Genomic DNA, 288,358 nt, shown 5'->3' on the forward strand with positions numbered 1-288,358 from the left:
AGGGGAATGTGGGGAACTAATTACGCATAATGCAGTTGCATAATACACTATGCGTAAATATTTGCACTAGACGATATAGGTTAAGCATCCAAGAGTGGGTTGTTGTTTTGAGTTTTTGAACTAAAACGAAACCCTCTATCTATGGCACACACGTAATTTTGTTGGATGGTCTCAGATCCTGAAGCTTAGAGCTCAATGTTTTTGGTCTCTTATGAAAACTCTGAAAACACGGACGCCTCATGGTCTTAGTTGCCTCGGCGGAAACAGATAAACAAAAGAAACGTTATTTAACAAATTAAATTATTATTAAATGTTATTGTTTAGCAAATTAATAAGTATTAGATGTTACTTAGCAAATTAATTTCACTCATATGCCTTTCGCGCGATGAAGAATGAAAACGGCAATAAATTATAAAAATACCGTTTATAACATTACTTTCGAATTCATTGCCATTTATAATGCAGCCGAGTTATAAAAAATGCATGCTTAGCATTGGAAACACCCTCTTGTGTAGGAATGGACTGGTATGTGACGCTGGTGAAGGCTCAAAGTCGGGAACGATTGATAAAAGATTGTAGTCTGAACACGTGGCTATCAGTTTTTGAGTATCTGCGAGGAAGAATGGGTGGCGTCGAGATCTTTGCGACTTTAACGTGGAATGGCTATGGAGGAAATATGTCCAAGTGCCAGTATCTCAAGATGTATCAGCCAAGATAGTTACGTGCTCCTGTTATGTTATGACACCATTCTTCCAACTGATGTTGAGGCTGGCTCAACAGCGGTCGACCACACAGCCAAAGGTCAGAAGTGGAACACCCATGTCTGGTCGACGCTGGTGGTGAGCGTCGTGTATCTCGTCTCATAACACAGCACAGTAGCCCAGCTAACCACCCAGTAGAATGTAGGAATAACAAGGCCAATATCGAAATGGACTATGCTGGACGTTAGTTCATATAGGCTTTGGCAGTCGATAGCTAACACAGGCACTCATGCTCACTGTGAGACACAAGAAACTGTGCTCGCATCTGCCCGTCATCTCCAACGCTTGACCACCGATACCGAAATCTGTCATCTTTCTTTTATATGTTACTCTTACGAAGAAAGGCTTAAGTTTTGCAAATTACAGTGTCTGGAGACTAGGTACCTGCGAGGTGATCTGATTGAGGTGTATAAAGCCTTGAATGTTTTGAGCATGCTCAATGCTGAGGGATTCTTCCTGTTGCTCAGAATAATCGGCATAAGTTCCAATGGAATTTATGCCCTCTCAGGCGATTATTCTGAACACATCTATCCTGAGAGGGCATAAATTCCAATGGAATTTTTGCCCTCTCAGGGTAGATGTGCGGAAGTTTGCCTTTAGCCAGCGGGTGGTTGATTGCTGGAACAAACTTCCATCTGTCGTTGCAAAAGTTGATAGTGTAATGTAGATTCAAGGCAGAACTAGACAAACATTTGGAGCGAGTGGATGGGTGAAATGAGGTTTTTTTTTTTTTTTTTTTTTTTTTTGGCTGAGGCTATATAAGCTTGCTTTATTGCTTCATGTGCCTTTACTAATGATAATTCTAACCTCGTCTGATGAATTCTGTTTCCAAATCTATCATGCTAACAGACATATCCCCATTTGGAAAAAGCAACATGCGGCCTCAGCACCTGTATGCATTATTGGTGTTCGGCAGGCTGGAGCCGGTGGTGTTTATAGTGTGTTCATTGTTTAACGGCACCAGGGGTTTTCCCCATCTCCACGTAGTTTTCATTGCGGTGAAGACAGTACTCTGTCAAGGCCAGAGATTTAAAAATATATGGATCTTGTGGTGTGTAATGTCATGTGCCCATTATTCTTCTGGCCTATTAGCTGCTGGGCTCCTGATGGGATCCAGCGTTGCCCAAACTAAACCAAACGGAGAAATTCACCAGGAATCCAGCGGGTGGTTGGTTGGTGGAACAGACTTCCATCCCTTGTGGTGGAAGTTGATAGCCTAAACAAGTTTAAGGCTCAGCTGGACAGGTGTTTCGAACGAACAGTGGGGTGAAGTGTGGAAGTGTTTTTTTTTTTTTTTGGCTGATGCTGCATAAGCTTGCTTTCTTGCATCAAATGTCTCTACTAATGCTAATGCTAATACCCAGTTGCGAGTTTTACTCTAGTAGGTCCTGCCACCTAATTTCCTAAGATTTCAGTGGTTAGGTCCTAAAAAAAAAATGGAGAGACGCTGTATATAAAGGATTATTTATGCGCTGAAAGGCAGGAGAAAATCCTAAGGTCTGGCATTAATTTTGATGTTTTAAAATTTTGATGTGTGGGGGTGATTACTGTATAAGTTGATAGGTAGAAGGGGAGAAAAGGGAGTAAGGAACTTATAGGTTAGATGGCCCCTGTAATGGTTAGAGGGGAAGGCCCATACACCACCAGAAGGAAATAGAGGGTGGCGAGGAGGAGAGGAGGCGGGGGCCCCGCCTCCTCCCCCTCTAGGATAGTGGTTAAAAAGTACCATGCTAGGGCGCATGGTTGTTGGATCGCCAGCCAGCTGAAGAGCAGCATGGCTCAGAGGTCGGTCCAGGTCAGTGTTTACTGTTCGGGTGGGATCCCTTCTAGCAAATCCACTTCAGGGGATCCAAGACCAGTCGGTTTGTATGAGTCCAGTTTGGTTGGGTCCATATTGTGGGATGAGAGGACGAGCCAAAACAGTCCATGACCAGGAGTGAGGGTAAGTCTGTCAGTCAGTGATTTCCATTTCTAGGGGGTACTAGTTTAATCCAAGAGTTTGGGTGTCATATCATGTAGGTAGTCTTTGAGTTTCAGCGCAATCTTTTTCCCTTTTTCCTTTTCTCTCCTTTTTTTTTTTTTTTATTGTCATGCACCTTTCAGTCGTAGTGGATGGCATTTAGTGTTCTTCTTAAGAAGAGTTTCTGCGCATATTCTGATAGAGCCCTGTACTCTTGCTCTGAGTCCAACACATGATGCTCCATTCCATATGGAAGATATTGTATCCGCGTTGTCATTATACTTCTTAGATCCTTATATTGTAGACAGTAATGCATGATGTGGTTCCAGATTTCTCTGTCCCCGCATGTGCAGAATGGATTTTCCGGTGGTGTCATGGAGGGGAGAGGAACTGTTTTCGTGGCATGGGGTCCTCCGATCACATTACCATAAATCAACGGTTCGATGGGAACGTCTACCTTTTTATTGTCGCTGACTAAGTACACCCCTTCATGATGATAGTGCATCTCGACAACTGCGGCGCCATGCCACAAAGCCCGGCTTGTGGCTAATTGTGTTCAGGAAATGGCAGCCGAGATAAGCCCAATTGAGCGTGTTTGGGATCTACTGGAAAAGAACATTCGATGCTACCACCTGACAATGTGCAGAATTATGGATACGTTGTGCAACTCAACTCGTGGGTAGCACTACCACATGACACCCTGCAACACCTTATGGAGTCCAAAACGTGTGTGGGCTGTACTTCCGACAAAGGCCTTTATATTACCCCGGAGGTAATTTCAATATAAGTGAGATAATATAAATACAGGGTGTTCAGAAAGTCTATACACCTGTATGACAGCAATTTGTAAATGATATGCGTGATAAGTCACTGTGCACCATCGTGCGGTGTGATATAAGACCCTGTGCACCTAGTGGTGTGTGTGTCAAGTCAGTTGGCTGTGACATAGCCATTGTGGCAGTCGATTGTGGAGTGCATTAATGATGGTTTTGTCATTGCAGGAGCTTATTTTTTTGGTTGACTTTTCCCATACAAAATCACATTTGTCCACAGTTGTGCGGACATTAACAGAAAAATTTCGTGAGACAGATACTGTACACGATTCGGAGCATAGTGGCAGGCCATCGAAACTGACAGCAGAAAAACTCCAGCAAAGTTCTTCAAAATCAATGCGGAAGTTGTCACGACAGCAAAACATTGGTCTTGAAACTGTGAATTTAGAGATAAGGAAGAAGTTATGACTTTTCCCATACAAAATCACAGTTGTCCAAGAATTAAAAGCAGCAGATCACCAAAAGCGGGTACAATACTACCACTGGTTTCAAAAGTTTATCACTGAAAATACCAATGGTATTCTGGATCTTACATTCTTCACTGATGAGGCGTGGTTCTATTTGTCAGCATATCTGAATGCCCAAAATACTCGATTATGGACATCCGAAGATCCATACAGTCTACATCAAACACCTCTCCATCAGCAGAAGGTTGGTGGTTGGATTGCTATCTGAAGAAGAATCATTGGGCCTGTCTTCTTCAATGAAACAATAATCTTTGAACGTTACTCTTTCAATATTCTCTACCAATTCATCTGCGACTGAATGAGGATGAAATCAAGAATGGGTGGTGTCAGCAAGATACCACCACTGCCCATATTGCTACACAATCGATGATACTCCTACGCGAAATTTTTGCTGATTGCATAATCTCAAAAAAATCTGTGCCCCCACCCCCATCGTTGACCAGACTTGAATCCACTTGATTTTTATCTGTGGGGAGTAGCAAAAAATAAAGTTTACGAAGAAAACCCACAATCACTTGAATTCCAAACTGCTGTGACTGCTTACATCAGAGGCATCGCGCAAAAAGAATTAAGAAAGTTTTTGAAAAAAGATTAAACGTGTTCAGGCCTGTTTGGATGTGCGTGAAGGTCAATTTAAACATCTATTGTAATGGACTACTTATGTAAGTAAAACTGGGCAATAAGAAACGATTTGTAATAATAACATTAAAAACTTACTTTTATTTGAAATAGGTGTATAGAGACATTCCGAACACACTTGCCTTAATTTCCGATTTATAACATAAATCGGTTATAAATTAACCTCGAGAAAAAGTGCCTTTATACGACAGCAGGAAATTTGAATATTTAATTTGTTCTTTGGAACGTGGCTTATCTCTGGTATCTAACAGATATTATTATTCTGATTAACGACTTTTGTTAAGGAAACAGATATGAAAGTGGAGATTATGTATGCAACCACCCATGGGTAGACAAGGAAGGGCTAACTTTGTGGGCACTAATTCTTCAAGAGATTAGCCAAGAGCCATCTTAAACAAACGCTATTGCATGGAACTGCTACGACTTTAAATGACATCCGGTGTGCTCTGAGCGTGCAGGATTATGTTCCCTTTACTAGGTGAAAACCTTTTGATGAATGATTTCATCTCACCTCGTCACAATTGCTGCTAACACGTCTCATGTGTTCACCTAAATGAAATTTCACGTCACTGCATAGTTAATTATGCTAATGAAGGAAAGCACTGCCACTGAGGTGTAATTGCATCTGCAGCCACATCTACAGAAAGGTTCCATGAAAAATATCATGCACAATAGAGGCAGTTAAGTGATTTGCTCCTTGAAAAGCACCCCCACTTCTGTATACCTGTGGAAGGAAGTCCTTACAGAGGGGCTATTTTTCTTCTTAATAACAGTAAAAGCACACTTGGTAGAAAGTTAATAAAGTTTTAACCAGTTAATTGCATTACATTTAAAGACAAACGCAGAAATTCCTCAATCAAACCATGGATCCAGCATTCTTGTCTTTCCATGAGATACCCTCTGAAAGCTGGAAATTTGTGTATGACTATTGCATATTTCGTAGTTCCTGGACGATAAGTTTTTTTTTTTTTTTTTGCATACAGCAAAAAGTGCTAATTGCACTTTTTGCTGTATGACCATTTCAGTCATATTTAACAGAGGCAACAAACAACATGGTTGCTGAATTAAATACAGAGCTAGATGTAATTCCGGGAGACCTTAGCCAATTGCAGCTGTTGGACATTTTAAACAAACCCTTTAAAGTATTCATGTGTAAGGAGCGGAACAAATGAGTGGATGCAAAATCCCGATTTGATACCAGCAGGCTTAATGAAGCTACCAACCATTTCCCATGTGTTCAGTTGGGTTAAAAATTCGCGTTAGTGAAACACGAGAGAGAGAGAGATGCAATGTCTTTCAACAAATGTGCAGTCAGCAATGTCCTCGTTGGCTCTGAAGACGATGCACCTTTTGAAAAAAGTGAACGTTCAGAACATAACATCGGCAATGAAGAGTGCAATAGTAGTAACAACACCTCATTGGCGTTGTACGATGTGTAAAACCTTCGCTGTACGCTGAAATTTTCTTTACCAAGCACTTAAATATTTTTTTCCAAAATTGCTTTCTAAAATGAGGATGTGACTTACGTTGGATGCGTCTTATATACCGGAAATTACGGTATTCGAATAAAACACATTTTATTCATAACTACAAATGCCTCAACTTTTGGTGGGACAGCGTGCATTCAAATTGAAGACTCGAGTAGTTATCAGGTAATCAAGACTTCATTTTGAATGTAGATTTGTAGCGTAATCAATCTCACCTATTATATGTTTCGACTGCATTTGGAGCGTTATCGGAGGCGAGCTAGGAGGGTATCTCTAAAGGGGTATGTTTTCAGAAAATATGGCTGATGGAGAATGCTGTTTTGTGCATGTGATAATCCTATACCAAATCACAGAAATATTAATTCCTTGAAAGAGGTACATAGGAGATACTTCCATGTGATTAATCAATAGAATAATAATTTTGCTTTAAAAAGGTAAATCAAATCCTGTAATCACTCCCCAGCCACGAATTTCAGATAATGCGGTTTTAGATTTGTATAGCAAAGTTTTACAATCCATTTTTTAATTTTGTATATGCTGCGTGAAAAGGCCGAACGGTTCAGTCTAGTCTCGTTAAACAGAAGAACATGACAGTTATTCTTCCATCTACTTATAGAATTGAACTTGGCGCATCATGGCCTTAGTTGCCCTCGCGCCATAAAAATCAAAATCGCTTATTTAGAGCAGGTTAGTGGGTATTGCAGAAAAAGATGATTTTTTTTTAATGTTCCGTGCTAGTGGTTTCCAAACTTTTGTCACTCTATTTAAATTTAAATAACAAAAATTTTGTTATTTAAATCGAATGGAGTTTTTTTGCCTAATCTCGCGGGACACCAAGATATGGGACACAATTTGGGAACTACTGCAGTCTAAGCTACACTGCACGGCAAAATTAACAGAACACGTAGAAAACGTGATGTAACTCGTGCAGCTTGCGATGAAGCGAGACAAAATTTGGTGGTGGTGTACCATAGAATAACGATGAAATGAGGAGACAGCGAGAAACTTCGGAGAGTTATAAGGGACATTTATAGGGACTGTATAAGAATTACCAATAAGGTCACAGTACAGAAGTCAATACAATAGCTCTAAAATATGGTCACATGACATCAATAAAGCGCATGATCACCTCCAACGGCAAAACTAGCCCGACAGCGGTAAAACATGCTCGATATAAAGGTGTCTATATGATTCTGTGGCAACAAATCCCATTCTCCTACCAGCGCAGACCTTAGCTCACCAAGTGACCGAGGAGTTGGCTGTCAGCGTGCAGTGCGACGCCCAAAGGCGTCCCACACATGTTCAATCGGATTGAAGTGTGTGGTTATGCTGGCCACGGCAGTCATTAGAAATCTTCAGTTTCAAGATATCCTCCATCACTTGAGCTCTATGGGCAGTGTCATTGTCCTGCATGAAAAGAAAATGTGGGCCAACCGAACCCCTAAAAAGTCGCAGATAGGGTTCAAGGAAAACGTCCTGTTCTCGGTACCTCCGCGCAGTTACGGTATCCCCATATCAAAAACATGAAGAGGGGTGCCGCCGTTGATCATTATTCCGCCCCACACGAGGACAGCGCCTCCACCTTAAGTGTCTCTGTCTGTGATGTTGGAGGAATGGTACCACAGTCTTCGTTGTCCCCAGATGAAATAACGTATAGAATTTGTTTGTGGGCTAAAACGGAACTCATCAGAGAATAGAACTACACCACGAGTTACAGCACGTTTTCTACGCGTTCTGTTAATTTTGTCGAACTGTGTAGTGTTGTCAACTGTTTGGTTTTAAATGTCCGGTTTGTTTGGCACTTTATTCGGTTTTATACCTTAGGCACAATATGCGACCTAAGGAAATGGCCGACAGGTTGGGAGCATGCGTAAATATCATGTTCCATCACTTTGTTCTTAACTTTTTTTTTCTTATTTTGTTATTAACCTCTTCATTATTTTCATGTTGTATAAATGTTAAACAAAGTTCGCTGTGTGTTATATGCATATATTTTTATTGGCATATTTATTATTTATCCCCTAGTCCCCCCATTTTCTACCGGACCTTAGTCCTCCCAACCGAAGTTTTGCCAAACGCAGTATTTTGCTTACCTAAAAAGTACATTGTGCCAAATGCGCTACCTTTCAGGAACGTATCCCCTGCGGTTAGAAAGGGTGTTTCCCTTTCTAACCGCAGGGGATTTTTGTGTTTCCCATCTTGAAAACTCCTCTGATCTTATAAGGCCTTCAGTATAAACAGATAATTTATTATTGTAGGTTGCGGCTCTTTTTATCGTACATAAAACAATGTGAGAAAACTCTAAAGTTAATAGCATGAGTGCGAATGGAGCCAACTGATGCAAATTATTTGCTTTAGAAAAAAAAAAAAAAAAATCCCCAAGTCAATCGTAATTTGCCCGTTTCTAGAAAATAGCAATCCACTGGTTCACAGCTTACTCCAGTGATCAACAACACGCTGTCTGAAGGCGAACTTCACGAAATCTAATCTTCTGTTTCTTCTCAAGATTTTTGTGATTTGTGACTCCTTGTTCTTGCTTCACGTGCCAACGTGAAAATACCTCTTTCAATCATTCTACTTATTCCTTTAAGGGCCTTAAACGCTTCTATCAGGGGCTCCTAATCTATAGGCTCTGGGTTCCACATCTCAGATGTTTCTCACAGGGACAACCCTTAGCACCTCGTAGCCGATCTAGATGTCCTTCTTTCTACCATCTCTCAAAAATTTCGATATCGTTTAGTAGATGAAGCCTCGTGATCTCAATATAATATTCCAAATGAGATCTAACCATCTTTTTATAAAAAGGAATAATAACATCCTTCTCCCTGCTGGCAAGGGTTCTGCTGATAATTGATAGTACTCTAGCCTTCCTTAGCCTTCAGTTTACACTGCTAAGAAAACTTCATGTCTGCTTCTATCGTAACCCCTAAATTTTTCTGATCCTAAAGAACTTTTAATTCAATTTGTTCGTCATCCCCAAATTTCTTTTCCCAGAAAGAAAATTCATCCATTTAGCATTAACTTCAGCTGCCACCTTTCAGACCATATGAATTATTGATCTAAGTCATTCTGAAGCAGCCAGTATTCTTAACCCTCTTACCTCCCTTAAAATCATCAGCAAACTATGATAGCTTTCCCTATACACTTCATTAATATCATTGAGAAAAAAGAGAAGCAAGAGGGTTCATCTAAACCCTGAGGGACTCTGCTCGCTACATTAATTCACTCTGAAGGATACCCATTAATTTTCATTTCACACCCTATCTCGTTTTACTTAGCCAGAACCTGATCTGCTTGAGGATCTCCCCAATAATCCTTTACAGTTTGAAGGGTGGCATCTCATGGGAACCGAATCAAAAGCTTTACTAAAATATATACTGCTGTACCATTAATATCCGAACACCCCTCTGTTGACTGTTGGCCACGTTCTATCCAAGCACATCGCGTCAGACACAACTATAAATATGCTCGTAGTCCTTCATGGAGAGAGTAGTATGATTGTGAATGCAAGATGCCGCGATCAACGGAGTTAACAGACTTCCAGCACGAATGATAATAGTGTCACATAAACAATCAGTGTGTAACCTGACATTTCAACGGCACTGAAGATCCCTAGGTCAACGATTGGTGAAGTGATCTGCAAATGGTAGCCGAACGTGTCACGTTCCGGAGATGACGGAACGTGATAGGGTAGCTCTGCAAAGGATCGTCTGCTCGGAACGCGGGTTGACGTTGTTGTCGTAGCACACAGACTCTCAGTGAGACAATTTGGACACATGTCAGAACCAGTATAGCCAGCAGTACGCTGGAGGATATTATTTACCACGGTCGTGCAGTTGTCCACGAGCATGATTTCTCGAGGACAACCATCCCGATTAATGTCAGATGCCGTCTAGCTTGGTGTAAGGCCCGCCATTCTTGGACCAAAGACAATGGAAAGTGTGCTTTGGAGTGACGAGTCATGGTACATTATTATTATTATTATTAGCCATATGGTGCAAGGAAGCCTGAGGCTTATGCTGCACCAGCCAAAAAAAAACTCCCTGGTCTATTAGAGTCTGACGTGCTTCGTGTGGTGCATGCCCGGAAAAAACTACCTGCCGGATTGTATCTTCCCGACAATGAAGTTTGGCAGATGACACTGTGATGATTTTTTTTTCACGATTTGGTCTGAGACCATTGGTTGTTTTGGGCGAAAACATGAATGCTAAGGTCATGAATCTAAACGTCCTGGACAATAATGCGTTACCTACGTTCTGGCAGCACGTGTGGGAAGGCCTATACCTGTACTGCAGGACAACTTTCAATGTTATACCATTCGACTTGTGACGGACTACTTTGACGACACGAGGGTCGAAAAGTTAGGCTGCCAATCCAGATCCCTGACCTCAATCGTACAGAGAACTTCTGGGATTAATTGAATTGTGGGGTGTGTGTGAGGAGAAGCTGCCCAAAATACTGAGCTAAACTTGTTGCTTTTTTGAAGACTTTTAAGACTTCGTTAAGATATCCTTTTAAGACTTCGTTCTCATGGGGATATATGTGTATTGCATTCTTAATCACCGATTTCATTGTCCTACACGCTATCACGTCAGATTCATCGTTCTATAGTTTTTCATTTCCAACTTAGCCTTCCTCTCTTATTAATGGGCGAAACATTTGCCCATTAATAAGATGGAAAAAACACACGTTCGAATTCGTCAGTAATGCTAGGAATTTGTATGGGTTTTTTCAGAACGTGGCTAAGTTAGTCGTCTCATGAGAGGCAAGTTTTTTTTCGCAGAAACTGGGATATTTCGTCCAGCAAACAGGCAAATCGATCACACAGCAGAGAGTGGTGTAAGTCGCTGATACGCCTAAAACCCTACAACAACGCGTGATTTCTCTAACTGTCCCATGCTGCCTTCTTTAGCTATATATGTCCTCGAGTCTGTGTGGTAGCACAGTTGGTAGAATCCCTGTGTAGAACAAAGGCCTGGGTTCGAATTCCGTCGATGACGTGAGGAATTTTTATGGGTCTTTTTACCACAATGTGGCTGAGTTAGTCGGTCTCAGGCGAGGGTAGCATGGTTTTTACTTCCGGAAACTCAAGTTTTTGGTCCAGCAAACAGAAACTCAACTAAAGAACGCACAAAATTTACAGACAATATACAGGGAGCAATATGGCCTCAGTCGCTTATGCTCCTAAAACCCTACAACAACAACAAATTTGGCGACGTGTCTTTTGATTAATCTTGTCATGAGTTGTGAATATAAAAACGTTCTTTCTTCGTTCAGGAAGGAAGGTATTCGTCATTATAATTTCGGTGTCCCAATAACAGGATCAATTCAAACCCGAAGGTAGTTGAAGATGAGACTGTATTTGGAGCGCAGCAGAATCTCATTCATTTTTTAAACTTATATTTTTGAAACTTCAAATATTTTAGGAGTTTATGGTCTGAGTACTACATTTCTCATTCCTCCCTCAATTCTTGACTTACCTTGACATTTTAAGAAATGCAGTTTTGTATTTTTAGTTGAAGTTGTCCTTTCGTAAAATTCCTTTTTAAAGATTTTTATAATTAACTTTAACGTTTTTAACTTTTAATTGATAACAAATTTTATTCTAATTTTTAATTATTCTGTACTTATTCTAATGAATGATTGTGGATGTCCAGATTTCCTTGAGTTTTGTCACTGTGTGCAGCCATATCGCGAATTCTGTATTTAGGACCAACAGATCTGTTTTGTGGTTAGAATGCATTAAATGCAATGAGCAATTTGAAGCAATTGAAGGACGTTGCAACCCCATATTTCTATTGCTCTGAAAGAGAGAGAGAGAGAGAGAGAGAGGTTAAAACACAGCACCATTATTTTCCTTCATTTATTAAAATAGTCTGTCTCATCTTGTGAGGACAGAAAGGCAACTGATGTAGGAAATTTCTTCCGACTTCTCAGGAGGCGGCCGTGAGAAGATCACACACATTGTTGGGTCCAGCCCGTCCTGTGTCGTCACATACACACACACACAGACAAATACAAAACACAGAAATGCGCTCTAATGGAGCTACCGCACAGCACCACTGTCCTTCACACCCAGTACTGGTTTTTCCTGAGCACGGGATTGCCCGGAGGCCCGTACCTGATATCACCCGGTTCGTAGTGATTCCAGTCCTCCCCATCACTGATGTCGGAGGAATCTCTTATTGTGTACGGAGCTTTGAGGGTGGTGTCGTTGATCTCCAGTTGCTCGTTGTGACTGAGCGGGGTTACTTTACACATAGGCACCGTAGGGCTGACCTCCGTCCACTCTCCGTTCTCCAACACATACGGAGGGGGCGGAAGCGTTGGATCAATGTCTGATCGTTTACTCCGATGCGTTAACGTCCTGTGCTTTGGTGTATCTCGACCGCTTCGGCTACCTGTACTGGACGGTGAGGTAGGAGGCGCTGGCGGCGGAAGATCGTCCGACAACGATAAGCTTCCGTTGGACGGCAGACGTTCGGATACGTCGAGTTCAGTCTGAGCGGTGTGTGATCCGGGTACTTTACCGTCTTGTTGAGGCACGTTCCGACGATGTCTTTTCCGTTGTACCGCACGACACTTGATCACTACCACAATAATAACACCCAATACCAGAACACTCGTTACCACCCCGATGATGAGGATGTGGTCGTTGCTAATGCTTGGTTTGTATACTCCGGCGTCACCATCCGGAGGTGTCGTTTGGAGGTCCTTAATTCCCGGAACAGTGGGGTGCTTTGGGGAGAGCGTTCGATAACCATCATGATCTCGATCTGTTGTCGACTCAGGTGACATCCTGGATTGTACCGTGATTACAAATCTTCCCCGTGCTGGCTGCACTTGAGGCGCTGTAAGCAGATATTCGAAGCTGTCCGCGACAGTTCCCATCAAGACCATATCTCGGCACTTGTATGCAATGGTTCCCTTGACAACATCTTCGTGGGTGAAGTCAAAAGTGTTGGGGACTCTTCTTTTATCTCTTCCTTTAGAATGGTGTTTAATTAGCATCCCGTATTTCGGCATTCTCGTCACCAAGTATCTTGGATTGCTCTTTGTCTTCTCCGCTAGGGATGTGGCATCCAGAACGGCAAGTGTCAGATTCGCTGTACCTCCGGTTGTCACGTTGAATGCTGCTTGTTTCACCAGAGGAACTACGGTGATGTTCACTATATGGTCTTCAATGACATTCTCTTGGTTCCACACGGTAACCAGAAAAAAATCAGACGGCTCCTCTAGGTTCATTTGCCGGTAGACGACGGTGTTTTTATCGACGTCTAATTGCCGGAACTCGTTGACTTTGTCATCGTTCACAAAAACCCATCCGTACTTGGGTTGTAATGTGATGTTGTACCAGATGTCCTCACGTTGTCCGTTAGTGACCGTTCCGAGGTTCTTTGGTTTCAAGAATACCTCAGCGTTACCCTGTAGAACCTCAATTGCACTTTTGTTTACAAGCTGAAGAGACAAGGGAACTACGTCAATGTTGAATGCGGTAAAGATAGCGTCATGTTTGCCATCACTCACTCGGAAATGGAAGACACTTTTGTTCGTTTTAGATCCGTCATGTACATAAAACACCATGTTATTGTTTAGATCCTCTTGAGTAAAGTTTTGGATTGGTGCCCACCCTCCTGTACCGTACACCACCTTTCCAGTTGTTGGGCCATTGATGATCTTATACACGATCTCTTCTGGTATTCTGTCTGCGTCTATAACACTGAGGTTACGGGAACTGATAAGTGCTGATTGTCCTTGGACAACCTCTATGGATGGAGTTCTAGTAACCAGATGAAACGGTTGGTCATTGACAGGATACACTGTTATGTTCATTGTGCCATTGGACAATAAAATATCAGGAGATCCGCGATCTTCAGATAAATAAAATCCCATAGAAAAGCTGTCACTAAAGGTTTCTGAATCGTCGTGATGATAGCGAAGTCGCTTTTTGCGCACGTCCTCTCTTCTAAACTGTGTTCTTCTACCCACGGTGACATTTTCTCCATCTAATTCTAACCATCCGTTTACTGGAAGTGTATGGATGATAATCTTGAGTTTCTTAGCAACATCATTTTTTCCTTCTCCTTGCCAGAGGCCTATGAGCTGCGAAAGGTCAATGTGTTCTTGGCCCACAGCAACGCTACCTCCTTCGTTTACTTCGAGTGGATGCAGCGATACCTTTTGATCGAGATTAATAGTCCCAAAGTTTCCGATAGATATTTCAATGGCAAAGGACACATTTTTGATGGTTTGTGCATGTTGTGTCTCGATGTTAAAAGTTACAGAATCATTGGCTGTTAGACCCGACACTGGCTCACTTTGCTCGTACAATACAAGATTCTTGTTGATTTGGTCTTGGGTGAATTCCTGGACTGGAGTCAGAGAACCATCTGAGTTTTCAAGAAGAATTCTTCCCAAAGTTGGTTCCTTGATGATGTGGTAAGTTACATTTCGCGCAGTGTCTTTGTCGTTGACAGTCACCAATAGGTGATCTTTTGTAATCGACTGCTGCATCTTTGGAAGAATGCTCAACTTTTCATTGGTCAGTAGAATAATCTGTAATGGTCGGGCTGTAATGGTGAAAACATGAGGAGAATCGTAGTTGAGGCCATCATTGACCTGGATCCTAAAGCCTCCCGCCTTTTCCCCTGTGGATAGAAAAAATATTTTAGATAAAAATGTTGACATATTTAATTAAATAATTAAATAATTGAAATTAAAAATAACACGGGCCAACAAATTTTTAATATATATATTTTTTTGTTTCTTTGATGAAAGCATTTTTTTCTGTATTGTTTTAAATGTGTAGAGTTGAGAAACCAGCAATAAGAAACTATTTTGCTCAAGTTTTTGTAGTATTTTATAGAATATAAGTCATACCCACTATGCCTTATATTCTATAAAATACTATGTAGGCTTAAAGCGGGATAAATAAGAATATTAATAAGAATTATTCTTATTAATAATAAGAAGTGATACATTTTAGTTTATGGAAAAAAAATTAAATCACATTGATAAAAGGAAAGTACATAAAATTTATATTTTACGCCTTTTCTTCGCCATCTGGGGCATCTTTTGTCACAGTCCAGCAATAGTCAACTGGTATTGCAGAATTCCATTTGCCTTGGTATCGCTTCTCCACCTCCGAGATGTCCTGATTGAATCTCTCGCCATTCATTGCTCAATGCGCCACAGTTGTCCGGGAAAAAATCCAAATGAGAGCGAAGAAAGTGCATTTTTAATGACATGTTGCAGCCTAATTTACTGTATGATGACAGAATTATTATTATTTTTATTAAATCCGTTTATTAAAGTAGCAAGTGTTTGCTTTCACCCCTTATACACAGCCGACCAGCTAGAAGGGTGTACAAAATGCAAGAATTGCAATTATTTACCATATAAGAAGGGTGTACAAAAATGCACGATTACAATTATTTACAATATTTGCATAAGTACTTATATTTACAATACTGTTTACAAAATTCAGTTATTAAAATGATTATAGTTGAAGTAATCTGTGTGCTTCAGAGGGGATCTTCACTCGGTATGGCTTGCTTTCGGAGTATTTCGCAGGGTCTATTGCCAATGAATTGAAAAGGTTGACTGCTTTGTTTGGGAAGAAATTCATTAGACAGCACAGGTTACAGAGTATAGAATGCAACGGTAGGTAGGGATTGTCATTACTGTGTCCAGCACGTGGAGTAGAGTTAAGTCCTCGAAGACTGGGGGCGTCAATCACACCGGTAAGCATCTGAGAAGGAAGAAGAATATTCCTGGATGCAATGTGAACTCTCCAGGGAGTGATATTTAAGTTGGTATATAAAACAGCCCTGGAGATGGTGAATGCTTTGCCCGTGACCCTGTTCATCCATCGCATTACCCAATACTCGACTGCCAGGAATCTGTTTATGTACGACGTCGGGGCAGAAGACCAGATTGGTGATGCATACAGTGCGATAGGTTGTAGGCGCCGCTGGACGTATCCTCCGATTACATCTACGTTCAGTAACCCCGTCAGCTCTTGTCGAATTGCCCACATCGCCGAGAAAGTCTTCGATTTCATGGTCGAAAAATGGGTCTGAAAAGTGAGGCCCTCGTCCCAAGTCATGCCAGGTCGGTGTGAGACTTCACTTTCCTTATCTGTAATCCGTTGTGATAGGCTGTGATGTCATTTTTGATTCTCTTTTTGTGAAGGTAAGTTGAGCTGATTTTGATCCATTTAGTTCCAGACCTATTTGCAGTAGATAGGCTACAAGGCTGTCGATCATTACGGACACTCGCTGATTTATCAGGTGAGTTTGTTCAGCTTCTTTAGATGTTATGTATAATTTGAGGTCGTCTGCATACGATAAGAAATCAGAGTACCTTGCGAGGAAAGGTTCAAGGGCAGCGGCGAACAGTAGACCGGACAGGACACCTCCTTGCATTACTCCTCTCGTTATAATGCACTCTTGTTGGAAGGATTTATAGCTGATGATGAGTTGTCTTGGTGTAAGGATGTGTTGATGGTTTTTAACAGGCTTCCAGTAATGCCAAAGTACTTTTCTAGAATGTCGATGAGAGCAGATGAAATATCAAGGAAGATGACGTCCAGTTGAGGTTTACTGTTGAGAGCAGTTTGAATTTTAAATAGGGTATCCAGTAGGATTGTATATGTAGATCTTTTGGGGATCACAGTATGAAGATGTTTGGATCTATGAGAGAAGCATTGGTCGATCAGTGCTGATAAGATAGTTTTCTCAAACACTTTTAATAGAGAGCAGCCCACTGAAATCGGTCTCAAGTCCTTAGGTTCCTTTGGGTTTCTTCTTTTGGATATGGGTTGTACCCTGTAGCGATTCCACATTGTTGAGATTGATCCGGAATTCAATATGCTATTAAAGATTACAAGAAGCGCTCCACAATGAGGGCACTACACGCTTTAACCATGAATAGATGGAAGCCGTCAGGACCAATTGTAGATTTATTAGGAAGTCTATTGATGGTTTTTATAAGGTGTTTTTTCGTTAGCGTTATAGTTGAAAGAGACTGTCTGGAGTGCATGACGAAATCACTTAGGTTTGGGGTTTTTGGGTCTAATGGCATCTCGTTGAAAGTCAGAGATACCCATTCCTGAAATACCTTCTCATCGCTATGGAAATCTTTGTTGCATTTGGATGTAATACGTTTGGAGTGGTTTATTCTGTTGAGTACCAGCTGCCGGATTTCTTTTCGTTTACATTTGAGGAAGGTTTCCCGCTCTTTCTTGTACATCTGGTAGTCAGCTGAGTTATGGTACTTTTTTCATATTCTGAATGCTTTTTGTTTCCTCTTGAATGCTTTCGGACTTTGGCATTGAACCATGTATTGGATCTATCAGAGAATTTTAATTGCTTGGAAGCTTCTTAGGAGGCAATTTCAAGTAGCTGGTTAGCCAGATTAGATACAGCAATGTCTATTGATTCTTGCTGTAGATCCTTCCAGTTTATTTCTATGAGACGTGCAAGGATGATTTCTGGGTTTAAGTATTTGATGGAAAATACTGTTTTGGTAATCACCTCGTTCCTGAAAGCTTCACCAGCGTTAGAGTTTACAGTGACGTTGAACTGAAACGTGATGGGAGAGTGATCAGCGGGGAAGCTGTGGTGTTCAGCGGTCAGACCAAGGTGTGGGAGATTGTGGAATAATAGATCCAGCATCTGGTTTCCCCTGGTAGGAGGTGTAGTTTGGTGAACTAAGCCAAATGTGCTAATGACTGATATGAGATCTTCAGTGGCCTCATATCTGGGCGTAGGCATGTTGAAATCGCCTATAATGAAGATGGAGATATTGGGGGCTAGGTTGGCTGCTATCCATACTATCAGTTCATTTCGTGAATCTACTGTGTGGTCAGAGGGTAGATATACAAGACAAATTTGGAGTTGTAAGGCATCCTTTCTTAATGTAGCACATAGGGCTTCGAAGTTATCCGATTTGGTCACCTGAAATCTGGACTGCTTGAAACTGGATGAGTACAGTAACGCAACACCTTCACCGCGTCTCCTGTCCCTAGAATTATGGAGGCTGAGGTAATCGAGAGGTTGACCTATGATATCCAGTTGCCTTCCGTGAGATAACCAGGTTTCAGTCAAGCATATGAACTGATATTCAGCTAGTAACATGATGGTTTGTAGAGGGTGTAGTTTATTGCTGATACTGCATACATTTTGGTAGAAACATTTAAGGGGAGTTATTGAGACAGGTTGGCATGAAGGTTTCTCACAAGCTATTTATAGTTATCTGCTTTGTTGTTACAAGTTTGAAATCATCCCAGGCCGCTTTCTCATCACCATGGAGGGTCTCGTCAAAGTGCTCGTCCTTGAGAAGGTTCCGTGTCTGTGGGTCGATGAACACGCCTTCCTTTATTTTGGCCTCACTAAGTCTTGGAAATTTTTCTTTGAGGTATTTGAAAGCTGCTCCATCTTGATCCATGGCCTTAAAAAAATGTTTCTTAAGTTCCAATTTTATGTGTAGGAGAAGTAACAGGATTTTACTTGGCTAAATTAGTGGACTGTAATGGAATTTTTTTATCTCTGGATCGAGTGATTACCTTGAAGGCCAGTCTTTTCTTGTGTAATGAAAAGACCGTGCTCTACTGTCCTGTTTGCGAAGAAAACAGCAAAATTTTATGTTTCCCTGCTGCATTCCTAACAAGATGGCAATAACTATTAAGTCATGCAAATCTGCCATTGGTGCTTCTTGTAGTTGATGGATTCAATAAGAAGGTTCATGTTATCGAATGATTCTTTCATGTGAACTGCATGGTCTAATGTAATTGATGGTAGTACGTTGCTATTTATGTAGTAGCACTGCTTTTAAACTCAAAGTAGAAAAATCTATGGAGTTTTCAGAGAGTTGTAGTCAATATTAAGTGAGACCCTTAAACCATTGATGACAGTGCAGGCAAGGAGATTATTTTCCATTTTGAAAAACCGGGTTAAATCATTTTGGCTGCACCGATATACACACACTTTAACATTATCATGAAGGAGATTTCACTGTTGCAGTCTTGAGCCAAAAAGTTCTTCCTTATTTTTTGGTAAATCAAGTCTCTGATAAGACAGAGAGGAAATGGATCAGGATCTATTGATGTGGAGGGTACAGATAATTTATCTTGGCCACATCCTGACTCTTCATCAGATTCTAAAACATATTCAGCTGGTGGTAATTTCGGTGGCCTACCGGTCGAATAGCAGTTGGTATATTCCAGTAGCTTTAAGGTCTACTTTTTCTTTTTGGAAATCCCCTGCTGAAGAGGTGGTACCATACAAAAATAACAGTCCGTTACATGATCTGAAGGCTCTCTCCATATCATAGGCACGGCGAAAGGCATTGAACATCCTTTGTGATTTAACCAGCTGTGGAGATTAGAAGCACAAGTACAGTATTGCAGCAAATATGAGGTGCCCAGCTTTTTTCTTGGTCCCTAAACTTGCAGACAAAATATCAGCTGTATGCTTTTTTTTATTATTGTTATCGGGAGTAATGACACGCTTCTGTGATGCAAATATCACTTCACCACAAATAGAACAAAAATTATCCGCACTATTTACACTCTTGCGCAGCATGCTAAATTTTATGGTTTTGCTCGGAAGGAAATGTAGCCGAGTGGTCAGGCATAAGGGTACGTAAGTTCGCGTGCCTTGAACGACCGGGGTTCAAGCCTGTGCCTGCTAAATACGGAGCTGTTTCTTGTATTCTCTCTCTCTCTCTCTCTCTCTCTCTCTCTCTATTTTGCGAACTACTCTGACCATGTGGTCGTTCCGGATTATAAGGAGAAAATTTATTTTCGGTTTATGATGCGGACAGGCATTTGACTTTGAAAAAAGGTTGACACCTCATATTTGCTGCAGTACTTGTGCTTCTAATCTACATAGCTGGTTAAATCACAAAGGGCACTCAATGCTTTTCGCCGTGCCTATGATATGGAGAGAGCCTTCAGATCATATAACGGACTGTTATTTTTGCATGGTACCAACTGTTCAGTAGGGGATTTCCAAAAAGAAAAAGTAGACCTTAAAGCTGCTCTAATATACCAACTGCTATTCGACCGGTACCCCACGGAGAAGTACCACCAGCTGAATATGTTTTAGAATCTGATGAAAAGTCAGGGAATGGCCAAGATAAATCAACATCAATGACTTCAGTGTAACTGCAAATTCCGTACCTCGAGGCTAAATTTCCCTAAAAATCGAGCAAAAACGCACCGAAAGTGACAAGATACTGTATAGTATCATCAAATGGCAACGTATAGTATCATCAAAAATTTGGGTTAATAATTGCAGTCATGGCGAACATTTTTCTGAATTGTGGAAACGGTTCGCAAAAAATATGACACAGTTTTCTCATGCCATTAAAAAATTGACCAAAATTAGAAGTCTTTACTGATATTATAAAAAAAAATTATCAGTACTTGAAAGTTTCTAATGAGAACTTTGATGAGGTTGTTGTTGTTTGGGTTTTAGGAACATCGGTGGCTAAGGCTATGTTGCCTCCGTGTATATTGTCTGTAAATTGCTTGTGTTCTGAGGTCGATTTTCTGTTTTGCTGGACGAAAAACCCAAGTTTCCGGGAGAAAAAAACATGCTACCCTCTCCTGAGACCGACTAACTCAGACACGTTGTGAAAAAGACCCATAAAAATTTTTCGTGTCATTGACGGGATTCGAACTCAGGTGTTTTCCACCAGGTGTGGGGAAGACGGTGATTATACCCACATGCTACCCACGAGGGCTTTGTTGATACGTAATTTGTGCGCTTACGGTTTTCACTGCTAGATGTGTCGTATATATAAGAAGTGGAGGTGGCGCTGCTGCTGCTGTTAGTGTGCTGAAACCATTATTGTTGCCTGCTGTTGAAAGTGCTATCAATTAAATGCGCGTGGATTTGTTCTTCTATTTTTAATCCTAGAAGGCTTGAATCTCCTTTTCTTATCTCCTACTCAGCACCCATTTCTGGTAAGTTGATTTTTTATAGCTATTCAGTTTAAAACATAGTGTTTCAAATTTAATAATGAAGTTCGTGAAAGTTCAAATTGGTGTGTGGTCGACAATTCATCTGCGGGCGAACACACTTACGGGTCACCCATTTGTACCTTCTCTACCTTCGACATCAAAGGTAAATGAAATGCGTTTATTCCTACTACTGAAGATCGTTGCTGCGACAGTCGACATTACTCAACTTAGCTTTCATACTAGATGGATTCGATACTCATAGAAGTGAAGGAATCCAAAAGCTATTACAGTATGTTAAAAAAAAAATAATAAATAAATAAACACGAGAATCAAAGGAATTTAACACTTCGCGGGAAAATTTGCAATTCCTCTGCTTGCGAAAATTAGAAAAATCAGCAAAAATTAATTCGAAATTGTTCATTTTTTTAAGCTCCCTATTATATTTTCAGTTTTTTCTGAGAATTGTAAATATATGTGGCGAAATGATTGATGGAATTTTCACAACTGCGAAAAATCTAAACACATTTTTAATTAATTTTTGAAAATTAAAACGCTTTAGACCTGTCGGCGAGCGAATGCAAATTTTCAAAACCGCGCGCTGTGCCAAACGAATGCTTTTATTAGACGCTAGCCTGTCAATAACAGGAGCGCTCGCTGCACGAGATGTGAAACGCGAGCGTCAACAGTTTGATTCCAGACGATGCATCAATGTCACGAAGCCGGAGAGTGTTACCGATAGGTGGAAAACGCGCGGCAGTAAAGAGAGCGTGCTATCAATAACTGTACATGACGTATGTCAATCAACGTGCGCATATAATTAGGCTTAAATTTATTATCTCCGAATATTGGCTCGTACAATCTATCTCATAACCACCAGGCATAGTAAGTCGATTAACGATCCCAAAATTACCGCACGGTCAATACAAATGGACCTTAATAATTTCGTCTCAACTCACTCAATTTAATAATATGGCGCCTGGCCTCACCAATGCTGTAGTGCAACTAATACAATGTAAAGTATTCTATTTGCAAAGTCTTTCAAGTTGACCGTTACTGATCAGCTGAAAGACAGCGCTCCTGTTATACAACCTCCATTATCACCGACTAACAGAAGCAGCGAGTCTTACTCTCTGTCACAGCTTCAGTTTTACCAGGAACACTTTCTCAACTTCTTTCCCAAGACAATGACAATCTTCAGACTATTAGAATTTCTGTTCACTGTGTCGTCTTCTGACTATCCTAGGATCGCTAATGTCTGTAGGCGATGCTTCGAGTTCAGTTAACTTTGCCGTTTCATCTGCCAATGTCCCTCGTAACCATACTTCGAATCAATCTGTAAAGCTCAGTTGTACCGTTCTGGATTCTGGAGTTACCCAGCCGTTTGACGCCAAAGTCTCTGAAATCATGACTCATGCAAACTTATCCACCAACCACTGCCTTCGATATCGCTTTTCTCCCACTCTGGGATCACACTGCTTGGATTTCGTATTTTCTAACGAGCTCTCACCATCTGAAAGTGGTTTCGAATATAATTTAAGCAATTTTAGTGGGCATAAGTAGTAGGCATTTTTTCCGAAAACTCGAATGGATCGTTAAGATTATTGCTTTCTCTTCTTTTTCAACCAATTTAGGCATTCTACAAAGATGCTGATTTTCTTTTTGTGTTATGTTGCATGTTGTACTTGTAGCTTTGAAGTAAATAAGATTGCTTTATAGCAGCTTCCGACTGTTGTGGTTTAGCGTGCACATTTTTTAGTCTACATTACACGCGAGATGTTTGAATTTTGATTGCTCAATTGGTCCTAGTTGTCTTTGCTTTGTCTTCAAGGACTCAACGTGAAGATACCCGGCCCTTTTCCATTTGGGACTGCATGCTTATTGACAAGGTCTTTGTCAGGTCCTTAACCGCAGAATTTATGATCTTGACGGGCCAAGGAAGTAGTCCGTAGTTTTTCCACCTCTTTAGATCCTGATTTGTGAAGCTTATCTACTCCAAATGAATTATCCCAAAATATGATGATGATCTCGTTAACATTACTAATGGTTTGTTGATACATTCGCATTCTGTCTGTGTATTTTTTATTTATTTATTTTTTTATATAATTGGATGTATACCGTCCGCCCCTCAGTAGTTTTTTCAATAGCCACTTCTTAACAGAACTGGCTCTTCCACACTAACTACTCCAGACTCAAATAGCCTCTAGTGGTAAAGATCGTTGCAAAAGTACCCATTCAATTCATCTGCCACTTCGTTTTGGATTATCAATGAATCCACCGCTTCCAACTTTCAAGGCATGCATCTGATTTACTCTCTTTTTCCTTGCCTTCATATTTGAGAACTTGTCTCCGTCTTGGCTCTCTTTGTCATTGATTCCTCGCGTTCAGCTTCACCATCTTACTCCATCAATGGTTTCGTTATGTTGTAAATACATTTACAATTCTCATGTCATATGAATCTGTTCACGATAGCCTGTAACTGCCCTCTAGTTTCTTTCCCCCCACCCCTTTTCATCGATTAAACATTTCGCCTCTTATAACGTCATGGCTCACTTTTTCAGTATTACGCGTGTGTTTTGGGGAGGACCCGATGTAGCGAGTATGCTTCGCACGGAAAAGGCTGATGAAGTTGATATTGAAGTTATTAGTGTATTTGTATTAGTAGCTGATCTTTAGAATAGGGTCCCCTCCAGACAGTCTTAGGGCGTTTATCCCCCTTCCCGCTGTTTTAAAATAGGAAAACGAGTTCCCGATTTAAAAACAGCAGCAGGGCGGGGGGATAAACACTAACTAACACTAACTGTAGTGGGTTAGGCATTTCAATCATTGCCTTCTTCCTCTTCTTCTCGCCGCCATTTTTGAAGAGAACCCTGTTCTAAATTTTACCAAATTTATTCAAACTTTTACATCTACACAATTAAATTGAAGGAAATACGTGATGATATACATGTTCAGTATAAAAAAAAATACTACTAGGTTACAAAACTAGATGGTCGATTCTTCTACCGGTTTTAGAAAGGATTTTGATTTAGAATTATATTTTTTGGAAAAATAAATGTCCCACAGTTTTCAACAACTTTTTTAACGATCCGTTAGCCGAATCATGGATATTTTTCGTTCACAGTCAAAGCCTAAACTTTTCAGAAACATATTCTAAAAATTGAATTTCAAGATATTTCTGTGTGCGAAACTTTTGTCAATTTAAATTAATTGAAATTAAAGTTGAGTGAACGAAAATATCAAGAATTTTTACCAATTGAATATTAAGAACATTTCAGAATTAGAATAAAAACAAAACAACGTGGATGTAAAATTATTTAAGGGATCAGTTCGATCATTTTACCAAACCTGCATTGACTGTTTGAATCAATGGGACAGCGCTTTCCTAGAAATGGAAGTATTTGAATAGATCGTTTTGTGAGAAATTCCACTGGGGACGAAGCTTGAGGAGCGCGTTTCTTTTATTTGAAATAAAAGAAAACTGAATATTGACGATGGCGAGTTATTCGACGAAATGACCTGCCATCATAAATGGGTTGAAATATTTAGATATTTTATTGATAAACAAATATCTTTTAAAAATCGTAGAATTTTTCCTGTGTCTCCCGGGATCAAATGCTCCTCCTGAGAGAATATTTTCAGTAATAAACAATTTATGGGCCAGCGAAAAAACCCAACTAAAAGTTGAAACAGTGGAAACTTGCATTTATACTAAATGCAATTTTGATATGAGTTGTATGCAGTTTTATGACTTTTTAAAAGTCAAACAAAATAAAATAAAACAAAGCTTTAATATAAAATAAGTCTGTACAAGATATTTTCTTGTACAGACTTATTTTATATTAATGCTTTGTTTTATTTTATTTTTTTTTTGAGTCAGTGTTTAGTGCATTAAAAATGAATCATCGAGTTCCTGACTCCGGAGGCCTCTTTAATGACTTTTTAAAAGATCAGCGTGATATAATACAAAAAAAAAGTTCATTCATGCGAAAAATATGAAAATTGAGTTGTCGTTTTTAAATAAATTTACACATATTATTTGATTTAAGATATTTTTATTAGAATATGCGTTTTTTTAAATATTTTTAATTAATGCATACACGTTTCAGTGGAATGTGGTTCAAGCCCGCGTGACTGCCATTTACGGTTAACAATTGTATTCATTGCCAAGATAATTAATTGTACATTCCTCTGATCTAGTGCTCGTGCCAGGATATAAAGAACTTTTTTCTTTTAATGAGAGAAAACGTAATTTAAATCTTTCGAACTTAGTTATTTCTATCACTGTCCATTAGATGGCAGCACATGACATCGATTTACTATTAAAAATCTGCGAATGTTTGAAAGTCGTTTCGCGCACGCATTTCCTACCAGATTCGCGATATTTCGAGCCTGATCCGAACGAGCAGGAATGGTTTAAAGTTCTCCCCCCTCCTCCACGAGTCTTAGCAGTCGTTGCTTACCCGAATAACAAATGCAAGCCTTCGATACTTTGAATTTTCGACAGTAAAAAAGTCGAGCAAGTTTTTTTTTCGCCTTTAGATATTTGTTGACATTAAACTAAAAAATTCTGTAGCGTGAAATTTTCGGGAGATATCCTTGGAGGAAGTTTATTCCAGAAAGCAGGGTAGAAGGGATAAATGAGGAAGAGAAAAGTTCTCGTTCTAAATAGGACGACAACTTCTATTCTTAAAACGGTTTAATATACAGTATTTAGTCATTATTGTTATGCAAACAGCAGCCACTCGGGATTTTTTCATTCCAGTTGAACTTCGTGTATGTTAACAAATGCATCTCCCTCACTGCGAAGTAAATTCCCTATCTGGTCCCCATCGGTGCACTTAAAAAGTCTTTCATCACCTCGTTGGTCCTGAGATAGTTCTGTCATACTGTGTAGCGCACTATCGGTTTACATCTCGAGAACCGCACTCTGGACAAACGTTGGACAGAAACCGAAGCATCTAATCTGTGAGGAATTCCCTCCTAGAGAGAGAAAATCATTACAAAACTATTAGATACTCGATAAAGGTGCCTTACAAGCAGGTTTCTCCTTCACCCATGTGGTACTACTCGACCATTCTGAGCCCCACTTTGTGACATCTTTAAAGCTATGGATGACGATTTTACGTGTGCAATCTTTGAAACTCGAAACCAATCTTAAACGCTGTAACGTGTGGTTCTTTTCAGAACGATGCAGCTATCCCATCGCCATCGGAAAATTCAACAGCTGCTGCACACCTGCGAAAAGTAGTGTGTGACAGCATCTTCAAACCGTCCAAGGAGATTTCTATAAAATGACTGGTAGCCCTGGCAAACGCATCCTTGTGGTTTGAATGTTAAGAGGTGCCTCCTAAATGGTGCCTAAGTTTCGCCTACTTGTGTGCACCTGGGCGACGGCAATATGCTTGCCTGCCCTTAATACATCCCTGCGCTTATCCCAATGCGATTCCTTTCTCATAGTGTGTTAATGGTGTTTGCAGATTCAACGTAATGACCTCGAAGTGCAGCATTAGCATTAGTAGAGGCATTTGATGCAAGAAAGCAAGCTTATGCAGCATCAGCCAAAAAAAAAAAAAAAAACCACTTCCACTTCACCCCTCTGTTTGTTCAAAATACCTGTCCAGCTGAGCCTTAAACTTATTTAGGCTATCAACCTCCACTACAAGGGATGGAAGTCTGTTCCACCAACCAACCACCCGCTGGCTAAAGGCAAATTTCCGCACGTCTATCCTACATCTGTCTTTCCTCAATTTGAATTTATGCCCTCTCAGGTGATTATTCTGAGCTAGAGGAAGAATCCCATCAGCATTGAGCATGCTCAAACCATTCAAGGCTTTATACACCTCTATCAGATCACCTCGCTGGTGCCTAGTCTCCAGACACTGTAATTTGCAAAACTTAAGCCTTTCTTCGTAAGAGCACCCCTTTGTTCCATTCACTAATCTTGTTGCCCTTCTCTGTACTCGTTCCAGCAGCTCTACATCCTTCTTGAAATGAGGCCTCCAGACCTGTATACAGTACTCTAGGTGTGGCCTGACCATTGCCTTATACAAGGGAATAATCACCTCCTTATCCCTGCTGGAAAAATTCCTGTATATCATTGACAATACTCCATGAGCTACTCTTGCAGCCCGTCTGCACTGCTCAGAGAACTTCATATCTGCCTGCACAACCACTCCCAAGTCCCTTTCATTCTCTACCACTGTCAGTGTAGTACCACAGAGTTGACACGTTGCTCTGGGGTTGCTGTTTCTCATGTGTAGTACTTTACATTTGTCAATGTTAAACTTCATTTGCCACCTCTCAGCCCATCTGCTCAACCTTTCCAGATCCTGTTGCAGCAGCATAGTGTCAGTAGTGTCCTTGACAACCCTGCCAACCTTTGTATCGTCTGTAAACTTGGACATTAAGCTTGATATACCATCATCAATATCATTTATAAATACAGAAAACAATAATAGACCCAACACTGAGCCCTGAGGGACTCCACTAATAACATTAGTCCACGATGAGCAGTGTCCATTGATTACCACTCTCTGTCTTCTCCCCCTCAACCACCCCTTTATCCATAGCAGCAATTTGCCTCCAATGTCACACTGCTCCAATTTGTGCAGCAGTCTTTCATGTGCAACAGTATCAAAAGCCTTTCTAAGATCCAAGTATATAATATCAAAGCTATTCCCTGCATCCAGTTCTTTTGTGACTGCATCATAGTATCCAATCAAATTTGTCAGGCAAGACTTCCCCTTAACAAAACCATGCTGTGTCCGAGCTATAACTGAAGTCTTGTCTAAATGATCCTGCAGTGCTTCTCTAACCAGTGCCTCCATTAATTTTCCTGGAACAGAAGTTAAGCTCACAGGTCTATAATTACTTGTGTCAGCCTTTTAGCATTAGCATTAGCATTAGTAGAGGCATATGATGCAAGAAAGCAAGCTTATTCAGCATCAGCCAAAAAAAAAAAAAAAACAACCACTACTCCCATTTCACCCCTCAATTCGTTCGAAATACCTGTCCAGCTGAGCCTTAAATTTGTTTAGGCTATCAACTTCAACAACAAGCGATGGAAGTCTATTCCACAAACCAACTGCCCGCTGGCTAAAGGCGAATTTCCGCACATCTATCCGACATCCGTCCTTCCTCAATTTGAATTTATGCCCTCTCAGGTGATTATTCTGAGCAATAGGAAGAATTCCATCGGCATTGAGCATGCTCAAGCCATTCAAAGCCTTGTACACCTCTATCAGATCACCTCGGCGATGCCTAGTCTCCAGGCTCTGTAATTTGCAAAATTTAAGCCTTTCTTCGTAAGAGCAACCCTTTGTTCCATTCACTAATCTTGTTGCCCTTCTCTGTACTCGTTCCAGCAGCTCTACATCCTTCTTGAAATGAGGCCTCCAGACCTGTATACAGTACTCAAGGTGTGGCCTGACCAATGCCTTATACAAGGGAATAATCACATCCCTGTCCCTGCTAGAAAAATTCCTATATATCATTGACAAGACACCATGAGCTACTCTTGCAGCTCGTCTGCACTGCTCAGAGAACCTCATATCTGCCTGCACAATTACCCCCAGGTCCTTTTCATTCTCTACCACCGTCAGCGTAGTACCACAGAGTTGATACGTTGATCTGGGGTTACTGTTTCCCATATGTAGTACTTTACATTTGTCAATGTTAAACTTCATTTGCCACCTCTCAGCCCATCTGCTCAACCTTTCCAGATCCTGTTGCAGCAGCATAGTATCAGTAGTGTCCTTAACAACCCTGCCAACCTTTGTATCGTCTGCAAACTTGGACATTAAGCCTGATACACCATCATCAATATCATTTATAAATACAGAAAACAACAATGGACCCAACACTGAACCCTGAGGAACTCCACTAATAACATTAGTCCACGTTGAGCAGTGTCCATTGATTACCACTCTCTGTCTTCTGCCACTCAACCATCCCTTTATCCATAGCAGCAATTTGCCTCGAATGCCACACTTCTCCAATTTGTGCAGCAGTCTTCCATGCGCAACAGTATCAAAAGCCTTTCTAAGATCCAAATATATAATATCAAATTATTCCCTGCATCCAGTTCTTTTGTGACTACATCATAGTATCCAATCAAATTGGTCAGACAAGACCTGCCCTTAACAAACCCATGCTGTGTCTGAGCTATAACTGAATTCTTGTCCAGATGATCCTGCAGTGCTTCTTTAACCAGTGCCTCCATTAATTTTCCTGGAACCGAAGTTAAACTAACAGGTCTATAATTACTTGTGTCAGCCTTTGATCCTCCTTTGTGAATTGGGGTTACATTTGCACATCTCCAGTCCATGGGTACCTCCCCTGAGTCCAAAGAAGCTCTCATAATTATGGCTAGGGGTTTGCTTACTTCCTTTGCTGCCTCCTTTAATATAACTGGATAGATCCCATCCACCCCGGGTGCCTTTTTTATGTTTATCCTCAACAATTTCTCCTCCACTTTCCTCTCAGTTATTAGAAAATCATCTAGCTCACTGCCAATGTTTACTTCACCTACGACATTCCCCTTCCTGAATAACTCCTCATGTGTGAATGTAGATGCAAAATACTCGTTTAGATTGTTAGCCACCTGAGCTGGATCCTCAACTGTTGAACCATCAACATCCAGTGGACCAATCTGATTCATCCCTTTCCTTCTTGAGTTTAAATAGGTAAAGAACTCTTTTCTGTTTTTCTTTGCATCCTTTGCCAAGGATTTCTCATAATCTGCCTTTGCCTGCCTAATCTCCTTTGTGACTTGGTTACAGACCAACTTATATCTATCATAGGCTTCCACGTCACCCATTAATTTGTATGTATCCCATGCATTTTTCTTCTCTGCCATATGCCTCATTAGTTCATCTGACATCCATTTTGGCCTAAGCCTTGAACAATATTTCTTGGTTGGTATGTAAAGCCTGGTAGCTTCCAAGATTAGTTCCTTGAATGCTTCCCATTTTGAATTTGCTGTTGGTAACATCATCAGTTGGTCCCACTGTATAGAATTTAAATACTGTCTCAGACCAGCATAGTCTCCTTTACGAAAGCAAAAACCCTTCCCTTTACCTCTGATGGTAGTTACCTCCTTGAGTAAATCCCACTTCAGCACACTGTGATCACTGCCACCCAGTGGTTCATTTATCTGCAGATTCCTAATGCATGAAGAATCACTACTGATAATCAGATCAAGAGTATTACTCCCTCTAGTTGCCTCCCGAACATGCTGGTGCAGAAAACAATCATCCAATAAATCCACAAAAGCCCCGCCAGTGTGTGAGCGACCAACCCACAAATTCCAGTCAACATCTGGGAAATTAAATTTCCCAGATGTTGACCGCAGATTCAAACATTAGTTTGAATCTGCGGACGTCATTGATATGGCTAAGAGAGTATCAATGCAGTACAGTGACTACGTCACTATTTCTAATGTATGTATACTAAATATCAATAGTAGCTTGTGTCTGTAAAGTATAGCGATCACATACTCAAAACTGGCGTAATACACGACTGCTTTTGTTATGTAAAGTTCATTTGCATGTTTAGCTTTAGCCATGGTTTATTTATTCTATTCTGCATCGCACGCGTTTCAGAAATCAGAATCACTACTTTGCGTGTAGGTGTATTATAATTTCCTCAGGGCCGGATGATTACAAACTTAGGCTCTGATGTAATGTTGTTTATTTACGCGCATTTTTATGTAACGTTCTCGTATTCTCTTTCCCTTTTGCCTTCCCCGCCCCTACCTAAGACTGCTGGTGCAGCTGCGTCATAGAATGATATGACATTGATTACGAAGCCCCGAAACCTTAAACTGTTGACCAAGGTTATGAAATTAAACGTTTAGTATCAAAACAGAAACAGCACTGCGAACAAAAAGTCTTATGGGACAGTCCAGTACCTTCTCTGACTAATATTACAAATCGATCTTTTGTGCTTTTGTCAAGAGACGTTTATTGTCTCTATCAATTGGACTCACAGTAACATGGCAAAATTTCCGATAAAGTTGTTTTGGGGCTTTCTTCACATTTAAAGCGATAATTAAAAAAAAAATGCTAGCAAAACCCCAAGCGACCTTCTTACTCAAGCAAACGAACCGCGACCAGCCATAAGCATATTCCCGAATAGCCGTGGGGGGGGGGGAGAAGCGACACGAAATTATAACTTCAGCGAATGAAATTAAGCATCGATTAACTGGCAGGCGAGTCATGACAAAGGGACCAGTGAATAAATATACGGCTTCTTGTATTTTACAAGAGGCAGGATTTTTTGTGGTACCCAGGATTGGACCACCTGTGGTACGGAGTGCAAGCATTCCACTGGTACTGCGCTACCTCCAGTGGTTGCGGGTCTGTTGGACCCACTGGTTTTTCACATTTCTTCCTGCGAATGTGGGAATTTATTTTTATTTATTTATTTTATTATCATTATTTTTATCCCTCCTTGCTCTTGTTCAGGAGCGGAAACATTTGCTCGTACCACTGACTGGGCCCAGTGCTTCGGTAATGCACCCATCTGACTTGAGTACTCCCTGCGGATATCCACTAAGGACAATACGAGTATAGTTGTGGTCCACCTCCTCGTGGTATGGACGGGTGCTGGGAAGCAGCTTTCCTCGTGGTAGCTGTTTCCTGGTAACAAAGAAACAGCAACCACCTGCGTAAAATGGCCAGAAAGAACTAAACCACGCAAGATGTACACTGTACAAACATAACACTACACTTACTTCTGGGCATTTTATACATTTTCTGTGTTCATCACACAGTAAGTACCACGGCGTAGTTCAGTTAACGCTTAAGGGCCACTCTACATTAAACATAACACATGTTAGTGAAGAACTCAACCCAACCTGCTACTTGCGTAACAAGTACGATTTCCTAGTATTAATAATAATAATAATAATAAACTATTTCACTAATAACAAAACTTGTAAATTGCTAATGAATTCAGCAAATTGACCGATACGCTATGTACGTGGAAAAAATAATTCGACACCCCATCCAGAATTTTGTAATTCTTATACACCCCCACTCCTTCCCCAGGGATAGATTTAGGCTGTAGGAGACCAGATGTACACTCAGCAGGTGGGAATAATATGACATCTCAAAAGGAACATAACCATTTCTTGGGGTCCCTTTAGACAGGTGGGCCCAGGTTGCACCTTATTTGCTTGTGTAAATCCGCCCCTTCTGTTCCTTATCTTTAAGTTTATGTTAAGTGTAACGGTACGCAACCTCTTTGTTTTGGACCGAAACATGCAGACGCAAGGGATCACAGAGAGCGAGAATGGGTTGTGGTAAGAAGCACAAGCTTAACCAAGGTCATCTAAAATGGACTACGTCAGTAATAATTAACTTTCAAAGAGAAAGACCGTGCCCAGTGCTCTGTACGTGAAGATGAATGAATAAATCAATGAATCAATTATATGAATATATGCAGTGAAGGGAAATCAGCGAAAACAATACTGATATGATGCCAAAATTTGGTGGTACCTTTTGGGACTCGACGCGACATCCAAGGACAATCTTCTGCTCAACTTACTATGCTGGTAAACCATCACAGCTCTACGTTTCATGGATAGGAGTTATGGAGCGGACAGTTACAATTTTTTTTATTATTATTGTAGATTTACATTATTATTATTATTTTTAGGATTATTTTGGCCATTAAATGCTAAAACTAAACTGCGAATGCCGTTTTATTTAGGGACACGTTGATACTGTGGTTTCAATGTTTGCTCCTCTCAAACCGTGTATGAACTTATTCACATTCAGTGAACTTGAATTTATAAACCTTGTGCGCGTCCTAGTTTGGCGCCATCTCGTGGCTGCAGTTTTCGCAGATACACTATATCAAGTTCACTGTATGTTGACGCAACCTCAGATCTCGAGGATTAAGTGCGTCTCTTTCATGCAGAGTTGGATCTTACTTGTGCTACCGTCTGCCCTCTAAAGGATTGAAGGCTAAAAGGGTACGAGAAGAGCCTACAGGTTAAGCTTTCCTTTTAGCAAGCTGTCAGCAAATGAATTTCAGTAAAGTATAATGGGTGGAACTGGGATAACGGGGGAAGGATTCCCTGCGAGAGTCTATAAAGGTGAAATCCCTATACACGTGAGTGGTTGCATTTTTAGAGAGATTATCCATACGCCCTCAGGTGAAGTTAGCTGATGCATTGGTTTCCTTTCTCGATGGAATACAAGAATCTAAATTACTCTTCTAGACAAATTCCAAAAAAGGCCGAAGATAATAATCGGATTTGGGAGTCCTCGTTCTAAAAAGAAGGAAAAAGATATTCGGACGAAATAATTCAAGCAGATTGTTAGCATTAAATTCGAATATTTTGGTTGTCATCAAAAGAAACAATAATCTGTTGGGACTGATTTCTGACGTCATCATAGACAAATTAAAAGTTGATAGTGTCATGGATTTTAGGTTTTCTGGAAGGGATGAGACGGCTGGTTGTCAGGAGACGCTCAGTAAGAGTCTGAATAAATTAGTTCCAGAAGATTTAGTGGAATTAGAAAGTATAGATTGAAAGCAAATAATACGAGATGATTTTGATCAAATGATACTTCGAGGTATAAAAATGTTCAGTTACGGTCTTCAGTGAAAGCAGAATGACACTCATCATCGAAATCGAACGTGGTAAAGTGTGTAGATCTTATTTGATTTATTAGACTTGTTTTTCTTTGGCTTTATGGTAGTGGCCTACCTTCTCGTGGTAATTACCAAAGATAATTTTGGTGTACTCAAAGGCATAAGATCATAATTATTTTTAGAATACCCGTGGCTAATATTTCGCCAAAACTGTTTCAGAGAAGAAGTAAAGATTAATATCGAATTATCGAATATCAAATTAAAGTGACCCATTAAGATTGAAAACCCCGAAAAAAACTCCTCCACGAGGAATTAAACAGAAAATAAATGCCAGCTTCAGGTCGCAATTCAGTTTAGAAAGAATTGACTTCTAACTTTGCAGAAAAGCGAGGAATCACCAAATGAAACAACTCCTATTTAGATTCGAAGATATCTGAAGGAAATTATCTACCTCCCCCCCCCCGTTCTGTATTATTATTTTCGGCAGTTGCACGGTTTCACAAAAATTGAGTGCGTGTCTCTTTTCGTGCAATACGACTTACCAGAATTAGACCAACAGATAAGTTGGAGACAAAAATTCTGAGAATCCCTGAGCCAATAAATCTTAGAGCTAACAGATGGGAAGAATGTCGGACTGTTTATCAAGGAACGTTAAGATCAGGAGCGACGGAATGGAGAAGCTATTGGAACAATGCTCCCTTATTTCCCAAATTTCCTGGCTGGGAACAATGTTTGTTTGTGGCTTCGAAGAGGCCAAGTGAGGAATAAATGTGTGTGAAATTATTGAAACTGCAGTAAAACCTAAATTATGTTGATTGAAAGGTATGAGTCTCTTTCACCTGATGCCTTCTTGCGTAGCACAGTTGGTATAATCACTGTCCTCCCCACACCGCCTGGAAAAGACCAGAGTTCGAATGCCGTCAGTGACGAGAGCAATTTTAATGGGTCTTTTTCACAACGTGACTGAGTTAGTCGGTCTCAGATGACGGTGCATGGTTTTTCTCCCGGAAACTGGGGTTTTGTGCTTGATTTCCTGCTTGCTGTAAATTGACCACAACACGCAATTTACAGACATTATATACAGCATATGGCCTAAGTTGCCGATACGTCTAAAATCCTACAATATCAACTAACCTTTCACTCAGTCTAAAATCTCATTTTAACTCTAGTTAGTCACTGGCATTTTCATCAATTTAAGGTTCCCAAGGGTACAAAAGGTTTCGTATTAAAAGTAAATTCGTGCTGCGATTGGATATCGATTAAAAATTGAATGCAGTACTTTCCCATTACCACTATATATTACGCTGTACTTTATTCTCAGACAGAGGAAGAGTATTGTTTTGTTGTAGAATTGCCTGAACACGGGCAAATCAGCTCGTGTACAGACATAATACACAACAAAAACAAAGTTAACAGTAAGATGTGGTTCAAAGTTTCTTCAGTGGTCGAATATGTCAAACACAACTGTGTGGAGAACCGTACTCTCTGATCAGGTGCATAAAGTAGTCCAAAATTAATTAAATGATTCAAAACCTGTACGTTTTTCTATATAATATTCTGGATTTGGTATTATACAGTAGCTATTAATTGTGAAAATGCATTTCATTTTACATTCCTTTTGTGTGGAAAGTCGTTAACAGTTGTCTTCCTCGTTATATTTGCTTTTACAATTGTTCACTCTTTTACAGGATTTAGTACATATACGCATAATGCGTCTATTGTCTTCAGCCTGTCTGTCCGTCCTCACGTAACAAGTCGATTTCCAGCAGACGAATTTTGATAAAATTTTATATTTGGGCCGTTTAAAAGATTTGTCGAATCATTCCAAATTTCATTAAAAATCAGATCAACAGAAATGTAGCAATTATTATTTGTTTTTAATGTAATAATTCGTAATAATCCGTCTTTATGTAATAATTCGACTTCAAGTGTGGATGGATTTTCGAGAAATTAGGCCTTTTAGAAGGATTTCTAGAGCAACATCAAATTTCATTAAAATCTGACAATTGTTATTTCTTTGCTCATCCGTCCGTCCTTCCGCGTGTAATAACTCCATTACCAGTGGATCCATTTTCATGAAATTTTATACTTTGGCCTTTTAGAACGATTTGTCGACCGTTTCCAAATTAAAATCTGAGTAGTAGAAATCTGGCCAAAGTATATAAATAATAAATTATTATTATTTGCTAACTCGCCTGAAATGTTACCCTGCATTCACTGACTAACTTGTTTCGATATAGTACAGTTCCACCAGTTCCTGTCATATGTGAAGGTTGCTGTACTGTTGAAATATTCAAAATACAACTAATTATAAATGGTTTTGAGATTCTGCAGAAGTTTTTTCGTTGAGCAAATCTCTTCAACTCATTTATCGGGACCTTCTTTATCCTTTTCTCTCAGATTTCCCACTTAAGTCTCTGAAGTGCAACGCCTTCAGTTTCTGAACTTATTCGTGCTCAATAAGATGTGTCAAACTGCAGAAATTCTCTCTCACTATCAGGGTTGTGTTAATACGGTGGTCCTGAAGCGACGGCATCCAAAAACCTGATCTCAGGGGCAATAAAATGAACATCCCTTGGACCTTCGATATAATAAGCGGACAACATTTTCTCGTTCACAAGAACATGTCGCAAGGCACTTTAAGTCTTCATCCGATCCTACTCATTATCAAATTGAAGCGCAGGTTGTAGAACCCGTATATTGGATGATTTAGAACTAAGTCTTTATTTTGTATTGCGCAAATCTTGGGATTTAAAGTTTCACGCTTCGATTTAATAAGAATTTCACTTAAACACTTTCGGTATCTCACAATTTGCGGTTTAAGCTCGTCACAGAGATGTCAAGTGCATCCATTGGTGGGTGTCTACTCAACCACCAAAGCGATAGCAGCTATCATTGAAACGGACTTTTTGTTTTGAAGTTTATATCGGAATATGGGAGATCAAATTGCCATTGGCAAGACGTGTTTTGTCGCTTGCCGTTTTATGTAAATAATCCCTTACGCCAGCTTTCCCACTTTTTTTTTTGTAACTTTGGATTAGATGCATTATTATTATTATATTTTTTCACTTGCTATTCCGCTTGAAAGCAACATGGTAGGGACGAATGATCTATCATAGACCGAGGTTCAAACCCATGGCTGCTGAATACTGTGCTGTTTCTTGTATTCTGTCTATCTTGTGAACTCCTCTGGTCGTTTGGTCGTCCCTGAGTATAAACAGAAAATTTATTTTTATTTTTTTAAAATTATTACGGTACTTTTTTACATCGTGGTTGAGTTAGGCGAGGGTGGCGTGGTTTTTCATCCAGCAAACAGACATCAACCACGGAATCAGCGACCCTATTGCGCCTTATATATTACGTTGGCAAATTACTTGCACTTAAATCCTAATACAACAACAGTACACTGCCTGGTCACTTTATTGGGATCATGGAAGTTTGGGCTATATGCAAAATCATATAAACATCCTTTTCTGCCAAGTCACTTGATGTGTGACGTGTGCAAAAAAAAAAAAAAAAAAAAAGAATAGCTCACCGGGAACGGACAGCATCTCACTATCTTCCAAATTTCCCTGTTCACTATGTTATACGTAAGTGACAGACTGCAGTACAAATCACTTCCGGAAATGAAATGAAAGCAACTTTACAGTTAGTTCTCTACCTTAAAAAAAAAAAGTAATAGAATTAGTAGATGAAAACTAAATAAATTAAGGCGAAACAATTTGTTTGTTGTTTAATGTTGAACAAACGTGAACTTCCAGTGATGCATTAGTTATTTATGATGTAGATGTCGTTACTATCGTGGCCCCAATCGAGAATAACAAAATATTCCCACAAGTAAACGTATCGAGGATTATACGTTGTTTGCTTCATATTAAGAATAAATAAATAATAGTAATAAAAAAAAAAGCGCAACGATTTTCAATAATATTCTGAATTCCGTATTTTATAATCTGTAATTCAGCCGGTAAAACCTATTAATTTCATTTACATAAGCAGAAGGAATTTATCCGTCAAATTTAGTCTTATTTTATTAATGAATAAAATATGAATAAATTTGATTTTCATTTAATTATCAAATTTTCATATTACAGTATGAAATGTTTATTATTACAGACATACTAATTACAGATTTCTTATAGCGTGGATAATAAAAAATTCAATTATGAAGCAAATGCAATTTATTACTTGATTAAAATATTAAAATTATTACAGCATGGAACATAATCGTTGTTATAGAATAATACGCAACGTAAACACTGTTACTAACGTTATTGGAAATTCTCCACTTTATTTGTCCCCCTCCAGTTTAACTGGGAACGATCAGCTTTTACTGGATAGTCACTCCAGTAAGAGGACTAACAGAGGAATGTCAACTGCATGCTCCAGTGGAAAATACCAAAAACCAGAATGCCAATATCCGACAACAAAAACAAGATTGAGTATACTTTATATCAAAGGTTCATTCAACGCATGCCATGACATTTCGAACATGTTAGAACTTGTAATCGTCAATAGCGTTTTAACATTCTGCGTTATACTCTATAAATAAACATAATTAGCAATAAAAATATAAAATAATCATTGTTTAAAATAAAATAATGATTATGAGGCTAATTATTGATATGAGGATACCTTGAATGGTACGTTGACGAGGGCTAGTATCATTCAATATATCCAATCAGTAATTAGCAAGGCTATCTGGTTCTGTTTGTTGTCTGCCTGTTTAACTAGGTCCAAATAATCAAAATTATCGGCATTTCAGCAATCTATATTTAAATTTAACAGAAAATTATATGTTTATTTATAGGGTATAACGCCGTAAACCAACTCAGGCTATCTTAGTTTTTATAGGTTCTTTTTGCCTAATGGCTCGCTTTGTACTCTTACGCTAAAGTCTTATACATCTGCTCTTTTGAACTGAAGACTCACTCTGGACACTTATATTGTTCATAGACTCTTACAGTAGTAATTAGATTACAGACTGATGTAATGTTTAATCCATAATTTGATGGCATTTATCTGATCTGATACACTTTTCCTACTTTTCTTCCTTTTGTTTCTTTTCCTACCGTTCCATTATTATTTCATAATAAATTATACACTGTTGTTCAGACAAAGTGGATCATCCCCTTAAAATTGTAATTGTCGTGCGAATAACGTAAGTATATGGCAATATTTCTTACAGATTGCAATAAGATAAGATTGACACGCGTAGGTGATGACGTAATATTGCATCAGCTGTTACTTTCAGCTATATAAGCACGCTCTGCAAGAGTTGCAGTCATTTCTTGCTTGTCAGGATGGCGAGTTAGGTGCAGTTGACGCCACGTTGAGAGAGTGCTATTGTTGCTTTACGTGAGGAAGGATGTTCTTCCCGTCATATTGCTTATAGAGTGTCTTGTAATCAGTTGACAGTGAGTAGATTTCTTTTTGTTTTGAAGCGCTTATGACTTAAAAACCGTAAAGCTTCTTCTTCTGAGCTGAAAAGAGAATGGGAAGAACATACAGGAGTGGTAGCAAGTGCAGTAACAGTCAGAAGGCTCCTCTTCAAAAATGGACTTGTAGCCCTTCGTCCTAAGAAGAAGCCCCTCCTCACACAAAAAAGGAAAAAGGTCCTATATATTTGGTGTAAGGAGCATGTCAAATGAAATCCCGAGCAGTGGAAGTCAGTTATTTTCTCAGATGAGAAGAAATTCAACCTGCATGGCTCTGATGCGAGAAAAACGATCCACCATAGACGTGGTGAAGAATACCATCCAGACTGTATGGTGTCTACAGTGAAATTTCTCACCAGCCAAATGATATGGGGGTGCATTTAGTATCACCTGCAGTTTGACAGGTTCCGTAAATGCCAGTAGATACCTGGCTATATTGGAAGGCAAATTGCTGCCAACCATTAGAGACCATTTCAACTTGCCAAGTAACTGCATCTTTCAGGACGACTCTGCTCCTTGTCATCGGATGAAAAGTGTAAGTAGGCACTTTTTAGCTACTTTAGCTTCATTTCTGCATTACAAATTTGACAGTAATGTGTTTGCATTTGTCACAGGTGAAAAAATGGTTGGAAGAACGGTCCATTGCAACTGTTAGCTGGCCAGGAAACAGCCCGGTCGGACCTGAATCCTATAGAGAACTGTTGGCATTGTGTGGAATCTGCAGTTGCCAGAAAGAAACCAAAGACCCTTCGTGAACTTCAGGAAGCCATAATTGGTGTTTGGAACCATGAACTATCAGTTAATTATCTTCAGAAATTGATCTTGTCAATGCCTCGGCGGTGTACTGCTGTCATCAGGGCCAGAGGCGGTTCAACTAAATATTAGTTTTCACCTGGTGAACTTTTCATTTTGTTTTCCATTTAAAATGATAAAGTGAAGCAAACTGAGGGCTTTTGATAACATTTCAGCCATAATTGTCGTGTTTACCAAAACTGTTGTATAAAGGTTGCAAATGCTCATTTTGGAATATTTTGAGAGAACCTGTCAGTTATTACTTAGCTTTGCCTTAACTATTAATAAATATCTTTTGTTTATATTTCTATTTGTGATGCTAGTCATTAATGTAACATACCATCGCGAAAATGAGTTAGAAATGTTCGAAATTACTAGGTGATGCACTCGTTTTCTTCGAACAACTTATCTGTGGGAATATTTTTCAACTTGGATCTGGCTCCCGATAGAAAATAAACATACGCCGTTACTTATTCCTGGTTAGAAAGATGAGGTCACCTACCTGTGTGTACGAAAACTACAGCTCCTTTATTAATTTGGTCCTGAGTGAAGCCAAGAATTGGATTCCTCGTGTCGTTCTTCAAAGCAACGTACCCGTTACTAGGACTGGAGATAACAAAGGTAATGTCTTCGGGCTCTGAGTCCTCATCAGCTGCAGCTAGGTGTTGGTTGGTGATAGTGGTGATGGATCCCTCCCATACTTCTAACCCGATGTTGTGGATCACGTGAGGCATCTCATCATTCACGGGCTCCACGATAACGTGGATGGTGCTCGGTGCGCTTTCATTGTACAGTCCGCCGGCATTGGCTACTACGGTGAACCAGTCACGTGTCGTTTCGCTGTCGTCGTGTACGTATCGGATCAGACCCGTGGCCAGGTGAGAAGGTTGGAACACGTGCAGTTTATTTCCCGGCTGTTTGGTGTTGGTGATGTATCCGTGTTGGGGTTGCTCCACCAGTGAATATTCCAACACCCATTCGGCATAATAGGGATTGGCCACGTCCACTTCGTTTAAAGTCAGGGGAGCTTCGCCACCTTCCATGACCGTAATGTTCCCCGTCTTCAGCAGGATGATACGGGATATGATGTTGAAGTTGAAGCACAGGTCTCTGAGGGTGGTGATGCCATTCGTGACATCGAAAGAAAAGTGATCTGCCGACACGTTCCTCTCTGTTTGGATATAATGTAATTTTCCGTCGTCGATGACTGACTGCGTGAATGAAGTGACCTGGACTGTGTCCTTGTGCGAAGTCTCGCCATTAGAGTTGGTGTGATCGTCGGTTGTCAGATAGCCGTAGCGAGGTGATGATTTGATGAGGTATGTGATGTTGCTGGGATTGATGTTCATGTGGGAAATGTGCAGCGAGTTGGTTTCGATGGCGATTGTCTTTCCTTCGTCCACGTACAAAGTTCTGTTGCTCAAAATGTTCAGCGGCTCCCAATAGATATCTGGAAACACGTGGAACTCGAACCTCCCTTCGGCGTTTATGTCTCCGAGAACAGCGACAAACTCGCACGAATCGACGAAGCTGATGCTGTTGTCGTTTTCATACTCCACATTCTCCCCCTCTAGGTCTTGCTGGGTGAACTGGTTAGACTTCTTTCCGCCGACCAGGATGTCACCGTGCTTTGGTTCCGACACCACCTTAAAGGTGATATCGGCAGGTTCTGCGTTCATGTTAGTCTCGACAGTCAGGTTGGCCGCAGTCAGTAGGGAGTTTTCCCCTCTGCGCACTATCAGACCCGTGTTCTGACTTATTTTCACGAACGGTTCAGATGCTTGAATCTCCAGGATGCCCGTGGCGTAGAACTGTCCATCTGTTATCCAAAGAAGCATCTTCCCATAGGCGGGGCCTCTGTGTCGGAACAGAATCTTTCCTGTATCGAGATCTTCTTGAGTAAACTGGTACACCTGGTCCAGCGCATCCACGTGAAAGAGTGCTCCGTTGGGGATTCCTCGTCGTGTGTATTGGATATCAGAGGGTTTAGAGTCAATATCAGCGTCCACGTAGCGAAGGTCACGACCTGTTAGTTTTCTTTCACCATCGAGAACGACGTGCAATACTTTTTCTTCCACTCGAATCGGGGGGTTGTCGTTCTTCATGATGATGTTGATGTGCAGTGTTCCGTAATATACGAAGTCTTCTTCTCCCTCTTCGCAATAAGCTATGAAGTGAAAGTTGTCGTGATCGTTTTCAGAATCGTCGTGAACGTATATGAGTCTGTTATTAAGAACGTGATCGGAGGTGAAGTGTTCTGGGGATTCCTCTTGCACATCAGTCAGGTCTGTATTCATCAGTTTCAAGAAGCCGTGCTTTGGTGGGGAGGTGATGTTGTAAATGATTATCTTTACTGACGGAGTTTCAATATGCAGCTGACTCCTTGTGATTGTTGTCTCTCCTCCTTCTAGAATGGTAACCTTTTCATTCACAATTATCGCTTCCGTCTCTCCCGGTATGTGACTGATCGTAAACGTTGTCATTTCTGACGAAACTCCTCCTGGACAGGTGACCTTGAACTGGAATTCGTCGTTCACTACGGAGTAACTCTTCCTGTGCAGCTTGTATTTGATATGTTTGTCGTTCAAATCCTGCTGGGTGAACAACGAGCCGCTTTCCAACTTCCGATGCTTGCGCTCATTGCCAACGAAGTGGAAGGCCACAAGATTGCCGAATTTTGGGGGCATTTGTATGGTGTACACGATGTTTTCTGCTGCTGTGGCCAGAGGGAGGGTCTCAAATTTCAAATCTGCGTCGGTAATGTGAGATTCCAGTCTTTTATCGAGCAGTAGTTCCTGGTTGTTTACCTCATTCAGGGTGACGGCAGTGAACGTGATGCGGAAATCGTAGACAGTCGGTGCTTTAATCTCCATGCAGGAGATGACAAACTTGAATTCATCAAAGGCTGAACGACCTGTGGTGTGGATGTACCGCAGCTTCTCCTTCTTCAGCTGTCGTTGAGTGAAATGGTTAACAGTTTGCCACCGGCCGTTGTTTCGGAGTCTCTGAACGCTTCCATATTGAGGAAGTCGCGTAATGTCGTAACGGATCTCCAAGTTCTGCTCTGGCGAATTGGTGGCAAAAGTGAGATTGTCAGCGGTGATGTAAGTGTACGAGTCGTAGGGCAACATGACTCCAGTGTTGTTCACAAGAGACAGAGTCAGGTCAAAGGATGCCACTCGCAGCACGATTGTTTGTCCGGTCTCGACACCGTCCGATACCCTTAAAGCGATTCGCGTGTTTGAGGGTCCCCGATGCACATAGCTGATTACCCCGTTGTTGATGTCTTCCTGAGTGAAGGTATCCACTGGCTTTTCCGGATTTTTGGCATTTTCAATAAATCCTTCGGAGTCTGAACCGAGATTCAACACGGTGTACACAAGATCGCTTGGGCTGTTATCGGGATCTTCGGCATCGAGCAGTTCAGTGGTTATTGGCTTTTTGGTGTACTTGGCAAGTCGCAGAACTTTCCCGGGAGGAAGCTTTACACGTGGAGGGTCATTGACAGATGCTATCTGAATGTGGAAGACGAAGCGATGGCGTTGCTCCAGGAAGGACGGAAGGCGGTAGTTCCGCGATCTAAATTCCACTTCGAATACTACGGTGTCGATGTGGTTTTCTGAACCGTCATGTGTATAGCGGACCTTATCTGTATTCAGGTCAAGAAGGGTAAAGATGTTATCTGCTATTCTTCTCCAGATTTCGATCTCTAACGTACCGTGTTTGGGAGGAGTTATGATGTGGAAGAGCACTCCCGACTCCCTGACCCCATACTTCGGGTAATCCAAGACGACGCGTATGTGCTCTGATGTGATGATGTCACTCCCACCCTCAGAAACCTCCAAAGGGTGAAGAACCAGGATCTCGAGGTCAATGGGGAGTGACGACTTTGTGTACAGTTTGTATCCAGATGTGAAATTTGCGCGGACGCACACCGACTCTTCACACAAACACCGGAAGCTATCTATTCCTTCTTGAAAGCACTCAGCACCCGGCACGCAGGGTTCCTGTAGACAAGGATATTCCCATACGCAGTCCGGCTGGATTCCTTGAGTGATTTCGGCTTCCTTTAGTCCAACCACCTGATTGTTGACTTTAATGTTTTTCAGACATCCGCGTAAGGAGCTGTCCACTCCTTCAGATAATACAGATTGGAGGCCCTGCTGCAGAGCTCGTGACTGACGATTTAATTCTATTCCACCTACGTATAAGTAGCCGGCCAAGTCGAAGAAACGATTCTCTCCGAGACCTGGTCTTAAGTTCTTCGCTTCTCCATCCACAGCGATCTCAGCAAAAGACGGAGTGAATTGAACGTCTACGCGGTGCCATAAACCGTCGCTGATGGCGACGTCAGACTGCACCACAACGACTCCATTACCTTCGTTTACGGACAGAGCCACCTTTCCGTTGATCACTTCTACCGATACGAAGTCGCTCTTGGAAGGTACTCCGGAATTGTAGAAGAGCACCGAGAGGTAGGACTGCGTTTTCAGATCGAAAGAGAGGAAGCCACCGTTCCGAGCATTCCAGTTGGGCAACGCCATGAATGAGCCCCTTTCCATAAAGCTGATTGGTTGATTAGAAGACGATTCAAATTCTTCGCTGCAGTCCCAGGTGACCCCAAAGACGTTCCGCTGATCGCTGGTTTCGACTGCTAACTTGAGGACATCGCGTTCGTTAAAAGTGACATCATCAATGCAACCCCTGAAGTTGTTGAGGTTTCCCAGAAATATTTCGTTGAAGCCTCCCAGACCACCGATGAAAACGCCGTATTTGATATTGAGCTCAAAGAAACTGCCCGGAATGTCCAGGAACGTGGAATGGATACTGTCAACAGTCAGGGTCAGCTCAGCGTCCGTTCGATGTAATTCCAAGTCATGCCAGAGAAGGTCGTCGAATTGCAGGCCAGGAGAGGAGGTGAGCACCGATTCCCCTGCTCCTAAGTTAATCCGAACCTGAAAACAAAACAGGAATTTAATTTTTTTTTTCCCTTTTCAAGCACAAAATTTAGTTTGGATTAGATCACATAATATGTAAAAGTGTGTAGAGTGAGGTAAACATAAGGTTTATATGTTCTATCAAGAGATACTCCATTGTAATTTTCGAACATTATTTTGAAAATCAAATCGCATTTTCATGCATTCAGAATTGTATGACGAATGAAAAACATTTTATATTAATACAAAGCAATTTTCATTAATTCAATCTGCCACATTTAAACGCTTTCGATTTACAGTATACCGACATTTAAAACAAGAACCAAACATACATCGCAAGTTTTTTCTTTTATTTTTTAAATTCTGTTTGAATGTCTATCAACTGTAAGGAATTTCACGCAAGCAACTTGAAATTTTGACGTCTTACCACCGATAGTCAAAAATGCCTCGAAGACAAACACATTTAAGTCACTCAGACACGCACTTAAGTCAGCAACACGCACCTGCTGGCTTCTCCATCCAGCGTTAAAATGCATTGGGTGGATTATGAATTTTTGATCATCTTCAAATGCTTATCTGATAACATCAATTAAGTAGGAGCCGCGCTGTGTCAGTTCTTCGCATCTCAAGGACATCATTTTTACTACGGGCACTTAAACACCCGAACCCACTTGTACGTCAACGTCCAGAACATTAAAAAAAGGGACTAATCGTGTTCAGACCACCTACATTTTATCCGACATCGTGCAAGTTCCATCAGATTAGCATCAATAGCAGAGCTTGGGATGTTAGGATTCAGTGATTATCTCACTGGTCTGCCTATCACACCTTATAGCTTACTCCCTAATGTTTCCACGAGTTACTCATTTGTACTCTTTCGAATATATTTATAGGTGATTAACAAAGCACTTAATTTTATTATTAACAGAACGGTTCAAATTATATTTAGACTACTGGTTTTTGACTGCACTATTTCCTTCTGTCTACTATTTATTATATTTTTGTATTTTTTTTATAATAATAAGAAAAATATCAAGTTTTTCAAAACTCATGCATACTCTGTCTATAAGCTTAAATTATCTTTTATTTTTAACATAACGTGATAAGCTAACTTCTACACCTATGATTGTTTCATGTTTTGAAGCTAAATCATGAGTTGCCGTACTTCTGCACTTCAAATAAATAACACTCCTCGTCGAAGACAAATAGAATGTACCGCTATTTATTTTTCAGTGAGTACTACTCGTTTTTGGACGTAGTCGGTCCATCTGTGGGTAACTACTCACTCTTGGTGTTACAGCTGACAATCCAGTTGTGATGTTTCCCCAATATGAACGATAATTATATATAACCCCTTTTACACCTTCCCTAGCTTTTATTTTATAGCTCCAGACGTATACCGAGAGTTAACTACCAAGGATAATTTTAGTCCTTGGGTCGTAAAATACAGTACTCTACCAAAAATATTAGGATACCGTCGCGTTTGGAAAACACGAGTTTTAATGAACAAATTAACAAGGTAAGCACCGATCCGTTATAGTGTACTTTCAACCAGTTGCTTCTAGCCATCAGGAGATGATAAGAATGTCATACCCTGATCCAGAAAACGAAATCCAACAACTGGTGAAGTGAATTGTTGGATTTATTTTGCCTCAAAGCATATTTTTACACTGCTCGCTGCATGGGATGGATCGTTATCGTGCCGGAAAATGAAGGACCCGTTTCCGTTGAATTGTCAGAGTGTGTGCATCACGGACTTGTCCAAGGTGTCAATGTACACTCTGGCATTGCTAGCTATTTGGAATGGAGACAAATAGTCCCACACATGACCCTGCCTCCTCTGAACTTCACTGTGGGCGTGTGTGTGCTGCAGTAGATGACGTTCCTAAGGAACTCACCACACCCACGCTGGATCGCCTATCAGACTGTCCAGTTATACCAATCGCGTTACGCATTCATCTTAATAGTAATACCGTTTCAAGCAACTTGTCGCCCTGTGGGACCTCTTAAGTTTCAAGAGAGTGTTGAATAAACTAAACGCTGACGTTTATTTACATTTGGCCACGTGAAACACAAGGCGACGTAAATTTAAACTGACAAGGTATAATTGGTAAACGCTTAATTACTCGTGCGGAAATTGGAAGATTATCTAGCACATATAGACCTAGAACTTCCCTGGGACGACGACTTACTTTCCAGCCTCACTTCAACAGGATGGGAAAGAAGACTTACGCGGCATTGTGGGCCGCATGATAGGAATTCGTGTGAGTGCGTAATCCACAGCTGATTTGCCAGTACCTTTTGAAGTGCCTTACACCTATATCGCTTTACGCATCTGAAATTTAGTTCTCTACTTCAGCCTCCTACATAAACAAATACCTCGGATTAGAATATTGGCTACTAAGATGGATTAACAGAGTGGTGGTGGGCAACCTTTTACCATATCCAAATAAATCCTCCAAGAAAGTCTGGGCACCACTCCCTAGAGACATGAGATGGCTGCAAGAAATGTCCTCACTCTAGCACGGCTCTTAACGGGCAGAATGATAAATGATGGTGCTCCAAAAACTATCAACTTAAATCTCTGTGCCAGAGAAGACTGACAAGAGATCATGCCAACTCTTCTGAGAGGCAAGAATCGTGCTGACTTCGGCTAACTTTTACAAATCTGAATTTTCTGAGGAATATATTTCCGGCCAATATTCTAGAAACTAACAAATTAAACATACACCCGGATAAATTCAGTGCAAATGAGCTTTACAGAAAGAGATAACCCTAAAGCATTCTTATCAGCTGATGAATCTGTGAAGGGCAGCTTCATCTCATCAATGAATGTCTGTATACTAAAATGTTCAACCCTCCTATCCGAATGGCCATCAAAAAAAGGGATGTAAACAGTTTCAACATGTTTGAAACTAACAATTAATAAACACGACCACCAGGTCAGTGGAGTTTACGATAAATCAATACAAATGTTAATCGTATTTAGCAGTCACGGACTTGAACCCCGGTCCACTCAAAACGCGTGTGCTACTGCACTCGCACTCATGACTACTCGTACGTCAAGCTTGATATTATTAAATAGTTACACTTAAATAATTGTTAGTTACTGTTCAACTACAAATAATTTGTATAACTTTGGAGTATGTATATAATTTCAATCTCTTATATACAAACGAATTTTTGTGTAATTTCTCTGGTCGAGCCTTTTGCTTACGGGACATATCTATTTATTTATTGTACTAGCCTGTCCCTCTGAAATTCAGGTAACTCTTCCCTGTATTACAGTACCATACATATAGCGTTACAAATGCAATCCATAGTATCGTACAGAGAATGATGTACATCCATTCAAAGTAGGCAACGATCTCCAAAGTCCATCTGCAAAAGAACCCTCCATGATGACTTGCTCTTTGAAACGATTTGAAGGGTACCCTACACAGGGTAAGCTCCAACCTATATTTAGAACGGTACCGCACATCCTGCGCCTACCCTGTTGAAATATTGAAATGCGTTTTAATAATCAGCCAAACTTTGTTCATCAGTTGGCCACAAGGCCTCATTATACGACATAACAATTAAATACCTTCCTCCTCGATTTGTAATAAGGGTTAATCGTCTTTGATACACACCTGGATGGCAAACTCTTGGAAGGATTTGAAATCTGCCCCTGTTCCTACCAGAAGTTGGTCACATTCAGGATTCAACCCATGTAGATTCAAGTTTCGTCTTTCCCAAGTTTCGTCCAAGTTTCGTCTTTCCCACAGACCCAAGCAGAATGGTCCACGATACTTAACTCATGTAACTTTGCAAAAAAAAAAAAAAAAAAAAAAAAAAAAATCCATGTCCTGTCAAGAAGAAGGTAGCATGTAAATTTGAACTAAACCGTCCGGACCAAGATTTACCATTATTATTTACACACGGAAGGAATTTATTTATAATGCGACCCTTAGTACTATCATTCCATCTCTCCTACTCTTGACCAACCAAGAGAGCCAAATACGGTTCTTCTGTTCTACGTATACACCAACGCAATCAAACTCAATTGACAGACGCCTGTCTGGTACTCCACGCCTTAAGTGAAAACACGTTGACTTGAAAACTAAATGTAGATCTAGAGGCAGCTGTCCGATCACCTGCAATGTATCGTTCGAAACAGTTCTGCAGGCTGCACTTAGCTTCAATAAATGCACACTTCAATAACATTGCAAACAGCCTCCTGACGTTTGCCTTTTGAACCCCGCAGTCAACCATACATGTTACACCATAATTAACAATTGGCAATCATAGAACAAATTCATTGTTCTTCATTTTATTCCTCACTCCTTCCTCATTATCTGTGCAATCATTCCAACAAATTTCTGGGTCTTATCCGCTCTGTAAGTAATATGGAAAAGGAAGCGTAGCTGCGTATTAATTAGGATCCCTAAGTATTTCATAGTTTCACAGACTGGAGATGAGCTGCACATAAAGAAACCACCGGGTTCCTAGTCACCGAGGTGCCCCTTAAATAACACACTTTTACTTTTTGTTGTGGACATTGTCAGTCTATGCGGTTTGCACCATTGATGTAGTTCCGACAGGAAGAGGACGACGTGCCAGGCATCACTGCAAAAGATTGACGCTCGCTGATGTGATGTGGGGCTTGTAAGCAACAGCTCTGCGTTGAAAAACTCATCTGCACAGCTTTCAGCTATGGACGCTGCAGGGCCTCTCTTATGGGCACTCTTGAGGACAGTTCTAGCGTAATGTTTTCAAATGATGTCTCTTTCACTGCTCTTCCTTCAGGGATAAATGATTCTATCGGTCAGTTTTTCTGGCCTACTTGACTCTTTTCGCGCACCTACATCGTCCTTATTCTTTCATCTTTTCACTGCATCCGCTACGGGTTGTTTGACTTTGAGAGGTTCAAAGGTGGTTGACATGGCATCCGAAGTTTAAGCCGCTTTGTAGGTCCTTTCAAGTATCAAAGTCACAGAGTGGTCTTAATCATCGTTCTTCCCACATCGGATAGAAAAGGACCGAGTTCGAATCCCGCTAGTGACGCGAGGAACTGAATGCAAAATAAAAATAAAGTAAACAAACAAATATTGACAAAGAGTTAAAATCGAAGCTGATTAAAATTTCTTCTGTTAGTAAATCGTAACTCTTCTCGCTGCAATCTATTTCGACTGTTTTGCAATTATTAGGAACTTGGATGATTTGCTTTGATCAGGAGTGTGCAGATTAACATGATGGTTCGTTATCAGTGTCATTGCTGATGCAAATACCTGGACAATTATTGTTCATTCCATGACTAAACTACCCAACCAAAAGTTGTATATTCACTATATGAAGTGTGATGCCTTCAGTAACACATTCGCTCTGTAATTTAATACTGGCACGTTGCTCGTGTTTTAGGCATCTTAGATGATATCTGTTCACAGACTAGATATGTGCATTAATTATCTGAAATTACTGGCATATCTGCAGCGGTATTTGTCCTTCAAGGAGTCATCAGCTGTTTCGGAACGGAGAGGAGATTCGGTAATTGCTATCAGTTTCCATCTTAATTGAATCACTTCTAAGCTACTAAAGTGACTGAATAGTTGGGAGTAGTTGGACACAGAAATCGGTGACACAGGTTCGCCCATGATATCATCTCAATAGTGTATGCGGGAACAGTACTGCTGCGAATATGAGGCCAAAAAGAATGTCTCCTTGTAATACTCCATCAGCGATCCTATTGGTACAATATGAATTTTTAGGATTGAGTGGGCACTTCTGTTCTTCAATAACGAGCGAAGGAATGCACGTAGTTTATCCGCTATTTTGAAGTTGTGTTGCAAAAGATCGAGGAGAGCTATGATGTTATGGCTATTGAATGTGATCCCAACAGCTGCAGAGACAACTATCATTTCAATTTTGTATTCCAGTGCAGCGAGAATGAAGGTTTCGTGGTAAGAAGGTTAATTGTCGTCGATGTGTTGGACACTGTGAATTAGAACGGAACTTCTTGGGTTATTGCAATAGAAGAAGGCACATTAAAACTGGAACGAGAGAATTATCTAGCAGTTTAGGAGAACAGATGCCATTTAGATTGGCCCAGAGTTTTTTAGACGAGTTGAGGACCTAGATTTTTGTATAAAACTAAAATGTATCTGCTGCTTTGACAGGGATCAACTGCCTGGTAATGGAGATTTATAACCGGTATAAAACATTGGATCTGTTATATAAGAAATAATGAGGAAGTGAGATACCTTGTCCATGCTTGCAGGGCATGTTGGCTGGAGGAATCGATCATATAAATTAGTTGTTGATTGTCCAAAGCAGAGCTGTGTTATTGGGAAGTTAGTGATATATTTGTCCATTAACTGTTTCAGTGAAATGGAGGGTTGCCATGCTTAACAAAGAGTGGTACTTTTTCTTTCGTTATAATGGAATCTGTTACTTTTTATTGCTAATATTATTTTGTTTAGTGAGAACTGTCCTGGACTTTGGAACATCGAATTCTGTTTGGTGTGGTTCCATGATGTTTTCCACTCTTTTTATGAAGCGTTCGCTTTAACTAGACAAGTTCAAATGCATGGTTTAGTCCTTGGAGAGACTGTTTTTGCTGAAGCATGCAGAGTTCAGAATTTAATAATCTTGTGATGAAATCTACTAGATCAGTCTTATGCTTCGAGGATGTGATGTCTCCAGGCATTCTTTGGAACAAGGGAATTGGAAGAGATTATGACTTTGTTTACAATCAGATTAAGAATATTGAAATTGTTCATTGGTTTAGGAGGAGGGTGACAGTTGGGTCGTTGTTTGTGAGATTACTTTGCAGGAACCCGAATTGTGTACAATGGCAGGGTGGTTGGTATCGCTAATTGGATCCTAATTAATAAGTTTAAGACGAGGTTTTTCATAAGTAGCTCTAGAAGAAATGTAATGCAGACGAATACAGCTTGTTCATTAAGTAGCGTGTAATTTCATTTGAAGCTAATAGCTTCTGGAAACGATGAACTGTTCAGTCAAAACATGACTAGTCCCCCTTCCCCATGTTTCAGATATCGGCTGCAACACATCTGCCTGGCACAGGGATCGCGGTGAGAATCACGGTAAATGTGATTCTGCAGGTTCATGGCATGCGGTACTTACGAAGTGCTTGATTGATATAGCCAAAGGACATGATTTGACGAACTTCAAAAAAGGGGATAATTGTTGGGTACCGGTTCAAGTGTGTTCTATGGTCTAACGGAAAATGCGAATCTCATGAGTTGTTTGCGAGTGCTGTAGATAGGTGTTCCAAGAGTGGATGGAGCAACAGTCGCCAGGCCAATGGTGGGCGCCCACGCCTCGTCGATGGTCGTTGTGAACGTAGGCTGTCCCGCCTTGTGTGAACCGATAGAACGGCTGACTAACTATTATTTTTAGGCCACCGGAATAATTAAATTCATCTGCCGTGCTGTGTGTCTTATGTCTGTTAATTGCGTGTGTTCTATGGTCGATTTGTCTGTTTTTGCTGGACGAAAAACCCCAGTTACTGGGGAAAAAACCTTGCTATCTACGCCAGAGACCGACTAACTCATCAACGGAGTGAAAAAATCCCATTAAAGTTGCTCACATCATCGACGGGATTCGAACCCGGGCCTTTTACACCCGGTGTGGGGGGGGGAGACAGTGACGATACCACTGTGCTACTCGCGCAGACCGGAACGGCTGGCTGACTATGAGCTTGAAGTAGGGACGACCAACGGTGTTTCCAAGACCACGATCCAAGGATTTGTTTTAAAAATTAAATGAACCCGGTTTCCATTTGTGAAGCTTTATCAGTTCTAAGAAAATATCCACTAACTTAGATAACAGTTGTTCCAAGTTAGCGGGATTCATTGAAAAATTACCTTGGAGGGATGAAGAGTAAATTGCTAGCTAGCAGTAGGATTTAAATATCCTGTAGGCGAGTCAAGGAAAAATATCATCTTATTTTTTTTCCCTTTTTGTGGACTGCACGACGATACCCACAAGGATTTCGAAATCAAACCGGCTTCTGAGTTGTTGGTTTATTGGAAAGTTTTCTATAAAGTGTTTGTTTTCTAGCTTGTTTCAATAAACCCTCATTTTTTGTCTTTACAAGTTACGCGGAGTGCAATGTTAATCTTTTATTAGAAGCATTTTTTTACTGTGGATGAATAAAGAAATGTATTCCAGCGCCTGCTGATACCCCACGGCTAGCTAGTACTAGTATCTTTGAGAAATAATAAATTAAAATTAAAGCCTAGACGATAAGCCAGTGGATATTTTGAAGTAAAAATTTTGTGCCGCTCTCTGTCAGGATGTCGTGGAATAACTGTTAAGCGAACTCACCCGTATTTCTCCACCCTCCAGCATGATAAGGCAATAGTCTATTGGTCCAGCAGCGAGGAAGAGTAAAGATGTCGAACGATACGTCCTGAACTTGAAGAATATTTCTGTGGTGCTACGAGCATCTTGAAGGGGAACGTTAAGGTAGCTTGCTCCGTAGAAGGAAGCTGGAAGAGAAAACAGTCTTGGTCATAAGAAAGTAATCTTATAAAACTCAATTAAAACAACCTTTAGCGAGTGTTCAAAAATAATTATTCTTAATTTTTATTTTGTTTCATAACTCGTGCAAATATCCGTATGGCTTGAGTGGCAATTAAACTGATCCATCACAGTACAATGGTTTCGCCACTTGTCACTCGTTTGAAGAGGTCTTAGTTCGAGTCCCATCATAGACTGGTGGAACATAAAAAGACCTCTTCAATCTGGGCAGTTAGTCGATTAGAAGGAGTAGTCCCTCCTCCCTCCGTGAGTTATGAGTTTTTCAGCCAGCATAATGTGCAAATCCAATTTGAACCAAAGTCTCTTTGTACACCGACCTTCTACAGGTTTGCACCTGTAGAAGGACGGTGATCATAGCCACTGAGCTAATCGCGAGGAGAGTTTCTCTTTTTGTTTTTCCCCTTGAAAAACAAATACGTACACCATGAGCCAAAATGAGCTTAAGCTGCTAATTTAAGTTTTTCTTTATATATTATAAATTATGTTGCAAGGCCTATAAAATCTTACGAAACCTTTCTTAAATTCAGCTGTTATTTGAGGATTTAAAAAAAAAAAATGTTTCGCATTAAACTATTTTTAACTTTACTTGTAGAGAAAGAGACATAGGATTGATCGTCTTCCAATTGCGCAGCTATCCAGGGGTTCAAATCATTATTTATGGTAATTTCAGTTTGCAGTGGAAGACATTTTAGCAATTACGGTTAGAAAGCTGATGATATTGTGCTCAACATATCTTTTCAACCATTTGTTAGCTCCACTAACGAAGAAGTGGTCTAACTGATCTAATTCTTCTTCCATTTCACTCCAAAGATGCCCAATTACAGTTCTTCTGTGAAAATTATCGTAGAAACAAAGGTTTACCTGTGGCAGTTCCAAATTCAGATTCTCTAGGTATAATGGCAAGATGAGTATTAGGTATGCATATTCTTATTTATTATTTTTTACTTTAGAAAACTCCACAGCTATTTTTTAAAATTCAAACGGCTTCTTAACCTTTGGAACGCATGTTTATATGAATCCACATGTTTCGAACACTCTGTATATTAGAAAATGACACCTCAGTGGTTATAACGCATTGCGATAGTACAACCCATTTCCAGGCAGATGCTTTAGGAGTAAGGTATTTCGCGAAAGGAGTATTAGGTGGATTGATTATCATCTCCAAGTAACACGCGCTAAGCAGATGCAGTTTGCACCGGTAGTGTGCACAGGGGCATCGACGTAATCAGTTCTATTGCTCGACAGCCTAGACTTTCCCAAAGTCTGCTACCCATTTCGCTGTTAGGAACGAACTAATACCGAGGATAATCTCTTGCGTGACACACAGGAGATTATCCTGCTCCTACTGCATTACGCGTTCTGCCTGCTCTATAGTGCGAACGTTTTTAAATGATAGCAGCGCAACTTGCAGTTAGTTGTAAACAGGTCCGCATTCTGTGTATGTTGACTCTGCGCTTCTGTTTATTTGGAAATGTTACTTTTGGATGACTTCTCTAATAACTGTGGAGAGGAATCCTGCATTCACTCGAATAAAGACAAAGGCAAACAAAATAAAGTTGGAAAGCAAGTATTTTCAACGCTCAGAATTTGTAAATGTGAACAAATATAAATTTAATATTTAACTCGCGCTTAATAATTTGGTGTGATTTTTGCAAAGCATTAAGAAACAAAATCACCTAATTTTTTTAATACTTAAATATAATATAGAAACTTCTAACTGTATAGAATATTTTAGGGACTATTAAACAAAGTACAGTACCTAATTTTTCTTCTCATTTGGAGAATTGTGTATTCACTTTATAAGGCTGGACTTGGTGGGACGTGCGAGGAGAGCTAAAAACGCAGAGAGATGGGGTTAGGAAGTTAGTGATAGATGAAAGTATCTGGTCTCTACTCTTTGTAGATTAGTGTCCACTGCTAATACCCATAACGGATGACACGCATTTCACTTTAGGCGACTTTCAGTGGAGGAGATCCAAACTGGATATTGGGAATTCATGAGCAGTGTGGTTGCTACGATGGACGAATGAGAAAATTAGAGACTCTTTAGTTGATCGCGTTTTTAGCTAGCAACGATGGTTGGATTTTGAGCTAATCGGTGCCCACTTTATTAGTTACACCTAACTAATATAATCTAGGAATCTCCTTTTTTGCCTACAAGAGATTATTCAAGCCGATATTCTGGTGGTGTACTGGCCTGTGAACACTGGACGATATCTTGAAATTCCTGAAGAGTGTATAGCAGTGGTTGAGGCCAAATAGCCTTTCGATGCCATCTCACATATGCCCTATGTGGTCATGTTAGTGACTATGAGAGTCATCAAAGAAGGGAGGGAGATTTCTATCACGTTCCTCAAACTAGTCTGCTCGATGTGATCATACATTATGGGCTTACGACTCCAGTTTATTGTGGTCATACTCTTACCATGATTTGGTTGGGGAGCTCGGACCACTAGTCCACTTCTCTAGTGTCCAGTGCTAATACCCAATGGCCCACTACGACGCGCAAAAAGCGATGGTGTGCAGAAAGGTCTGTGCACTATTGCTGTACGGACCTCTTACACAATCGCTTTATACGCATCGTATACAGAGAAGTCTGGTATCCGACGTATCATATCTTTATCCGCTTACCCGATATGTATTTTGTAGGAGATTGGGCGCGGCTTTGTTTTCGGAATAAGTCAGAAATTACGTTGCTTCATAAATAAGAAATATGTGTTATTTGTATTTAAAAATGCCTTACAGTTCTTTTTTTTTATTCCCCCTTAACTTTTGAGCACCAGTATTATAGTACAGAATACTACGCCAGTAACAACGTTATTGACGCAGTATTGTGTACTATATAGAAGCACTTTTTAAATTCAAGTTTTATAGTCTAGTATTTTACTAGGTTTTAAGGTAATGTAATTTTTTTGGGAATGCACTTATTGGGAGCGCGAGCAATGATATATTTGGTTGTACCACTGTTAAATGGCTGAAATTAAACATACAGCCATAGAGAGACAAAGGCTCAGTCATTGGCTGTTTACAAAATCTTCATTTGTCCTAAATAAATGAATACGCAGTCGCATTATAATTGATGTCACACGCACACACAGAGAGAGAGAGAGAGAGAGAGAGAGAGAGAGAGAGAGAGAGATTGTGATGTCTTTGTCTTGAATCCGTGGGGAATAGGAGTGTACATTAGCAGAAACCACAAAGCTTCAGGTGAGCGAGTTTGTTTCCATCCTTTCACAGTTAACAGCGAATAAAATACCAAGTTGGTAGTGGATCTGCTGAACGGGAATTTGTAAGGAAGCGCAACCATTTCGTTGGAGAGTAATCACTCCTTCACATCGGAGTACATTCCCTTGGGAGGTGCGGGGGAAGATAGAGGTGGTGGTGGAATTAATGGTTCAACTTCTCCCCAAGAACATGGAGCAAGCCGTTTCCTGCCAACGGCTTTTGATGGCCACTTATCGATCAACCAGTGGCGGAGCCGAAGCCGACAGTAACGACCTGCAGATTATGGCGCGAGAATCATTATTAGAGCGGCAATCGCGTGATACGGCCGGCTCTCGGCAAGCACGAGAAAGCGACGGCGTGTAATACAAATTATGCAATACACTATCAAGTCACCGGGATTATAGAGATCAGCATTAAATGCTCGGTATTACGGAAGGGTCGCGAGCCACTGGTGCTGGCAGCCTCAACTCAGAGGCAAGGCAATAATCCGAGACAGATGAATGGGCGAAAACCATTAAAACACACCTAAATGTCAGCCAACTTTAAATTGCAACGCGAAGAGTCCTCAGTGCAGCTTGTAAAGACTAACTGAGATTTCGCAGGAGGGAGTTACTGTCACTGACTTTGATGTATCGCACGTTCCACGCTCTAATTGCCACAACGCTCGGATGTACCTTAATTTATTACACTCCTCCCCTCCTCATTCTCTCCCTGTTTGCTGGACTCCGATCATCCCCACATAGTTAAGTCGGTACAAACTCCATCACGGGGGCGCCTCCTTCATTACCACTTAGGGTTAGCTTATGTAAACGATGGCTTTTCTTGGTGACGTCATTTCTCGCGACCGATCCTCTGTGATGTCGTTTGCGTTCGTTCATTGCATCGATTAGCTAACTGCGCGTTATCGGGTTGAAATTAGTTTGTGTTCTGTTTTGCTGATGCGGTACACTGACATTGCAAAGTATGGTGCAGAATGGGCTAATCGAGTAGTCGTTGTATCAAACACACCCAGAGCATTAAGCAAATGATTTTACTTAGTCCTGTGGTTATTATATAGCACCAAAGGGTACCGAACTCAGTATATAACTGCATTACGCCAAGAATCGTGTTGTGTTGCAGTTCCAATGATCGAGGTCCATGCTGCAATCTGCCAAAGTACACCTTCTTGTTATGCTAGTTGTTGACAAGTGTGATCATTTGCTACAAGAGGAGAACGTCGTGTGCCCTACTTCTTGAAGGGAGCTACTAATGTCACGAGACAATAACGAGGTGTACGTGTCATGTTACGCACTGTGGTCATCTCTCACCAAGATGAATGAGTTTAGTTCAGTTCATCATCTGAACCTGATCTGACAGTCGTTCTTCGACAGCCCAGTCAACGAAAGAGGGGATGTCTCACTGAGGGCAGCTGCAAGGTGTCTGCCGAAATACTCACACCTATCTGTTGGAACTATTAAGCTCCACTGCATTGCTTTGCGCTGATCACTTATAAAGAATTTGCATGTTTTCAATTGATTTCATAGGTAACATAGTGGTCACAGAGAGAATGTAATGCCTTCTTACAGTAATTATCATCTTAGGTAATGATTTATATTATACAGAAAATTATTCGTACAATACATGAGCCTACGTATTCTTCCGCGGGTTTTACATGTGCTTTCGTTTCTTACACAGTAAGTAGATTTAAAGGTATAGGGGAAGAGTGGGATGAGATTGGGTGAAGAATTGAACTTTTGAACTGCACTGGGCAAGGCTTCAAAAACGTTGAAAAACGTATGTGAAAGAGATTACACATTGAATGGCGAATTTCCAATGTGAAGGCCCACCTGAAGATTATGTACATTCTGGTTTTAAACGCGATGGACAGCAAACCAACAAACAAAACCTAATAAAACTTAAATGATACCTCAAGTTATCATGGAGCCGAATAATGCATGCTGTTTCTTTTATAATTAATTCGTATTGTTTTGTCGAACGACTCTTACTCGTATAATAATTGATGAGGAAAAATGGCCAGTTGACTTATTTATGGTCTTCTTTAAAATAGGGTCGTCTGCCAAAACTGTCTTCTGAAAATAAATGCCAAGTGTTTCTTATTCAGCGAGTAGTCTAACCACACTGAATCGTATCTCTGTCTCAGGGCTCCATAAGAAAGCGGCTGTCAAAAATATGAAAACTAATTCTCCCTTGGTCTTTGGCACGGCCTCTTTATTCATGAGTATTAAAGAATGCCAGAACTTACAATAGCCACTGAAATTTCTACCCTGCAACTCGTGATAAGTTGTAGAAGATGCGTTAAGTCAGTCATTCCCACCGAATAGCATGTATTTCTTCGTGGTCTTTGTTTCCTCAGCTGAGGACACAAAGACCACATTTATCAGACTTTTACAAAGCCTTTGATTCATCGAATCATCACTTGTATATGTTACTGTAAAAGCCCGAAATCCCAGGATTTACCAATTTGCTTTGGTAAAAGTACGAAATTTGACTTATTTTTATCGCTATAATAATAATAATAATAATAATAATAATAATTTGTAAGGTTCAAAGATACACGCAGGTACTCAGACATTACAATACCCTTCAAGGCACTAAGCCAGGGGTTAACAAGCGGCAGAGATATCATCTCGCCGGAAATGTAATAAATACAGCAGATTGAATTTAGTTAAAAATAAAATACAATAATACATCAAATTAAAATATTAAAATAACACAAGACAGTTTTCTTGAATTCAAGTTTCCCTGAAATTCTTGCCGAGCTGGAGCGATCTCACATCAGTTGATGGTTGTGGAGCACACGTGCAGGTCTAGGATGAGCCGTCTGTACTTTTTGTCATCAATGATTTTGCACAGGTCGGCGTCCAAGGACTGAGCTAGATGGAGCTTCTGATAAGGGAGGAACCAATTTTTAAAATGTAACCCCGACGGAAGAGCGAGAAGCTGTGGAGTGGAACGGAGCGCTGGTTTCGGGATTGCCAACACACGATGTTCCAAATGTTGGGCGCTGAGATTCTTTCAGCGATCATTTTGATGGTGAAGATTAGTCTTCTTTCGTTCATTAAGGCTGCGAATCTGGTTAAATTCATCAGTGTTGTGTGAAGTTGTGGTGGGAGACTGGCTCCTGAAGTGGGCTCCACTCCACTTCAGGAGCCAGTATTCCGCGGCGTTCAATGGTTTGATTGTTGTGTCTGCGGCCGAGCCCCACAACTCTGTCATACCCCATACCCCACAACTCTACCATACACCGTACAGTACACCTCCGAAGATCATCGTCCTGATATACGTTGTTCAGATTTGTGGTATGAATATGTAGCAAGTGCTGCTTGGCAATTCACCGTTTCCTATTGAATTTAGCACAGAGTTCTTCAATGGACACGGACATGTAGACATGTGTATATGCAATGGGCGGCACCTAGACGTCAGTTCAACTCCGCCTCTTATCTCTCTGAAAGACAGTATCACTACAAATGGGCCAGATGGGTCTGATGTAGGCTTGTATGTATTATTTGTGTGTTCTGTTGTGTCTGGCCGCTTGGCTGCCCAGAAGCATCAGTCACCTGGACAGATGATTCTGGGTACTCGTCCGCAGCACGAGAAGATGGGACAGTCCCAGTAAAACATGTACTATCTCAAAAGAGACGCTGATCCACCTAGTGTTGCCAGAAGCTGGGCCAGGATCCTCTGGGGGGCCCATTCCAGAGGGGGGGAGAAAGGGAAAAAGAAAGAAAAAGTCACCCGTGGTTCAGGTTATGAAGAAAAAATAAATAAAATAAAGAAGAAAAAAATATACTAATAAATAATAATAAATAAATAAAAGGAAAAAGTAAAATAAGAAAAGAAAGAAATAAAAAAATAATAATAATAATACAATATATAGATAACAGAAAATAGTAAGGATTAACTAATTCCAGGCAGAACGCGACGAAAAAAAAAAAAAAAAGATAAATAAATCAAAAAAATAGTAAGAAAAGTAAAAAAAAAAATTTTCACTGTGGGCTTTCAGTTTGCTGCATGAGTATTTCTAACGTGTCTTTCTTCAGCATGGGCTCGCCTTCTACGCTCGAAGACTTGTGCAGCATAAGTCTGCAGCGCTGAGAGATTTTCTGGTGTTCGGAGTAGGAGATCCGGTTGATGCTCAGTGATGTTTGGTACTGCTTGTGTGAGAGTTCTTCTTATGTCTTCATACAGCGGACATCCAAGTAGGAGATGCCCAGTTCTCCTTTTCTCCGCAGAAACAGCTATACGTTGTAGGCAGTCCTAGCGGAAAAAGCTTCTCTTTGAGTGATCCATGTCCAGTGACCAAGAAGGAGGATTCCAACGTCAGCGACAGCCAGGACTTAACACATTTCGTTGCTGCAAACGAGACCTCTGGAAGGAATTTTCTAGAGCTGATATAGCTGGAGGGAGCACTGAGCCTGGCGGAGGCGGGCCAATGCACTGTCCCACCAGACAGTGTCAAAAGCGCCCTCGAAATTAACAAAGATAGCCAGTTCATATTTAGATGTAGAATTTTCTATGTGGAGGAGCAGGTCGAACTAAGTTCGAATATCAAGCTCGAAATATCGAAAACTGTTCCGCATCAATGATTCATTCGATTTTAAACAAGGGCATCGGGAGAGGATGCATTTATTATGGGGGTATCGTATCTGTTGGCAATATATTCGCTGTATTTCAAATATAGTAGACGGTCTCACGGGGGCCTAGCAAATATATATCCCCTACGCCCTTGTTTAAAAATCGGAAAAGCGAATGAACGAGTAAATTATCGTTGCTTCTGTTTTCTCTGTTACCAGCAATTTCTGGGGAAAGGGAGTATACTTTCCTTATGCCCTTGTTTAAAAATCGGAATAAATGCTAAAGAAGTAACGATGATTTTCTGCTTCATTCGCACTTACAATTTTTAAAAACATACAAGTTGGCTTTTTTGTTTGTTTTGTTTTAGGCGCATTAGGCCATATTGCGCCGTATAAACAATATAATATTTCTGTAAATTGGGGGTGTCCTGTGGCGGATTTGCTGGACGAAAAACCAGAGTTTGGGAGAAAAAGAAAAAAAAAAAACCGCGACCCACTAACTCAACCGTGTTGTGAAAAAGCCCATAAAATTCTTCGTGTGGGATTCGAGTTCAGGTCTTTTCCGCGCTGCGAGTGGCGCTTCTACCAACTGTGCTAACCGTGGCAACATATTCACTACTTAATACAGCACTTCAGTCACATCATGGAAAAGATTGCGACTTTTACCAAAGTCACAATTTTGGGCTTCTACCAAAGCGAATTGATAAATCCTAGGATTTAAAGGATTTCGGGCTTTAACATATATGAATTAGGATGATGGACGCTAGTGAAACTGTTATATTATTAAGTTAAACGCGTGTTAAGCGTAAAAGCAGCTAAGTTTAGGAGGCATCAGTATGTTTTGTTTCTGTAACTGCGTGTATTATTCGGTCGGTTTGTAGGACTCAAAATCCAAGTTTCCGGAAGAAAACTCTACGCGACACTCGCCTGAGACTGACCAACTCAGCAACGTTACCAAAAGCCCATAAATATTCCTCGTATCATTCACGGGATTCTAACCCGGGCTTTTTCATTTGATGTGGGAGGTCGGATCTCAGATAGCATCGTAACCACAGTGTTACCCTAGAGGGCATTGAAGAGGCCGAATATATGATAGTGGCGAAACCACTATACTGTCTCGGAGGATCTCACTTTTGTAACACACACACACTTTGTACTCACTGATATGTCGCGTTGTATGACTGGTCTCTTAGCAACCAACCAGCAAAGGTCACCTGGAAATATGCTGACTTCTGTTCCTGCCACGATCTTCAGAACAAAATTAAAACACCGATTTTGAGTTTTTCGCCATAACTCTTTGGGATACAATGGCGGTGTCCAATAAAGGGAAGAAAGGGGGTGAGGGTAGACAGGAATATCAAAAAAGTTGACAAACGCTGTTAGAGAGCCACTGAAACTGGGATGATATCTCACTTATGCTATCTCCACAATGTACCTTAGCTTAGGTATAATTACACTTAGGTCTATCGTTTAAATCCAGACAAATCCTAAATACAGGTGTGTTTCCAGGCCATATTCACTTAATCTACGCGCCGTCCATTGCATGTTGGATGTGCAAATGTCTGCCATCAAATCCCAGCGTGTTTTCATTTGTGCACACGTCGCGGTTTTCCAAAGTATCCATGTTGGCAAATGATCGTTTATCGAACGCGCTTTTCACAGCGCGCGAGAGGTAGCGGTGTGGGTTTCACATTGGATGGGTCATTCCGGTTGTGTCGTAACGGTATTCTAACAGCTCCCTGGCCAGACATAACAACAGAAAATAACGGCACGCAGCAACAATTTTTGTCGATTAATGCGGCCGGCACTCTCGAGAGGAGTCCGCTATTTTCTTCGGAGGAACCAGCTGCCATTGATGGCTGTTTCGCCGCTGCGTCTTGGCGTTCGCTGGAGTCGCTGAGCAACGGAGTGCGTCGTGACACGCTGTGAGAAATGGGGTGTCACAGTTGTGCACATGGCTGGAGACAGCTAGAAAAGCTCGGTGTGCTGATAGATGGCCGATGCAACCAGCACATGGCAATGTTTTATGCGCCCGAGGTCTCCTCCCCGCTGCCCTTCCCTTCTACTCCAAGAAAAACACCACAGAAAGAGTAATTTGTGGACAGTAGCAGGAGAAGACGAACAAATGAAAAGTTTTAGGGACGGTCTTCCGAATTTATGTGCAACTTGGCCACTCGAAACCAGTTTGGAAAATCTGGAGTTCGATTCCTTTCGTTGACCGAAAGAACTTTACAAAACAGCTTTCACTCAGAACTGGGGTGACCAGTCTCAACCGGAGGAGACATTTTATTCTGACCGACCTTTGAACTTAAGAAAATTTCTGACAAGATATTCACAGTTCCCTTCCCACCTATCTAGTCGGCGGAAAGACTGAATTAACATCCCGTGGTTAGCTGACTCGAATTTGGTCAAAACGCGGATATTGATATGATGGAAGTTCAAAGTGCCGCTAGTCATCTTGAATAGTCACCATTATTAATACTTCAGCCAGAACAACTTCTGAAATTCCTGCTGTGGCTGGGAACGATTACAATAGACTGGATGTCTCAAAACTCGTCATAATATCTGCTTATCTTGAGTTTCCATCTAGATTTTAAGCGCAGGAGATTTTGCTGTACAAACATTGTCCAATGGAAAGGTGAAAGCCGTATTGAGCGTATGGAAAGAATTAACAAAGTTTTGGAGAAAACTGATAATTGGATGACTTCAAGAGAAAAATCTGTGCGTGCTGTTGCTCAGGAATTTCGAGAGCAGCAGAAATAAAATATTTGGACGTTGGTCTGAAATGAAGCTAGTCTGCATGAAGAAGACCACTAACTAATTGGAAAGAATTTCCCATTTCTGATAAAGGAAGATGACCTAATGGAAGGCCCTCGTGGGTAGCACAGTTGGTATAATCACCGTCCTTCCCACACTGGGTGGAAAAGACCTGAGTTCGAATCCCGTCAATGACGCTGGCGCCAGGAATTTTTATGGGTCTTTTTCATAACGTATCTGAGTTCATCGCTCTTTAGGTGGATCAGCAAATCGACCAGAGAACACAGGCAATTTGTAGATCTATTATATACAGCGCAATATGGCCTAAATTGTTGATCCGCCTAAAACTCTACAACAACTAACCAACCTATTGGAAATTCCCGGTTACATTCCACAGTAGTAAAGCACCCCACCAAACCTGAACAAAGCGAGCTTAATGACAGAACGTGATTAAAGTCCATCAAATCAAGATAAGATGGTTTCCTTATGGTTGTTGTAGGGTTTACGTATCAATAACATAGGCCTTACTGCATGTGTGCTGTGGTAGATTTGCTGTTTAGTTGACGAAAAACCCCAGTTTCCAGAGGGGAAAATCATTCTACCCTCGCCTGAGACCGACTAACTCAGCTATGTTGTAAAAAAGACCCTTAAAAACTCCTCGCGTCAGTGAGGGGTTCGAACTTGGGTCTTTCCGCCCGGTGTGGGGAGGACGCTGAATATACCAACGGTGCTACACACTAGGGCGACATCCTTATCTTCATCCTAGGAAATCTGAAATGTCTTCTGACTGACCACTTCCCTAAGTGGTTCTCTTCAGTGGTTGATTCTCTAATGGCACATTTCACCTAACTGTTTTCTCATCGCTTTTCCGTCCGTTCTCTCAATAGTCGTTGAAGATATTCATTGGCTCTTTCCCTATTCGCACACGAGGACAAGATGGAGTGACAATTTAACAATCGATGTAAGTGAAAAAGTTTACATTAAATAAACCAGCATAGGAAAGGAAGGCGAGCCACTCAAATTATAAGAAAAAAAATCTAATTGTACACCGTCTCCAGGAAGTTCTGGAAGACCACAACAGTCCTTGTATTTAATATTTTAACGATCCAGTTACAAAAGATTATTTGGTTTACTGAGACAGTAGGGGGGGGGAGGAGAACTACATAAGCCTTCGTAATGTGTGTGGCGTCATGAGACAACTGTTTAACCAACATCTTGCCACGCTGCAAAAGAGCCTTCATAGTTTCTGAGAGTGATCCGTATCGCTTTACCGAAAATAACTTTACGCCAGTAATCGGCCTCTGACAACATCCGATCCTCGAGATCAGCTGCTGCTTATGTCCACGCCTGGTTTGTTCAGCGCCGGAGCAAGGAGCAGCGAGTGAGAGAAGATGGTTGTCTTGAACAGAGATCCATCTGGAACTTTTTTTCCAGGTAAAGTTGGCTTCCTTATTTATAGTAAGAGAACCTTCCTTGAACTGTTCTGTGGCAGACATTTACAAAAATGACATCCACGTGTCGGGATGCCGGATGACGAATGTGCCAAGTGTTAATTAGGCAGTCAGAAAGGTCAGATTAAGTGCATGATGAATCTCTTCCTTTTCCTACGCGTTTTATAGCATCGATGTAAGATAGTCATCATTCCCCACAGCCACCCAAAGCCCAGACAGTTGGGCAGATTATTTATTTTTATTTTTTTGTACATACTCTGAATCCATCACTTCGTGTCTCAGGAATGATAAGCAGTTTGTTTATTACTTAAAGTGAAGCTGTTTTGGATGGATTGGTGCTCATTCTACTTTTAGGAACTTTCTCGAGCCACCAAGTGCATACGATTTGGATTTAATAAACCCAGCTTCTTCTAAGATCGAGACAATATGCATACATCGTTGAAAGCATATGGCCCCATACAAAATTCCATGTGTTTCTGAAACTAAAGAAACCATAGGAACGCTGCCAATACTGGCACCCTGATTTCTAAAGTTGGAATCCTAAACCTTTTGGACGTTTTAAATAATCGGGATTGTTTAGAAGTTTATTTCACCAATATGGAAACTATAGAATGCTTCTAATTCCATAAAGACTCCCACGGGACTAACACCACTGTGTGAGTCAGTAGGGAAGCTTTAAGAATCCCCCCCTTTGGCTGTTTCAGAAAATGTCTGCTTCCTTACATCATTTAACTATTAATACTAATTTTTCTTAAATAAATAGTAATAAGTGTAACCTTAGAGGAAGAGGGGCTTAGAGGGGAACAGGTATCCTGTGTGTTATCAGACACTCAGCCTAAAACACTGATGGATCCAATATCTCTCTATTACAGAAGATTTAGGAGAAGTCCGGTTGGCCTGCCTCCCTAAAATCCACTCATGCACACCTTCTCGATGGTAAGCCCTGTTACGTCACTTAGGTGGCAACGAACGTGTAGAGTGGTTGGTTCTCTTCAAGATGCCTGGTCAGCATGAAGAGGAAAAGACCAACCCCTCCAGCAATATGAAAGCACGACGAAACAAATGGCCCTCAGTCCCCAGCAGCTTTCACTCTCCCTCTTACGGCAGCGAGAGGATTAGAGTGGAAGCAGAGGGTGCTAAGAATCTCTGGGTACGACCAGGCTGCCATGCACGGAAACTGAACTTGGCCTGTTATAACGTAAGAACACTCATCGGTGAAGACAGGATATTAGAGCTGGAAAAGGAATTAGAAAATGTGAATTGGAATATCATCGGTTTGGCTGAAACAAGAAGAAGAAATGAATCACTTATAAGTTTATCAAGTGGAAATCTGCTGTACACCAATGGAAACAGTGAAAGGAGTGAAGGTGGAATTGGGTTTCTGGTCCATAAAGATTTTAAAAACAACATTTTGGAATTCAAAAGTACATCACCAAGAGTGTCAAGACTAATACTCAAGATTTCTAAGAGATACAAGCTAAAGATTATAATGATTTATGCACCAACATCGAGCCATGATGATGAAGAGGTTGAAGAAATGTACACTGAAATTGAGTCTTCTAGATGAGCAGAAAACCCACTACACTATTATTATGGGAGACTTCAATGCTAAGGTTGGAAAAAGACAAAACAGCACAGAAAGGGGAACTATAGGAAATTTTGGAATTGGTGAAAGAAATGAAAGAGGTGAAAGACTTGTGGAATTTGCAGAATCTCAAGGACTGTCAGTAATGAACACTTTTTTCAAGAAAAGGGTGAACAGAAAGTGGACATGGAAGAGTCCAAATGGATTAACTACTAATAAAATCGACTTCATCCTCACTAACAGAAGATATATTGTGAATGATGTTACCGTCCTGAATAAGGTTTATTCAGGACGGTAACATCCATTCACAATATATCTTCTGTTAGTGAGGATGAAGTCGATTTTATTAGTAGTTAATCCATTTGGACTCTTCCATGTCCACTTTCTGTTACACCACTTTTCTTGAAATAACAGAGTGATACATTACTGGAACTAGTCATTGAGCTTCTGCAGACTTCTCAGGACCAAGATATCGACGAGGAATATTACAACTTTCTGAAAGTGATAAAGCCCAAGAAACCTATAGGGAAACAGAAATCCAAAGAAGAAAAAATTAGTCAAGAAACACTTGTCATGATGAACCAAAGACGACAAATGAAGAGCAAGAAAAACACTGACAGGGAGAAAATTGAGTATACTGAGTTATGCAAAGCCATTAGAAAGAGACTCAGAGAGGACATAAGAAGATTTAACACAAGAAAAGTAGAACAAGCATTAAGGGAAAACAAAGGATTTAAATCAGCAGCCATGAGCAGTAATACAGAAAGACAAATGATACTGAAACTGAAGAATAGTGATGGTGTACTTATAAACAGCAGAGAAGGCATAATTCAAATAGCAGAAGACTACTATAGAGAATTATACAAGGAGCAGGGAAATGATGCCAGCAGTGGGGAAGATGGATTGCAAAGTAGCAACACATACGACATACCCAATATTCTTCCTGATGAGGTAGAGCATGCATTGAAGAAAATGAAGAATCAGAAAGCCCCGGGGGAAGATGAAGTTACTGTAGAGTTGTTAAAATTGGGAGGAAGAGACATAACACAAAAACTGGCAAGGCTCTTCACAAAGTGCACTAGAAAAGGTGTGACGCCTAAGCAGTGGAATAATGCAATCATAGTTTTGCTGCATAAGAAAGGAGATAAATCAGAAATTGGAAATTATAGACCAATTAGCTTGTTATCCCACATCTACAAGTTGTTCACAAGGGTCATTACTAACAGATTAGAAAGAATACTGGATGAGAATCAACCGAAAGAGCAAGCTGGCTTTAGGACAGGATTCTCAACTATGGATCACCTTCATGTAATATCACAGCTAATGGAGAAAGCAAATGAACATAAAACACCATTATGCCTGGCATTTGTGGATTATGAAAAGGCATTTGACTCCATACAGCATAAGGCAATGTTTCGGGCACTGGAAAGACAAGGCATTGATACCCCATATATTATGATTTTGAAGAAAATATACGAGAGTGCTACCTCCTTTATTAGACTAGACAAAGACAGTAGGAAATTTAAAATTGAGAAAGGAGTTCGACAAGGAGACACAATATCTCCGAAGCTGTTTACTGCTGCCCTTGAGGAAGCTTTCAGAAGATTAGACTGGTCGCAGAAAGGAGTCAATGTGAATGGAGAGTACCTAAACCATTTACGATTTGCAGATGACATTGTGGTCATAAGCCATGATCCCAAAGAATTAGAGGAAAATCTTAATCAGTTATGCACAGCTAGTAAGGATTTTGGACTAAAGATGAATATGGCTAAAACAAAAGTAATGATGAACAAGTATGCCACAGAAAGGGACATAATGATTGAAGGAGCAGTAATTGAAAAGGTGGAGTCATATACTTATCTGGGACAAGTTATTAGCTGTAATAATGATAAATGGCTGGAAGTCAAGAGGAGAATAAATTTTGGATGGATAGCATTCAGGAAATAAAGTCACATACTGAAGAGCAATATCCCAGTTTGTCTGAAACGTAAAATAATGGACCAATGTATACTCCCCATCATGACTTATGGAAGTGAAACTTGGGCACTCACCAAAAGAATGGAAGAGAAGCTGAGAACTACACAGCGAAGAATGGAACGAATCATATTGGGAATAAGACTGTTAGATAAGAAGAGAAACACATGGATTAGGCAACAAACTCAAGTAAAGGACATTCTTATCAAAACCAAAGAACTAAAATGGTCTTGGGCAGGACACATAGCTCGAAGACATGATGACAGATGGACTAAGAAAATAACAGAATGGTATCCAAGAGGAGCTAGAAGAAAACCTGGAAGACAACGGCGGAGATGAATAGATGAAATTCATGAGTTTGTGGGTAGTAAATGGATGTCCAGTGCTCAAAACAGAAGGAACTGGAAAGTTGCTGGAGAGGCCTTCATCCTGCAGTGGATTGAAAATGGCTGATGATGATGATGATGATAGAGGAAGAAAGTCCGTAGCTGAGTGATCAACTGCAGGGGTACAGAAGTACACGCGCTTGGATGGCCGTGGTACAATTCACGTGACTACTAAATACGCCACTTATAATATATTCGTATACATACCTGAGGACTACAGTTTATCGTAAGCCCATGTGTGCTGGCCAGTTTACCAACTTCCGGTCAGCACACGCGCGAGGCCACCTCCTCTCCACTGCCCGAACCTTGCTTACTCGCGCCTGGACACACTCCAGCTCCGCTGATGAAAGACGCAAAGAGATCACCAGGGTCAAAGTAGACCTTACGAGGTGTGGCTACCCCATTGACGTCCTCGACAGGTGTGATCTACAGACACGTGACATCGTGACGACCAGCTACAACACCAACAGTGACGAGCCATCCACGAGGGCATTTATCCCATACTACCCCAACCTGTCACAACAGATCGGTAGAATCCTAAGAACACACGGGATAAAGTGCATCCAACTCCCAGGCAAGAAACTGCGTTCTTTCATTTCCAACGTGAAAACACCTGTCCCCACCCTTCTGCAGAGCGGTTTGGTCTACCGCATCTCTTGCCGTGACTGCACTAGCTGCTACTTTGGAGAGACTGGTCGTCGACTCGAGAAACGTCTCTCGGAGCACAAAAGAGCGATCCGTTTAGCGGATGTAGAACACTCAGCTATCGCCGAGCATGTCTGGACAACCCACCACGACATCGACCCACACCGCGATGTCGTGGTGGTAGACAGATCCCACCATTACCTAAAGCGTACCTGGTTGGAATCGTTAAATATAAAATCTTCGGATAAATCCTTGAACAGGAACAGTGGTTGCCAAGTCAACCCGATCACAGAGTCAGTAGTTCTATCATTGGACAAACGCTGGCCACGTCATCATGCGTCACAGCCACAAGCGTCAACAAACAATTAAACCTCGCGTCTCACGCACCTGGCAGTGCACATCTCCATTCCAACTGCCATTCATGTATTTTTAATTCTGATGAAGGCTACCATATAGCCGAAAGCTCATATATTTCTTCTTTATTTGTACGCTCTGTGTGTAACTATAATAAATTTCTTAATGAATCCAGAGCGCGTAGGCCTGTTTCGTTAGTTACGAGACATTTATTAACTTAAATATTTTATGAGCAAAATTACCAAATACATTTATGGTGTTCAAGGCAAGTTCCATTGCAGTTTTGGCAAACAGTGGTGGTTAGTGAACCGTTAAATTGATCGAAGGATTACGTTGCCCTTAGATTTCTGTGGGATTGGTTTCTTTCACTGCTATCGTTTTAGATCTGTTTATTTATGGTAAACGAACCAGAACAATTTTTAGCCTTTTCTTCTTAAAGAAATTGAGATTGCCCAGGGATTGTGTTCTCCCCCATTTCCTATAAATTTCTTGCTTATAGTAAATACTACGATGTTTTTGTTAAATCACGGTTTAATGTTTTCAGTGGGATGAAAAACCCCAATTGCTGGCTGAAAAAACCTTGCACTTCCATCCGAGACCGACAAACTCGGCCACCGTTTGAAAAATCCTGTAAAAGTTGCTGCACTCACCCACAGTAGAAACTAGAAACTTTAATGCTTCTTAATGTGCTCTTTCGGCAGTTGCATACCCTAAAGAAGTCTACGGCTTCTTGGATACATTTGCCCAAGCGGTTCCAGCCGAATCACCTGTGGATATTCTTTTTTTTTTTTCTCTCAAAAACTTATGACCCATGTTTTCGACGATGCAGTGAAGCATGTCCGAGGAATGTCGGCAATTAACTCAGTGGTGCTGTCCTTTTTTTGTTCTTCAAATGAGCGTGGATTATATTCACAAATGCGGACTCTAAGATATATTTGCGAACAAAAATCAGGAGAGGTAAGTCCCTTAGAGATCACGCGATCTTCAGACACTGGTTTCACATCTGCAATTCCGCCGCAGATGTGGGTGCAGTTGCGCCGTCTCGTTGGAAATACCCTTCCCGACATTTTGCGTAGTCCACCTGATCTATTAACGTTCAGATTTCCAGTTATCGCTGAATGGAAAATAGTTGCAGTGATCCGGCACACATGCACCGATTTTCGTGGATACAACAGTTCCTCGCGTATTTCATGTGGGTTTTCTGCTGCCAAAGTTCTCGTCTTTTGACTATTGGCATCGATATGGGAAACCATTCTCCATCTGGAAGAATATGAACTATTATTACATTCCTGCTGTCGTGCATTGCTGGCTTGCAGTACTTATGGGGTTTTGTTTTTGTCGCTTGAGTGACTTCACAAGCGCAGGAGTGTACTGCCATCTGCCATTAGGTTTCCGCTCTACATAAACCAAATTACACGTTGTTCCTGCAAGTATAACCAGAGATATGGAACTGTATGGGTTTGGCAACTATAAAAACAATCTGTACGATATGTTTAGAGCTGATGACACTCTTTTGAGGCCAGTTCACTGTTTATTATTTTATAAGAGATTTAATAATCACACGACAAGGTTTATATTACACGAATTACGGTGGTAAATTAAACCACCGCATTCGTGTCAGCAATTACCATTTTATAATTGTTTTAAGTACTCTCCAGGGTGCGGCTGTTGCATCACATACCTTCCCCTCCCTCGAATGATACCCTTGTGTATAACGATACTGCTGAGTAAGGGAGGTATCGCTTAGAACGTTATGAAGAGGGAAAAAAAAAGGTCGGATGGATGATGAAGTGCCGCTGTCAATTAATGGCTGATGTGATGAGCATGCGAAGATCACTAGATGTATCTTCCCCGCGCAGCGAGCACGGTACTTTAAGAGCACCTCTAGACATATAAGACGGTTAAGCGTGACGTTTCGTCAAGTGTGTCCGCTCGCGGTGTGTGTACGACAGTAATTAATCGTAAGAAAACTTAACTAGCCACGCTTCTCCCACAGCGTGCGCGGACTTCGTTGCATTGTGTCGGTTAACTTCCTTTCGGAGGCCACTCAGAACACAGATGGATCTAATTACCCTTAAACTAATGTTTAATTAGATTTATTGTGCGCGTCCAGAGAAAGGACGTCCCGCCATTATGGCGTTCGTTTGCCGCACAGCCGAATGATCCTGACAGAGTGCACTTCCTGCAAACATTGGTCGCAGATGAGAGTTAATAAAGTCAGTCGGAGAGTGGAGCTGATGCCAAGTGGGAAGGCAGATGCTGGCAGGAAGTGCGAGCGACAGAAAGAGTTCGTGCCTTTGTGTATGCGTGCGTTTTTCCAACTCGTATCGGGGTCCTTAACTAAGATGTGGTGTATAGAAGTGAGAGGAGTGCACCGACGAGAGGCTGGAATGTATAAATTAGTGGGCGCAAACGTGCATTGTATTGAAGGTAGCACGCTTTCGCCTTCAGTGAAATTCTCTGAAGATGCATTCTTTGTAAAGGCTTGAAGGAGCAGAGATTCTATCCACAGAGCTTCCCTCGAAGGTCTGTTTGTGTTATTTACTCACCGTATATTTACGTATGTACTCTATTTGGTTTACAAATAGAGTACATAGCAAATGTTCTGTGATGGCAACGGTTGATTGGTTTATTATTGTCAATGATTTCGATGTATAATATTATATCATTATTGTAATTATTGACTTGTCACTAATGTAAATCCCACTAGCACATTGCTGGGTGAGATTGTTATCTCCAATGAATGAATAAATAAATAAATATTTACTTAGGTCAACGTCTTTTTTTTTGTCCTGGCTTTGGCCATTCACAAGCAGCCTGTCGAGTTGTAACCATCTTCCTACGGACCAATGGACTATACCCATGCCAATTACACTTCTCAAGTGCCAAGTTTTTAAATAATAATAAAGAGTCGAAAGGTCTCTCGATCATTTTCAAGATCTGAAAAGGACACTTTGAGGACACCGTTTAGATTAATGATGCTTTTACGGACTTGTTGTTTTTTGTTGCTGACCCCTTCACGGATCTGCTTCTTTTAAACTTTTGTGCTGTAATTATCGTCCCAGACCAAAGTTTGAGAACCCTAGTTTAAAAAAATATGATGATTGTTCGCTATTCTTTTTCGTTGCAAATTTTCTACTTGACAACGTTCATTTCATGAGGTACAAATGCCTTGGACGAGTATGTTGTATTTGCAGCTCGTGGAAGAAGAGAAAAGGGAGGTGTAGAGAGTAGTGGCTAAAGGAATTAAGACTCTGAGGCTTCAATATATTTGTCTGTAGTCACGGATCCTCTTCGGTCAGTTTTCTGGATGAAAAACCAGACCTTTTCGGGAGAAAAAAAATGCGATCCTCCCTTGAGATCGACTAACTCAGCCACAATGTGAAAAGGTCTTATAAAACTTCCTCTCGTCATTTACAGAATTCAGGTCTCTTCCATCCGGTGTCAAGAAGGCAGTGATTATATGCGAGGATAGAGAAGATGCAAGCCAGTCGGTGGACGTTCCTTCTTCGTCGTGGCAATGACCACAACAACAACAACAAAAAAAAAAAAAAAAAAAAAAAAGGGGACCTGAGGAAACCAAGGGCCAAATTTACAGCTCCAGAATTTCAGCTTCTAGTGTATGGTTCCCACTCTTCAATTTTGTGAAAGGATACGTGTAAGAATAGATTGCTCCTTACTTTAAGATCTAACTACTATAGATGTCCTTATTTAGATCAGATTGTAGAGAAAAACAAAGGTTTTGCTTTACTTTTGAACTTAGTCAAATATACAGGCCTGCCAAAACTAGTTGGACGCATTTTTTTGATTGTAGGACAACACATCGAATGCTGAAATATGCAAAGCAGTTACTCAATAAAAGTTATCCAGATATCACGCTTTGTTGTTGTAAGCGCATCAGACCATATTGCACCGAACCTATTATGTCTGTAAATTGCATGTGTTCGATTTTCTTCCAGTAAACAGGTCGATTTGCCTGTTTACTGGAAGAAAACCCGAGTTCCGAAGAAAAAAAAGCACGTTGCCCTCGGCTGAGACCGACTAATTTAACTACGTTGTGAAAAAGGCCTAAAATTCCTCGACCATCGATGGGATTTGAACTCCTGGTCTTTTCCATCCGGTGTGGGAAAGAAGACGAATTTACCTAATGTGCTATCGGCGAGGGCACGAATATCGCGCAGTAGTTACTTTTAGGTTATGAGCAGCACGAGTCACGGAAAAGAGTCATATAATTATGCTATATTGGACAAATGTCGTGCATACTGTTATTCAGAAATTAAGCATCCCAACTTGGCTGTTGGAATGCGCTGAGGAAATGAAAGAATAAATTTAGCCAACTGGTCCCAAATCCTTACAGTCACAGGCGGACTTACCCTAGAAAAGGGGGTAACGTCATAGAGCTACCTACCCCCTTATAGACGGCCCTCGAGGGTAACAGTGTCATTATCATCGTCCTCCATATTAAATAATAAATAAATTTTCTGTTTATACTCCGGGACGACCAAACGGTCAGAGGAGTTCACAAGATAGACAGAATACAAGAAACAGCACCGTATTCAGTAGTCACGGGCTTGAACCCCGGTCACTCAAGGCACGTGTACTTATGCACCCGCGCGCCTAACCACTAGGCTACGGCGGCCTTTATTGCGTGGAAAAGTCCTGGGTTCGAATTCCGTCAGTGATGCGTGGAATGTTTGACCTTTATACATACACATTTGTTTCGTTCAGTGAAGAGAGAAATCAAACAGTGAACATGCAATTACAGACAACTCACTGGGCGTCAGATTTCGATTTCAGGTTACCCGAGCTACTTGCTGGGGTAACCCGTAATCGAAAATGTGTTTGTACCCTTAATGACTTTCTTTGGAGATGCACGGAATCACGGGTAATCCGGCAAAAGTTTTGACAATTTATAGGGAGCCGTGTCATGAATTTCTGTGGGAGAGCTCGAGCACATAAGCCCTTAATTAGCAAATTTTCAATGCAATGCCATGCTGGCGTGGGTTCGGGAGCACTAAAGTTGAACTGTGGATATGGAAAGCAGTACTGTGAAGTGATGAGTCACCGTAGAGCAAGCTCTTCCAGTCAGACGGCCGTGTTTGGGTCTGGAGAGAATGCCTGACAGAATGTAATGTCCCAACTGTAAGGTTTTCAGGTGTTTGTGTTATGGCGTGTGGGGTGTTTCGCGTGGTATGGCCTGGGTTCATACGACGGGAAACCTGGTCATATTGCGTGGAACTATAAATGCCAAGTCCTATCTTCATTCATTGGATAATGTTTTGTGTGTGTCCTACAATGGGCAAATTTTTTGAAATCGATCCCCGTACTTCGTTTTACATAAAATATGATTTGTTGACTTCTGGTTTTCGGAGTATCAGGACAATTCCGTGTTCCTCCCTACAGAATTCCAATATCTGAATCCAATAGACTGGCTGTGGGATGAGTTATGTAAAACGCTGGTTTCGGACGTGTCAAAAAAGACCCTCTTGATGGTGGTGGAATTCACTGCTGCTTTGATGTACCGACTCCGTGTGGACATAGTCACCTCAGCAAAAATTCTGAACACTTTGAAACTTGAAAATTTATTTATATATAAAAAAAACATTGTATAACTAATGCCCAATGCATTATTATTTTCTGTTCTATTGTTACAGCCCAGCTTTTCGAATCAGCAGCCCCTTTGACAGCAACTGACGTTCCAGTTATTTAGTTCTGTGACGGACTACCTGGACAGGTGATTATGGATTGAGAGATCTCTGTCAACACCATTCTCTTTGAAGCCGATTACATTAAACACTCCTGCTTTTTATGGTAATAAAAATCACGTACAGTTGTTTACCCTATTGTGTTTCCATCGGGTGCATGAATTAAGGGTTGGGAAAACAGGAGTAACGTTAACCTTGCACTTGAATTCTGTAGGGTGTAATTTTAGGAAAGAGAGGATTGTTCCATCAAAGAATGGGAGTGGAGGGGGCTGACTGAAGTAGATGCAGTCGCACTGAAAATGGGACTGCGTCTTTTTTTGTGTGTTTACTAACTCAATTTACAGACAGTGAGGAACCACATCCTTGTCACCATGACAACAGATGGGGGAATGAAATTGCAGAGTACACCGTTGACTTTTGGCGGCGTCTGCCCAGCTACCTAATGACGACGGACAGCTGCTAACTTGGCGTCCTTACGTAACTGATAGCGTCTCTAAATATGGAAGCCCTCGGACATATTTGGTAGGGTAACAGAAATTCTCTCGTTTCTCAAAAGTAATGCCCTAAGTAATAAAACCGCGAAAGAGCTTCTCCCTCAGTTTTTATACGACGCAGCCACACGTCCCCTATTTCCTCAGGGGGTCGTAAAGGATAGCAACACTTTCAGATCGCACGCTTGTTTTCAGAGCTACTGCTGCTCCCGAAGATGAAGCAGAGCAGTGTCAGATGAGCGTCCTGCATCCTCTTCCCCCATATTCTCTCTCTTTTTTCCCCCTCTCCGGTCTATTTCTTTCTCTATTACACCCTCAATAAAAGCGGAGAAAGAGAGAGACCTTTTTGTCAGCAAGTCATTCAACAAACACACGAGCTGGCTAAAAATATGAAAACTGTGCGCTATCAGCAGTTTCATGCTTTTTTTTTTTGTTTTTTGAATCCTCGCTGCAATCTCTGAAAAAAGATGTGGCCACGAATTTGTTTTTGAATTCATTTTAACATTCGAATTAACATAAAAGGAAACACTAAACATTAATTATATTTTAAATCAGCTAATAAATATATTCTGTTTCCATACAGAGGAGAAAATGTGTTCAGTCTGAGTCGGTTGTGTACATCAGCACAAATGTAGACTGCGACTTATGAGTCGAATTACAGGAGGGGGGGAGGAGAAACAGTGTATTGAGTGGTCTGGATTATAGACTGTTACAGTTTCTTTCTATCAGAAAAAAATAGAGAAAGGTCCTCTCGCATACCTTGGGCCTTTCTGGGCAAGTGTATATGTCCATTCAGAACAAGTTCTCTTCGAATTCCACCAGTATTCCTTCAACATTTCAATCATTAAGCAATTGAAATGGTTGGAATATAAAAATTTAAAAAAAATCATGTATTTTTGATTGCGTTGTATTTAGGTGGGATAAGCAAAGAGGCAATTTAGATAAGACTGTTCGGCGTCAGTTATCCTTAGACTGTGTGTATTCAGAGGTCTGGATGTATGTGAAATATAAAAACGAGGCTTTCCAGGGGGGGAAAAAAGTACTCTTGCACGCAGTATGGAAAAAGTCTGAATTCGGGCCGTGTCCCCGTCCAAAGTTAAGAAATACTTCCGTCTGGCAGAATTATTTCTCAACTTTGGCTAAAACGGAGTAGCGTTTGTGGGCTTCTTCATACCACGGGCGAGGGATAGATAATTTTGCTTTCTCCAAGAAACTCTGGCTTTTCATCTTTCCGAAGAGTAAACATACCACAGCTGGGAAAGCAACGATGAGAGCAGGAGTGTGCTGTAGGCTAATGACGCTAATATTAGAGTACAACGAACAATTGTACAGAGAAATAGTGGGCCAGTAAATTAGAATGTCTTATAATGGGGGATTTCAACTTCCCAGATTTTGACTGGAACTTGTGTGTTGGTCACTCGCAGACTAAGCAAGACTTTTGTGGATTTATTGGATGACTGCCTTTCTACAGCAACATGTTCAAGAGGCAACCAGAGAGGGTAATACTCTTGATCCGGTTATCAGCAGTGATCATTCATGTATTAGGAATTTGCAGATAAAGGAACCACTGGGTGACAGTGATCACAATGTACTGATGTGGGAATTACAGATGTAACTACCATCAGAGGTAAAGGAAAGGGTTTTTGCTTTCGTAAAGGTGACTATGGTGGTCTCAGACAGTTTTTAAATTCTATACAATGCGACCAACTGATCATGTTACCAACAGGAAATTCAAAATAAGAAGCATTCAAAGAATTAATCTTGGAAGCTACTATGCTTGTCATACCAACTAAGAAATACTGTTCAAGATTTACCTAAATGGATGTCAGATGAACTAATGAGACGCGTGGCACAGAAGAAAAATGCATGGGATGCATATAAATTTTCAGGCGACACAGAAGCTTGCGACAGAAGATATAAGGTAGTCTGTAATCAGGTCACAAAGGAGGTTAGGCAGGCGAAGGCAGATTACGAGAAATCCTTGGCAAAGGATGCAAAGAAAAACAGCAAACACTCGTTTACTTATGTAAACTCTAGAAGGAAGGGGATAAATCAGGTTGGTCTTCTTGATATCGATGGTTCGACTGTTGATGATGCTGCTCAGATAACTGACAAACTGAATGCGTATTTTGCATCTATTGCAAAATACTCATTCAGTTTGGATTTCAGGAAAGCTTTTGACACTGTTGCGCATGAAACATTACTGTACAAATTGGAGCAGTATGATATTAAACCATTAACAGCCATTGTTCCATTTATGGGATGCAACTTTTAATGAAAATAAAAATAATGGAAATGCAGAAAACTGGATTAGAGGCAGCACAGTAGTTTGAAATTGATCTATAATCACGGCGTTTATTGTCAGATGGCGCTAAAAGTTAGGACAGAAAGCATTTACAAGTTTTTCGTTTTCAATCATGCGTCTGTCATAAGAATGATAAGTGTATAAAAGTTTCTCTGTTTTTTCAAACACTATAAGTGCTCTAGAAATATATTCTAGAATAGTTGCTTTTTGTGATTCAACCAAAAGGGTAAGCCAACTATACTATTATTTATTGTAAATTTGTTATTTATGTTGATATCCCATTTTTAGGACATTGGCTGAAAATAACATCAACAAGCACGTGGATGTTTCTCGAGTCAAAACAAATTTTAGTGGTTTACCTTTGTAAAAAATATTATATAACAAAGCCATGAGCGGTGGAAAGTACACTGTTAGAAAATATCTAACTACAAAAGAGATAGAGGAAATGTTTGCGGATCCTGCATTTTGGGAAGACATGGATAACGACGATGTTGATGTTCCAATCATTCCTCCAGATCCTGATGAGCTAACTGACAGAGAATTTTGAAGAAAATAATCTTGAAGTGGAAGATGTTGCAGGTACCCTAGAGTTATTTACACCTATAAATGACGAATCTGAATTGAGCAGCGATGACGACGCACTGGCTGTAAAAAAACGTAGGCTGTGTAAAGTGACGACCCATCTTCCGCGTAATGAAGATACATCAGGAAGCTTTTCAAGCCTATCAGAATCTCGCAATAAATACAAAAAATTAATTTATCAAACAGTTGCAAAAACAAGTCATATAAAAGGAAAAAACACCAGAGTGGACAAAGAATCAAATAGAGTACACTGAGACGTACAGTTTATCCCAAAATAATTTTAAAATGTTACATCTCTGTTATACAGTAAAACAGCAGTTGAAATTTTTGAAGAGTTTTTCTCTCAAAGGCATTATTGATCATATAGTAGAGCAAAGCACATTGTACGCGCAACAAAAAATGACCCGATGAATTGAGAAGTTTTATTGGGATTCTATTGTTTAGTGGTTATCACAAAATTCCTCAAGAGGACATGTATTGGGAACAAACCCCGGATGCTGGTATAACTTTAGTATACAATGCGATGCCAAGAAGACGATTCAAAGAAATGAAAAAGTATCTCCATTTAGTGGACAATTCACACCTTGATATAAACGACAAAATGTTCAAAGTACGACCATATTTTGATATGCTAAAGCAAAACTTTTTAAAATTTGGTGTGATTCACGCCCATTTATCAATAGATGAAATGATGATTCGATATTATGGACGACGTTCTGCAAAAATGTTTATGCGCAGAAAACCAATCAAATTCGGTTACAAACTCTGGTGTTTATGTAGTTCAAGCGGTTATTTATATAATTTTGAAACATATTGTGGCAAAAGTGAGAAAATGGAGGGACCGTTGGGAGTTCGAGTTATTATAAACCTAATTTCATCAATACCTGCTGACCAGTACGAAAAACATGAACTATTTTTCGACAATTTCTTCACCAGCCATGAAATAATGTACCACTTTAGAGAGCCGAGAATGAAAGCAACCGGAACAATCCGAGAAAACCGAACACAAAAGTGTCCTTTGATTTCTAGCAAGCAAATGGAAAAAGAGAAGGATCGGGGCTATTTTGATTATAGATTCGACCAATCAAATGAAGTACTTATGCTAAAATGGAATGATAATAAACCGGTTTCACTTGCCACTAATTACAGTTGCATTGAGCCATTAGGACGAACTAGACATTACTTCCTTAAAGACAGAAAGCAAATTCAAATTCCTATACCAAAGGTCATACAAGAATATAATTCACATATGGGTGGAGTGGACATGTTAGATAAGCAAGTTTCACTTTATAGAATCAGAATTCGTTCAAAAAAATGGTGGTGGCCATTATTCACACAACTCCTAGATATATGCATTGTCAACACTTGGAGATTGTATCAAATTACAAATTCTCAAGAAAATGTATCGCTTCTGGATGTACGCAGGAAAGTAGTGTTGGCCTACCTTTCTAAAACAACTTCTTCTGCTTCAAAAAGGCCGGGTCCACAGAGTCTAAACTTCTAGGTGGACGAGTGAGTTTGGACGTGAGATTTGATGGCAATGGACATTTGGTAGTTCCAATAACAACACAATGAAGATGTGCTTTATGTGGTAAAAAAGCAAAGAGACTTTGTAACAAATGTGATGTACCACTACATGACATATGTTTTGTTCCCTTTCACACAAAATGACTTTTTTTTTGTTATTATAGGTTTGATACGTAGTTAGTGTAAAACACCATTGTTTGATTTTGAATAAATTTTTTTTTCTTTGTCTAATTTCCTAAATATTTCTTATTCTCAGACAACGTCCCAAAAATGGCACATACTTTTTTTCTGTAACGAGGGAGTTTTTTGATTAAATTTTTTTTTACAATGTCTTCATTTGAATGCTTTTAGCTGATATTAAGTGAGAAAATGGCATTTTTCTTTTAAATTCAATTATGGCTGGTAATGGGTTAAGGGTAAGTTGCTACAATGGATAAAAAGGTGGTGAGTGGGAGAAGACAGAATGGTAATCAATGGATGCTGCTCTTCGTGGGCTAATGTTATTAGTGGAGTGCCCCAGGGCGCGGTATTGGGACTGCTGATGTTTTGTATATTGATGAAGGTATATCAGGCTTAATATCCAAGTTTGCAGATGATACTAAGGTTGGCAGGGTTGTTAATGACAGTGTGCAGTGCAACAGGATCTAGAAAAGTTGGGCAGCTAGGCTGAGAAGTGACAACAGAAGTTTATCATTGACAAATGCAAAGTACTGTCTATAAGTAGAAGTAATCCCAGTGAAACGTACCAACTGTGTGGTACTACACTTAAGATGGTAGAAAATGAAAAAGACCTGAGAGTAATTGTGCAGTCAGATATGAAGTTTTCTGAGCAGTGCATAAAGGCTGCCAGAGCAGTCATGGGGTGTTGTCAGTGATATTCAGGAATATTTTTTAGTAGGGAAAAGGAGATGATTATCCTTTTGTATAAGGCAATGATCAGGCTATGTCTTGAGTACTGCATACATGCCTGGAGGCCTCATTTTAGAAAGGATGTTGAGTTGCTTGAGTGTGTACAGAGAATGGCAACAATATGGGTGAGGATGACGAAGGGGTCCTCTTACCAAGAAAGATTTAAGTTCTGCAAATTTCAGCTTCTGGGGGCTAGGCACCTGCGAGGTGACCTGATTGAGGTGTATAACTCTTTAAATGGGTCGAGCACTGAATTCTGATAGGATTCTTTCGCTTGCTCAGATTACGAACCTGAGGGGGCATAAATCCATATTGAGGAAAAGTCAGTTGTAGAATAGATGTGTGGAAATTTGACTTTAGCCAGATTGTGGTTAATTACTGGAACAAACTTTCATCTGTCGTTGTGGAAGTTGATAGGTTAAATAAATTCAAGGAGGGACTGGACAAACTTTTAGAGGGAATGGATATGTAATTTTTTATTTTTTATTTTGGCTGATGCTACATAAGCTTGCTTTCTTGCATCACGATGCCTCTACTACTACTATGCAATTAAAAACGATTCAAAACGAGTAGGTGTATTCTCTGAACATGGGGACTTTTTTGGTGATGGGAAGTAAAATGTATAATACTTGGCATTCCCCAGAGGCTGGCTATTATCTGTCCATTAACTACAGTTTCCTTCCTTCAACAGGTTATAAACAGCAGGATGATCATCAGTCTCATATTCTTTGTTGAGACCCTTTCATTGCTTTCAGATATCACTTCGGGATTTTTCTCCAACTTTATTCCTCACTCTTGTGAAATAGTACGAAGTGATATTTGAAGAGCCTCTTTCGTAATAGAAGGGTGACACGATTATACTATCACGTAAAACGATATTCAGTTAAATTGACTCACATTCAAGTTCCTTTACTCTCAAACATAAAACTACATCTTATACCAGCAAATAACATCACACCTTATAATCAGTTACCCCTGTCAAAAGCGACCCGTCACTATTAGACAGCGATCATTTCGTTGAGAAAGTTTTGAGAGAAAACGCCAATGTAAATGAGACTCCCGATGCAGAAGGCGTAAATAACAGAAAGGTTTTTGGGAGGTATCTTTGACCCGAGAGATTTTGCGATAATAGACCAATTAAGACTGGCTAATTTCTATGAAAACTCAAGGCCGCGAAAATTTCGTGAGACAGCGCACTGGCTATAAATTGTTGCGTTCAAAAGCTTGGTTTGTCTGTTAGTTAGATGGAAAAAATTAAAATCCCGATGGAGAGCCGAGGATATGAGTTGGCCAATGTGAAGGGATTCGAATTTAGATCCTGAATGGGTAACTTGAAAAATTCGACCAATTAGGAGGAAGAAGTTGCTCAGGTGCGAGAGTACATAAGTACACGTGCTTTGAGTATCCTGGTTCGAGCCGGCGTGATCGCTAAATACAGCTGTTTCTTGTATTCTATCTATCTTGTGACCTCCTCACCATGTGGTCTTTATTTTTTATTTTATTTTTAACATATAATATACACAACAGGCATTCGCCCAGTTAAAGTGTATAACAGAGCAAAGGTTGTACAAAACATAAAAATAAATGGTAGACTAATATACTTTGTACAATGAAAGTTAATTCAAACGGGAAAAGTCCAATTCACAAAAATAAAAGAGATATTCATGACGTCAAGTCCAGCGCTATGTAGACTCGCAGAAAGCAGTTTGCTGCAGGAGACATCATCACACACACACACACACACACACACACACACACACACACACATGAATAATGAGGACATCTTTAGCCCAGAGCTCATCCATCAATCGGTCAACTTACTCCAAATAGTTCTGTGAAATTGTTTCTTGTTCACAGCCATATCCAAGTCAAACTTGTTCATGAGTGCCAATGTTCTTTTGAAGAAGGAGTTCCTGGATATCTCTAATATGGAGTTCCCGATGTGGAATGTAGTCTTCTGTCTAGTAGCCACCACTGGAGCGTGAAGGTCAGTATGGCACAGAAGATCCGGCAGGTAGGTTGAACCAGCGAAGATGTGGTACAACAGTTTTAAATCAAGAACAGTTCGCCGAGTTTCCAGAGATTGAAGCTTGAAGTAGGAACAGAGATTCCGGTAGAAGATTCTGTGGTAAAACATGGGGTTACGTCTGGAAAGATAGTGGATGAATTTCATCTGGAGCGATTCTATTTGCTGTATCAAGTATGCATAGTGTGGGTTCCATATAGGAGAAGCAAACTCCACTATAGGGAGTATAGTTGTCTTAAATAGGAGCACAGAGAACTGAGGATCTTGAAATCTGTACGTCTGCCGTTTAATGAAGCCAATTTGTTTTTTCGCTTGGTTTAATATATGCCTAACATGTTTATCAAACCCACATGTAGCAGTAAAAGTAACTCCCAGATCTTTAACTTCGTCAACTCTGGAAATCGGCATGTCCTTGATGTAATATTCATTAACTAAAGACTTAGTTTTCCTCTTAGCTGCAAAGGAAATAGAGCTGCATTTCCTTGTATTAACCTCCAAACCATTCAAAGCAACCGAATCAGCAAAAGAGTTGAGAGCAGCCTGAAGGTTAACTGCATCATCTTGACTGCTGATACGTGAATATAGTTTCACATCATCGGCAAACATTAGTGTCTTGATACCACCTCTCTCAACAAATTGCGGTAGATCGTTGATAAAGATGGTGAATAAAAGCGGCCCAAAAGATGATCCCTGTGGTACTCCTCTCAATGGAAAAAATTCCCTTGAGACTTCCTGTCCGATGATCACCCTATGTTTTCGATATGAAATATAGCTCATCAACCAGGATAATAAAGGGTCAAGTATTCCATAGTGGCTTAGTTTTTGAGCAAGTTGATCATGCGGGACACTGTCGAAAGCCTTAGTAAGGTCTGTGTAGATCACATCAATCTGTCCCCCGCAATCGACGGTGTCTAGAACCTGTTGCCAGATAGTGAGAAGATTAGTGGTAGTTGATCGGCCCCTGGTGAAGCCATGTTGGCAGTCGCAGATAAAGTGATGAAAATATTCCATTAATCGGTGGTGAATGACAGTGTCCAGAATTTTTGCCAGCGAGTTCATAAGGCAGATGGGACGGTAATTCTCTAGTGAGTGATTTGCACTTCTCTTTGGGATAGGAATAACATTAACAGTTTTGAAGTGAGTGGGGTAGATACCAGATTTAACGGAAAGATTGAATATATGCAATATTATATATTTAAGTTGTGGAAAGCATTTCTTCCACAAGATAAGTGGAATCTTATCTGGGCCTGCAGAAAAATCTTTTGTGAGTTTCCGAAGCGCTTGAATGATATCGTCTGTGTCCACCGAGAGATTATTCAGTGTATCATCCTTAATGACTTGAAATTGATAAGCTGAAGCAGCAGTAGCTGCTGTTTTCTCTGAAAAGGAGGAGAAAAAGGTCGCAAAAAGATCTGCTTTAGTTTTGTCACAGGTTATAGGCTTGCCATCGGAATCAATGATCCTGGTTCCTGTTGAGCAGTTATTGGAATTCTTTAGCATGTTCCAGAATGGACTCAGGTCTCCATTTACTGTGAAACTGTGTTGAATTGATTTAATATAACGAGCGTACTGATTTCTGATCATCCTTTTAACGTTACTTCTGCAATATTATATATTTAAGGTCTTCCCGGGGTATAAACAGAAAATTTTAAATTTATTATGAATAACATCAAATAATAACCACTTTACATGCACGAACTTAGAACATTTCGTTTCTGCGCATCCGTCATATTACCAATTCGTTCCCCAAATCAGTACGCAGTAACAAACATAGTCTCCAGTGCTTTAGCTACGATATATGGATGGCTATGCCATATGTATGAAAAAAGAAATAATAATTTCCCGATTTTTATTAAATTTGGAAAGGCTCCATAAACCTTTCTTAAAGAGGAAAGTATAAAATTTAATAAAATTCCGTGTACTGAAAGACGAGTTATTACATGTGGACGGACATATGAATAAATAATATGCGAATTCTCATAAAAAGATTAATTATTTACTGCAGTTCTTTTAAAAATCCAACACAAACACAATTTGGTTGTGTAGGATTGTTATTTTCGGCCTGTTTGTGGTGTGTTGGCACTTTGCAAAAAACTAAGAATTATTCCTAATCTCCGCGAGCGGAGACAAAAAACTGACGGTGTTTTTGATCTCTTTCCATCCCCAGCATAAGAAGCAACATCGGATTAACGTTTCATTTCTTAAAGGAGCCGTCTTCTTCGTCATGATTCCATTAAAATGTCCTTTTTACTTCTTATTTATCTCTATTTTATTAATATAAACTAAACTGTCGCGCATTCATCACATCCGATAGTTTCCCTCTCTCTCTCTCTCTCTCTACCCCACCCCCTCACCCTGTCCTTTCATTCTGCTTTGTGATGCATGGGACTTACAGCAGTTTATCGTGTACTCATTCCTGGCTGCTTCACGTACTTCCTTTTCCAGTCACACAGTCACTCCTGAAATTGAGGGAAGAGCATATGTGGAATTCTATCGGACTCTCTTGATTACGGTAAATTGGAAATTTCTGCTTCGGTGGGTACATTGGTGTTTTTGAATGACCCGGGTAGCGTCTGTTTGAGAAGCGACACCTGCTATCGCTTCATTCATTCATTCATTCAAAAAAAAAATTCTTATTGCAATCCTGGTTTTATTTCATCTTGTAAAATGCCACGTAACGATTTGAAAATGAGACCCGACTTGACAGAACTGCGACAATTCCTTCTAGAAAAGCACGTAGTTGATTATTGGAGATAAACTGAGTTTGAAGCAGTAAGTTGAACTTCCCCACAGCGAAAAATTGAAATAAATGGCTTTGATGCGCGTGTTCCATCAAAGAACACAACAGACGTGCGAACAGTATGAAATGGGAATTTTATCCTCACTCGGCAGATTTTTGAACTCTCGAATGTTCAAGAAAATATTAGTTTTATTCGGATACTGTGTAGTTTATAATCGTCACCTTTTTGGAGAAAGGTTTATTGTAGCCGCGTGATTAAATAAGGACCACTTATAGCGTATTGTGGCACTACACTAATGCAATATAGATCCAGTCCATCACATAAATGGACGTTGGTGACCTGTTCCAGGCATGCGCGCATTCTTGTGTCATTAGATCTAGACAGAAATGTTAGCCACGCACCATAAAACAGCCCTGTACCATGTAAAAGACGGACATACAGAGGAATACTTGATGTAAATGCGATGATGGAACAGAAATCAACGTTGGAGGTATTTATAGAGAAGATGGTTTCGAATACAAAACTCAAGAGCAGTGGCTGTTGCATAAGATACATGTTATCTGGTGACTGATTTATATTTCGCTTCTGTATTTGATGTCTCACTCTTCGGGTAATTTTTCTTCCTTGTGTTATTAACGTATCCAAGACTCCAACGAATGCCACCGTAACCGAACCATTACTTCAATCTCCAGTCGATGCCTTGACAGGCATCGACTGGAATTTACGATGCCTTGACAGGCATCGTAAATTCCTTCTTTATGTTCCCACGAACTTACTCGGTAGATTATAAAGCAAACACACTCCATATTTCTTAAACTTCTTGTAAAACGTCTTTTTGCCAACCATCTTAGAATCTGAAGCTCGTAGCCATCCTGAATGTGGAAAAAGAGCACAAAAATAGTTACATGTGCTGTCGTTGTTCCACAGTTGGACGCTGTGCATGCAAAAATAGCTCGCGTTATCGGGACTTTCCCCCAAGGAAATACTCTAAACACGTGTGATAGTAACTGCTCTTTCGCTTTTTAAGTGCTCATAGGAAATAATCGAAACATTGGACGTGTGATTCTTATAGTAAATATAGAAAAACGCAATCTGATAGTCAATAAAAAGTGTATGTGATGCTAGAGGAATGCAGCGTGAAGGCCCCCTTAAAAAGACTTTGCAATCTATGATTCTTTGTCGCTTACGTTTCTAGGTCCTTGAACGTGTGCTTTCTATTTTGAACAGCAATGGAGTTTTTCACAAATCTTCGTATTGAGAAACTTCGTGAGTTCTGTTGGATTTTAACTTCATGGAGAAGCTAACTTTTTTTTTAAATCGAAAAACAATACCCTTGTGTATAAAAAATTATCCCAGAATTCGAATTGTTACTAATAATGTGATGATTGGCGAATATTAGTGTTTTATTTCTGATTGTGTGGGCATTCTGCACAGACTGACGCATGAACAACTTATGTCCATAGACTTCAAGTTGGTGGATTCCCGATGCCTAGTACTGTTCAAGAAACTGCAGTATTCATTTATTTTTTCATTACAGAAGAGGCTCGTAAATACAGAAACCACAATATGCGCTACAACCTGGTCACCCAATGTTTTGTACCTTTTGACGATGGTGATGGGCAACAAGCATTCATGCGTTGATCGGCGGACCCCGGGGTTTTCCCCATTAGCCGCTGTTAAACATCTTGTGGTGAGGCAAAAGCCAATGCCGTCTCACCCCCCCCAAATTACCATCATGCTCATCAACTAGGGACAAATCCCAAGAGGATGGAAAAGAAGAAATATGAAAAAGGAAATAGTTTGAAGTATTGGAACTGGTAAGGGAAGTAAAGAATAGAACAGTGAGGGAACTCAGATGGATCCACCAGAAAAAGAAGTGTAAAGAATAAAGTAAGAAACGAAACAGGAGAGTGGACAAAACTTACAGCAGGTTTCAACATCATACAAACTAACATGACGGAGAGAAGTCAAATATATACATCTTCAGACAAACGACTAATAAATTAATAATAAAGATGGTGATGGGCAACATCAAAGAAATACTGTATAACGTAATGCTTAGGTATTTTTACACTGTGTGAAAAATGGCTCCATATTGTGATTGCGCAATATGGCGCCATCGGCTAACTAAACTACAACCTCGATTGAAGAGGCTTTAGATGGGACTCGAACCCAGACCTCTCGAAATGAATGACAAGTAGCGAACTGTACTGTCAGGGAGGACATTACTTTCCTTCGAACCGTGTGGAAAAGGTCCGAATTCGAACCCTCAGTGCGAGAGGAATTTTTGGGGCTTTTTCACAGCATGGTTGAATTAGTCTGGCTCCTGAAAACTCGGGATTTTTCCCAGAAATCAGGCAAACCGACCGAAGAATACATGCAATTGATAGAATTGCATCTCATAGCACTAGTTGCTTTGGTACGTAACACACATGAGCACCACTCAATCCATCTCTTCTATAGTTGAGTTTTGTGCCGAGCACTCAAATGAATAATGTAAACAAAATAATTCTCAAATGTAAGAAATAATCATAGATATGAACCAGTTATACATCAGACACATTAGTAAACTTTATTCTCTTGGAACACACAAACAATGATGGATTCGAGAATGAAGGCTGTTTGCTGAAACAGTCTGGAATCAGCTTGAACAACTGCCCACAAATTTAAACCACATGAATTTTTTTGACGTGTTCGAAAAATTATAACTTTTTTTTATTACATTGACTGCAAGCTCGATTATTGCATATCTGAAGAGAGACAACGTAATGCCTACAACATATAATTATAAGAAAACAGACCTCGGATAAGCACTGCTTATTTCACACTACTGGAACGTTTTTTGTATAAAGATGGTGATGGGCAACCTCACCATCTTGAAGCAGTAGCCAATAGTGCCTCACAAAATAATTGGAGAGACCTGTGAAGCTACATTATGGATTGTTATATTTGATTGTATTCTAATTTCTATTTGATTTTCCTTTCTCAGCGAATTACCAGAAACGTAATGACCCACATTTCTTAAAAATAATTCTCAATGTTTCTTTCGGTGGTGGAAACTTAAATTTTCCTTCTTCAAGTTGCACAGTTTCGAAATATTCCTACAGATGACGCAACATTTTAGTCGCCAAAAAATGACAGCGCTTTCTTTAGATTTTATATTTAAGAAAACAGATGCAAACTGACGGCCAGTCTTTGGTCTACTGAAGGAATCATTTCTCAACTCACCCATTCCATTCTTCCATTAACCCTTCTGCTGTGCACGGCTTCGTGGATGTCAGTTTGTATTGGTCCTTTCGGAATGAAAAGCCAAAGTAAAAATCGCTCATTCAAAGAACGCTTAATTTCCCGACCAATTGTTCCAAGTTCCAAGCGTTGCAGGAAAGGTTCCCGATCAACTCATTCACTGCGCGTTCTAAAAGTTTTTAGCTTTCAATATTTATGCGCAGTAGGGCCCAAACTATCTAAATTCACCGTACAATGCATTTATTAATTGCACCTTTGGACTCTACAGAGGAGAGAGAGCACCCACTTATCGCTATTGAGCTATTCTGTGGGCCTACTGAAGGAAACTTTTGAAATTCTGTGCGAAGCCATGGCTATGGACACCGAAATACATTTGTACATCTTGTTCCATTTAATTTCGTAGACAGCTGACTAAAATATCCATATCAGGATACATGGATTCATTTTTTTAAAAGTAGATTTCAATTTTTTGAGATTGAAGTGGAATTTCTTACTTGCGAATTTACAGAATACAGCGATAAGCGGAGAAAGCCCGGGGGATATGAGCACTCAGTAGTTGTTATTCGGTGGTCACATGAAAGTGTTACGGTGGGGGAGAAGTAAAGGAAGCTAGCTCACGAACTCTTTTTGCATTCCTAAGATGGAGAAATCTCGAAGGATTAAAGCAATGTAGCAAATGCTTTCTATCTTTCCACGTCGACACCCATTGCTTCTTAGAGCAGCTGTCATATATTTGGATGACGACAACTTCCCAAAGAGCCTCCCTTTCCTTACTTATAAATAGCGTTGGTGCAAAGAGATGACCTGTCTCAATAAAGTAGTTTCCGCAGCTTTCTTTTTGAAGGTTTTAAAGGATTTCATATGGTCGAACTGCAGTCGAAAGTGAGGGGGTTTTATTCCTACCAAAACTTGTCTGCACTTCACTCGCTCGAAAGCTTTTAACGCCCGTCATCGCTTTCCGGTGAGTGACGGGCGCTTTCCGAATTCCTACCTTCACTTTATGGGTTGCAAGTGTCACGAAGTTTCGCAACCTGTATTCCTTCCGATACGTGCAGATGTCTTTTACGAACTGCATCTTTAAGTGAGAATCCTTTCCGAAAGACTTGACCCTGATGGTGATTTACATATCATTTGTTTGTCTTTCCCTCTTTTATAAAGTCTTGTGCAGCAAGGCCAAAGTTTACTCCACTCGAGAATGCGGTGCTTTCGTGTCCATCTCCTAGCTCAGCATGTATGACAAAACATCGAAAAGAATACTCTCGTCTGGATTCGCTGGATCGTTGGTTAGTTGAATCTTACACTCAAGCAGTAATTGACCCATTGTGTAAACCCGTCCCTTTTTCCTCTCTCTCTCAAGAGAGGGAGGAAAAAGGGAAGAATTATTTGCATATATTTTACTAGCGTTTCACTATTTTTCCTGGATGAAAAACTCATTTATGGGAGGGGAGAAACAACTCTCGCCTGAGATCGTCTAACTTGGCCACTGAGCACAGTGGAAGACCAGCAGCCACAGAATGTCCTGTGCTAACCACCAGGGCAAATACTATGGTATCTCACAAATTATATTAATTTATTTTTTGAGAACTCAGCCGATATGAACCCTGTTAGATAAAACAAAAATGTGTAAAACCTCGCAGTACTGGTATCGAGCAACTAATTGTTGGTTTAATGTTCCTTTAAACCAAGAAGTTCAGAATAACAAAAGTAACACGTGATGTAGTTCTGTCACATTTATAATTATCGCTTCTTGGAAAAACAGAATCTTTATGAATTATGTGTTTTATTTTGCCGGTAAATTAAAGTTACGCTGAATCTATTACGCTAATGTTATAACGGAGTGTAATGGTTTCTGCATTGATCTGCGAGCGCTTCCTCTACAAGTACTATGCACAAAATACGCCTGTTAATCGACCCAGCAGCCGTTTTAAGGGAAATGAGGAAACAGATATCTTTGCTCTACATTCCCAGATCAGTACCAGTCAGTTCAAGCTACGCTTTGGTGAAATGTGTGGATTTCCATGGAAATTCTTCAACTTTCTTCTCAGAAATCTTTATTCGGTGTAGAGAAGATCTAGCTGAAAATACTCCGAGAAATATAGGTCAGCATCAGCCGTGGAGGCGTATAAATGCGAGCAGAGTTCACTTCCACGAATGTCTACTCATTAACTACTCTTTTTTTAGGCATTTTTTTAAAATCTGAATACAGCCCACGTCAGTTTTATAACTAACTGCAGAAACAGTTAATTTCCTCAAAGGAAGGGGAAAAGGCTTTAGATATCAGAGTAGGAGTAACACTGATTTGGGAACACAGAACTCATTTTTAATGGAAGAACAGCTCCAAACGAGTATATGAAATGAGGGAGCAGAACTCCTTTGCAACATGTCCAGATGAATCCGGAACTGACTGTGAATCAGCGATCTCATCAAGTAGTCCGAAACACATTCGAAATAGATTCAGCAGGGCCGGTGTCAATAAGGGAGTCCCAGATGTTTACAACAGCCGTTTGTTGCTCGAGTCACGACTTCAGTGAACCGAGTGGTCATATGAAAGGGCTTTGCCGACTTCCATCAGTGAGTGTTTGTATCAGGAAGCCGAACTCGCTGCTCATGCGTGATAAGGCTTTTCGTTTGTGAAATGGCCAAAGTTTAGGTTTATTATGACGCTGATGCTGCTCGCTCGGAATCAGATATAACGCGGTATAATGGGGATGTGTTCAATAAAGCAAGCTGTCAAAGAGGAAGGCGAAACTTGGCAATGATAGAACGATGCGCTGATGTATCTGTTACAACGAACGGTGCTTTAGAGTACACGTTCAATTGGAAACAAAGCCGAACCTCGAAGGGTTTGCATGGGCAATGAGAATAACGCCTCTTTAAGAGAAAAAAATTCTAGAGAGAGCAGTTAACTCGGGTCCATGAAAAAAAAGCGCAGTTTCTGTCCATTAGAAGCACTCTTCGCAGAAAAGGACACACGAAAAAAAAACCCTTTGCATTATCAGCATTTATTTCCGGTGGAATCCTCAAAAGGGTGAATAGCGAAAGGTGGTAAACACACGGTAGTGTTCTTGTCTGAGGAAGTAATGTCGGATCTATCTTAAGTGGTATTCCGCATTCTAGCTGGTCACCGGAGACGAATAAAATTCTCGAAAGCGGTTGCTAGGCAACAGCTGCTCAGATTAAAGATGATTTTCTATGGAGTAAGGTGAGAACACGCCGAATTGCTGTGTCAGTCTTCACGCTACAGCGAAAGAGCCCTGTTGATATGATACCGCCTTCCACCCTCCCTTTCCATCCCCGCCCCACTTCATTTCCGTCTTCTGTAAGAAGGGAACTAGAAATTAAATGTTTCGGCTGCTATTTACTACTTATAATATCACTCTGGTTTATAGCTCCTGGGTTTGCTCGGACAGCCGTAACTTTAATTTTGCGTCGACGTTTTCCTTCATAAAGACACAAACATCTCGAGACAGAGGCAATAACGACCTGGACTGGAGGAGTTTGTACATTCTCCCTGAGAAAAGAGTGATGAGTCAGCGGGCCTCGTCTGGCACGTGCAACAAACAGCGACAGCCAACATGCAAGATTTGTTTTCTGGCATTATAAGCTGGTTAATGCTTTCAAGAGAATCTGTTCATTTCCTGTAACTGCCTGCGTTTATTTAGATGGACTGAGCTGGCGAAATATTAAGAGAATGCCAAAAGAAAAAGTCACTCCTCGAGGGTTTCAGTGACGTTTTAATTCAAAATTACGATCTTCTTCGGATTAAGGCTGCATTCCTACAGTCACTTGAACTATTTAATGAGTGTTGTCTTTAGAGTTCGGGTTACAATCATTCTTTAGACGCAGGTGCGACGTCCTGTAAATATATCAATCTGACTAAGATGGAATCTTGGCTCGACTAGATCTTTGGAAGTTCTTTTTGACTTTGCATTTTTATTAATTAATTTTTTTAAATACTATGGAATATGACTGTGTGGCCTACAGAAAGTCCCAATTACCAGAGTCTCTTTTATCAGAGGTTAAATCTCGAGTAAAAAAAAAAAATCTCAAATAAAAAAGATCTGTACTTTTCAGGACTATTGAGGTGATACAATGGAATCTATTATGTCCTTTGGTGACACTAGTTAGCCTGAGACTGGTACTTATAAATCGGGTATTGAGAGGCATACGACCTTCTTATACTGTAGATTGCTATTCCTGAGTGGCACTGGATCCCTGAATGCTTTTTGAACCACGATTCTTGAAGAAAGATGGAAACCGATTAATTGGGCAACGGTGTTGGGTGAGGGGACCCATAAATTTCTACAGTCTTGACTGGGGTTCGAACTCGGGCTCTAGCTCTTTTCTACATGGTGTACAGGCAGTCAGCAGGCTGAAATTGAATTTCGGAACACACAAGAGTTCAGATTTATTTTAACTAAAAGATTTATTTTATCTCATGCGTTAAACGTTTTAGCTTTCTGTGAATTACTAATATTTTTATTGTTTTATTTAATATTTTTCCCTGTGTGAAAGGGAAAAATTAAAGCGAATGAAGTTGATCTACGTATGAAAGCCTAAATATATTTTTTGAAGCCAAGGTTCTGTAGAAAACATTGTCACAGGAAAGATGTATTGTCCAAAATTTTCATGAAGAAATAATTCTTGGCACTACAAAAGAATAAAGCTCCGTTCAACAGGATGGAGGCTCCGGCTCATTTAGTTTCGACAATTCGTGAATTAATGGACAAGAAAGCGAAGTCCAGTAGAGCGGCAACCCAATCTTACTCCCTTGGACCATTTCTTGTATCACCACATCTTTGGTTTACGAATCATTTTGATGTGAGGCGAAATACTTGCCGAATGTTCAAAATTACTCTTCTCGTCTTAAAGATCAAAGTCCTGCATTCCTTTTAAAAGAGAACGGGACATACCATTGTGAAAAAGTTCTGGGAAGATACTTTTACATTTCCAGAATTACTCTTTCCTCTTCAATGAGCACAGTTATTAAAAGCCCCTGTAGAGCATAAGGGATTGGAAAGACAGAAACAGTATCTTAACAATCGGGGGGAAAAATAAAAGCAACCGCCAGAGAGCGCAGTAGAAAAGAGGGTGAAGTTAGAATAAAAAAACGAATATCTCTCATCTCGCTAATGGGTTTTAAAAGTCATTTAAACATTAATTGAAATTTATATTATCGCAGGATATGACGTGTTCCCCTTCCAATCCACAGCATTATTAAGAAGTCCCCTTTCTGGGGCAAAATGGGTTCCTGTTCCAGACATGGCGTAATGGGATTTATATTTGTAAGGTGGCCTGTCAAGCGGGACTCGGCAAAGCTTACTGGTGTCATCAACAGAAGTCCGGCCTAAGAACAATTGATTCTCTTTAATTAAGTTAGCCCGAGTAAAATCTACGCAACGCTGTCTGCACGTGCCATGTTGGAAAATGGACTGTCATCGGCTGGACGGAAGGTCCCCCGATAGTAAAGCGAGTTCCAGCGATGAATAGAAAAGAGAAAGCAATAAAAAAAAAAAAGAAATCTAATTTACTCAGAAATTAATTGTTCATAACCTGGTGGTGTGCGCAAATACTACTGCAGGTGGCGCTGATTATGGCACTCACCCCCAACCACACACGCGCTCAGATATATGGAACAATTAGCGAGGGAACACCTGCTAATGTCACCACAGCTGATTACAGTTCCGAGAAATGGGACATCGCTCTGCACCCGATTGTTATCAAGTCCGCGGACAATGCCGACAGATGCTCTGCGGAACAAACGGCAGAGTGGAAATTCTCAAAGCAGTTGGTTCGACAGACCCCGGCCAACAACGGTAGCCGAACAGAGGGCACCACACCAATACCGAATCATTATCGGGGTATTGATCACTCGCGATGTGAACGAGCGGTTATCGAGATGTACGCATGCGCGTTACAAAATATTGATACCACTTCGCTCGACCTTTGTACCCACTTTTAGGAGGATTATTCGTGTCTTTGGGGCCGCGAATTACATGGATGGCGATTTGGGGTTCAGGAATTATACCGTCCCTTGTAATTCGCGTTATCCACCCTTCGATCTCGCATTCGAGTGGTTTCCTCGTGGTGTGTGACGAGGGAATCGGCCAGCAGTGTACTCTGACTAACAGATACCATCTACAGCCACGCACGCTCTACTGCCGAATGTCTCCCCGAGGCTGCTATCGCCAGACTTTGTACGGCATCACTCCGCTGCCGCATTCGTTTACACCCACGCTTTTAATGAAGTTGTCCGGACAACGCACACGTGTCAATAGCACTTGGCTTGATTGAGGAAACATCTACGAGGTTCTCTCCTTCGTGCCCACCCGCCCACGCACGCTGCACACGCCACCACAGATAAAAGATGGAAATGCATCGCAGATGGAGAAATTCGATGGAAAACGCATTCCTACTTGAGATATTCGAATGCGATCGGGAAGAGTTATTTTTATATCAAGTCGTTCATTTCTGCAACCCGCCGCTGCCAGATAACCCCCCCTCCTCTCCCACCACCCGACGTCCGAATGGGAAATCTCAGGCAGCGTCGAAATCCGTCGTGACCCGAAAAGACCATCTGAGAAGGTCTTCGGGAAAAAATCTTAAATTTACCATCGGAAATCCTTCGGAAGAAAGCGAGGACATTGTCGAAGTGCGTGATGAGTGATTTGCGAAAGCAGCACGAACCCGAAACGATTCGCCATTTGGGAGTAAGTGATATATTTTGGCAGTCGCAGACGAGTTTGATGATGCCGACGGTGATGACGCGTTCCATCCCTCGATGCGCCGCATGCCTCACCTGTTCCGACATTTTCCTAGACATTAACTTCCGTTACATAAGCGGACTACGCGAGGCCCTTCGAGAAGATTTTCTTTACTGGCAACGTCATTTCCTCCTTTCATCTCACTGCTGGCGATGGGTCCTGTTATAGATGGCGTCATCAGCCGCTGGCAGAACTACGGAGGTCCGCCATTACTGATCGACAAGCAATTACTCTTTTTCTTTCTTTCTTTCTCTTTTTTTTTTTTCGTACCCGAACGGCACGTGCACCCCGGCTTACTCCTCCCATCTCGCTGCCTCTTCCCCTTCTCGACAGATTTTTATTTAAAACAATCGTTTGTTATAACTGACTTCGAGTTATTTTCGGTCGTACATGAATAAGAGGGGTGGGGGGGAGTTTTTTTTTTTTTTTACTTTATTTTTTTAAAATGCTCACACAACCGTGACTTTTTTAACCTCATTCTGGGGTTCTCTGGAATGTTGCTAACAGATGCATCTGTCAAGATCTTACACATTTACCGTCCCTCAACGTAAGTCGTTGTGCCATAACGAGAGCATATTAGGGTATTGTACCACTGAAACCCCTAAAATATGGAGAAGATTAATTTCTCTTCTAGGTACAAAGAAACACAAGTAATGTACATCACTTAAACAGTATTGCGCAAACATTGTGTATAAACATTCTTCAGATGGGTATTTAATATTTATGAGCTGCGAAATTTGCATAATTTGATACAGGTTTGGTGTTCATGAACTTTTGGATTTACTGTTTCTGGAAACCAATTAAGTGGTACTATATCAACATTATTAATAATAATTATCAGTACAATTTTTAATTACCATAAACATGATCAATAATAATTATCAGTGCTAAAATTTTTAAGTCTGTAAATTGCCATAAACACGAACAAAATGAAATTAAAGCAGGAAGTTTGTCATAAACGATGAAATTGAAACAGGGCAGTCAAAAACGCTATAAACAATAAAATTGAAACGAAAAGTTTGTCAAAAATGCCACAAACAATGAAATTGAAACCAGAAGTTTGTCAAAAACACCATAAACAACTAAATTGAACAGGAAGTATGTCAAAAACGCTATCAACAATGAAATTAAAACAGGAAGTATTTAAAAAACTCTATCAACAATGAAATTAAAACAGGAAGTATGTCAAAAACGCTATCAACAATAAAATTGAAACAGGAAGTATGTCAAAAACGCTATCAACAATAAAATTTAAACAGGAAGTTTATCAAAAACGCTATCAACAATGAAATTGAAACAGGAAGTAGGTCAAAAACGCCATCAACAATGGAACCAAACATTTCCATAAACACGATCAACAATGAAACTAAAAATAAGCATCACATAATGTTGCTATAATACAAAGGTAAGTAGCCTGGTTGTTAGGGGATAAAAGAATAGCGTGCATAGCAGCATTCTGAAACTCACGCTGGGAGAAAGAGTAATGGAATGATTCTAATAAACGTGATTACCTCCATTTCACACGAATATTTTTAGGACCTTTGAAAACGCTACAAAAGTGAACAAAATTTCTTTATGTCCAGCTGTCACGCAGCCCGTCATCTCTTACTCATTGGATAAATATTCTTGTTAGAAGAAGAAACGAAGTCCGAGGAAGCCATTAATAATGGAATAAGCCTCGTTTGAGAGCACTTAATAACGGCACGTATCACATCCCATGAATTGGCGGCTGTATACGAGCAACTTTTTTATTGGTATTTTTAGATGGTGACTCGCTCAGTCACGGAACTATCGGGCGCCATTAATAATAACCCACTTGCGTTAATGCTAAAATTTGTCGCAACTTCGCCGAGGCAGAGAGTGAAGGGTTTGATGAAGTGGGCAGGTATGGAGTCGGAACTCGGTTGTAATTCTGCTGGAAATTATTTGCTTGGAATTAAAGCTAATCTGAGTTCTAACAGAACCGATTAAAATCTTCTGTCGTTTCTTAGAAGATCGAGATATTTGCGGAACATTGCGAACGCAAATTACTACAAGGATGCGCGTGCCGTTCCAAGAAACATTTTCCGAGCAAACCTTTTAAATTATTGTCTTCAGCGGTAATTTTGATTCATCGAAAGCGACGTTTGTTCGCGGAAAGTTGTCTGTTGATGATAAATAGTCATAAGTAAAAGGGGTGGTTGATGATGTTCCGCTAATCTAAATTTCCATAGTTGTCATTCGTCTGACGTAATGCATTATTTGTTTCTTCCACCCCTCTCTCTCTCTCTCACCTTATGTCGCACCACTGCTGATCGATTCGCTTAATGCAGTTGTTAAACATTTGTTCGTATTCTAGAATAGTGTTCAAAATTTGTTGTTGCATTAACAGCGCTGTCATTGTTACTAGAGAGACAACTGCGTCCCCTGACGGTTGACTGCAAAAGTTAGAGAGAAGTTAGGCTTAAATATAACGTTTCTCTGCGTTAATTTTTGTAGTCAACCGTCAGGGGGCACTTTTGTCTATCCAGTGGCAGTGACAGCGCTCGGGCATGTGCTCTTCAGAAACGATTACAGCTGTCCACGCAATCGATCGGTTGTCAACACAGCTGTAGTCTTTTCTAAAGAGCACGTACCCCAAGCGCTCTCATTGTCACTGAAGAGACCACAGAGTCCCCTGACGGTTGACTGTAAAAGTTAAAAAAGAAGAGAAGCGTTATTTAAGCTGTTTCAAGAATTGAGGGAATTAAGCGCTATCCATGGTTGTTACTGGTCAACCAGATTTAGGGCGCATTGGAAATATAGACCACGATGTGCCAAGTCTGAGGTTAACGAGTGGTATCTTTATATGGACCATTTGATTGTTATTGTCTTTGGCCCTGACGAATTTCCATAGAACTGGCATCAGCAGCATCGAAACCAAACTACAGTTCCCACTACGAAACCAAAGATTCTGGTTTCAATTAATTTCGTTCATACACCGGGAAGTACACTCAAGGTCAGAGAAGAGAACCCTCGCCAAGTAGAAAAACATGCGTTGTTCTGTTGCTCGAATCCGATTTGAATGAGGAAAAACTTGGGCCCACTTATTTTAGCAACCACAGAGTTTTTCTATAATTTTTTAAAGTACAAACGAAGACGAAGTGGTATAAAATAAAGGATCCCAGGGATCCAACTTCACGCTCTTGATTATGAGACAAGTATGGAGTGTTAGCACGTGCTGCGAATTCACATCCCTCCCATCTTTTGAAGTGCTTTAAATTAAAAGTAGCGCCACTTAAAGATTAATTACTTTATCACACGTAACGGAGCGGAAGTTTGAAACAGGTCTCACGTGAGTTTAAAAGGAAATGCCTATTACCGAACAACCCGTTAGTTTTGTTTTTTTTTTCTCATAACAAGCGCAGTCAGTGCTTCGCTGTCTTCATTATGATGGCTGTGGCGAGTATTTACATTTAGCGTGCTGTCGTCCAGTTCACACCTGAGTAGACAGAAAGAAAGAAAAAAGGGGCGATGTATTGCATTGCGTGTCTTTAGTGAGTCTTCATAACTTGGATTTTATGTGAGATTTCTCCACTTTCAGAACTTTTTTTCTCGTTTGTTTTTAAGTGTTCTGCTCCTTGCGTTCTTATTGGGACCAGCCGTGAAATAATCTATTGGACAACGAAGCTCAAAACGTTTTAAAATAATCTGATTCCTATCACCAGGAAGAGGATTTTCATTATTAGATTCTTGTAGCTTATTAATATCATAAAAATCAAAATACATCTGTTTATCACGCTGCGAAGTTGGCATTGTGCCAACTGTTTGCAAACAATTGGCATTTGGCTAACACTTCGGCGTTAGCCTGTTATAGTGTAAACATGAGTTACGTGAAGTGCTGTACTTGCTTAGCCTTTGTCTTCAGATATTCTTAAAAATGTTTACGGTCAGAAGAATTTGCAAGATTAGAGCAGACGTACCAGTAATTTTCCCTATTATTATATGATGGATTATATATTAGAGAAAGATAATTTGCAATCCTTTAGAGAGAGGGATAATATTTTTGCTGTTTCCATTTAAATGTTCTATAAATTTCCACAACATATCTCGACCGATTTCTGCAAATCGGTTGAGAAATGTTGTAAATACACGGGGGATTGGACTGTAGATGGATCAGTCATTCACGATGCCTTCGCACCTTTATTAAATGGATTACGAAAGCACGCGGGAGTTGGTCGGTTCTAAAGTTAGGTCCATTTTTCTACCGTTAAGCGCTTCCTTTTTAGTCCTTAACAAGGGCTTCTCATGTGAGTGAATAATGGTGATGATTTGTGCGTGACAGCCGCGTATAAAAGTTCCATTTGCGATGTCTTGAAATTCCTGGAAGAGTTGTTAGCTGAAGGGTGTGGTGTAATAATTCGAATTTAGATTCTGGGTTCGGTTTTTCACCCCTGATTTTATAGCTTCGTTGGGCAATCTATGTACAAAAAAAGTTGCTCACGAGTATAAAAATATGTTAAAATATACAGGGTTTCACAAAAGTTGGTTGCCAAAAGTTTTATTTACCTTTTAATGCTTACGTTAGATATTCTTCGTAATCGCTTACTTGTGGTTATTCTTTCAAGTTCAGAGTTACCAAATGAAATTACTTTGCTTAACTTTTCTGAATTCTTTTGCGATGTTATCTTTCGGTTCAGTGTACCTGTTATAATTGTAATCCAAACATTATTGTAGTGGACGATGAGAATTCCCATTAGAGGATTCTCACCATCTACTGGATGGATTCATTAAAATGGAAGCAAGCTTTATCACTGAGTGCGATATGTGAAAGAATCGTACTCAAAGTTCATCTTTCTGTAAATGGGCCACAGTTCTTGAACTATTACGTTATCAGTAAGGATGAAAGCTACGTCCATTTTTAGCATCTGCATAGATAGCTAATCAGCTCCAGTCCCTTGAGCTACTTTTCAAACAGAAAGCTGTAGGACCTCTCAGCAATGGCTGAGGCATTTGCATCTCCCGAGGACGTTGTAGGCCACCAAGAGTGAGGCTAGTTTATGGCTCTTCAAATATCCTTAAAGCATTTTAAATTTTCAACTAATGTGGAGGATGGCTTTGGGGTTTTGGGGATTAAGCCAATGGAATTCATCCCAGGCCTTCCACTGACTTATAGTAGTAATACCATCCGGGTCTTGCTTTATGTAGATTGATATTCTTTCCCAAAATAATTAGCACCAGGAAGGCGATACAAAATAACAAATAACCAGCGTGTTTTCAGAACTAGAACCTCATAAATAATTGCTGTTACCAGATCCAGATCAGTTGTTAATGCCTCTTCCTACCGGTGGTTTTAAGTAATAAAAGGTTATTACTGAATTTTCCAATGGCAGCGTACTTCTGTAACATCTCGCGCCATATTTACTTGCTTTTTATGAATGTTTTGCTGGCCTCGAGGAGGGGATTGCAAAAAGATGGCGCCTCTGTTCTCATTCCGTCCAATAATTTTGTATTTCTTTTTATTCCCGAAGTAAAATGCATTTATCTCTCTTTCTCTCCTCCGAAAACTATCCTTTAACTTCTAAAATCCCTCATCTTTTATCTCTCCTCCCCCGCCTCAGCCATATCGTTTACTTAGTCACTTTATCCTCGCGGTCTTCAATTTTTCTTTTATTCTGAGAATCCTCTGCACCTCCAAACTTTTCTTTATCCTTTTCTTGCTACTGTCTTTCTGGTCCGATGCTTTTCCTCTCAATATTTTTCAGCTCTCTCTGTACTTCCTCCTTCGATTTTTCTTCCCCCCTACAACTTTCATTATCTCGGGCGATCACTCTCTCTAACAGATTAAAAGAACGACGCAGTTTCCACGACTTATCTTACTTTTTTTGGAGTGCAGTAGATAAAGCTGACCATAGAACGAGTGGCGGATACAAGCTCGTGACCCAGCTGTGGTTGGTGTGATCATACATCATCGAGATGTCCAATCGCAGGGTACATTAAGAGGACTGCTGAAATGGCGTAACAGGTAGAGCGGGCACAAATCTGCGCAAATAAAACATGAATCACTCTTGCACAAGAGAAGATGAGTCTCCCAATATATTCAAGTTCATAACAGCTCCCTGGAAGCATTTCTCTCGTTCTCTTTCTCTCGTGTATTATAGCCTCAGTTGCTAATGACCCAACAAATCCAACAAAAAGAACTCGCTTTCGCTTTTTATGAGTAATTCTTCATTTTTTCCTTACGTAGTCATTTTGGGAAGCAAATTTGTAAATACCTGACGAAGGAATTTTTTCTTATATTTATTCCAGGAGATCACTGCCTTTCGCTGTAAGCGGTTACATATAGAGCAATTTTTTTTAAATATCTCGATATGTAACCTTTAAAAAAAAAAAGAAAGAAAGAAAGAAAGATTTATGTTTCAACTTGTTTACAAGCTGATTTTCCTATTGTGCAGACCAAAAAAATTTTAAATAAGTCACAGGAGAACTGTACACTCTTTCCTAAGATAAACTTACCCAGGTCAACTGAAAGAGGTGTTTAGAAATTCCGTTTGTCCACAACAGAACTCAAACCCAGATTTCTCCAAACTAGTGACAATTAAAACCACGATATAAATGTACTTTCTTAATTTAATACTTGCTAAATGCTAAAAATGTTACGATTGATTGCGCTAGTTTCTAAGGAACACGTTGGAGTTTTTAACCAACCTCAAATATCTTGTTTAAGGTTAAATGAACATTGTATCCACTTGCGGTTTTGTTGACATGGACGTTTTATTGGGTCCCGAGGATGCTGGAGTTTTCCAGTGCTGAATTTCCAGTAGGAAACATTAGCTTATATTTCCCTCAAAAATAGGTCATTATTGTCTAGTTTCACCCGAAAGGTCAGTTCTTCACTGTTTGTGTTCATCAATCAGAATGCGTGGTACAGTATTCGCAGAAACTTTTCCCATTCAAGTTTCTTACAGAATAATTCTGTTTCTTTATCCAAATACTGCTTTTACAACCATCATTGTCATAGTTAAACATTTATTGGCATAACAAAACAAAAGTGTAAAAAATCTGACCTTTTCAACATTTTCATCAATCCTACAGATGATTGGGCAACCGCTTTGTAAATCACGATGGACATCTTCCATTTTTTAAACCCTTATGCCAAGCAAAAACTCTTACTGTTGACATTACTTCACTCCCACAAGCTTCTTTTAAAACGTAAGGCGCTTCACTTACAGGTTTGTCTAACTTTTCAAAAAAATTGATACGCTGTTTATACATCTCCCTCTCTGTTCTTTTTCCTTTTTGGAAAAGTGATAACTGCAGATGTATTTCACTGAACAGAGTAACAAATTGCAACGTGCACCGATAAGGGAAGGTGATGCATTCCACATCATATTACAGTGATTGCTGATGGATTCTTTCATTCTCCTAAGCTGGTCGGCAAAGTAAAATTGTTTACCATGGTATGGCAAACTGCTATAAATAACAAGACAACGTTAGAGACAAAAAGTAAAAGTTTTTTGTCTAACAGGTTGACAGAAAATGTCTTAGCAGGCTTAACCGCCCTCGGAGCATTATAAAAAGTTACAGATTTCTTATAGATAAGGTTTTGGCGTTTTTTTTTTTGTGCGTCAGACATGACACATATAATAGTTACACGTGTGTTTCACAAACGTTTAGGGGCGTGTGTGTTACTTCTTGTCCCTAAATAGGGTCTATTCTTGGACAAGATCTGCTAAGGTTGCCAAACGAAAATATTTTACTAAGTGCAAAAAACTAACACTGAGAAGAACACAAGTGTATGTTGATGATTAGAAGGTTAAGAGGACTCGTTCTCTTTGCACTGACAGCTTTTGATGTAAGGGGATAGGGGATGAAAAGGAGACGCAGCACACACGCAGATCTCTTTGCCCGTTGTTGTTGTTGTTATAGTATATGAAAGGCTGTTTCCCTTAGAGGTCGCTGGACATTGAATAAATGAAGATTTCAGATGGCCAACAAATAATTGATTTCTGGAGTTTAATTAGTTACATTTGTTGAGTAAGCGATGAATAATTTCTGATCAGTAATGTGCAATGTTGAATATGAATTTTTATAATGTATATGTAGTATTTAATCATGAGTTATTGTTAGAATATCGATGGAACACTAAAATGTAGTATTGGCATTGCAAATACTGCCCGATTTATCTCCATTACTGGTCCAAATTGTCATTGTGGGTACTTCGATTTTGTTTTCTGCCCCACTGATCTGCGCTACTAATCTTATCCCTACTGTGTCCTAGTTGTACGACTAGTTGGACATATTACAACGCTGTGATTTTACAATAAAATTTTGTCAAACAAACTTTGAGCAGACGGATGAATGGAGGATGAGAACAGATCCTGGTGTATAACTAACTGAAAAGGAATGTTCTTGTGGCTAGCAGCCAATTCGGAGTGATTGATGTGGCCACTGTCAGTAGAATCAGTCACGGGTTCCTTTTAAACGGCTAAGGAGTCATCTGTTCTGTGAACAAAGGGAAAACTCGAAGATGCTGCGGCACTGACTCACCACGAGGAGATGAAAAGCAAGCAATTTCCGTCTGACAAAAGATCACTCTTAAAAAAAGTGTTGGAAATAAATAGAATTTCCTCTACACGCGGGCAGTAAGTACATAGAGAGATCTCTTAAATGACGCGGCCCGGAGAAATAAAAAGCTCAAGAAGGACAGGAACCAAGAAGAGTGGACTAAGACTTGACACAGAAGAGCGTGGGATGCCAGGAAATGGCCGTGATTTACAAGTAAAGGATCTTATTCTTGAGAAATGGTAGATTACAATAGAAATTGAAAGAGGAAATAGAACGGACGTCGTAAAATTGTTTTTAAACAGAGTATTTTGGCGTGTGATACGGTTGCTGTTAGAGAAAGTGGTCAGAGAGATCGCGCAATGCAGAAACCAGTAATTCTTTCCAGAATGGAGGAAGAAAAGGCGAGTACCGAGAAATGAAAAACTTTCAAAATTTTTCATACGATGGAATCCTATCTAAAAATGATGCCTCGATAATGAAAACCTGTATAAGAAAAAGTGTTTGACTGTATTTTAATACAAATCTAACAAGTATTCCGTTTTCCTGACAGAACACTAGTAAATTTGTTTTTTTTCCTTTGGATGTTTTATTAATTTTTGTTATTGAATTATTCATGTTTCGCTCGTTATTTACAGTAGGACAACCAATAAAGAAATCTGTTAAATATTATTACACGTTACCTAAAGCAGAAAAAGCAAAGTAGCATCGAATAATTATGAAAAAAGTCTACATCGTTCGGACTGATCCTTCAACCACGGTTTCGTATCGATGAAGAATTGAGATGGCCTCAAACATAAAGAAGAAGAATTAAGTCGCTGAAAACTGTAGACACGCTAAAAAAACAAGCGTGTCTACAGTTCGCTGGGAGTCCCAAAAGAGGAAACGTGTCTCACTTCCTGAGAAATGCAAAATTCTGTGGAAAATATGGCACGTGATGTGCATAGAGAGCGGGCGAGATGTTTGCTCTGTTACTCCACTTCACACGAGGTTCATTAGCGATAGCCGTTGACAACTTGAGAGAGAGTTGACAAATTAAATCGCAACTCATTAGAGGCAGCTCTCATTAAGTCCGAGTATTCTGTCTCAACAGATTAAAAGAACTGCCCACACAATGGCAAGGCGATTAGTAGACATCTAATGGCCATTAACTCAAGAACCACACCACAGCTGGGAATGCTGAATTCAAACCACGGCCCGCTTAGCGCCATTTCATAATTTGCTGCGCCGACCTATTAGCGGCTCTGCGCTGTTCATTTAATCCCTTTATTACGCGGTAAAATCACCGCCCAGGAATTCGGAAGTAATTTTGTAAGGAATTCAACGTTAGTGAAACCATTTTGGGGGAAGAAAAAATATGCCGAGGGATTTATCATAAATGAATGCGACAAGTCCATCTGAACAGGGGAATCTGGATCACTTTTAATAGCAACGTCATTTGTTCCCTCCACTGGGAGGATGGGCAAGAATAAAAAGTCAGAATCAATGTTTTAAAAGATCTCGAGTTGGAGAAGTTGCTGATGCTTTCTCCTTAATATCAAAAGATCTTTTTCTTTTGGGATCTTTTCTCCTTTGCCGTGTGGTTGCTACAGAGTATAAACAGAAACTTTTTTTTTATATTTAAATAGGGAGATTTGAGGAAAATTTAAATATAGTTTAGTCTACGTGGCTTTTAAGGACTTCATCTATAAAATCTTAAGATTTTGAACAATAAATTTTAATCTCTATCATTAGGATTTTGGAATTAATTTAAACCTTATCTGTTAAAAATTACAAAAGCAAGTGTTGTAGACTGACATGTATATGCAAATGAAAAGCTCAATTACATTTATTCAGAATTTTTTGCAGAACTCTCCTCTCTCTTTCCGAATCAATTTTTAAATTCAGTAATTGTTTAACACGTGTCGCTGACTTCTCATAGCGCTGGAGAGTTTCTATTGCGAATCAATAAAAAGAGTGATGACACGGAGGTCAGACACCCTTCAGAAATGACTGGAACAGGTGTTTTATGTACTGTTGTTATTTTATATATCGATTCCAATTCAAACGATCTCATTGCAGAAAGCGCCAGTGACACGTGTTAAAATGGATGTGGGTGTATAACCACCAGAACTCTGGCCGAGTTTCGTATTAAATACAACTGAGTTTGCAAGGATTTGGAACTTTTAACGATCTACATATTCTTACTTCAGTTTTCCACTGTACCTCAAGAAGACTGACGTTATTCACTGCTAAAAATACACGACTGCCATCTCTGCACCTTTTCTGTCGAAGTCTAAGAAGCATCTCGATTATCAATATGGAATATACTTTTTGGTATGAACCGAACTTCAAGGGATTGTTAGCGCATCTTTTTGGAGAAAATTAATTAACCTATAAGATCGTGTCCTGACATTTCTCTGATTTGTTCAAACAACTATAACTGAGGATATGGCTGTTTAAAGTGAAAAAGCTTCTCACCGAAAAAGAAGTAATGTCATTTAGCCTATTTCGGTGAACGAAGCGATATTCCTCGAGTATGATTGCTTTTCCATCTAGGTTTAAAGATATGTTCTGTTACATACCGATTTAACAGCTTAATATAAAAGCTCGCTGTGAATCTTATTATAAAGCTGAAGGAACTCTGGAAAGGAGAAAGAGGTCCATAAACACCATGCAGCGAAATTAATAGAAAGTTCTTTAAGAAGAACTTCTAAAAACTATCTTATATTCGGAATGGATGCTGTGGTGACGAAAGGTAATTCGTCTTTTCGATATCCTTTGTAGAATTTAAAACCAAACTTCATTTTTATTATTTCTTCCACTCTCTCCGAGGAAGTACGAGCTCCACAGATAAGCGATCTGAGCTCGAACCCTATTTACAGTCGGTTTTCAATTGATTTTCTTCCTCGATGCGAAACTGGATGACTTTCTTAAGATCACGTTTTCCGGTGCAGTTCGTATCTTCTAGGACGTCGACTTATCTTTTACCGTTTCTTCTCAAACCGGTTATTTTCTCGAAGCCAATTCATCCTAAAATGTCGCGCGTCTTTCGAAAATCGCAGCAGCCTATTCTTTGCTTCCAGTTTTTGCCGTTTTTCTTCTATCGACTCTGAAACACACTCCTTTTCCCTCGACCATTTTATAGGATTTTCGCGAGCGAAAAACCTCTTTTTATCATTCCATACACACAGGCTCGGCTCCCCTAGAATATTTTGTGCGCTCTTCTGTATTAGGTTCCATATTCCCAGTATTAGATTTCTCCCCGCTCTCCTCCCGTTCCATAATCTTATTACTCCATTTTATTCCTTCCTTTGTATTCGGTGTAATAAACTTCGAGCCTCCTCTGATTTGTTTCTTTTTAAGTAAAGTGAAATTGAATTTCGCATCTGCGTAGAGCAGGCAGAACGGTTTCAGCCGATGGACATTAGTCCTCAATGAAGTAACGGGACCAAATTTGTTTAACTCTGAATGGCTTACGGATTCACGTATTTCACTTCTTCCCCATTTCACAGACCAAAAATAAATAAAATACTGAGAAATCAGATAGCAGGAAGCTAAAGGAGTCTGCCCACGGTGAAATTAGTTCGTGAAGGTTCCTTTCCACGATCAGAAGTATACACACTCTGGCCTTTGTTTCGAATAATAGCGAGTGTGAGGTGCGGTGCGGTGCAGCGTGGATTCCATAAAGGTGTTTTAATGCATTTTGGCCTAATTTTAACCATTCTTCCAGCAAAACATCGTGTAGCTGCGTCTCTCCAGCATATTGCACACATTCACAATACGACTGAGATCAGGTGAATGTGGGGTCCAGGGAAGATGGTGGAAATTCGTGTCAGGGTCTTCGAACCATTCTTGCATAATGCACTGTTGCATTGCCATCCATAAAGTTGGCCATCTTCGGGATAAAAGTGTAAACCCCTAACATTGTCGCTGTTATGCGTATTATTGCATCAGGCAATCATGTAGCTATTCACTGCCTGCAATAAAGATATTAACATTGAGGGTACATTCGATGTGATACAAAATTCAGGTACTCCCTGGATGAAATGATATTCGACCATCCATCGGTGCCTTCGTGGGTAGCACAGTTGGTAGGATCGCCGTCTTGCCCTCACCGGGTGGAAAAGACCTTAGTTCGAGTCCCTTCGTTGACGGGAGGAATTTTTATCGACCTTTATCAAAACGTGGCTGAGTTAGTCGGTCTCAAGCGAGGGTAGCATGGTGTTTTCTCCCGGAAACTCGAGTTTTTCATCGGGCAAAACAGAAAATCGACTTAAGAACACACGCAATTTACAGACAATATATACACGGAGCAATGTGACCTTAGTCGCTTCTGTTCCTAGAACTCTACTACAACCTCTATGCCGACCGGGCTAGCCGAGTGGGTAAAGTACCTGCCCGGCAACCCAAAGGTCGCGGATTCGATTCCCGCCTCGGGCCTGGATCAAAGCACTGAAAAACCTTGGGAGGTGCAATATGGCCACAGAAGCCGATGCGCCAACAACTACCAAATCAAAAAAAAAAAAAAAAAAAAAACAACCTCTATCGGTATCAACTGATCCAGTCCATGCCAATAAAACATTCTACATACTATGATACTATCTCCAGATGCTTGGGTTATCTTAACAAAGAAGACAATCCAAGACAACCCAATTGGACGGTGGAAGAAAGTCGTGTGGTCACACGACTTCAATTGTGTGTGTATTTGTCGACTCCTACCGGCAACGGGAATCGTACCCTACAACATATTTTACACAGTGGTGAATTAGTGATGCTATCCATCGCGCTACTCGCGAACGGTAATTTTAAAGAACTATGAAGAAAAGATTTCATTTTTGTCTGTGGGAATGATTTTGCTGATGTACTCGAGAAGAGTGTTAGGATTAGGGGCTTTAAAGAACATTCCGGAAAAGGAAAAAAAAAGGGAAATTATACGTTATCTCATTTGACATTGTTTATTAATAAAATATGATTATACTTAGAATATTAGCATTAGTTGAGGCATATGATGCAAGAAAGCAAGCTTATACAGCATTAGCCAAAACAAAAACCTTCCCATTTCACCCACCCGGTCACTCCAAATGTTTGTCTATTTATTTAAGTTATCAACTTCCACAACAACAGTTGGAGGTCTGTTCCAGCAATCAACTATCCGCTGGCTAAAGGCAAATCTCCGCATATTTATTCCACAACTGTCTTTCCTCAATTTGAATCTGTGCCACCTCAGGTTCTTAATCTCAGCAAGTGAAAATATCCCATGAGCATTGAGCCTGCTCAAACCATTCAAGGCCTTATACACCTCAATAAGATCACCTCGCAGGTGCCTACTCTCCAGATGCTACAACTTGCAGAACTTAAGCCTTTCTTTGTAAGAGCACCCCCATTTGTTCCTCTCACCAATCTTGTTGCCTTTCTCTGTACTTGTTCTAGCAACTCTACGTCCTTCCTAAAATGAGGCCTCCAGACCTGTACGCAGTACTCAAGCAGGTGGGCAGGAGCAGCAGTGGTAGCACACGCTTCTTGATTAAACCGTGGTTCGAGCTCGTGACCACCAAATACGGAGGATGCGGAAAGGTCGGGGAATGACCACCGCATATCCACGGAGCAATATGGCCTTAGTTGCTAATGCTCCTAAAAACCAAACAACAACCTAGAAAAACCAAATAATAACAACAACAGCAGCAGTACTCAAGGTGTGGTCTGACCATTGTCTTATACAAAGGAATAATCACCTCCTTGTCTCTGGTAGCAAAATTTCTATATATCATTGACAAAACTCCGTGACTTGCTCTGGCAGCCCATCTGCACTGCTCAGAGAACTTCACTTCGTATCAGAAAATATGAAGGATATTATTGGGACACAAACACATGCCTTGGCGCCAATTTTAAAGAATCCAGCAAAGGATAACAGAATTGGAAGCAAGGGGCCACCATGGAAGAAAAGATAATCGACAAGTTGTGATCGGATTACGTCTATGGGCAGTGTACTTGGAAGATTTAAGTCATTCGCGATAACAAATTCTTTTTCATCTGTGCTCTGCAGAAATCCCAGGAAGTCAAGATTTTAAAAAACAAAATCTAAAGTAGAGAGAGAGAGAGAGAGCGAGAGCGAGAATTTAAATTTTAGACAGTCTGTAACATCGGGTATCAGTATGAAGGACAGATATGATGGATCCATCTTAAACCTGAATCTTCGAAGCAGAACGTATTTTGGAGCACGTCATGATGTCTTCAATTTTCATCACTCATTGTGAAGCAGTTTTGCATATTTTAGGCACTAGGGTCATACTGAGCGAAGAAGAGTGTCTACTACTTAAAATTGCCTGGAACTTCTAGAGGGGGCACCTCCGTAGCCAGGTGGGCAGGAGCAGCAGTGCGTAGCACACGCTTCTTGATTAGACCTGGGTTCGAGCCCGTGATCACCAGATGCGGAATGACCACTGCGTATCCCCGAAGCAATATGGCCCTAGTTGCTAATGCTTCTTAAAAACCAAATAACAACAACAACTTCTAGAGGGTGCTGGTTCGGTGACTCATCCAGGATTTAACCCTTGGTGATCCTTAGCCGTGAAGGGATTTGTGTGTATTTTTATGTACCACAATGAAGATTATATATTTATTTTTCTTTGGGAAGGACAGAGCCGTTGCTTTGAGCTAAAGAAAATTACTCAGGTTTTTTAATTTTTTGATCGAATCTCTTTGGGAGAGAAGCATGATTGCAGTCCAAGTGTGTTTGCCCATATTCACGTTCCACGCTTTGAATCCTGATTACACTGGTTAACAATTGGATGATCGCTGAAAAATCTGAAACATCGACAGTTATGGGGTTGTAGTGATGATTACTAAATAGGTCCAGCAGCTTGATGGTGAAAGCAAAGGATTTGCTTACCGCATGTTAATCTGACATTGGCGAAGTTTTACACCTACCCACCCATTCACCCCACACCACGCACAAACCTTACGGTTTAAAGAAGATATCCCATGATTAAAGGAGAAAGAGATATGTGATTATCAGTTTTTAGGCGTGTTAGCATACACAGATAAGCGCCCAGTGTGTTCACCCTGTCCGTCCATATGTAACAACTGGACTTTTTGACAAATGGAAATCTGGCAATTATTATTTCTTATTTCCATACAGTCTGTATGGAAATAAAAAAAATCAATTACATAAGTAATTGATTATAAAATCATCATCATGAATTCCTTCAGTCTCTACGACTGGTTGGTAGCACTGATGACTTTTTTCCACATCTCTCTGTTGTGCCAGCTTCTTCAAGTCCTGGTATGATCTTGTTGTTGAATCCTTTTGCAGTTGCTTTATGAAATTGTTTCTCGGTCGCCCTCTGGGTCTAGTTCCATTAATCTTTCCTTCTATAATCAAGCTTAGCATTTCACCGTGTCTTAGATTTGTCTCCGAACCACAATTTTATTATTTTTCGTTTTTCTCTTAGTTCTTCTAAGACTTCTTCATTGGTCTTTTTTTCGGTCCAACTTGTTTTCTTGTATTTTCTCCAGAACCACATCTCGAATGCTTCAATTTTCCGTCCGTCTCGTTTGTTCATCGTCCAGATTTGGATGCATATAGGGCCGTGTTCCAAACATAGGGTTTTCGAATTCATTTCATTATATGCTCAATACTTTATTTTCATAAATTTTTGTTTTTCCCTGAAAGCTTGTTTTGCTTGCCCAATTCGTGCTTTTATTTCATCGGTGCATCTTGGTTCAGCATTTGTCCTAAATATTTAAATTTTGCTACTTGTTCAATATTATTGTTTCTTATTTTGATGTTCATAGCTTTGGGGTCCTTTGAGAATGGCATGCCCTTCGTTTTATTCATATTAATTTTCATATCATAAGCCTCAGCTGTGTGGTTGATCAGGTCACCCCTTCTGGTTTCTACAATTGGTTGATTACCCGCAAATTTTGTTTTTATTTGTTCGCCATTTGTGGTCACTCCTAAATGACGAAACAAGAAACTTTGGACAGGTATAAGGGACATTATAGGGGGTGTATAAGAATTACCAAAAAAGGTCACATTACGGAAATTTGTTTGTTTGTTTATTTATCTAAACAGCTACGAAACAGCAAACAAATATGCCTTAATGTGCAGCAACAAAAACAAAGTTGCACAGCTCCAAAGCAGAGACTTGGAATACAAATTTCATGAGGTAAAAAACAGAAAGAGTACATAAATGAAGAAAAAAGCAATTTAAAGGCTCAGGTGACGGGTACAGTTAGATTTCAGTTGCCTCTTGAAGTGTCCAGGGGTATAAAATATCTCGGATCTTGCAGTCCTGTTGTAGTATTTGTAAGTAACATAATTTGGTCTCTTAAATCGGTGCGTTGAAGTTAATTTGTGAGACGAGGTGAGGGCAATTTATGGTACCATTCACCAGCTGGTTAAATAGGAGTAGATATTCTTTGTCTCTTTTATCTTCCAGCGTTTCAAGTCCAAAGAGTATACACCACACTTGGTAAGATTACTCATATTCTAATCCACTTTTGAAAAAGACGTATTGCATTGTTCTTTTTTCGATATTTTCAATTTCTTGTTTTTGGTAAGTTGCGTGTGGGGACCAGACCAGGGTGGCATATTCTAGGGCTGGCCTAACATAAATTTTGTAAAGAAATATGAATAGCGCCAATTCATTGAAGTCTCGGTTAATGATTTTAAGAAATCCTAGTTTTTTGTAAGCTGCTCTCACAATGTCTGATAAATGGACATCAAAGGAAAGTGATTCTTTGATGAAAATACCTACATTTTTGGCAGAACGAACTTTTTTGATCGCCTTGTTGTAACGGTTCCTGTCTCTTAAAACTGCTGCTTTCAATAGTGCCCAGACGACACTGCGTGACACATTAAGCCAACGTGGAACCTCCGACTGCGAGTGCCCGGATTCAAGTCGTCCAACGGCCTGCCATCTGAAAGAATCATCAAAACGACGATGACTTGCCATCCTGAGAACTGGAGATGTGGCTGTCCCACTGAGTAAACCAAAAAACGGGAATGAAGTGATGTTGGTCGCAACCCGTGTTTTTATAGGCGTGAATAATTTGCGTAAGGTGGTAGATCGATTTCTATTGGATATTCGGAATTTGCATGCCAGGATGCCTATTGTATCAAATATTCGCCTTCTGCGACAATGTTCACAATAAAATATTCATTACAAACTACACCTGTTGCATCCCCTGAAGAGCAGATCTGCTTTAAACTCTCACTACTTGCCATTTCTGCAAAACAATTAGCACTAATGTGCTTGGTATTATGATTATCAGAGTTCTTTTTTGCAACAATCTGCCCTCTCTTTACTCTGCAAGAATATTCAAGTAAACCGATGAGGTGTAAACTCTCTCTCTCTCTCTCTCTCTCTCTCTCTCTCTCTCTCTCTCTCTGTGTCTGCTGTGCCTCATTCAGCTGCTATCCGAAACCACGCATACACACTTCATGTCACATCTATCATCTTGAAAAGGTAATTTATCCTCGGGGATGTGTGGTGAGCAGCACTCCACGTCGGCATCCTGTTTGTCGCTACTTACATTAAGTCACGTGCTCCACTGTGTCAGTGCGAACGTGCAACAATGGGCACACAACAATGGATTTACAGTAGGGCGCGAGGTCAACAACACCAACTTCTTTTATGTGTCCAACTAAAAGTAAGCTTGTTCAAACAACTGGTTTCATCTGTTGGCCGCTAATAGCCGCGCATCACGTGTCATTGAGCGTGCGGATATGTTTGCCTGATGGCTACAACGAGCAGACAGGAACTGAGTTTAAAATCGGCACTTTCAAATATGCATTTCTGTACTCCTAAATTTTCTAAACAAGTACTTTTAATCTCACCTCAGCTGGGTTTGCTCTTTTACCAACAGGAATTTCAACATTGCCCAACTGCTTATTGCACAACTTATTCTCATTGGAAAAACCAAACTATCACAAATCTAAAAACAGCCTCACCAAGTCCATGGCAACACCAACTAAATGGGCATTTATAGTTATTTTTTAAAATAAGAGAGCTGGAAACCCCCATTTTTAATTCAACTTGGATGAAGTCTCATTAAATTACTCTTAAATTTCCCATCGCCGAGGGAACTGAATCTGGGCTGCTTTTGGGCTCATTACAATTTGCCTTATCTTTGCTGGACTACGCTATTTAAAAATTCATTTCTGGAATAGGCTAATTCTAGCTTTTCCTTTAAAATCCCTTCAGTTTATTGAAAAATAATTTAAATCTACACTGCTAGATAAAATTAACAGAACAAAATGTTTTTCATGAATATTTTATTGTGAACAGTGTCGCTGAAAGTGAATATTTGATATAATAGGAATCCTGGTATGCAAATTCCGAGTATCCAATAGAAATCGATCTACCACCTTACAGATCCGCACATTATTCAAATTATTCATGCCTATAAAAATACGCGTTGCATCCACATCACTTCATTCCATTTTTTTAGCTTGCTCAGTGGGATTGCCACATCTCCAGTACTCAGGATGACAAGTCATTGTTTAGATGATTCTTGAGATGGCGGGCTGTTGGACGATATGATGCTGGGCAGGCAAAAGGAGGTGGAACACAGGATTGTGTCAAGCAATGTCGCCTCGGCACTATGGAAGCAGTTTTAAGAGACAGGAACCATTACAAGAAGAGCTGGCCATGATCCACCGAAGGAAACATCAACCGGAACAGACCGCTATCTGGCTTTAACAGCAAGACGGGACTCCACGATGTCCTGTCATCAACTGTCTCTTGAGGTTGCTGCTGCTGCTACAGGTGAAAACATTTCCCAACCGGACTGTGTTAAGAAAGCTCAGTTCAAGTGGTAATGTTCCTTATCTACATAATCTTCCTTATGTAGATAAGGAAGCCAGTTGCTTGTATCCCATTAACCCCAAACCACCTCAGAGCTCGTCGAAACTGGTGCCATGAATATGTGACTTGGCCCTGACAAATGGGATACAGTTGTGTTCTCTGATATGTACCGTTTCACCCTATTAAAAGAGATTCTAGATGTTATTTCATCTGGAGACCATGCGGAGGTCCCATCCCTCCAACATCAGAGAAAGGGACAGTTACGGTGGAGGCAGTGTTCTCGTATAGGGCGGAATAATGATGAACTGCCGCACCTCTCCATGTTTTGAATAGGAGTACCGTAGGTGCATAGAGGTACCGAGAATGGCTTTTCGAGCTCTGTGTGCGACGTTTTAGGGGCGCAGTTGGCCCAGATTTTCTTTTCATTCACGACAACGCCACTGCACATCATAGAACTCAAGTGGTGGAGGAATATCTTGAAACTGAAGATATCCAACGACTGCCGTGGCCAGCACGATCAACACTTAAATCCAATAGAACATGTGTGGGATATCCTTGGGCTTCGCACCATGTTCACCAGTCCGAATGTAACATCTCAACTCTTACTGGACAATTTTTTTCGAACTTTTATATTCGACTTTTTTTAGAAAGATTTCCAGGGTATGTTCTGTTAGTTTCTGGGAAGGTTTCGGGCAATTCACATTCCTCAATGTACCTGCTAAGTAAATTGACAGAAATTTAAAGCGTAGTACAAATGAGGTTTTAAACTCAACTGAAGCTCCATTATCTCTTCAGTATTTTAGATCCCATTTAAAATATTCTTATGGACCTCCATAGCAAATTTAATGTTGACAGGTTTTCCATTTCCTCTTAAAAGTACCACTGCACGAATTATATTTCACGGTTGCCCATTACTTGAATATCGTGTGGTGAATGAAATTTTGGTAAATTTAGTTGATTAAATCATCTCACATTATACTGCGGACTTGGTGGGAATTGGTTCTTATGGTTTTTATTCTCTTAAATTTTAATTGGTAAGATTTATACGAAGCATTTTGCTAAGCGCCTTTGATGCAACCGGCCATTTACTAATTATGCTTCTTTAAGCGATTAAGGTTGCCATTTACTGTTTTGTATTTAATTTTGAATCCATTTTCGTATTGGATTAGTATGGGGCTCATATGAGAAGACGAAGTCCATTAAAACTTATCTATTCCATGATAAGTTGTTTGGTCGCTACAATTGAATTGAATTACGCACATTGGTTAAGGGATCAGCTGACCTACTCTCGTGTTCAGATCTTTGTCATCAGAGTGAATCTATTTAGAATGACACCGAATGAAACAGGTCTGCACGCATTGGCCATAAAATACGAACCTTTGTACGAAGACAGTCACAGATAGAAGAAATGCGAATAAATGCAAAGAAAACTGTTGCCTCATTGAGTATAAAGACTGCACAGGCTGTTCGATTGCAGTAATCTGAAGCTGGAATGGAGAAAACGTGTGATATATCAGACTTTGAAAAAGGTCTTATTGTGGATGAACATTTAGCAGGAGCCACGATTCAAGAAACGAAAGACATAACTGGATTCTCCAAGGCTTCCTTCCATCTCGAAGGTTTTTAATGAGTGAAAAGTAAGTCATTCTTCCACATCTCAGAGGCGTAAATGTGGCAGAAAAACAATACTTCAAGAGCAAAGCCGTCGTACACTAAGGACGACTGTACGGAGAAAGAGGCCATCCAGTGTGCAGCAAATGACATTTGAATTCAACCAAGCCCAGAACTGCTTTATTTCAACCCTTGCCATGCGCAGGAAATCGAAGAAATTAGGTATTCGCAGTCACCTGTCCCTTCGGAAGCCACTTTTTCAGAGAAAGATAAAAGCAGAAAAATCCGTTTGCAGTTGTGCCGAAAACGTCGTGATTAGACAGTGGGAGAAAGTCATGTGGTCACACGAATCACGATACACTTCGTTTTACACTGATGGTAAGCAGAGAGTGTGGCGAGAACGTCACGAATATTTTGTTGGCACGGACTGTGTCCGTTGATACTGGTGGAACGGCGAATGTCATCCAGTGTATACCTGAATTTTGTATCATATCTGCTATTCCCGAATGTTACATTTTTGTCCCGAAGGTGATGGCCACTTTATGGATGATAATACGAAGATCTCAGATGCACCCTCGTCACGAAAATCCATTACCTCCCCAAAGGACTTGAACATCACTTCATTGACTCGGAAGAGGAGTACTGAGCGCTTTCCCAGTAAGCACAGGACCTCTCCACAAGGAGAAGGGTGTTAATTGCCATACATCGAGACTGAAAGTACAGTATCATAAACAAATCGCATAAGACAGAGACAATTCCTGGAAAAGAAAACTGTGAAAGAAAAGAAAATGAACGGGAAAAAGGGATAAAGAAAAGAAGGGGGGAAAAAAGGACGGGACTTGCCCCATGAGTGTCCCAACTTGAATCAAGTGGACAGGAATAGAGACAACAAACCGCAGCCTAGCTCCCAAAGTTTTAAGGCAGCCTGAAGAGGGCACCCTAGCCCCTTCACCTTTAAACCCTACTTCCCGGGGGGACGATTATTTCGTCCCTCCACCCTCATTTCTACTCTGGTGGGGCATGGCATGCCCCACTGAAACTTGGGGCTGTCATTTTTTTATTGGCCCCATACTTCTGTCTTCAGTCTCCCCGCTCTCTATCTTCACGCTAGCGAAGCCCCCACACGCCTAAATTTAAACACATCCAAAATATCTTCGCCCACGTCCCGGCCATCAACTCAAGCGACATCAACCCCCACGATTGACGCTAGTATGTGTATGTATGCACGTTGTGTGTATATACGTATGTGTGTGTATATGTGTCCCGAGCAGACTGGGCGTATACAAATATACATACAATATAAGAATATATTTATTTTATTTTATTTATTTTGTTATCGATTTATTTATTATTTTTTTAGGTCCTAGCCACTGAAATCTCAGAAAATTAGGTTGCAGGACCTGCCAGAATAAATAACTATGATGTTTCCTGGTCCACGGGGCGAAGGTGGGGCAACGTTGGGCCTCAGCAGGGGCCCAGCGGCTAAACGACAGATGAACAACGGTACACGACACTACACATATGCAATATCCATACACTTTTAAACCTCTGGCATTTCCAGCGAACTGGTACACCCACTATGAAAACTATGCGGAGATGGGGGAAATCCCTGGTGCCGTCTGACACTAAATACACTTTACACCTTATGGATGATAATGCAACAGCGCATCGTGCAAGAATGGCTCGAGAAGATGACATGGATTTTCTTGTCCCCTCCCCACATTTTCTTCATCTTAATCCTATTGAGGATATGCTGGAGAGAGTTGCCCTCGTGAACAGCACAGTTGACATAATCACTGTCCTTCCCAATGGGTTGGAAAAGACCTTAGTTTGAATTCATTCCGTCAATTACACGAAGAATCTTTTTTCACAACGTGGCTCAGTTAGACAGTCTCGGGTGAGGGTAGCATGGTTTTATCTAGTGTTTTGGAACTCCGGTTTTTCCCCCAGAAAACAGCAAATCGACCACAGATCCCCCACACACACAATTTGCAGACATATATACGGTGCAATATGGCCTAAGTTGCTGATGTGCCTAAAACCCTATTAACAACTGTTGAGAGCTATTCGGCAACGAAGTCCTGGAAGTCCTTCAACTTTGTCGCAGCTACTCGATATTTTGCTGGAAGAATTAGAACAAAATGCGCTGACACACCTTATAGAATCCATGCCGGGTGAACACTTGCTGTTATTCGAAATAAATGCGACCCGATTCTATTATGAATAAGGTTCGTATTTTTTTGGCAGTGTGTGTATTTTCTAGTAGGATTTCCTTCTCTGGATCCTTCTCCATCTCTCAGAAAACCCAAGTTTTCTGAGAGATGAACCGCATGAGATTCCGTCGAGATTGACTGACCTCAGCCACCGAGTGAAAGAAATAAAAATAAATAACTCTCCACTCTGCTGTGAATGGAACTCCAACCAAAGCCTCTTTCACACAGCAGTAGAGTTGCTTAACCACCGTATTAGCGCGAAGGCACAAATTAGAGAGCCGGAAATGTTTGACTTTTATTCAGCTCACGGGGTGGGGATAAACAGATGTACACTGATTGAGAAAAAATATGCATGGTTAATGGTGGCACTGGTAAGGCAGTAACCCGATAAAGCAGTAAAGTGTTCCTTGTAGAAACTTTTAATGCCTCAAAGTACATGAATGTAAAAAAATATTTTTTTTCAAATTTCTGGGAAGTGTATTTATCTCACTGATCTCCTCTTTACTTATCTCCATGTCTGCTAAACGTTACCGTATTTAGGACCAAAAATCTACTTCCGTTCTGACCCCTTCAAAAGTTAAACAGAAAAAGCATCGTTCCTACATCATTTTTAATGTGGAAGACTTTTAAGTGATTGCAATCCATACAGTTTGAATACAGAATCATCTAGCAAGCTTGCCGGATCACCTTACTAGGATGGTATTTTTATAACAAAATGGCGCAAATCCTTGACTCGAACTAACTTAGTGGGTGGGCCAAATTCACAGTTACTGTATTTCGAAACCTGTGGAGGAATGGAAGGTGCTGATAAAGCAATTACTTTAGGCATTGCGGGGAACCGGAAAAAGAGTTTATTTCGCGCATGTACGTACACAAAAAAAGCTTGCCTCTTGTCTCGCGCAACGCCTTTTCTTTTTCTCGTGACTCTGGTATCTCCGACTTGCTCTCGGATCATCGCTTATGGCTGGAACGCCCGGTCATCTATCATTGTACGACAGTCTATATACTACCAGCAAACTTGGAGGTTAACAGCGAGGTCATCGGAGTTCTCCAGGCAACAGCGCAGATGTAAGAAAAAAAAAAGACCTTGGTAGGATTTGGTAGAACCCGTTTGTCTTACATCAACTTATAAACGGTCAAAGTGCGACCACGGCTGGTGCTGGCGCGGATAAGAGCCACGCTCTGGGAAAGATCCAGATAGAGGGACGTGACATTTTTTTTCTTTAGCGTTGTTAGCCGATAGAGATACAAGAAGTGGATGAATGCAGCTGTCTATGGATGACGTCACAGATTTTAAATCGTAAGAGAAGATAGGTTAGTAGTTGATGATCATTAAGGCAATTGTATTTTTCTATAACGCCACTAGGTGGAGTTTAGCTGATGCCCCAACCTTCGTTAAGTTTGGGGAAAGTAATTGGGAGTTCTGTGGCAAGAAATCTTCTTGGAAGGATTTAATTACAAAATATGAGGAAGGCAGGACAGTCTCAGCGCAGATGTCTTTGCTGGCTTTAAACTGATACGCGAGAAACCATCAGATTTAATCCAACACATTTCTTACAGTGGAGGAAAAGGCGAAATATACTTCAAGTTAATAATGTACCGAAAAATTCAAGTAAAGTAAAAAAAAAAAAAAAAACCTGCCAGAATGCAACATTAAACTGCAATCTCTAAAAATAAAAGATGCAGTTATTAAATCCTCTCCCTCTTATTTGCCCCCCGCCAATCCCTGCTGGCAAAGGTACTAACAGTCGTTCTGCCAGCTGTTACTGAACTACTCGAGTCATCCGATACTGAGATCCCATGGTAATATGTGTCCGTTCACCGTAACAAACTCATTTCGCGATGCATCTGCGGCCTTGAAAAGATCTAGGTCAACTGTTTTTAAAGGATGCACTTCGACACTCGACGGATTCTTTGAAGCACATCGCTGCTTCGGTACAGGGCTCGGATGGTCTGGTCGAAATAAACAGCGCTACTTATATGCCAGAAAAGAACAGCGTTAATGTGATGCCACTTGCAGGAGAGAGGAACGTGCAAGTTGAACCCATCAGCTGAAGTAAAACGCGATTCTTGTTTACCATGCAAATAATGCAGACCCTTCATTAATATTATGACTTTCCTCCTAAAAGATTATTGGCACAGATACGTAAATTACAGGAACACGGCAATGGATCCTAAGAGGCGTTGTGGTTTTCTTTCCACGAGGCGGAGCTACTTGTGTAGCTAGTCAGAGGTCGGACAGTGGATGGCATTGACGGCTAGTTTATCATCCCGAGCAATTACTGCAGGGAAGTGCCGAAAGGCAGCAATATATCAGTCGGACGAGTGTGCATCATCCCTAATGCCCCCCCCCCACCCATCCACAGTTTCCAAGAGGTTGGTAAAGTGGCTCGTGCAACGGTCTGGCATTGTAAGAGGACCACATTGATCTCCCATCGATCGGTGATCGGAGGCCGCAACTCGTCGGTCATCAAAAAGGAAATATCGGTTGCAAACATGAAAAGGGGGTGTTCGCAGAGGCCGACTGACAACGCCGACCGCCTTGTAAAGGCAGATCACGTGACTTGGGAAACGAGTAGACCAAAGGTACGAAAGATTTAATGTCGGCAATAAAGTCCCCAATAGTTGCCAGGATTTGTGTAAAGTCAACGTAATATTTTCGCCGGTTACCTCTCTTCCAGACCCTTCCGGACGCTTGCTTTTCCGCCGCTGTCGTCTCAGCTGCGATCTTAGTATCTCCACTGAGCGGCTTCTTTTCTCGTGCGCGATTCCAAGGCCGCCTCCGCGCTCACAACATCTGTTTACACTCTCTTTCTTGGCCATCCATTTAAGCCTTATGCGCATCCGTTGGCATCTCATTTTCTATCCCTTTGTTTATCCTCTTTCTCTTCTATCTTGCGCTTAAATCAATGTATGACCCCGTTTTAAGGCAAAGCGTAGTGTGGCACCCTTCATTCACGAAGTGGTGGTGTCTCGGGGCTCCGTAGAGGTCACCAAGCACGTCTGACTTGTAGAATTAAATTCTACCTGCTCGGTACTTCGGCAAATTAATTTTTTTCCCCTTCCGTTCCTCTCTTTCTCTCGCTCGCTCGCTCGTTCTACCGCCGCACTCCTCTGCACGCTAATCGTAATTTTGTTGGGCGAAGAATTGTTGACTTAGCCATTATACTTTCCCGCACGAAAGAATAAACGGCACGAGTGTGTACAAACCCCTAACAAAGAGGCCATTTAATCCTTTTAACTTTTTACACATCGCTTTAAAGAAGAAAGCTTCCAACACCCGTGACTGCATCCAAAGTCGACGGTGTAGGTATGACCGCCTTACGCCAACCCCTGCGAACTGTGGGATGATAAATCATCAAAATCCAACCGTAAACTGATCACAACCGCAGTACCTCGTACGAGCAAAGGTCGCTTGAATTCATTCACGGAGTACGCCCTAAGTGTCCCCCACCCCATTTCTCTTCCACCCACATATTTCGTCTTTCTCACGGTCTTCTCTCCTTCCACTGGGGACATCGTACAATTAGCAAATTAGCCCAAGTTGGTGACTCACATCTTTCTGACACGTGATCAGCAGAATTATAGAGCATTCAGAACCCACAGAGGATGAGTTCTAAATGCTCTTTTTCATAATTAATCGCTTCCGATTCGTGCCAACCACGAGGATATTCGCAACCATGACTCCCCCAATGATCCTTTGTCCATTATTTGAGCCTCGGACTTCGCTGCTGAAATTAATGTGGGATGTCGTCCAAAGCGACACAAAAGAAATTGTAAGGACAGTTTCGATCGCGTGAACGATTGCCTTGCGAAGCGCTGCAAGGAATTCGAAGCATGTGTGAATTGTGTGGTCGAGAGTGCGAACACGTCTCTGGTTGCAACCGTGTTTCTTTCAGCCTTTGGCTCCTGGGACGTGTGCTGAAGTAGATTTTCATCAGCTATTGTGACGTATTCTCGCTGTTTGACAGCGGCGTTCCTTCAAGATGTCAACAGCGCTCAAAATAATGACAGGCTAATGGCTGACCCTGTTACGCATTTCAGTGATGGAAATCCGATGCTGTTAGTCTAGTTTCGGTCCTGTTGTGTCTAAGCCTACCAGAAACCAAACTAGTGGGAGATGAGCTTAATAGTCCCCGACAGCGATTAACATAAAAAAAAATGGTCTCTTCAGTGATGGACAACAAAACTAATTAAGGATGGACATCTGGAAATTATGAAGACTTATTTGCACTGCCCACAGTGGATGGGCAGTGCAAATTACACGAGTACTATTATTAAGTTCGTCAGCAGATTAGTAAACCATTTATAAACTGCTCGCTAAAAATTATTGACCCTCAAAGGTGGTCCAGTTCGGGCAGCCTTCCCTTACTTATGGCATTTGCTGTATATTCAAGCACTAAATGGAAGTCCTTCCTATTATGTCCGCGTTTAAATAAATAAACCTAAGGTACTCTGATATAGCAAGCGAACGTTGCGCATGAGCAGATCCTGATTACTTTTCATCAAATAGTTAAGGACGTTAAATGATACGCTTTTGGCCAGTCACGCGCTTTATAATTATACGAAGACTTTTAAGAAATCTTTTTACGTGACCCTGATGTATTCCATTTCACCATGTATAGATTGTATAGCGTGCATTTTTATTATTTTATTTATAATTTTTTAAATTCTTGCTTCCACGTCTCGGTGTTTTCTTTGGATTTTGCAGATTCGTGTTACGCTAACTGCGCTGCTGTCACGTTATTTGCATAATTTAGACACACAAAATGAATACTCGTCGCGTGACAAATTCTTTCTCTCTCTTTTGTAGAAGCAGCGAACAAACAAATCTATTAATGGACGTATAAAACAGTCTCATTAACAGAACATCCACATACATTTTGCTTTTAATGATTGTTGGCATGTTGAGCGTTCGCAAAGTATTGATATCGCGATTAATTAATAAAATAAACAAGATTATTCGATTTCGTTTAATAGTGTAGTCTTTAAAATTGATCTCCAACCCACGAACCGAACTCAAATTCCATCATCGACACATGAACATCTTGCATCGCTAGTCTCACCCTTTAAGCGTGCACGAATTTCAGAAATGTTCGAAGTTGGATGTGGGCGCGTGTAATAGAGCCAAGTGCATTCTCCGGTATGCATTAGTTGCAAATGTACAATATATAAGCAACGTCCCCCCCCCATAGAATTAGTCCCCTGCATCGCATTGAGGGTAGGGAAAGTTGAAATCAACAGCATCCTTTAGAACCCACATCGCTGAAACCCAAGACCATTACTCTCAACGGTCGCACGGAGACGGGCTCTCACAGTCTTAAAATAACTCGCACAACATAAGAAAGCTACTAGTTTCTTCGGAGCTCGTAAAATGTTATTGACGCGAAGACAAGAAAAATGCGCGCGCAGAAAGATATGTTATATAAATGGTCGAAAACTAAAAGATGAAATTCTTGAACTCGGTATGAACCTGCGAGGAGAGTTTAATCTGTTTGGTCTTGCGCGAAATCGGTGGCAGGCCGATAGATCAAGTTGTTGAAATAGAATTAACTGAGATTATTATTCCTTATAGTTGGAACAATCACTCCAAGTGAGAAAATAAATTGGCAACAAGAGCGGGGTGACAAGGTTCCTTTTTTTTTTTTGTAAAGGCAACAGAAACCACGAGGCGCCATTCCACCGTGCCTATAATTTTTTTTCCATCTATGGTGGTTGGCCAATTTGGAGGGATGAAAGTCCGCGTTACTTCGAGAAACAAAAAACCATCGACTTTTTCCCACAAGGGAATCGAATCCTGTTTTTTTCTAGAGAATAGGGATGGTATCTCTGGGCTACCCGCAAGGGCACAAATTCAGGAGAAAAAGAAGAAGAATAGGATGAAAATCGAAACGTGAAATGGAAGTTCATGAAGAAGAGGTAAAATTAAAATAAAAAACAAAGAAAAAGTTAGAAGAAATAAACGTTTCGTATTCTCATCTTGATGCTATAAAAACGGTCCACTGTGACTAGCACATAATTCCTATTCCACAGTCGCAAGATATTAGAGCTAAATTAATCAGTAACTTAAAATATCGACTATTGCATCCCATTGCGCGCAGCCAACATATATTTATTGGATAAACATTTCTCTTTTGGTGGTTCAGCAATTCAGGCACCTTCAGATGAGTCAGTGCGACGAAAGTACAACAAGGTCCTTGACTTTTACATCTTTGCCAAGTGACCCGGAGGAGTTGAACGGGGAACAGAGTAAACAGGGGGAGAAAGAACAAAGAGAGAGAGAGCCCTCTATAATTCGTGTACTGAACTATCCTTCGTCTCTGCATGTTTTGTTGGCTCGATGCCACGTGATTATTTTTAGAGGGAGGAAGAAGGAGAGGCAGAAAAGTCCATGAGAAGTAAGAGGGATGAGAAATACAGCTAAGGAGTCTGTCTCCAAGGTAAATAGAAATTAGCAGCAGAGGCACAGACATCTGGTACAAACATATTTTTACCTATATGAGTATATGTAAAAATACGTATACTTTCTCGTATGTACATATTTCTAGTGTATACCAGGTTAGTGAACTGAGCTTCAGACCAATCTCAGTAAACGGGCTGAAAAAATCTTCTCTCCAGATTTCATATATTATGAAATCTGGAGATTTTGAAAAAGTGTGGTGAAATTGGGCTGTGCACTTCACAACAGACATCACTGATGTTCTTCCACGCATGAACACTAAACAATAAAAAATCTGCTCACTAAAGGACATCGTTCTCTATTCTGTTTCATCCATAGAACCATTGAAGGTTGTTTACCAATAACCCTCACTTCCCTTCCCTTTACTCCTTTTAGAATTGCTGAATCCAGAATAAGGAACTTCCTTTGAATAGGTTTCATTGCACTCAGGTTGAAGGATTGCAACTTTTGAGCATTGAAATACTTTAAATTCGTCTTTAAGTGACAACAAAGCCAAATCTAACTATTTTTTAGCTTTCCGCCCTTCCAGATATCTTTTTTCGCGCTCAAGCAGCAAAAAACTTCAATCACAAGAGAAAAATCATGTTCTGTTTACTTTAATCAAGACTAACTGTTGAGATATACAAGAGTCTTATTTAGAGAAATATCCTCATAATATTGTCCTTCTAGGCGTCCTTTCGGTGCCCTAGGCAGTCGCCTGTGTCTCGGACCGGCCCTGCCGTTATGCTATATTTCATTATACGCTGTGCTAGTGCATTCACAAACCTTGAAAAGCTCCTAATCTATATTTCTCTCGCTCCACTAAAGTACAACAAGCAATACCGTGTGTGCAAACAACAGCAGGATATAGATTACTGTTGTAGTGCAATTTTGAATGGCACGTTAACACATGGAAGAAATCACAAAAGAGTTAATTTACTGCAACACTCAAATGTCTAGGAGAGTCCACAATGGTAAGGAATAAAACCTCCAGACTCGGACACAAGAATTTCTCAAAAAATAAAGAATTATTAATATCGGGTTAAGCAACTGCACAAATCTTCAAGCTGGAAAATTCGTGGAATTAATATTAAATTCATTAACTTCACCGAACGACTTAGTACAGAAAACAGCTTGAAGAATTTGAATAATACACGATGCATTTATTGCCCGTTGCACCTTTAATGAATTCGACAAACTTTGTTCCAGCTCGGTGTTCGAGGTTGGTTCGGCGAATGTTGATGTCTCTTAGCAGACATTCTTATGCAGTTTGAGCACGAGCACAGAACATTGAGTGGGACAAGAGGATCACTACAAGGTAATACGTGTCTGATGCGACACGAGGCGAATGTCTTAAAATTCCCAAGTGAGTAACCGGTGATGGTATTAATCAGTTCGCTTGATGAAACAACGAAATTGGCTACAACTTGACATAAACAACGGTGTTATGCAAATAGAGGCATGGGTGGTTTGGAGCTTTCCTTCTTTGGACATCGTCAAATGGAGTTATAACGTTAGATGAAAATTGACTGAGCTTGATTGTCAGACTTGTCAGCGGTGGAAATCTTAGTTCTACGCGACTGCGATTAATTGTCTTGTTTAAACGAATCTGCTTCAGCGGTATAAGTATACAGACAGAACTAGCTACGTATTGCTTGTAAAATATCATAAACAGACAGCTTTCATGATTCAAATAAAATTGTAAAAGCTAAATCACTATAAATAATATAAAACTATTGTTTCAGATGGTACGTAAAGTTTTAATACTTCTGGGGTTCCATTAATGACTCTTTTGCCTTCCTTGAAGATACATTTACCGTTTTTATACCATATGGAGGAAAGTTTTAGCTACTCTTATTTTAGTGACTGTAATTTAATTTAATCTATAGAAATATAAGAATGTAAGTGACCAAAACAAGCTTTTGCAGAAGAATTCGAATCTAGTAAATGATAAACTTCATTCATTTCTAATGTTTTTGTTGGTTTGGAGAAACGAAGAAGTCAAAGAACAGAACTGTTCAAATCGAAATGAAGTTTATCACACAGGAAAAGATTTCTGTCTGAAGTTTCCTAGCCTCATCACTTTGACGAAGTTTGAAACTAAGATTTACCTAAAAGTTGTGAAAGGAAAGCGTTGTAACAGCCGAGTGCCTTTTCAAGCAAAGGCTTCATCGGAGAAGAGGCAATCACCAAATTGTAATCTGAGGAACCCAGAAGACAATTAATATTAAGTACTGGGCGTGTGGTTAGAAGTGTTTGATGTTCTGGTAAATGAATAAGCTGAGTGAGCTCAGTAGTAATTGCAATAGCCTTAGCATCTCGACCAGCTGGGTCCATGGAACTAGAATATTGAAGCCATCTGGAGTTGGTTGTGAATATTAAATTCACAGAGGAAGATTACCTTACTGTTAGGAAAGTTGAGTTTCCAAGTCAAAAAGTTCTTAGTGAATAATCGAATTAGGAGACGAATAGAAGCAACAGATGGATTTAATAGAGAGGGTAAAGCATGGGTGGAAATGGGAAATTTTAAGAAAACCGCCTCTATTTTATTTTTAATAATCAAATATGTACGTGACTTACCTATGCATGTGACAAATCGAAACTGTTCTGGTGCGCTCCGGTTCATTACGAGCTCTCGAATAAAATGATTTTAAGCAGTGTTGCCATTTTAGCGGTTTTCCCGCTGGATTTAGCGGAATTGCTTCAGGTTTAGCGGATAAAAATATGAAATAGCGGATAGCGGATTTTTTAGCGGGAAGAGTATAAATGTTTAGCATTTTATGTATTTTGGCAATGTAACATTTATATTAAGAAATATTAAATTAATTGTTCAATTAATTATTTAATTAACAATAAAAATAATTCATAATTGAAATAGTAGGGATATCATATTTCATAGTTTTTTTTTATAAAGCAAAGAATCGGTTTTATATTCTGGATTTCCCTGAGGAGAACCCCAACAATTTTACGTAGTTACGCTCGCGGTCAAACGACCTGATCATTGGGTCATAGCTTTAAATTGTTGAATCAAATCTAAAAATGTGAAAAAAATTCTAATGACGCCTGTTTTTTGAAACAGCGAAGGAATGGCATTGGATAATTTTTCTTCGTCGTATTTGTTTGGCTTCCAAGAAATGCGATACGAATTACCGACATCTCTTTCAACGTTTCTAATAACCACAGAGCAATAAGTAATAAGAGTAATACGTAATAATTATTTCTAATAACTACAGTGTAATAATATCTTAGTATAGTTAACAAAAAAGCACTGGGTAAGGGTATTGGACAAGATTTTGCAGCTCAGGCGAACGCTAAGTTTTTAATTATATTTAGCCATTTTTATTGACTTAATTGTTATATTAAATTCTTTTCTATAAGTAGCTAATAGGCCTAGTCAAGCTCCTTGGTTTAATTTGATTTAAGATAGCGATTTTGAAAGTTAATTAATACTTGGTGTCCATAGATTTACCGCTCGTAACTTAACGCCATTGTGATACGATACAACGTATATCCTGAACTAGATAGCGTAAGGTTTAACGTAAAACTAGAAAGAGAAACATGTGGCACTGCATTACAAATCTGTTAGTATAGTATTATCAGTTAATCAGTAATATTTATTAATCTTATTAAATTTTGTTGTCATTTAAATTGTACTTTTTTAACTAAATACATATAACGACTTAGATTTTACAAACTTAACATTATAAATTAATAAATATAACTTGACAGGAGATACGAAAGTCATATAACGTAACTCGGAGATAATACTAAGGAGGCAGCAAAGGAAGTAAGCAAACCCTTAGCCATAATTATGAGAGCTTCCTTGGACTCAGGGGAAGTACCCATGGACTGAAGAAATGCAAATGTGACCCCAATTCACAAAGGAGGATCAAAGGTTGACACAAGTAATTATAGACATGTGAGTTTAACTTCTGTTCCAGGAAAATTAATGGAAGCACTGGTTAAAGAAGCACTGCAGGATCATCTAGACAAGACTTCAGTTATAGCTCAGACACAGCATGGTTTTGTTAAGGGGAAGTCTTGCCTGACCTATTTGATTGAATACTATGATGCAGTCACAAAAGAACTGGATGCAGGGAATAACTTTGATATTATATACTTGGATCTTAGAAAGGCTTTTGATACTGTTGCACATGGAAGACTGCTGCACAAATTGGAGCAGTGTGGCATTGGAGGCAAATTGCTGCTATGGATAAAGGGGTGGTTGAGGGGGGGAAGACAAAGTGGTAATCAATGGACACTGCTCATCGTGGACTAATGTTATTAGTGGAGCCCCTCGGGGTTCAGTATTGGGCCCATTATTGTTTTCTGTATTTATAAATGATATTGATGATGGTATATCAAGCTTAATGTCCAAGTTTGCAGATGATACGAAGGTTGGCAGGGTTGTCAAGGACACTATGCTACTGCAACAGGATCTGGAAAGCTGCTGCTATGGATAAAGGGGTGGTTGAGGGGGAGAAGACAAAGTGGTAATCAATGGACACTGCTCATCGTGGACTAATGTTATTAGTGGAGTCCCTCAGGGTTCAGTATTGGGTCCATTATTGTTTTCTGTATTTATAAATGATATTGATGATGGTATATCAAGCTTAATGTCCAAGTTTGCAGACGATACGATGGTTGGCTGGGTTGTCAATTACACTACTGACACTATGCTACTGCAACAGGATCTGGAAAGGTTGAGCAGATGGGCTGAGAGGTGGCAAATGAAGTTTAACATTAACAAATGTAAAGTACTACATATGGGAAACAGCAACCCCAGAGCAATGTATCAACTCTGTGGTACTACACTGACAGTGGTAGAGAATGAAAGGGACCTGGGGGTGGTTGTGCAGGCAGATATGAAGTTTTCTGAGCAGTGCAGACGGGCTGCAAGAGTAGCTCATGGTGTATTGTCAATGATATATAGGAATTTTTCTAGCAGGGATAAGGAGGTGATTATTCCCTTGTATAAGGCAATGGTCAGGCCACACCTAGAGTACTGTATACAGGTCTGGAGGCCTCATTTCAAGAAGGATGTAGAGATGCTGGAACGAGTACGGAGAAGGGCAACAAGATTGGTGAATTGAACAAAGGGGTGCTCTTACAAAGAAAGGCTTAAATTTTGCAAATTACAGTGTCTGGAGACTAGGCACCAGCGAGGTGATCTGATAGAGGTGTACAAAGCCTTGAATGGTTTGAGCATGCTCAATACTGATGGGATTCTTCCTCTTGCTCAGAATAATCACCTGAGAGGGCATAAATTCAAACTGAGGAAAGACGGATGTAGGGTAGACGTACGGAAATTTGCCTTTAGCCAGCGGGTGGTTGGTTGGTGGAACAGACTTCCATCCCTTGTCGTGGAGGTTGATAGCCTAAATAAGTTTAAGGCTCAGCTGGACAGGTATTTCGAACGAACAGAGGGGTGAAGTGGAAGTGGTTATTTTTTATTTATTTATTTAACTATTTATATTATTATTTTTTTTTTTTTGGCTGATGCTGCATAAGCTTGCTTTCTTGCATCAAATGCCTCTACTAATGCTAATGCTAGTCAGTCCTCGTATAGCACGATAGTTGTATTCCTAGAAACCCTCGTGCAATGCAAAATCGTGCGTGTAGTAAATCCACCAGCCGACAAAATCAATTCAAATTCAAATATTTATACAGTGTACAGTGCCATAAACGATGGTGCAGATCCGAAAAAGATAGTTCGTTCGTGTCAAACAAGGTGGTTATCCATTGAAGTTGCTATAACAAGAATTTTAGAACAGTATATTGAATTAAAAGCCCATTTTGAAATAACTCGTTTGACTGACAAATGTTATACTGCAGAACTTATTTATTCAATGTTCAAAGATGAAAGTAATTTAGCATATCTTTTATTTTAAAACCTATCTTATCTGAAGTACAAAGAGTAAACAAATCTTTTGAATCAAATACTGCCGATCCTACATTATTACTACATTATTTAAACATGCTATTGTCGATGATTGCCAATAAAATGTTTTTACCAAATACACATATTGAAAGGATAGAAGAGGACGTTAATAATTATTTAGACCCTAAGCCATATTTAGGTTACCAATTTGAAAGAAAAATAAATGAATTAATAATGAATAAACTTATCACAACAGGCAACAGTATATAAACATTACTCTCGTTAAATGGGAAAACATCAACAATACAATGAAGTTTTGGTCAGAAGTTTCGAAATATCGAGATGCAAGCGGTAAAAATCCATTTAAAGAAATTATCGAATTTGCATTGGGTATTTTAATTTTGCCATTATCCAATGCAGATGTGGAAAGAATATTCAGCAACTTAAATCTAGTAAAAAACAAAACACGCAACAGAATGAGTGTTGGCACGGTTAATGCAATCTTATCAGTACGATACGGGCTCAAAAGAGTTGAAAAGTGTTGTAAAAATTATGTTTTACCTGAAGAAGTGCTTCGCAAAATAGGTACACAAGAAGCATATGATGAGGCGGTATTGAATTTCGAAATTAATTTAGATTTTTAGATATTGATTTTATATTAAAAACAGAAAAATAAATAACTATTTATATATACTATTTGTTTGTTTGTTTTTATTCACTACAAAGTACAAACAAATGAAAATTTTAAAAATTTGGCGGGTCAAGTGCTAAGAATAGCGGATTTTGAGTACGCGGCTAGCGGGAAATATTATTAAGAGTTGGCAACACTGATTTTAAGCCAGAGGAAATAAAAAAAGAGGAGATTCCAGATTGGGAAGTCTCTGAAGCGTCTTTAAAGAGAAATGAATTAATGAGTGAATAATTGGGGAAACTGAGATGAGTATTGGTCGAAGCAACCGATAATTGATATTCTGCCAGAAAAGTAAGTGGGGCTCGGCAGACTGTAGGTGGAAATGGGCATCGTCAACATTAGAACTGAGCCACGCACTTTTGTGAAATAAACTTTTTGAGAGGTTTAGTTCTTTGTGCGGGTAAGTTTCTTAGATAAGTATTAGCTGACCGGATCAGAATGGGAGCGCTTGTTGGCTTTGCAAATAGAAAAGTCTGTGGTTAGGATCAAACATGGATAGCGATAAAGGTGGGCAGAAAACAACGTCCCTCCACCTGCAGTCACTGGACACTGTGTAAGTCACACTGAGAAAAAAAATTTATTTTTTTGATTGAAAAGTATGAAACGAAATACTGGTTACGACGACTTCGATGGTGTGTGAGGAAAAGATTGGAGGACACTGCTCCAGAATTTGTGAATAAGATATTTCCCGCGTTACACGTCCGTTATGATGAGTTGACGACACTGGGAGCTGCTGTCGTGGGTAGCACAGGTGATAGAATCGCCTTCCTACCCACAACTGGTGGAAAAGACCTGAGTTCGAATCGTGACGAATTTTTATGGGCATTTTTTCGCAACGTGGCTGAGTTAATCGGTCTCAGGCGAGGGTAGCATGGTCTGCTGGACGAAAAAACCCGGAAAATAGGGTTTTTCGTCCAATAAAACAGAAAATCTACCACAGAACACACGAAATTTACAGAGAGTATACACGGAGAAATATGGCCTTAGTTGTTGATGTGCCTGAACCTTACAACAACAACTGGAAACTCATGTAGTTGCTGATAACGCCCTACCCATAAAAACTTCGATGACAAACGGATGATAAAAAATAACAAACAAAAATCCACTAACTGAGAGTTTATAAAAAAAATAAAATTATTATTTTTTTGTAAAATATATTTCTTCTTTTTCTTTGTCTGGCATGTCAGGGACAAGTAAACGAGCCAAAAGGAGCGTGCAAGAAGAAAATGCAAAACATAATGGGAGATCACAGGAAAGACGACATTCACTATGTTCGTGCTGTTTAGGTTGTGTTCATTTGCGCTCCTTGATAAGACGAAGGTATAATCGATGTCAGCTTAAGCGGATACTTGACTAAGGAGAAATAGCCGCTAAACGGCGAGAAACATGCGCTATTCATCGCCCCCGCATTCCGCGTGGCCACAAGGGAATCGACTTATCCACCCTCCAATAAATTCTCGCAATTTCACTCGGCGAGCGAGGCCACGAGGGCCAAACAAAAGACCGGAGTTCGAAATTAAAACTCTTTTTTTGTTCCCCCCTTCTTCCAACAAATCAGTTTAACGTCCACTCCGACAACGATGTCGTTCGAATCGATCGTTCAGCAACGTCACAGTCGAACAGTCAGACACAAGGTAGTTGCGAATGTTGTCTGCGACCCTTTGGATTGTGGTCGGAGACTGCTGACGAACACATGAACGCTCTTCAAGTGATTTAAACTTGGCTCGATGGGCTCAGAGACGTTATTACCTTCTGTGCTGAACTCATTTTCACGGAAGCGCGAGAAGCAACAAAGCACACTGCTCGTTGTTTGAAAGATTCTGTACTTTTCTTTAACATTCTCATCCGCGCTGTTGGTTGTATTTCCAAAGACAGAGACACGAGGGAACGCCTGGCTTGCGGTGGTAGATCTTTCTGGATTGCGAAAGAGAGAGAAGGGTGAAGGCTCGCTTGGATACACAGAATGGGATGCACCGCATATGATTGAGTTGTTGCTTAGCCCTAGAAGAGGCTCAATATATGGATATTTTACAGAGAGAATTCCAGTATTAATTAATCAGTATGTAGTCACGGATCTTCCTCCAGATCTGTTTTGCAGATGTCGCTTTATTCAGCGACATCTACAATATTAGAGTGTTATATACACTAGCGGGAAAAGTTAAGATATAAATGAATAAGCGCAATAGTTTGCAAAATAATCGGCACAGTCAATGAACTGAATATTACAAGTATCTGTCTAATTGCAAGTACCGATACATTCAAAGACTTGGGTGTCCTATTCCGATCTGATCTTCATCCGTTTTGCCAAGTCGATCACATAATATCTCAGATTTCCAAACTTTCCCGCTTAATTAAGCGTTCTTCCTCGAATTTTACGAGTGACAGTCTTATAATTCTTCTCTACAAGGAGCTAGACTTCCCATTTTTGACTATTTTGATATTATTTGGTCCCCACAAGAGGAATATCTTTCTCACAGACTTCAGCGAATTCAAATCAAATTCATTAAATTCTTATGCTTTCGAAATCGCCTTGCCTTTCACCATAGAAACAGTGGAGCAATTTTGCCGTTGCTTCAGAATGGTTAATCTTCAATCTAGATGAAAACTCCATGGATCTCTTTTTGTCTACAATATCATAAACTATATTACCGATTCTGCAGCTCTTGTTAAACCTTACCTTTCATCGCATCCTGCTTGAATTCTCGTTATAAAACTAATTTCTCACTGCCTGTCCCTCTTACGTTTCCTTCAAGTATTGAATAATCAGAATACTGCTTCTACACTGAAACCATGTATAAAAAAATGCAATTCACTCTGTTTTGTTAATCCAAAGTTTGTACCCGTTTTAATACCAGTGACTGTTTTGTATTAATCCTCTGTAATTCTCAGTTTTCTTACCATTATATAGGGGTCTGCATGCGCTGTGAGTGAGTTTGTAAATAAATAAATATTGTATGGAAGAAATTATATATATATATATATATATATATATATATATATATATATATATATATATAAATAATGAGAGAGAGAGAAAGAAACTGAATTTGTCTTTTTCTGAAATACGCAAATTAGCTGACCTAATTGCAAACAAATATCAAGGAGAGGAGGTTTTGGAGCTTAACAGGAAATGCGATTATCCTTGACAACCAGAAAATTCTCACAACGGACTCTCATATTGCTGATGAAAATGTCCAAGAGTCCTGATGGTACTGAAACCGACTCTTCTGGGAGAGCAGTGCGAAATTACTCGCTATCTCCAAATCCGTCTTACAGACAAACGCGAATATGCTGTTCTGGAGGTTTAATATTCTCACCAAAAATTTATAGACCCTGGCAAAACTTCAGTTTCAGAATAGTCCCCACTGGTCTGTTGATGCCAATATGTCGACTGAAAGATTAGAAATTCATCTCACCAGAGCAGTCAACGAATCGAACTGAGGTGTACGAGATTCAGGTCTGGAGACCTCGGTGGCCATTACATTCGGGAAATATCCTCATCATTTGTTCCTTTTAATGCACGATAATGGAATTAGTGCCTGAAAGGAAATTAAAGGCACTCTACTTCTAAAAAGTCTTAAATAGGATTTAAGGACTTTATGCCTGTTACTCACAGTTCTCTCGATGTGCAACTCGCTGCATTCATTGAATATTATGCCTACCCAAACCATCTGACAACTTTATTCTTAGTGGTCTTTTTTTTTACCGATGTTTATGGTTTTGCTTTCGGCTTGCCCAACTCTCTCTTCTGTGGGTTGATCAGCGGGACACGTTACGGGTAGAATTTTTATACAAACTTCTCTCTCCCGCAGCCTACTGGATACCATTTGGGTGGAGATAGAAATATTCTGTCCTGAGTCGACTGCAAACTGAAAAGAGTTGTGTACTTTCCATGTTGTCTGGCAGTCAGATATCATATCGGTCACCAATATTTTCTAAATTTCTCTTGCGGCCCTTGGCATAGCTCTTCGGGATACTTCCGTCTTCTGTCTCCACAATCTGGAGTCCACAATTCTATCTCCACAATCCACATATCACATTATGGAGTACATTCGAGACCATTGCTACCTCCGTTTCTGACTGGCTGCATCCACCTTGTCGGTGGCTCGCCAATTCAATGAATCGCTCATATGGTGCTTTGTGCCATTGAACCATTCAATTTACTCATACATCCTTCCTTCCTTGCATAATCGAACAGAGTGGCTCGCAGAGTGTTCTTAGTAAAACCACCCATATTTGTATATGAGAACAATGTACTCGTTTGCGTCAGTTTCTTGATGCTGTATGAACAATTTCAGTTCGAATTCCAAACAGTAAGCGTGAAAACTCTGCTATACCTTAACTTTTTTCCGTCATTATATTTTTAGAAGTTGATAAGCTAACGTTGAAAACAGACGGATGCAGAGAGAATGACTCATCCTGCATTCCCTGCAAAGCATCCGTGATACAAAAGAATGAGAAGAAACATTACACTTTAACCTGCACCGCTAAGCCATTATGTTGAATTATTTTACTTCCTGGGCGATGTGCCGTGTGTTCCTAAGTAAGATTAGAGGGTTGTGATGGGAATTCCGTCACTCCATGGCCAAACATTTGATTCTACAACTGTCACGAGCTTAATGATGTTTTCCTCTCCTGACAGGATGCCAAGTTTCCTATTTTGTTGCAGGTAGCCGCAGACCTTTGGAATGAAGCCCAAAAGAAATGAGGACGAAGGTGAAGACCATAACCGACAAACATGAAAGGCACTGATTTAAAAAAAGGAAATAGTGGAAAAGAAACAGTGGTGCAGTGTTTAAATAACACACAGTGAATTAAACAAGAAAAACAGAGAGGAGAAAAGAGTGAGTGGAGATGGGTGGCTCGGAATACCAATTTAAGTACGTGGTAATAAGTGGAAGATAAGAGGGGTGGAGGGTAGTCTTCGTGCATAACCTTACACTCTGTATCTCTCGCTCAAGGACATGCATCTTCTAAGTTGTGTTTGGCAGTGATTCTGAAGATCGGAGAGGGTGGTCTGTAGCATCCTCAGGAGTGACAGATTGATTTATTGGTTGACAACTTTAAGGGAAGCGAATAAAAAACGGCCAAGTGAAATATCCCATATCGTTGCCGCTAGACAATTAGGGCTGTTGTTTCTATTCGCAGACAGCGAAAAGATACATTATTTTCGGCCTCGGAGTACTTTCATAATAGAGAAGCGTATGGAAAGAGGATGAGCGTTGTGCCACACACCGGTTGGTTGTCTCGCGTTAGTTCCGTCTGCAATGAAACGCGTACAAACAAATAACATGTGTGGAGGAGGGGATAAAAAGAAAACGTTACCTCACCTAATACACGTAGTTGACCTTAATTTAAGTATACTGACTAAGCCAAAGAGATAATCAGGGATGTTAATGGTCAGTTGATGTCCGTTGGCCTTGAGCATTACGGCATCGCACTGCAATAAAGAGTTCTTCTTAATTTCAGTAGGGAAAAAAAGACCCAGAAAGAACAGAATGGTTTTTATAGCAGACACGCTTCCACTTAGTAGAATGGTTACTTAATATAGCCGATATTAATAGAGAGAATGCTGGACAGCGATTAATCTCGCAAGTGTTTCGTGTTGATTGGATCGCCCTCAAGATAGCAAATGCGTGAGACATTCCTAGCAGCAGGGGACGATTCTCTAATTACACTATACGCTGTAGATCAATGACAGCGCAGAAATCAATAAAAAGCGCTCACACTGTGGATTCAAGTTTTGCATGATAACTGATATTAATAACCGCTATTTAATCTGAAAATTCAGTTTGAAATGTAAACAAAGAAAAATGAATTTTCTCAATGTTGTGCAATTATCAAATCAGAAACCTAAATTTCGGAATGAGAAGTGATGGCAAATTTTTAACCATCTACTAACGAATGGATTTCCGTTTGTAGTAGAACTTTGAGTCAAGCCCATTATGACGATCAAATAACCGCAGAAGATTGAAGCAAATCTTCAAAGCAATTCAACATTTATTAGGTTTATAATATCAGGAAAAAACTAAATAGTAATGAAAACAAGTATATAAGCGAAAACAGACTGGTGTAAAAAGATTGAAATAAAATCAACGATAAGTCCCTATTGATGGAAGAAGTTGGATCCTTTCTTAATTTGAATTAATAATTTGGACTAGAAATGGTTGATTTAAGAAGAATATGCTGCGTATATGTTTCCAAATATTTTTGGTTTACGTTAGCCAGTTAATCCCCTTCCGGTTGTAATTTCTTAATGACTCCCGGAAGCGGCATCCTACTCTAATTCGGAAAGACCATTAGCGAATGATTCTGGTACTTCCGAGACAGTCATTCCCTTCTATCCTAATAACGCTTTATTGATTTGCTATCAGTCGATCGAAACTTTTGGATCGATGGCAGCTGTACACGACAGGAGTGGGGCTGTAATGCTGGACTTCCTCGCGGTAATATGTTTAATAATAACTTGGATAGCACTTCCTGGTGTGAATGCGAGTCGGATTAATGAAATAGTACATTAAAAAATTAGAGAGAGAAGGAAGGTTAACGAAGGGAAATTCTAAGATAGTGTGCCATAAGAACAAACACAGTTGAACAACTAAATGTCATTACAACTATCCTGTTGAAATTGAAGCCGTATTTCTTAGGAACCAGTGGAAATCCATACACATGTGTAGGGATTTCGTCGATTTCTAAGAATTCTTTTATTTTGTGATGACTTTCCAGAATCAGCTCATTTTAGGCGAGTTGCCAATCCATTGCTCATATGTAACGTTAAAGTAAAAATCGTTATGTAACGCTGTACTGGGATCCAGTAACGTCATAGATCTCTGGAATAAGGTTAATCAGCTTGAGCTAATGAGGACATTCTTTGCAGTTTGTTCCGTAAATCTCTGTGTACAACCCATTCGACTCGACTTGTTTTTGAATACGATGATCCAGTTTCGACAAATAAATCTACAATTTGTTTTTGCTATCTATTTATCTATCTTTAAATGGATCTTAATTACTTTCCCAAATCTTTTTTTTCATTTATATGTATCAACTCAAAACCAAAGTAGGGGCAATATCCCGGCATAGACAAAAACCAGAACTGTTTACATAGTATAGAAACGCCTATAATAATATATAAAATAAGAAATCGAGTCTTTAACAAAAGAACAAAATAAAAAGCTCGTTGAAAATTCTTTTTCTATTCACTTTGTCATGAAGCCAGACATCAGGATGAAGATCGAAATGAGTGATTAGTTTGATTTGGATGAATGAAGAATCAAATCTCTTTATTCTGGAAAGTTTAGACTGGAGGGACCGAGCGGTTCTGTGGTAATGTGGATGAAATTCGCCTTTAAAGAAGATCCCATATTTTGAGGAAATCTCTTTTGTTCATTACAGCCAGTTATTTATTTTTTTAATTTGATTTATTGAACATATAACTCGACTCATAGATGTATTGGAGTATTTATGACCTCTCGTTTCTGTGTATGTCTTTTAGAGGAGAAATTCTAGTGTTGAATTCTTCTTGCAGCCTGGAAAACTCCACATTATTTGAACTATATTAATTGTCATTTAAAAAAGCATATGCGCGTGGAGAGAGAGAGATTTCTTGGATATTTGTTCGCCGTTTCAATAGTGAAAGTTAATTCCTTATTATAACTTTTAAAATCTTGAAAGTTTGCATCGCAACTAGATGGTTATCACTTAAGACGGGAAAATGGCTACAGCTAAGGAGAGTACACTTGGCTGTAACTAATCACTACGAACATTTCTTCCCCGCATTCTGTTGTTTAAAATTCAGTCGTGAAACTGGAATCTTAACAAGAATTCTCGTGAATTATTTATTCACATTTATAACATGTTCAACGCCTGAACATTCCTAAAGTTCGGGCTGTTGGATTTTGCTTTCGTTGCTTAATGAATGTTGCACGAGTTGAATAATTAGACACAAATTGAACCGGTGAAGAGATATGGCGACAAAAAGGCAGGGTAACTTTCGATCCTTTAAGATTTTGTTGAAAGTTCTGCATTTTTAGCTGCATTGGGAGTTTCCAATACGCAGATTTCAAACGGTTTTAATTTAATTAAGAGACTAACGCTTACAAAAAAAAACAAACAGTTTTCGGAACTGCTCAGCTTTCTTTTTTTCTCTATGTAGTTAAGAGAATAGCAGATATTCATTCGTGTAAGTTAAAGGCAAAGAGGAAAGTTTGCTGCGTTTGTTAAGTGAAGTGAAACTGGATTTCGGAAAAAGTCCAATCCAGTAGATGGAGCTGGTGTTCGCTTCATTGGACACCTTTTTTTAAAATGTTTTCAGTGATCTGACAGCTGCACTCGTGTAATAGCGCAATTATTATTGTTTTTTTAAAGAAATGCATCATTTCTAAAATTTTAAAGCTGCGCATAAATGAATTTATGTATGAAAATTAAAAATCAAGATTTCGTACGAAAGAAGCGTGATGGAACAAGTGTTAGCTAGGCCTAAAATGATTTCTCAGGGATTTAACGATATGGGAATAGAATACGTGCAGTTCAGTCATTATTTTATGCTCTTTCCTTTTAATTAACGAGGGAAAGTTTTAACAATAGGGTGGCCTTTAATGTTCTTAGAGAAAAGGAGTTATCGTCCAATCTTCAGTTCCATTTGAAATTCGAATACCAGGAGTAGCTTCTCGATAATGAAAGATGAAGCAGCAAAATGTAATTCATCGTTATGGATAGATCTATTTCATATATTCTTTCATTTTTAAAGCGCTGCAATTCATATGAATATTCCGCGTGAAGACGAATGCAGAGAGGGAAATGTACTCAAGTATATACGTTGGTTTGGGGTGAAGTTTTTTTTGCATGCTTTTGGGTACTTCGTAATAACTTTTAAAGCAAACTGTTGGTATGAAAGGCACACTCAGACCATAAATCGTCCACCGCGACATCCAAACGTTAGGGGTAGTATATCGTGGCTCGCACCATTAAAGTTGGTGCGTGGGGTTGACAGGACGTACATTAGTCACAGACCAGGTTTCTTTTTTTTTTCTTTCTGTTCGTGTAATATGCATATAACGAACACATTGGGGAGGGGGGGGGCAAAGGTATTGAAGGACATTCCAAGAAATGTATCCTTGTGTCCGCCGTCTACTTTCTTCAGTGGACTGAAGGAAATCGTTCGGAGAAGTTCTTTTATCGGTCTATTTTCAGCTGCAGCGAGTGGTCCAAGAGCAACATCATTCTACCATTTTCCTTTTAAAAAGAACGGCGAGAAGAACAGCCGTTCTCTGCATGCATACCTAGTCATGAATAAGGCATAACATACGCGCGTGGCTACAAGTGAACCCTTTCAGAAAACATAAAGATATCGAGGACCAAGTGAAGAACGTTTTCCAGTTACTACAGCACTGTAAACCTTACGACCATTCTTAGAAGACAAGTTGCAGGTTCAGAAGGAGTACAGGGAGCTGGAGATCGCAGAAATATTGGTGCTGTACGACTACAGAAACGTCTTAGAAGGGTGTCCAAAACGACCACTGGGAATCACCTACAGAACGAGCTTGGCGTAAAGAAAGAGTCCGAAAATAACAAAGCTTCTCTAAGGATAAGTTGAAGCTGACTACTTTATCCACTCGACTGCCTTATCGGAAGTGACTTTGAATACCTTTGCAGTTTTTATATTAGTTAAAAACGAGTTCCAATATTGCAAAGATATTTATGTTCATGCGATAAAGTTTGCGTTAATAAGAAACGTGGGCAAATTTTTACTATTTTGCTTTTATAAAAAGATAGGGGTATGGCAGTTCTGCTCTGTTTGCTGTTAATTAGGCTTTGTTGTTGTGATTTGTGGGAACAGCAAACCGAGTTTGAAAAGCGAAATGGCCTAAAATGAATGTAGTAATACTCCACGATGGTTCTCCCCACTCTCGCGCCATTGTTTACATTCTTCATAGTGCGCATTCTTTCCAATTAGCTACTTCTCAGTTGGCAATAAATCTCCGCAGTTTCATCCTGACAGGATTTGAATATTCGTTAGCAGTGAGTGACGATGGATTTTCTTCATCCTTACAATGAAATGAAGTAACAAATTGCGTTGGAACCGCGTCAGGTTTAATTAAGTGTGTTGATGAATTGATGAAGCATTTCCATAAACATCACTCCTAATATAGTTTAATAGTTAATTTCAGTTAGCCCTACCATTGTGACTTTATAATTGCATTGCTGGAAATGCCGATTTTCGGAATATTCCAACCATAAGGCCTCGTTACAAAACAAAACATAGCACAACTCTCCGGTTGCGCTATAAAGGGACAAACGAAAAAAAAGTTAATACTTATTCCTTCATCAATCCCTTCTATTTGTTGTAACTTACTTAAGAAGACAGATTCCAGTCTTAGCCAGTCCGATCTGCTGGATTTCTTTGCCATTTCGGCTAGACGCAGTGGTCCAAAATGGAATCTGTCTTGTCAACGTTCAAAGTTCCTTCCCCCTGCCGTAAATAATGCGATTACACTCTTCTAGGAAAAATGGCGTATATATTTCATGGACGTGCTTGGCACTGACCCAAAGCATTAAGCTTACCACGCCTGATTTCTCTTTCCCAAACTAGATTTACTTAGAACATTGGCATACAAACAGAGCATCTTCTTCTTGTTAAACTCTTCAAAGATTGCTGCGATTTTTTTGCATTTTCCCCCTCCTGCCGTTCAAAGGATTGTCATTTTTGCTTGTTTAATGCATTTGCCATACATTTTTTCAGGAGGTAGGTCCTTCACTTTTAGCTAAAATGTTCAGCCAATGTTACAAAGTTCCATGAAGTTTCTTTTTGTTTCTATTTTTTGTACTCTGTGATAGGCTTCTGGAATTGTTAATAGAAAGGCGTAGCTCAAAGTTTTTATAAGGAACTATGGAGCTGGCATTAAATACAAATATTTAACTACGTATTAACTCCCAGTGCACTGAATATTCATGAAATATAATTTTAAACTCGTAAATAAAGTTGGTAGAGAGGGGAATGCTGGTGGCCGTTCCCAAACTATAATTAATAAAATAAGATAAAGTCTTAATGTTGTGTATGTGTTGTTATTTTAAAGATCCATCCAGATTAATCGAATTCAAATGAGCAAACGGACAATGCTATACTCTTTGTAATCTTCGAAATGAAAATTCACGAATGCTACAGAATTTTCTCATAAGTTGTTTGAAAAAATATTGTGCCGAACCTCGAAATAAAAAAGAATACGTTGTTGTCTTTTATCTGAAAGAGAGAAAAAGAAAGAGACACGCGCTTTATGAAGTATACAGGGGAAATATTTTTGCCGAGTGTTCTTAAGATCACTATGAACTACTTTAATGAGTCATCAGTGACATACAGGTTTTTCCAGAGCATTCATTTGGAGGAAGTCGCTTGTAATAGTCATTTGTGGTCTCCTTAAGGAAACTTTGACATACGGAGTCGATTCAACGATGCCAGCGATGACAAAAAGGTTCGGACGAACATTCCGGGAGAGGAAATTTAATTATATAATTTCCTTCGTGTATAACGACCACGGATACAGTGGAATTTTACTTGGTATTCTCAAAACATGTATTAAAATTATTTTCTCTTTAACTTATGGACTAGAGAGAGAGACATACCGATGAATCCCACAATCCTTTTTGACAAAAATGTCTATTTATTTCTCGCTCATTTATTTACCTCTCTGTTGTTACTTATTCTCTCAACCGTAATGACCACGCATGAAATCCACCGCCAGAGGGAGTATCGTTTTGTGTCAAAGAAGCATTACTCCACTGTTGCTGATCTCTCTCTGGGGAATAGGAAGGAGAACAAAGGCAAAGATGCTATCACGGAAAGAGCATCTAAATAACACCAAGTGCACGCGGGATTAGAATGTTCAGCATCTGTCTCTCGAGTATCACAGTGCGGCGGGGAGGGTGAAGAGTTCTCCGGACCAGAAAATGTAAAGTGGAGTGGCGGTGGTGCTATTACCGCCAGCTACGAAATCAGCAGTCGTTACCGCAGTTATTATGGAGAGCTAGACCCTGCAGTGCGACGAAGGCAGCCAGAAGAGAACTGAACTGTCTTGGTGGCCGGGATGTAGGCAGGCGCGAGATAAAACCTCGGTGCTTGGAACTTAGCATTTGGAGCGAATTGCTGAGCGGGGTAACCAGATCCCCAAACCACCCTTGGAGACCCCGGATAAATCTATACGGGCAGACAATGGCAGCTGCTTTCGGTACGACACAATGGGGGGAGGAACTGTAAGAGGCCAACCACGTGAGATGTATTGGATGCTGCTGTCAGTGCTACCCTGGAGACTGTTAATGTTCCGCAGTTGTGCGGAGAAAGTTGGAGGTAAGGGAAGTTCCGCAGCAGGGGTTTGACGTTTTGGACGGCTGCATTTGACTGACGTTGGGGAAGATCTAGTAAAGTGACGACTGCGGCAAGTTTGGATGACATAACTTGACACTTTCTTTGTGTCTGATGACAGATGGTGCTATGGAGGCTATTAAAGATCGGTTTAGTAAACACTGATGTTTTTGTCAGTAGAACTTTAAGCTTTTAACACACGAGTGATACGTTAGAGATCATATGATGTCATTCATTCGGTAGTCCTCATTTACCCACATAGTTGGATCACTCTGTAAATAAACCTGTTGACATCTTGGAAGTTCAGCTGTTACATCGGCTACGCAGAAACAGCGAGCATAAAACTCACGGGACCAGGTTGGAGGGGTTGGCCGGCCATTTTAGATTAGCAAAGGTAACTAAAACCATGTATGGCCAGTATGATGTCTGTAAATTTTGTTTGGCAAAGGTTGATCGGTCTGTTTCACGGAGTTTTCATCTGAAAAGCCATATAACCTCCTGTCTCAGACAGATTAACTTAAACTCAATACTTGGGTAAGAAGTTTGTTCCTTTATTAGCGAGATTCGAGCCAGAAAACTAATATAACCTTCCTTCACTTCATTAGCCGTTTTATTTCAAATATTTGTTATTGGGTTTCAGGCGCATCAGCAACTTAGGTCATATCAAATATAAATCCACATTCAAATATAAAATATACAAATTAAATGTAGATCTTGAAGGATATTTAGGACATCTCCATTTTCAACTACCTACTTGAGAGGTACTTGACAGGAGTGAAATGCCTAGTGATGATGCGAAAGTACCTAGCTCTGTCAACAATTCTCGTCAATATTTGAGATTACAAGATGCTATAATTACACTCTACAGCTGGAATTGTGAGTGGACTCTGCAGCTAAATTTAAAAACGTGCTGCCTGAGGTTCTTTTTGGACAGAAAGGGAAAGAATGTAATTACTCATACACACGGTACTGTCTGCGCAGTGAACCAATTTAACGCTTATTTTTACTAGTTATCGACCCCTTCGAATCGCATTTCAGCAGGAAAACACTTTCAGGCTAACAGACTAAGCTGAATCCGAAAAGCCACAAAATTTGAATTAAAAATCATTTTAATCGTACAGTTCGCGACAAGTGTATTCCAATCTTTAATGTGCTGTCCATTGCTTTTTACGCATTTTCCCAAGCCCGAACCAATGAGCATATTCTTCAATGGACTTCTTTTGACTACTCTCAGATCCATTCGAGGCCATCAACGAATGGATCTGACAACAACCAGAAGAATTCCATCCGGTTTCATCTTACAAGAGGCGACATCCTCTGAAATACTCTTGGTACCAAGACAGTCGAATGTACCATGTGCTTGAGTTGATGTGACTGTTCATAGAGGCGTGCACAAATCAAACCGAATAGTTGAACTTTGATTTGTACATACTTTACCACAGTGAACCGATATTGCACGATAAATTTCACTTGATTCCATCTCTTCAGTGAACAGATGATTTTCACTAAAAAAGAAAAACAATTAAAGAATTACAGATCACATCGCAATTTTCTTTAATAACTGCAATGAAACAGGTGCCTTGTATGCTGTCTACTTAAGAATGTCTTCTACATTCCACAAGAATGTCATCTTTTGTGTTCACGACTTTGCGATTTTTATTTGAATCACATTCGTATTATTGCTATATAATTCTTTCATCTTCCATATTTAATTTCATTAGATGTCTTACAGTTTATAGAGTAGCAAAACATTTGTTTCTTTAACCCCCGTAAGACTTAAAATTGAAACTGCTTAAAATGTAACTTATATGGTCTGTCTTTAAACAAAAATAAACACGCATTTGAAGTAGCTGCTTCTGTCTTAATGAGTAATAATAAAATATTAATAAATTTAAATAAATAAATAAATAAATGTATTATAAATAAATATGGCTCTAATTTCAAGACGCTCCATTCTTCTTACCTTGTTGAGAAAACAACATCTTAGATGTCGCGTTCTTTCAGCATAATTCGTTCAATAAACTTTAATTTAAAGATTTAAGCGTTTACCACAATTCTCCTCCTCCTCTTTATGCAGATGAGACATACATATGGAAGCTTATTTTCGAGTGGAGTGAGAAAAATTTTAATTAGCACGCTATTTAATATTAAAATTATACACAATGTTATTATTGGCCTTCTAAAAAAACACACATTTGGTTGAAGTAACGTTTTTTACTTTTATTTCTTTAAACACGCGCACAGGTGATAACGGTTGCCACTTCCAGCATCGTATGAGATATCATCTGTAATTTTAGGAACGTGGAATCATTAATAGTCCGCATTAAAAGAATGTCAATAAACATTTCCAGGTAAGATTTAAAAATCTTAACTTAAAATTACCAACAGAAATTACAGAACATGTAAAAGGGGGGAAAATTAATGCAGGGGGGTAAACTTAATTTTAAAATGATGTTATTAATGTGATATATATTTAATAGTGACAAGGATGATCATTTACTTAATAAAGTACAGGTAAATAAAGTGTTTAAAATGTTTCATGATGTAGAATAATAAACAAAAATCATTCTAAGAACAGATGAAATAGATTTTCTTAAACATTTATTGTTAATGATTTAAATAGGAATTTTAAGCCTTGGATATTCCGTCTTAGGGCTAATGGTTTGTTATTTTCATTCTTTTAGATAAATTTAGAGAGAGAGAGAGAGAGAGAGAGAGAGAGAGAGAGAGAGAGAAAGAAAGAAAGAAAGAAAGAATGAATCTTTATTGCAAACTGGAGCAGTTGTATACTTAAGTAAATTGGATGGTAATGCAGAAACCCTTCAACTGCAAGGCCAGAGGATTACAGATAAGCCTAATCCAAAGCAGGAAACTAAAAACATTTTAGTTTATGATGATTTATACCCAAGAGATGCCATTTGATCAAATTCTTAGACAAATGCCATGACTTTTCGAATAGTCCAATTTCGAATGGACCATGATTCGAATAGACCAAAAGACAAACTGTCTTTTCGTCAATTCGAATTCATTTTATTATCTCGAATGAGTTTTTTGCAGTCATCATTCACTTACCACAAAAAATGTCTTCAATAAAGTACGCTGCTTTGGCTATTTTATTTATACTGGGGACCAAGTTGTTATTTATAAACTCTTTCTTCTCTGCAGATTCAGGGAACGTGATTACGATCTTCGTAAGTACGCGGGTCTATCGATAAAGACACGTTATTCTCAAGAAACTTAAAAGACGAGTAGTTTTTGTCCCAGATCCAAACCAAGATATGCCACAAGACAGCATCCACGAGCAACATAATCAAATAGCCTTCCCAACTACCGCCTTCGGCAGTCTAACTTTCTAAACTTTATTTTTTTTTTATTCAATAGAATTTTCTTTTCTCCTTCATTTTTGATCCCTTTAAGCCAACTACACAAATTCTTATCTGATGACAAGTGTTGGGGTTGATCCTGATTAACCTATAACGAGGGAGGGGGGGACCCCTTTTTTACCAAACATGTAGCACGAGATATCAGATTACCTTCTCCGAAATGAAAAGAGAAAAAAAAACAGTAGTAGCTAGATATTGTACACTTTTAAAGTGAAAAATCTTACTCTATAGAAAGAAAGAAAGATCTAGCACCAACAATAAGTTTTATTTTTTTGAAAAAAAGCTTGGAAATCAAAATTTAACTTTTCATGAAATCGATAAGTAAATAAATAAAGCCAGACATACACGATAGGAGTCAGACTTCGCATGGATCTAGAGAGTTCAAAATTTTCCAAATTGGAATTTAGAAAATCCGTCATACCATGTTCTTCGATTACGTATTTTCTTGAATTTTACCCCCACCCTCGGTTTTTCCAACGAAGAATCAGATTATCCTGGTTGGGATTCTTGGATTAGATCGAGACTGTGATTCATAATGATAATGACCACTTATGAAACTGCAATGATGGGCATTATCGTGATAGTTACGATAACTTTATTATGTGGACTAATACTTTGAGATTAAGTAACAAATTTAGGATATTAAAATAATATAAGTCAAGATCTAAAATGTATAAAATTTATATTTCTAAAAAGAGGTAAAATTATACTTCTAAAATCATATTCAAAATGGTGGTTCAAATACTGATGAGTCTTTTTTATTTCTATTACCGGCTTATTAAGAAACATGCAGATGCAAATCACTGATGACATCATCTAGTGGAGGAGTATGTAGTCATTAGCTGTAATGGGAACGACAAAACTAGTTTAATTAGTACTCAGATTCATCTGAAAAGAAATAAGTACCAAGTTGTGTTACGCTGGAAATTGTTATTTTTTTTTGTGGAACTAAAAAATCGTCTGAAATATCTAACCAGCCTTTCGAAAGCACCCCTAAGCACAACATACAGGACATCCAAACATTACGTGAAAACTTCACAACCACACATGTTTTGTCCACTTCAACCTAACTCTCAGATTTACTCCTTAAGCCATGTCTTGTTATTTGAACAACCAGGCTTGGTAACCGACATTTAACGAAAGCTTTCTTTTACATTTATTATAAAATGAGTTTATTATTGCAAAATTACAATATTGTTAATAAAAGATTGAGCTGTCCAAAGGTTTGTCTTGATGAAAAGTATTTTTCATCAAGACAATGGTAGGAAAATTTTGATGGATTTGAAATGGAAGATTCCTATAATTTGGACTTACCTTCAGTTTATCATTCGTTTGGAACAAGAAAAAAAATTAGAACCACCCTAGTATTAAACACAACATTACTGAAATTAATTTTTCAGATGTCAGACTAAAATCATTAAAAATTTCTCCCAGTAATGATTACTGACAAAATTAGTATTAGTATTTAAACAAAGAGCGTGACACTGATGATATAATTACAAACTTTGCGATCGAAAAATTGGTGATTATTTCACCATCGTACATGGCCAGTCCTCCTTCAGTTGCTAAATGTCACAAAGTCTTTGCTTAGGAAAGATTGCTGTAAATTAATTTCCGTTTCCATATCCTAATAATAACTTCCACTAATTCTCCTTTCATTAGTTTCTTCAAGGCTACTTGGTTTCATTAAGTAAGCGATTCTCTACGTAAGAGTAACTATGGAAACGAACTGGATTTAAAGTCAGAAAATTTAAATCCAGCGTTGCCTTCCCAACTGATATTCTAATCTGATGATCTACCAACCATTTTTGCGTATTTCTGCCTGGGTGATAATGCACAAAATCAATTTGGAGATAGTCCTTCAATAAATGGTAGCAAGCGTTATTCTTTAAGAAATAAAGTACTGGGAGGAAGCTTTCCATTATTTCAATTAGCACATAATAAAGGACTCTCCATCAAATGATTCTATGTAAGAAATTAAACAGTTAAAGAGGATCACATTGATTACTTTCACGTGGTCGCATGCGCACAAGTAGTGACATTACTACAAGAATTGTCAAATTTAAGAGTATCAATGAATACGAAGTGAATACAAATGCGAACGGTTCCCCCAATTGTTTGAAGAAACAAAAAGTGTTATTAACACGTTAAAAACATTCTAAATGCGCACCTTGAGTTGCATGTATCACATCTAATTGATAATCGATTCCAGGCGAAGTTCGTGTCAGCATTGGCAGTCCCAGTTGCTGAGATAATTCGTGTAGTCAAGTCACTGATGTTTGCCATCGGAGTTCGGTAAACTGTGTCCTTGACGCAATCCCACAAAAAGAAGTTAATGACGTCATACGTGGCAAACGAGATGGTAAAGGATTCTGACCATTATGCCTGACAGCACCAGGTATTCCCCTAAGAACCGTTTCTCATCTTAAAATCCCTAATATTGTCTCTGATCACCGCTTTCAGGCGAATGAAAGACAGCTTCTAAAAATATGTCTAAGATGATCCCCATTCTCCAATCGATTCCACATGCTTATGGAAAGGACTTTCTTGTTGTCGAATGTAGTAGTTACAGCTTGTTTGCATTCAGATACGAGCACTTAGTAACATCCTTTGTGCCGATGACGATAGCATTTGTTGCTGACAGGCGTCGCCTCTTGTGGACTGCGAATGAACGCTTGCACGTTTGACATGTTCTTCTGAGATATGCAGTCGGCGGACACACATCTTGCAAAGAACATTGCCTGCTTCTCTAAATATTACATCAACAACGGGTGGTGATGTTTTTTTCTTGAAAATCGCCCAACAGTTTATTTGTAAAAAAGTACCGATTGATTTAGTAACACACATCGGCTTCGTGGTTAGCAAAGTGGATCACCTTTTATCTAAGTGGATCACCATAGATAAATGTTTATCTAAGTGGATCACCGTTTATCAATATATCAAGCAGTTATGGACTTTTAGCGTGTCAAAAATTAAACCAGTTATATCTCACTGTAGTCATGTTGTGCATTGAGCTTGGGCACATTATCAAACAACAATTAAAACAGTTTAATGAAAAACAGCGTGAAAATGTGTAGAAATATCGACATGATCCAAATGAGAACATTTTTGTTTTCCATAGCGTGTAGAGTTACAAAATTTGAGCTAGTTTGGTGTATATATATTGATGCACTACAACACATATAGGCAACCCCCAGCCCAGGGGCCGTATCCGGTTCTCTACTTGTTTTGATCCGGCCCTAATCTATTTCAGTGAAGTTTGTCTGATTCATGGTGGGAGAAAACACGGTGTGTTCTACCAATTCACATTAAGCTGACCTCATATGACTTGCGCAAAACACACCATGTTTTCTCCCACTAAGGTCTCTTTCTCACTTTGACTAGCGGCGTGTGTGAACGTGTTACAACGTGTCAGTTCGGTGCCTGCGGTGTAGAAGACAGTTTGTTTGACAGTTCTGAATATCGCTTATAAAATGTCAGGGGTTATGTAAAAAAAAAAAAAAGAAAAGTAGATGCAGAGAATCGTCAATTTCAAGACAGCTGGACGGAGGATTATTATTTTATTCTGAATAAAGGATTTCCTGTATGTTTGCTGTGCAAGGAATCCGTATCTGTCAACAAAGAATACAACTTGAAGAGACACTTTACTTCGAGACATGCGGATCACCAAAAAATTGATGGACAACTACGAAAAGATGAAATACAGAAGTTGAAGAAGGACTTGGATACCCAGCAGCAAATGTTCAACAAGCAAAGAACGCAGCATTGTCCAAGCCAGCTTTGTGGTAAGCGAAAAAATCGCCAAATCATTTGGTAAAGGAGAATTTATCAAAGAATGTCTGCTGGATGTTGCAAGTATAATATGTCCTGAAAAGAAAAGACTTCGAGAATATTCGTTTGTCGAGACGTACTGTTGTCCGACGAATAGAAATTATGGCTGATGATATCAAAAAAAGTTTAAAAGAGAAGATTGCTAGATTGAAAGCATTTTCAATTGCTTTGGATGACAGCACCGATGCCTCCGATACAGCACAACTAGCAATATTTCTTCGAGGAGTTGATGCGGATTTCAACATCACAGAAGAATTATTGGTGCTTCGGCCGTTAAAAGGAACAACTACCGGTGAAGATATATTTGAAACAGTCAACACAGTCTTCGAGATATTTGGGCTTAAATGGAATTCGCTATCTGGCATATGCACTGATGGAGCCCCTGCAATAGTTGGTGCACGGAAGGGATTTATTGGAATAGTTCATGAAAGAGCAGTAGAACTACAGATTCATCAGGAAAATTTAACAAATTTTCACTGTATTATCCACCAACAAAATCTGTAAGGTGTATTTAGTGTCAGACGGCACCTGGGGTTTCCCCCATCTCCGTGTTGCTTTCATTGTGGGTGTACCAGTTTGCTGGAAATGCCAGAGGTTTAAAAGTGTATGGATATTGTATATGTGTAGTGTCATGTACCGATATTCATCTGGTCGTTTAGCCGCTGGACCCCTGCTGAGGCCCAACGTTGCCCCACCTTCGCCCCGTGGAGGCAGACCAGGAACCCAGTAGTTTTAGTTTCACTCTGGCAGGTCCTGCCACCTAATTTCCTGAGATTTCAGAGGCTAGGACCTAAATAAAAAAAAAAAAAAAAACGCGCGCGCTCTTTTATATGCACGTATGTACAGACAGATCCATATATATGCGATACATATATCCATCATCGTCGGTTTGATGATCGTTAGATGAGGGGGATAATGCTTGCATAATAAAGGCCGAAAGAATGGGCGAACGGGATTTTGACATAATTAAGTTTTTGTGTGTGGGACATTCGCTAGCATAAAGATACTCTATCTGAAGGCTGGGGGGGGGTTATGGCAGAAATATGGGGATAATAGAGTAGGCAACCCCAGAAGTCAGTGAAGCAGGTCCATGCCTTACCAGGAGAAAGTAGGGGGAGCCGGGGGGGACCGTCCCACCACCGGCGCAGGGGGATGGGGTGGAAAGGCATCAGGCAAGGGAGCCCGGTGCGATCACCAACAAGCGTCTGCAGGAAAACTATAGAATGACCCTGTTGGTGGTGTCCAATCTGGTGTCATGTCCGAGTTGTCATTCTTAGGACTGGGTCTCGTCCATGTTAGTCCTTTACCTTAGTGTGGTTTATTTCCTAAGCCTTCCAGTTCTCAGGAGTGTGTCTTGTTCACATAGACCCAGCTGGTGGGGTGTCTAAGTTTGGTAGTCATCTCCATTTGTCTTTCATGGGACATGGGTCCCGTTCATGTTAGTCTATTTTGGTATAGTTTGTTTCCTGAGTTTTCTAATTCTTGGGGGGTGGGTCATTTCTGATGTCCCAGTCCTAGCGAGCTGAAGAACAGATATTCTTTGGTTATAATGGTTGTGGGCTGCGGCCCACAACCCAACAAAATCTGTGTGCAAAATCGATTAAATTAACAGATGTTATGGAAGTTGTAGTAGCCAGTATTAACTTTATTAAGTCACGTGCACTTAATCACCGCCAATTTAAGGAGTATTTGGCAGACCTATTTTCGGATTATGAAGATGTGTTATTATTGTTAAGTGAGGTGGTTGATTAAAGATAAAATGTTAAAACGATTTTATGATCTGAGACAAGACATTGCGGATTTTATGGACATAAAAGGAAACACAATTAACCAAGTAAAAGATGATGAGTGGGTGTGTGATTTAGCATTTCTTGTAGATGTCACCGGATACCTAAACGAACTGAATCTCAAATTGCAAAAACAAGGACAATTGGTTCATGAACTGCATGGACATGTCAAAGCTTTTTGTAATAAACTAAGATTGTTGGAAAGTCAGATAAGAGCTAAAAATTGTTATCATTTTTCTACTCTAGCAACTCATAAAAATATCCCTTATAATTGTTATGGAGAAGAACTGAAGGCACTAATAGAGCAATTTGATACAAGGTTTGCCGAATTCCAAAACAGACTCCACATTTGCTCGTCCGATGGATGCTGATGTAAATAATGTGCCAGAAAACTTACAGATGGAACTTATTGAGCTTCAGGCGGATTTAGTGCTAAAATCACAGTTTAACAACATTGCTTTGACGGATTTTTATAAATTTTATTTGGTGGAAGAAAAAATCATTTGTCTTTTCGGCAGCACATATATGTGCGAACAGTTTTTTTCGAGGAAAAAAATACAATAAATCAAAAATTCGGACAAGAATAACGGACAAAAACCTCGAAAATTCTATGCGATTATCCTTAAGTAATATTAACGTTAGTCTACTTCAATATCGATAGTCTCGTAGTTAAAGTACAAGGCCAATCTTCACATTAAATTGTTATGTCGTTCATTATATTATAAAATTTATGTAGAGCTTTATACCAAAGCATTCTGTTATAAATAAATGAAATATGAAATAGCAACTTGTTTTAATTCATTTAATATTAATTTATTTTATTTAATAATTTGGTCCGGCCCTTGCTTGGAGACAGAATGATAATTTGGCCTCCGAACTAAGAAAGGTTGCCCATGCCTGCACTACAAGAATGAAAAGCGGATTTTATAAAGTGAAAATGCAAATAATCAAACTCTGATCAAAATTTTATTTCCTCGATTTTAATTCATCAAAATCCATTCAATCTGAGTGGCGCTGATTTTGCGTGTTCACGGACGTTGAGAGAGTTACAGGCGATATTGTGTTGTTGAGAACCGGATCAGAATCCCTAAATTACAACAGTATGGCACTCTGTGATAATGTGACATGTCAAGCTAAGACCTACAGCTTTATTACAACGAAATGTCTTCCGCCCAATTTAATCGTAGAACCTCCAGAATTTTCGTTCTCTCACGATCTGAACGCAGTCACGTCACTAACGGGACACAGCGCTTCTGCGATATCTGCCTCCACTAACTTCCCAAAAAGGAAGTTTTCGCCCGCTAAGGAATCCCACCTCTTTGACGCGTGGAAATTCTTGCAATCTGTCGGAGGGCGGATAAGAACATCCACCTTCTCTGGAAACACTCAGAATGTAGTGCGAAATGGCCTTAACCTAAATTTCTCGATTTTTGGGTGTATCGAGATGAGGAGCTTAGAGAAGTCACTGGGGAAGGGACTGTTCCTTCACTAGGATTCATTAATGGGGAATTCGGTCAGTTTTCGAAACAATGAAATGGTTTAAAATGTTAATAATACGCATATTGGACTGTTGTATTTGATTTGGAATTACTAAAAGTATAATTCTGTGGTAAACAGCTCAAGTTTCGGCGAACTGCTGGTAGATGTATGTTCAAGAATACGTTGTCAGAATTTCATGTTCTAACAAACAATTTTGGATGTATTCTCCTACCATTTATTGACAGTTTCCTGAATGAGTGGTCGTAGTGGTGAGGCGAATTAAATGAAGAAAGGTTTTTGCGTGAATTTTATTTGTGGGGACTTGTATCTTAGCATAATAAATTGGTAAGCTCTGCCCCTACATTAACGAATCCACCTTCTGATGAGTCGTTAAGCAATAGTTGGAATGTTCTTAAGGATTCATTAATAAGGAAAAAAATGCCTCTTTTTATTAACATTATATGGAAATGTTGTTGTTGTTATTTGGTTTTTAGGAGTATTAGCAACTAAGGCCATGTTGCTCCGGGTATATGCGGTGGTCATTCCTTGACCTTTCCGCATCCTCCGTATTTGGTTTATACGCAAATAGAATTGAATCTTCGAGCGTTAAGAAAAGGCAAAGCTAAGAATATTGTTATAGATGCATAATGCCAAGCTTAAATCCTTTAAAATATCCCTTTCTCCTGATGGTAGATCCTTGCACTTTTCTAAGATGTGCATAATGGTGGGATCTGAATTTATTTATGTTGACAGCACAGACAAAGCATATAGTAAAAACCATGGAACCCCTTTAGGAAACCATATAATTGCAGAGGAAAGAGTTCTCTGTAAATTGATATGTGGGCTAGGGCTGAATTTCCTGCTTTTTTTTTAAAGGGAACTGTGGCTAATTGTGATGTTCTCTGTGGCTTAAAATGTATATTACTTTTGTATACAAGTGAACTTCTGCGTAAATTTTCTCTGATTGAGCCTGCATGTACTGTACACGTAATCCGTAATACATGTACCATCTCGCACCTCAGATTGTAAATAACATATCCTTCTGGTACATATTGGTCCCTGGGTGGTTCGCATTTCATGGATAAATAAACAGATAATAATATTAAAGTACCAGAGTCAGCGGCCAACTGAGACATGAGAAAAAAATCAATAGAATTTTCTCTCATCTCTCCACCCTTGAACCAAACGTGATTTTTTTTTTTTTTTTTTTAATGAAAACTCCAAACACGAGAGGTATTAGAACCTATAGTATTTAGTACCGTGCTTGCTTGGGTCGGAGGTTGAAAAGACGAAAGAAGATATTTGTTGACATTGGACTTGAACTTCTGTAGATTGTAATTTTCAGGAAGTACGTATGAAGGAAGGTTGTTCCAGAAAACGGCAGTTGAATGAATAAACGAAGAAGATGAAAAGTTGGTTCTGTGAGTTTGAAGTTGGACAGTAAATGGATGATGGCTGGTGGCAGTACGTGTTCGAGCTGTTTTGAAAGAAAGAGAGAAGTTGAAGCTGATTGAGCAGGGCGAGCTTTCTCGAACCGGAAAGTGGAATGCAATGTGCTATCATCAGCAAAACTATAGATAGGATTTCCAGTCAATGGAAGAAGGTCATTAATATACAAGAGGAAAAGGGTGGAAGAAAGAACTGAACCTTGGGGGACACCGGCATTAATGGAGAAGTTCGAAGACAGAGAGAAAACTGGATAACCAATTACAAAAAACAGTTGGCAAACCATAAGATGGAAGCTTGTTTAGGAGACCTTTATGCCAAACACAATCGAAAGCCTTTGAGATGCCAAGATGTGTTTCACCGAACTTTTCCATTGAATTTGTCCATAAATGGGAAATATAAGCGAGAATATCATCAGTGGATCGACACTGACGGAATCCATACTGGCGATCGTTGATCAGACGGAAGGTTTCTAGGTAGTTTAAGAGTTGGCGGTTAATTGATTTCTCCAGTACTTTAGAAAGAGTAGAAGTAATTGCAATGGGACGATAATTGGATGGGAGGGATTTGTCACCCTTTTTAGGAACTGGCTGGATATGAGCAAATTTCCAAGCAGAAGGAAAAACACCTTTGGAATTAGAAAGTGAAAAAAAGGCGGGAAAGAACAGGAGTAAGTTCAGGAGCACAGGTTTTGAGAACAAGTGGAGAAATACCATCAGGACCTGGAGCTTTCTTAGCATCAAGATTCGACAAAATCCTTTTGACGGAAGACCACAGGAGGGATTGAATGGAGCGTGTTGGGAATGGTGGGAGGTGTTTTACCAAGATCATTAATACATGAGCTGGAAGAAAAATGGGATGCTAGCAGGTCAGCTTTATCCTTGGCTGAAATGACAACAGAACCATCTGGTTTTGACAGAGGTCGGAGCAGAGATGGACAAAAGTTGCGGCCAATAGCGTTGGCAAGAGACCAGAATGCTTGGCTACCATTAGGGCAAGAAGCAAGTTTTCTACTCTTAGCCTGTTCATAATCTATTTTGGACTGATAAAACTGCTTTACAATTGTTGCGAGCTTTGGTGTAGGCAGAAAATGAAACTGAAGAATTGGAAACGTTCTTCTCTTGAACAGCCTTAGCACATTTATTGGAAAACCAATGTTTAGATAAAGGACGAAATTTTAAAGTGGAGTGTGAGATAAAGGATTCCATTCCTACAAGAATAATTTCACTGACACGATCTGAGCAAACGTTGACATCAGAAGTTTTGAAACAGTAATCCGACCAAGGAAAATAAGAAAAGAAATCTCGCAGGTTATCCCATTTTGCATTCTTGTAATGCAAAATAACATGAGGTTGGGAAAGTCATGAGATAAAGATTCCATTGGAGAACAGACAATCACCAAGTTGTGTTCTGAGGTGCCCTAAGGACCACTCACTTCGACCGTGTACTTAGAAGGGTTGTTTGTGAGAAAAAGATCGTGTGTTGGCTGTATGGTTAGGATTGTCCGGTATTCTTGTAGGTAAATGAACAGGCCGTTAAAGGTCATTAGTAATTGCAAAATCCTCAGCATCTCGACCAGTTGGGTCGGTGTGACTAGAAAACGGAAGCCAGCTGGAGTTGTGAACATTAAAATCACCAAGGAAAAATTACCTCACTGTTAGGAAAGTTGGACTGGAGAAAGTCAAATTGCAAAGAGATGTCAAAGAGCTCCAAGCGATTAGTGGAGTTGGGAGAACGGTAGAGACAACAGATGAATTTGACACAATGAGGTAGAGAGATTTTAAGCCAGAGAAGATCAAAGAGAGGAGATTCCAAATTACCAATTCTCTGACAGGGAATATCGGAACGGACATATGCACAAGTTCCACCTTTGAGGCGAAAGGAATCATACAGCGAATAATTTCGGCAACTGAGATGAGCAGTAGTTGAATCAACCGATAACTGAGATTCAGTCAGAAAAAGTACATGGGGTTTGGCAGACTGCAAGTGGAAATGGACATCGTTGAGATTAGAATTGAGACCTCATATATTTGTGAAATGAACTAGGAAATATTTGGGAGGTTTAGATCTTACGCAGATAAGCTTACTCTATTAGTTTGACAATTCATGGTGTATTCAATAGTAAGAAAAAGTGGGGGGTGGGACATGCTGTATGAAGTAATGAAATTTTTGGATATGGCATACACATGGTTAGAATATACCCAGATCCTTGACATAAAGTGGCCTCGGCAATGCCCCCCCCCCGCATACACAGTACTCGGACTCCCTCCAGTCGCTATCTAGCAGAGTAGAGGTAGTAAGATTATAGACTAGCTGATCCGGAAGCCTCCTAGAGAGTTATCAATAAGTTAGGTCCGGTGTACTAACTAGCGGCCGACCTGCGAACACCGTTTTAGAGATGTACCCTCGAAATGCAAGGAAGATTGGATCTCGCCATGATGTCCATCATAACCTCAAAAGTCATCAGTCATACTGCATGATGGAACACATGGGGAAGGGTTGACCGGAACTTAGCTCTGGAGACTAAACATGGGTTGGAGAGTCAGAAGAAATGCTCAGATATCTGCATTATGTATTATGATATTCAAGAACCACCCGAAGTTTTACTTATAATGTATCTTCAACTACTGATCAACTTGGTACTTACTCCATTCGAACATTCCCAGTGGAATAATAATATCAAGTAAACATTCAAAGAGGTGGAAAACTGGCCAGAAAAACAGGTGGTCAATATTAGAAGCATCTTGGAAAGAAAAAAACTTCCATTTTTGGGAATTAGGGGATTTTCATGATTCAGTGTAACTCATGAAAACGATGAGTTAAGAAAAGGTGCCAAAGACTATAGGTCTTGTTTCCTTTCGTGCATATGCCAGCACAAAACTGAGTACTAGTGCTAACCGCATTAAGTAGTATCTCTTTAAGGCTACATGATTTGGTTGGTAATGACGTCACTCGCGTCGAACTTCCCAACAGTTCGGATCCCTGTGATGAGAGGGATTCTTCCTGAATGGTTTTCTCTCGGTTCTGCTTTAGTTGGAATCAAACATTAAATTACGATTATCCGAGCGGTAGCTCTATACTTTACCAAGTGTGATTTGTATGTAAATTGCGTTTATTCTCCAGTCAGTTTGTCTGCTTTAAACTGGGAAATAAATATTGCTCCTTTGAGTCCAACGGTGGTCGACCAAACAGAAATGTAATGAATGATGTCTGAATATGGAAAAACTTGTGTTTACTAATTCAGACATCTCTCTTGCATTTATATCAGATACACAAGCGAGCTAAGCAAGCTACTGTCTTACGGTATTCACGAACAAAAAACAAATGCGAGTACTCCTCTTTTCTACATAATGTTTCGAAGCCAACTTTATTAATTTATTGGATTTTCAGTACATCTAAATACTTGTTGGCAAAAGTTTAAGATAACTGAAGTTAAACTCGATAGATGTGGATCAGTGGAAGGGCAGTGAATTCCCCGTGCGTCTGGCTGTGTGTATGTCTATACGTTCATTAAAGGCTCGCTTAGTGAAGCACAGATTTTGCTGTGATTCAGATCAAATGATTCAGATAATTGCTGAGATGCTGATGCCGATCCGAATGCCATTCCTAATTGGATAAATTCCTGTGAATGCAAGCACACACAGTTTCAGAATAGCTATCCAAAGATGTGACAATATCTCTCGTGGCCTTCATTACTAACGACCAACGAGACGTCAGTGCAGAGAAGGGCTTTTCTGATCAGTTCGCCGCTTGTGCCGAAGATGAGAGGCTATAAGCGGACGGCTTCTTCAACAACCATATATCTTTGTCAAACATATCAAAACATCTTAATCTGGACCTCTTCTGCTCTCTACATCTTCGGCATACGAAAGGATAAAGAACATGCAATTAAAACTAAAACAATACCAACATCAATATGCCTAATAAACTTGGTTGAATTTCGTAGATACTATTGCATTTTGATTGCACCAGACAGTAGGGTTCAATTCAGTTCAAATTATGCGGCTATAAAAAAAAATAAAACTTACTAGAAACGGATCTAATTGTCACTCAGAAGGTAGCTTATAAATATACAGTATAAGAAGAATCTCATTAAGTAGCAGCAGGATTTCTGTTGTGGGTGTATATTTCTTTGCTGAGGGTCTATTTGAAAGACAGCGTCATACCCAAATAAAATCCTAGTTCATGGAGTTGGCTGTATTCATGATACTGCTAAAGAATGAAAGCATTCCATAGTTAGTTTTACTTCTGGTAGGAGTAGAAAGGATTTGGCACTCCTTGAGCACGAACAAGAACGATTACAACATCCAAGAGATCTTGGCAGAGAACTTGTAAAGTGAAATGGGAATAGCTTGAATGAGAAAAAAGGTTGTTAACCTCCCTATTCTCAGTACAGGGATTCACTTACGGCTATGACACATTCTAGAATTGAATCATAAACTGTGGTGAAATATTTTCGATCTAGCAACGTTTATTTAGAAATCTAACCATTTTAAATGCTAAAACTCTAATAATAAGCATATGTTTCTTGAAAGATAAGTTTATATCAAAAAGACCGCTATCTGAATCTAATACGAAGTTTCTAATATTGTGGGCATATACTGCGAGAATTTAGTTTTTGCTTATAAGCATAATAATTATTCTAAATTCTTATTCGTAGCATCTTTAATATGTTCCAACCAATATGAAACATCTGTACTCCATGGAATACAGAATATCACCCAAAAACATTACCTCCGTCCTCACAGAAGTACAAATCTCTGCCACATCTCTTGCTATAAAAGGACTCTCAACTGTATGAATATAATATGTACTCTCCAGCTTTGATCATGCTTTAAGATCTCACCCAAATCCCTATTCCCAGCTCAGCAGACTTTATTTGCCAAATCGTATTTTTCCATTTGAAATGCTCAACTGTGCTCAGTCCCTCGATGTAGACCTTGACAAAATGTGCAGGTAATCAAGTCCTGGAACTGTAACATCCACCTTTTGGACGTTTGAATAATATGCTTGAAAAATTTTCAACCAGCTTTCAACGCAACTTCCTTAAAAGTTTCTTTTTTAATCTCTTCTTTTTCTTGATGTTGAGTGCTGGAATCCACAATATGGACAATAAGGCGGATGCGCAGAAAAGAGAAATTCTCATTTCGAGCACCGCGCGTCTACTGGAAATGAGGCTTCTTTGTGAAGAGTTTATTTTTGTATTTATTGAATATAATACTGCATTAAATTATATAAATATATTTTTATTAATAAACGTGAAATACAAAACAGGTGTTGTATTTAAATTTTTAATAAAATGAACTGAAAATTACTTTTTATATTATTAATTACTAATTAAACTGATTGAATTTAATTAATTAAATATCTGGAGTTATATTCAACGGATTTCCATAATGCATCTATTTAGAATGCTGTAAAAAAATAAATAAAAATAATTACAAAAAATTTAAGAATTAAACGAAAAACTTACTTTTATGTACAAGAATAGAATAAGAAATCTTTGATTTCTTAAGCGAAATTTTGCGCATCTGATCAGCGCAACGTCGGAATGAATGGCAAACACTTTGAAATGCTAATTCCAGTAAAGGAATGTAGCAGAGGGAATTATGTATCAGCTTTCAGTGCAACTTCCTTAAAGTTTCTTTTTTAATCTCTTCTTTTTCTTGATGGTGTTACATAACACGAATTATAAATTCGAGCGACTGCTCTTCGCTTACGTAATTGCTATTTGACTGATGGATGTCGGGACTTCTAGAAGTACATCAGTGGGAAGTAATAATGTCTTATCAAGAGATCCGCAAGAGTAGTTGAAAATTTAATTTTAAACACGATGAACTGAATTCTTCTTCAGCTAATTTCGTACATTATTTCATCAATTACCTGGGAAAAGAAGCAGAAATTTTGTTTCGAAAAGAAAACTAATCAAGCGACAATGAGGACCGTGGAAAATGAACTGGAAGTTAATTTTAATTTCTCATTATTTAAAATTCCATTCCCTTAATAGATAGTAAATCTGTTTGCAGACAGGCATCTAACGAAGAAGGAAGCGAAGTGTGCCCAAATGAAAGTCTAAACAGCACGCTTAAATAAACAGTTTGTTGATAGATATGTTGAATTATCCAAGTCACAAGATACAGAGTGATTAAAATGACCGGCAATTTAATTACACCAGGAATCGTTTCTTTTTTTATTTTTTTCCCAATGTCGCATAGAGTGAGTATTTATAATAAATACTGAAAAGAAACGTCACGTTATGTATACACGCGTATGCTTAATTTTGAAGATAGGGACATTTCAGATATATCAATTGCATTCATGGATTATGGAAAACATCATAATCCCGGAATCGATGAATTAATATCTCGATAGCCCCTTCCTAACAGAATAAGCTTTCTAAATTGAGTTTTGGTGTGATCGTTTCCATAATGCTGCTAACTTTTAATTCTAATACAAATCCCGTTCTGTGGACTGACTGATAATCCCTGGAGCATCACCTACCAATGTTTCGTTTGCTAAATTCCAAGCTTGCGGCGTTTGAGACATATGTTTGTGCAAACCCTCCTGGAGCATTCACTGTACAGGAGTTAAAACTGAATAAATAATAATACTTTTCATATATGGACTTGTCAGCCTTCAGCCTAATTCTCTAGATGTACAGCAGCTGAGTGGAGGGTGAAGGCTGACAAGTCCATATATGAAAAGTGTTATTATTTATTCAGTTTTAATTATTTTTCTAGCATTCTTCACCCTCCACTCAGCTCCTTATGAATGTTTATGCTTGAGAGAGGAGGCATCTGAAAAGAAAAGAAACCTTTTCTTACGACTGTTTATGAAAGCGATGTTTTTAAATTTTTATTTCTCGTGCACAGATTTGTATTTGCTATTTATGTCTTAGCGGGGACTCCGCAGAAAACCCCGTCTACTATGTCAAAGTTTATATAGAAATCTTTTTCGCATTTTTCTTCCTCAGAGTTCCCTCTTGAAAAGACCACCCTCAAATTTCGTGTTTATACTTTAGCGTAATTCATTTCTAGTATAAATCGTATTTCGAATTGTTTTTGTAATAACAAAGTCCTTGGGCTCTTGCCCCACTGAGGTCATATGGAGCGAGTAGCTTGACATGTTCAGCATGAAAACAGTGAATGCCTCATTTGTAATGCTGAAGGATCTAATGGATTTCCAGGTCATTCAAGTAGTGAATAAAAGGTTAACAGCTGATGAGGAAATATTGTAATACTGCCAGAAGATATAGAAAAAAAAAAGATTTTTGTTAATTTTTGGGTTATGGTTGCCAGACGTATACATGTACTGTTTATGGTTGCTATTTTGGTATCTACATTTGTTTAGCTGTTTGGTTTTGTATCGCTAGACTCCCTGGAACCTCTAAAAGAGACTCCCTGGAACCTCTAAAAGAAAGTTTTTCAATCAGGGGTGGATCATCTGTCGCTTTTACTTCAACTCCACTTCCCACCAGAATTTCTTGTCCGAATTTATACTGACGATGTGAAGTTCTTCATTACATCCAAAGATCATGAATCAGGAGACGATTTTGGTAGATTTGAGATTAGTAAAATATGAGAACTATATAGGCGTCTTGGGTTTGCATTTATGAGTTTGCAAGCAGAGGAAGAATGATATATTGATTTGTGTGAGCGAACTTTCGTGTGGATCTGGGTCTTAAATGGGGCGACAAATTCAATTTTCCTCAACACTTCGCTTACATGATGAAATATTTAAATGCAACTTTATGATCTACTAGACCCTCCTAGAAACCCAATAAATTTTAAAGTGTGTCCTTCCTTCTTATTCCGACGTATGCATCTCAACTTTCGTCTCTCTACTACTGATTTGTGCTGCAAATTTCCTTGTGATTACGTATTGGCTCTTCAGTCAGATGTCTTAATAGAGCAGCTAGCCATCTATTCACTATCTCCAGAGAATTTTCTACTCAAACCTTAGCAATACACTCTGTATGCAGCGGATAACCAATAGGAATATCCGAATTATTGCAGAAATGCTCACAAGCAGATTAGACGCGCCAGCTTGGAGGATGTTGCTAAACCACGTACTGCAGCAAGACGCAGTGTTGGAGCAAATCTCCCACCTCACATAACTGAAACATTCTTAGCAACCTTCGAACATTTTTTCCAGTAAATACAATAGAAATGTCTCCTGCATATAGACACAAAAAAGCTCCGCGAGGACGCAGAATACTGGAAAGAGATCTTTCAGAATTCGTATAGGCTTACAGGAGGACGTTGTAGGTTTTAGGCGAATCAACGACTTAAACCATATTGTACCGTATATATTTCTATTTAAATTCCTTGTGTTCTGTGGTTCAATTCGTGCATACAATTTACTTGTTTGCTGGACGGAAAAACTGAGTTTCCAGGAAAAAAAAACTATACCACTTTCGCCTGAAATCAACTAACTGAGCCACATGGTGAAAACGGCCCATAAAAATCTCCTCGTCATCGACGGGATTTGAACTCAGATCTTTTCCAGTGTGGGGAGATTAGAGATTCTTCCAACTGTGTTACCCACGAACGCTACAGGAACATGAACCACCACTATCACTTGTAAGCCATCTATTTACAATTGCTTGTGAAAGTTTCAGAAAAAATATGGAAGCCACTCTATTCACAAGACTATCCTGCTGACCACTTTCCAAATCTGTAATTCCGTAATCTTTAGCCAATTTTGGATTTTTAATTTTTGGTATTGAGTGAGATTACACTGTGATTTTTCTAAGCATGCGAAAAAAAACTCTTCAGATTATATTATTTGCCGATAGATGTTTAGTAATACATCTATTAAAAATAAGATAGTTATCAATGGAGCTCCCTGCAAATTGGGAATTCATTTGGTCCAACAGTGGCCTGTTTGGTTATCGACTTAATTAGACTCTCTCTCTTCGATTGGAATTTCCCTCAAACGAAGCCCACATTGGTTCCTCCAGGATAGAATCATTTTTCATCCTTAAATCTTTCAGTCCAAAATTCATTTCCTATTTTCAGTTTTCTGCATTTGATTCAGTCGAGAGGGATGGGAAACGTTTCAAAAAAGGGCTATTTGCCCATTCTCTGAAAACGTGTTCAGTCGTATGCTCCCTACTACTTCTGTTCCCATTAAGTCTCCTTGCTTGTTTTAGTTTGTTTATGAGCAATATTCTAGTGCGCCTGCCTTAATAAATGCTCTTTTCTTCTTGTAACGCCTTTGAATTGCAGGGTTACATTGCATTTTCTATAGTTTCATTGGATTTTCTATAGCTTTTGCTTCCTGAGAAAACTTATTTTTTTCAATTGTTGATTGAACTATTCTCCTTCTCTCTCGGATATTTTGATTTCTTTTGCTGTTCTTTAATGCTTTTTGGTTATAGCTCTTGCGAGATCATTATTAAAGTCTTCTCTACTGGCTTCCTTTAGCATTCCAGCTTCGAGCAGAAAGACATCCAAGGATGATTTCCGGATCATTCACTTCGCTTTGCCCAGTTTGCATGCCCCTGCATGCGTTTGCTGAACTTCAATGCACTCCCACTTTAGTTGGTTGCAGTCCGATTTAAATTTATGAAACTTTGGGTTAGCTTAACGACCTATGATACAGCGGGGTCAAATTGTTATATTCTCCTTGTCATTTGTGAAGAAGTCGAAGGCATTCTCTCCTTTTTTCTCCGGTCTTGTAAACTTCCAATACCAGTAATCAATAGCTTTCTGCCTCTATTATAATATTAAATCTTGGTGCCAAAAAATATCGAATTTTTCGAATAAGTTTAATTTAAAACTATAATTTTTTTGTGACACTGGTTTCAAATTAACAAAGTCTTCCTGCATTTCTTTGCCAATTGCCACACCGCTCATTGGGATTAGCATCTTTTCTTTTTCGGTAAGGATGAAGAATCTCATTTTGCTTTCATTAAAGTCATCAAACAAGGTCACCATTTTGACCTTGTTTGATATTCGATTTTTGGTATTTAAGAATTTCCTAAATACCAACGTCTTATAAAGTTTTCGCTTGCGTTTCTGTTTAATAAAAATCATTATAAATTCCAGCTTAAAGAATTACGTAAGTGTATCTTTTGAAATAATAAAACAGTTAATTTCGTACCAATTTCGATAATTGTACCTCATGTACCACTCCTGTAAAGTTATTACAGAATAAAGCTATTCTTGACAAGTATATCGTGGTATTTGTATCTTTTCAAGAAGAATACCATTTTCCACAAGGTTCAGTAGTCTTTTAACGGTTGAATTGAAGTTCACTTTTTTCCATTTTCATCACGCCACTTATTCCTGCCCTCATTATTCACTTTAAGGGACCTGTTTTCTGAAATATTGTAGAAATATAAAGAAATGCAGTGAAATACATTTTTGTTACTGGGGGTTCCGTAGAATGATCACAAAGTCCAGCAGGTGCTTTCGTAACTGGATATCGTTGAAAGAAAGCGTTGCTGATGGTTTTATATTGATTCCAGAGAGAAAGAGAGAGAACTGAGAATAAATCGGAAAGATCGTTTAGTTGACCCAATATTAGTTTTGAAATAACTTCCAACTCATAAATCTCTACAAAATATTTCTCAAGAAAAAGCGAATTTATTATTCGGTTGAGTAGCACAGAAAGGGAAGGAAATGATCTTGGCTCGTGCGAAGTCATTCTTTGCATTGATTAAACTATTTTCCTGTTTTTTTTTTTTTTGGTTTTTTTTTTTTGACTACCTGCTGAGTTATGAACATCCAACGAATCTAGAAAATTAACTGCAGTGAGATACCACGTTGATCCTCTGTAGCTCAAGTTGTTACCTCTAGGATCTGACGAGGCTTACCTACATGGTATTGGGTAAGCTGTGCAAATTAAGTCCCATGGCACAGTGAAGGGGAGGTATTAATACCATGCTGAGCGACACTTCTCTAATTCCAGGGAAAAAGCAGTGAAAGAGAAAGTGCCAGAATTAAGGAGGACTTTTTTTGCTTCCGATGTCTCTTGTCCCTTTGGACCGTCGACCTGCCACAGTAATGGTAGGTTCCATTACTGTGGCAGGACATATCGTACATATTATCAGTAATTGCATCCACTCTATCAGAAGGGTTTCAAAGTTCTCTATGCAGTACCATCTAGACAGGAGTGCAGTTATACTTCACTCATAGCATGGGTTTGTCAAGGGGGTGACCTTGTCTTGCCAATTTGATTGGATTATATGATGAAGTAACAACGGAACTTGATGCAAAAAAAAAAAAAAAAGAATATTTTGATATATATTTAGATTTCAGGAAAACTTTTGATACTTTTGCACATAATAGACTGCTGTAGAAATTGAAGCAGGATACTGTTGAGTGGGAAATGACAGAGTTATTAATGGGCACTCCTCATCGTGGATTAATGCTATCTGTGGAGAACCCAGGGGATCAGTGCTGATCCCATTGTTGTTTTCTGTAGGCAAATCGACCAGAGAACATACGCAATTTACAGACACAGTATGTATATGTGTTAACTTACCGGGTGACCCTAATGTAATGGTTGTTGTGTTGTTTTCTGTATTTATTAATGATATTGATGAAGATATACCATACTGTATAAGTTTGCAGATGATACAAATGTTGGCAGGGTAGCTATTGACAGTATGCTACTGCAACAAAATCTAGAGAAATAGTTAGGCAGAGAAATGGCAATTGCGGTTTAACATTCATAAATGCAAAGCACCGCATATGGATAGCAGAAATCTCAGATTAACGTGACAACTGTATGTTCTATACTAAGGGTAGTGGCAAATGAAAAAGACCTGGGGTAATTGTGCAGTCAGATATGAAATTCTCTGAACAGTGCTGCCAGGACAGCACATGGAGTTTTACCAATGATATACAGGGATTTTTCTATCGGGGATAAGGAGATGATTAGTCCATTGTATAAGGCAATGGTCAGGCCGCATTTGAGCACCACATACAAGTCTGGAGGCTTCATTTTAGGAAGGATGTAGATTGCTGGAGCGGGTACAAAGAAGGGCAACGAGATTGGTGAGGGAACAAAGGGGTGCTCTTACCAAGAAAGACTTCAGTTTTGCAAACATTGCAGCATCTGAAAACTAGGCTCACCTGCGAGACAATCTGATTGTGTTTAAGGCTTTAAATGGATTGAGCAAGCTCAATGCTGACGGGATTGTTCCTCTTGCTCAGAGGACGCACATGAGGGGAACATAAATTGAGGAAGGATGGTTGCAGAATAGATGTGCGGAGGTTTGCCTTTAGCCAACGGATTAGTTGTTTGAAACAAACTTCCATCTGTTGTTGTGGAAGTCGATAGTCTGAATAAATTCAAGGAAAAACTAGAAAAACTGTTGGAGGGAATGGATAAGTGAAATGGGAATCGTTTTTTCTTGGCTGATGCTGTATAAGCTTGTTTTCTTGCATCATTTGCTCCTACTAATACTACACCGAAATTGGAGAGGGAGGAGATATCCATAAACAGTTTTAAGTAGATACATGTTATTTATAAACACAGTATAAAACAATAAGTAGATCTATATCGAAAAGTGTTTTATATTTATTTTTCTACACACCGTGGTCTGAGTCAGATACAATAACTTATAATATGAAGGGTACCAGAAATACAGTAAAAAATACAAGCATCGCTAACTTAATAGCATCAGTGTTTTAAGAGGAAAATTAGTGGTGTACGTAAGGCTAGGGTAAAGGGGGAAGGTGAATCTTATTGAAAGAGCTGAAAAGTCTATAAAACGTTTTAGAGAGTTTGGTAAACAAATAAGAATTTCGAACAAGAATCACATCTCTCTCTCTCTCTCTCTCTCACACAGAAAAAAGTTTGGTGGTTCCACAATTCATGCATATATATAGGTAGTTTTTTTTATGCAGGAGTGATTGTAACCGGGAGGGTCAGCTCACCTTTGCATAATCTAGATTAGTGAGAACTAGTGGTCAGGAGCGAGTGTGGAGTAGTAAAATAATTTTACTTGTCTCTGAGGTTGTGGCCTCAATATGCGATGAAAACTGTAATGAACTGTGCAACAAGACAGCTGGATCTTGCGTGTGTTTATGAACAATTTTCGATAGGTCTGTTCACAATAAAATGTCTTCTTGAACAGGACTGATATACAAGCTTGGAAAAGCTGAAAACTTACTTCTCGTTATCATGAACAATTTGACCACATTTTATGCCATAGTAGTTATAATTTTTTTCGCTTAAAACAGCCACAAAATAGTGTTTCGAGCACCATATAGCTTCATGTGGCCACCCCAAATATAAAGAAAATTCTTTAAATAACTGAGGGCCCAAAGGCGAGGCCTAAGAAAATTGATTCATACGAAGAGAAACGAAAACTTTGACTCCGTGGGTTTTGTTTATTTTTTAAATAGTGAATTTCTCCATTGAAACAAGCAATATACGAGCAAATTCATTTCAGATTCCCAGAATAAACCCAGAATTTATTCATAATTTATCGCCCCTCAGTTTAATTTAAAACTGATTTTCTCAGATTAAATTCCTGATAAAGATCTAGATTTAATAAATATGAATCTGTTATTTTCATTTTGCCAGCACTATTGCCAGTGAACTCTTGTACCACCTTTGGGTTTACCTTATTCTCGAGATTTCTAAATAATAAAAGAAGTGACGATGAGATAACTAAACCCATTCATCCGCTGACGTCTCATTTCTTCTGATGGTCTCTTTCGAATCGACAGATTTTCCATTTTAAAATACGGTTTGAGAAAATTAAGAGGACCTATTACGTTCGATGGCTTTCTCAAACCATGCCAAGAATCTGCTGGCACTCATGAAAGCACCATGAGTTTTCCAATGGCGTAATCTGGAACTCTTGTTATCTACCATTCTTATCGAAGGATTAGTCAATATAACGTATCTGGAAAAAGAACTGATCCCTATCCGTTCAAGGTCTTGATCCCTTGTTGTGTCCAGGAACGAATAGTGTTTGTTGTCAAATAAACTTGAATTAATGTTTCCATTATTGTGTATGTCCTGTAGATGAAACCAGTTTAGCGAAGTAAAAGTATTCGCTGAAAGATGCCATTCCTTCCAAAACGCATGCGCCAAAGAAAAAGATTATTACTGAACTTTCAATAACTTGATATAAGTATTGAAAGTTGCGCACAGAAAGAAAGTATTACATGATAAATGTTAAAAACGCTTACGTTAAACTAAAGCAAATGTAAGGCATTTTGACGGGTAATTTTTATTATGTTTTATTCCATTAAACATAATAAACTTAAAGAATTCGATTTTTTATATAAAAAACAATAAATAAAGACTAATAAATTTCATATTAAAAGTTGACTTCTGTTACAATTCGCTGAGAGAAAAATAAGCTCTGACAACAATATGCAGTTTATGTGAAAAATATTTTACTTTTTTCGGTTTCATTTTACCCCTTGACAAGTATATTGTTTATATATATACTGTATATGCAACTAAATACAGTATTAAATATCATTAAAAAAAACATTCTTTACAGAAGCTTCAGAAATATTCTTAATTTTAAAAATACTTCCAGTGGAATAAAACATGTAAAGAAACGAGAACACTGAACAATTCCAAACCTCAGGAACTACGAAATGTGTTTTAATGGTCGTTCTAACTTGCACTTGGATATTGTCGAGGATATTGAACATCGATCCAAACGGGAAAAAATAATTACGTACCAACCACGCGGGAAATGCAGAGAATAGGAGGGATGTGAACAGAAAAAGGGGGAATATCGAGTGAGGGGTCTTTAAGAATACTGGGTGCTGTGAGTTGCTTTGCTGATATTGCGTTAAATTCTTTGGGATTATGTCTAAGTATCGAAACAGATAGAAGAAGGAAGACGGAGAGAAGGGGAAAGAAACTTCGTTCTCCGAATAGCAAATAAATATCTCTGAAGTTGCTTCTTAATCGACTAACTGTGGACTTTGTCGATCGATCAATCAGTCTAACGTTGGGAGATCATGGTATCAGCGTCGAGATTCGTTCTATCAATTCTTGAAGATACAGAGGTGTTCATTCGATATCCTTGAGCAGCCGTAAGGGCTATAAAGCAGATTTTTTTCCTTTTTCATAAAAGAAAAGCCTAGTGGTAGCAACTGACTTTCTTTTTGTAAACACCGGAATGCTACCAGGCAATCTGGGAGATAGTCGGAGGGAATTCTTCTCGACTGAAAACACAACAACACGAGAGGTCACGAAACGACGGTAAATAACACCGTAAATCAATTCTATGTTGGGTGCTACGTGTAAGATCAAAAAAGAAAGACACGACTTTTCTTCCAAAGATAATTTGCTGGTGAGTACCGTGTTTTAATGCTCGCGAAATGCAGTGCGTGCACAGCTGGGTTCCCAGCTCCAGCATAATTCTCACTCCTGTATAGGTACTGTAGGGAGAGTAATTCTATCACTGCCAATATTCCTATCAAAGAAAGTGTTTGAAATGAATTATTTTGATCTTTTTTTGAAGCATTGAAAGTTGTTGTTGTGTGAAGCAAACTGCGCTCGCAACGTTTCGAACTATGACCTTGGTAACAGAGGTCGTTACATAACACAAAAATTATACCTGGATCATAATTACCGTATATGGTGGTTGCAGGGTTTTTCTATAGATCGAATAAATATTTCTACAATTAATAATAATAAAGAAACGTATATTCTGCGTATTATTATGATGTAGAAAATGTATAAATGATGCCATTGTGTACTGCGTTGTTTAAAACATGCGTATTTGATCATTGCGTGTTGTTGCTGGAGTTAAGTCAATAAAATATTCTTATTTGGTCATTATTACTGTAAGAGACATCGTGTGGCCAATGATTGTTTCGTTTTACAAATGATTGTGGTTGAAACAGTCGTTAATATTATCGTTGTGTTTGGGAATACATTTAATGAGAAACTTTTAGTAATGCGATTTTAGAAATTAAAATTAAACTCTCGAATAAAATTTACATTATATTTTGAGAATTTAAATGGTTTTGACTTATTGACGCCGGGAGGCGCTCAGTCTATCAAATTGCTTTCTTTCTGTGGTCGGTTTATAATTTTTAGGGATGAAAAACTAATATGCTTTTCTGATTCTGGAATCAGAAAACCAGCGAAGGATTCCTAATTTCTCCATATGACCAACAATCCGAAAAAAGAATATTTGCTCAGTTTTATTGGATAGCGAAATTTTCTTCAAAGTGCTCGGATCACAGAAATATTATGAAAGAAAAACAGAAATGCAACTATTCGTTATTAACGACAAATTCTCAAAGTCTGTATGTCACGAAGGCAACGAAATGGTCATCAATATGCAACTGAAGAAATCAATCTGGTTATTCTCCTTGAACACACTAACCATTCTTGACACAGTAGACCAACGATTAATTGTCATTACCATTGTCTTTCTGCTCACTTGAAAGCGGCCCGCAGAAGTTAGCGAATATTTATTCCAAGGATATTTTGAAGGAATTGATCCCCCTCTCGTATGGTGCGCTGATCCTACAGGAATTACTCGTAACGTTTTTTTATAAGCGATGATTTCGTCATACTGTGCACATTCATTTCAACTGTTTCTTTCGTACGACTGATTGCCATTCTTACCAAAACATGGTGTCTTATTTGGCGTGGAATGCGCCAAAGAGTCCTTTTGTCAAAATACTGGACACCAGGATGGAGATAAATCAGTTTCGAAAGAATTCTGTGAAAATAGTCAGACTGTCTTCGTGATCAGAGAATATCACTTTTCTCAATGCGATACCCGCGAGATCAATCAACTTCCATTCCCGCTCTATCTTGTACTTTGCGCGCGCGCGCACACACACTCAGTCAATCCGAAATAAGGAAGTGACTAGCGGGATTTTCCCACAATATAAAGAACAGTTACAGGCATCAGAGGATGTACAGAATAAAGTAGTACGGACGATTAAAAGAATCTTAAGATTATCATTTTAAGAATATCGGGATACGAACTGTCAGAGTACTGAAAGTGCGGTAAATATATCTAAAAATACTTTCGATTGAAGTCAGAGGTCAGCCAAGAGAGACGTGCCATTGTACTCTAGCCTCAACGTAGGAACTACGAAATATTGCAATTCAAGCATAAAATATCATCCCGCTTGTCCTAAACGAGTTCGTTTGAAATGAGTTTATTGAGAATCTCAACATGGAGGAACCGAAAAGATGGACTGACTGGAATGAATTGTTCAATGACTGGAGAGAATTGTTGTCCAATTTGTGCAGCCAGTAACTTCGCACCAGTTTCACCATTAGCCCTAAGGAACATCAACTTCTTTCTTACTCGCCCATAAACAAGGTTAACGCTTCCCTTAAAGAAGGTCGTCAGCGTCTGTATTCCATGTGCCAAGGAATACCACCCCCCCCTTTCCACTACCCGCCCGTGGTTCTCTCGCCAGACATACTGTATATACATTGCGATAACCCCCGGAAATCCCGCCTAGGGTCGCGCCAAAGCCACGCGCGCTGTGGTTATACGAGAAACAAGTACAAGAACAAGGTTGACTTACCAGCGTCGAGAAGGAGAAAGGAGTTCGCGGCGAGCCAGAAGACGACGAACATAGACGGCCATGTCATGATCGGTCGTCTGACGGGTTAGCGACCATATTCCTTAAGTGTAACGGGTAAAGGTTCACTGTGTCAAGACTCCTTTACACTCCTTACCTCGACTGTCGCTGTCGGTAATTTAACACCGCGACTCCACCTCCTCCGCCCGCCAACCCGACACTCAACCTTGACATGTGCGCCGACCGGCAGCGCCATCTAACGGGAAGATAGAGAGAAAGCGTTACGATCTCTCTCTCTCTCTCATCGAAGCCACTTTACTATTGGGTGTTTCGAAGACGTCAGCAACTGAGTTCTGTGCGCGACAGTCTGTTGCATGAGAGATCGCAGCTTTGATGAAATGGAAATTGAAAACTTCAAAGTTTCTGGTTTCCGAAGTGACTTCCAAAGTAGAAGCGGCGTCTTTAAAATTATGTAATAACGTGTGGTGGATCGCGATGCAAACTCCACCATCCTTCGCTTTTGCTGATTTGCATAATGGAACCTCTAGTTTGTTAGAGCTGAGCAATGTCTGCTCTGCGGACAGATCCATCACTCCAGTAAAGATTCCCAGAGTATATAAACCCATACGTTTGACTGGTTGGTTTTGGTTTTAAAATTTTTAAAAAGTTTTAATCTAAATTTTTTAAGGAAACCATTTGAAAATTAACTGGAGTTTTTTTATTATTTTTAATAGTTAATGTTTCTTCAATAGACTCTGTACAAGACTCCTCGAAAAGGAGAATTGGAATCGACAAAGTAACTGAAACTTTGACAATGCCATACGATCCTGCCATTGAAGTGTCATGTTAATAAATCAAATTTATTCTGAGACCGGTTTTATCCGTTTGTAAGGCAAAAAAAAAAAAAAAAAAAAAAAGGTGAAATTCAATGTGAAATTCGGGACCTCTGCTCCTCTTGAAAAAAGATAGTAAAAAGTTCACATACATAAAGACAAAAGACTGATGTCTCCAAGACTGTTGTAGGAAAAAACCTACCAAACTAGTACAGCATACTAAATCAAGGTGCGAGACGCGCCTTCACGTCCACCATAAAGAAAATAAAGACAGGAAACCACAAGAATCCCTTTTTCAGTGAACATCAGCCTCTGTGAATTCCTAAAGGATTGAATTTCGCTCGTTGACTGCTATCCACGAAAGAGTCTCCGGATGTTCCTATATCCAGAAAGGAAAGAACGAACAAACTGAACAGAATTCTAAACACAACATATGCCATGGCCTCGACAATTCCTTCGGTCCCTCAATAAGTTCCTTGTTCATTGACAGAATTAATACAGAAATGGTCAACAAATTTAAAAACTAAGGATTAAAAATGCATTTAAGTTTTGGGAAAAGAAGAGCACAGATATGATCTGAAATGGCACAAACTCCCTCTCTCCCATCCCGGTGGCGCCTCCTGCTCGCTCTATTTTTTTACATGCCCCCTTCTCACCGACATACAGAGTATCAATTTAAAGCTAATAAGTTAACTGATAAGTTCAGGCTATGGGAGTTTTACATTTACGTACAGGTGGAGAAATTTATCATCTCCATTATTCCGCAATACTCCCAATTTATTACAAAAGTGCAATTATGGGGACCAACAGGTCTTTATGATTCGTAAACCCCAGGCTATTTATGTAATAGGAATAATTAATTTACCATGCAGCAGTAAACTGGGGGGGATTGAAGGATGGAAAGGCAGCATGCAAAAAATATAAGTAAAAATAAGAGGAGCTCATCAACTGAATTCTCCATTATGGAGTCTCGCGAAAGAAGGAGAGAACAAACAAACGTTTGGCCCCTGTTTTTCATCCATTTATTGAAATTATTGATCTGCAGTGTTTATGACAAATAGCTATTAAAATCTTCTCGCTAATAATGGGAAATGCGTGTTATTATAAATTAGCGCAATAAGTCAAGTTTAACTTCTTCTGCAGTAAGGGTTGGTGACTCTTTATTGAGCAAAACCAAAGTCACAACCGTTCCACCTCTTCTCCCCCTTAACAAACTTAGCTCCTTGTATTTTTAATTTATTATGGTACATCGCGATCTCCAGGATATTTTTGGAGACAAACACTTTGGGGGGGGGGAGGAATTGTGACCCAATGTTTAATAATTGCTAGTTGAAAACATTGCTAATCAACCGGCGATACGCAGATGGTCCTTAATACGCGAGGTCCTTCCAAGGAATATGCGGAAATATTTAATTTTTATCTTCTCACTCCATAAAACGCTTAGCCGAGCGTTGCAGTAGTAGATGCGTGTGTTGTGACAGTAGTTTAAGCTCACGCGACCGATAAATATGGTGATGTTCTTATATTCTCTCTATATTGTGAACTTATCTGACTTATGTGGTCTTCCCGGAGTATAAACAGAAAATTTATTTATTTTATGACTCTTATAATTTCGTATAATAAATAAAATTTCACGTATAGCGGGATTTTTAAAAATTTTAAACTCTGAAAAGGTTTTTTTTTTATGTAAAATGTGCACAACATAACCTAAGAACATATAGGAGTGTTAAAACTGTACGCACGTTAGGCCAATTCAATAGAGGTGTAGTTAAAATGAGGAACCAATTTTAAAACTGACTCCACACTCTTTCAACCAAACTGATCAATCCCCAAATAGTTTGGACCGTCAACGTTTGCTGGCATGGTGCATTATGGCTTTCAGTTGCTCTTTCGCTGTAAAGCTCCTGAAAACAACAAAACTAGTGCACAGTACTTTGGTATGCAGTTTATCCACAGAAGGACATTAGTTCATTGATATGAGAGAAAACTTGCTAAACTTTTAACAATTTCTGCATTCGAAAAATTCTGGCTCTCTTTCATCACAAGAAAGGACCAAACTGGAGATATTATTCTAGCCCTTTGTCACGCTTGTAATATATTTTCAAATTTGTGTAGAATTTACAATCCCTTATTGCTGTTCGTGTTTTTCCTCCAGTTTATAGATTCTGTAGACAGACTGCTACATCCTGATGCTTCACAGCGAGGATGTTTTATTGCTCACAGATATGTTCATTCCTATCTCTAACTATTTCTTCCCACGCACGAAGCAAGACGTTTCTGTATTTTTATACAGATTGCTATTTTGCCGATGGATTTAGGAGCGTCTGTATACCATCCACGGTTTCAATAAATACCTTTCGTTCGATATAAATAAAGGAGAAATTATGGCCACACAGTGACAAGTATCCTCTCGATTTGAGTATACTTTTTTGATCAGAGAGAGAGTTTCAAAAACATCCATCTCATCTCCTATGTTTTTCTAGGATAACACTTCGGGCACCCTACCCCAAGACTCCCTAAAATATTTGAAACTTAGTTCTTTCTTTTCAATATAAATATATTGATACTGTGTGACTGGGGGTGTTCTGGAAGTTCATTATTATCCACGGAACTTAGAGAACTCTGTTTTCACTCGAAAGCTATTTTTGTGTTGGTTAAAGAAATCTCGATAGAGATTTTCCCTATGCTAGGAATTTAACTAGACAAACTAAGAGCCTTTACTAATCGTAAATAACTGATTAAATAGCACAAGAAGGAAACCAACACGATTCGTGAAGCAGAATCAACTAAATGTTAGGTCCTGTGTATCGCCATTGAGAAGGTTTGGCATTAGTTAGGTGATGCATGGTGATGCACTTAAATTACCATATATGAGTATATTATGTTAACAACAGAGAGGTATTAAAGAGATTCATTTTTGAAGTATTTAGAGGAGTCATTATATCTTTATGTACATGAACTCGGCGCATCCTATTTTGATGTGCGACTTTTGGTAGAGTAGTTCGTCATCGGTTGTCAGGAGTATAGCAGGATCGTGTTCTTGAGCACCTTCCTACGAGGCTCAAGCAGGGTAATTATAGACCACTGAATGGAGTAACAGTTTGGACAAAGAGAGAGAGGCCAAAGACATGGGTGAAGATTAATGATTCGCTGGCCGGTTTCCTTGACGAGATGACAAAAAAAAAAAAAAAAGGCTAGGGATGCTAGATCTAAGCAGATGCATCGTCCTTGGCACTCGGGCATAAGAAGAAGAAGAGAAAGTGGGAGGACATTGCCCCAAGAAAGGGGAGGAGAGCGAGAACATACGGTGCTGTTCAGGATATCTTGTCGATAATTTTTGTTACGGAGAAACTTATTGAGGTCAGCATCTAATGGATGAACATGCGGGAGAAGTTGATAGGGAGGGAATCGATCAGAGAATTCTAGACGATGGAAACAAGAACGCAGTTTGGGGAAGGGGGGATCGGAGGGCTAGGAACGGAATTCGCCAACAGCAGATATCCCAAAAACATGGGACTGATGTCTGGCCAATCACCACATTTACAACACAAACGATTCAACTTAACAACCGTTACCATGCCAGTTATCCGTTGTTAAGGATATCTCCCAATAGTTAATGGATTTATTTGTTTCCAAAAGTTAATGGAATTGTGTAATAATCCCTTAACTTTTTTCTTGTTTTTCACACTATACTACATTTAAGGTTCTATTTTTCATAAGCTTAATAACATGACTCTTGAACTTCAAGAAACTTCTTGCGGCTCACCTATACATTATAAGTTACCCGTATGCAGCATATATATTTGTAAAAAAATATATAAAGATTGTAAAATATGAAAAGCCGATACAGGATTATTTCCGTATATATATAGGGTATTTGAGAATTGTAAGGAACAAATGTAGGACCATATTCTACAGCTAAAAATAAGAAAAAAGTTCTTATTTTAAGTATATGTATTAAAAGTCTATTTTCCATTTATCGAACATTAATCAGAAATTACAAAATCATTTAAAACGTTTTTATGTTCAAATTTATGTCATAAATTGCGTAAAACAGGCTTTACACAGTTCAAAACATGGATACAAAGTACACTCTAACGGTGTCAACGTGTCTGTTACTTGAATTGCAAGTTTCACGACTACCTCCTGGTTAAGGTTGGGAAGGGAGAAGATACTTGTTACCATTAGACCTGAATTTCTGTAAATTGCAATTTTCAGGAAATACGTATGAAGGAAGATTGTTCCAGGAAGCTGAAGTTAAAGTGATAAATGAGGAAGAAGAAATGTTGGTTCTGCGAGTTTGAAGCTGGACAGTGAAAGGATGTGGACTGGTTTGGTAGAGAGAGAGAGAGCTGGAATTTGAAACATAACCTCTACAGCGGATGCGACAATAAAACTCAAATAAAATCAAAACTTTTACTGAGTTAACTGATATGATTTTAATTTAGCTGCTGTTCGCAGATACCTTAAAAATTTTCAACTCAACCAGTACCAAATCGTAAAATACTTGCTGGTGCTGGGAAGAGAAACTTGCTGAAACCACTACAAGTAAACGCTGGTGAAGGGAGATTTCGACGAACTGCAAATACTGTATTAAGGGGCAAATACAGGGTTGTTAAAATTAAAGTATCCCTATGTAGAGGACTATGGAGGAGTTCTAAGGCTCGTACTGAAGAGAAATTTGGACAAGAGGTACAATAAAGAATGTGGTCGCCATTTATTGGGAAAAAAATAGCTACAAAATTTGTGACTATATGGCGCTGTGTCAATACAAATCACTTGAACAGCGCTACTATTGTTCAATGTGTCCTCCACTTTGGTCAACAACAGTTTCCATTCGAAGAATAGCATTCTCTACAGCAGAACGTAACATGTCAACTGGAACAGCCAGCACATGACGTCTAATGCTGTCCTTCAGATCTGCCAGAGTTTGACATCCTTCCCGATACACCTGGTTCTTCAAAAAATCCCACAACCAGAAGTCGCATGGGGAGAGGTCCGGTGATCGGGGTGGCCAAGGTGTCTGGAAACAACGGCTAATGACCCTTTGGTCTGTAAAGTGTTGCCTTAATCTTTGGACACAACGGTGGATGTGAGGTGGCACTCCATCTTGCATGAATATGATATCCTTAAGGCACCCACGTTGTTGCAGCTCTGGAATTGCAAAATTTGCCAGCATTTCATAATATCGCTGTCCAGTGATGGAACAGGTGCGCGGTAAAGTCGGTGTTACCTGTTCAAAAATATATGGCCCAACCATGAAATGTGGCCGTAAATCCACATCACACTGTCACTTTTGGAGAATGCAACGGGACCTCTTGTATAACTCGAAGGTTTTCTGTTACCCAAATGCGACAGTTGTGCGTATTCACTTGTCTCTTTAAGCCGAAGTGGGCTTCATCACTCCAAAGGATGTTCCATGGCCAGGTGGTATCCACTGCCATTCGCGCCAGAAACTGAAGTGCGTATGTGAAACGAATATCTGCATCACCATGATTTAGTTGCTGTAGCATGCGCATCTTGTAAGGATAGTACCGCAACACCTGACTTGATAAATGCAGATATTTATCAAGTCAGGTGTTGCGGTACTATCATCACAAGATTATGCAAATAACGTAAGTTATTTGCATAATCGTAACTAAGGTAGTTACGCGCCATACAGTGACAAATTTTGTAATTGATTTTTTTTTTTCCAAATAAATGGTGAGCGTATTCTTTATTGTATCCGTTGTCCAAATTTCTCTTCAGTACGAGCTTTAGAACTCGTTCCAGAACCCTCTACATAAGGATAGTTTAATTTTAACAACCCTGTACTTCGTGCTGTACGAGTATCTCTTACCACAACTACCAGAAAGTTATCGGGTCGGTTGCATCCAAGTGTACAGCGGGTATTACATGAACAGCAATTATATCCGTTTCACAGTGCATCTGTACAAGAATTGTTGCTCACACGATACAAATAAACGCAGAAACTCTTTGCCAGTGGCTCATTTTGCGATGCACAAATGATAAAATCTTAGCCCTGTTCTGGTTACAAATGAATCATGTTTTACAGAAGAAACCCACATTTGGGTGTCTAATGGGTCTAGGAGACAAAGGTTGCATGATTTCCCACCTGGAAACGCCAGTTTTTATCCACAAAAACAAGCAAAAAGACCACAGAATTTATAGACAGTATACCCTGATGCTTCATGACCTTAGCTTCTTTGGCACAAAACCTTTGAGATCCATGGAGATAACACATCTCATCTTCTTTGACGAGGAACATTCTAGTAAAGGAAGCGCTTACCTAAAAGCGCTTTAATTCAGCAGACCTCATAGAGTTATGAAAAATCTTTGGCTTAAACAGCACTAGTCATATTTATAGCACACAGCAAAATAGAAATTAATTTGTACAGAGTATTCCATTTATTTTAATGATATCGTGGTCAGAATGGGATGCACCACAACCTTTCCAAACATTAATCTGAAATGGAAACAGAACACGAAATAAAATTGCGAACGTTATTAGTTATTTCTAAAAACTGTACTCAGAAAAACCACAAAATTAATGCGTGTTCGCGTATACTTGCTGCATATATGGCTTCTCATTCGAAAGTTTAATATGCCGGTAATTAGGCTGTTAACGAGTGGGCGTTAATGGATGTCTGTGCACTCATTGTCTGTCTCCTGTGTGGCGTAGAACATCCTTTGCTGTTAAACGTTAGAACTTATCCACGTGGGTGTATGTGTTATGAGTGGGTGACTTCCAAAAAATTTCTATATCACAGTACACAACTCAAATACAGTAAAATCCCATTGCAAAAGAAAGTTCTCGAGGTGCACGGATCTTTTCGAGCCTCGAAATTTTGTTCGGATGAATATCGTTGAAAATTATTTCAAAAGACTCGTTATTTGTATAAATAAATTCTTCTGAACTTTTTTTTAATATAGAAGCAATGATTCTCTGCTCTGTTTTACTTAAATATAAATAAAATAGTAAAAGAAATTAAAGATTACGCTTTATATGCCAGGATCCATTCAAAGTTATTCCAACGTGCTTTGCAGTAGGACTTGTCAATCGACTATAGATCCGGATCGGTATTCAGCTAGTCAAGTGTCACATTTGAGAAGTGTCTGTTGGAACTATGTAACCTCTGGAGCTTAGATAATAAGAAAGGGGTGCTGAGGATGTCTTCCTGGCAACCACAATGGTCATCTTGCCTGTAGGAGTGTTTCAAAGTATTGCTGATAATTTCTTTATTGTGAGTTTACACAAATCTATTTTTATTTACCCAGAAAGCACTAAAGGAGTATTGAACTATTTAAACCTAGGCGTAATCCTTGATGTGAACTTGAATTTTCAGCCAACATTAAAATGTTGGTTGAAATGCAAGTTTACATCGTGGATTACTCTTAGATATTTGACACTATTTGTAGAAGTTATTACTTTTTCTACTGAGGCTGGAAGTGGGGGATAATGAGTCATTGACAGAAGCCGTTTGACTTTGTAAAGATGAGTTAACTTGATTTCTCGAAAATTAAGATGGAAGAATTTGGCATAATAATCATTAGTATTAGTAATGGCCGCATGGTGCAAGAAAGCCTATGGCTTATGCTGCACTAGCCAAAAAAAAAAAAAAAAAAAAAAACAAATAAAACAATGATAAAAAAAATTAATAAAAGAAAAGGAAATTAAACCTATCATCCTATGCGCTTCCTCACCCGAAAGTACTATCCAGATGACCTTTGAATTTCCCCAAATTGTCAGCCTCCACCACCCAAGTAGGCAACTTATTCCAGTAATTTATAACTCGCTGGCTAAAATAAAACTTCCTGCAGTCCAATCTAAACATCTCCCCCCCGTAACATGAATTTATGTCCCCTAGTTCTAGGATCATTTATAATCTTGAAAATTTCGTCCTCATTCATTTTACTGATGCCTCTCAGAGCCTTAAACACCTCAATCAAATCTCCTCTAAGGTGTCTAGTTTCCAAACGCTGCAACCCACATATTCGAAGTCTTTCTTCATAAGGACGCCCTTTTGCCGATCTTACCAGGCGAGTTACCCGTCTTTGCACCCTTTCAAGAAGCTCGATGTCTTTTTTAGGTGCGGCCTCCATACTTGAACACAGTATTCCAAGTGTGGCGCCTCCGTAGCCAGGTGAGCAGGAGCAGCAGTGCGTAGCACACGCTTCTTGATTAGACCGGGGTTCGAGCCCGTCACCACCAAATACGGAGGATGCTGAAAGGTCAGGGAATGACCACCGCATATCCTGGAGCAATATGGCCTTAGTTGCTAATGCTCCTAAAAACCAAATAACAAACAAACATTCCAAGTGTGGTCCAACAAAAGCCTTATATAATGGGATTATCACGTCCCCATCTCTACTTGCAAAAGTTCGACAGATCATCGATAGGACACCATGGGCCTTCCTTGTAACCTGTTTACAATGCTCAGAGAATTTCATGTCTGACCGTATCGTAACACCCAAGTCCCTTTCCTCCAGTACTGGGTTTAGTTGAACTCCACCAAGTGAATAAGTTATTTTGGGATTACTGTTTCCCAGGTGTAATACCTTACACTTTGTTGGATTAAAGCATAGCTGCCATTTTTCTGACCATTCCTGAAGTCTATCTAGGTCTCTCTGAAGAAGTTCAGCTTGACAGTGATCATTACTACTCTACCAATTTTAACATCATCTGCAAATTTAGACATCACGCCCTCTATCCCTTCATCGATGTCGTTTATGAAAATTAAAAACAACAGTGGTCCTAATACTGATCCTTGGGGAGCCCTACTTCTTACATCTACCCAATCTGATAATAGCTATTTATCACAACCCTCTGCCTCCTGCCCTGAAGCCATCCTGCTATCCATCTAAGGATTTTCCCAGTGATTCCAACCTGTTCCAACTTATAAAGCAACCGCTCATGTGGGACTGAGTCAAAAGCTTTGCTGAAATCTAAATAAACAATGTCGAAATTATTATTACCTAAATCCAGCTCGTGAGTGACCCTTTCAAAATAGCGAACCAGATTTGTTAAACATGATTTTCTCTTTACAAAACCATGCTGAGTATCCTTGATAATTTCAATTCGATCCAAATGATCCTGAATTCCACCCTTGATCATTGCCTCCATGATTTTCCCTACTACTGAAGTCAGACTGACAGGTCGATAATTTCCCCCTTCACTCTTAGAGCCACCCTTATGTATGGGAGATACATTTGCACTTTTCCAATCCAAGGGAATCTCCCCAGAGTCTAGTGATGCTCGCATAATTAGCCTCAATGGTTCAATCCACTCGCTTGCCGCCTCTCTTAAGATTATAGGGTATATTCCATCAACTCCAGGAGCCTTATTGGTCTGTAGGCTCGAAAGGTTTTTTCATTAAATAATCTTGCGAAATTTCGATATCATTAATTACATATTTTTCAACTTCGCTCCAACAATTTCCCATTGCCACAAAAGGTTTTTCTCCTAAAATATCGATGCAAAATAACTGTTGAGTTCATCTGTAACGGCAGCTGGTGTATTTAATACTATCCCCTTTCCCTTACGTAAAGGTCCGATCTGGTTTGTCCTGCTCTTCTTGGCATTTATATATATGTGAAGAATTCCTTATCCCCCCTCTTTGCTCTGTTTGCTAGTGATTTCTCATAAACTGCCTTTGCCTGTCGAACCTTTTCTGTGGCTCTATTACACATCACCTTGTAGCTGTTATAGGCTTCAGTACTTTTTATTGCTCTGTAACCTTTCCATGCCACCTTTTTCTGCTCAAATAATGTGGCAACTTCACTATTCATCCAACTTGGAACCCTTCTCGTGGAGTATTTTTTTTAATGGTAAATACGCATTGAAGGCATCTGTGATTAATGTTTTAAAAGCATACCACAGTTCAATTGTATTCATTCTCTGTACGATATCTACCCAGTTAATAGAGGCATCGTAATTTCCTTTTCTGAAATTAAAACCCATTCCTTTGCCTTTTACTTCTGCTACCTCTCTCGTCATCATCCACCGTAGAACTCCGTGATCACTTCCTGCTACTGGTTCCTCTACTGTCAGCCCTGTTATGTCATCTGATTCATGTGTGATGAGGTCTAGGATATTCTTTTCTCTAGTACTTTCCCTGACATGTTAATACAAATAACAATCATCTAGTTGATTTAAAAATTTTGTTCCCCATGTCGAGTTTCCTTCCCATTTACTCCAATCAATTAGAGGCAAATTGAAATCACCCATAATAAGGCATTGACGCTTACTTGCCCATTCCATTTGCATGTAGAGGCTTTTGTCATAATCTTCACAATCACCTGGTCTGTAGATAACTCCTACTCGCATTATACCTTTGTTTCCAACTATCTCACACCATACAGACTCTATACTAGCATGTGAAATGTCTGAATCCGGGAAAGCTATCGTCGCACTCAGGCTGCTTCTGATAAGAAGCATTACCCCACCACCCCTTCTATCTACCCTATCCTTCCTAAATACATTATACAAGCCGTACTTAAACTCATCATCCCCAATTTCCGGGTGGCACCACGTCTCTGTAAGCCCTATTATGTCCGCGTTACTTGTTTTAACCAGCAGTTCGAATTCGCTCATTTTATTGACGACACTTCTAACGTTACTGTATAAACAATTAAGATTTACTGTTCTTATATATTTAACAACCCTAACACAACCTTCGAAGTTTTTTAGGCTCTTCCCTGATATTAGCTACCCGCTCACTTGAAACATTTCTGCCCCCAGAACATCTAGATAATATGTCCAATTGGGGTAACAGATAAGAACTCTTAAGGTATGTGCAAGAGTTACATTGACCAATATTATCAGATAAACGCGTGTCAGTATTACCCACATCCCCCCTAACTAGCAGTTTCCCCGAACCTTTAAGGTATCCTCAATAATACTGGCAAAAACTCTTGCACCACCTTTGTTTAAGTGTATCCCGTCTCTACAAAACAAATTCCTTCCACCTACAAGTGTGGGCCACTAATGTGTGTTTGTATGTATGTTTTAATTAAACAATTAAACAATTTTGATTAAACAAAAATGTATGTTTTAATTAAAAAGAGCGCCCTTCTTAGACAGAATTCTACCCCATCACCTCTTCTCCTAATCCTAAATTACGGAGATCATTCTATTCCATTTCGTCTCTGAGCCAGGTCTTAATCAGACCTGGCTCAGAGATGAAAGTTCTTGGACGACCATCTTGATACGCTGCCTTGTGTTGTGCCACGATGGTCAGACACGTTCTTCCCAAAAGTGGACCTTCACGGTTGCCTAGTAATGGAGTCGATTTTTTTTTTCTCTCCCGGAAACTCACTGTCTCGATGTTAATTCTGGACCAGACAAACCCAGAAAGAATTATTTTTTCTCTTATCTTTTTTTACATTTAGAGGATAACTATCAAAGGAAAAATTGGAACACTGGGGCAGTTTGTCAAAGAATAAAAATTTCTCGTTTTCAAGGACGAAAATGAGGCTCGGATTTTAATAATAACTGTAATAATAATAATTATTATTATTCTTATCTATTTATTTATAATAGGATTTAATGATGGCGAGGGCTGAAGGAAAAAGAAGAAATAACCGTCTGATGATTAGCATGAAAGAAATTTCGCTGGATAAAGAAGATGGATAATTTTAATGTAGGAATAAATCATTGGAATTGGGAGAGGCAGAATCAAACTTCTGTGAATAAACGAAGGATAGATTTAGAACGAAAAAAAGTGACATATGAAAAACAGATTAGAATAAATGGGGAAGATTAAACTGCGATTTCAAATAGAGTTGGTGAAAGCTAAATGTATGGAGGAATGAAGTAGAGATTTGGAAGAATAAAGTTTAAAAGTGAAAAATTGATGAAGGGAGAAAATTATTGGTGCGGTTGAAAATATGCGAAATTTGAATAATAAAGAGAGGTGTAAAATAACCGGAGATCATGCAATCCCTCTTTCAAATTAACTATAATCTTATCTAGCGAGATTTTTCATCTCGGTCGTCAGTGCTTTCTCTCTCGTAAAAGTACACTCACAGATTTAAATCTTTGCCGAGTTTTGTTGTTTGAGCTCGTGCCCAACCAATTTCTCATCCAAATTGCTCAATGTCCTAGTTAGGCTCTGTTCTGTCTCTCATTTCCTTTCCATCTACTTTTCTTAAATTACTTATCTTAAATTGATAACTGTTTTTGTTTTTGTTTTTTTGAAGAATGGGGTTGTTGAGATTACTTGACAGCCATTGAGAGGAATTGTTGCTGGAATATATTAATGCGGTGTTCGCTGGTTCGGAAATTGAAGTTCTGTTATTTGGAGTAGGGAAGGAGAGCTGTCCAGCACGATCCTACACAGCAAGAATGCTGTTTCCAGGTGTGGCGACGAGCAGATGGTTTTCTCACGCAGCAAGGGTTATGTCATCGACTGGCGCTATGGGGCAAAGTAAGTTTATCCTAAAGAACAATAGGCCCGAATATGCCCTCGCTACCACTGTGGTTAAACTCACCGTCCTCTTTACACCGTAGAAAAAGTCGAGGTTCAAATCTCGTCAATGACCGGAGGGACTTTTATGGGTCAATCTGAGGCGAGGATAGCAAGGTTTTTTTTTTTTTTTTTCCCTCTCCTTTCTCTCTCTCTGCCGGAAACTGATTTTTCGTCCAACAAAACAGGTAAAATCGACCAGAGAAGTCATGCAATATTTATGGACGTAATACACATGAGCAGTTGAATTAATTTTGGGGTAACCTTAATATGATAATTTTTAATAGCTTGGCTATGATTAAGAGATGTTATGTAGCGGCCTTAAGAGGGTTTATTTCCTGCTTCTGGGGAGGTAAGGTTGGATCTGAGGTGACTTACGTCTGTTGAAGGTATCATCTCTGAGAAAAGGTAAAGTATGCTTGTACTTCGTCTATTTATTGTCCATGGCGGGCATAAAAGGATTGACTGAATCTTAATAGAACACTGGTAAAATATGTGCCCAGTCTTCGTCATCACCATAGCAGCAAACACGTGCGAGTGAAATGGATCTCTCAAACAATTTATTATTGAAGGATCCGTGACCGGTAATCACATTTGTTGTGGCGATGTTCGGTTAGATCCATTTTTACTGGGCCTTGAAGCGATGCCAACACTTGGAAATTAAGAGCCTAGTGATGGAGCCGTGGTCGGCCCAGTCTAACAGACCTGCCAGATATTATGGAGTTCATTCTAATCCTGCGCAATTTCTGTCCGGGATCAATTTCGTGAACAGTGGTGACGCCAAGCATGGCGGTAACTTGATTTTTCTTAACGTTGTACTGCAGTCTATCTATGGCGAGATGAAAATCTAGCAGGTCTCCCAATGATGATCTGGGTCCTGGATAATTGGAGGAAGATCTATCGTTACGCCTGCCCAAGAATTCTGAAAACAACAACTCTTTTGACCAAATTTCTGCTCTTGAAGGCCGGAAGTTCATTTACGAAGGCAGTAAATGTCTGACTATTCGTCCAGGACAATGTTCCAGGTGGTGGTGGGACGCAGGATCGAACCCTGGGGGGCACTCTCTTCAGCTATATTCAATCTAGTCCTTGATTTGTACAGTTATTTTAGGATCCCTGAAGTAACTTTGAGTATAGCTGCAGGGTTAGGTAGAATAATTTTATTCCTTAACCACATGGTGATTTGAATGTCCCTATAAATCGACAAAGAGCCACTCATGTATTTGGTTCTGACTTCTTGACAAAACGGAGGGCAGTAGCCATTGTATGGTGGTGGCAGTAATGCTCTGGTTTGAAACCGAATTGTAATAGTGAGGAGAAGGCCACCCCTCTTCATTGTAAAGGTCTCAGTAGCAGCGACAGATCAATCTTTCATAGTTTTGCGCAAAGAATGGGTAAAGTAATCGGGTAATGCGAATTTGGGTGTGTTTGGGGGTTTCTTTGAGAGCCTTACATTTCTCAGCTTTGTGTGCATTGACTCAGAGATCACCGCGCCTGAGAGCTGTGTGTTCTTTAATCAGCAGATGACTTCCGTAGGTCTTTGTGGCCGCTTACTCGGAAAAAGGCAATAAACAATTTGCTCCCTCTAGGTGGAAATACAGACGCAACAAGTATCACAGATGCCAATCATCTTCACTAACTTTGGTCATGAATTGGTGTAGATGAGAGATATTTTTCTATTTCTTGAGTTGCTCTTTTCTCAATTTTAAGCAGCTGTCCTTGCAGTTGTTATAGGGTAATTAGACGCACTAGCGACAGAGACCATGTCGCGCCGTACGTAATATATTTGTGAATTGCGTGTGTGTTTTTTGGTCCATTTGCCGAGACCGACTGACCCACCCAAGTTGTAAAAAAGCCCATGAAAGTTCCTCGCATCATTGATGAGATTGTAATTCAAGCCTCTTCCATCCGGTGGAGGAAGGACGGTGATATACCAACTTTGCTACTCGCGAGGTCCAATTTGAAGCCTTTGTGGGTAGAGCTGTGAATAGCGTTGTTTCTCTCTCTCTCTCTCTCTCTCTCTCTCACACACACGCGGTGTGAAAAGGTCTAGTTTCGGTTTCCGCCTTCCGCTAAAGTTAAATAACAATTCCCGTAAGAGCAAGATAAACTTTTCCTTTCACACACCATGACAGCGAAGTTGAACGTCTTTTCTCCCAAGAAATTCGGATTTTTTCACCTCCCCTCAAATAAACAGGAAATCGGGTAGAATACATGCAATTTACGATATGCTTATATATTATATTCTAATGTCTTTAGAGTCAAAGCCTTTGAATCAAGGCTACTTTAAACTCTGAGATGGATTAACACTGTTTCCATGGATTATCTGATACATAAAGGAAATATTAACTTTTGATGCGTTTAGATCCGTCACCCTCCTAAGATCGGTGAAATTGAGCCCGGCTGAAAAGCCTTCAAGCGCTTCTCCAGTCTCTGACGGGATGCGAACCAAGAGCTTTCCAAAGAGTATCAAGTGGATATATTGTCACGTAGGACCGTGTTTATACTCCGGTGTAGCCATACAGAGTCGGTGGAATTAAGGATATCATTGTAATTCATGTATTCAAACATGGAATATTGGTCTATACCTGTAACTCTTAACCTGACCACTCGACTACGGTCTTGCCAATAAAATAATGTTCAACAACGTTATATTGAGACAGAGAAAAAGTCCCGAAAGCAATTGAAAAGCATGTGTAAAACAGCAGCTGTTATGCTGCATTGATAGATGACACAACAAGCAACAACAGGTATCATATCAGAAATACTCAATACATAATAGAACTCTTGTCATGAACTCTGCAACAGTGACTATGTGAAGTTGAATGACCAGTCTGTCTCGCAGCAGACTGCTCAACCAGTGGGCAACGCCTTGCAAATCCCACGAGCAGCAGTTTGACAGTTCTGAACGTATTGGCAACACTGTTTTACCAGAAATATCTAAATGTTTGTTACGTTACGTTTTGGACAGAATGCTGAGCCCATCCGTTGACCATTGGCTTGCGTTTGGCGAAGGGGGAGTTTCCATCTCTGCACTTTAATTTCTTGCTCGGAAGGGCGTTTCATCATGCGCGCACATATTCAGGTGCTACTGCCAGGACGTAAATCATGTTAATGTCATTATTATGTTAGTCATGCTTATCCGAGAACTTGCCGGATCATTTAGCGTGAGGTCACGACATCACGATGTTCCTCCCCATCTAGCGTGCACGTTCTGTCGTCTAGAAGCAAGGTAGACTTGGCACACGGTGGTTCCTTCCTCGCACACTTACCGTCACCTGTAATTAGCCAGTGAGGAAGATGGATTTCGGCAAATTTCGTGTCCACACGCGCAATGTGTCCAACTCCTGTCTTTCTCTTGTGCAATTGTGATTTATGGTCTCTGTAAGATTTCCTTCTCTGTTTCCTGCAGTTTCATTGGAGGAGGAGGAAAAGAACATTGTTGTGCTTTTATGTTCCTTGGCAGATGGATAAAACAACCCATTTCTTAAAAATGCGGCTAAAGAATTAATCAGATATTTTGGAATCTTCCTTAAAAGTCAAAACAGTTTTATAGCCAAGAATCGAATTTTTGTTTGAAGAAATCCATCATCGGAGTGACTGATATTACAGTTCAGATTGCCATCGCCAATGTATTCATTTTATTTTCGTATATTGTGTATTCCTAATTGGTTACCAGTTCTTAATTAATTACGTCGTTATATAAAAGGTTTATTTTTCAGAAAGCTATAATCGATTTATCCTAATTGGTTGCTTGGGTGTTTGTGGCGTGGAGTTCTTTATCTCAAACAGGTGTTGCGGATTTAGGGCTTGAAATTCCACTGTTGAAACCACAGTCAGTGGTCAAACAGGAAGTCACTTTGATCCTACACTACTGTCCTTTCACGCATGCTCTCTATAATAAGACTGGAGTAAGAACTAAATTGAAATTTTTCTAAATATTATGACAACCCCTGTTTTATCAGTCAGCTGTTCCACCCCGCCTAGCGTCACACGTGTCGCGGTGAGAACCGGTAAATGATATGCTGAAGGTTCGTGGCATGCGGTCCATACGAAGTACTTGATCGACACGGCCAAGGGACTTGATCTGACGGACTTCGGGGAAAGGATTATTGTCGCGAATCGGTCGAAGGGTGAAACTACGAATCTTTGTGCTGTTCACGGAGCGCTGTAGTTAAGATGTTCCAAGAACGGACCGACAGTGGACAGCAGTTGCTGGGCCAATAGTTGGCGCCCACTCCCCATCGACGTCCGTAGTGAACGCAGGCTGTCCCCCTTTGTGCGAGCCGGTAGACGGAAAACGGTGAAACGGCTGACTATGGATTTTAACCAGGGAGGAGACAACCAGCGGTGTTTCAAAGACCGAAATCCAATGAACCCTCTTCCATATGGGGGAAAGCGCCCGGGAGTACGCGCCTGGTCAAGGTACCATGCTTACGGCCATCCATCGCTAACGACGCATAAAGTTTGTATCTGCACAGTGTCGTTGGATCGTTGACAAAGAAAAAATGTTGTCTTTTCCGATGAATCACGTTTCCTGCTGTGCCATTTGGATGGTAGATGAAGTGTAAGGCGGCAAACTGCGAAGAGGAATCAGTCCTATGTCCTGATCCAACAGAACAAACGTGTGGCGGGAGTGTTTTTGTATAGGATATGTTTTCCTGAGAATTTCGTGGAGTCCTCATACCCCTAGACAGTACTCTCAGTGCTAAAAGCTACCTGTCCATTGTTGTTTATCAAGTATACCCCATCATGGTGACTGTCTTTCTGGATGGTACAGTTGTGTTCCAGCAGGATAATGCGCCCTGCCACGTTGCCAGTATTGTTCGACAGTGGTCCACCGAACACGAAAGTGACTTCTGCAGAATTCTCCAGAATATCTCTGGGATTAAGTGAATCGACAGATCCGGTGTTTGGATCCTCTATCAGGGACATTTCATCAACACATATAATCTTTGTGTCCACCATAGATTTCATTTTGGCATACTCAGGACTAATCGTTTCCTGGATCGTCTGCCCAAACACATCGTTTCTCAACTTTTTCATACCGCGTGTAAGTTCTCGTAGTCTCGCAGCACTGCCTGACAAGTCGGAGCATAGTGGCACGAGTTGAGTTAACGCCCCTGCTCCAAATAGGTAGAATTTTCACTATCTGTACTTCTTTTCACTAATTTAGAACACTACGCAATTATGAATCCAAACCAACCAACGCAACCCAAGTTAGTTAAAACTTTATAAACAAAACACTCTGTAAATATAAAATCAACACTATTATTATATAATTTAATAAATACTGTTCACAATATTGACATCAAGTCATCAAAACTGGCCTCCTAAAGGCATCATTAACAAAATCAACAACTTCTGAACTATGTCAACCATCTCACCAGCCAACATACCATCCCACCTATCACTCTGTCATCTCTGATTTCAACCCTTCCTGCACAATCTCATCAAACTTCTGTCCTATCAAACATCTTTTTTCTTATTAATGATGACTGGTAGTCAAATTCATTTGAACCGTCCAATTATTTATCATATTTATCAGAGGTAGCAATACTTATATCTATCTTTGAGCCTCCTAAAATAGCTATCGTAAGATCACCGTCCTCCCCACGTCGGGTGGAAAAGACCTGAATTCGAGTCCCATCGATGATGAGAGGAATTTTTATGGGCCTTTTTGTGTACATCTTTATTGCAATCAGCGAAGAGTTTACACGGATGCTTGATACAATACTCATAACAGCAACAATGCTAAGGATTTTTTACAACATGGCTGAGTTAGTCGCCCTCAGGAGAGGGTAGCATGGTTTTTTATCCTGGATAATCGGTCGCTGATACTCCTAAAACACTACTACAACAAAATCCTAAAATAGAAAAGAAAGTTGCTGGTTGTCTAACTGGATTTACTGCAACCAATCGTTTCTGCATTATTCCCGAACATATATTTTAATCTTAGTCTGTGATGGAGACTGTGGACATGTGTTTTTGTAAGGGGCAGCTACTGGAACGTCTGTTCAACTTGTCTCGTATCTCTCTGAAGAAGAGTATCACTGTAAGAGGGCCAGAAATGTGAGTAGTAGGTTTGTGTGTATTATGTGTATGTTCTGTTATGTTCTGGCCGCTTGGATATTCAGAAGCATCAGTCACCTAGAGAGAGATGATTCTGGGTACTCGTCCACACCACTGGAAAGTGGGCCAGTCCCAGTAAAACTCGTGGCGGCTCAATTCGAGACTCTGACTCACCTGATGTTGCCAAAAAGTGGGCCAGATTCCTCTAGGGGGGCCCCATTCCAGAAGGGAAAGAAGAGGGAAAAGAGAGAGAGAGAGAGAGAGAGAGAGAGAGAGAGAGAGAGAGAGGGCAGAAGAAAAAAAATCTGTAGTATAATAAAAAAAAAAAAAAGCTACATTTGTGCAGAGCGGGAAGATAAGAGAAAGAAAGAAAAAAAAGTACGCTAGCATTCTGTAGGATGTTTGTGGGCGCGTGAATGGTTGCGTCGAGAAGATCTGGAAGACAGCTAGGTTCTCTGGTGTCTGTAGCAGAATGTCCAGTTGGTTTTCAGTGACAGGGATGGTATTAGCTAGGTTTTACCTCAGGTCCTCGTAGAGAGCGCACTCTTCGAGTGCGCTCTCTGTTGAAGGTGGCGGATGAAACTGCTTTCGAATAGATCTAATCCCGGACATTTTTGGATGTTAATATTTTGGAGAACTGCTGATAATTCTTCCAAGGTGAAAGGTTCTGTGGTTTCGTCTGATTCATAACTGGTGTTTGCTGTACTAATAGCAGTATGTTCAGGCAAGTCCTGACCATTCCCCTTGGCCTCGCAGTAGCTAACGTCTATGGGTATTAGGCCGAGTTGGAAGAGCTTCTCGTTCAATGAGCCATGCCCAGTGACTAGGAATAATGTCTCAAAAGTTAGAAAGAAAGCCACTTCTGCGCTGACTTAGAAGAGGGGGAAAGTCACATCTGGAAGGAATCTCCTTGTAACTGGTCCCTTGGCGGAAGTGTTCCATCTTGTTTGCCAGATGTTTATCATCTAATTATAACAGCACGTTTTCTCTACTTTAAGGTCAGTGTCCAGGCTTAGCTCAATGTCCAAGATCTTGGTCGGAATTTTCTTCCTGATTCTAAAGGTCAGGCCACTGAAGGTTACATACAGGTCCAGTGGATTGCAGCAGTGGATACTGTCCTGCATACCCTATGGGTAGCCAGGAGCATTGTCCGTTGTACAGAGCCTCATTTGCCTATCATTTTTACCAATCTAGCTTGGTGGAACCAAGCACCTGCAGCATACGACACGATCGAAAGGAAGGTGGCTTTACAGTATAGCTGCAGGGACCACTTAGACGGGCCCCATTCGTTCCTGGTGATTCTGATGATTGAGCCTGAAAATTTTTTCACCTTGGAGCTGAGATGGATTAAGTGGGAACGAAAGCTTAATTTATGATCAAGAACCACCCCTAGCACAGTGTTCTGTGTGACAATGGGGAGTTGTACCCCGGAGACTTTAACTTGCGGGGCCGCCTGAGGTCCAGCTTATTTTTAAAGAGCATCATTTTGGTCTTGCTTGATTTATCCGTAGTTTATTTAGTGCAATCCAGGAAGAGAGGTCGTCAAGGACCCGATTAGCGTTGTTTTCTATGGCTTTGCGAAATCAGCCGGACACCACGATCGTGAGGTCGTTCGTGAAAGCCACAATCTTGGTATTGGCAAAGGAGCGGTAAATCCAGTCTTGTAGGATCATATTCCACACGAGAGGTCCCAGGACTGAGCCCTGAGGGCAGTCCGGGGTGATTGGCCTGGAGACATGATGGCGTTTTGACTTTAGAATTACTGTTCTAACTGAAAAGTAGATTTGGAAAAGTTTATAGAGGTGGCTGGAACAGGAGGCTCCCTGGAGGTGCGCCAGGGCACTGCCCCACTAGACGGTGTCAAAGGCGCCCGCGAAGTCAATGAAGATGGCAAGCTCAAATTTTGCTTCAGAGTTTTCTATGTGCAGGACTAGATCGAAAAGAGTCTCCTCACAGGATTGTCCTGCGGTGAATCCATACTGGCAGGGGGAGAGCAGATTCCATGGGTCGAGTGTTCCAGTATTTTGCCAAAGTTTGCAAGTAGTGTAATTGGACGGTGAGAGCGCGGGTCAGTAGGGTTTTTGTGCAGCTTCTTAATGAGTCTCAGTAGCGCGATCTTCCGGTCCACAGAAAAACATTCCTTCTGAAGACATTTGTTGTACAGTAAGAGTATATACTCCGGCCGAAGGTTGTGTGGAAGTTGAGGATGAACTTGTATTCGAATAGATCTAATCCCGGACATTTTTGAATGTTAATATTTTGGAGAACTGCTGATAATTCTTCCAAGGTGAAAGGTTCTGTGGTTTCGTCTGATTCACAACTGTTGTTTGCTCTACTAATAGCAGTATGTTCAGGCAAGTCCTGAGCAGTGTCGTCTGCTCGGGACTTGCCTTGAACAGCTTATCAAGGATGAGATTGGCTGTGTCCTACCAATTGGAAGTCTTCCCCCGGGAGTCTGCAATCACCGTGCTGAAGACGTCCGGGGTGTAAGTTTTGTCGCGCATGCCCCACGGATTCGACCTACCAAACTCTCTGACAAAGTCAGACCATGTTACCTTCTTCGTTGCACTTTGTGTATTAATTTTTCTTAGGGACGTAGTCGCTGTGTAGTCGTGCTAGTTCTGGGGCTGGCCAGTCACGGTTTCGGCGGGCTCGGTGGACGGACCGTTTATGCAAGGTGGGTTCCCGAGTCCACCAGGGGCATACAGTAGGTTGGAAAACTTTCTTCTTGGCGGATTTATAAGAGTCCTTCAGGATAGCTTGCTGCAGGGTGGTAACTAATTCGTCTGAGTGCAGACACTATATTGGGTTGGATCCTTGAGAGGGAAATCTGAGATAATAGATCTTTCGAAAGCTTCCCAGTAAACATTTCTGATGAAAAATCTGACAAAGTTCGGAATCCTAGTTTCATTGGTATTTATGGTTGTAGTTAAGATTATGGAGAATAGGATAACTCTGTGATCGCTAATTGTCTAGTTGGGGATGATTTCCCAATTGGAGACTAGAGGGCTAAGTTTCCTTGTGGAAATGGTGAGATCAATGTTTGACTCTTCTGTGGACCTGTTGTAAGTTCTATGCTGACTAGGTTGATTGTGGGTCGTTAGGTTGCTGCTGATATGAAGTTCTCAACCAGCATGTCACGGGTGTCGGTAGTCAGACTGAACCAGAATGGCGACTTTGAGTTGGCATCAGTGGCGATGAGGAGTAATTCGGGGCCGAGGAAGTCCAGGGCGTACTCCAAGAAGTTAAGTGAGTCATTGATATCTGCTGATGGGGGGCAGTAGAGTGACATTAGGTAGTCTGTTCGGAGTATGTGACTTGGATGGACGTTGTGAACTGGTTGCAGAATCCCTGAATGACCAAGACATCCAGATCTCTGTTAAGCACCACAATGCATGTTTTGGGATCTGCCTGGGCAGGTTGAATAATGCGGGTGTGAATGGAGTACCCGGTGATTTTGGCAGAGAGAAGAGAGTGGGTCCAAGAGACAAACGGCTTCTGAATCAAGATGATGTCGACAGAGTGGCTCTCTGCAGCAAGGCGGATTTCGTCCGCCACAGTACGCGACCTGTGCCCATTGATTTGCATACTCTTTAGACTATGGAGTCCAGGTGTAGATGAAGGGGAATTATCAGCATAGTGGAGGGGACTGGCAATGGAATCATCTTGAAGACTAGAGCTAGTTGGACTAAACAGCTGTGGTCCTTTGCCGTACTAGTTCTAATGCTCTTTTGTTTTCTGGGCAGGAGATGCCCGGACAGAATGGTAATGTTCCCATCTCCGCCTTTTGCAATTTACCGCTGCTAGGCTCTTCATTTCGGTGGGGACACGCTGCGTGGACGTGTCCACTGCGAGAACAGTGTCCGCAAGAGGGGGAGCTGTGGGAACAATTCTGGGAGGTGTGCCCAGAATTGTTGCAGCCAAGGAAGATTCTATCAGTTGATAGTATGTACTTGTAGAGGCATGGATAGAGACTAACAACAGGGCGCTCTGTCGAACTGGATTTGGCCTTCGTGGCGAATCTAACGACGGTTTCAGCTTTCACTTTCTCCCAAGAGAACTCAAAGTCAGCAAGATTTTTGAGAAAAAGGTCTTCAATGATGAGCCCCATTGGATAGGTCTTTAGAGATGTCATAAATCAGTAGTGAGAGATTCGAGTTCCTGGGTGGGATAATGACAATACCTGCAGTGGCCAGGGAGTTGGAGGTGGAGATACTAGACAAATCCTCTTGTGTAGCTGTTTCCAGGATACCCCGGTTTCTGATAAGATCTCAGTGATCTTACTTTGATACTTCTGTGGTCGGTCTTGAATATTTTGGTGACCAATTCTTTTACATCATTACTCGCTTTAAGCTCTGAAGTCTCGTTGGCCCTCAAGAGCAGCAAGTGCTGTGGTTTCCATACGGCAGCTGGGGTCTGCAGTATTTTGCTTTCTTGAGTAGCGATCAGGATTTGCCATGTTTCAACGATGATTGCATAGGAGGTGGCCCCGGTTGTGGGGCCGGAGAATCTTTTTTTTTCTCAGAAGAACTGGTTTCAGGACCAACAACAACAGGGAGCTTGGAAAAAGTGTCATCCACCTTCTCCAGCACAGCGGTTCTCTATCGCAGCTCTTCATTCACTGCTTTCAACTTTTCGTTGTCAATTAACAACTCAATAGTAATTGTCTCCAGGCTTGACCAAAGCTCCTGGACTTAGTTACCTGCTGTCTTAGTGAAACGGTTGGTGTCATTATTCACGAAGGAGACTAGGACCCGGTGGAGTTTGAATATGCCCTGGTCCAAAGAAGTTGAATCAGAAGTGGCTCCTGGAACAGCTGCAGCACTAGGGGTTAGGGATTCCTAGCATTGGAGAGTATTTGAGGCCAAACGCATTGGTAAGGGCCAGGGCAGAAGCAGCACTTATCAGTACAGGAGTCTTGGTGGCCACTTGGGTGATAGCTGTACAGACTATCGCAGATCTACGAGACGCAATCTTGGAGACATGGTATACAATTTATCTCCTCCAACTTTCACAGTCGTTGTAGAGTCCATTCCTCACCGTGTAGCCGCACTACCCGCGGCAAGAGGGATGGGATGCATATAAATTATTATGTTAGGCAGGCGAAGGCAGATTATGAGAAATCTTTGGCAAAGGATGCTAAGAAAAACAGCAAGGATTTCTTTACTTATATAAACTCTAAAAGGAAGGGGATGAATCTGATTGGTCCACTTGACATCGATGGTTCGACTGTTGATGATCCTGCTCACATGCCCTCTTTTGGGTAGGTGTTTATAATGTTTTGACTAGACAGTGTGTACCCCAACTACTTGACAGCTACGTTAACAATGCACACCAAACGTTTTTCTTCCATAATCACCTGGTTGCTTTAAGGTTCTTTAAGTTTATGATCACGGTTAGGTATGTGTTAAGCGCCAAAGAAACTACGGCTGTGAGGCGTCACTATATTCGATCTACAAATTGTCGGTTTGCTGGACAGAGACTGATTAATTGATCCTGTATGAATATGCCAATAAAATTCCTAGTATCCCTAATGGATTCGATGTGCGAGGACCATGATTATATCTACTGATACTCGCCAGCGTTTTTGATCACATTGCTGACTGTCTACGAAATGATAATGCGAGAGCAACTAATGCAGTGAGGCGTTAGTGTATTCTGTGGTCGATTTGCCTGTTTGCTGGATGAAATCGGAGATCTCGGGGAAGAAAAACCATGATGTTTTCGCTAAGGCTGATTACCTAGTAAGACTTTTGTGGATTTATTGGGTGATTGTTTTCTGCAGCAGCATGTTAGAGAGGCAACCAGAGAGGGTAATACTCTTGATCTGGTTATCAGCAGTGATCATTCGTGTATTAAGAATTTGCAGATAAAGGAACCACTAGGTGGCAGTGATCACAGTGTACTGATGTGGGATTTACTTAAAGATTTGATTACCATCAGGAGTAAAGGAAAGGGTTTTTGCTTCCGTAAAGGTGAGTACAGTGGTCTCAGACAGTTTTTAAATTCTGTACAGTGGAATCAACTGACGATGCTACCAACGATAAATTCTAAGTGGGAAGCATTCAAGGAATTAATCGTGGAAGCTACTAAAAGTTTCATACCTATTAAGAAATATTGTTCAAGTTTTAGACCTAAATGGTTATCAAATGAACTAATGAGACTTGTGACAGAGAATAAAAATGCATGGGATGCATATAAATTATTAGGTTAGGCAGGCGAAGGCAGATTACGAGAAATACTTTGGCAAAGGATGCTAAGAAAAACAGCAAGGATTTCTTTACTTATATAAACTCTAAAAGGAAGGGGTGAATCTAATTGGACCACTTGACATCGATGGTTCGACTGTTGATGATCCTGCTCAGATAGCAAACAAACTGAATGAGTATTTTGCACCTACATTCACACATGAGGAGTTATTAAGGATTGAAAATGGCAGAAGGTTATCAAATTGTAGCAGGGTGCTTAAAGATTTTCTAATAACTGAGAGAAAGTGGAGGAGAAATTGCTGAAGTTAAACATAAAAAAGGCACCTGGGGTGGATGAGATCTATCCAGTTATATTAAAGGATGTGACAGAGGAACTAAGCAAACCCTTTGCAATAAGTATAAGAGCATCCTTGGACTCAGGGGAGGTTCCAACTGACTGGAGATGTGCAAATGTATCCCAAATTCACAAAGGGGGATAGAAGGGTGACACGAGTAATTACAGACCTGTTAGTTTAACTACAGTTCCGGGTAAAATGATGGAGTCACTGGTTAAAGATGCATTGCAGGATCATCTAGACAAGACTGCAGCAATAATTCAGACACAGCATGGGTTTGTTAAGGGAAAGTCTTGTCTGACAAATTTGATAGGATATTATGATGTGGTTACAAAGGAACTGGATGCAAAAAATAATTTTGATATCATATATTTGGATTTTAGGAAAGCTTTTGACACTGTTGCGCATGGAAGACTATTGTACAAATTGGAGCAGAATGGTATTAAGGGTAAGTTGCTACGATGGATAAAAGGATGGTTGAGTGGGAGAAGACAGAAAGTGGTAATCAATGGACACTGTTCTTCCTGAATTAATGTTATTAGTGGAGTCCCCCAGGGTTCGGTGTTGGGCCTACTGTTATTTTGTATATTTATTAATGATATTGATGAAGTTATATCATGCTTAATGTCTAAGTTTTCAGATGATACAAAGGTTGGCAGGGTTGTTAATGACAATAATGGCAGTGTGCTTTTGCAACAGGATCTAGAAAATTTGGGCAGATGGGCTGAGAAGTGGCAACTGAAGTTTAACCTTGACAAATGCAAAGTATAGCATATGGGTAGAAGTAACCCCAGAGAGAAACGTACCAACTGTGTGGTACTACACTTAAGGTGGTAGAAAATGAAAAAGACCTGGGAGTAATTGTGCAGTCAGATATGAAGTTTTCTGAGCAATACAGACAGGCTGCCAGGGCAGGTCATGGGGTTTTGTCAATGATATACAAGAATTTTGCTACCAGGGAAAAGGAAGTGATTGTCCCTCTGTATATAAGGAAATGGTCAGGCCACGCCTTGAGTACTGCGTACAGGTCTGGAGGCCTCATTTTAGGAAGGATGTAGATTTGCTTGAGCGTGTACAGAGAAGGGCAACAAGATCGGTGAGGGGAACAAAGGGGTCCTCTTACCAAGAGAGGCTTAAGTTCTGCAAATTGCAGTGGCTGGAGACTAGGCACCTGCGCGGTGATCTAATTGAGGTGTATAAGGCCTTGAGTGGATTGAGCACGCTGAATTCTGATGGGATTTTTCCACTTGTTCAGATTAAGAACCTAGGGGGCATAAATTCAAATTAAGAAAAGACAGATGTAGAATAGATGTGCGGAAATTTGCCTTTAGCCATCGGGTGGTTAATTGCTGGAACAAACTTCCATCTGTCGTTATGGAAGTTGATAGGTTGAATAAATTTAAGGAGGAACTGGACAGGAAATTCGAGGGAATGGTGTGATTTTTTTTTTTTTTTTTTTTTTTTTTTTTGGCTGATGCTGCATAAGCTCATACACTTGCTTTCTTGCATCACATGCCACTACTACTACTACCTCAGCTATATTGAGAAAAAGGCCCGGGCAACGTGGCAATTCTTCGCGTCACTGATGGGATTTGAATGGGGTTTTTTTCACCTCTGGTAAAAGCATGCTATTTTAATTTTTTTTTATCAAACTAAAATAAATTTTCAAAGAGAATCACTGTGTTTAAACTGAAAATTACCAACACAGTTATGCAATTTTAATATAAGGAAATAAAAATTAAGTATTTTTCTTTTCTGAACTTACAGTTAGAGAGCGATAAATACGCGTGTAAATGCGTTAAATGGCAGTTATTTAGCTTTCCAGCGAACAGATTTTGCTGTCTAGTAATCCATTAGTAGAAATAGCTGTTTGAAGGTGATAAACATTGATATTTATAGTTCCGTTAAGAAACTTCATTGAAAAGTCTTTGATAAGAAGTTGGAAAGTCTCCAAAATCGTGTAGTGCCTTATAATCGCGGTGTAGAAAACCACCAGGTTAAGCGGTGGAAAGGTATTTTTGTTTAGCCAGTGTAGATGCTGAGCCAAAAGACACTTAGAAATCTATAAATTATAAAACTCTGGCTTTGCTGGAGCAGCCATTAACTTGTAGCAAGAAGCTGTGTTTCCGATGGTTACATAAACAGTGGAGGGAAGTGTAAATTATTGTGTCATCACTTCGAATATGTAACTGCCTAGTAAATAGTGGAATATTGATGGATTCCTTTGGTCGTACGAGAGCCCACTCCATCTCTGCCATTACGCGATGTCGGTAATAGCCATTTGCGCTAGCCCATAACCTACTTCACCATAAGCAGTTGATTTACAGCTCCACAAATATTGAAAATCAATAGTCCCTCTGGTGGTAGTGGCAATCCATAATATCGTGCGCTCTTCGAGTTTCCTCGAGAATATTCAAATTTCTGTTTCCCATTGCGACTGAGATAAAAAACCAGAAGAAATAAAACGTTGAACTGTGCAGCGTGTGAGGACTACAATAAAGGCATTGTGTTAGAAAAGATCGCGCAGAAAGAAAGTCTCTATTGAAAATTTGCAGATGTCACTGATTGACATGGTTCAGGGCTCTCATCAAGACATAGAGGAAACCATTTATTGAACGAGTATCTTTATTTCTGAATGCCAATGTTTGCCTTTGAATAGAGTCATTTTCCCCAGACCAGATGATAGTCTATTCATGTTACATCCTTTATGTACAACCTGAACACGGGATGGTGCAAAAGACTCAGAGAAATAAAAAAAAAAATACAGCTAAGTAAGAAAAATTGCCGAGGCTCTTTACAACTCTCCTTTTAGTACTGCTTTAATAAATTAAAAAGCCCAGCATCTATTTCTGTTCCTGTTTGAATGAAGTAGTAAGCCCAACGGCACTGAGGATGACTCATCTTGCTATTTAAATAACGCCAGTATAATGAAACTAATATGATACTTGAAGTTGCGCCCGAAATATGAAAGCTTTTTGTATCAAGACTCTATCCAAGATATTCCAAGTTTCTTTAAGACTGTGTTATCTGATTAAAATGCAATTTACTTTGCAGTATACAACAAAAAGTTAACGAATGCAGAATTTAATCAGGACTGTACAGAATGTGATTGTGTCAGGCAAGGGTTGTATTTTTACCTTTATTTATCTGTTTATTATTATTATAATCAGTTTATAGTGTTATCATCAATTCATAGTGTAAATGACATAGTCATTTACAGTACGAATTGATCCTTGTAGTCATTCTGTTGAACAAAAAGGAAAATCTTCAGTCCTAGAAGAGTCTTTTGAAGACACTATAAATCGTTCATTTGAGATTTTTATGAGTTCAAGGGTGCTTCAAGTATTTCTTGAATTTTTCTTCATTATATTTGTAGTTTCGTATACAGATCCGCTGCAATGAGCTTCCTGTAAGTTTTCTCATGGAAGTACCTGTTCGGGTCGATTTTGTAGTCCCTAAAGAGCTCCAGAGTATTGGCAGGAAACATCTGCCTTAATCCTTCCGCCTTATGGAGAGCGCTACGGAGGCAATGAGGGTAGTGGTGGCAGGCTCCAGAGCTGGGCCTGACCACAAAATTTTCAATTTGAGGGCCATCTAAACTCCTAGTCAGAAGTTGTGCTTGAATGCAGATGTTTCGTAATGTGACCATCTGAATCCACGGAGCTGTGTTCAAGTTTGCATACAGTATGGATTTTGAAATTGTGAAAGGCTTCCCGACAATTCTATTCAACCACCGGAGCAACCAGTATTCCAGGCTGAGAAATTTCCTAATATAAGTATTTGGGGCAGCGGACCAAATTGTCGAAGCATATAAGAATAGATGAACGATACATCTTTGGATATACTGGGTCACTAGTTGCTGGTTTCGAATCCCAGTTATCGCCTGTCTTTCAGCCCATATGACAGCAAAAGTTTTTGATCTCGTGTTCTGAAAGTACCTTTGGAAGGTAAGGCCCTCGTCCCACGTCACTCCCTGGTCGGTGTATGAGCTGACTTTCTTAACCTGTGCTCTATTAATAGATAATTTGATTTCATTTTTTATCTTCTTATTACTTATTATCAGTTGTACTGACTTGTCTGAGTTTAGTCATAAACCGATTTTACGTAGGTATGTCTTCAATTGATACCCCTTAGCGTTGGCATTGAAATTGACGTCGGATACCAGAGATCCTTCGTTAGAGACAACAAAATATTTTATATCGTCGGCATAAGAAATAAAATCTGATTCTGCGCTAGAAAAGGCTCCAGGACGGCAGCGAACAGCAAAGCTTCCTGAGGGATGCCCCAAGTGAGGATGTATTCTGCATGGAATTCTTGATGTTGTACAATTTTAAATAAATTTTCAGTATATTTTCAAGGGCAGGGAATGACACATTATCGAAAGCTGCCTTTATGTCAAGGAATATGATGTCAATTTGGTCCTTTTCATTTAAAGCGTGTTGCATTCTGAAGAGGGGTCTCCAACAAATTATTAGTAGTGGATCGTCTCGGTACTACGGTATGGAGGTGGGGGTGGCCTGTGCGCAAAACACTGTTGGGTTAAAGCAGGGATGATGGCCTTTTTAAAGAGTTTTAAAAGAGGGATTTGGGTCGAAAGTCTGAAGAGGCCTTAGGATTCTTCTTTTTTTGACGCCGGCCTCAAAAAATAGTGATTCTATCTCTGAGGGTAACCTACCTTTCAGGATGTTTTGGAATATGTGCAACTACACATTAACAATATAGGCGCTGCATATTTTTAAAATAAAGATAGGAACCCGTCGGAGCCAATCGTAGATTTGTTAGACAAGGAATTAATAGCATTGATGAGATCTCTAGAAATAGTGACTGTGGATAAAGCATTCCTACAACAGCCTCCTCTCGCTAAAATATGTTATGCCATATCCTCCAGCTCAGCTGATATCCTTGGACATTTTTTGCTTTACCTTGAACTGGCAGCCTTTCAAACCACTCCTTAGCCTAGTGTCTGAATGTAGTTTCTTCCATTTCAAATTTAGTGGCCTTTTTGCTTACGATTCTTTTTGAATGTCGAATCTTTCTAATAACCTTTTCGTAGCGAGTCGTTTCGTTTTCAAGAACATGGCTTTTTTTTTCCCTTGTAGAGGTGGTTTTCATTAAATCCTGAATTTTTCCATTCCTATAATCCTTTTGCTTGCCCACAAACGCTTGTTTTAAATACTTGTTGAACCACGGTTTAGTTTTGGCCCTTACCTCTTTTGAAGCACTCAGGTCAGCAATAAATAAGAGTTCTTTCTCAATCGAGTTTGGTAGCTTCTTCCACCGGTTTATTGTATAGAAGCATTCCAGTTGTAGGTCTTGAGATGTTTTAAAATAATCTCAGAGCTAATAAACTTAAGAGAGTATATCTTCTTAGTTTGTGACGGGTTTGCTCATCGATGCGATGCATTGCTCACCTGCACTATTGGACAGGGACATTTCACAACATATTGGGTTGTGATCTGATTGGAATTTAGTATGAGGGGTGACATTTTTTTATGTTTATCAGATTATGATATAATAAATCCAAATGCTGCTCTCCCCTAGTCGAAAGCGTATCAAGTAGGGTCAGTCCTAAGGTTTGGAGGATTGCATCAAGGTGTTCATTAGCATGATCGTGTCTTGGGCTAGGCATATTAAAGTCGCCAGTTACAATCATGGGAATATCAATGACAAGATTCTCTGAAATCCACACAAGAAGCTCGGTCTTCGTGTCCGCATTGTGTTCCGGAGGAAGATAGATAAGGCAGACCTTTATCATGAAGATTTTCATGATAAAGGATTGCAATCCTTTATCATGAAGATTTTCATGATAAAGGATTGCAACTTCTCCGCCCCGCTTGTCTTTTCTGCTGTTCCCAATAAATCTGTAACTAGAAGATTGTACCAACAGATCCAGTTGCCTGTTATAATTTAGCAAAATCTTCATTATACGTATAAAGCCGTATTCTTCAAGGGGTAGGCAGGTCTTTACAGCCGTAAAGGCCAGGAGGAGGGTGGATCATAAATACTCACTGTTTTTTTTTATACAATTTATACTTTAGGATAATTTGCAAATAAATATGTTTACAAAAGATTTACAATTGTTCCTTTCCTTCTACACTACAGTTGCTTATACAGTGCAGTCCTGGTATTGCCCCAATTTACTTCTGTGATTTTTACTTTTAAATGAATTCATTTTTTCCTTCTCAGACTTAATCTTTAAAGCAACAACTTTGAAACGTAACACTCAAACTATTAAGACATCAGAATTAAAACATAAATTATTTATATTTTCCATTATTAAGTTAATATTTTTAGTTTATTTTTAAAGTTCTTTCCCTGGCCAAGGTAATCTAGTAATTATTAGCTTTATTTATGTTTTAGACCTTTGAAACTCCTTAAAACTTAAAGTGTCCACATTTTTTAACACTTCGCAGATGTCTTGAAGTACATCTGCTCCACCCACCTAATTGTAACTTCATATCCCGTTCCCTTAAGTCACATCCTCCAGATGATCATTTAAGAACTTTGAGTTTCGGAAGGTTAATTGCATAACTTTGTATATTTCTTTAAACATATCCTTTATGTACCGTTTGTCTTCGTTACATTTTTAAGACTAATCTTAAGTTGGCTTATTAACTACCTAACCTAGTGCGTTTACTACAACTACAGCGAAGGAGTCTGCACGTTTATTAATGACGCGAATGGATATTTCTTAATGCTTTTCTTCATACACCGTAGGTAAATTGTTTGCGAAAACAAATGCCCTCCACACTAGTGCACAGATAACATTCAAAAATAAACAAGTTCTTCAGAAAATTCCATTTTATGCGCAGCACTAATAAATGCTGTACTGGTGACCAGGTTTATTCGACAATATGGAGCCTCAGAGATCAAAAAGATGGCGTCATTCTGATATACTGGATGCAGAATTTGAGTATGTTACAGTGCCACAAGGGAAGGCAATAAGTTCTCTTCAATGACACTAAATGATTAAACTGGAAATGTTTTAGGAAATTATTCTGGAAGCTACTAAGCTTTTAATACAAACAGAAAGGTTTTGTTCAAGGTAAAAGTCAACATGGACGCAAAAGAACTGATGACCTCAGTGGCAGAAAAGGTGCCACAACAAGTAAAAACTCAGGAGACCATAGTCCTTATATTAATATAAGTGTTATGATCTCCTGAGTTTACATTACAATTACGAAAACAGTCTTTTCGCTTTCATGGGTGTATGCTAATCTTGCCAATAGGCCATTGCCAGATTACCCTCTTGGAAAGGGCGAAGTCCTTCGAGAAACAGGACGCAGAAATACCCTAAAGCTGGTGAAATAAAGACTTTGTGTAAATTCTTTATTTACATTAAGAAATACCTACATTACCGTGAAAATGAGATTCCTTAAATTTTAGATTAATGGAATCTAATTCAGAAATGAGAAATGAAATTAATTTAAACATAAAAGGGTTGATCAATTATGGGTGGTTTAACATGTGACTGGTCTTAACAGAATAGAGGAAACGGAAGCGCGAAAGTTTAATCCAACGTATCGAAATGCTAGTTCATAACAAGACCTACTTTTTTTCGTTTGTTTTTTGTTACGGTTATGTGTGTAAATTTTCGTATTGCATTTCATAGAGACGGTGAATTCAGAATAGATCAAAGTGCAGTGATTCAACTTTCAACTCCTGAAGGGAAAAAACCAGAATAAATTGGTAGCAGCGCATGTGCATGGTGAAGGTCACTGCTCACAAGTGCTGGTGTACAATATCCCAGGCAAGTTTTGAGAAGGAAGAGTATGCAGTAGGAGCATCCCAAGTCTCCAAGAACAAAAAACTTCCGATACCAGATTTTTGCATTAACCGTTTTCTTAGACTACCATCTCCTTTCTTGGCATACTTTAAATCACCGGACGCCAATATCGGAATGGTTTAAACTCTGAACCGCCTGCGCCTCAGCATGAAACTGGACAGTGGGCAGAAGGAATCATCTTGCTTCATGATAACACACGCCCACATGTGACTAATCTGATTCAGGTTTTGCTTCAAAAGGTCCTGTGGGAAGCACCCTAAACCCAGCGTATAGTTAAGATTCATTAACATTAATGTTTTTGGTTCATCTGCCGCCAAATGGTGCTTTGTGACTTTAAGGAACCCATCTTCGACTTTGTACAGAATAGTGAAGAGTATCGTGCCATGCTTTGAGAGGACTTTGAACTGTTATTATTCACACGAAACGCCGAGAATTGCTCTCTCAAAGTTCGTTCTTTTACACCACGATAGATCACGATCGCATACGGCAACAGCGACCATCTAAATTATTCGAAAATTGAAATTCGAACTTCTCCCTCATCCACAGTACAGCTTCAATCTGACAATTACGGTTCGGATCGCTGAAATAAGCGTTAGGCGTGCATCGGCTTTCAAATGTCGAAGAGGTAAATGACGCAGTACTTACCCTTAGAGGAGCGACCAAACACGTTCTTCGCGAAGGGCATCAGAAAGATGATGGACCGATGTAACTAGTGTTTGGAGAAACAAGCAGATTACGCCGAAAAATAATGGCAGCTGTTTCTTTGTTTTCCTTTATTAGCATTAAAATAATAAATTGCTTTTACTTTTTCAATTTTCCTCTTAGATTAGTAACATAATGGGACGTAGACTAAATAGAAGAGGTAAATATTTAAAATTTGCACGAATAATTTCCATTAAAAGCCCTAAACTGTGTCTATTTGAACAGCTCTTGAATTTGAATTTTCGATAGGCAATCATTTTTGTTGACGCTGTCTTAAAATTTCGCACCTGTTGTATAAATGGACAAAGAACCGCCATTGATAATTTATATCAATAACCCTCATAAATACCTTAGCAAAAAGCCGAGTTTTTGGAATCAAAACAACACCGATTCTTTTGGGACAGATCAGTCCCAAATAAATCACCCCACCCCAACCTCTCCTCGCATTACGACTGTACATCGACTGATGAGAGGAGGTTGGTTGGGGTGATTTATGCTGTCCTGTCCAAGGCTTTTTTGATAACATTAGACGTAAGTGTTTCCTGAGCAGGCCAAAGCATTAAGAAATTTATGATCCGTTACTGACTATCGTAGACTAATAGCTTCCTCACCGAGTTTAGTGATGGGTGGAAAAGCACTTTGCCTTTTTCTCCTGATAAAAGGATACTCCAAGGGTCAACTACTGTCTTCCTAATTTTCTGCTATGTATAAATGATGTGATTCAGGTTACTGATGCTTTTTCTTTACTGCAGAACTTTGTTGTAGTAGGCATTAACGCGGGGTCGGTCTTACGGGCTTATGATTAATACGAACGCATAATTAAATATTAAATATTTTCTGTCGTGGTTCCAGAATATCCATTAATTACTCCTATCGTATTTAAAGGAGTTCCGGGGAAGAATATTAAAGATTTTGGCGTTAAATAATCTGAAGACTTCTATCACATCCAGATATCGTTTGTGCATGAACTAAGGATGAAACAAAGAATTTTTGTAAGTTTTGGGTTCGCTGAAAATGATATATGTCCATTATCGAAGTTGCCTCAGTGATTGTCTCTACAACCTATTAAACATGGGTCCATCAGCAATTATACAGACAATCTTCATAACAATGTTACCATCTTCATTACTTTTCATCATTGGACAGTTCTGGTCCATGGTCACAATATCTCTCGATAGCTGATATTTGGCCATATGAATTCGGAAATTATTTGCAGCTGCATAAGCGCGGTCTGTGTGCAGGAGACTCACTGTGTTTGTGTATCTCGCTTACACTACCGAAAGAAGTTGAATGTAATGGGCTTTTAAACACTTCGACTGGATCTTGGGCTAATGGACTACCGATACTATTCACAGATGAATCCATCACTGTTTGCGGACTAAAAATTGAAGCACTCTTATTTGGAGAGCACCTTGGACACTGCACTTGCGTGATAACACTGTAGAAGGAGACTATTGCAGAGTAGATGTATGTTAGTTGTGTGTGTCATCAGTATATTGCCTAAGAGCCATCAGTATATTGCGTCTGTAACTAAGCATGTTCTTTGGCCCATTTTCTGAAAGAAAAATCTAAGTTTCTGGAAGTTAGAAACGAAGAAATTCTCGTAATCGCCTGAGACCAACCAGGGTCGTTTCTGGCTCGTAATGGTGATAATTCATCTATGGCAATACTTGCTGCAGGAAGTGGCCCTCTCCTGTACAGTCGACGTTGTAAGCAAATAGCCACGTATGTGCACGTTCTTATGGTCAATGGGACAAAGCGAAATTTAACTTTTCGGAGCATTCAACATATGCTCGACGAGATTCAAGTCTGACCTCGGTAGTCGCCCCACCCGGGAAATATCTTCACACCGAAGGAAGTCTTCTAACAGTTGCAGTGTATTAGGGAGAACATTATCTTTCATTAAAAGGAAACAACGGCGTATACTGCGCTAAAAAAATCTGATACAGAATTCAAGGACTTCGTGCCTACAAAGGAACTACAAAGTATACTACCACACAGCATTACAGTTCCTACAAAGTTGTGTAGTTGACTGCATATGACTGGCCACCTCCTCTGTTGCGTTGTCCTGTTTTGGTTTTGGATTTCTTTCTGATCTCGTGGGTAGTACAGTGGATATAATTACCGTCCTCTCCACACCGACTGAAAAGGATATGAGTTTGAATCCCGTCAGTGACGTCAGGCATTTTTATGGGCTTTTTCACAAAATGTCTGAGTTAGTCGGTCTCAGGCGAGGATAACATGGTTTTTTCCTCTGAAAACTCGGGTTTTTCGTTCATAAAATATCAAACCTACCGAAAAATACAGATAATTACAGACAATATAATATACTGACGCCTTATAGCCTTAGTTGTTTTGGCGATTAACACGCATCCCTTCTCTCTCACTCCCTAGGAGAGAGAGAAAGAGAGAGAGAGATTGCTATTTTGGAGGGCAATCAGAAACTTATTATCTTTGTCTTTTATCGACCTGTTTCCATCTTCAAAATCGCTCTCAACTGCAGTCATTCACCCATGGAATATTTCTCTGGCACTGACTACACGTTACTCACATTTGCTTGGCATCCGCCAAATTACGAACTGAGAGACGTAAGGTCGGACCTCACTATTTAAAAGTAAAACAATATTTGCATATCCGGATGATGTACGCAATTACAGTTTGAGCATATCTTAGGTTAGGTAGATATATGTAAAAATTCGACTGTACTTGCACTTTGTTACCAATGCACTATACAGCCACCAAAGCTGCTTCCTAGTACTCGTCCGTGCCACGAGGAGAAGGGCCGCAACTGTGCACGTAATAACCAAAATCAAAAGGACTAATCTAAAGATCCCGCATCCACTGGAGGGCAGAAGCCAATCGTCTGTGAATGAGGTACCAAGCAAGAAAAGAAAAGACAAGGGGAAAAAAGGGAAATTAGGAATAATACAGAATATAAAACTAATCGTTTAAAATAATAGAAATAGAAGAGTATGAATTAAAAAAAAAATAGAAAAATTATTAATAAAATAAAGAAAAATGCCTCTCTGAAACAGAGCTACATAGATCCTGCCCCAAAGGTAAGGTTAGCATAAAAAACAGTATATAGTTAGTGATCACTGAATTATGCCCACCCCTTCCGTAATGGACTGTGCCTCATAGCTCGCAGTATTAAAGACCGAACAGCTTCGTACGGTATAGCAGTGGTAATTTGCATCTGCTCGTGCAACTCAAAGTGATAAAGTAGTAGTCAGGGGACGTAGTAAAGATATCACAGAGTTTCAAAAGGGCATGATTGTGAGAGCTGGGGGCGGGTACTTTCACATCGGAAACGGCATGTCTTATTGGTTGCTCACCCACTTTTGTTAAGACGGACAAGGAATGGTTTTGAACCAGGTCAAACTACCTCCGCTGACTACGCAAGGTGGATGCTCCTGGTGAGCGAAGAGCAGTGCGTTGTATGGGCTCAACGGCAGATCACTGTGCTACAGTTGACATCGCTGTACAATTTGGGGAATGCAAAAACATTATTCCAAATGACGATGCGCCGCACACTCAGACGTATGGGATTCAACAGCAGACGATTCAGAAGATACCATTTCATTACTATGAACATCGTCGACGGCGAATGCTCTAGTGTCAACACTAGAGCATTCGCCGTCGAATGCTCTGGTTGGACATTGAAGGACTGGAAACGAGTGTGCTGACGGATGCGTCCAAATCTAGTGCAACACACGCCGACGAATGCCTTCATGTGTGGAGCAAGCATGAGTCCATGAACCCATTGTGAATGGTACCCATTATCCAGGTAGGTGGCTGTTGTGGCTTAATCTTGGGCATGTTTTACTGACAAGAACTAGGATCTGGACCAGCTTTTCACCGATGAGATGAGGTCTACTGGCAGCTCTTAGGAAACCATGTGCCATGGACCCTGCCATGTTGCATTTCTTCCAGGCAGAAACGGGATCTTCCAAAACGATGATGCGCTGTGTTATCGGGCGTGCACTGTGCACAAGTGGTTCTAAGAACACAGTGAAGTTATCATCCATCTTGTTTGGCCTCCAATTGAACATCCGTGGGATACTTTAGAACGGAAAGAATAAACATGCAACGGTCATGTATTCCGACACAAGGAAAGTCTTGCAGGCACAGGCATCATGGCTGCAGATCTCAGATGGACGTTTTCAGATATCTAGTGCAGCCAATGCCTAGACGAATAGCAGCTATTATCCGTGCGAATGGTGGACCAACATGGTATTAGGTAGGTGGTCATAATTCAGTGTAGCTATGTATGTATGTAAATTAAAGTATAAATACATTGTGTTATTACTGTTAACCCTTGTGCTGGTGGCCGTTTAGGGGAATATTGCAATGTATCGATTCGTATTATTATTGCAATAAAGATTTATACTAAAATAAAATGTAATAATAATAATGGAAAGGACAGATATAACTAAAATAAAGAATAAAAAAGGGGGAAAAGGAGCTGCCAAAGGCAGTAGAACTATAATTGCATAACGTTATAAAGATAGCGGCTCATTTACAGCTAAAAATATCACACTGTTTTTTTTTTTTTTTAAAGGAAAATTACTAAATTAACTCGGGAGAACCGCCGAGCGGGTTTTTCCTACTCAGTTATGACAGTTAAGTTGTCCTTAGAGCCACTGACTCAGGAGTGACTTCCATCGAGTAAATAAAGCTGTAGCGTATTCTTGAAAATACGTGAACACCATTGGAGCTTCAATGAATTTGTGCTCCTGATCTGATCTGATCTGTATCAAATATTTTTGTGTGACAGAATTCAATTGTTGTGTTCGATCTTCATAAATCGGACAGTGATATAATAGATGCTTGCAGAGATCCACAAATTTGGTATCTCATTGCGAAGTCAACTGGTTTGCCTTCTCTAGGGACTACATCGATGTAATATCTCCTCTGCCACTGCATTTCGCAGTCAGGCATCTTTCGCTGTAGTCCCTTTGATCCTTAAGTAAACAATTATCTTAACTTCAACAATTTAATGCTTAATGATGGAAGAGGATCTTTCTCTGCACTCTTGTAAATTTCATTCGCTCAAATTTTGGCAGCCAATCCACTTTGTTTTATTTTCTTTCCTTTCCTTTATTGCTTTGAAGGCCTATTTAAATCTTCAGCTTCGTAGTTCTGATTTGTTAAGTATTTCTGGCGATGAACTCAGCCGGAATCTGGTGGTTATAAGTGTCACTTCTCGGTTCACAAGTGACGAGCATTTATTCACCCGCTCCCCCTCCAGTAGCGCACTCTACAGGTTACCATAGTAACTGCCTCGGTTACCCGCTGAAAAGTATAAAATGAAAAGCATTAATTAGTTTCATTTAATTAAAACATTGCAAGCAGCCAAGTGGCCAAAACAGACAGCCAACGTGATGAATTGGAGCTGCACCACAACTGCAGGTCACCGCTGTAACACGTTTAATTATGAGCATATTATCCAGGCCTAGCAGCAAGTTATGCGTGCCTGTGGTGCTGGAAGTTTATGCAAGCTGAAAGGTAATACTGAAACAGGACCCTGTTATACAGCCCGCCATCCTCAGAAAAGATTCAACAGTTTTCTTCTTGTTGTAGCACAAGCTTTTTATGTGATCATCAACTGATCTTTTCTGTTGCGTATCATTTTCTTTCTTGTTTACTATTTTTCGTGTGCAGTTTCAATTTTAGTTCATAATTAAATAACATACTAATTGTTAGCAGATTCGTCGAAGTAAACCCCCATTCACAGCAACCACATTCGGTAGAAGTGATTAGTATCCAATATGAAAAAGCCTGTGTTCTGTTCTGGTAGCCGGTTGAAATCGAGAAATGCTTGTTGTCGCACAATGTCCCATTAGAGAGAAGCAGGTATAGTTTCGTTCTAAAGTCAACAGCAAGACGCCCTAGTGGGTAGTACAGCTGGTAGACTCGTCGTCCTCACATAAGATGGAAAAGACGTGATTTCGAATCCCGTCAATGGTGCGAGGAAGTTTATGGGCCTTTTTTGCAACGTGGATAAGTTTGTCAATGGTTTTGACACGAGCTTCCGCGAGACAAAACCATGTCTCGCGGAAGCTCGTGTTTTTTATCCAGCAAAACAACAAATCGACCACAGAACACAAGCAGTTTAGAGAAATATTATATATGACGCATAAGTTGCTGATGCGCCTAAACACCTACAAGAATCAATCAACAGCAACACAGCATTTTAAATATTGTGTTCAGCTCTGTAGACAGCATTTTAAACTAAGAAATTGAGTTTCATGAAGGGACCCAAAGAAGGGCGACTGGATTGGTGAGCACAGAGTGGCTCTATGAGATATATGAAGGTTACGTGTTTGTTAAGCGTCAAAGCCACTAAGGCTAAGAGGGATAAATATATTCTGTCTGTAATAATTGAATCTATTCAGCTGTCGGTTTGCTAGAAGAAACATCCCAGCCTCCCATGGGTCCCTAACTCGTACAGGTCTTCATATAAGCCAGGTGTTGAGGAAAACTGAATTTCTCGTCCACCGAAGACTGAGGTCCAAGAGAGATTTTTTTGTCACATTGGATACGCTCACATAGATCAAGATGTTTTTTCTGCTCGTTAGTTATGATCATTTTGAGCAACTTCTGTTCATTGATGAAGTCTTCTGTGCATTAATGCACATACTGTTGAAAACTTTCTGTATATCAAGAGTAGTTTTCAAATTTCGGATTTTATTTTTCAGCTGGCAAATACAGACAATATACTTTATCGAGGGGATAAGCACAAGAAAATGGAATTCACAATATGCTTATTTTAATAATAATAATATTGCAATACGATTTTAATATAAATCAAAGACAGCTCCATCAGTGGGTATGTGATGGGGAGGCTTCTCTAAGAATGAACCAAAAAAGAGAAAAATAAAAATTTACAAAGAATTAATGATAAAGGGGGTTTAGAAATAAATCCTTTTATCCACTGTGCTAGTTGGAGGAGCGCATTAAATCTAAAGACCACTTTAAAATAAAGAATACTTAATTAAGGGGGAAGGGGTTGCCTGTGGCGTAAAAATCGTACTATACGAGAAGCTCCAAGCATTTGTCTGATGAAATCATAGATAGAGCATAGAAAGCCACACCCAACTTGTCTAAGTTGTCTCTTCTGTTGCATTGCAAAGCCCATGGAATTTTCTTACGACAGGAGAGGCCATGACCACATGCACCTGGGGAAGATCATTAAATGGAGAATATTCAAATCGCGTGTGAACAGCAGAGTTATTACGGATGTTCTGACAGTCTACACTAGGTGTACAGATTCCGACGTGCACCTGGACTGTCACATGGAACTGTGAGGGATGCCCCGAGGACTGAACAAGAGTAAGATGGATGGTGCTCATTAGAATTTTCTGTATGTCAAATGAAAACTAAAGACAATTTGCTAATTGCTATTCAAAGGAATGGATAATAATCTGATTCTACTGGCAAGAAGCAGAGGAAAGGCGATTATTTTTCAACAAATGCAATAAAAATTAAAGTAAATATGCAGATTCTGATCTAATTTGCAGTAATAAACTAACAGTCGAATCCGGAACTATATTTTCTAATCATTTATTTATATGAAAGTAACTGTGACTTCTAAGCACTTGTAAAGTCGTCAAATAATAATAAGATATTTCTTTAATGATGCGCTCTTCTGTTTTTCTTGTCTCTGTTCAGATTAAACGCGTTAATTACTTCAATTAACATTAATTAGGGCAGAAACATTACTTGTTCGAATTAATGTATTTTAGGTCTTATCACTTCCACACGTATTATGTTAATAAACTGTGGCTAATTAAGAGCGAGAAGCGTAAATAAGAAATATTGAGATGAGAGAGTTAAACTTCAAAATTGCGCTTTAATTAAGGCGCTGAATACATTACTTTTATTTTGACACTTTCAAGAGAACGCGGGGCTTTGTTCAAATGCGATAGTCCGGCAGGACTTGTCAGGTGTCATTACTGATGTTTAACAGAGATGCCGAACGTGTTGTAAAAAGAATGGAGTAACTGAAAAAGAAAGAAAGTCTAAGGTGTTTTAATAACAAACTCCTGTCCGAAAATATCGTCTAAGGTGATAATTTGCTAATAGCGTTCTCGACAAGAAAGAAGCGCCCTGAAAATAAAATAAAATTTTCCTAATAAAAAATTAAATTGATAAATTAAATGTATCAGATTATCTTTTTTTATTTTGGTGAAACTAGAAATTACGCATCATCTTGCAATGCAACCGATTACATTCAAATAACAAGCAATGAATGGTAAACAAGTTGTGCACACAGTGGACAATTTCTTGTTCATAGAACGTTGAGATAATTTATATTTGGCGGTTGTTGAAATGCTGATGCTGCCTCTTCCAACTTTTAGCTAGCTGTCCGACTAAAAGATGAACTATGCAGCAATCCAAAACGGTTTGGTAGAAAACGGAACAGCATTTTATGGGAAAAGTGGAGGGTGGAGCTTATGGTTCAGATCACTTGCTAGTCACAATTTCTAGCGACCTAATTGGTGAAATCCAGTCCTCTATCAGTTAGGAGATATCCTATTTAACCCAATATCACAGACACAGTGATTTGAATAGTACCAGGACCATTACTAGTGGGCCATAAATCTCTGGAAAAAGGGTTGCTGGTCAGATGAATCAAGCCATTATTTGCAATTTGCAGATGGAAAGATTTGTAGAAGCAGAAACAGCGGACTCATAGAGTACTTCATGAACGGCGGAGATGAAAACGTCAATGGTACTATTTCATGGTTTGGAGGATATTTTGTTGGGATTCTTTAGGATTCCTGATGTGTCCCAGGCGAATTGTACTCCCAGAAGCCTTCTGATTCACTTACTTTCAGCAATGTTCACCTGAACATTGCTGAAAAGGAAGTGAATACGTGAATCCATTATTTTCCTTCTTGTTACCCGGCCTCGGTGATGGAAAATGTCTATGCCACTTGACGCTCATTTGGAAAAAATTTGGCTTGAATCTCGTCTATGGCGCAAAGAGTTATGGAATCCTTTTCAAATAAGGATGAGTTAGTGGACAGTGTGTTTGTCAGTCGGTTCCTGTGGTTCCCTACAAATCCGCGTTGAGTACTCTGTGATGTATGCACAACATTGCAAAACCATTCGGTGTGGATAGTGTGGGAGAGTAGTGTGTTGTTTAACTCGCCTCTTAGTTACTGGAGGCTCGATCACCATGAAAAGAGCCTTTCAGCATCCGTCCACTGGCACGAGGAGCAGAGCCAGGAAGGTAGAAGGGACGCCTGAAGGGCTCTCTCTCTCCTCTTGTACAGCGAAAGAGGCCAAGTTAGAGGAACGGAGCAAATTGGACAGGAAAGGTAAGAAAATGGAAGGAGGCAGATGTAGGCAAGGCTTTCCTGCTCCAATTCGCCTGGCTATCCCCAGGCGAATTGGAGCTGGAAAGGTGCAGGATGCATAAGTAGGAGATCCCTATAGAAGGGATAAGGATTAGAGAAGAAGAGAAAGAGAAAAAATGTGATAGAAGACCGCCTTGAAGGACAACTGCATCGTGAGTTGCAGTGCGCTGTTAACAGATGAAGGATCTCGTTTTAACTAAGCAACTATCAGAGATAAGTGGAGGCAGTAGGCGAACACCAAGATGGCATACTATTGAGAGGTGAAGGGTAGGGTTGGATGTTTTATGGAGCAGGAGGTAACTTTGTAGATGAGTTAATTAGCCACAGTCAGAGAAGTAGAAGTTTTCACCTCTCAGAAGACACTCGATCTTAGAACACTCGCAGTTTACACACATGATGACGCCCGTAGTCTAATTCGTCTTGGTCCTAATTCAAAGCAAATATATTTCTAATCCCTTCTATCGTTCCCAAGTGGTGATGATGTTTGCAAGCAATAAACCACACCAGTAATTTAGAAATGTCAGGAGACTTTATTCCGTTGATCATAAGAATAGCATAACGTGATAAAAACCAGCCACGCACTCACCCTCTGGGCACTTTTCGCGTTCTTATCCATGAAGTCATTAAACTTGTTTCCGATGGAGTTTTTCTTTTTTCTTCTTCACTCCTATCTTTGCTGTGTGTTTTAACGCCTTCGTTATGGTAACCTACTATTATTTGGAGACAGTTTGACACTCCTAATGCTGGGATGGATACAACTATTGCGTTTACTAGTTAACATGGAATTTACTGCATTTTACACGTTTGCTAGAATAATAGAAACAAAATATAAAATAATTGTGAAAAGTTTCTGAGTCTGAAAACAATCTTTTTTAACATTGTGCGCTGTTCCTTTACGGATTTTGAAAAGAAGTCTGAGAATACGAAAAGTCGCCGAATTTAAATGAGCTTTGAAACTATTGGACACTATAAAGCCCAAACATGAGCAAGTTTCTGAACTTGAGAGAACGTCTGGAAACTGAGAACCGAGATTATTACGATAGGTAAGATAATAAGCAGCAGCCGTTATCAATCCACTGCAGGATGGAAGCCTCCTCAACAATTCATGTTGAGGGAAATGGTCCAGTGCGGATTGACAGATCGACCGTATTTAGCAGTCAGGGGCTTAAACCCCGGTCTACTCAAAGAACGTGTGTTACTGCACCCCACTCCAGACCATCGGTTACGGAGATTATTACGATAGTCATCGGCAAAATAAGCGAGCGGCTTACTACACTCTTGTGTCACTATCGCGACAGTAAATGACATCTCTTGCACGCCTTCGCACTTTTCTTCCCACCTTCTTTAAGATGCACATCCTCACCCCCTCTGTCGTGTAATCAAATGTCCCCCGTCACACAACTCGCTACTTAACTCACTGGGCAAGTCGACCCAACACGTGACGCAATAATCAGATCGAACTAGTGCGTGAGCTCAACCCTTGTATGCGGATTAAAAGCTAAACGTGACAGTGTTAACTCAATTTATGTCCGCACTTCGCCTATTTGCGTATCAACATCACATTTTTTCTCGGGTGATAGATGATGATGGAATGATTGTCACCGCGCTGTCACACCATGAAATATTCTTCGAGCTCTTCTAATAGGAAAGATGAATGGAAATACAATCACGTGATATCTTATTTCGATCACGTTTGATGCGTGACTGCGTCAACCGTGACAGTTTATTACGGCCTTAGCGGCACAGATCGCCCGTGTTTCTCTCTTTCTGAAGTGCATGTCTCATTCCCAGTTACAAAAACGATTGAAATACTTATTCCACTTGCCAACACAGCTCCCTTTTTTCTTTCTTTCTATTTATTCGTACTCCACCCTAAGGAAGTATCGGAATCTGTGATTACTAGCCGGAAGCTTTTCTTATTTTTAATGTATTCCACAAATACTTTGTGTTCATTCAAAAAAAAAAAAAAAAGAATTCCACAGATCGAATATAACATAAAAGTTGTGTTGAACTCATTATTTGTATCTACTCTTTCCCATACACGCGATGTTACTGTTATCTCATACTATACATTCGATGCCACAGGGCCCTGGTTGAAAAACAGATCACAAGACGCTTCGAAATTAATCTTATTCTTTGGTCATCATTACCAAGAACTTGACGCTGTATGTATTTGTTTTCTGATGCCCAGCTAAAATATGTAAAAAAATATTCTATCTATAATCCGGCACCCGTTGCAATCTATGTGGTGGTGCCGGCTGATTTCTATCTATAATCTCCATAGATTACAGTTGTTTCAGTTGACGAGAATATTATCATCAACAGTGTTTAGTGGGTGTGTGGATTCGAACCTGTACGATTGTAATTCTACATTAATTATTCGGCTACGTCAGGCTTGCTTTCGTGGTTAGATAGAAAAGTCCTGTGTCTGAATTCAATCTCATCTGGAGGAACATTTATCGACTTTTTCCCAACGTGGCCGAGTTAATCCGTCTCGGGAGTAGGTGCATTTTATCTTCGGAAAATTCGGGTGGTTCCTTCAGCGCGCGGGGAAAACCGACCGAACAATACATACTATCAGAAATATACTTATATACCTTTTCGCATGGACTTGCTGTAAAGAAAATTTCTTGCAATCAGGGTGTCACTTGATATGATCACATGGGAGCCCTCTTGCCTTAAATACCGCCATTACAATCAGGTACGTTAAGATGTGCAAAAAGCTCGCTATACCAACTTCCAAAAACGATTTATTATTCGTTCACGAGGAAGCTGCAATGGCAATAATTATGGAAACTACAGAACTTTGGATACAATATTCAATGTTTATAAGAAGCGCTCGGCAGGCAGAGCATCAATTTCTTTGAGTAACTCTGTCAGAAACTGCCATTCTGCCCTCGAACAGTTGCTATTCAAGATGAGGATCAGTTGGTGACCAAGACCAGGCTTTATCTACTTGGTTTGATCATGGCTTGAACTGCGAAATTCACAAGTTATTACTTCTAACCTCAAGAGCTTTAGTTTTCAATAGTTGCCCTTAAACAGTGTGTTTTTATTCCATCGGATGGATTGGTGCTTTTAATTGAACTCTAGATGATTCGAAGGAGGTATTATGATCTAATGAATCCCCATACAGATGGTAAAGTGTGAAGGTAACTCACGCATGAGGTGATGGATCTGTCTTTTTCTGCTTACTGTATAAGGTACGGGAAGTAGAAATACTTGTACGGGGATTAATGTGATGGATTGACTCCATCTGGAAAAGGTTTCTGAATATATTTAAGAAATTTATCAGATCTCGTGCACTCTGCAATACATCATTGTCACCTCAAAGAAAATTGGCCCTTTGGTTGATAATGTGCTGTCCATCGTACTAGATTACGAGTAGATTTATAAATATAACGAATACAGGCACCTTTTCTATAAATATGCTATACGAGCGCGCAATCCACCCTCCCCCCCCAAACCATAGCAATTCTTGCTACAGCAACGACTTAAAATTACACTGAATACGTTTTGGACACTAGCTGAGTCCATGCTGCTTTCAATTGAAGTCGCAATTCAAGCACCCGGTGAGCGGGAGATCCTGTGTCATACTGAGATTCGGTTTCTGATATTTTGGTGGGACAGTGTAGCAGCTACATTTTTTTTTCCTGCCTTTTCCGCAATGTCACCTATCTACTGCCTCTCCCAATATTTTCTCCATTAATATAAAAGAAAATTGTTAATAATGGTTAAGAGTGCTGCCGTCTGGTGTTCGGATATTTCGTTTGTCAGTCCCATCTGTCAAAAAGAGGGATTTGCGAAGTGTCCTCTACCGACGCTGCAGTAATCATACGAGGTTGTCATTAGTGTGCTTTACATAAAAACTAATCGTATCTTTGACGCCAGCATTCCGACCTTAGCTTGAACTAGGTAGATAAAGTTGGGCCGAGTATAATTGCGAGGGTCATTTATCTTCTTCACTGATAGTAAATGCATCGTTGGGGAGAGTGCAAGAAATTTATCAGAGTGATAAGTCACTTGGTTAATGGAGATCGTTAATCTTCATACGGTGCTTCAAGTCCAATGAGGGGTGGTTTCCATACATCACGTTTCAATTCTGTTTGTAAGTAGAGTGTGTTAATGCCCCGTTATTCAACGGGTAAAATATTGATGGGCAACTCTAAATGAATTAGGAAGAGAAGAAGGATGGCCGGAATTCCTTCGGAGATGTCTTGGGTTACTTCCAGAATTGGAATTGATCTTCTCCGATGTGGCCTGAAGAGTTTACTGACTCCAGATGTCAGGCAAGGAAAACTATTAGCGGCTACACCCGAAGATACTTAATTAGCAGTCCTTTAGTGTTTTAGCCCACGTCAAGCACACTTCGAATTGACATATGGAACCTCCTTTAAATTTACTTTGAGTTGATCTTTCTGTCGGAGTTCTTTTTTGTTTGGGACTGACTTTAATCATCTTTTTAGAATCTTTTCCTGTTTAAAAGCAACGATGATAAAAATGGTCTTCAAAAATGTGTTGACTGTATGGTTGCCTCCTAACGTGTCGATTTACTGGCCTATTTGATGAACAATAATCTTCTAAGGTTCCCCCAGAAGCACAAATACGCCACAACAGACTCTTTAGTTGCAGTGTGTTTCACACTCCAAAAGGGGGCCCGAAGCCAAAAAAGATATAACATTTTTTTGTATTTTCATTTTACTTTGGTCCAGAGTGTCCCTTTTCACCAAGGATGTGGCCGGGAGCCAATTATTATTTTTGCGATGGAGCTGATTTTCTGTAGTTACGCTACTTCCACATTCCCCTCAACTTCACACCACACTTGAACAAAATGTTGATTTCATTAGTTTGCAGCCATTAAAGTGGCAAAGAAACCACTTTCCATAAATCTTAGGACATAAAATTTATCTCTTTCTTTGCTGTGACAAGAAACACTTATCGGGTGCGCTGGAAATGGAAGTGTTTACAGAAGCTATTCTTCTCCCTTTACGACTCTCTTTCCTTCAAGTGTTTAATAAATGATCCCGATAAGTACATTCCGCTATAGTTTTATGTCACAACTTCCGGTTAGGTTACGAGGAATGTTTACGCTGCCTACTTCCTGATATCGCATACGAATTTCATCTGGAAGTATCGATCATCACCCTCCCACGCCATCTACAGCATGTTGTCACAGATTATTGATTTTTTACTTTTCGACTTCCGGTGTCGCGTGGCTTCTTATGACTGTAGGATTTATGATCAATGTTTAGTCTCTAATCTAACCTAACTGGTGTTTTTATGTAGCCGGCCGCAAAGATAACCTTAAATGATAATAAGAAGTCACGTGCGTAGCTTAAATCCGGCCAGCCAAGAAGTTGTAACTGCAAGAAGATTTTATCTTCAGCGTCCCTTTGTCCGTGTGTGCATCTTTTTCTCATATAACGGCGCATTGCCAGCCAAATGAACTTTGCTCCCACAAATTTGGTATTTCAGTAACATCTATATCGTTCAGATAAGTACCAAAGCTACTCAGACCACAAGGCAACATTATTTTTCATATACACTGCCCTACCATAAATACCTTCGATGTTTTCCTTCATTCGGCTTCAATGAGGCTACCAGTTCAGTTGTGTTTTCTGGGTGGTTTCTCCTCATACGCACCCGACAACCCAGTTCATCCCAGAATTTCTCTATGGGATTGAGGGCAGAGCTCTAGCTTGGCTAGTCTTAACTATTCGACTCTCATATCCCCAAACTAGTCAATGCATGCGAGTAGTATAATATGGAGCGTTGTCCTAATGATACAGGTACGAGTCATCCCTGACATACTGTCACAATTTAGTTAACGCATTATTGTATAGCTAGCTAAAAAAACAAAAAACCCGGTGATATTACGTGCCACCTGAGAATTATCTCATCTAATTGCATGTGTTCTATGGTTTGCTACCATAGTTTCTGGGAAGGGGAATCTTCCTATCTACGCCTGAGATTGACTAACTCAGCCACGGAGTGAAAAAAAAAGCCCTTAAATTCCTTGCATCATTGATGGGATTCGAAGCCGGGCCGTTTTCATCCGGTGTGGGAACGACGTTGATTATAACTACTGTGCTAACTGTGCAGACCGCGACTTCTACATAGACCTCAGCATTCATTGTTTTGCCCAAAACAACCAATGGTACCAGGCAAAACCCAAGAAAAACATACTTAGCCATCACTGCTTCCGCCAAACTTCATTTTCAGGACGATATAATCTGGCAGGCAATTTTCTCTGGGCGAATGCCTGGAGAAAGCTGCCTGCCAGAAAGTTTCCATGGTCTACAGTCCAAGAATGGCGAGCGTTACACCAAGCTATACGGCTTCTGGCATTAGTCCGAGCGATTAATGGCTTGTGAATAGCTGCACGACTGTGATAGCCAATATCACGCAGCATCCTGCGCACCGTACTGCTGCTGACACGAATCATAATCATCTCATTGAGGATCTGTGTGCGCTGCGTCAACGTCGACCTGCGCTTTGAGTAGACGATTCTTTGTACGACTCTCCTGTCATGTTCTGTCAGCTTCGGAGCTACCGTGTCGTTTCGTGACGATTTCAGCACCGGTCCTGTTCCATTTGCAAATCACACCACCATTCATCGACCTAAAGATGTTAAGTGTGGTTGAAATGTCACGAATTATCATTTTCCGCGCTGGAAGTCTGTTAACTCCATTGATCGCTGCATCTTGCATTCAAAGTCGTACTAATGTCTTGCTGAAGGCCTGAGAGCATATTTATAGTTTTTTGGCAAGTGATACTTGGGTAGGACGTGACCAATTATCAACAGAGCTGTGTCCATTTATTAATAGTAGGGAAGTATATAATATGCACTGGTTTCTAAAACTTAAGCAATGCACTTTCTCTGATCAGTTCGATTGGCGTTTGACAAGAATATGCTGCAAAGTGGTGTTTCCTACTTAGACTTGAATTGTCGTTGTAATTGGGTTTAGGAGCATCAGCGAGTAAGGCCATATTGCTCCGTGTATATTCTCTGTAAATTGGTGTGGGGTCTGTGGTCGATTTTCTGTTTGAGGGACGAAAAACCCGAGTTTCCGGGAGAAAAAAAACCATACTACCCTCGCCCGAGACAGACTTGAATTGAATCTTTCCAGATATCACAGATACAATATAACACGTCTTCTCTGGAAGGTTCACCACATCAAATTCACTTCGTGTTTAAAACGATATTTGAAGAATAAAATAAAAACGAAAAATAAAATAATGACCATCTGAAGAAAGGTGATCATTGATCATGAATCCTTGACCTTTTCTACCAGAGAACACGAGATATTTATTGATGATTACATATTTATTGAACGATCAGCTGTTTGTGTTCCGCTGATCGTTCCTAATAAACTACAAACAAGAACTTACCTCAAGGAAAGAAAGCGGCTTAGATCGACACATTTCTTCCTCACGTTGTATCGTGAGGGTCTTGTATGAATCTGGTGTTGCTTCAAGCAATAGATTGTTGGATTCTTCATTTTTTTAAGTAAAGAATTCGTTACAGTGGGAATATAATTTTCAGAAAGGAAGTAAATTGTAAAAAAGGTTCTATTAATGGCCATCTTATCAGTTTATCCTGGTCGCCACAAGAGGATTAAAAGAATAGTTCATCTTGTCATCCATGAGTTACGTCAGGATTGTAAGCAATTCTGAATATCCAACCAGATGTACGGTGGAACATTTGGAGAACGCTATAGTTTGTCGAATTCGAAGCAGGCGGGTGGGTTTGTTAGAAAATTCCTCGTTTGTGTAGAAAAATAACGGGACAAAGGATACCTCACAGGTGAGGAAGACAGCGCATTTGCAACCCATGGATTTTTTAAAGTTCCCTCAATGTTTTAATATTTATGTAGAAATGTAAACAAAATATCTAGTGAGCGCCGATTCGCAACATTTTAGTGTTCTCTAATAATCGCGCGTGCAGCACGCGAGTATTAGAGAACCGTATGAGATTAACAGGGTGCTGATTTAGTGTGGACAAGAGAATCGCACTTGCTTCGGAATGATGGAAGTTCTTGGCTTCAGGCCACGAATTGTAAGGCACAGATTCTTGACCTTCTTTATTGTGTGTGCCACTTGAAAATTGTAGTTGTGTTCGCCCATTAATTTTTATATATGTAAAGAGTAATTGCAAGATAAGATGATGCCAATATCTTTTACTTTTATTTTATTAAAGAAGCTTCAACTCCCACTGAAACAACAGGCGGACACAAAACACAATTCTGACTACTTTATGTGTCAGAATTCTGGGCTGTAAGGTGTTTGTGTTTATGAAACGGCCTACTAATGGAACATCGAGGATCAACCACACTATGATGAGACAATAAACAAATTTTATACAACACGTATTGGTATATAGATATTACTGAATGAAATAACCAATTTATGCATCCGTTACGTCAATTATTCTGTTTCTATTCGCGTAATTCTCTCTTACAATTCTACCTCAGTTGACACACATTACTCTCTCTTTCTCATCAATATTCGTGTAATAAACATAAAAGAAAAGTTTCCCGACAGTCCTAACAGTAAAGTGGTGCGCGATTTTCTTATCAGCTCTTTCACTCCAAATCTATACTGCCTACTACGTGTTTCATACAGATAATTACATTTATATGCGTACATAAATATTGGACAATGCTATCACAGTACACTTCCATCATGTTTTCACTTCACTTCACGATTATTGACAAATAATTAATATCCTGTAACGTTATAAACATAAACTGAGCACACTCCTGAACTTGAACATATAATCGAGTAGAGCTTTACGATTAGACCTGCAGTCTTTTCCTCATTTATAATTCTCAATGAAAAGTAGAAAATTCCAGATATACACTTGATATATCATTTGTAAATGTAATTTCAATGTCCTCCTGCTCCAATGTTCTTCGTATCTTGGCTATAACACGTTTGCTATTCGAAATAAAATTGAAACACACTTTAGTTGATGTCCTGGTTCGAGACCGCTGCGAAGATCTTCCACTTGAGCTGGCTGAGCTCCGAACTTAGGTTCCCTCCCGGCTGACGAAATTTTCCTCAACTGTTTTCTTGGACATCAGACAGGCTTTCTTCTCCGAAGGCCTTCACTCTCGATTATCTTTCAGTCCGGATTGTTTCTTTCCCGCTGCTGTTAACATCGGAGCTGCTTCTGCAACAATTTATTGCACATTCTGTGGGTCCTTGGCTTAATCAAGGCGGGATCGAATCCTACAAGCGCAGTTTCCTACACGAATTAATCTTCAAAATTGCATCTTTGCCTTCGATATCCGATCAAAACTAGCTGATCGTCGACAGCCACCAAATTTCCAGCTCACATCTTTCATCTGCGACCCGCGCTTCCCATCCGAAATCTCTATAATACCATTCCACTCTCCCTTCTTTCCTCTGCCCTCACCCCCGGCCAAAATTCCGCCTGTATATAGTAAAGGAATTTCATTCTATTTTCTTTTCCCTTAGCAGCCGTGTCCGTATTGTCCCCTTCGCTACAAGAGGGAGGCTGTCTCTTCCTCAGGAACCACACCTGAACTAAGGCAGGGTCACTGCTAGAGCTTAAGGCACTGCCACTCCTTTCGTTTCATCCATTTCAACAATGTGGAAAGAATGAACTTCTCGTGAGGGACTATTCCACCACCGACCTCCAGTTCATTTCTCAAGATAACCCCCACCCAACAACAGTTATTTCTAATTCAATAATATTAAAATTTTTAAATCACAACTTACAAATTCTACTGTTCTTCTGTATCAACTATAATTAATAATAATATAATTTACACTTTTAATGCGAGATTATATTTAATCCTACACTTAACACCATTATCATATGTACTGTTGCATAGTTTTCTTGAAACATTTATCTCCAGTAAACCTCTGGAATTTCTCTGACTGTGTCTGTATCATCCACACGACATCGAATACAACGTAGCACACGCTTAACTTAAGGCTACTTTGCAACTGTCAGACAACATACCAGAACTTACAAATGTGTCAGCGTATCCTTGGATACACACTCTCCTGCCATCTACCGGCGGTTCACAGAAACTTGAATAGTTTTACGGTGGCGCTGCCATTCCTTGTTTGTGTGTTTTCACAATTTCAGCTTTTGTTTTTTTTATTTAATTTTTGCAGTGATAGTTTATACAGGATGCAGCACTAGATAGAAACACCAATTACCGTTTATATTTGTAACAAATATATGTGAACATATTTCGGACTAGACGAACCAGATACAGCTTAAAATAGGTACACACACAACGCTATTCACATATAGACACACAACATTATTCGCCCCCCCCCCGAAGGACCCACTGTAGTCCCTTATTCTGGATAGTTAGAGAAAGAGAGGTACAAATACCATATCTAGTTTATTCTATGATACTCTTCGTAAATTCTAATAGCTAGAAACAACCCTGACTAATGGGAGGGGGGGTCTGTATAAAGAAAAAAGGGTGCTCGCTGATTGAACTCTTTCCTTTAGTACTGTTGCACGAAACTGTAATAAACTAAGTGCGTGTATAAGGCTAACAACACCTGCTATAGAGGCTAGTTTTGTGACATGAAATTCTGTCCTTTAGTGATGGGGATCACGTGCCAAGATGTTGTCGGCATTCACAAACTGGTTTCAACAGGTTTTATCCACTAAGATGATGTTGGACCGCAATATGACCTTCTGAAGAAATCCCCGAAGGCTCTATAAGAGAAAAGGCGTGACTGCACTAAAGGAGCAGTCGCAGTATTTTTAATTATGTTCCAGGCATGGTTTAAAATTAGGAAACTTTCATTCTAATTAAACAGAACTATTTGCATGACAATTACAGAATTCTAAACATTCAGCTAGTTATGGAAACGATGTGGAATTAGTTTTATGGCACATCCTATTCTACGAAATCAATCGTTTTATCCAAACTCTAAAACAAACGTTAATATTAATAATAATAGCCAGCCAGACTATATTTTCGACCTTGTTAGTTAATAATCAATTCTAAGCCCATTTACTGATAAAGAATGATCGTTTTACAGTTGTAATATCGCGTGTGACAATAAAAGATTGGTTTTCTTCACTCTGATTGAACTAACAAGCAATGATGGCGCAGAATTTTATGCGCACCCATTAATTTTATCCTCGTTCATTCTTTCGCATCTCTTCCCTTGCATGACGAATCTCTCCCATATCAGCTAATCCTCTTTGTCCCATTGCAGACTAACTTCCGAACAACCGGGGGAGGGGGGACGTTTGGAAATAAAAACAGCAGTCCCATCGCTATTAGTTACATTCCTCATCTCTGCGAGTGCTATATTTTGGTAGCCTAGGAAACGCTGTGTCCTCGGAATGTTCGGAGCGTTGCTTTTAACCTTCGCTTCGAGAATGTTAATACATCCCAACCCGAGCCATTTCTCATCCAGACCAGTGGTGATGTTCATTTGTTCGCAATTTGTTAGTGTCTCCGAGGAGACACTGTAAATGTGACAATATAATGCATCCTACACCGACCCGCACCCCCCATGCGTGCAACAACGGGGGATGAGATTATTACGGTGTGAAGATATGCACCACCAACTTTGTAACAGGATTAAATATGACGCGCATAAAGAGGGACAAAATAAAAAAAAAGAACCAAGAAGCTTTGATAAAAAAGAAAAAAATATATATAATATAACGGCATATCAGGTCCGAACGAACGGTTGTCTTCGGTGGCTTTAGAACGCTCGCGCTGCCTACCATCAATCTTATTTAGAAGAAAGGTTGATATTAATGGCTCCTTTGGTAGTAATGTGATGGTTCCCGCGAGAGATCTGAAGGAAGATGGAACGCTGTGGAAAAATCCACCGCACAATATAATTCTCTTCTCACAATTACGGTGTCAAGTGCGATGTATTGTTCACGTGCATGTCCTTTGTCCTTTACAGTCAGACGAAGCGCTGGAGGAGGGGAAAAAGGCAGCGTAAGGAAAGACTGTGCACGCATTCACTTAATTGCGAAACTTGAAACTTTCGGGAAAGTTTCTTTGCCCAATTCAACCTTGTTGTTACAGCTCTGACAGTTTAACGTCAATCCCGTCTGTTAAAAATGGGGGAGTTTTGAGAGGGGGTTTATAAGCTTGTTAGATTAAATATAGATCTGTTTGCTTTGCGGGAAATGTAAGAGGATTCAACGCAAACATGGCAGTTCCACAAAGTGTTTCGTATCTGGGGACAGTGTCTTTCAAAGGACTCCTCGACTTTCTTTCTTTAATTATACGGGTAGTTATAAATGTCTTCTCGCCAGTGTTGAGTTTTTTTCTTTTCGTTCTCCATCCATCTTCTGAAATATTAAAGAATTTTTTGGCCAGCAGTCAACGTCCATTTGGAGACCGCTTTCAGGGTTGTCAACTGCTTCATCAGTTCTTGTTGTTTTGTACAGTAAACATAAGCGTTGTTTGCGACTTCGGCGATGGGAACATCTTTTCGATCGATGGTATCATTTAACGAATCCATTTGTCTTCCAATGGATGTGTTTTCGACAGTGTTCATATTCTAAGTCAACGCGCTTGTTCCAGAATAGTTTTCTTATTTGAAATCATTATAATTATGTGAATAGTGAATGGACTGAACATTGACATCTAAGAGTTGGTAGACTCAAAAAAGTAGATCAAAACCTGTTTGTCTATCGACAGTGCAGTTTTTGTTCTTAATCCAACTTTCTATGTGCAAGTACAATATGTAAGAATCAATTTCTACAATATCTATTTCTTCCCATGGGTCTCACCTCAAGGCAGTAAGGTTCTAGTCAGGTATACATTGGAGTAGAAACAAAACACCTAATACCGTAAAACATTACTATTAATAGTTCAAATAAAGATGAGAACTCATTTGACAAAATGCGATGTTCAGGCTCAGAAATTATTAAAATAACAGCAGGGTTTTAATTCTGATTTAAAACAATCATCTGTACATGAACATGAATCCGTACCATCAAGAAAGAAGAGGTGTGGTGTCCATCTATTAAGTGTAGGGTTTTTGGTATTTGAGTAATCAAAACTGAAACTCTTACTAAAAGTTTCAGTTATGATTTGCATCTTATTTTCATAGATAGCTTATGGAGGTCAATCTAAAGAAAGTTGCTATGTTAATGTTATTGGAAAGAAATTTGCATGAGACTGGAATCCTTTTCTAGATGGAGATCGTGATTATACTATTGATATGTGGGGAAGTCTAATCCGTCGTGAGCTGGCTCAAGGTTGTGGTGTTATGGTTGTTATAATCACCGTCCTCCCCACACCGGGTGGAAAGTAATTTTATAATTTTTAATTTTCTGTTTATACTCCGGGATGGTCACAGGAGTTCACAAGACAGAGAGAAATAGCGCTGTGTTTAGCAGTCACGGGTTTGAACCCCGGCCACTCAAGGCACGTGTACTTAGCACCCTCGCACTTGACCACTCGGCTACGGCTCGAGTTCGAATCCTATCAATAACACTAGGAATTTTTATGGCCTTTTTCACAGAGTGGCCGAGTTAGCCAGTCTCAGGCGAGGGTGGAGTGTTTTTCTCCCGGAATCTCGGGGTTTTCATCTAGCAAACAGTAAATCGACCACAGAACACGCAATTTACGTACATGTTATATACGATGCAATATGGCCTAAGTTTCTGATGAACCTAAACTCTATTACTAAAACAACAACAACAACAACAACCGCCTGAAATTGGAAAAGAAGACTTTTAAGAATTCTCCTATTGCCCCTATTCTTCAATGGAATTAAAACCCGGACCTCCGGGACCTCTCCAAATGCATAGCAGTTTGGAGGCGGAGACCTGTGCGTATAATTAAACTTGGGAGAGGAATACAGTGTGTGGGAATAAATACTGTCGAACAACAAAAGCAGTTAATCAAAGTTAATTAAGTTCGAAGCAAGATTTATATTCGATAAAGGGGACAGTAGCAAAGAAACTCTCGCAGCCTAGCATGCAGTGGGTTTCTACTGAGTGTAATAATAAGGGTTTTTTGTTTAACAGGTTCCAGTTTAACAGAATTGGTTTCCTTTTTTGGAGCAACGACTATTTTGGACATAGCGCGGCAGTCTATATGGTCTTTAGTCAGGATTGGGCTGCGTTTACAGAACTGTGTGTTCCTGGGCCAGTTTGCATGTTGTGCAAACTGACTCGTGGAAAAACGTTCTGCTTCGATTGTTTGACAGAATATAGTTTAAAAAAAATCATATAAAGAGCTGAATGGGTACTCATAATTTTATTACATTTTAGTCCCTAATTTTTTAATTTTAATTTCTTTGTGCATTAAACCATAAAGGTGGAGAAATGAATCTTGATACAGGCTTTGATTTTAATTAATTTAATGCATTGGTATATTAGTGGAACGGTTGAAGATTCCCACGTTAGGCAGTATCCTGTAGGCTTCCCTTGGAAAGCCTACCTTGCATTCCCTCTTGTATTCAATGGTTAAAATCACCAAGTGAAAAAAAAAAATTATATTCGAGTCCGGTCTAGACAGGAGGAACTTTTATGGGCGTTTTCGTACTGTGGCTGAGTTAGTCTGTCTCAAGAAAGGGTTCCGTAGTCTCCTCTCATCTCTTTCCCTCCCGGAAACTGGGTTTTCCATCCACATACAGATTATGGAATAGAAAAATATTACGCAAATTATATACAGACTCCTCATAGCCTTAACTGCCTCGGGACTAATTGTAAACCAACCAAACAATTTCCTGTGTGGCTACATTAGTCTCATGGGACGGAAGAAACGCACCAGTTGGAGGCTTTAAGGTGGACTTTTTTCCTTATGCCGAGTTTTGAGTAAGTTAGTCTCAGATAGAAAATTACGGTTTTCCATATCACAAATGGGCACATCAGCCAAACACACGTGTGCACCCACAATTACAATGTACGAGTATATGCTGTATTCAGTCTAAGGAAGTGGAAATGGAACTCGCGCTACTGAAATCTGCCGATCCCCCTCCCCTTTAGTTCCAACCATTTCTTCAGGCCTGTTCCTCATTCTTCAATAGACTGTAAATAAAATATTCGATTATCCCGATTTTATCTATAATTAGTAGTAACTTATAATAGCGATAAAATGGGGGAAAAATCCCTAAGACACTATTTCCCCTTTCGCCTTCTAGCGGCACTCTGCAGCTGAGCATCCCTTGTCGCTCCACTCAAGTTTCTTTATTACTTGGCACTTCTGCCCTCGCTGCTCCCGCAAAAGTCTCTATTAAGATGTAGGGAGCCGTCAATGCAGTCACCTGCTCAGACTGCGCGCACGCACACACACCACATACTTCCGCCGAACGCAAGACAGGTGAAGAATGATCCTTACGCGCGCGCACGCTGCAGATAAACACGCGACATCAACGCCAGATTGCCAAGAACGATAGTTCTCTGACGTCAAGGTGAGGCGAAGGTTTGCTTTGTACGAGCAACAAGATCGATTCTTTCCAGGTTTTTGGACTTTCCCCACACGACCTCACTGAGATTTCATGGAAACAAGAAATTTATTGGTACTCTTGATTTTCTTATTTCAGCGGTGGAATCTGCTTTCGGGATCCTTTATCTTCCGCAAGTCGTTCTGTACATTATAGCCTCAGTTGCTGATGCACCAGCAAACTCAGCAACAGTAAGTCGTTCTTGTCTTCGCAAAATTCCTCGCTCTGTTGGTTCTCCTCTGGTTTGAGCTCTTCTGGTCATGTTCCAGTGCTGGCGTGAGGATTGTTAGCTCTATCGGGATCACGATTTTCCGCACAGCATCTGTTTCCATTCAAGACTTTCTTCTAGAGCTTAATTGCGAAACATTTACCCTTCCGGTTCGGTGGTAGATAAAGCATGGAAATTATTTCACATTATAGGCTTATAAAATACACTTTTGATATAGGAATAGTTGAGCAAAGCCCAGTCCAGACAAACTAAGTTTTTACAGGCAGTGTATGATATGAGTTGGGCTAATTTACCACCGATTTCTGCAAAGTTATTCGACTTTCTTTGAAGATTTTTAAAATTTTAAGTTGACTTCATGTTATTTATGCAGTTTTAAAGATATTTTATTGATCTGGCAACAGGTCTCCAAGTCCGCTTGCAAACAGATTGTTATCTGCCCAACTTTGATAATGGATACCCCAGTTAGATTCGAAACGTCAACAAGAACGCAATATTATTGGTTTTGCCATTTGTCTAATTTCTACTTCATGGAATCAGTAAACCATTTAAAATTACATAAATAACGTTGGGTCGATTTTATTATGTTAACCACTTGTGTGCCCTCTTTGGTAGTTCGGTGAATAGCGTCGCTTCTCTCTTCCAGTTGCCTCGGTGCAACTGGACAACCCAACCCAAAGCCTGATTTTTTATATGTGACTCCAGTAATGGCTGCATACATATTTTTGCCAGATACCTCCATTTTTTCCAATCTACGAATTAGCAGAACCGTTCATAGAAAACACTCAATTTACAGCCATATTAAAGTGACTCATCATAACTTTATTTGTAATAATTACGCAAAATCTAAATCCACCAACCACTGCTATACCTACACCTTCCGCAGCATCCTTCGTTGTCATAGATGCTTTTGCAGTTCTTCTATAAAAGGCAGTACTATAGGCTACTCAGATGGCTTTGTCCATCTGCATTCGACTATAGATTATTGTGAAGAGCTGTCAAGACATCGCAGTGAATAGCTTAAGGAGAGCGCATTGAAGTGCTTCGTGATGTCAACAATTGTACACGGACATAATTTCCTCTTCGCAAAGAAATTGGCAGCTTCAACAAGCCGTCGCTAACTTCAAGAGGATTATCCGACCGACCATATAGAGGCAGTCGTCCAACTAAGTACGTTTCACAATCTAATCGTCAGTAATCTGGAAAGAGGCAACAAGCGTTGACAAGACAATCTCTACAAGCATGCTGACGACGAAAACCATTTTCTTTTAATACAGGTCCAACCCACTTAATGTACTCACAGGAAATTTGATAGAGGAAATAACTAATACGGGAATAAATCCTTAATTGTTGAGTGGAAGAGAATTGTATTCATTGTAGGAGCAGAGTGAAGAGGATTAAAAGGATATAAAGCCGAGGTGTCTCGCGCAATGAGAATACTCCCAATTCTAATGACGGACAACATGTTTTGTACCATCCACGTGACATTAAAACATTCTTTTTTCCCCCGAGGCAACCAATTGAAATATTGCCAGGTTTTACGTCTGTCACACTCTCATCATTTTGACCTTCCCTGTTGTCATGGTGATAGAACCGACAAATCCTCACGTATCAATGTTAGTGAGAAGAGAGAGCGATCGTAGTTTTCCTTCTCTTTTTACGTTAAGCGAACTGTCTGCAATGAGTCATAGCAGCCTGTTGTTTTAAGGATGTAGACGATGGAGGGAAAAAAAAGAAAGGAAAAAATATATTCGCTAGATGCTTTTTGTTACGCTACGACACTCCTAAAAAGTATTTGAGTGAAGATTTATTTCGTTTCTGTTATTATGTGGACAGTACTTTCGTCATTTCAAAGAAAATCCAAAAAACAGTTTCAAGTCCACGCTGGAATTAGAAACTGTTAACTGGGAAAATATGGAAGCAAATAATGCAGAAGTATGCTTTCGAATTGTATATTTCTTAGTGAAAAATTTTACAGACCATGATGGCTTCTGACAGCTACGGACCTTGAGCAATGTCTGGTTTCTTCCTTTACACGTCCTCAGCTGAAATATCTCGTAGATTGGAGAGAAAGTCTTCATTAAGAAGTTTTTGAAATCTGACTGCCATTTTATGTTCCGCTGTTAGGGGTGGTTAGCTGTCACGACCCCAAGTAAGAAATGTTTCCTAAAATGATCCTTTTGCTTCTTCTAACTCCCAATGAGGAGAAGTACGAAGAAATGTTCTTCATACGTTCAATATTGCATCTTAAAATTCAAAATTAATAGTGAATTTCCACTTTGGGGAAATCTAACCCAAAGAACAGTGGGGAAACAAATATTCTCTGCATGGTTTTGTCCTTAAATCCATGCCTGATCAAAATATTATAAAAGACATTTGCAGTAGTGTTCTTAAAGAAGTGGTTTGAGTGTAGAGAGAGAAGGTGCGAGATCAGAAAAATTGTTCCATGGTGTGTTAAAGTGAAGAAAGGTCGCATTAACTTCCGAAGCTTTTTTGTGTAACTGAATCGGTTAAGAGGACGTCAATATTATTCTCGGAAGGGGTATCAACTCTTTCAGATAACGCACCTTTCCCAGTTGGTGACAGCTCTTCTTATAGTAAACAAAAACCAAAGATTTTAGTTCCATTAGTCCCAAACTTCCAAAACATCATAGCTCCATTAGTAATTACATTTACGAACTTCTATTTTAGGTAATGAAGTTGATTAAATAAGGTAACTGTTGTACAAAAAGTATTTTCGTTTAGGGGATTCAAAAGATCTGAGCAAGTTAATGGATTTTCGAATCCACTTTCTCTGGATCACTTCTTATTAATTACTGCAATCTCATTTTCCGCTACGAAATCCTCAAGGTCTGCTTAAAAATCTTGACGCCTTTTCCATAATGTTTTTTTTTTTTTCAGATATGTTTGTTTTTAACTCTTCAAATACGCCTGTCAGGCGTGCCAATTTCAGTTTAAACTTTTTTCTTTCAAAATGAACTGACAACTCAAGCCATGATTATGTGATACTCAGAAGGGCGATGGGAATCAGAAGGATTTTTCAGCTGCTTGTTAGCTGACTGGCAGCTTCCATAAAAATTAAGGGCTCGGATCACTTGGTTTCTTAAAAAAGATCCCAACTGTCTTGCAAAGTCCTTAATCACTCATTCTGTTCACTGCATTTTCAGGTTTAGAAAATGCATTGGTGTTCTGGGATTCCATATCGCATAAAGGACATAAACATAATCGTATAGTTAGTCACGTGCGTTACAGAAATGACATCAGATGTTAAGGGAAAGATTGCCACTTCTCTCTGATGCAATAAGCCCCACTGGAAACACAATTTTAGCAAGAAAAAAACTAAATCTTATTTAAGTTCTGAGAAATCACTGAAGAATGGTTTTTCAGAACTCTTTCTTGAATTTTACTCATCATTTCCAAGTTGCTTCCTCGTATTTATTTTCCACAATCGATGGAAAGGGATTGGCTTCTTAATAACTAATGCCACAAGATACAATTTTAATAAGGCTTTAATTTAATTCATCTGTGCAATTATTTAAAATAAAATTCTTGTTTTCGCGGAATATTTTATTCTTCGAGCTAAAGCAAAAAACATGTTGTCTTCTTTAAATATTTCGCCACTGTTTTTGCCACTTTATACGTAATTGAGAACTCTGTTAATTTTATTCTTTCTCTCTATTCAGCGTTTTCCCTCCCTATCTTCATTACCGGCCATTAACTTTTTTTTTTTTTTTGTAGGTTCAAGTGATAAAAAACAGACAGATAAAGAACAGTGTTCCGTGAAGTTTTTAAACCTCCCTAAAGATAATTAAAAGTATCGATTAATTGTAAATATTCACATCCCTGCCCTGCGGAATGATCTTTAACGAAAGGGTACGTTTGATAAGCGCTAAAATTAACTGAAACTCCATCATCTTCTAAATGTGCAATTCCATTAAAATAGTTTTTCTTTCTGGAATATGCGCGCAACTTGGATAAGAATAAATATTTCCATTAGGTTTTAGGGAACTAACAAATTATGTTAATACACAAGATAGACCTCTTTCTCAATTGAACGTTCCTCATCCAGTAAAATATTACCGAAGAACGCAGTTTAACTGGTGTCAGGAGTCTCACAGATTGTCACCTGGGAATGCAGGATGACCGCATTGATGTTTAAACGAATACAAAAGTAATAACACGCATCTGATCTCGAATTCCGATCGCAACTGAGAGAGTTTCTTCTTTCCTCAAGAGGAACGTATGAGGAACCACACTTCACCCACAGGAATTGTATGGTTATGGCTATGGGAACTACTGTAACCCCCTCTTCCTCTTTTCTATAGACAAATGTTTTCTTGGGAGCTGCTTACGACGAGCGGTCTTTTTTTGTTATTAAAACAAAAACGTAAACTGAAGAGCTGGGATGGGTATATTTGCAAGTAATTCAAGCGATTAATATTTATAAAGGATTACAATTTGTTATAAAGATACAATTGAGTTAATGTACGCTGGAAATTATACTATGGAAACTGAATCTAAAGGAGTCAAATGGAAAGCAGGACGGTGGATTCAGCGCCAGTTGTTCGCTTGCTCGAGCATCACCATTTCTTAATTTAATGGTAGTCTGAAAGGGAACAGTACTGGTTGATTAATTTTGGAGGCTCTGTTATGAGTTATTGTTTGTATGCTTATTTCACGATTTCGACCCCTTCGCCTCTTTGAAGTGCAATAATTGTTAATGCCTAAATTTCCAGAGTGTTAAAGGACTCGATGGTATTGAGAGGAAACATTTTTCTAGGGTACTGCAGGCAAGTTTTGTAAGGTTGACCTAAGACGAAGTATTGCTCCTTGCTTGGCCTCCGTAGCCAGGTGAGCAGGAGCAACAGTACGTAGCACACGCTTCTTGATTAGACCGGGTTTCGAGCCCGTGACCACCAAATACGGAGGGTGCGGAAAGGTCAGGGAATGACCATCGCATATCCCCGGAGCAATATGGCCTTAGTTGCTAATGCTCCTAAAAACAAATAACAAACAAAACAAGCTCCTGGCTGGATTCAGTCAGTAACGCTGGAAGGGTCAGAAATAGTTTGTGAGATGTCTAGCGAGCCAATTTGGCAGGTGAAAAGATATTCTAGGATGCGTAGGTTCCACCTATTGATGGTTTTTCCTAAGTTTTCTTGACAACGGTTACATAGAGCACACGCCGAGGGATGGTAAACGGCTTTTCCATCGCCTGTTTAGCAATCTCAGAAGCCACTATTCAGCCATAAGGAAGATGCTGAGGCGAGAGGTGGCTGTCCGGAACAGGCCATAGAAATATGCTGAGTACTAAATGATCAGATTTCTTTTCACTGAAAGAACTAGGAACTCTTGATGCCTTAGACCTGTTAGATTCAGTTGGACTGCCCGGAGAGATTCAAGCTGTTTTTGCCTGGCCATATTAATCTGATTCCAAAAGTAGAATGTGTTTAGGGCATTCCATATGATATTCTTTTGCCCGTTCACATTCATTGCAACCTTCAGGTGATTCGGTGTCAGTGAGAAGTGACTTTACCCAATGCGCTATCGCGACAGGACAGCCCAATAAGGAAGCAACAATAATTCTAAAAGTGGCAGTATAAATTGGATTGGATTCTTCGAGTTTGTTGTGCATATATTTTAGCTGTTGAAGGCTTTCCGTAATGAATGAAAATTATGTGCGCTCCAAGGCCGGTTTCTCTTTTAGCAGGATTGCTAAATAAAACTAAAAAAATTCTCAGAATTAGTTGAACCATGACTTCAGCCCACCAACTCAATTCTCTGCAAAAAAAGTGTCAAATTCTTTGCTTTATCGATTAAATTTTAACCCAAACTTTACAAGAAGAACGCAAGCGTCCATAAAGCTGCTTCTAATTGTTAATGATAATCAGCGTTGTTTAGTTTTGTTTCAAGAAATCATTATCCTGCGCTACACCCAGTTCACACCATTATAGTATTTCTGCGCAATTAATAATCTTTATAGCTTCCTCTGAGCGTTCGTTCCTTCTTCTCCGACACTAAAATTTTACTTTTTAAAGCTTTTGTTGCTATGGCTGGCGACTTCTCGTGTTTTACTTTATTGTATCGATTTATCATTTTTATCCCTTCTTCGATTCCCGGAGCGATAAATTCTGCCTCAAAAGAATGTGGAAAGTGCAGTCCGTAAGTCACTTTCTTTTGCCTTTCAACTGACTTTCATCAAAGGCAGATTTCTGTGAGTAACTTTCGCTGTTTCTGCATCAATTGATTTTTGCTGCTTGCATCTCGGTGCCAGTTTGGACAGTGGACGGAATCTGCGCCTTTCCAACGCACAAAAATGTTACTAATGACGCTCTAACAGTATACACTCAGTCAGGCTGTTGGGATTTCTTCCTTAATGGCATATAAGAACAGGGATGTCCCTTGGCAGCTAAATCCCTGAAGGTGATTACACTGTTTTACTGGAAGACGCGTCTCCTGGTGCCAGCAACAGATATGCGCAAATATCCACTACCTTATTTATGTTTTTGACGAATTTCGAAGCAAAAATTGCATCATGGCCAATGATAAACTTCTCCAATGTGAGAAAATTTCTGGAAGAAAGTGTAGGGAAATTCTTTAGCGATATGAAGTACTGTAACACAATAAAAGCCACTTTCCTTAATACACATTTTTTGCAGTAAATAAGAAATTTATAAAATACTCTAGCGTTTATCCATCATAAAAGTATGGAGAAAATCATGATGGTGCTTTCTGAAACTTTTAGGGTAGCAGTGTCTGCTTCTATAAAAGAATCACGCGCACACACACATGCACACGGTACCGTAAAAAAAAAAAAAAAAGGTAAAATGCAGCCATTATCAACCCACTGCAGGATGGAAGCCTCTTCAACAATTCATGCTGAGGGAAATGGACCAAAATCTGCCACGCTGGTCCAGTGCGGGTTGGCAGATCGACCGCATTTAGCAATCAGGGTCTTGAACTCCGGTCTACTTAAAGAGTGTGTGCTACTGCACTCCCGCTCCTGACCACTCGGCTACGGAGGCCTACACCTTGAAATTACGAGATATCGAGGAAATTTCTTGAAATTTCCAACTTGGAAATACGATATCTCGTATTTGTATTTTGGTCCATCGTATACATTACGCCATTAAGTACGTACGAATACGTACCGTCATTTTAGGTCTGGGATGTAATGAGCATGCACGGCCTTGGGGATATAATCGCCTTTCCCCCCACACCGAGTGGAAAAGGCCTGTGTCTGAATCTCATCAATGACGCGAGGAATTTTTTTAGGATTTTTTCACTACGTGACTGAGTTAATTGGACTGAGGCGAGGGTCGCGTGGCTTTTCTCCAGGAAACTCGAGTTTTTCGTTCAGCAAACAGCAAATTGACCACAGAACGCACACAATTTATAGCCATTATGTGTGGCGCAATATGGGCAATATGGCCGAAGTTACTGATGTGCCTAAAACCCTGCAATAACCAACAGTCTTTCATCAAGAAAAGTCAAATTGACCATAGAATACACGCAATTTACAAGGCACGATATACTGACTCCTCATATCGGCGCTGCACACACACACACACACACACACACACACACACACACACATGTTCGCTCATTCTCCCACTCACTTATTCACTCACACAAGTACATCCTGCCCTATCTCCTTTCTCATACGCAAAAGCTGATTTATTTCTTATCAACACGATATAAAAGAATAAACAAGTTCTAGTTTGAACGGGCGCTGCAGCTTTGTTTTAATTTTACTCGCCCTCGTATTTTATATATCGAGCTGCGTTTGTAAATGTTTCTTTAGTAGAAAAGATGTCCCTCTGAAATCTAAATGCTTTTCAATGGTACCACATATCACTTTCCGGTGTGAGATATATGTATTCGAGAATCGTGATCAAGAAAGAGTGCAAAGCTGAAAGTTTTTTTTGTTGTTGTTGTTGTTTGATAAGAGAATCAGAGGTGTGTATGTGTAATGTGGTACCATCATGGTCAAGAAAGAGGAAGCGCAAAGCTGAAGGTTTTGGCGGTGTGCTGCAGATCGTACTACAGCACACCGCCAAACAGCTCTCAAGACCCAGTTAAATTTCAACGGCTTAAATCACAGATAAGGTGCTATCTACTATGATGAAACCATCGCACACCTGGTTGTACAAATCATCATGCAGGAAGGCGATGGTTGCATTATATATTACACCTTACCAGTCTTTTCAATCAACAATGATAACCGCCACTGAAAAGCTGCATTTAGGTCAAGAGTTTAACGGTTTCCAATAAATGGATTTGTGTGCATTACCCCAGGATCTGCCTCCTGTAGTTGATATCTTCACAAAATTTATTTGGGTAAACTTCCATCCTATTGTAAACACTTTGTGTTCTTGGCCAGAAAGGATCTTTTCAACTCATCCGTGTTATTTAGGATACTAAAAAAGGTAGGCGTGGATCTACTGACTGCTTTCTTGACACATTAGGGCCCCTACAAGCAATTACCTTATGTCAGTATGTCAGGAGCGTCAATAGGTCCGAAAATGAGTCCAGACAAAGCCAAGATTTTCTCATTAAGAACAGCATCCAGGGTTAGTGATTAAATTGGTTAGCAAAACTGATTAGAGAAGGATTTTTCTGCAAGTTTCTGTCTTACAGCCCATATTGCGGAGTAGGCCTTTACAAAATGGGGTTAGAACGTTAACGGTGTCACATTAAGCGTGCAGGATGTTTGTGGGGTAATTTACCTTTTTAATAGCAGTTCCTTGAATTTGTATCGCTATTTCTTTTTTATTCTTCTTATTAGTGAATGCCATCTGCGCTGATTTTGTTGGATTCTCGTAACTGTAGGCTTCTAGTCATTCTTCGATGGACTGAATTTGTGAGTTAACAAGTCCCGCTATTTGGATTATTCTCTTCGGAAATAATGAAATTGTAATCTCGTTAGCACAAGACTTGTAATTATATCGTTGTTGGACGGGCGGCTTCAGTGAAGACCGCAGCGAAAAAGACGAACGACAACGTACTTCCTTGGAGTACACCTCTGGCAATCTCCAAGTGCATTTGGTATTTAACAATTCATTTTATGCATTTCAGCATATTGTGTAGTGTGTTGAGAAAGCTGCCGTTAATGCAAAAGTAGGATTCCAGAATTAGTACAATTGCTGCGATCAAAATATTTGTCGTAAGCTGTTTCACATCGAAAAAATTTGTCAACTTTTGCTCTTTCATTCACAGTATGTTGAATTCTAAAAAGGGTTTCTAGTAGATTGTTGAGCAATAGCCAGGGGTTGCTGGTATATAGCCATCGTGGGTAGCACAACGCTAGGATCGTCGTCCTCCCATACCGGATGGAAAAGACCCGAATTCGATACCCGTCGGTGACAGGAGGAATTTTTATGGGTCTTTTTCACAACGTCGCTGAGTTAGTCAGTCTCAGGCGAGGGTAGCATGGTTTTTTCTCCCGAAAACTCGGGTTTTTCGTACAGCAAACAGAAAATCGACCTCAGAATACATACAATGTACAGACACTATACACGGAGCAATATGGCCTTAGTTGCTGATGTCCCTAAAATCCTACAACAACCAGATACATTGCCCAGATATAACTGAATGAATCTCAAGAGTCCATGAGAAAAACAGCGTATCGCCAGTGGCAGTATTAACATCTTAAACAGCTTTAGTGGTGTGCAGCCTGTTGTAATGGATCCTAAATCACTAGGACGTTTTGATTGTGTAACTTTAGGGACCGATGTCAGGTAATACCAGGCGATATTACCTAACATCGGTTCCTAAAGTTAGGTAATACCAGCGTCAGATGTCTGGAATGTTCTTGTCTTTCAGGATCTTCTGAAAGAAATGCAGCAACACGTCTACTGTGTACGGGCTACTTATTTTTAAAATGAAAATAGGGAATTTATTTGGTCCTGTAGTGGCTTTGTTGGGAAAACTGTTAATTATGAAATCTTTTGGCATGATTATATTATATGAACAACACATTTACTTTATTAGTATGGAACCCGGAACAAGAGGTTTCTTCACCTTCGTTCATTATATTATTTAAGTTGCATTCAAAGTTTTGGAGAAAAGCCCCAGTAAAACATCAACTTAACTTCAACTTGCCTTAGACCTTTTAACTCGCTGGCTCATCACAATTTATAATTATGCAGCCTCAAAGAAAATAAGGATCTCTGAACGTACGAGAGGATGGTGGACTCCTGAGCTGAGCAACAGTTTTAAGCTTAAACAGGAACTGTACAAACAGTGGAAAATGACAGGACTAGCTCCTGACCGAATTGCGTACTCCAAAGGCGAGCAAGCTTCAACCGCCTCAAGTCTCAAGCCATAAAACATCACATTGAAACCACACTTCATAAGGGCTGTCCATCATACCGACAGAAATACTGTGAACTCCGTCCACAGTTTGATCCTGAAAGGTGGATGGACTTTATTGCACGAGTTCAGCAAAACCAACATGAGCCCAGTGATATTCCCATGTCTGATGATGATGTGCCCAGAGATGCACTTGAAACCATTGAATTAACAAGACAAGACCTTTTATCTGCGATTAATAAGTTGCCTGCAACTGGTACAGCGGGAATCGACAAAGTACCACAATTTATCATTAAATGTTTGAGCCCATTTCTAAGTGATCCCCTCCTAATAATTTTCAATAGCATATTAAAAGGAGAATTTTTCCCTCCAATATGGAATTTATATTCTGTTAGGCCACTCCCAAAAGTTTCCCAGCCAACTGAAGCCAGGCACTTTAGACCCATCTCTCGTTCCTCGTGTCTATTGAAATTACTTGAAAAAATAGTACTGAAAACACTTACCATGCACATTCTGCCGCACAGGCCCCAGCAAATTCATTATTCGTTGCAAAACAGATCAACAGTTAGTAACCTGATTATGACTACTAATGCAATCCTTGGATCATTTGAGGAGAAAGAAGAAATGGCAATCACATATCTTGATCTACAAGCTGCGTTCGATAGTGTTCACATCCCAGCCTTGCTCAAACTCCTTCGAAATTACTATCACATCAGAGGCCCAGTATTGAAGTTTCTGACATCCCTTCTTCAGAATAGAATCATCCAAATGTACATAGGAAAACAAAGGTATACTAGACAAATACAAGCAGGCGTTCCACGAGGAGGAGTCCTGTCCGGAATTATTTTCACTGCTATCATCTACCCACTAATACACAATAGAACAGATATGATATCATATGCAGATGATTTAAAGATCTTCACAAAAATAAATTTGACCGATGAAGCCAAAAACGCCACAGTAATCATCAACAAGACCTTATCAGAAGTACAGCAGTACCTCACGAATTTTGACCTGCAAGTGAACCCTGAGAAATCTGCCATCATGGTATTCTCACTTAAACCCATACCAACCATAATTCAGCCTGCGATTGACGGAGTCCCGATCCCCTGCGTTGAAAAGCAAAGAGATCTGGGTGTAATCTTCGACAGAAAATTACGATTCCATCACCATATAGAAGAACCTTGACTCATCATGAAATATACTTTTGAAAAGCAAAGTTCTAGAAGTTATTGTCATGTACTTTTTAGGTTCATCCACGTGGCATTGGCAATTGTTCGTGGCAATAACAGTGCAAAGAATACTTGGCTGCAATGTACCATGGTGTGTACGTGTCAATCACAAAAGCAACTATGACTATGGGCACATATTGAGTCGGTAAATTCCGTGTGTTCCTGTGGTCTATTTGCCTGTGTGCTGGATGAAAAACCGAAGTTTTCTGGAAAACTATGCAACCCTCGTCTGGGACTAACTAAATTAGTCACGTTATGAAACAAATAATAATTTGTCGCGTCATTAACGGGGTGGATTCGAACTCCGGCTTTTTTCCACTCTGTGTGGAGGTGGCTAGCGATAATATCCACTGAACTACCGCTAGGTTACCGTGATATGTCAAATCTAAGGGCTCCTGTGGTATGGAATCACGAGACAGCAGTATATCTTTCCATAAATTGCTTTCATCAAACATCTATAATTGAATTTAACTCTTTGGGTTGGTTTTAATTGTTTGGTAATGACAATGCAAACACCGGTGGTGTTGATATGCAAGAGTCCTATTATGTCGTACAGACTTGTATACGTGATAAAGCAACCACGTTCGCGCTTACTCCCATTACCTAGATAGCGGGAAGGTAACAACCTGAGAAGGATCAATAGTTACCGTATGACGGTATTTCAATTAGCTTGTAATGTTTGATACTTAGTTAACATCAATCCACCTTGGAGATACGCACCAGCAATTATCGGCTCGTAAAGGAAAATTCCGTGAACGCTTTTAGTCGATCGATCGAATGAATACGGCAGATATTTCAGTCCCTTCTTTCTAAACAAGAAGTGTACCTGTGTTTTGTGATGTAAAGTTATGTTTAGAGTAAACGGTGTTTAAGTAACTCCTTTGAAAAAACACGCCTTTTCAGTTGAGTTATTTTCCTGTTGAAAATGTATCGATAGCGTTACCTTTTGGTGGGGATTTTTCTCTTTCCATTTCAAGTGCAGATTGCAGAAATTAATCCAAAAAAAGCGACAGGTCAGCTTTCTAAATGACTACAGTCTCCATTTCGTAGAAAGAGTCAAAAATCATTCTGTCGGATTCATTTACTTGCAGGAGTTCACGGTGTAATTGAAGAGGACTGCGATATTTGAGAACTGTTTAAGTGCCCCCCAAACATTTACTAAAACGTTGGATTACGAGGTAGTTTAACTTATTATGAGCATATCTAAGAGATGCTTTGAATCCCAACGCGAGTATAGCCTCTCAACTCTTCAATTTTCCTTTTATTCTTGTCGGAATTGGAAAAGAAAATAAGCCGCTCAGAGTAGCTCTCAGAAGACAATGCACCCTTTTTCATTAGGCTTCCATTCTTCCCATCACTGTCCTGGACGTTTACTTCCTTCTAGACACGTTTTCCAGATGTTTCAGATGTTTAGAATTGGCCAGGGCTTGAACAGAACTTAAAGAAAAGAATGCAGTTTCTTAATATTCTTTTCTGTTCTTTTTTCATCTGCGGAAATGAAACCAGCGTAATAAAACTGCAAACCCCCATCGCCGGTAAAAACAGCCAAAAGTTTCTGTTCTGTAACTGGCAGCCATTTCTTGAGTTGATATCTCAATTTGGGTCTAACAGTTCGCCTCCTGTCACGCACGAGTTGTCACAGGCACGCGTTACAGCTGCCTGCGAGTCTCTGTACGTGTTCCGTCCTGTTTTTCTTTTCTTTGAGATCGAATGAAATAGGAAGCTCCTTTCTTGAATGTTTCCAAAAGCTTCGTGTTTGCTCTTTTCCATCTTACAATGTCAATTCCGGAATAAAGAGTGAGTCGTCATAGCAACCATTTAACACGCATCATCAATTTATCAAAACAATGACAGCTTCGAATATATAAGAAGACTTTTATGTTCACGTTTTTCGTTTAAATAATATAAAAAAGAATGGTGTTTATCGAAAGGGAAACGGAAGTAGAAAAAGTGCACGAACTTGGATGGCTTTTGTGTTGGAAAGCTTTTCCAGAGAATACGAATCGAAATTAATGCAGAGCAACGAACTATAATACTTATGCGTGGAGGTTATTCGTATTGGATGTATGTTGTAACTGTTTTTGGTAGGACAATAAATCATTTCCTCGCGAATTTGCAGCACGTTATTGAAGTGGATGGAGCACGTACTCGATGTTTACTATTAATCTAAAATTTTCTGCAAATTACCATTGAAATTGCGCGTAATTTGAAAACAAATATTAATAAAGTTACCACTAAATAGTCTTTCAAGATTATCTTTGATGTAACTGCTATTTTGCGACTCTCTTTAAGGTTACAGAAAGGGTTTCTTCCTGGAGTCCTCACTCAGCTGTGCTGATTCGCCTCTACGTGCTTTCCCAATTTAACCCAAATATTCTTGCTTGTGAGAGTTATTTTTAGAGAAACTGCGGTAAAGTTGGCCATTAAATCTAATAGCAATTTCTCACGTGTAGAAGTATTTATATATATGTATAAATAAAAGGAAATATGTTATCAGTGCGAAGACATTTTTGGTATTCAACAGTTTGTTCACTTAAGGAATATTTTTGGTAGCTTAAAAGCAATTCCAGAAAGGAAAAGAAATTATGGCAAGATTTGTTTTGATGTATTTCTCATTCGTACTATTAATAGGTGTAAGAAAGCAGTGATTTTTGAAATATTCTTCCGGCGTGTTTGGAAAGATATTTTGCACCGGAGGATGTCTAACGTCACGTGTTTGACTTTACTATCTTTTATTATGGTGAAAATTAAAGCACGAAAGATAAGAGGTAGCTGATAAATACTTGTGTGTGTACAAGAGACTAATAAATTAATATAAAGAACCATAATAACTATTGTTTAATGATTAAAAGGTAAACTGCAGTCATTATCAATCCACTGCAGGATGATGGAAACCTCCTTAACCTGCTTTGGGGAATGTTCACAATATTCCCCAAAGCAGGTGAAGCCATGAGATGCTTTTATTTATTCAAGTAAAGGAAACAGAAAAGTTACATTCACCTCTAGACAGCAAACATTTCCTAGGAGGGTGGACATAACTATAACCGATTAATATACACTGAGTAACATAAAAGGTACAGATCAAATTAATTACAGCAGGCTAAGACAATGATCAAGATAAATGCTCTAAATAAATTCGGCATCCCTCGAAGCATGGTGCACGATTGCCGGCAAGTTGTAGAAGGCTGGCCGGAACAGGAGGGAGCGCGCAGTTTATCCTCAAGCGGAGGAGACTAGAAACATCTAAAATTGCAACATTGTGTAGGCATCCGCAAAGATTTTGGATCTGTAGATCTTGTCCACGCAAATCGCCTCGGGGTTAATATTCAGGTCGTTCAGGAGTTCAATCGTGTTTGCTGGAAATGTGATTGAGCGCGAGCTGATTTTGTTGAGGGCAATTCGGATCTTACATGTTTGGTGATTAGTTGTTCTTATGTTATCTTTGGGCACAATGATGAGCCTATCGATGATGGGAGCATCTAGTCTACCCGAAATAAGCTTAGAGAGAGTAATTATATTGCGAATAGTAATTTGTTACCAAGGGATCGTTCCATGCAGCGAATACAGTACAGCCCTTGAGATAGTAAGGGGATGTTCCGAAGTCCTATTGAGGGATTGCAGCGGCCAATACTCAACCCCTAAGAACTTCTGCAGGTTAGTTGGAGGGACAGAGGACCAGATTTCCGGTGCGTAAAAAGCCACGGGTACAACACAAGTTTAGACAAATCTAGTTATTAGCTTGTTATAGCCGTAACCAACCAGTTCCTGACAAGCAGACCAAAAGGCTGCGATTAATTTGCTTCTTGTTTCCTTGAAATGCTTCAGAAAACACAGGTTCGAATTCCAGACCAAACCGAGGTCTGGAATTCGAATCTGTGTCCCCGTGGGAGTTGCCATGTTTGATTTGATGTCCATTTATAGAGACGTGCATTAGGTTTATCCTTTTCCTCTTTGTGAACGTCATCCGGGCAGATTTTTCGGCAATTAGCTCGAGTCCACGAGTCCAGTACAATGCAGAAAGTTATCTCTTATATTTGTTTTATTGCAGCTCTTTGGACTGACATGCAGCTCTTTTGGCTGATCCGAATGAATGAAGAGCTTCAGATCATCGGCGTACGAGATTAAGTTTTGGAAAGTTTCCAGGAGAGTTTCCAAAGCAGCCACAAACAGTGCTGCTGACAAAATGCCACCCTGTGGAACCTCTCTGCAGACATTCTAGCTCCCCACCATTTTTTAAAGGTCCTAGCCACTGAAATCTCAGGAAATTAGGGGGCATGACCTGCCAGAGTGAAAATTTGAAATTACTAGGTACCTGGTCGCCACCACGAGGCATAGTGTGGACAAAGTTGGGCTCCAGCAGGTGTGTAGCGGCCAGAAGAACAACGATACATAACCCTACACTTACAAAATCCATACACTTTTAAATCTCTGGCCTTTACAGTGAACTGTTACATCTACAAAGAAAGCAGCGCTGAGAAGGAGGAAACCCATGGTGTCGTTAGACACGAACACACTATACCCCTCTGCAGACAGTAAAGGAACGGGAGAGACCATTGTGCTCCACAAGGAGCGGTCTTTCCTGCAAAATTTTATTGAGCACGGTGAGGAGGTTATCGGAGATCCTAAAGTAGCCTTCAGAATGTTAAGTAAAGATGTGATGGAAATCCTGTCATATGCAAATTTACCGTCAAGAAAAATGATGTCGAGTTGTGTTCAAGAATTCAAAGCTTTCTGCGTGAAAGAGAATTTGAAGGAGATCGGTGGTAGTAGATCTTCCAGGGACCATGGTGTAAAAGTGTGAAGGTCTGTGATGGAAACAGTGCTCAATAAGTTGAGTTAGGATTGCCTTTTCAAAAACTTTAAGGAGCGAAGAGCCCACTAGATTGGACAGAAATCCTTCACAGTTTTTGGCCTCCAATTCTTCGGAATGGGTTTGTCCCAGTAGTGTCCAAATCTGGGGCACCGTCGAGGTTTGCAAAATTTCAGTAAAGATGTATAAAGGAGCAACCATAATGAAGAAACGGGATATTTTAACGATAAACAAGAGAAATCCATCAGTCCCGACAGTAGCTTTGTTCGGTAACTCGTTTATTACCTTCATCAGATTCTCCTTCGTGATGTTAACGTAAGTGTAGACAGGGGAGTCAAATCACGTAATGGGATGGATATGGGAGGACTCGATTCTTTCTTTACGTGACTCTCACTAAAAGTATTATCGGCCCACTCGATGAAAAGGCTTTCATTCATCTGAATATCTTTGTAATGCTTTGCAAATGGCCGCTTTGAGCATACTAACCTATTAGCTATGTATCTATTGTTGGCGTGTCGTTTTTGCTTTAGGAAAAATGCACCTTTCTTTTTAAAGCTAATGAAATCACTTGTGGATCCAGTACTCTTCCATTTCCTGAAGGCACGTTGCTTTTCCAAAAAAAAGCGGGTTTCTGATCTCTTGAGAACCATGGTTTTGCCCATTTAAAGATTCTGACGGTTTGTAAAGCTCCTTGAATTGCTATTGCCGTTAGGAGGGAAGCAAGACTATTAGTTGCTTCGATCGGCAGGGTGGAAAGTGCTGCCCAGTAGGTTGAGGTGAGAAAACTCATTATTGACTTCTTACTTGATGAAATTAACTGATAAAATGGTTTTGGTTAGGATTTCATCGTCCCTAGGATGCATCGCGGGGAAAGTAAAAGCAAACGTCAGCGGATTGTGGTCTGAATTAAAAGTGAAGGTCGGTATTGTGGGTGTCAAATTTGCAGTACGATGAAATACTAGGTCTAATGCTAGGTCGCCCCTTGTAGGTTGTGATTCAATGAAATCCCACCCTAAATTTTCAATGAAGATAATGAAGTGTCGTCTGGTTTCCGAGTGTCTTGGGGTGGGCATATTGAAGTCCCCTGTAAGAAAGGTAGATTTATCAGTTTAGTTTGTTTGCAAGCCATGACTGCAATTCATCCCTGGACTCTTCTATATGATTAGATGGGAGATAAATTACACAAATTTGGATCAGGTGATTTCCGCATGTAGCATTGGCATACAAAGCTTCAAAGCGATCGGAACTGCTGGTCCTCAGGCAGGAGAGTAAAAATTTACGATGGTAAATAATCATAACGCCTCTCCCTCTTCTTCCCATACAATCATTAGTAGCTGCGTGATGAGATGAGTTTCTGAACAACGTGTCGAACTGTATATTGAATGACATCCAGGTCTCTGTAAGGCAAATAATCCCAAATTCCTCAAGTGATTGTACGGAGTAGAGCTTATTGCAGATGCTCCTGACGTTTTGAGTAAAAATTGAGCAGAGTCTGTCGGTTCCAATGTCCTCTGATCCCTTTGGTTGCCAGTGACGATTTATTTTGCTATAAACTGCATATATTATGTGATCTGTTTTGGCGCCAGTGTTAAGGGACAAGCATATTGGACAACTGCCTGAGATATCGATATGTCATGGTATGATTTAAGAGTGTTCCTCTCGTCACTAGTGCCAGTTAGGAACTTTCTTACCTAGAGAATCTTTCAGTTTTGCGCTTCTAGTCTGCCACTAATTTGTTTGCCAGTATTGTGCGATGAAAATGAGTTTGCGTGCAAAACCACATACTCACTGGATGGAGAAGGGGAAACCATACAACTTCCTCCATCAGAACTAAATCGAAGCATTGGTCGATTTAGTTTCTGATGGAGAAATTCTGACTGATATTCTTTCACGGTATGAGAGAATATCAGAGTCATTGTATTAATTGCAAGATAGCAAGCTTATATAACATCATCCAAAAAATAATTACATTTCACCTATCCATTCCCTCCAATACTTTGTCTAGTTCTTCCTTGACTTTATTCAAATTATCACTTCCACAACAGCGGATGGAAAACTGTTCCAGCAGCTAACCACTCGTTGGCTGAAGGCAAACTGCTGCACATCTATTTTGCAGTTATCCGTCCTCAATTTGAATTTGTGCCACCTCATGTTTGGTCTGAGCAAGAGGAAGAATGCCATCAGCATTGAGCTTGCTCAATCCAATCAAAGCCTTAAACACTTCAATCAGATCGCCTCACAGGTGCCTAGTTTCCAGAAGCTGCAATTTGCAGAACTTAAGCCGTTTTTGGTAAGAACACCCTTTTGTCCCCTTCGCCATTATCTGTACCCGCTCGACCAGCTCTACATCCTTCCTAAAACGAGGCCTCCAGACTTGTATGCAGTACTCAAGATGTCGCCTTATATAATGGAATAATCTCCTCCTTATTCCTGCTAGCAAAATTCCTGTATATCATTGACAAAACCCCATGAGCCGTCCTGGCAGCCTGTTTGCACTGCTCAAAGAACTTCATATTCTGACTTCACAATTACCTCCAGGTCCTTTTCATTTTCGGCTACCCTGAGTGTAGTATACCACACAGTTGGCATATTAATTTGGAATTACCGCTACCCATATTAATTTGGGATTAATATTTGTCAATGTTAAACTTCAATTGCCATTTCTGGGTCCATTTTCTTAATTTTTCTATATCTTGTTGCGATAGCATACCTTCATTACTGTCATTAATCACTCTGCCAATCCTTGTATCACCTGCAAACGTGGATATTAAGCCTGACATACCTTTATCAATATCATTAATAAATACTGAAACCAATAATGGGCCCAGCACCGAACCCTGGGAGACCACTGATAACATAAGTCCATGAAGAGTAGTGTCAATAAATAACCACTCTGTCTTCTCCCACTCAACCATCCCTTTATCCATAGCAGTAACTGTCCCTTAATGACACACTGCTCCAATTTGTACAGCAGTCTTATATGCAACACTATAATAGTAATTGTTTACCGTTTATGCTGAGGTCCACCAAATAGTAACATTACACACTTTGGACGTTAATCATAGTTAATTTTATTTATGCTAATTTAAAGAAAAAACCTTCACATTTCATTTTATAAAAACAGGAATTGTATTTTAAAAAAAAATATCTTAAAATTGTACAAAAAGCTTCTGAAGATCATAATGCAGAAGTCGTTTAGCCATACTACTATACAAAATCAGGTGTATGCTAAGCTGCAAAGCAACTGACACTATGAGGCGCTAGTAATTATCTCTGTAAATTTGTGTGTATTCTGTCGTCGATTTGTCTGTTTGTTGAATGAAAAATGATGGTGTCCACGCAACCCTTTTTTGATCGACTTAACTCAGCCAAGTTGTGAAAAAATCCATAAAATTCCTCATGTCGTTGACGGGATTCGAACTTCGACCTTTTCCACCCGGTGCAGGAAGAATGGTGTTTGTATTCACTTGTAACATCATTGTCCCTCTTTACAAGGTAATAAAGACCGCATTTGGGATGTTGTATTCAGGTCTGGAGATAGCTCCTAACAGAACTTCTGGAGAGGATTCAGAGAAGGGTGACCATTTGGTGACGAGTTCAAAGCGATGCACTTATGAAACACCGCTTACAAAGTGAATTTAACAACCACAGGAGATCTAATTGACATGCATAAGGAACTGAACAGATTGAGTAAATGAATGAAGAAGGTCTGCTTTACCTCGTGATGAGATACGAACAAGAGATTAAAAATTTGAGATGGGCAAAAGAGCGCCGATATGAGGAAAGATTTCAAATTTGTGAGCTGTAGAGATTGGAAATTAGACACCTTTGAGGAGATTTGATTGAGGGGTATAAGGCTCTGAGAGGAAACGTTTTCACTGCTATAAATGATTCCAGAACTAGAGGTCATAAATTAAAATGGGGGGGGGGGTTGCCAGACCGAATTAGATTACAGGAAGTTTTCTTTTAGCGAGTTGTTAATTGGAATAAGTTTCCCCGGTGGATGGTTGAGGCTGACAGCTTGGGAAATTCAAAGCTCGACTGGACAGATACCTACGTTAGGATGGAGTCAAAGAGGTGGTTATTAATTTTTTTTTGCATTTTTGGTGGCAGCAAAAGCTACGAGCTTCCTTATTATTTGGCCTTAGACTAATAAAGGTCTAAGAGGTGTAAACGCATACCCATTCATATCATATATGTTCGATGGGCGAAAGATGAACGTGCAACCTAAGAAAGCGTGCCAACATCATGCAGGCATTGTCGGCAAACAAGCAGTGTCCTCTGAAAGGTGCTCTAAAAACGAATTTACATTTGTTTTTAGAGCACCTTCCGATTCCTACGTCAGAGCGATAATAGAGAGGTTATTTTGGATGTTCTACTGTGCCGATTATCTTGGTATGTTAATCGATTACACCCATATACGTCACAGTTAATCGTGTAAATTTTTAGATAAATCGTCCATTCTTTCTGAGGGGGAAATTTCAGTGAAAAGCAGCGTATAATTCACAATTGTTTGAAATATGCCACCACGAAAAAATGTCTAGTTCAGTATTAGGCCATAATACAGCTTACTGTTTCAAGACACCTGCTTTGTCTTAGACCATGAGAAAATTGAGGAAAGATCTTTGAACCAGCCTGGCATCTTGAAATCTTACGGAGCATAAATCTTGCTGAGCAGTTTTCCATATGTTGGTAAAGGAATGCAATTTTCCATCGTGTAGAATTCTGATATTGTCATTAATAAGCGATTTCGATAAAGTAATTCCTAACAAACTTAGGATGGCTGTGGGAACGAACCAAAAGAACTACCTGCCATGACATGTTTTTAAAACTCTTGGAAATTAAACTTTTTTATGGATAAAGTCAAGAATATATTAAGGTACATAGAAAGCAAAAAAAAAAAAGAAGTAAAGTACGTTCCATTAAAGTATAGCCCTCAATGATAAAAGTAATTAGACTCGAATTCATTCCAACTCTGATGTTTCGTACCAGACTAAAAGGTGATCGGAGAGTGGTGGAAGCATTAAGTTTTCTGACGGACCAAATGTGTGGCGATTATTAATCCATTTATAATGGAAACGGAGTTTAATGACTGATCTCGTTATTGCGAGTCTTGACTCCACCAATCGGTTAGTGCCTGATGGAAAGTAACAACATTTTTACCGATAGAGGGAGATTTTGCACAGTGTAACGGTGCCTCAGTTTAATTATGCATTATAAATAGCCGTCTTTTCTGCTTCCAAAATGACTTCACAGTCGCGGCTCATTGCTACCGCCACTGCAAATTAAAATAATGCGCGGAATTTTGTATTTTTAATATTAGGAGACTTCGAACGCCGCACGGCAGAAATGCGAAAATTAAATGCGCGTGCATGGATGAGGTTACTTCCCTTTCGGAGCAGCACTCTGCCGTGATTCATAATTTCGGTCATTAATCTTTCCTGGTGGGTGCATGCGTCTCAGATCCACTCTAGAAGAGCTGTATTCTCTCTATTCAGGCGTCTTACTTAACATAAAACTGTGGCCGCCTCGCAATCATTAAAGCAATTTCGGGGCGTGGACACCACGGCGTACAGCCGAAGCTTAAATTGGCAAAGTGTCCTGCTCCACCACTTTGCCAAGGCTTTCGCGTTTAACTGCGGTGATTACGCACACAAACACCTGATACTCCTTGCACTTGGTAAGGCTAAAACCCAGTCTTTTTCTTTATCTTTTTATTGCTATAAGGTGACACATAACTAGCAGAACTAATGGTTGTCTTGGTAATGCAGCAAACTTCTATCTCCTCGAGGCTTATAAAGACATAGTGAAAGATTTGTTGTCATTCAGAGAGTAAGTAAAATACTCCAAGGACTTTTATATTTAGGCAGGATCGACAGAAAAGAGTACGTATTCTGTTACCAGAATAGATATGTTCGAATCTATTCCGGTAATCTCTTTTGGGTCTGATAGGTCTCAATCAGCGTCATTGGTTTTCAAGCGAAAATGTTTTTGGTTTATCTTGAATTAATTGAGCATCTCTTCTGCCTTATATTTATTGTATTAAGATATAAATAATTTAATATTGACATGGTCTCATTTGAGTCTGCTTTATGCTGATGGTAGTATTTTAAACAACACGAGTAAACCAATAGAGGAGATTAAAAAGATCTTATATTTAAGTGTTATTTAATACATTTTTTATATTTTTTATTTAGGAATACATTTTTATATATCCTCAAAGATAACTTTACTGTAAACATCTGGGATATTGCGGGAAAGCTATTAGTTGAGGGGAAAATGTAGGAAAACCAATGAAGCCAACCTCCTCGGGGCATAGCTGACTGGTTGAAGATCTGGGGGGAATGACCGAAGAATAGCCAGCATAAATGAGCGTCCTACAATAATAAATTCAGACAACATTTATTTATAAGTAACTTTCATGACTTAAATGGTGCTAAGCAATTTCCAGTTTAACTAAAACTGGCTTTGTTTTATTTGTAAATGACAGTGGCACCAATTTTAGCTTTATTCAGAGAGAAGAGACCCCAATTCAGTTTTGTACAACCCGTGTTTTGTAATGCTGGCAGAACTTCGGTTGAAGAACACTAATAAAGCGAACATACTCGCGTATCTAAATAAAAACAAATTCTCGTGATCTAATTATTTTATTTCTACTCATAAAAGCAAAGTATTTTTCTTTCTTTTTATTGGAAGAGAATGAACGAAATAAAATTAACATATATTTATTGTTCCACCATTTACTTAGCCATTTCAAAGTGTTCTGTTAGTCATAAAAGGTTGAAATTACTCCTTTGAATAAAAATTTGGATCGACAGAATTCTGGCAGCACTAAAATCTGAGCTTCTTTGTCTTAATTTATAAGCGCATTGGTTTCATAATTATTATTATTATTATTATTTTTAATATCATTTTATTTCCACATCAGTGGGCACCCCTGGAACAGCCTGGTTCGGCTAGAAGGGTATACATTATGCAAGTTCCATTTAAATGCATTCATTGGAATTGCAAGAGATCAAAACAGATTGCAAATACATAACAAGGTAAAAATCAATACATAAAATAATAAACAATAAAATAAATAAATATCAAACAATAAAAAACACAGTGGTGAATCCAGAAAAGCCTTTGGAATTCTTTTCAAAAAGCGCTTATTGTTCGTGTTTATAGAGTTCTTTCACTGTGTCTATAGCGCTTCGAGCTGAAGAAAGATGAGGGATCGATTCCCAGGGAGTTATACAGTCCGAACGTATTTGCTGGAAACACTGACCTAAGGTACTGCACGTTTTGCAGACAAGATTTTAGACAAGGTGTCGAACTGCACCAGGTTCTTTGTGAGGTCCGCGGGTTTGCAGAAAGATCCCAGATATCACACGAATCCATTTGGCCGCATAGAAGTTATGCCAAGGTGTAAGTGTGTAAGTGTAAGTGTGTTTAGGGTCAAGCGGCACCAGGGGTTTCCCCCATCTCCGCGTAGTTTACATTGTGGTGTGTTACAGTACGCTGTAAATGCCAGAGATTTAAAAGTGTGTGGATCTTGGATCGTTTAGTGTCGTGTACCGTTGTTCTTCTGGTCGTTTAGCCGCTAAACCCCAATTGGGGCCCAACGTTGCCCCACTTACGCCCCGTGGAGGCAGACCAGGAACCCAGTAGCTTATATGCACTCTGGCAGGTCCTGCCACCTAATTTCCTGAGATTTCGGTGGCTAGGACCTAAAAAAAAAAAAAAAAACGGGGGCACTTAAGTTTAGAAAAGCCAGAAGGGGTTAATGTGGTTCAGTTTTCAGTTTAGAAATCGTTAATTTTGATTAGTTATGTGGGGTTTACGCTGCCGTATTAGTCAGAGTGGGGGAAGAGACTGAAGACTGGGGGGAAAGACAGAAGTATGGGGTCGATAGGGAAGGCAACCCCAGATGGTCAGTAAGGCGTGCCCATGCCTCACCAGGCGAAATATGTGGAGAGGGAGGAAACAGGAAGACCATTTCCTCCTCCCCCCCTGCCAGGGATAGGGGGGAAAAAAGGTACCAGGCAAGGGAGCTGGTAGAGATCGCCATTTGGCTACATGGCAGTGAGGCTGCATCAGTCGTAGTGTAGTCATAAGTCCGGTAGTAGAGTCACTCGTGGGATAGTGTCCCGTCCAAGTTGAGTGTGTAGATTCCTCTCTTTGACTATGGTTTCCCAGCGTTTCATGCCCAGGTTTGTATAGAGCACACTCCTAGAGATGGTGAAAGGGTAGCCAATCTCTCTCTCTGTTTAGCTATCTAAGGAGCCAATATTCAACCCCCAGGAATCTCTTCAGTTGAGTAGAGGAAGCTCCTGACCAGAGTACCAAAGCGTAGAGCGGTACGGGTGTTAAATTTCTTCGGACGTATTCCAAGAGGAACTCCCGAGGCCTAAGATCGACCAACTCCTGCTGGATTGCACCAGTACGCCGCAAGTGTTTTTAGCCCGGCCATCTTGAGGTTGTCTTTGAAAGTAAGCCCATCATCCCACTTCAACCCCAAGTCCGTGTGAGAGTGAACTTTTTTTATTGGTGGTCCCAGTTATTGTGAGCATAATTTCATTAATAGTCCTTTTTGTGAAAGTTATCTGAGCTGCTTTTTGAGGATTCAGTTTAAGTCCCAGACGTCCTAGATAATCCTGGAGTTCGAACAGTACTATCTGATTTTCATAGGCGACTGCCTCAGCTTTTGCTGGATCATCGGATGTGACCAGCATCTTAAGATCATCAGCGTATGAAATGAAGTTTGGGTGCTTCGCAAGGAAGGGCTCTAGTGCTGCGGTAAAAAACCATGATGAGAGAACTCCCCCTTGTGGGATACCGACAGAGGTCGTGGTGGTCATCTCCAATCTGTGATCATATTTAATAAATATTTGCCTGTTGCTGAGGAGTTGATGGAGGACAGCAAGAAGATTACCTTCGATTCTGAAATAATGCTTCAGAATTTTAACTAGCTCTGTTGTGCTGAGTGTGCGAAAGCTGCTTGTATGTCTAGGAATAAGATTTCAAGTTGTTTCTTTGAGTTAAGGGCTTTTTGGATTGCCCAGCTGGTCATTAATAGATTTGATATCGTAGACTTCCTAGGAATAACAGTATGAAGATGCTGTGGACGCTCATTGAAGCAGTGATCGACTAAGGTGGACTGTATCGTTCTTTCAAACACTTTTAGCAGTCCATAGGAAATAGAGATTGCTCTGTAGTCTCTGGGATCTTTTGGTTTATTAGTTTTTGGAACTGGTAAAGCATGGTAGACATTCCATATTGTCGGTGTGATACCAGTCTCGAGGATGCGGTTGAAGAGGTGATGTAACAGGTCAATCACATAGAAACTGCATATTTTTATGCGGATATTTTTGCACATCGCTGCACAACGCTGTTCACGAAGAAGTTAGGCTGCCAATGATGCAACACTTCCAAAAATAAATAAGTAAATAAAATAAAATAAAAAAGCTGCAGTACCTCTACCTATCCACTAACTCCGAAAAACATCATAATGGGATTCGTGTATATAGACTGCATAATAGATGACACTCCAGTCTGATGGAAATATACTGTCTGATTGTTTCGAATTAAGCGCCGAGGTGGCTAAGGGAGTTGATATATAATGTCTGTAAATTATAGGATGAAAAACCCCAGATTTTCGGAAAAAATCATACAACCTTCTCCCGAGATTGACTAATCGGGCCATGGTGTGAAAAAGGACCATAAAAAAATTTCTCCGAATGGAACTCGGACCGAATCCTTTTGCACATGTGAAAGAAACGATCGTACTCATTGTACTAGAGACGAAGGCGCTGGGCGTATACGTGGATAAGGTGATTATTACTTTTCGGTTGCGAAACAAACCACTCCCTCAAAATAGTCAAAGAATGAAATTTGGTTTATTGGTCTGTCAAAAAAATATAAACCAAAAAGGTGATTTCAAGACATTTTTCCATGATGTGTTGAGGATTATATTCAAACTTTTCAAAATAGTGAGGAAATTTAGATATAAACATTTCTAATTATTGTTGGGCACACTCCAGTAGAGAATTATTCCTGACACGTTGAAGATCTTTCAGGCTTTTATTTGGTTAAAAATATTTCCGATGAAAATCACCATTCAAAGGCTTCTTCCTCGTGTATATATAACGAAATATGTTTGCATTTTCTATTTCCGTACACTTATGGGCTCTTTCGTGGTCTCAGGTGTTCCTCAGTAGTTCTTCCATATGAATTGGTGTCGCCCATCCAACAAATTACAAACGAAGAATGAATTCCGACAAAGCTGCTGAGCAGCAAACCATAGTGCCTTTTTAAAACTGAGTTCTTTTAGGAAGAAGCGGTCTTGTAAAGTGGACTTGAGCAGATGCTCAAAGTAAGGCATCGTGAAATAAGTAAGATTAGGAATGAGCCAGTAAATAAATTTAACTATTACATTAATTCGAAAGGGCCTTTATGATGAAGTTTCAATTTTAAGAATGTTTGGCCATGTCGTTACAGTTAAACTTGCTTCAAATTGCCCTGTGTGTTACAAGAATTAGCATATATATGTAATCAGTATATGCGAGATTATTTAAACAAAATAAAATTAGTTCGACATTAGGCCACCGAGGCACAAATAGTGATTAATTTAGAAAAATAGCGCACAGGTAACTCGCCACCAATATTTATTGACGATCAGATCTCCACGTGTCTACCATTATTTCTAATAAGTAATCAAGATGAAGGCATTGAGTTCTCCACTTCTTCCTTCAAAATTTCCGACTGAACATTCACTGCCTCCTGACGAATTGCGTCCGTCAAATCTAGAATTCATGCTGTTCTTGCACCTCGTCTATTTCTAATCACTCCTCGCGATTCTGACAATTACCAGGCTTCGGAGTTAGCCTTCTTCGAAACGCATTATAATATTTTGCACGTTTCTTCTCGAACAAAAGACCTCCAGACATTTTTCTGACTTTGATTCGCTCTGAGGGCTGCAATAACAACATCGCCGTTCTTTTCATAAAGTTTAATTATTTGCTTTATCTTTAGGCAACATTTTAAAACGAACTTAACAGCAATTGGTTACTTAAGTTGATTGTTATCTTGACGATGAAGAATAAGACCACGACAAGCAAACATTCGAATTCTGCGATCCCAGAGCTGTTCCTTTTTATTAACGAACGCAAAAACTAATTTGGAGTTTATTGGAGTGAATAAATTGCTTAACCCACCTTGCCGTCAAATTTTGAACTAACTTTAATTGTTAAAAAAACTCTCACATATTGATTGAAATGCAAAAACCGTTTTCCGATACGACCTATAGTTTATAAAATTGGAAAAGGGCTTAACCACCCTGTTTATTTTAATTTGAAGGGCAACGATCACTCGAAATAACTTTATATAATTAGCTTTTGTTTCTCTTTTCTTGGTGGAATTTGATCTTAAAATGGACAGGTACTTCTTTACGATAATATCCATATCTGTGAAAGCGTCAGCCCAAGAAATAACTGCAGTATCGCATATGAATATATTCAAACCTTAATCCACGAAAACAAAACGGCTGCATCCGTTGTTGTTTCTGCCAAGATTATGGTATGATGTTTGGTAAAGGTTAAATCTTAATCTGTTGGATGGTAGACAGTTTAGTGATTTTATTATTGAAATATTAATGGCAGTTATTATATAAGAAGGTAGTTGAATCCTTTAGGATTTATCCAAGGGTAACCAAGGCCACGAGGATTATATTCTATGATTGGGTCGTCTGTTGTACGAAATGAAGAATTCGAGTTTTGGGAGAAAAGAAATATGTAACCCTAATGCGATCGTTGACCGTATTTAGCAGTCTTGAATCACAGTCCATTCTTGCTATAGGAAGTATTTTTATGTTACGTGTACAAATTAATTTTCAGATATAGCACGAAGAAATAAAGAAATAATAATGTAGATTAAGATACATCTTAACTGTCTTTGTGAACTTGGCACAAATGATTAAACCTTAACAAATAAACTGCAGGCCAAATATCGATTAGGACATCCGCCTTGTAAGAATTATAACGATAAATTCCGAATAGTTGAATCTCTGATGGAAACGTTCGCCTGTCCTGTTGAGCATCGTAGAAATGACGAGCCTAAGTAAACAAATATAGCTTTCTGTAATAGTGATTGATAACTATAGAAATTTTAACAAGTATGTCGATGTACTGAGCCATTTATAAATCTCAAAGGCCATAACGAAGTTATATTACGTAGTCATAAACCAAAGCATAGTCAACATCTAGTGGTAATTTGATAACAAATTATCACTTGACATTTTATTATAAATGCGAAATGTCACATTGTAATTTAACATCACAGCGGTTTAATATTCTGAAGCAGAGATGTAAACTGGTGACATAATTGCTTGACCAAGTGCACTACGACCTAACTGGATTTGGTAGAAACTACCAATAAATCTTAACATCAGTTTAAACAGCGTCAGTTAGTAGAATAATAAGCATGGCGTTCACTGTAGTTATACTGCAAAACATTAGTTGAATTCTTAAAAAGGAAATTCACTGAACCTGTGTTGAATGAAGTGATTTTAATATTTTTTTAAATTTTAATTTCCTTTTAGAATCGATTACCCAAAACCTTATTCATTTCCACTGATGTACTATTCTATTTAGATTCCACAGGAAGTGTTCATCTACCTCCCTGGTGGGTAGCACAGTTGGTATACAACAGGACGGTGATTATCACCGTCCTGTTGATATCAGATGGAAAGGGCCCGGGTTCAAAGCCAGTAAATTATTGGATTCTTTTCAAAATTTCGTTGATTTAGTCTGTTTAGACGAGGGTAGCATGGTTTTTTCTCCCGGAAACACGAGTTTTTCGTCCATGGAAAGCAAATCGACCACAGAACACACGGAATTTACAGACGTATTATATTTACAGCTCAGTATGGTCTAGTTCGATGGTGCTGATAAAACCTAACAACAACAGCAGTTCCTCTACGTTAATTCTCTAATATTTTAGTAGGGTAATGTAATGCCATTTCTTTTCTCTTTTCCATATAATGGAAAGAGAAAATGCTACTGAAAAGAGTAACTTTCATTTCTCTGATAATAAAAAAAACACGCTCTCTTTCTGAAGATGATTACAGTTATAAATCAACATCGAAGAAAAAGTATCATACAATAATCGGAGAGTAGTATTTAGAAGAAAGGAAGCTGCCCTGGTTGTAATTGGGTTAATGCGATTGCTTGAAGGCAACCACGCTGCTGACAGAATAACATTTCACAAATTATGATAGATATGTTTCTGTATTTTAGGACTCTTTTTTTCTTAAACATATTTATCAACCTCATCGAAATTAATAATAATTGCGCGCATGTGCGCGTGCTGTTTTTAGATATTTTCTCCTCTTTTTTTTTTTTTTTTTTTTTTTTTAAACCGAGATTTTTTTTTTTCTTTTGCTATCATCCATAACTGCATCAACAATTCTTTCCAAAAAATGAATATAAAAACGATGCTTTTTTTGGTTTATTTATTATAGTTATCAGTAAAATGTAATTTGCAGAATTCCATTTATTATTTCTTCGGAAACTGAAATTTTTGTGAACAACTATGACTTTCTGTCACACTAAAAAAAAATCAAAGTTCTTGTATGTTTTTTTTTTTTTTTGATGAAGTTATTCATTTCGTCCCTCTAAATTACAAAGGGACTTAAACCTTTCAATTGTTTACTTAGCCTCGATAGGTAGATGATGTATTATAGGATGTATTTTATATCTTAATACATATTGAAACTTACTCTACTATTTCATATTGCAATGACTTAGGAAGTAGCAGCAGGAGATTGGTTATATACAAATTATAAAATTGATTAATAAAATGGCTGTTTAAAAGTAAACCAAGGGATGTGTCTGTGTAAACTGTGTGGAGTAGTAAAGTTTTAGGAGGATCAGTGACTAAGGCCATATTGCTCCGTCCTATTATCTGTAAATTGCGTGTGTTCTGAGATCGATTTCCTGTTTTCTGGATGAAAAACCCAAGTTTCCGGGAGAAAAACCTATCCATCGCATGAAACCTGAAAAAGACCCATAAAAGTCTCTCTTTTTTTTTTTTTTTTTTTTTGATTTGGTAGTTGTTGGCGCATCGGCTTCTGTGGCCATATTGCACCTCCCAAGGTTTTTGCAGTACTTTGATCCAAGCCCGAGGCGAGAATCGAACCCGCGACCTTTGGGTTGCCGGGCAGGTACTTTACCCACTCGGCTAGCCCGGTCGGCAAAAGTCTCTCCCATCATTGACAGGACTCGAACTCAGTTCTTTTCCACCCGGTGTGGGAAGGACGAGGGTTCTATTGGGGTAGCTGTCATAACAATCCAATCATAGTGAATGCCATCACCATCATTTTTTGCATTTATAAACATTCCTTTGATGGTTTCTCTTTCAACTTTTTTCAGAGATGGAATAAGAGGTTCCGAATAGAAAGACCAAGTAACACAACGTTCCTTTGATGGTTTCTCTTTCAACTTTATAGAAAGACCAAATAAGACAAGACTGGAATACTTTGGTTTGTAACGCATGCTTAGGATGTTCATAAAAAGGCACAGGTATTCAGACAATAGGCAAATGCCTACTGATGAAAAGAGGAGTCTGGCTGTCCGCATGCCTTAGAGCAGCCTAGGCTATAAATTCTACCCCTGCTCCCAACAGGTCAATAATGTACAACAGTGAGATAATGCACACATCTGACAAAAGATGTATGAATTAATAATAAGAATTTCGTTCGCCTTCACCTCTTTTGGAACTTATTTAAAAAAAACCTGAACGAATTCTTTATAGGACTGATTTCTTTCATCTGGTGTAGTGTGGTTCTTGAAAATCTTCCATATAATGTCAGCTGTATTTGATGTCAGAGAAATCTGAAAGAAGAGAAAATAAAAGCAAAATAGAAACATCTGCGTTCCATTAAGGACATCAACAGCCATTCTACAGTATTTAAGTATGCATTCCAGTAATTTTCCTGTTGGCTTTACCTTTTTCCGTCTGTATTAGAAGTTATCGTGATAAGAAGAGCAAAATGTTTTGAAGAGACCTTTTTCCTTATCTCTCCATTAGTTAGATAAGAAAGGAGAGAGTAAAAGGGGAAAAAACCCACTTAGATAATTCTGCTAGTCTCCGTCTGTTAATTTTTATCTTTTGAACTACTCACATCATTAATCTTACCCTCGATGCTATCTGTGGGTGGACATGTACGGGGAATGTCACTCAGACAAGCGGCACATTTAAACCTCTAGGTACCCTTAGCAGCCTTTATCTACATTAGACCGTCAGCGTTGTTCTAATGACGTATTTCGTGTGTCACTTCATTTTTGCATTAATCTTCCACATCCTTGGACAGATTCGATAAAAAAAAAAAAGTAATTTTGAAGCATCCTGAGCACAAGACTCTTCCGACACATCTCTGTTACTGACATATCAGTAAGGCTGATTATCTCTTAAATCAGTGTTTCTGAGGCTCTCACAACTAGTACAGTGGTTTCATTTGCTTTGGCAAAAGTATGGGTTTAATTCTTCTAAGATAGAAGAATTTCTTTTGACTTTTTCTCTTTTTTTTCACACAGTGGTTGAGTTAATCGGTCTCCGGAGAGTGTGGCACAATTTGTTCCTCCGGGACACTAGATTTTTCATCTTTTCTCATAACATACTAACCGACAATCGAATACACTCGGTTTACAGGCGCTATACATTGATACCCCAGAATCTTCATTACGTAAGTTTGGCGCACTATGGCCATAGTTGCCGATGCGCCCAATAAATTCCGAAACAAACAAACAATCATTACGTAAGGGCAAGTTGTAAATAACCCAGCATTCATTCTGTAAATGGTGCTTGGCATCCGTTAGATTGTCATCACTTCTCCAAAGCACTTGACCCTTATATTGTCAGACTCATTCAATAGTTTAAATTGTTTGCATTTAAATCAGCTTAACCCAGAAAATTTCATCGTAGAATCTGTGATTTAGATTAGTTGGTTGTAGTAGGGTTTTAAGCGCATCAGCAACTTAGACTATACATAATGTCTGGCAATTGCGTGTGTTCTGTGGTCGATTTATTGTTTGCTGGACGAAACCCGAGTTTCAAAGAGAAAAACTATACTCTCCTTTCCTGAGACTGAAAAACTCGGCCACATTGTGAAAAAGACCCATAAAAATTCCTCGCGTCATTGACGACATTCAAACTCTGGTCTTTTCCACCCGGTGTGATGATGACGGTGATTATACCAACTGCGCTAACCACGATGGCGTGTAATTTAGATTATAATTTTTATATCCCAAGTATATTCACTGTTCCCAAGTACATTCAAGAAAATCGATATACTGACACCCATGTAGTTGTGCAAAACTGCTATCACTGTTACGTTCTAAAAAGCTAAGGTTCAAACACAGAAACGCGAATAAAGTTTTAAAGAGAAATAAAATTAGAACAAGCATTCGTAATTTATGAAACAAAAGGTCCTTCTGAACCCGTAACAAAGAAGTCAAAGAATTCAAACGCCCAATCTCTTTCAGCCATGAAAATATTATAAAGTCATATTTTGAATGATTCTTTGAGGTAGAAAATAAAAGGAAGAATGGAGACTGGACAAAATCAACCTCGGCTTAAGATGACCATCAAGATTGCAGAATGACAGAATGTCTACTAGACCCAGCCCTCGCCGGTGGTACATTGCATATATAAGCAATGATCTTCCCACACCAGGTGGAAAAGGCCCCGGTTTGAATCCCGTTAATGATGGGAGGAATTTTTGTGGACTTTTTCACGATGTGGCTGAGTTAGTCAGTCTCGGGCAAGGGTTGCATGGTTTTTCGCCCATAAAACAGACAAATATACCACAAAATACACACTTACATAATTTACTGACTCATTAATGGTTTAATATGGTCGCTTGAGCACCTACAATAACTATAAACAAGCGCAATGGTCTACGTTGCCAAACAATGTCAATGTTGCCAAAGAAGAGTGTTTGGGAGGTGGGATGCCAACCTAACTCTCAATAAAAGTTTTATGACCAGTAAATGGATGCAAAATGATCGGTAAATTTGAATAGGAGTCACCTGAAAACACTGCGGTAAGAGTTTTGGAGAGTAATATTGCATCGGGATGATTTTCCTGCATCTACTTCACTCCTTTGGAAGGAACGCTTTATAAATTGCATGTGATCTAAAGGTCATTTTGCTGAGGTGGCAATCGGAAAGTTCCTCTTGAAAAAGATTCAGTATCCCCATAATTAACTCGGCAAGAAGGAAAATTCCCAAAATTGTTCAATTTTAACTCTTTGAACAACGTAAAGTGCATTTTACAAGTAAACAAACCAAGCTTTTATGAAAACTTCGACTTTTCTACAGTAAACAAAGTAATTTCTGAGTAAATATGGTTATGCATAACGCATCGTGATTATGTGTGATGCAGACATACTAACCTCTCTCTCTCTCTCTCTTTCTGCTTCTACTGTTTATTTAACATTCGCGGTGTTTGCAAGAGACTTCAGTGAAGCTTGACGCTGCAACTATACTGCGTGTGTTATTTATTCCAAACAGGTAGAACCTTCTTTCTGCGCGCTGTCATATCTGCTCACCGCGTGCGATCCAACCACGAAATGACAACCTGCGTAGGCAACTCTTAAGAACGAAACAGCCACAGTCTTGAAGGGGAAACAAAAAAGTTCTCGAGCTTACGAAACACCGTTAAGATAGCCCGTGGCGAAAGTCATGCAAGAAACTGAGGGGTTAATAACGTGGCACGCACACCGAGAAAGACGTGAGCCAGTTTCCCGGCATGCTAGATTAGGTCGGCCGCACTTCGAGTCCGTTAATATGCAGCTGCGAGGGGTGTTAAAATTGATCTCCTCAAAATCAATTTAGGTCGTGAGAAGCAATAAATCACCGCAAAACACGAGCGCTGTTTGCTTCCTCGATAGCTAAATTATCTGCTTTTTGTGATAAGACTCTGGTTCCCGGGCAGTTCGCATCGACTGCAGGAAGGACGGATCTTCGCTTTTAATTGCTTCTTTTCATTATCGCACTGCTGGTTAATCTGCGTGTTCCGCAACACTCCATTCAGCTAATTACGCCACTAATAGCCACCAGATCCTCTTGGCTTTCCCTCTCTCTCCTTTTTTTTTTGAAATCCTTTCGTGTCCTCCTCTACATCCGTTTTTTTTTTTTTTCCCCTTCCCTCATCCCTCTTCCGTTTTAATCTGCTCTTCTCCCACTCCACTTTGCCTTTCCCCTCTAATAAGCAACACAGATTTCTTTGTCCGGAAAGAAATGACCGTAGCATCTTTACTTAATTGCTTGCCTCGCTGAAGCCAATTTATTACTTGCACTTTTTCTCCAGTTAGCTGGGCTTTGGAGCTTTTAATCATCATCAGTCCATCCGGAAGAAAGATGAGCTAAAAATGGTTTCTGATCATTTGGAACTGTTTTACCCGATGACCCTCTAAATACATGGACGTTCGTCATGTCCAAGTATTCTAGCTGTACTTTTGTCATATTAGGATTAAACTCACTTTCACTCACTCGTTTTCACTCACTTCCCAGTTACCATATATGCCAAGCAAATTTATTGACTGTCTTCGTCATTATTCAGCTGAGGAGCTGAACTCTCAACAACCTTTGTTTTACTTTCTCAGAGATCTGATAATTTTAGATAATACGTATAGTTTTTCTATACCGAAACTGTTATGTTGTGTACTGTCTATCCATGCTAAAATTTAAAACCATGGATTGATAACTTTTGTAAAGATAGTCAAGCATTGGAGTATAACCTTTTCACCTTTTTTTTTATTGGAATTCTCCTCTACAACAGTGACACCACGACATCATATATACCACATAAATTAAACAAACAAAAAAACGTTTTTTTTTTATGGAGGATGCCTAGAGAACATCATCTACAGCATTATGTTGTAAAATAGAAGGTTCGATCATGGTCTGGAGTTGCTTCTTGCGGTTCGGACTCGGACCGTTGATTGTAGTGCCAAAACCATCAATATACTGAGTCGTACATTGACATCATGGTGCCCATATCCAGTACGAATATGCTCCATCCCATGTATAAAGAGAAGGGCAGAATTTATGCCTAATTAATTTGGACAATAGTCTAGAGTCTATAATTTGGCAGGGCTAGTAAAAACTCTGGCTCAGATTCTGTTAAAATTCTTAGTCTTTTGCAATTGTGTGCTTTTAGGTGTTTGGTTTTTATATTTTTATATTTCTGTAAATGCTACAAATGCTAAACCGTTTATTAAATAGAGAATAGCCTCAAAATAGTGTGTATCTAGCATCATTATTTGAAAAGCGGGTTCTTCCCTCTGTGTGTATGTGGGGGGGGCGTTTACGAATATTTTGGCAGATACAAATTTATAAATGTGTCCTTGACAGCGGGAATCGTTAAAAACTTGATTTCAGGGAAACGAAATCCGACTATTTGCTAGGGCGGTCCAAAGTCCAGACCTCAATCCAATGTGATGACTTCGAATTTCGATTAATCAGGACGTGCCTAATAATCCTCTCTTTTTACAGCTGAACTGGCCACTGTACTGAATGAGATGGATATAAATTCTGCAGAAAATATCACACGGGTTACAGCTATTGTTCGGACACCATCCAATTTGGAAAAACTCGGTTTCTTCCAAACGGGATAGTGTCATAACGCTTTTGATAGGTAGTGTATATACTTCTCGGGAGGGAAACTGTAACCTAAGGAAGCTACAAGTTTGAACTTATAATATGTGAACACCCTTCATAACCTCCAATAAATCTATAAACGTCACCAGAAATGGAAAATCCTAATAAAAACATTTTCATAAATGAATTAAACAAAACTTTGGAGTATAACATTTGGTTGCGAAAAACAAGCCCAAGTAAAAGAAAGTAAACACACTTGGGTAGTTTTATCGACCACGGGAAATTTTATTTTCTTTCTCGTAATGGCTTTACAAAAACAAACCCCGGCGTTAAAAATGCAAAAAAGTTTCTTTTTCGATACATTCTTATGCAAACTGTTTTAAAATTCTTTTCATCAGTACAGCACGAAGTCCGGTTATTAAAGAAGGAGATTAAATTAAAAATCGTTAATTTTTTTTTCTGTGTCTGTAAAATAAACTTTCCAGTGGTATATAGGATTGGCATCATAAATTAACAAGCAAAATACTTTCTGTACAAGGGATAGTTACCATTTCAGAGATGGTTATAATCGATCGACATTTATCCTTAGGGAACAGACAGACAGAGAGAGAGAGTTTCTATTTTTTTGCATACCTCACAACAGAAATCTGATTTGATAAAAGAACGGTCAAGTTTAAGATTTGGTTTCTTGCCTGGTGCAGGTAACAACTGAAAAGAACCCGCTCTATTGATCTCGGGGCATCTCCACAAAATACACTGGCGGTTGGAAGATACTTCCCAAAAAAGAAATTTAATTTTGATTTTCGTATTACGTGAACTGTTTTCAGTTCACTGAACACCCGTAGAATGGCGCTGTTTCACGTGACTAGCGGTTTATTGTATGTGGAAAGAATCCCCGTTAGACTGATCACAAGGTAGTTTTGCACAGTCAGCTCTCGTCAGCGATGTGCGTCAATTAGAATATGCGTTATGAACGTGGTCATAACTTTCTCTGAAGCTATAAATAAAACCCAAGGATTTTATTGGATTGTAATGCTGAGATTTCTCTTATGGTTGGCTCGCAGCGGTTATTAATTAAATGGAGCAGATAATGGAAGGTGTACTCGTGTGTTGTCTGGCTTGTCTCAACTTTTATCGATTACCCAAGGGAGTGAATATTTCATCTTGAGAAGGCTGATATTTCCCTTCCATAAAAAAGATTACCGAACAAAGAAAAGAGCTCGTTTATATGTTGATGAACGATTTGCTGAAGTAAACAGTTTTCATTCCTTATTGATATTTTAGAGTAGAAAACGAGGGAAGATAAAGGACATAAATCTAAGCTTTTAAAAAACAGTAAACTTTGGAGTGGAGTAGACAGAATGAAAGCAAAAATCCGATTGAAGCGCATAAAATGAAAACTTGAAGTGGCTGTCGGAGGAATAAAAGAAGATAGTCAACCCATCAATTCAATGAATATTCTTTCAGATTTTTAGAGAACCTCTGCATGTGTGTCTCATCACATTAAAAGTTAAAACCACAGAGTTTTTTTCTAGATGAAAATAAAACCTGAACTCACTTAAAAAAAATAATTCACATTCAAATCAAAGTGAGCGCCATAGTTTCTCTTAAAGCGCGTATGCTTTAAAATTGGGGAAATAATGCAAGTCATCGCAGTAACTTCAGTTTTTCAGCTTCACTACAGACCTACTTCAACCGATTCCTAACATCATCTCGTGTACAGATGATTTAAAAATATTTTCACCTCCAAGCCCAGTGAGGATATGAAAAAGGTTAGTTGGAGCAGAAATGAATTAGTTTAAGCTAATTCGTATGCTTGTGCAGCACCTTTAAACTTTCAACCAGAGTCAATGAAGAAATTGGCGCAAATCACATGGGTTCTCTAGAACTTCGATCCAAGTTATATTTACTTTCAAGACACTCCATTAACAAAAGTGGACTTTCACTAGGAGGTGAGCCAGGTAGTAGAGATTGCTTCTCTGGCCGGTCTCCGTCTGGGAGAGCAGCCATAAAAAAAATGCGTAGTGGGGGAACTGAAAAAAAGGGTGGGTAAAAGGATGAGTAATTGGAAGATGCAGAGGAAGGTATCCCCTTAATAGTGGAGGCGCGAACGACCAGGCGAAGGATGGGGGAATCTCCAGAGATGGGAAGAGCCCCAAGGACTGGAGGGGAAATTTTACAGCAAGTTTGCTGTGTAGATTGCATGTGGCATGTATGGTCAGAAGCTGCTGGCAACAGAAATCTCACCCAACGATAGCCGGGTTAGCATGAGCATCCCATGACAGGTACGAAGAGTCACGGTCAATGGAGGTGAATGTTCAAGTAAGAGTATATGAAGGTAAGTGTCCAGGTTTGTCAAGTCCAGTTTTGTCTTGTTTAAGAGTCTATTCCGATTACAGTCTCATCCTGAAAAAAGGTATGAGAGTGCTAGCTACTTGAAGAGCATATAATTTCAAGTCAGTGGTTTGCTTTGTTTTTCTATAGGGGAGGTTCGGCATTGTTGTGACCTTTGCCCAGAACCTTTCCTTTTAGCGAATAGGTCCTGGGCAAGCTGAGAGAAGGCCCGATATTGCTGCTCGTCCTTAACTAGGAGGTGTTCATAACCTCGCGGTATTTGCTAGATTCTGGTGAAGAAGATTGATCTTGTGTGTTCATAAAGCAGACAGTCGTAGAAGAGGTGCTCCCAAGTGTTATTGAGTCCTCAGAGGTAGCGAGGATTCAGTACGATACCCATTGAGACTAGTTTGCCATTGATTGAACCATGGCCGTAATAAGGAATGTAGCGTGCAGAGCAGGACTAAACCATCGAGGAAGCTTTGTATAGAGCTGGGCAAAGTTTTATTTTTTTTAATCAAAATTAAGTACTGCAAACGCCAAATTTTCAAAAATTTGGCGTTTTTGAATGAAAACTACGGCGTTAGGACCTGATGATTTTTTTAAAATCGCCATAAAGGTGGGTTAAAAATGCTCAGTGAGGTGTCAGCTTTCATTGCAGTTGTACTGAATCGTAAACATATAAGCAGCCTTGCAGCTAAAGATTTAAACAAAATATACTTTCTTCATTAAATTAAGAATTTCCTTTCTTTCCTCTGATTTCATAAGTGAAAGTGACACTGAACATTACTTAAACCACAATCACATAACAAGATCAAAACTCTTACTAATTTCTTAGCGAATCCAGCTGAACACGAGATCGCTCACGGATTTAAAACGCATCTCCCGATGATTTTTCCTTTCTTCTTCTTGTTCTGAATCAAAAGCTTTTAATTAATAAAGCTTTTTTTCCCAGTTTATGCTATTTGTAAGCTACGCGCTATGTCGCAGACTGCGCTTGCCATATCATAATGTAATCTTAGCTAATTGAAAGCGGCACCATTTACAGCCACTTAGGTTTCCTAACGTCTCGACTTTTCCAAAGTAACAGCCATTCCGCTATCTGCAAACGGTGGACGCATTCGGTATCGACCTCCTCATTCTGAAGTTGGGCTTCGTCGCTCTACAAAATTGAGCCCGATAGTCAATAGCTCAGTCGTGTCTTTCAGCGCATCAGACCAGAATTCATTTTGGACACAATAAAAGTGAGTCAGTGAATAACTTGCGCTATCCAACTGGAATAGAAAAGAAAAAAAAATTACATTTTTATGTAAAAATCTTTTTACGCTGGCTGCAATGTCCGCTAGAGAATCATTTAGATCCCAGAATTTGGTAGAGTTATAACGATGCCTGCCACAATTACAGTTTTTTTTGCCAACGGACTAATGGGTTTATGACCTTTTCACTTTGACATTTCTTTATTGCTTCGCAGATTTCAGGCGTTGGACGAATCAGAGTGCCAACTTTCAGGATTTTTTGATACATAAAATAGTGAAGTTCACTTAAGGCGTTTTCTCTTTATGCGATAGTTTTAAAGAAGACATCTATCGCTTTAAGCGAGGAATTACTGTATAATGTTCGTGAAATTACTCCAGAAACACGCTCAACCCTGAATCCAGTGATAATGGATCCAGTGAGCCTACCCGAAATTATAGATCGATGCTGAAGCATTACAGAAAAGGGTTATCTATGGTAGCCCCAGCAATGTATGTTAAAGAATGCTGTTGTTAAAAGATAATGAAATCGTTCTTTTCCAAATAAACATTTCCTTTGTGCTAGAAAGCTAATCGAGTCCACTGCAGTTACATTCGCGAACATACGAGATGGTCCATTTGTTCTCTAATATTCCAGTGATCGCCACAGCTGCCAATGTTTCTCTCGCACCATGTTTCCCAGCTAGCCCTATTATAAGTGATAAAGCGCAAGACATAATAGACTATTAACTCCCAATTAAAACACAGCAGATAATGTTCGTTTGTTAGGCAGCTTTGTCCTTCCTTTGTCTTTTATTCAATAAGCACATAATAGTAGTCGTTATCTGCAATGTTCTTTCCTGAAACAATCTTCAAAGTATGTGGAGGCCGCAAATTAGGCTTAACTTTAAATTAGCTTTGTGTTATTATGCCAGGATCAATCGATATAGATTTCGAAATTGAGAAGAATCGGACTACAAATGCAGCGAGGTGCAGACAGTGACATAAGTAAGGTTGGAGCTTATAATAACCCAAGTTTTTCCAGAATAACAGCCACAAGTACAACCCGACTACATTACGTACAACAGTTTATAATTAATAACACTGAAACAAAATCAGATAAACTGTACTTTTCTTTCTTTCCCACAAACAGCATTTTTAATCTTTTAACAGAGAATTTTCAGGGAGTTTTTCCCCCATTTATTTATTCAAAGTTAAAGGTTTATGGGCTAGTAAAATGAGTAGCTATAGAAGCTATTTAATTTCCATCAGAACGTGAGGTTGGCATCATTAATTTTAATTAATTTCTCTTTATTTTAATACTAGGTTGTGAATTATACACAAAGAAGGTGGTGGGTATTTCCCTTGGTTAAGAGATTTCTTTATGATTGGTCTGCACCATCGTAATCAATTTTAATGCATTTTGACCATATAAAACTCTTTACTACGATTACAAATTTGAAAGGTGCTAATAGATTTCTGTGGTTTTTAGGTGGCTCTTCTCAGGTGGACCATCAATGGAGCGACCCATTTTAAAATCTTTACAGCCACCTACTGCTACATTGAAACACAAAAAAATATCAAGAATTACCACAGGATAAATGGCTCAGTTGTCACCAGGTCATATATCAAAAGCTTTGGTACATTCAGTGGAATCCTGTGGAAGTGATTCACGTCTGATTTTATTGATATACTCCTTGAAGGAGCGCATCAATAAAATCAGACGTGAGTCAGAAACGCAAGTTTTAAACAACAGAAATAGGTAAAAATATTAACGTAAATTATATGACTAAAATATATAAGTATTAAACGTAATAGTCATCGAAAAAAAACTATACACGAAGCGTGGTACTGTAAGAGAGGATGATTTGTTGATAGAGGAAGTAGATGTCGAGAAAGAAACGCAACAGAGCTTTGATGCAGTGACAGAAGTTTCAACCTCCATCATTGCACCATACGGGATCAGATTTTGTACAGGCTATAAGATCGTCCTGTATCCCGGGAACTATCATCACAGCTTTCCTAGGATGCTGGTTTCCGGTTAAATTAATCATTATATAATTGTATTTAGTATTCTTTGTATAATAGAATATGCGCGTGTGTATATATCCCCCCCCTGGTCAATGGCTATAAGCGGTGTTTCTTAGTAGAAAATAATAATATCCGATAAATCGTATGAACCACCGCACCATGACCATAATAGTTGCTGCATCAAGGCGATGTCAGTGTGTGTAGAAAGTCCCTCCATGATTCAAATTGAACTCGGGTAACGGTTTTTGATTTTAAATACCTCTATTGAAACATAAGAGTTATCTTTCTACTAGTATTTTTTTCACAAATTGAAGAACACCACAAGGTACGAAGCTTAAAATTTGTACAGTTATATATTTACTTCGTCTTGTTGCTTGGCGCTCAATGCCAGAAGGCTCGCCAGGAAATTTCCCCTGAATCCTGGTGGCCAAGTCCTTCTAAAAAAAGAAATATGTACTGTGATTCGAAATTCAGCATTTGTGTGTTTTCAAGAATGGCTGCCAATAGTTGAAAGTGCACTATATTTCGAGCATTCAGACAGGCAAGTTATCAACTGGACAGATAGTGGTTAGGCAAAAAGACTTCGTCACTTTATCTGAAGTGAATGAAGACAGTTTTATTCTGAGATACATCTCACTTCATAATCTGAGTATGTAAAAAAAACAGGAAACAAAAATAAAGTATTTGTTCTTATCACCAATGGAAATTACAACATGCGCCCACACCATCTAAGAATATACGACTCAACTCCTCTCTTTAGTAGGATGCGTAAAATATACCAATGTTGCATACTTTGCACACCAGTCCTAAAAAGAATAATAGCATCAAATGTGCTTGGTGATGAATCGTATCACCAGGGTGGATGTTGGGGATGAAGCTCGTAATGTCCGTTCCTCTCCAAAATGTCTATCAATGAAGATAATTGCAGTCATTGGCACTGGATGAGGGAGAATTATTTTGACCGTTTATTGTTAACTGTGTTTTAGTAGACATTTGGGAGAAAGGATTAGCCGTACGAAATTTTTTGTCCCTTAATTAGCGGAAATTTCAGCTGCTTTAAGCTGTGGGATCAGCCTGGAATATGAAGGTTCAAGTAGTGCTATTTTTTCTAATTAGGTAGGCTGGAAATGGTGGAAGGTTATCAGATTCCTTTGACTATTACTAATAATTAAATTATGAGAATTTATCACCGATAATTAAGCAATACCTGAGGGGAAAGTGATATAGTGTCGATGTTTAACGGCACCGGGGGTCTCCCCCAACTCCTTGGGAAAAGTAATATAATGATTCAGCAGTACATCATATTATTAAGTCTCGTATATTCAGCATAATTATGATAATTAAGTTTTTCAGAAACTACCTGACAAGGCCACTCTCACTTGTTTCCTGTATACTACGAGAGATAAATTAGAAATGTTATCACAGCACAATCTGTTACATTTTGATGGGGCTTTCATTGCCTCGTAGTTATGCTTGATCACATCTATTGGTTACCGTAGCAACCTGAAAGCTGGCATCAGAAAAGCGCGAAATGGCACTGCTAATTAGGCAGCAGAATAATGCAATGACCTGAAGGTATTGAGATGGGACGAAGTGAGATGGCTGCGAACGAAACTCCATAAAACTCAATTATGAGCACATTTAGATTGGCCCTAATTAAAATCTGATTATGCTGTAATCACCTCATTTGCTGCTCTTAACCATTATTGACCATCAGCTTTTTAAATACAGTTGGATGAGCAAAAGATGCTCAATGCACTGCCACACAAAATTTATATGAGGAACGAAACGCAGTCAGGCGATAACTGGAAGAATCATCACAGGGTTGTCATTCTATTCTATTGGCTGTGTTCACAAATGGCTTACGGTCCCTTTTGCCATCGGAAAATCTTATTCCAGAGATTTTCTGAATACAATACCAGCACGTAATGTTTCCAAGGCTGATCTCCATTAGGTGCAGCTCTAGTATCGACTGTTGAATATACCTTAAAGGGCTTAGGAAACCGATATGTTCTTTGGTTATGGATCGTGAAAAAATGCAGGTGAGTTTTAATTTTAAGAATGAAGTGTAATTATCTAAGGACAATGCAACATCTCATCGTCATCGAAAAGTTCAATAGTTGTTACCGACTTGGGATTAGAAATTGCTGGCACACTCTCCTTATTTCAGAATCTATCCAGATGCGATTATGTTTATTCGCTGGGGAGGAGGAACTAACAGTTTGAACGAGGATATAGCACCAACGAAAACTACTACATCACCTGAGCACAGAGAAAACAGAACTGCGATTGATTGTTTTCTTCACCGATGGGAGAAATGCGTCTACCTTGGGTATGTGTAATATCCAAGGTCGACGCATTGAGATGATAAAATGGATAAGCCTAGCGATCGAATCAATTTTGGACATTATAAGACAGTGAGGAAAGTACTAGGTGATGGTATTACCGTAGATGAGGCCAATCTGAAATGGTCACACTCAAAATCATCAAATATAGCCCAGGGATATTTGGAGAAAATTAGCATTTAGTGTATGACAGAAACTAGTAATAGATGCACGAGGGCGCTAAGCCTAGGCAGACTTGTGCTAGCACAGAAATGGACCAAGTTGGCCCGAATACATTTATTTATTCATGTAAGCGGTTCCGGCCGAAGAGAGAACCCCCCCATTCAGATGTAAAATACCGTTAATGATAAAGTCCAATCAGTGTAGTGGCGTTTGTATTGTACTGTAATATCGTGGTATGTTGTTGTGATTGGCCATTTAGTTCAGATAGGCAATATTGCTATAACCTGGCTTACGTCCGTGCCATGTGGAGGCGGGCCATTTTCAGTTTGACCCAAATGACGTAGTACACCTTGGCGACAGCATACAATAGACTTCGCCTCACGCTGTTATTGCCGGCACCTAATAGAAAGAAATGCCTGCACTGAGCCAAGGAAATTCTTCAGTGTTCGAAAGTGGACACTGAAAAGGGTCATCTGGCTTCATGGATCGCATTCAACTTGCGCGAAACTGACAGCAGGGACCAATTATGCAGAAAATAACATGGAGTTGCTTAGACATGATGCATCCCCAGGCTACTAGCTCTCCACTCTCTCCATGGGCGAAAAGGACATTATGCCCATGGCCCTCTCCCCTACTATTGCTAAGAAATCCAGAAACTGACGAATGTCATCCATTCCTTACAGCTGAATAAATCAGAAGAATCATTTAGTAAAGGTCACCTTCAAGTGAACCTTGCTGTTCTAGAGAAAAATGGAAAGCTTGCATGCTACTGGAGTCGCTAATAAGTTATTCGCTTAGTGTATATGTACATCACGAAGTGATACAATTATGGCATTCTTCTTTGGCAGACGTTTCATGTCTTCCCATTTTCCAGAGAATGGAGTTTTTGTTTGAACTAACAAAAGAAAGAAGATACGGAGATAGGTAATTTCGTTATTATTTAGCTATCTGAAGAAGGTCTTATCTCTTCACACTGGTGAGCCATTAATCACGTCACTGGCGTTATCTACTGCTTCTGCGCGACATTGAAAACATCTCATTGGTTGAATAAACTGTAAATAGAAGTCTATAAAGATATGCTTTTATTTTTAGTTTCCTTACCTTATGTGATGAAAGCATTAAGCCTTTATTTTCTCATTTCTTGTCTTGTCGATGTTTGTGTGTATAGAGAGGAGGGCTCTGAAGCATTTTGGGGAAATAACTAAAAATATTATCTGCTATCTTGGTAAGGCTTTGTTATGGACGTGGTTGTTTAAAAGTCCTCTTATCCTATATTCAAGAGGATATTAATCACTTTTTTTACGCAGTGAAATGAGAAATTGATTATACGTTAAATACTAACGTATTTTAGACAAATATTGAAATATAATTAACAATCAGACTTTTGTACTGGTCATTCCACTTTCAATCTAACCAGAAGAAATGCTATGAATGAAGAGATTTAAAAACAACGTATTTTTACATGTTCGAAAAGCACAGCGCCACGTTGAAATTGAAGTCCTTATCGATTTAAAAACAATATACCCTAAAATGTAATCAAATTTTTTGTGAAATAAAATTAATAGCCATAATTTTCTAGTTTTCGTAAAGATTTTAATGAGTGATCTATTTTATTTTTACCTTCCTGGACTATTAATGATTCTGGGAGACCGTATTTATTTGAATCTCTCTGTATCACGTCCCACCCATCGACGTACAACTGGAATTGGAATCCTATTATCACGACATATTGACAAATAAATCAGCACTAGTCAAGATAAATAAGTGTTTCTGTTTATACTCTGACACGACCTACACAGATCAGCGAATTTTACAAGTAATTACTTTTACAACAATTCAGTGATTAACCGTATTTACCAGTCACATGCGATCGAACCACGGTCAACTTAAATGGGTTTAATTTTTCTTTGACAACTTGGCTAGAACAGTTTCTTGTCCTCTGAGATTTTTTTTTTTCTACATCAAACATCTTTTGGAGGGTGATTTGCCCATCGGCGTTGGACAACTCACCCAAAAAGCGATGAGCTGTGCTGTACTGTTTGGATCAGAAAACCGAGTCATCGCTCATTTTGAGAATGAGCGATGACTGCTATTGGAGTGCATCTTCCCAAGAATTTAGAAATGTGTCATAGTGCGGAGTTGCTTTTCATAATTTGGGGCTGAGGCTTCTTGGTTTTAGTACTTAGGATTATGACCTACATTGAGAACACTGTGGTAGTTGAGTAGCGAAATGGTTCCTGTTTAAGCATTATGGTTCTCCATGCCATCATGGAATGGTGTGTTGGCTTAAAATATTGCGTGGGCAACATGTCCTTCTTCAACTGATGACTGTACTGAAAAAGATGTGGAGAAAAAATCAGTTACCTGTTTCCAAATATTGATTGTGGCTTTCAGCGCAGAAGAAGAGATGGCCACTGTCTCTTAGGACATCAGAAGTGCAATTTTAATGGACGTGAAAGATAACCACAAATTCTGAGGTATACATAACTAATTTGGACAAGCTCAAGAGCAGTTTACAGAGATTGGAAGATATTCTTCTCCTGCATGACAGTGTAAGGCCACACAAAAATTAGCAAGCAATGGAAAACTGCGCTGGAGTGTGTTGTCCCATCCAATAAAGGTGCGAATCTTGCGTTTTCAAACCGCCATCTTTTTGTTCCTTTGACGACTTGCTCAAGCGGGGAATGGTTACAAAAGAGAACTTATACTGACAAGAAATATTATTCTTTGTTCCTCAAATGGGTTAAGATGTATTAAAATACGGAGAGAATGTAGAAAAACATTGAGTCAACAAAATATGTAAAACACTCGAATTATTAGCCTTTTTGAATAAATGCTTGCCTCGAAAATAATTATGGAAAAATTCTGAGCATGATGCGTGACCTTCGTATAATAAACCTTATCACGTGTTCTTTAGGTATTGGAATGGTTACGAACTTTGCTCTTTGGTTACCTTCCAGCATAAGAAGCACCCTAGAAGCGTAAGTTAAAGTAAAAAAAGTAATAATAATAATGGAGTCTGAAGTTCTATCACGCAATGAAATATTTATTTTTAGTATATTTATTTTCTAAAAAAAAAACATTTAAAGCATTAAAGAAATTAGGTGGTTGTTCCAAGCTTAATTTATTATCTAAGCTATTTCTTGATGGCCATATAATAAAGTGGACTGAGCTCCAAAGAAGAGGAAAAAAGGCATCGTCTGTTGATCGAAAATATCGTACAACTCTTTGCTATTTTTCGGTTGCTTGTCTTCGACAACGCAGTTAATCCCTAATCCGCTTACGCCAGGTGACATTAATTATATTGGAGTTTAGGTAGCCGATTACAGGACTGGACAATAAAAGATTATTCGCGTAGAATACAAGTACCGGCTTATTGGATTAAACTAGAAGAGCTATTGGGATGAAATAAACGAAGCCACATGCAGTGTATTTTTAACGACACTTTTAGACCTTCTGTGGAGTTTTAATGCTGGTCTTATCCCATTTCTCTTACACAGAGATACTGGACAAGTTCTGAAGCATCTATTATGGGAGATCATAAACCAGTGAGTACTTCAGTTTTTTATCTTTATCGGTCAATTCCAGATTGTCTTATGAAACAGTCGCCATAAGAGGAATGTCTATAAGATCGGTGTAGACGGTAGAAATTTGCATTAGGGTATAATCCGTCTGTGCTTTAATTGGCCATATATTCACCATATCGGATATCACCATTGATGTCAAATGATGGGATTATAGCCACTCATCTTTAAAATCTCTCTATGCTGTATTAAGGGAAACTCTTCCAGCCTTTTATGCAATCTCACTATTTTATTGATAATAACATTTCTTTAAAATTTAATTTAATTTTCAAATCCTTCTAATAGGTATTAATAGCTAGAAGGGACTAAAAGCATAGTGTAAATGAGGAAAGGAAGTATAAATATCTCAAATCATGTGATACACCACATAAGCACTTTGAACAAGGAACCTTACACGAAGCACTGAGGAAAAAAATAACGCCTGTGTTATAGGAAATCTTTGTCCAGATCATTTCATAAATGCAGTAGGCCTGATTTTAAGTTTTCACCACATCCAACCATGTAGAATATAAACAGGTATATAATAAGCTTTTGATATTTTCTTCAAGAAATGTCTGCGGTTCAATTTCTGTTGCTGATCGAAGAATCTCTATAATCTCTGTTCAGTTAGTTGTGGTTAATCGATCCCAGGTGGAGGCGGCTTCTTTTCCCCTTTTTGATGGATTACCCCAGTGTTTTTCGTCTTGCAGACAAACTTGACTTAGGAATAGTTTATAAACACGTAATACTAAAGCAACAGAGTTTTGGACAGCTGGCTCATGCAAAAACCTGACAATATCTCTGCATTCGCCTACGCCGATGATTTGGTTCTTCTAATTCCAGGTCGATCGCGTCTTCAACTAGAACAATCAGCCAATGCAACTCTTTCTGAACTAATCAAGTGGTCAAGTATAAATAAACTGCGAATATCTGCCACAAAAACAAAACTGATGGTTTTTATGGGCAAGTTAGATTACAGAAGACCTCCTAATATAAAGATAGACGGAAATCAAATCACTTTTGTACATGAATTAAAACATCTTGGTAATTTTAGATGACAGGTTAACCTTCTCCTTTCATATTAATCACCTCGCCTCGAAGATTTAGAAGTTCACTGCAGTAATTATCCGCATTTCCAAATCGGACTGGGGACTAAATAAGAAGACTCTCTTACTATATTATACAGCAGTATTTGTACCAATATCAACATATGCTAAACTTAATGTTAAACTCCGTTCCAAGCTCATCTCCATTCAACGGATTATGCTGCTTGCCATGCTCCGGGCCTGCAGGACAGTGTCCTCTGCTGCTCTTCAGGTCCTTGCTGGAGTCTTGCCACTAGACGTGCATGTCATCTTCAAAGGATTATGCTATCGTCTAAAGCAGAGAATTCCTGGCGAAATTCTCGGCATCTAGTGCAACTTAACTGATAACATCAAAGACGAGAAACGGAAAATCTGGAATGAACTTATCAGTGTGTGGCAATCACGATGGGATTCCGGTACTACTGGTCAAGTCAACCGCTCTTTTGTTCCTGCAATTACCTTCACTCTCAACAAGAACGTCCGCCAATGGTTTTCTCCCAGCTTAACTACATCGTATTTGTACTTACTGGGCACGGCTCCATCAACTCCAAACTATTTCAATTTGGCTTGTCTGACACCAATCTCTGTTTGTGCGGTGCTGAGGAAACCTGGACGCACATTCTGTATCGCTGCAGCCTGTACCACGATGACAGATCTACACTACAAGCTGCTGTCAGCAACTTCTCTGAAGGAAATGAAGTGGCACTGACTGAAAATTCTAAATCGTTCTCAGCTCTAAAACAATTCTACTCTGCTGTTTTCACCAAAAGAAAGCAACTCTTCTCAAGTCTATCAACATATCAACAACAAGGAACCAACCTAACACCTGCAATGTCTATCGATATCTCTTAAAATTGATATCACCTGCCATCCCCCTTTTTTTTTTTAGCTGGTACCCCAGTTTGGGCAGAGCTGTGGGTACGGGATTAGCTAGCACCCACTGGTATAGCACTACCACCAGTGGGTGCGGTTTTCGTTCTTCCTAGGGCAGAAAAAGATTGCTGTCTTGTGGTTTCTGTGCCACAATGTATACTGATGTGATTTGCATTGTAAACCTGTACAGGTTCATTACACTTATGACAGTTTAATTAACATGATTTTGTATATCTATGTATGTCATTGTATATAATATGTATGTATGTACATAGCGGATTTTCCAGTTTCTGGCTAGGGGCCGCTTGTTGTTTTTGTTAATAAATAAATAAAGAAAGAAATACTACGGTTGAAAATTCAACTTCATGGTTCAATTTTCTTGGTAACAAATGATTTGGTTCACTCTGCATATGTCATATGATGCATATATGTTATTGGAACAATTTAATTTTTAAAAAAATCAACTCGTGTATCATACACGAGGATGGTGGAAATCTCGGATTCCCACCATCTTCATGAATGGTGAAAACTCGGATGTTTGAAGCCCCCCTGTTCGACTTCATTAGATTCAGGAGAAGTATTTTGTTTCTGGTCTGGGGTGCTCTGTTGTTTTCCTGACGACATCATGAATTCATGAACCACCTTATTCTTGAGTCGAAAAATATTCTTAAATTAAGTACGGCTGAGACATTTTCTTCCATTGCCTATTGTCTTCACCATTTCCGTTCGTCCGTCCGCCTGCCAGCATGTAATAAATGGACAGTGGACAGATATTCATAGCATTTTATGTTTGTCTTTTCGAAAGGTTTGTCAAGCCATTACAAATTTCATTAAAATCGGACAAATAGAAATTCGACAATTATTATTATTTTTTTTTTTTTTCTGAATTAAATAAAATTTTTATTTTGTAACAGGGGAATCCTGCCTACTGAATATCCAGATATTTTCAATATTCAAGAAAAATTGAATTTGGAAATTGAATTGAATTCGTGAAATGGTTTTCACGATATTTTCACAAAAGATTTTCTGTAAAAATCTCTATGCTTGTAAAACTATTCATATTCCTACTTTGCTTGATATCTGCTAATCAGAGGCATCATAAGCAAGTAAAACGAAGAAATTGATATTTCTCTAGTCATTATCAGCTACTGTAATAGGCAATATGGCTATTCATATACCGTAATATCTGAAACATTGGATATTATGCTTGTTGCTGTGCACTGATTTGAGGAATGAATGGGCAATATGGCGGATGCGCAGAAACAGAATTGTCGATTCGGGCGCATAAAAGGCGTTACTTTTTTGAGAAGCTAATTACTTTGTAATCAGTTTACTAAATATATACATCATGAATTATTACTATTTGTTCATTAATCACATCAGAAACGTGAAATATATATAACTAAATTTCAAATATTATTAAAATCCAGGAAGAAATGAATAAAGCTCATTATGAAATCGTAGTACAAACATATTAATCTTCATGCTGAATTTCACGCGTTGTCGATTACAAAGTATTAGTTAGTTAATCAGTTAATTGAGTACATTAACTCAACGTAAATGAGTTAAGTACGCACTGCTCCGTATTTGGTGGTCACGGGCTCGAACCCCGGTCTAATCAAGAAGCGTGTGCTACGCACTACTGCTCCTGCCCACCTGGCGCCATTGGAAAGGGGGGGGGGATTATACTGAAGAAAGATATGATGTCTTGAATTTCTCTTTGTGAATCGAAAGACCAGTGTTGTACATTTGAGGATGAGATTAAAATATGATGATGATGATTATCTCGGGGTTTTCATTATTGGATAACAAAGATTTTGGTTAAGATTTCGATGGGAGGGGGACGAATAGGTAGTGGCATTTTATTGCCCAATGCATAAGTGTTGTATATGTTGCAAATAGATTCTCTTCGTAATGGTAGTTGGCAAAAACGGAACAAAAATTATCCAAATTTTTCTCTTGACATTACAAAGTCATTGACTCTCATAAATCGTGTCTTTACACTGCAATTATTGCGGTTATGTCAAGACATACATTAATCTCCTGAGACTAATAAAATTTAATAGCCGACAGCTCTTCAATTTTTCGTTAACACTGAAGACAGTCTGCGTTTTCGTAATTTTAATTTTGCAACCAAATGTCAATCAATATTCAAGAACAATGGTTTTCACGATATTTTCTCAAAAGATTTTCTGTAAAAATCTGTACGCTCATAAAACAATTCATATTCCTACTTTGCTTGATATGTGCTAATCAGAGGCGTCATAAGCAAGTAAAACGAAGAAATTTATATTTCTCTAGTCATTATCAGTGTAATTTCCCATTAATGTAGGCTGGAAGTTAAGATTTTTGGGCTTAACGGGATGATTAAAGATTTTTATTCTCTGTTTGTATCTGAGTTATCAAGGAGGGTGGTATGTAGTTGATAATATCTTTCGAGAAACGAAGAATGAGAAAATAAATAACACTGCGATCCCCCTATTGTACAGAACTTTCAATTAGAAAGCCAGTGATGTCTGATCATCCCAGACATCAGTAAGAGAATTCACAGCGAAGGTATTTTTACAGTACTTTGAGGTTGTTATGGGATGTGAGCAATGCAACGTTTTATAGGTTGAACATTATAATAATATTCTCTTTTAATGTTGTCTTATTTGTAATTTTGCATATAAAACCTAGCTTTTCTACTTGATCCTAACACCGTTATTCAGGGCGAGATGTAGTTGAACCCTAAACAACCTTCAGCGTCGAGATGAACGACGTCATTTGGTTATCTTAAAAATATGATCAAGACATTCTGGGAAGAAAAGAAGATAAAATAAGAAACGCTAATTAGGCTGAAGGCACTAATTTAACGCCCGAAAGAATCGAAAGTCGTGAAAATGTTGGAAATTATGCGTTCGTTAATCTTTCATTCTCAAAATCACTGCCACTGCTCATCTATTGGACATTAAGCTGCTGACATCACAATATTTTGTTTGTATTTTGTAACAGGGGAATCCCGCCTAATGAATATCCAGAACTTGTTAAATAGTTAAGGGAAGTATTTAATTTCACCGTAAGAACTGCGCTTCCAATAGCCATTCGGATGGTGGATCATCCTTTAAGGCGCATTAATCATCGTTTAAGACTGGCTGCTATTTTGCAGTATTATTTTACATCATTTTCGCAGTAAGGCTATCCTTTTGTTTATTGTTCGAATTCGTTTATAAGAGTGGTGTCTGGATCAGCAATTTTCTATGACTACATCCGAGAACCAATATATCAGAGATAAAGAAAAAAAGAAAACGTGGAGGAAGAGCGAAAAAATTTATAACCCTAAATTGTACATATAGTCAAGTTAAATTACATCACTTCTTATACACTTACCAGTGGAGAGTTTTAAAACCTTGTATGACCTGGGAAACTTATTTTTCATCAGTATCGATCCACTTGCGTGATCTCTTACAGTTTTATTGTTATAGGAACCATTTCATTTTTCTCATAGGAATATAAACAGGTTTCGACAATTTTATTGCGGCTGTGTTGGACCAAATAATACCCAAGAGCTTCGGTGACATCGCAATCAACCTTACCAAAGGAATAGCGAACTACTGGATATTGTAAAAATTTCCAAAACGTTCTAATTTTCAATAATTAAAGAAATAAAAAGAATATAATATTCAACAAGTATAGTCATATCGTAATAGTTTGGATAAGCACGTGCCTAAGTAGATTAGCACTCAAGAACCTTGTATTGGATTATTTTGCTAGTTAAATATTTCAAAATTATACAAAATAGCACTGTATATATATATATATATATATATATATATATATATATATATATATATATATATAATGAAATTTGTTATTACTGTATAAATATGGAATACTATTAAAACTGAAATCGTTATAAATGGTTTGAAGGATTCATGTCCAGAGAACATGGAAGAAGGGCTCAAGAATAGCCATTGCTGCAGTAACGATTCCACAGCACCAGCCACATGTTTGGGATCGAGTTATATAGGAGACTCGAAATTACTTTGAACGAATGTAATATCTCATTTGTAAATAAAGCTCGTGCTGCATATCAATCGTATTTCCAAGGTTGATACAAGTTCGAGCGTGCACTTACCTTTGTGCCTCTGCCAGCTGAAGCTGTTACTCAGCTTAGAGCACAGTAGAAATGTACAGATTTTCCACTGGACGACATTATAAGGATGTATAAAGGCCTGTATCAAGAGAAATTACTATGACCCACCGATCATATTAATGTATCAGATGTATACCTGCGTTTATATAGTTGAGCAAAAATATATAAACTTCTTCTAAGCGGACAAATTTCGATGACTGGGACTTCATTTCAGTGTCTAGTAGGTTGTTGATGTAGAAGGGTTTTAGGAGCGTCAGCGACTAAGGCCATATTGCTCGGTGTATATTGTCTGTAAATTGCGTGTGTTCTGAGGTCAATTTTCTGTTTGCTGGACGAAAAAAGAGTTTCCGAGAGAAAAAACCATTCTACTCTCGCCTGAGATCGACTAACTACTCAGCCACGTTGTAAATAAAAAAGCCTATAAAAATTACTCACATTATCGACGGGATTCGAACTCGGGTCTTTTCCACCCGGTGTGGGGGATGACGGCAATCCTACCGACTGTGCTATCCACGAGGGCTCAAATCCAGAAATGTGATTTGAAGTAGAGTAAAAAA

At 39.5% G+C, this 288,358-nt stretch overlaps 1 protein-coding gene across 1 annotated transcript; it reads right to left on the reverse strand.

Annotated features, from left to right (window-relative positions):
- Positions 1-12,136: 12,136 nt before the first annotated feature.
- On the reverse strand, positions 12,137-174,766 carry LOC150080703 (chondroitin sulfate proteoglycan 4-like). Its single transcript, XM_090381724.1, has 4 exons — positions 174,613-174,766; positions 53,223-53,386; positions 40,457-44,909; positions 12,137-14,795 (listed from the first exon to the last, which is right to left on the reverse strand). Exons 1-4 carry the CDS (start codon positions 174,677-174,679, stop codon positions 12,217-12,219), a joined length of 7,263 nt encoding a protein of 2,420 aa, XP_090237850.1. The 5' UTR covers positions 174,680-174,766; the 3' UTR covers positions 12,137-12,216.
- Positions 174,767-288,358: the final 113,592 nt, after the last annotated feature.

Source organism: Mastigoproctus giganteus, chromosome 9 (genome assembly GCF_048544385.1).
Source record: "Mastigoproctus giganteus isolate SK-2022 chromosome 9, ASM4854438v1, whole genome shotgun sequence".
In the NCBI taxonomy this organism is placed as follows: domain Eukaryota; kingdom Metazoa; phylum Arthropoda; class Arachnida; order Uropygi; family Thelyphonidae; genus Mastigoproctus; species Mastigoproctus giganteus.

Excerpts from the sequence above, each read along its gene's own strand:
- LOC150080703 (XM_090381724.1), bottom strand. The coding sequence starts at position 174,679 with ATGACATGGCCGTCTATGTTCGTCGTCTTCTGGCTCGCCGCGAACTCC. Across the intron at positions 53,387-174,612 it reads CTTTCTCCTTCTCGACGCTG|CTTCCTTCTACGGAGCAAGC; the intron begins GTAAGTCAACCT and ends TTTCTCTTCCAG. Across the intron at positions 14,796-40,456 it reads TGTAGTTTTCGTACACACAG|GGGAAAAGGCGGGAGGCTTT; the intron begins GTAGGTGACCTC and ends TTCTATCCACAG.